Source organism: Lynx canadensis, chromosome D1 (assembly GCF_007474595.2).
Source record: "Lynx canadensis isolate LIC74 chromosome D1, mLynCan4.pri.v2, whole genome shotgun sequence".
In the NCBI taxonomy this organism is placed as follows: domain Eukaryota; kingdom Metazoa; phylum Chordata; class Mammalia; order Carnivora; family Felidae; genus Lynx; species Lynx canadensis.
Genome location: NC_044312.2, coordinates 53643195 through 53898798, shown reverse-complemented (window position 1 = coordinate 53898798; position 255604 = coordinate 53643195). Strand labels below are relative to the sequence as shown.

The following is a 255604-nucleotide window of genomic DNA, read 5'->3' as shown; positions in this document are numbered from 1 at the left end:
AAACAAAACCAAAAAATTCTACAAAGAAATCTTAAGCCATATTCAGTTGTCTCATTATCATGTTGAAACTATTAAAGGTTTCTTGTGGTATAAATTAAAAAAGTAGTTATATTAATGTGTTTTGAAATAAAAATATTCAGCTTAAGAGGAAAGATAATGAAGTATAAAATCATAGATGCAAAAACCATGTAATTACAGATTATAATCACAAATGCAGTAAGAAGTTGTGATTTTCCTCCACATTAAAAAAATATAATTCTAGCTCTGATCACTGAAAAAGCCTAGATGCCACAAAACCCCTGTAACATCGAGCACCCATCTCTTCTGGACTGTGGTTTCTAAATACATTTTCTCACCAAAAGCAGAGATCTTTTGAGAAATGATTGATTCCAATTCTGAGGTATGAAATGTACAAAGTGAATTTGGGATATCTTACTCTGTTAGCAAGCAACTGGGGTCATGTCAAAAGGACAATAGAAGTCAACTGTCCTAACAAAGGACAATTTATATATGAAAAGGCAATTGACTGAAGCGCATCACATCATAAAAACTCATTCGCTCAGGGCGCCTGGGTGGCTCAGTTGGTTGAGCGTCAGACTCTTGATTTCAGGTCAGGTCATGATACCTGGGTCATGGGGTAGAGCCATGTCAGGCTCCACTCTGAACATGGAGCCTGCTTAAGATTCTTTATCTCCCTCTGTCTCTCTCTCTGCTGGTGCACTTTCTTTCTCTCTCTCAAAGAAAAAAAAAAAGGTGGAACACATTCTTGATTCTGCCCTTTGTTGATCAGTTTTCAAATCAATTCATTGGTACCCTAGTGTGTGTGTGTGTGTGTGTGTGTGTGTACATACACACACATATATGTATATGTATATGTATGGATGGATACACACACACAAACACAGAGAAATTATAAATAAGGTTTTTTTTCTACTGTTTATTTATTTTTGAGAAAGAGAGGCAGCGTGAGTGGAGGAGGGGCAGAGAGAGAGAGAGACACAGAATCGGAAGCAGACTCCAGGCTCTGAGCTGTCAGCACAGAACCTGACACAGGGCTCAAACTCATGAACTGTGAGATCATGACCTGAGTTGCTGTCAGACGCTTAACTGACTGAGCCACCCAGGTGCCCCCCAGAATAAGACTTTTTTTCAAGTGTCATCATGAACTAATGAATTTTTATTTTAAACTTTTTAAAATTCATTTTTAATTTTGTTTTAATTAAATTAATTAACACATACATATTTATTTGTTTTGAGAGAGAGAGAGCACATGCAAAGGGGGAGGGAGCAAAGGGAGAGATTGAGAATCTTAAGCAGTCTCCATACTCAGCTTGCAGGCCAATGCAGGACTCAATTGACCCTCAAGTCATGACCTGAGCCGAAATCAAGAGTTGGATGCTCAACCAACTGAGCCACCCAGGCACCCCATGCCTTTCTTATATGAAATGTATTTCAGAGTTAAATGGTTGAAAAAAAAAACCCATTTTTCTTCTCCTTCTCCCTTTTTCTCTTCTTCCCCTAACTGCTCCTCCTTCTCCCTTTTTCTACCCTTCTAAAAGTTACCATAATTATTTTTTTCTAATTGTACCTCAGGCATACCAAATTGGGTTAGTCATAATTCTTGGTTTATAATACATGAATATCATTTGTGCTTCCCAGGCCCTCTCTTATTTATTATTCATTTATTTTTAACAATAAAATGAACTTCCATTATACTAAAATTGTTCACGGGCAGAATGAAGTTCCGAACAATAAAAATGTTACACAGATGTTTTGAGAAATGTCTAGAAGTTGTTCAATTACTAGAACATTCTCTTTATGAAGAAAGATAAATGTCCCAGTTGGATCTATCTATCTATCTATCTATCTATCATTTAATCAGTTCATCTTCATTGATTCTTGCCCTGTCATCTCCATTCTGCCATACCGAACCATCCATTGAGTTTTTAAACTTTTGTTTCATGTGTTCTTTAGCAGTTTCCACAAGTTTCCATTTGTTTCCTTATATCTTTTATTTATTTTCTGAGACTTTTTCTTTCCATTTGCTTCAAGAGTCTTCACCCTTACTCTTAGAACACCTTTAAAATACTTAAAAAAATTTTTTTTAATGTTTATTTATTTTGAGAGAGAGAGAGAGAGAGAGAGAGAGAGAGAGAGATATTGAGATTGTAAGCAGGGGAGGGATGGAGAGAGAGAGGGAGACAGAGATTCTGAAGCAGGCTCCAGGCTCTGAGCTGTCAGAACCAGAGCCCGATGTGGGGCCCGAACTCATGAACTGTGAGATCATGACCTGAGTCAAAGTTGGACACTTAACCAAATGAGCCACTCAGGTGCTTGGAAAGTTCTTCTTTAAATAAGGGTCCCACTTAAGTCAACACTGCTTTAAAAAAATTTTTTTTTAAAATATTTTTTAATGTTTATTTATTTATTTTGAGAGAGAGGGAGAGAGAGGGAGCAAGCACGAGTTACGGACGGGCAGGGAGAGAGGGAGAGAGAGAGAAAGAGAGAATCCTAAGCAATCTCCACACTGTCAGCATAGAGCCCAAAGAAGGGCTTGAACCCACAAACTGCAAGATCATGATCTGAGCCCAAATCAAGTGTGGGACACTTAACCAACTGAGCCACCCAGACACCCCCAACATTGCTTTAACAAAACTAAATCTTAACATCACTAGAACCACACGTTATGTGCCTCCTGATGGGATGCAACAGAACATATGAATTAGTCCTGCTTGAAGCAATTGACCTGAATTTAATTAAGTTTTTAGGGCTCCATGCCAGCTTATAGGAGGCATGGAGACGTAAGAGTGAGGTGACACTGAAGACCTACCACTCAAACCCAGGTTGTAAGAACTCCCATAGTACAAATGACCTGCTGTCCCCCCACACAAATGGCTTTAAGAAGAATATGGAACTATGATAGAATAAAGGGATTTCAGAGATATGACAAGTAAAGGGGGAGATAAATCTCAGGATTCTTGAGAAGATTCAAGGGAATAAGGAATGTGAAATGCTTGGCACAGTGTCTGGAAAATGGTAAATGAAAGCTATTATTACCTCTTGTCACCTCTCAGAGACTCAGTCTCTTCTTTAGTTGTAAAACATGGAGGTGACAACCTCCCTCTCAAGGCTACTTAGGGTTCAAAGCATTCAACTACCTTCAGTCCCTTTCCCTCTGCATCTGGACCCTGTTCATCCCCAGTGCAGTGTGTACAGTTGGCCAGTAGATGGCAGTTCAGGCCAGTCTATCTGGAACCTGGACCCCAGAAGGAGCTAGTCTTATTTTGCTGTAAAAAGGAGAATCTTGCCTCGTCAGGTGCTCCCCTTCTCTTCCTAGGTAGGTAGCGTAAAGCTGAGAGATTCAGTGGGGCTTCTTAGATATAATTAGGATTCTAGCAGTTTGCTGAGGATTCATTATTTGCTAGGCTGAGTGGCATTCCTTAGACCCAGTTAGCCCAGATGTCAAGTATTGCCTGGTGAGCTGTGCCTTGACCCTGCTTTTGTCCCAATGCCTCCTGCTCTATCCTGAATCACTTGTATGCAGGTCCAATCGGGTTCAGCTTCTCTTCCCCATCAGAGGGGGGATAATTTACACCTATGTACCCACCCAGACCTGGTGTAAGAAGATGTCCTTCAGGAAACATTTGTCGAGTGAATAAGTAAATGCATTACAGATATTCAATCACATATCCTCCCTCTCCAGCAGTCTCCAGGACAGGGTATATACAGTTTCTTCTTGTCTCTCAGCCTACTAGGTAGCCTGAGTAGTGGTTTAGTCGTACATGCCCTGCAACTGGATTGTTCAGCTTCAGATATCACTTCCTCCACGTACTAGCTGCACATCCTCAGACAGGCCCCTCCATTTCCCTACCTGCACAATGGAGATGCAATACTACCTCTCTTGTTGTCCTATGGCCAGGACTTAATGAGAAAACACATTTAAAGTGCTCAGAAGAGTGCCTGGCACTCAGTAGCACCCAGTGTATATTAACTGCCATCTGAACCTTGCTGTACTCTGAGACAGATTTAATGCACTTGCAAAAATGCATTCATGGAGGATGCCTAAAGGAGATGGCTCTCAAGAAACAGCATCTTCCCCTCTAGCTCCTCTTTTCCTCCTGCTTCTTGCTATTGATGTGATTATTACTGAATGTTTGGAGAGGTCCAAGGTGAGTTTCCAAAGGCCCACAAGTCATGAGTGCTGTTTTGACCACCTTCTTCCAGCCACAGCCTTGGCCTCTGCAGTCATCCACGTGGTGTTATGACAGAATATCTAGGATTCAAGGACCCTGTCACAGTAGCCCAAGGATCAGAAGGCACTGAGGAAGGGACCTCCAGAGCTGTTTTTTTTCTCCTCTGTCCCCTTTCTGGTGTGTGTGTGTGTGTGTGTGTGTGTGTGCGCGCGTGTGTGTGCGCGCATCCATGTGCTTTTGGGAGCATCTTCCAAGAGTCATTGCTCAACTTTGGGGCTGTTGTGCAGGTCAAAAGGATTCCTGTATGAAGTTCATCTGAACTTCAAAGTGAACACACAAAGTACAGGGCAGGACAGGGAATTATTACGGTCCTATATAATCTCTCCATTTTTTTCTGCATGTCAGTATGATCAAATGGCAAAGTGTGTGTGACAGGTGATCACTAGGTGGCGTTATCAACGTGAAGAAATCACTAATTAGCTATAAGCTCATCACCTGCCCTGTGAGATAGACTGGAAGAGCAGATAAACATCTATCTGGAGAAGATCAAATCCCCTATCTCAATAAATTTCAGCCATCCTGGCAAGATTCGGGGTGGGAAGGGCTACTGGCCCAGGAGAATATACACAAGAAAGCTAGGGTCAAGGAGGTAAAGTCAAGCACACTGATTGGCCCCAGCCCATCAGTCCAGTCCTGATTCCTGAGGTCCCTCCTTTGCCTTGCCCAGGAGATGTGCCCAAGTACCCCCAAGACACCACGGTGCCTTTACCTCACCATGCCCTCTGCCCACCATACCCTTCTTCATTCTTTTTTTTTAATGTTTATTTATTTTTGAGAGAAAGAGAGAAAGAGAGAGAGACAGAGCACAAGCAGGGAAGAGGCAGAGAGAGAGGGAGACCTAGAATCCGAAGCAGGTTCCAGTCTCTGAGCTGTAAGCACAGAGCCTGATGCGGGGCTTGAACTCACAAACTGTGAGATCATGACCTGAGCCGAAGTCTGACGCCTAACCGACTGAGCCACCCAGGCGCCCCTCTTCATTCTTTTCTCAGGGTGTTGCCTCCCCCTGGGAGCCTCCCCTGATTAGGCTACTAGCTTCTTTGTGCCCCACTGTCCCTACACCCCCTTCTTTCCCAGCTCTTTGCCACTTTAGTGGACTTAGAGGTTTACCATTGAGTAGGGATTTCCTGGCTAGGTGTTGATGGGGGTGAGAAGCCATCAGGCTAGTTCTACTCAGTCTCCTCTGCCCCCTCAAAATGTGTAAGAGTTTTCTTGCCTACAGCATCCCTTTGGAGTTCCAGGGCCCACTCTCTGCCTCATGCCCTGAGAATGACCTAGCATGCTAAGTTTGTCCACACTGGGTAAGCAGTGTGTGGGGGCGGGGGATTGGCTATATGAATTGCAAAGTCCGGTGCAAAATGAAAATACTGGACCCCTTATTCAAAACTATGATGAATTTCAAGATGGAGACAGCAGAGCAGTAAACAAAGAGCAGGGCCCTTCTGACCGCAGGGGCCTGTGTGACTGCACGGGTTGCACACCTGTGAAGGCGGCCCTGAGTCTGGGGTTGAGCAAAGTCTCAGGTAGTCCTCATGTCTGTTGCACAGCCATCAGGTGAGCCACTGGCTGCTTGAAAGGGGTTGGCCATCAACAGACCATTTAGTGTACGAAGCCCTTCACATCAGACATTTCCTTACTCCCCAGGTTTAAGACATAAGAGAAACAGCCTCAAATTTAGAGTTAAGCCAACCTGGATTCAAATTCTGATTCCATTGCTTAACAGCACAAATCATGAACATCTCCAGGCCTCATATGCAAAATGGGAGGTAATAATATCTACCATGAATATGCAAATGAGATTTCATGTAGGTAGCACTTGGTCTAGAGCCCACACCTACCGCATCTCGCTGAGCTCTCCCCACTGAGCCTCACCGTATGTCCGTAGAAACATCTGATCAGGAGAGAACAGGAGCAGACATTGGGCCTAACAGCTGGGGGATGTTTGCCCAGTGAGGAGGGTCACCATATGGAAGATCCCAAGGAACTCTTCCTGAGTGTCCCATAGTCAAGCAAGCAATGAAAGAGAGCACTCGGGAGACCCTGGAGATATTCTTAAATCAAGAATTACCATGGTGTGGTGGGGGGAAGATTCATTCATAATTTTTCCAACAAACGCATGTGAACGTTTCCTATGCCAGGTGCCCAGGATATAGTGGTAAGCATAACAGTTGGGGTCCCGTCCTCTGTCTGCTTAATGTGTGTGATTACTGTGTCCTGTTCTCTTGGATGCATTTGTCACTAGCCAACAGTCCAGCAGCATTTACTAGGTGCACACTATGAGGCAGGAAATGAGACCACAGCAGGTGCTACGAAACCCCACTAACCTCCTCAGATCAAAATGAATGAAAGCTGTGTGATTTCATTCCCCAAAGCCAACACCTGTGACTCTTTGCAGGCAGGCTGTCCTCACGCTGGTGGAGCCCGCTGGCCAAGTGCACTGAGAGCCAGAAGTGACCAGGAAATGACATCCCCAGGGGCAGCCCTTAACACATGATTGACAGAGGTGTCAATACTCCTGTCACGGCTGGGGACAGCTCTCAGGCACTCCTTAGCTTATTTGCACAAGTCGCCCACTGGACTGAGCCAAAGTTACCCTCTTGGGACTTTGCTTGATCTCACACCTGTGATAGCCTTTTCTTGTCCCTCCTCTTCATTTGTCTACCTGTGTTTCCTCGGACCACTTCCCAGTAACTTTCAGACAAATCTTTGTTCAGGATCTGTTTATGGGGAACTCCCTCACTGAAGATAGAAAAGAAGATGAAAAAAAAAGAAGTTCGGTTGTTCCCAGTCTTCATGTTACTATGAAGAGTGATGCCATGTGTCAGAGGTAAGTTATTATGAATAATAAAGTACAGCTTTGCAAAACAATTCCTTTTGTTATAGAGTGCATCCAAAATTATCCCTGTAGTATGATCACTCTCCCTCATTTGCATTCTGATATATTTTCTGAGTGGGGAAATATTCTTGCTTGCTGGGTGGGATTTGCACATAACCTACACCTTTCTTTTACCAAATCTAGATACACCCATAAGAGTGGGTTCTGCATGTAAACATCAACCATTGTGGGGCAGCTGGGTGGCTCAGTCAGTTAAGCATCTGACTTCGGTTCAGGTTATGATCTCACTGCTCTTGGGCTTGAGCTCTGTGCCAGGCTCTGTGCTGACAGCTCAGAGCCTGGAGCCTGCTTTGGATTCTGTGTCTCCCTCTCTCTCTCTGCCCCTCCCTAGCTCATGCTCTGTCTCTCTCTGGCTCTCTCTCAAAAATAATAAACATTAAAAAAAACCCCAAAAATATCAACCATTGTGCGTTTTGCTGTGTGAAAAAAGTTGAGCCATGCTGGGTCATATTCCTGGGAATTTTTGGCTTTATGCTTGTGTGGACTAGGTTCACAGGAATAGGGCTTAAAGGCCCATGATTCCCTTGGCCCATATAGACAGCACCCTTTCCTCCTACCAGGAATGTCTTCCACTCTCAACTAATCCTTTCTCACCAAACCCACCTCTTCCAGGAAATTTTCTCAGATTCCTCCCCACCCCCAATCAGCCTACCCTGAGCTCCCCTTTTTTGGCACCTTGGAAAGTGGTTTTTGTTGGAACCACTTTCTTAGCACTTGGCTCAGTCCCCTTCCTCCTCTCAAGTTAGCTGGAGTCTCTGAATTTCTAGGGGAAAACACAGGCTGATCACGCAAGGAGCATATCAAGAGCCTTAGCCATGGCAGGAGGTGGGAAGTGGGGCCGGCCCTGCTATTACAGGTTATGGGCAGAGGATGAGCTCAAGTCCCCAGAGCTTGTTTCCTCCTAAAACCAAATGTATGTTGGTAAAGCGTGGATACCATGGCATCTGTGAGCCCACCTACCAGGTATGAAGCCTTGCCTTATTTGCCTGCCCAGCCCACCTGCCTATACCCGGATACACCTGCCCTCAGGGTCTGGACCGGACCCTTGGATATTGATAGGGTTCTGCTCCCAATAGCCCTACACACTGTAGTGCCTGGACTCCCTAGCTGTCTTGCCATGCTTCTGCTCTAAAACTGGAAACTCCCTATTCCCTAGATGAAGCTCAAGCTTGTGGTGCCACTTTGTTCCAGAGACTGGGCCTCTGGCCAACTTTCTTGGGGCAAAACCTAGAAAGTATCTGCTCCTTCACCAGTCTTTGGAGTTCTAGCAAGCCTGCGTGCCGAGGCTTCTTTCTGGAGTAGTGACAGCACTTACTCTGTTTTCTGAATCTTTCTACACCCCCTGATTTTTTAAGCCAAGGGTCCTGTTTTCTATCTTAAGGTCCCTTTTAGGCTGCTTGGGGTAATATCTTATCTAACATATGTGAAGTGCTCATTACACATTTGCTGATTAATTGCAATTTCTCTTCTATGCCTCCCCAAGGGCCTGGTTATAGCATCCATTCACTTCATCATCCATTATCTTTCCATCCATCCATCCGTTCACCCACCCAGTGCTATAATAAATATCTACATCCAAAAGAATGACTCAATTTCCTCTGTTCCCATCTCACAGACTGGGCCAGAGATTTTTACCCTAAGAATTTAGTCCTGGGAGTTTGGAATGGACATATATTAAAGCTGAGAGAGGGGATGACAAAGTGAAAGCCCACCTGCTCTGCGTACATTGTCACCTACTGACCTCTACTAGACACAAGTGGGCTTGGAGATTATAGGACAGGTAGGAAAATGCTTCTATTCTTTCCAATGGGCTTAAAATTCTACAGCCCTAAGAACTGATATATATCTTTGCAACGTATGTCTCCACAAATATGCTTTGGATACGTCTTGAAGGGCAAAGAATGTATATGCAACTCCTACTGCCCCTGACACGTTTCTGAAAGGGGACCAGCCTGGGGGATGGTGGTTGGAGCTGATCCTGGGGTTATTCCAGACGGATGAATTCAGACGAGAAAGAAATGCTGGGGGTGCCTGGGTAGCTCAGTTGGTTAAGTGTGGGACTCTTGATTTCGGCTCAGGTCATGATCTCATGGTTTGTGAGATGGAACCCCCAGTGGGGCTCTGTGCTGACAGCATGGAGCCTGCTTGGGATTCTCTCTCTACCTCTCTCTCTGCCCCTTCCCCCTGTGTGTTCGTGCATGCTCTCTCTCTCTCTCTCTCTCAAAAATAAATAAATAATCTTAAAAAAAATAAATGCTGGACTGCCTGATGGGGGTAGAGGTGGACTCTCCAGCAGGGATGAGCGTCCCATGGCCGGGAGAGAGATCTCCACTGTGGGTTTGGAGGAAGAGACACCCACAGGGGTGCCAGAGTGAGGATGGAGAACAAAGTCAGCGAGGGATGAGACCAACTGGAAAGCCCTTGTAGGCGCAACTAAGAGGTTCAATTCTTAGACACTTCTCCCTTTGATATGGGAAAAGGTATAGTAGTACTCACTTTTAAAGTCTTTTTCCTCACAGGTTGTGGCTTCCTTCATGGCCTCTAGGCCTGCGGATCTAGAAAGGGTGAATCAGCCTCAGCCTGATTGGGGACGGGGTTACAGAGGGCGGGGCTGGGGCGCTGGGGAGAAGACAAGCTCCGCTCTCTCAGCTCCAGAGGCCTGCGGCAGGGGGCAGGGCGTTCAGTGGAGGAGCCGCCCCCAGTTCAGACGGGAGGTGGCTTTCATTCAGAAGGGGACAGGAGACAACCCCGCTGTTTCTCAAATATACCAGAGAGAGTGAGCCCCTAAGGCAAAGGGAAAGCTGAACCTGGGGTGACCCCCAGCGCAGCACCTGCTTTGGACACGGGACGCTTGCAGAGCATTAGAAAAGACATGGCCTCGGTGGGGACGTGGGGCTCGAGGGGTTCCCGTGCAAGGGTAATTGAGAAGTGCCTGGCACGCGTCGGGCGCTCAGGGAGTGCCTTCTGACCGGGGAATGAGCTGCGAGAGGGCTTCAGGAATACATTTCAGCTGGGCCTGAAGAAGCGGTGAAGGCCCTCAGGTGTGAAGGTCCACGGGCATGTTTGAGAGGGGCGGGGGGGGGGGTGCGCTCCTGTGCAGCTGACAGAGGAAGACAGAGGAGGGGGTGGCAGGGGAGGGTCTGATACACCTGCTGTACTGTCCACGGCAGGTTTCGTAGACTGTGTAGTCAGCCCTGGGTCTCAAAGCATGAAGGGGTATCACTGTACCCTGGGAAGATGTGAGAAATACAAATTAATGGGCCCTGTCTCAGACCCACTGATTCAGAAATTGTTTTTTAATTTTTAACGTTTATTCATTTTTGAGAGACAGAGAGTGTGAGTAGAGGAGGGGCAGAGAGACAGGGAGCACAGAATCTGAAGTAGGCTCCAGGCTCTGAGTTGTCAGCTTGAACCCATGAACTGTGAGTTCATGACCTGAGCTGAGGTCTGACACTTAACGGACTGAGCCACTCGGACACCCCCACTGATTCAGAAGTTCTGTAGGGGGGGGGCGGGGAGAGAAGCAGCAGTCTGTCTTGATAAGCTCTGCAGGTGAATCTGATGGAGGCCCAAGGTTGAGAAGCACTAGTCTGGTGGGAAGAGTAGCAGACTTTGGAAAGTAGGTGGGCGTGGGGGTGGGGGCTGGGGAGGGAGGAGTATGCTGTAGAAAACTTACCTGGGAGAAAGCGTGTTGTGCTGTATTGTGCCTCATTGCATACCGTGTCCTCTGAGGCACGTGCATCATCATACCGGCATCACAGATGGAAGACCAAGGCTTAGAAGGGTTAAAAGACTTGCCATGATTCCATAGTAAGAGCTGGAGCCAATTTCTGCACCCAGGTTGGCCTGACTCCCAAAGTGGAGTAGGGATTTTCTCTACCACTGTAGGTGCCTCCTGGCACCACAGCAAAGTGGTGGTCTGAGTCTCTGTGCCTGGAGAGCCACTGGTTGCCTGGGGGAAGGGAGGGGCCTGGAGCTTCCCAGAGGGCCTGGTGCTGAGCCAGTGCTGGGGCTAACGGGAGGGCAGGGAGGCTTGCTCTTACTCCTCTGCTCAATTACGTGCATTTTCATAAGGTTTGCCATTCACACCGGGGAGCTGGGCTTAGCAAATGCACTTTCTGAAGTGACCAGCTGTCATCTCGGACTTCTAGAGCTGAGAGGTTAAATGTGAGGTTAAGTGAGAAAAGCAGGGTGAAAAATTACCTGTATGCTGTGATTATAACTACCTTAGTTTTTTTTATTTTTAAAGATACAGTAAGAAGACACAAAGGAAAGGGAAAAAATGCTAAAATAATTTTTCCCCCCAATAGTTTGCAAGAGGACTCTGCATTCATTTAGTTTCAAAAGTACGGGGTGCCTGGGTAGTTCAGTCGGTTAGGCATCTGACTTCAGCTCAGGTCACAATCTCATGGTTCCTGAGTTCAGGCCCCACATCGGGGTCTCTGCTGTCAGCACAGAGCCCACTTTGGATCTTCTGTCCCCCCCTCTCTCTCTGCCTCTCCCCTGCTTTCGCTCTCCCTCAAAAATAAATAAACATTAAAAAAAAAAAAGTGCAGCTCGTAGCATAGGAGACAACTCTGTGCCCAGTGGTTCTCTCTTCAGGGCAGTATTGGGCTTTCCTGCCCCTTGGAGTCTGTCCCTGAGGCCAGTGAAGACATCAGCTTGGGGGGGGGGTGCAGGATGGCCTGGGGGAGCCCTGGGACATAGCTGATGTCACAGCATGATGACATTCATGAGGCTAAGCCCCAGGGTCATGTGGCCTCTGGAAATGCTGATGGCAGCTTACGAGGGATTCTGGGGCCAAGGACCTGAGTCTTCCAGGGCATCCCGAGAACAGAGCAGCGTCCAAAAGTGCAAACTCAGAGGACTAGCTCAGGCAGTCGCTACTTTCTGAACAAAGGCCACCAGACACCTTAAACACAAAATATTCTTTTATTTGTCAACGAAGGCTACACGGGATCACTTCTGGTTTTGTTTTTATGCCTTTTTTTTCTTTTTCTAGAAGGTATCTACATCTGCATTTATTTACAGCCTTGTCGGTATTTACACAGTCAAGAATACAGTGTTAGAAACACAAAAGTGTCGAGAAAAAAACTTCTCAAAATTAGTTCCAGACTTCAGGAAAACTATTTCCACATGGTAAGGCCAGAGTCTCCAGTGTTGGTCGTCCAAAGGCAGCTTGGGACAGTCCTTTTGCCAAAGCTGCGGGTTCAGAAGTGTTCAAGAACAGGCGGGTTTAGAAAAGTGGGATTCTGGTGTTGGGTGAAACCAGGGTTGCCGGGCCCCACCAGACATCTGTGACCCAGCTTCTGCCGGAATGGCTGAGCCTGCCTGAGGGCTGGTTCTCCGTTGGCAGTTGGCCCTCAGAATCAATCACATGTTCTTGGGGACCGAGGCGTCACCCAGTGTCATGCCTTTGGCATTCCAGAGGGGGTAAGAAACCCAACATGAGCCCCACCGAGGCCTCCCCCCACTCTGATCTTCCACATTCATGATGAAACCTAAGAGCTCACCGCTGTCTGGGGCGGTCAAGTACACAGGGCTGGTTTTTGAGAATGTAAAGGTTGGAGAGGATAAAGTTTCTATCACCTGAGCAATGAGTCTTTAAAATGAGTTTGCTGTTTTCTGACGGTTAAATGAAAGGGTCTTGAACTACAGAGTTCTTTCTTTTAACCCCCTCCCTTCCAATAAAATATAGACAAGTGTATAAACCTAGCTGGGAATTATAAGCCTCAAGTGGAGGGCTTTTTGTTGTAACAAGGATCCCAACAGAAAGAGGAGACTGGGTTCTTTCTGGAACCCCTCAGGAGGCAGGCCCCAGCTCAGGACCAGAAGGCATGGACTGGGCTTAGTGGCTGCTACGAGGAATGGAGAATAGATCCGACTTTGAGCACCAGGGATGTCAAACCCCAAAGCCCAGGATCCTGCAGAGTCCTGGCAAGCTCCTTCCTCCTGGGCGCCAAGCTCAGCATCCCTGCCCTCACCACGTGGCAACCACAAACACGAGGCTGCAGATGTGAACCTGCGTTCTAAGACTTCACACCGAAAGCCCGATCTTTGCATAATGGAAACAGCCACCTACAAAGGTGGTACTTACAAGTCACAGCTGAAAAGGTCCTTTATAATTTTTTTTTCAAGCAAATGTGATTTTTTGTTATGTGTCTATGAAAACACTGCCCAGTGTTATCTTCCTTTGCCTCACCGTCACCTTCTGCTTCTGCCCCACCCCATCCTGATTATTTAAACCACTCTCAACTTCTGGTCAGTTTCCTAGGGATTGTTTCAAATTTTCCATCCCTAGGTGGAAATCAGGCACTGGGCTGTTCCTTGGGTTCTCAGCCAACAATTCTGAGAGACCAGCATCAGGGGCTGCTAAAGGTGCAATTTACCCCAGAGTTTCTTCCCCTTCATTCCCTTGTCATAGCTCTGCCCTCCAATGATGTCTGTCTGGAGGCTGGGTAAAAAAAGGGAATCTCATCTTACGAAAAACAGAGCTGGGGAATAAGTCCTGTTTAAAGCAATGGCAGAGAGGCTGAGGATCAGGGGGCGATGGTACCCATGGAAGGCAGGGGAGAAGGCAGGAACTCTTCCAAAACAAACCCTTTGCTAGGGCAACATCCTGCAGAATCGTGAACCTGGGCCAGTGAGGGAAGGCTGGTTTCTCCAAGAAATGGACACTTTGAGTAGCTTAGTGCTAAAAGGGCAGGTGCCATCGAGGGTGGGATTTGATGCTCAGAGGCCACTCGGTGGGCATGGGGAACTCTGGCTTATGCCTTCAGACTCACTCTTGCTGTGAGATTGGGGCTGCTGGTCTCAGCAGAAGGACAGACTGAGAAAGGAGGTGCCATGTCACCTGCCAGCCCTAATGGAAGCCCACTCCAAAAGGCCAGGCCAGAAGCACCGTCTCCAGGAGCAACAGTACCGATGTGAAACCACAGTGCGTGATGCTGCCTACGCCACACCTGAGATCTTTTCTCTAAAGAAAGAATGCTTCAACTTCTCCCCGTACAGATGCTGGGCCTCCTTGGTGGTGTGGAGCCCAGGAAAGGCAAAACGTGAAGGAACATGCAATAATTCTGTGTTTTTGATCTTTACAAGTCCATCCTATTACTTTGGTGGGGGGTGGGGGTGGAGGGTTCAGAGGGTGGGGATGGTGTAGGGAGATGATTCCCTTGGCTCTCATGTTGGCTCTGACCTTCAAGTAGATGTCCCCAGCAGGTCTCGACTGATGTTAGGTAGCCAAGATGGAACCGATCAGCTAGGCTAATGGGCACGAGAGCTTCACCCAAGGGCTCCTTGTATCAAGAGTATGTTTTGAGAGGCATCAGTCTATTTTGGATTTAAAAAACAAACGTGTTCTTCAGGCCAAACTGCTTTCCATCCCGTCCAAGAACGATCCTGCCAGATGGGAGTCCACCACCAGCTCCCAGGGACCACACACAGCAGGCCCGAGGAATACTGCATCTGACTCAGCAGAGCTCTGTACCCAGAGGCACCGGGCAAATGGACATACGGGCCAAGGTGCACTGTCGCAGCAGTGTGACTTTTGTGGAAGCAGGAAGAGCACTTAGCGAAACATATCCTCTAATCCCAGTGGGATGATGTAAGGCGAAACCTCCTCTCCCGAGAAGCGGCGGGTGCCTCCCTCTGCCAGGCAGAACCCAGGCTACATGCTGCTCCGGTTCTCACACAGCAAAGACCTTCTTGGTTTCATTAACTCGTGTAATATTCTGAAGACTCTGTGAGTAAGGCTATAAAGGTGCCATGAGCTTATCAGTCCAACAAGGTTTCCACGGGGGATAGCTCAGACTCAGAATTCATTTTCCACACTTAATGTAAATGTAACCCATAAAAGTCCCATTTTATAAGAAGCCCAGCTCAAAAGGAAGCATTCGGCTTCCGCTCCTGGTCTCCCAGAACCTCCTGTGAGTGGTAATGATGATGGTAATTAGGCAGATGAACCAGGAGCAAGGAGCTCCTCGCTCTTGCTGCGGCTGTCCCCTCCCCTCAATGCTTCCCTAGCCTGATGGCTGCTCTTGGGCGTGCCCACTTCCAAGAAGGCGAGAGAGAGCGTATGCCTCTTCCCAGTGACCTCAGGCATGGGTCTTCCCAGGGACAGCTGTGGCCTGGCCTCCCTGATCTGTGGGTACCGGCCTCAGGAACAGGTCCCAATCCTGGAGTGGCAGGGTGGGGGAGGGGGAGGGGGTTGGTTGACCTTGCCAGGCCACACCAAATTAGCTCTTCCCTCCTTTCTCCTCAGTCTCTCTTTAAAACCCTGGATGGACTCCTCCAGAGGGGAAGCTGTTTTAGAAGAACTTCACAGAAGGAATTTCCTGAACGCTGACCCTGCTGCCTCCCAGCTGTGCTACTGGCTCATGTATGGGAGGCAGAGGAGCCTTCAGGAGCTGGTTAGAAGATGCGTGGCTTATGCCTTCCTCTCTTTGTCTGACTTCTTCTTAAGCATCTTTCCAGAATCAACGGCCACCAAACACCTCTCTCCACACTCCTGTTTCTCAGTGGTGGAGCTGAACAGTGGAGGGAAGATACCCACAGTCATGGGGAGAGAGGTTCACCTGGGAAGGCAGGCTGGTACCCTTGCTGCCACTGCCCTCCTTTTGCCATGGGTGGCCTGCCCCTCCCTGGACCTTGTGCTCACATGGAGGGCTTGCCGGTTCTCACATCTGACTCTGGGAGAGAGGAGGCGATGAATAATAAGGAACATCATGGGAAGACCAACCAACCACAGACATCCTGGGTGCCTCGCCTCTATGGGAGGGTGAGGCTCTTAGCCCCAGGATGTTACGTCACCAGACTGGGGGAAGGGACCTGGGGGACACTTTCTCCATCCCAGCATGGGGGTGGCACCGACAACTACACAGGATTTGCAAAAGGGGTAGGGGGTTGCATTTAGCATCAAAATATAAAGCTTGGACAGGAGTTTGGGGCAGCTTGGAACAGGTGCTAAATGATATCACAAAAGTCCCCAGAGCAAGATCAAGACATCTGTGGTCCTCCAGAGGCACAGAACATGGTGAGTCAAAAGCCGCCACTCGTCTGTGGGAGCTGAGCCAAAAATCCTCAGGTCCTGCAGACCCTCCTTCCGGGCCCCCTCAGTAGTTTGGTACTAGCCCATCACTCTCTACACCCCTCACTCCTGCCCGACCCCCATGGAAGAAAGGGTTGCACATGAGACAAGTTAGCACAGACACTTGTGTCTCACATCACACTGGGTACCTAGGGACAGACAAGGACACACCTCAGGAGATGTGTCTCAGAGAGGAGAAATGTACCCCAACAACAAGGAAAACTCCTCAAGGAGAAAGGGAACAAAAGACAATAAAGTTTTCATTGTGATCACACTACAGAAAAAAATACCTTCTGTTCTTTGCAAAAAATGTGTGAAGGCCAAATCTGTGTTTTTCTTTTCTTAAAAAAAAGGATGTTGCATGAGTTACAATGCAACCAGTATCTTTTTTGTGTGTGTTGGTTTGTTTTCTGCACTTGTTAAAAAAAGGATTTTTTTTTTTTTTTTTTTTTTAAGTACAACACAGTCAGGTGTGTGGCCACGAAAGAGTAGCTGTCTTTGGCAAGAAGTGCAGGCCGCGGACCTCTCTGTCACCTCCGGCCCATCTCGCTCTGTCTCATGAAGTGGATGTTGTTGGCGCTGTCTGACAGTTCCGGGTACTGCTCCACGGAGATCACGAAGAAGCCGTCGTAGCCTTGAACCCGCCCCGTGTTCAGCGCCTGCTGCTTCTCCCCCTCTGTCCAGGCCCGCAGGCCTTCCTCCCCTTCCCGGAGTCGCTGCTGCTCGCGGGCCCACGCCTGGCGCACGGCTCTCTGCCGGGCCAGCTCCAGCACCCGCGCCTTCTCCTCATCCAATGTGGTCCCGTAGCGAGTGCTCAAGCACAGTGCCCCATACTGGAGCTGGATGTCTGTGTAGCGTCTAGTCCTGCCATTGAGCATCGTGTTGATCTGGGACACCGTGACGTTGACCCCGTTCTCCAGGGTTCGCCGCCCCCCACTGAGGCCCAGGATGGCCAGGTCGCCCTCCGAGGGCCCTGGTTTCACAAAGTAGTGGGTGTCCATCCCGTCAATGGTGAAGTGCAGGTTCTCCAGGTAGTGGGCATTGTTCAAGATGGCAGCAACCCTCCGCCCGTCTTCGTTGGCCACACTGATGATGTCTGTGGTCACTCGGCCATCCTTCAAGGCAAACTTGACCCCCTTGCCAAAGACCGAGCCACTGGATGCAAACTTCTTTGTCTCTGGGGCCTGTTGGCAGCTGGTGATTGTGGAGCCGTAGAGCTGGTCAAAACGTTCTAGGGTGACAAAGGCCTTGAGCTGCTTCTGCACCTCACACTGTACCCCGAGGATAGACTGGTGGGGGAGGAGAGAGAGAAAGAAGGAATGAGGCAAAGGGGAAAACCTCTCCATAAGAGCCTGAAGGGTCAGCTCTCATAACTAATTGAATCTATACACATTAACCAGTAGCATCTAGCTCTACTGCTGACCACTAGAACATTCTGCCATCCTTTATCCATCCGTTCACCCATCCTTCCATTAAGAAACTCTTCAGCAAGCACCTGCTCTGTGCCAGGTTTCTTTCTGGGCACTGGAGAGGTACCAATGAATCAGACATCATCCCTGCTCTTGAGGAACCCATCATTTAGTGCAGAAAGACAGATGTGACAGCAAATAATTATCATCAAATGTGATAACTGGTGGTTTAAGAGAAGTAGCAGTAATAACTTTGGCTAACAGGTCTTGGTCTTTGAGCTAAATCAGTCACATTCAGTATCTCATTTGATTTCCACAATAACTTTATATAGTAGGTACTCTTATTATTGATTTTACATCTAAGAAAACTAAGTCTCTAAGAGGTTGTAATGGGCCCACATCTGTACAATGGGTAAGTATTCAAGCCAACGTTTGAACTCTGTCTGATTCTAGAGGCTCAGCTTCAAGGGCTCTGGATCAGGGAGCAGAGGACAAGGATCAGAACATCTCAGCCCAAAGATGGAGGAATGAGGTGGACAAGGTAGGGTTCAAGGGCAGACTCACGCTTGAGTTGGAACTCGGAGGATAAGGGGACGATGTCAGATGGAGGAATGACAAGCAATGGGTTCTTGGCAAGAAGGCTTAGTAAGATGAAAAGCGGTCATTTATATAACCCCTCTTACCCTGCTTTATCGTTCTCCATCATGTTTATAAACTATTTTCAAGGAGGGCCTCTGCCCCCATAGTGCTTCCTGGGGGCCCTCAGATGTCTCTGCTCTCGGCTGCTTTGGGGGACAGATTGGGCCTGGTCTCCATGTCATACCACCTACCAGTCCCTCCCTTGGTGCGGGAGCTTGGCAAAGCCGGGTTCGTGCAAGCTCCGGGGCCTAACCAGCAACTCAGGGAAATGGCTTTAGAAACAGGCCTATCGGCTTCTCACTGAAATTAAGTCCTCTTTATAATTAATAGAACCCTGTCTGTGAACAATTATTTCCTAGAGTTTCACGAAAGCTGGAGTGCTCAACAACACAGATCTTCGATGCTTGCCAAGGGCAGAAATCAATAATTCATTGATGGGCGAGGTTGGCAAACAGGCCGTCAGAGACTGGGGCTCTGCGTCAGGGGGGAAAGGAAGCTGGCGGGGGTGGGGGGAAGGGAAGCTGGAGGGGGTGGGGGGAGGTGGGGAGCAGCTGGGCTGCTGTGGAATCAGCCAGGTCAGCCTGGGGGGGTGGCAGTGGGGATTGAGCCAAGCAGAGGGCAGGGCTACAGCGGCACAGAATAGCAGAAAGGGGCCAGGCTTTGTGGTCAGACACACTGGGTTCTCATCGCCTTTCCTGCTGAGTGACCTTGAGCAAGTTTCTCTCTGAGCTCTGGTCTCCTCATCTGTAAAATGAGGAAGAATGCCTACCTCACACAGGGTTGTCTACTTCTTTCAACCATCTGTGCATTCAGCAAAAGGGCAGTACACTGGGTACCGAAGAAGACCCAGGATTTATTTGCCTTCTTGGGGCTCATAGCCAGTGGGGATACAGGTGTGGTAAGTGCTCTGAAGGGGAGAATATGGGGTACCGCTAGGACCTAGAGGTGCAGAATCATGTTCTCCAGAGTCTAGAGGATGGAGGCAGCTGAGCCGAGGATGAAGGGAATCAGGCTGGAGTAAGACACACGGATGTGCAAGTTTCTGGCTGTCAGCAGTGTGCCATCTAACAACCCTGCTTTCCCTCTGGACAGGGATCCCCAGAAGGCCTGGTCTCCGCCTGATTCATGCCTGCATTCACGGGGTGCAGCGTGGGGCCTGGAAGAGCCAGCTCCTAGTACTTACATTATGAAGTGGGGGAGGGGGCGAAAAGGGGATGCCTGAAGTGAGGGGTGGGGTAGAGGGGTTTTTAAGGGCCTTTACAGCTATATAATTCTGTGAGTCTTTAAAACCAGGCCATGAAAGGCACACAAGAGAAGGTAACATTGTTTTGAACACCTTACAGACAGATCCGGGTGTGAATCCCAGTCTACCCCTTCCTTGCTTGTGTGGCACTGGAAAGCCTCAGGCATTAAACCTGTAAAATGCCAACAGTAATACCAGGGGATATGTGTGCGCTAACTTGTGTAGAATACCTCAGGCAGGTGCAGGTGAACGGAGGTGCTCAGAAAATGTCACACTTGTATTTAGAACACACCCTCCCTCCTTGCCCTTTTGCTCTGGGCAGTGACAAAGGCTCAGTGTTTTTGTGGAATTCCAAACTCCGCGTATCAGAGAAAACTTAATAGGGCTTGTGGGGGTCTGTGTTCTGTTACAGCTGGGTCCACAGTGGCTTGCCAGTGGTTACCACAGATTTCCTGAACAGCTTCTGGCAGGCACTGTGGCTGCACCACGTCAGTTTCCGTCACGGGCCCATGCTTTCCTGAAAAGCTTTGTAGGAGCCACTCCCATAAGGTCTGCCTGGCCTGAGGGTGGGTGGCCGTGTGTGCGCAGATTACCTTGCTGTTGTCCCACTCCTGAGTTTTCATCTGTGTGTGGACGAGCTCGTAGGATGGTTCCATGGCGTCCATGTCTGGCTTGGGGTAGCCAGGAATCACATTGTGCAGCTGGAACCCAAAGGTGAGGAGCCAGCTGTTGACATCTGGGTGGGAGAGAAGCAGAAACGTCCTTGTGGAGTGAGTGGACCTCAGAGGTGACACATCCCAATAAAGTGGCCCAGAGTGAGACAGCAGTGGGGGGGGGGGGGGGGGGGGGGGGGTGTCGCAAGTGGGACATCAACCGCTACAAACACTTTGGAAGACTGTTTCATGGTTATTAAAGCCGCACATACTCTTTGGACCGTTGTTCCTCTCCTAGATATGTATCTAAGAGAGCTGTGACTTCAGTAGAACCTATGTTTCCAGACTCCCCTGTCACTTAAACCTCTTTGGATTCAAACCCGGGGGGACCGGGGTGGGGCGTAGATGATGCACACCCACCCCCTGCATCAGGAGGAAACACTTGCAGAGGACAACTGCACCCAAAGGAAGGATTTAAGTGAATGACTTTCAAAGAGAAATTCCATTTAAAAACAAGCCCTCCCTCCTCTCCCAAGCAGCAAGATGGCCGCTACCAAACATCAAAGAGTCCCCCACCCCCACCCCGAGTCTACCTTTCATTTACTCTGGTAAGTGATGCTAAAGAAGTCATTTAATCTCCCTGTGCCTTCATTTTCCAATCTTTAATATTGGGCTTGAGGAGACACCTGGGTGGCTCAGTTGGTTAAGTGTCCGACTTTGGCTCAGGTCATGATCTCATCATTCATGAGTTTCAGCCCCTGCATCAGGCTCTCTGCTATCCTCGCAGAGCCCACTTTGGATCCTCTGTCTCCCTCTCTCTCTTCCCCTCCCCGACTCACATGCGTGCTCTCTCAAAATAAACAAACATTAAAAAAAATAGTGGGCTTGAGGATCTAGCGCCATAGGCATTGGTTTCATCGATTTTATAACATTCCTGGGGGGTTACTAATTATAGAATATTAGGTATAGGGATAGAGAGGACTTTCCCATGAGCCTTTGGCTCACTGAAGAACAGAGTCAGGAAGCCAAGACGTAAGGGAAAGAAAGAGGATGGATAAAGTGTCATCTGTTACTAGGCCCAATGTTGCCGAGAGCGTTTCGTGTGCCCAGCACTGTGTTACTCCGACCCTCACCTTGTGCACTCAGAACCCTGAAGGGGAGATGACACACAGGCATGCAAAACTTTGACACAAGAAAAAAGATGAGAGGAGGGCAGAAGTCTTTCAGTTGGACAGGCTGACAAGTCTTCACAAAGAAGGTGGCCTTTAAGGCAGACACTGAAAGCTGGGTACCTTTTGTCAGGCTTCAGCAGAGATAAAGGGGGCACTTCAGGCAAAGACTGTGTGCAAGGCAAGGCCTGGAGAGGGCAGGTGAGTGTGGGGAGTGTTCAGGTAAGTGGAGAGCAGTTCAGCAAGGCAGAGAGAGAACCAGAAAGAAAAATTGTGGCTAGCGCAGGAAAAGCCTGGGATGGCAGGTAGGAGTTAACTGGGTGCCTGTAGGAGAGTGACAGCCAGCCTGTGTCCCAGTGTGGCTTGGCCTTCCTTGAGAAGAGGCAGTTGAAGATGCTAAAGCATTTGTTGAGCAGAGACTCAGAATCCAAAGTCTGGGGAAGGGGTGGGGGGGGCGGCGGGTGGAGGTGAGCCTCAGAGCTGGCAGTCCCGGGCTATGGGCATCCAGGCCTGCTTTTGCCTTCTTCCAAAGGAGACATGTCTCTGGTCAGGGAGGCCCTGCTTAGGGTCCAGGCACTGGTGGAGCTGTCTTCCCCTACCACCCACTGAAGCCATTCCAATGATGGGGATGTCCTTTGGGGGTAGACAACTATGTCCCTGCCACCGCTGCATCCTGTGCTGTCTTCTCATTCAAGGACCTCAAGTTTGCCTTTGTTTTTTTTTGTTTTTTGGATGCCCTGGAGCCCCTCTCTCTTGGGTGTGAAACATGGAGGTACCGGGGTGGAGGAAGATAGGAAGGGCAGCGTAGAAACCCAGGTTCTACTTCTAGGAAGGTCATGGAAGGAAAAGAACATGGTGAGGCAAGACGAAACCCATGTTCAAATTCAGGCTCCCCAAGTTGCACACTGTGTGAACTTGGACCGTTTCCTTAACCTCTCTGAGATTCAGTTTCCCTGTCTACAAACTGATGGTAGAAATGGTTTTCACCAAGCCATGGAAAGAATAATAGTGTTACCACTTTGGGCAGCCATCATACAGCAGCAACTGTTCTAAGCTTGCTACACGAATGACTGGGTTTCCTATATTCTAAAGTGTCCAGCTCGGTTCCTGGCTCATAGAAGGTTTTCTGAGCTTTTTCAAACCCAGACCCCCACGTCACTGGACCTCCATTTCCTCATTTGTAACATGAGGCACTTGGGCTAGCTTGCCTCCAAAGTCCCTTTCTTCACTGAGTTTTTGAGAATCTCTGATTCTATGAATCGTGGCAGATGGTTTTTAGGAAATTAAAACAAACAGAACAGGGGGGAAAAAATCCCCCATGAAGCCATTTGGCCTGAGGCTGAGAACCTGCATCTGAATTTGTAGTTGGGAAGGAAAACTTCTATCAGGATTACTGCAGATTCCCAGGAAACTAGGGGGCTGAAAAGAGGGCTGGGCCTTAATCACAAGTGATGGAAGGTAGGAACATTTCTCATTATGCCTTTAGGAAAAATGCTGAAAATCGATTTATTCATTGTTTTTTTTTTTTTTCCTATGGCACTTTTCTGAAAAGTTGGGAATTTTACTCTTCCTTTTTATGATATCAGAGTTAGAAATTTCTGTCAAGTTAAAAAGCCCCTTTTTACCCATCTGCCCCAGACATCAGTGTAGCCACCTGGGACAGCGATGAATTAACAATCCTTTCTTATGTGGGCACATTACAGAGTGAATTTCATTCCAAGAATGAGGATTCTGGAGTTAGAGCAGAGTTCTACCCCTAGCCCTGCCATTTCTCAGTAGGTCAGTTACTTTATGGCTCTGACCTTCACTTTCCTCCTCTGAGAATGGGGTCAGTGATCCCCATCTCACTGGCTTCAGGTGAGGGTTAGTGCAATAGTGTATGGGATGGATCCTTGGTGGATATTTTTTGGTTGCCTTCCTTGCATCCCATTCTGCCTTCTCACTCTTCCTTTTGGGGTATCTGTGTAGTTTTAGGGAGGCTAACTCCACCTAGGGGTTCAGCAATGGAGCATGTGGCCTAGGCTAAGCCACTCGGTGCGTTTTCTCTCCCCAGCCACAGTGCTTGGTTCAGGGGTTGTCATGTGACCTCAGCCTATCCATTTGGAGTGTATGCTCCTTTTTATTGGTGTCATTGCTGGATGTGAGTGAGGTTGTATGTAGCTCACATGGAAGCTAAACGGTTTAGTGAGAATTAGTGGGATCTTGGTTTGTAGTAACAGAATGTTTTTCTGTACCATTTTTTTTTTTTTTCCAGCTACAGTAACCTGCCAAGATACCTCGAAAGAAACTCACTGCAGGATGAGCAGGGGGTGTGCTTAATGTACACAGACGTAATGGAAATGTTTTCTAAATCTGTTAAGTTTTCTTGGACTGCCAGCAAGTTGAGCATAGAGAGACCTTGTTGGGCTATTCCTGTTCACCACAGGCCCCAAGTCCGCTTTCATCGCACCCACCCACCACCGCGCCCACTCTTCTTCCTCACGCATGGGATGCCTGCTCTCAACATGACCACCTGGAATTCTTCCCGGAAAGAATCCTCCAGTCAGTGTCAGCAGCTGCAGGGTCCGGACCAGGCCACCAGGTTTGGGAGCTAGGAAGCCACATCCCTACAGGGCACTCATGTCAGCTGTACCTGTTGCCCTCTCTGCACTTCTGTAAATGCAGTCCCCTCTGCTTGGGTTGCCTTTCTCCCCATTACCTGAGGAATGTCCACTCAGAAGTGGGCCTCAAGGATGAACTGCTCCCTGGGCACAGCCGGCTGTGCGTCCTGTGTATCAACGGCCATCAGTGCAAACCTTCATCCTGGGCCTCTCACTGCTGTCTGTGTCTCCCTGCAGTGTAAATTCCTGGAGGGCAGGGATCATCTTTGTATCCCATCCCCTCAGGCCGAAAACAGTGGCTGCACCCAGGAGGCACTTGTTGAATGACAATGAAACTGCCTTAAAATAGGGGTTGCAGGGTTGTGTCACAGGAGAAAGAGAAGGAAACGACCAGGTTTGCAAGTTGGGGCGTGCCCAATTTTTGCCCACTGCAAACTCTCTTTTATAAAAAGCGCTGGTTTTATCCAGACCTGAATCCCCATAGCTGCTCTGACTCTTGAGGTCTTCTGTGGCTGAGGTCTGGGAGTGGCTGCTTTGCTGGGTGGACTGTGGCTGCTGAAGACATTTCTGGCACGTGTGAACATTTATATTCCAGTTGGTTTCACAGTAGTGGAAAACAAAGCTCACTTTTTAAGTCAGGGTCAAGGTAAGGGAACCTTACATGAGCCAGACACTGTGCTAGGCAGGTTATAAAATGTATCTCATTTCACCCTTGCAACCATCCTAGCAGGGTTTTTTTTTTTTTTTTTTTTTTTTTTTTCCTACTTGTCCATCCTCTCCCTTTCTCCCCTCTTCCTACCCTCTTTGGGTTGAATATTTTTTTTTAGTCTACATTTTGTTTCCACTATTGAGTAATTAGCTATGCCTCTGTTTTCTTTTCTAGTGGATGCTCTAGGATTTACAACATGCATACTTATCAGTGTCAGTAGACATTCTAACATTTATTTATTTATTTATTTACTTACTTACTTACTTACTTACTTATTTACGTAGGCTTCATGCCCAGAGTGGAACCCAGTGTGGGGCTTGAACTTAGAACCGTGAGATCAAGACCCGAACTGAGATCAAGAGTTGGATGCTTAACTGACTGAACCACCCAGGTGCCCCCTCACTTTAATTTACAGGTCAGCAAACTGGAATTAAGGGAAGTTAAGTAATTTCTGTGACTGTCCATAATTTAGAAATGGTGCATCCTTCAGCAGTTCTGTGTCCAAATTCTGAACTTTCCATTACATTATCCGGAATGAGAAAATTGATTTTTTTTTCTTTAGCTATACCTTCACCCACCTTATTGGGGACTCATAGTCAGCCTGATCTCTGGGTCAGAAACTTCCAAAGTGCATTTTCAGGGATGCATCCAGTGAAGCACTAGGATTTCATGGTGAAAAAAAGGGGTTTCATGCTCAAATGCTTGAGAAACTGTGGGTAAAGGGGTTTCGTGGTCAGATGTTTGAGAAATAGTGGGTAACTGTGTTAAACAGTTCTCTTTACCAGAGGACTTCGCAGAGACTTTCATAAGCTGCAATGTATTATGAAAATTTAAGAATGATAGTTGCCCTGTCAAATCAATTTGAGGCCAGTACCAGTTTTTCCAGGGCATTTCTCTCAAGTAGTGTTTCTTAAAATCTACTTTGAAAAATGCTGTTCTAAGGAAAGCCAGTGTTTCCTGTGACCCAACTACCAGCTTTCTCAAGGAAGACCGTCCTGTCAGAGGACCAGAACAACAGTCCTGTCCTCCGAATGAGCCCTCATCCTCACCTGTCATGAAGCACTTGATGTCCTGAGAGTTGCTGATGGGGTTGTTGTTTTTAAACATGTAGAGATTGAAAGGCATGATGTTGCTGCTAGTAAGGTGTTTCCACAACTCGTGGTCTGGGCTAGTCCAACGACCAGCCAGCACATCGTAATCCCGCCGGCCCATGTGGATGAGCTTGGTGAGTGGATCGTAGAGGCCACCATGGTAGCCGATGATGATCTGAAAGTTGGGGTTGGTGTCCATGTAGATCTCTCCATAGGCAGTGTATAGAATCTGCTTGATCATCAAACCTGTTCCACTGAAGACAGCAAGAGGGGTCCCGATGTTGTCACAAGCTATGTAAAACTCATCACCGCTGCTCAGCTCCATGGCAAAGAGGTGCCCTTGCAGATCATAGTACAGGGAGGTGATCTCGGAGCTGGAGTGGTTGTAAAGGTGGGTGACCTTGGTGGGGTTGGTCAGGTCTGCATAGAAGAACTGCAGGTGGTGGCTGTGGCTACTCTTGCTGGACACCCGCCGCCCCAGGCCATCGTAACGGTACCTGACGCTCCAGCCACCGGCCCGGTTGTAGGCCTTGATGAGCAGGCCAGCTGAGTTGTACTCAAAGACATCCCCGCCCCGCTGCCTCAGGAAGCCATCCTCGTCCATCTTGTACTGCACATCACCCAGCCTAGTGATGCGGTCACGGAGGTCATACCTTAGCGGGGTGAGCCGTGCACTGTTCCCAGGGCTCAGTAAGTGCAGGTTCCCATTGAGGTCATAGCTGTAGCGCCAGAGCGGCTTGTCATTGATGGAGACCGTCTGTAGCTGGCCATCAGCGTCGTACTCATAGGAGTAGCGGGTGGTATTGGCATAGGGTCCCACCTTCAGCTCCTTCTTCACTACTCGCCCCATGTTATCATACTGGACGGTCATCCAGTACATGAGTGAGCGGAAAATCTCGTATTGCACTTCCTTCATCCGGCCGTATGCGTCAAAGTGTTTGGTGTGGGTCATGACCGCTGTAGTGATGATCTGGTTAATGTCATAGTAGATGACACCAAACTTCCCAAACTGCTCTGTCTTCCCTGACACATCATCATAGCGATAGAGATCGATGGGCAGCGGGGTCTCATTGATCACAGCCTGCATGCTGGTCACCCGGAAACTGTTGTCATAGTTATAGTCAAAACGAGCATTGACCATGCCTTCCTCGGTGAAGCGGAAGATCTGGCGGTCGATCAGAGGCCCAATTTGACGGTAGCGGATGGTGCAGGTGAAGCCCTCATTCTGTAGGTTGATGGTCTTCAGCATGCCTGCTGTCTCGTCATAGGTGAAGCTCACCTTGGTGGTGTCATACAGCATCTCGGCTAGCTTTGACAGTTTGCCATACTTGTATATGACCCTGCGGCCGGTGCCCAGGTAGAAGGTGTGGAGGAGGTGCCCGTCCTCAGTGAAGTCCTGGATGACCGAGGCATTGCCTTCAGGGGGCTGGTAGATGTTCCTGTAGTAGCCCACTGAGCGAATGGTCTCTAGCGTCTGCCGGGCCACATTGGGCATGGTCACAGAAGAGAGGCGGTCATTCTTGTCGAACTCAAAGATGTATTGCCGCTGGCTGTGGAGGAGCAGTACCATGGACTGGAGGGAAAGGAACACAGAAGTAAGAGTAGGGGAGTGCACGCAGGGGAAGTCTGTGCACTTAAGACTTAAAGATGAATGAAAAGCCAAGGGAACTGGTGGTTGTCCTAAGTGAGGCCCAAACCGTGGCCTTCTAAACAATGTGCCATAGGGTACTGCAGTGGGGTACAAATGGGTAAGATAAGGATTTCTCTCAGCCCTTGGCCCTGGCACTCAGGCCATCTGTCTTCCCATGGTGAGCAGCCTTGTCTGCTTGTCCCTTTGTGTGGTACAAAAATGATGATTTTGTGGGTGATGGTGTGTGAGAAAGGTTGGGAGCACTGGCTAGAAGGATTTGCAACAGCCTCTCTCCTGGCTTCCTTCCTTCAGATTCCTTCTCAAATCAATGTTCCTACTCAAGCAAGAATGATTTTCCTAAAACACAGCCTGACAGTATCTACTGCCTGCTACACAACTTATGTTGGCTCCCTGTGGCCCACAGGATAAAGAATGCATCTGAGAAGGGCATTTAAGGCTTTATGCAGGAACAGGTCATATGCCCACCCTGGGCTGGGGTGGACTGTGATGGCAACAGGGAAACCTGATTCCTAACAATGGCTTGTTGCATGGCCCCAGGAAGGTTCTTTCCCCCTCTGGGTTGGGTTTTTCACTATGTCGGATGACCTCCAATGTCTCTCTTAGCACCACCACAGAACATTGCTTAGAGATGCTCACCCAGCACACGGTGGGGAAGACTGAGCACAAAGCAAGCACAGCCCAGACCCTGGACAGGTGACCGCGAGCAGGAAACAAAGTAGAGACATGGGTACCAGAACCGGAGCATGAAGTGCAGGCTCTTTTACAGGAATAAGTCAGCAGATAACATACCTAAAGGAAGCTAGGCAGCAAAGCTACATTTTCTCCGATTTGGGACCAACTTTTGCTTTCAGGGCTTTTCTGATTCTTAGCCCCTGGGATGAAATAAATCCTAACCTGAAGCAGAACGGATTTACGAAGGCCATGCCCACCACTGGAAGCTCAGGATTAATCACCTCCTGCCTAAGTACTGATCCCTAGGCCTCTGCCCTATTCTCTGTGACCAGATCACACTGTGTGCCCAGACCTGGGAGCAGACCCCTGCCTGGGTCTCTGCCCTCAGTCCTGCTCTGTAGGACCAGTTAGTGTTGGGCCTGCCCCCAGTTCCAGTCTCTCATGTGGGCCTTTAACGTTCTCCTGCCCCAGGACCCCCACCTGCCACACCATCACCACGATCCACCCAGATGCCTCTCGGGCTCCCCAGCCCTCTATTGCAGATTTTTCTGTTTTCTTTTGGAGACCACATGGGTCCAATCTATCCTGCTGAGGGCAGCAAGCTGGGCCTGGCCATGGGTTGAGCCATGACACAATGGTCTTCTAAATGGCAAGGCCAGTGGTGGTGGGGGTGGGGGGAATGGACACCTGCCTTCTCTAAGTATGTGTAGGTCCACGTCTTCCCATCAGCAAAGATCCTGGATGTGATGCGACCCGCCTGGTCGTATTCCATCCTCTCAGACATGATGCCTCTCTGGACGCCAGCGATATGGCCCCCTGGGGAGTATGTCACATTGACACCATTCAGCCTGCTGCTGGGTGACCAGAGGCTAGGCCGCCCTGCCTGGTCGTACAGGATCCGGAGGGTGAACTTGCGGTGGTCATCATAGATCTTCTCTGTGCGGGTCACGCGGTCAAAGTCCAGGGACAGGAGGTTCCGGTTGTGAACCTGGAGTAGGAGGAAAGACAGAGTTAATCTGGACATTGAAGACTTTGATGTGAGAAGGTCCTGAGTAGAGGAGGCAGCACAGGTCATGGGTGCCAACAGACGGGGTTTGGGTCCTGGCTCTATCACCTGCCAGTTCTATGAAGCTTCATCATCTGTAAAATGGGAATGCCAATTAAATGTCAGCTGGGCTGCTAGGTCAGCACACAATTCAATTTCCTTCCAGAGTCAGGAATACAGGGCTCCCACAAGGGTAGAGGTAAGTCAGGGTTTTTCATAGTTTAATAAAGAAATATACTTTGAGGCCTACTTCTGTATTTGGATCCACCCTTTAGGCATCGGTTGCCCCTGAAACATTGCCAGGTACTCCAAAGCTAAAATGCTGTGTCCCCTCTAATTGGCACATGGCCTTATAGGACATTTGGGCACATTTTCCGACTCTTCCATTGGTCACTGGTTAAGTTTGACATGTAGTAAGGGAAACACAAGAGGAAAGTAGATGATGTAGGTCATATGATACAAAACCGCACATGTGGACTGAGGTAATGAAAGGCCCTCTAGGACCCTGGGTGGTAAAAAAGGCTCAGGTCTAGGAATTAAGGTCAGGATTCCAGCCTCGATTCTGTGGCCAATTTATCTGTGTGACCTTGGGCAAGTGCCATTCCCTGTCCGAGTCTCAATTTCTTCCTCTGTGAAACAACAGGGCTATTGTGAGGACTGAAGAAGCCTGAGTAGATTACCAAACAGAGTTCTGGGCATATAGAAGGTACTGAATTAATGAATGTAATTATTTCCATTAAATGGCAGCAAAGGATCGCATTCTCAGAGAACGTAGAGACGTGTGTGTCTCCCCCTTTCCTCCAAACAAATTCTCAAACCTTGAAAATAAGGATTTATAATGATGATGCTGGGACAACTTTAGCTGTGAATGGCCTGCTTATAATAAGGTTGCCTTCCCAGGGGTAATCAAATACAATTGCAGAGCAAAAACAGTGTGGCAGACAATTCCCGTGAAAAATCGGAGGCACCGGAGACTGGAGCTGTGTTCTTTGCCGGGAGGGCAAAGGAAGATTCAGGGTCTGCACCACCAACAATGATGGGGGCCATTTTAAGGCATCTTTTGCAGGGTCCCCTGTGACTCCTCCCAAGGAGCTGCCACCTAGCCAGCTGCCCCCCCGCCACCCCTGGAGGGCCCCTAGGGAAGGCGAGCTACACCTCTGAGGCAAAATTAATAAAATTGAATTAAGCAGCTCACTGGGGAACCGCTTAATGCTTCCTGTGCTTGGCAGTGGCAGCAATGAGATTATTTTACATCTTTCTTTATTAAAAAAGTTCCCAGTTGTATAAAAAATGAGCTCCATTATGGGGAGGCGCACCCGGATAACATTCTAATTCCACATGCCGTCACTGTGGGTGGCCATTTATTTTGGGAGGGCGCGGAGATGCGGCCACCGGACTGGAGCACCATTAATCTCAGGCTGGGAGAGGGACCAATTAAAGCCTGGGAAACTTTTGGTCCAGTTCACACCGCAGAGAGGAAATCCTAATAGCACTAATCGCTGCCATTTATTGAGCACCTGGGTTCTACCAGCATCGGGCTAGGTACTTGGAATATATTATCTTGTTTCCGCAGAGGAGTCTGAGACTCAGAGGAGTTGCTCAGGGCTACAAGCCAGGCCCAGGCAGGAATCAAACCAAGGTCAAATTTTCCATTTAGCACACTGCCTTAGATGTGCATGAGGGGGCTCCTGGAGAATTCAGACAGGGGGCTCGGGGAGGCTGCAGATGGTGGCGGGCCACAGAGAACAAAGACACTTACGGCCTTCCTCAGGGAACCAGTGGAAGGCTCTTTCCCACTTCGGTTTTTGCTAGAGTTCTAGGCTGTTGAGGAGACACAGGAAGGCTGGTTTTGTGGATTCTAGTTGTGTGATATTGGCTGTGTCGAGACAGCGCCAGCCGTGTGGCATGAGGATGCTTCTGTGGTTTTTAGGAGTCAGCAACAATCTCGCCCAGTTCTGTGGCTCCCTTCAGCCCAGCCAGTGCCTACAGAGCAGCTGGGGTCTGCAAGGAGCTGTGCTCAGAACCGGGCTGGTTTCTTCGCTTTCACGCTCCCTGTCACCTTCCTTTCTGAAGCTAGAGGGAAAAGAAGTGGGGCACTCGGGCCTGGGGGGCGGGGGCGGTAATAACACTCTGCAGAAACATGGGGGGTGAGGCAGTGAAAGGGCTGGCTCAGGGCATCCACATTCTGAAGAGCACTCTGAAATGCCAGACCACAGATGCCAACCCACTGGCAGCAGGGACAGCTTGGGGTTGGGGGTCGTTTTGCTCACTTAGTAAGGGACAACTGCCTGGAAGGAGTGGAGGACGTGGCTTAGGTTCCAAATAGCTAAACTGGATTCTGCTAGATATTAATAAGAACATAGTAGTAAGAATAGCAGGAACAACAGGAGTAGGTTATTGACCACTTCCTGTGTGCAAGGCTCGGTATGAGGCATTCTGTATATTATTTCCAATTCTTGTCGCAACTTGTAAAATTGATTCATCCTTTCCATTTTTTTTGGAGAATGAGACTGAGGCTCCGGATGAATGAAATGGCATCACGGACGGGCTGAAATTCAGTCCGGGTATCACAGAAGCTGGAAATCCAACTCAGGCCTAACACCAAAGCCGGTGATCTTGCCACAACGGAAGAGAGATTCGAGATTTCTTATTGAGGTTTGCCTACTTTACCTTCCTCCTTTGGCAGGGGGCCCAGGAACACTTTCTCCCCCAGGGCCAGTTTCAAGAACAGAACTCAGTCCTCATTCTCTCCCGCTAGGGCCCCAGCCACCCCCAGGGGCGGAGCCCCGCCTGGAGCAGGCCTTGCTCACCCGCAGCCGGCGCCCGAACACGGTGACCTGGCCCCGCGCCTGCTCCTTGCGCTGCCGCCACTCCACCAGGTTGAGGCCGTTGTCGATGGGCAGCGTGACGTTCCGCTTGCCCACAGTGGGGTTGACCGTGCCGGCCAGCAGATGGGGCTCTGTCTGCAGTGCCACCTCCATGCCGTTGGCCAGCAGCAGCCGCAGGGAGCCGTCTGCCCCGATGTAGTAGCTGTTGCGGACCTGGTCTGAGGGACGGGAGAGGAGAGGGACCGTTTCTGCTCAGAAGGGTTGAGGATGAAGGGAGGGGTGTGCACAGCAGAGGGAGGGGTGTGGCTTCTAAATGGGTTTATTGTTCTGACCACGGAAATGAAACATTATCATTGAAGAAAACTAGGACGATATAGGGAGATCGTCCATGATCGCAGTACCAAAAAAAAAGCCACTGTAAATATTTTGTATACTCCTAGACTTCAGAATATTTCTGGGGGCGCCTGGGTGGCTCAGTCAGTTAAGCGTCTGACTTAAGGCTCAGGTCATGAGTTCGAGCCCCGCATCTAGCTCTGTGTGGACAGCTCAGAGCCTGGAACCTGCTTTGGATTCTGGGTCTCCCTCTCTCTCTGCCCTTTTCCCGCTCGTGCTGTCTCTCTCTCAGAAATAAACATTAAAAAAAGAATATTTCTGAATACATTTATTTTTATTTATTTATTTTTTTTAAATTTTTTTTTAACGTTTATTTATTTTTGGGACAGAGAGAGACAGAGCATGAACGGGGGAGGGGCAGAGAGAGAGGGAGACACAGAATCGGAAACAGGCTTCAGGCTCTGAGCCATCAGCCCAGAGCCCGACGCGGGGCTCGAACTCACGGACCGCGAGATCGTGACCTGGCTGAAGTCGGACGCTTAACCGACTGCGCCACCCAGGCGCCCCCTGAATACATTTATAAAGTAATTGCTTATAGTCTGCCACTGATCATTGTATTACATCATTGAATATTTTTCCTAAGTGTTTCTCTTTGTAAAAAAATTTTTAACGCTTGTTTATTTTAGAGAGAGCGAGCGAGAGAGAGTGGGGGAGGGGCAGAGAGAGAGGGAGACACAGAATCTGAAGCAGGCTCCAGGCTCCGAGCTGTCAGCACAGAGGCCAACACAGGGCTTGAACTCACCAACCACAAGATCATGACCTGAGCCAAAGTTGGACGCTCAACTGACTGAGCCACCCTGGCCCCCCTCCTAAGTGTTTCTCCTAATGACTGTACAGTATTCCACTATATGGAAATGCCATAATTTATCTAACCAATTCTCAAGTAGATATTCTGATTATTTCTAGCTTTTCATAATTACAAAGTGACACTGCAAATAAACATATTTTAAACATTATGCTAAGTGAAAGAAGTCAGACACAAAAGACCACATAATGTATCAATAACTCCATTTATATGAAATGTCCAGAATAAGACATTAAGTAGATTAGTGAGGGAAAGGCACTAATGGGGAATGGGGAGTGAGCACTTATGGGTACAAGCTTTCTTTTGGGGGAGTGGTAAACATTTTCCAGAACTAGACAGCATTAATAATTGCATAACTTTGTAAATATACTAAACCCCCCTGAACTGTACACTTTAAAAGGGTGAATTTTAGAGTATGTGAATTATATCTCTATTAAAACTATATTTTTTGGATAAATCAGTGTCTTCGTTTTGGGTTGTTAGGATTACTAGAACAAAGGGTTGAACATTTTTAAGGTTCTTGGTACACACCAGAGTAACTATTCTTTTTTTTTTTTTTTTTTAAATTTTTTTTTTTCAACGTTTATTTATTTTTGGGACAGAGAGAGACAGAGCATGAACGGGGGAGGGGCAGAGAGAGAGGGAGACACAGAATCGGAAACAGGCTCCAGGCTCTGAGCAGTCAGCACAGAGCCCGACGCGGGGCTCGAACTCACGGACCGTGAGATCGTGGCCTGGCTGAAGTCGGACGCTTAACCGACTGCGCCACCCAGGCGCCCCGAGAGTAACTATTCTTTACATCAAGGTGAAAATAACTCCAGTACTTAAGTTGATGACAAAATTCCAAATATATATGTGTGTACATATATATATATATGTACACACATATATATATGTACATATATATATATATACATATATAATATATATGTATATATATATATGTACACACATATATATACATATATACATTTAAGTCATTTTCATATACATACATATGTGCATAGATGAACCAATGATTTAAAAAATATGTCTGATTTTGAAATCTTAGACCTGATTTAAATATTTTAATTAGGATCTTTAGCTCAAAGAAACTTCTGGAGAAGAGCGAATTTCAGCTGTGAAATGCACACAATTCTTTTCTAACACTGGAAACACCTGAGTTCGTGCTGCAGCTTTCCCCTCTTGCCCTTCCTCAGCTGCTGCTTCTGTCTACACCTGCCCCTCTTCAATAAACTCTAGCCCAAGTCCTCCCTTCAAGGCTATGCTGAACTGTCACCTCTCCCCAGAAGCTTCCCCAGTTCCTTGGTCACAACAAATGCGTCCCCCTCCCTTAGCCTCTTGATGGGCCTCACTACTGGTCTGGCAACTGAGGGGTACAGGGTCTACACTCTGTTCTGCTGCACAGAGACTAAGAGCACGCATGGCCTTCAGAGCCATGCTACCAGGGTTCGAGTCCCAGCTCCACCATTCTCTTGCTGCAAGACCCTGGGCAAATTCCTTAATCTCTCATGCCTCTGGTTCTTCATCTGTACCTTGGGGATGAACTGTACTCTTACCTCATAGCATTAGGAGGGATAACGAATATGAAGAGCTGAGAATGGTGCTTGGCATATAGCGAGTGTTATGTAAAAGTGAGCTATTATTAGTTTTCTATGCGAGCATTGTACTAGTCACTGCCATGCAGATCTCTTGTCATCTCTCCTCAGCCTCTACCGCCCCGTTTCACACATCTGTCGTAAAGAACTTTTCTAGTACTGATCATGGGTCTTCAATAGCTTCCCATTGCCTTTAGATCAGTGCTTAAGAGAATGGGTTCTATTTGTCTGGGTCCAAATACCCTACCAGGCGTGTGTCTTTGGACAAGGTACTTAACCTCTTAGTGACTTAAACTGTCTTCATTTGGAAAATGGAGATGTTAATAATACCTCATAGGGTTGTTGTGAGGAGGGAGTAGGTACATGAATGTAAAACACTAACCATCTACTTTATACTTGATAGGTGTTCCAAGATGTTAGCTATCACTGTCGTTAGAGTATGTGCTCAGTAAACATTTGCTGGATTGAACTAGATGTATTCCAGGCTATGTATGTCAAGCAGAAAAAACAAAACAAAACAAAAAACAACAACAACAAAAAAAAACCCACAAACAACCAGACACACACAAAAGCAAAAACAAAAACAAACAAAAAACGGATGTAGCTTTGTAGGAAACTGTGGCTAAGTCTTCCCTGTTAGAATGGCATCAGATCAGCCCCGCCCTCTCTCCCTCCCTCCCCCTCCATCCTTCCCCTTTTCTTCCTCACACATGCAGAATTCTAAGATCTGCCTTAAACTTGGCTATGCATTATTCACTGGCCATCTGTATTTTCCTTCTTTTGAACAGTGAAAAGGCCCGTGTCATTTATCTCTTAAAGCTGCTTCTTGCTGAATGCACATATGTCCATTAGTGGTGACTTTGGATGGAATGGTGTTTGTAGAGGCCCATCTCAAACGAGCCCCATTTAATGTGAGCTGTGACTTCCCAAGCCTGCTCCTCATTAGCGGTTCCTCCTTATTTCTTCCCATAGTTCAGACATAAGATGCAGCTGAAAACACTTTTTACCAAGCCTCTACTGAGGTGGTTGCAAAACGGAGCATGCAAGCCTGGTATGAGGGAAGGAGAGGAACTTGGCAGAGGCACCAAAGAGGAAAAACAGGTACCACATTTCCTGGAGTCCCCGATGAGTTTTTCCTTTTCCCACTTCAGTGTTTGTGAAATCGGAATGTGTCTTAAGTCCTTGCATGAATTTTGAGCCGTGTGTCTCCCCTCCTCCCCAAGCTGAAAAGTTGCTATTGAATTGATGGTACATTTTATTTTTTTATTTTTTTTTTATTTTTTAAAAATTTTCAACGTTTATTTATTTTTGGGATAGAGAGAGACAGAGGATGAACGGGGGAGGGGCAGAGAGAGAGGGAGACACAGAATCGGAAACAGGCTCCAGGCTCTGAGCCATCAGCCCAGAGCCCGACATGGGGCTCGAACTCCCGGACCGTGAGATCGTGACCTGGCTGAAGTTGGCCGCTTAACTGACTGCGCCACCCAGGCGCCCCTGGTACATTTTAAAAGTGAGGAAATGTGGCACTTTTGAATGGAAAAAAAAAAAAAAGTTGCCTAAAGGTAAGAAAGACTGCATTAACTTTTGAGAAAAATGCAGCAAGCCAGCTTAGAGGTGTGCAGGGGATAAGACAGTTCTTAACCACAGGGAGGGACAAGATGTCTGAACAATCTGTGGCCCTGCTGTCCTTGGCCAGGCAGAGCCCTGGCTAGCTCGGAATCGGCACCTTCTCCTGGCAATAACTCAGTCCGAGCATAAACACTGTGAGTGTGTCCCAACCCACTCCAAAGGTGCTGGTGGGGAAGGAACTGCAAGATACTGCTTCTCTTTCTTCTGACTGAGAACCACTACTGTTCTTCGAGCTTCTTTAAAGGCACTGTATTACATTTGGGAGTAGAAGCGGTTGTGGAAATATACAGTTATTTTCTTATGGTAAATCCAAGTGTCAGTTATTAAATAATTAGTTAATGAATCCAGCAAGAACTTACTGAGTTGTATTATGGGCCTGGCCCATGTTGGGCACTCTGTGTACACTGTAAAGGGATTGTCTGGGCAACGCTTATGAGGCAGCTACAGTAATTTGGCCCCATTTTCCAGCCCCAGAGACTGAGGCTCAGAGAAGAGTGACTCCATGTAATTCACACAGGTAGGAACCGAAACCGTAGGCACAGAGATCCCCCAGTCTGTCTACTCCAGAGCTTTTCTCTGCTCCTTGCACTGCCTCACACCATTCAACACGGCTTCAACTTGCTTTCGTTTCCTCAAGGAGAAAATCAAGGGCCCCCATGATGTGGTGGCAGTGTCAGGACTAGAATCTGGGCCTGTGACTCCCAGCCCAAGCCTCTTTTTACTACTTGTGTCAAAGCTTTTGGGAGCACAAAAAGCCATCAGGAGAGTGGCGAAAAAAATCAAGGCTCTCCCTAGTGATAGCTTCTTCTTTTTTTCATGCTTACTAGATCCAATGAAGTTGTGAGCTCCATTCTGGGTCACCACCTCCCATGAGGACAACCAAGGCAGACAGTCTGCAGCCAGATTTCATCACTGATTTCCCTAAAGCTCAAAGATCAACTCCTACCAGGGATTACCTGATGAACGCAGACGAGAAGGGTCTTTTCTCTGTGGAAGCCTAGAGAAGGCACGGACTGTTCTCACCTGAGCTTCAGGAGGACTTCTCCATGCCTAGGTCCCTTTCGTGGTTAGGCATAATCATTATTGTCCTTTGTCCTCACCCACACCAGTGTGAGAGCAAGCCTTTAACCTGGGAGCCATTAGAATGGCGGAATAGTGAGGGCATCTGGATTAGCAGCTAGTGGACTGTCGACCCCTTGTTCTCATGATGATGGGATGAGACAAGGTACTGTTACTCTGAGGCTTCTGGGAGAGAATATACAGGACTCGGGCTGGTGTGTTTTGCACATTCGAATGCAACACAGAGAGAAACCAGTTGTAATGCTCTGCTACTAAAGCTGCCCGGCTCTAGTAGCAGCTTGTTTCTGGTATCCTCCTCTTCCAAAGGGGGTCTCTTCACCCCCTTGCCTCAAAGTCCCCAAGCCTCTCACCCGGCTTACCTTGCAGCAGTGTATAGAAGGCACCGGAAGCAGACAGGTTGGTGGTTATGGTGACATCATCCTTGCTGGAGGTCTCTACCTGGACATGCACTGAGCTGTCTGTATCGCTTCGGAAACTGCTCACCTGGCCAGTGGGGAAGGTCACATTTGTCAGGCGGCCAAAGCTGTCATACCTGAAAACCAAGGGGTGGCTCTGAGTAACGGAAATATAATGGTGCCATGGCCGGAACTTGGCGCGTTCCACCTGGTGCCACAGTTTTGCACGTTCTGCTTTTCTCTCTGGTTAGATACACTGCCGTGTCTCCTACACCTCCTTGCACATAGTTTCCAGGAAGGGGCTCCACTGGTTGACATCTGACCACAGGCAGAGGACTTACCTCTCTGAGTCTTCCTCTGCTAATTCTATAAAGCAGAGATGACAGCCCCTGCCCTGCCTCCCTCCCAGGATTACTGCGAGGAACCTGCGGCAGGGGCCTGTGGCTACAAACTTACACCCACCCATGTGGTGTGACAAGATGGCGGCCATCTGAGGCTGCTGACCCAAAGTCTTAAAGCCAGGGCACTCCCAGAGGTGACAGGGTCAAACTTGATGCTTGAATAACCCTCTCAAGACCCAGAGAAATGGTTATACAGGCTTTTCCTGAACACCACAAGAGATGGGGCTTCCTACAAAGCTACAGACCCTGGGGAAAGGGGGCTCTGAATTCAAACCAGGACTCTGCTCCCCCATAAGGAGGCTAAACAGACGAGCTCTTGCAACCTCTTCCCGTCTAGATTTCACGTCAGGCACCAAGCAGTTACGCATATATCTGCAGTTGTCAGGACTCACAGCTTTGCTCTGCTGGCATCTTTTTGAAGCATCACAATTGAATCTTAATTCCCTTTTCCATCTCTGATAATAATAAAATAAATTCCTACCATTACTGAACACCCACAACATATCAGGCATAGTGCTTTTCACACATCCTTTCCCTTAATCCTTGCTACTAGTCTAAATGGTATAAATGATCTCCTTTTTGGAGGAGGTTCAGAAAAGTGGAGTCACCTGCTCAAGGTCACACAGATAGTAAGTGTGGTGGAGTCAAAACTCAAAGTCAGATTTATCTGCTTCCAGGGTCCCACTTGCTTCTCTGCCTTGAGTGAGCATTTCTGTAGCGTCCGTTTGCAAACATCTGTTGGTGTGCTCTACCTGCGGCAAAGTGGCTGGGAGATGGTAGGGAGTAGGCTTTTAACACTCAGTTACAGTTTTTAATTGCGGGAGACTGAAGTGCAAAAAGGTAGGTATAATAGCCTTTTTGCACCTGTGTGCGAATGGGAAAAAACTTCTTCGTCCAGATGTTAGTGTTTCTGACTTCTAGTCGTACTGAAGCTCACATGCAAGTTCAGTTTTGTGTCTCCCTGGTGGACCCTTCCCCCTGCTTTGCTCTCACTATTGCTGTGAAGCTGGCCTCTGGGCCCCGAGGGATTTGATGGCTGGCGAAATGAAAGGCTCCAGAGTTCAGCTCAGTCCTGGCTCTTCCCATGATCCTCCAGCTGCACCTGGTTTCCTGATGCCTCGGGTGCTGCTGCTTCAACCGCTTCAGGTGAGACTTGGGAGGTGAGACCGGATAGGTGTTTGCTGAGCAATTTTTTGCCCAAGGTCAGATATAGGTGCTGCATGGATTGTGCCTTCTACCAACTCTTTCTGTCCCTGTGCCTGGTACTAACCGTGGGACTCTTTACGCTGAATGCCAACAGTCCCTGGCCGGGACAGTCTGCCACAGACAAAGGTGCTGGTTACATGAATCACCCAGGTCCTTGATCCAAGACTAACTCTGGGGGAAACTGAATCTCTCGGTTGCTGAGGCCCGAGGAAGGGGAATGCAAGCGTTTTCCAGGATGGCAACAACACAGATCTGTACCACATACCTTGGGCTTGGTCTCAGCTGGGCAAGGATGTGGGCTCTATCAGTCCTTGGGCTCTCCTATAGGTACCTTTGGCACTTTGGAAAACTGTTTCTTGTCACGATTTCTCATTTTTCTTCCTTAGTACGGAGTCAGAGTCTTGTAAGAAAATGTCAGTCTGGCTTAGGGGAGGGTGACCATGTGGCTTAAAGCCCGGATTGGAGGGTCACAGGTGTAAGGTGCCCCTCAGAGCTGGGTGAGGAGGTGATTCTGAGACACTGCTGCTAGGAAGGAGGGTGAGTCTTGGGGTGAAGATCTGGAAGTTTGTCCTAAAGCCTCTCTCTCCTGGAGATGCTCTCAGAGCTCTGCTCCCTTTGACTCTAGGAGAGGCGGTTTTCTTTTCAACTCTTTATGGCTGCTGGAAATTTGAATAGGAAGGGATTGTACAAAAATGTACGATTTTTAGAGTGGTTATCTCTGGGAAGTAGAATTACTGGTGGTATTTTATATCCCAAAGATCTTAAAATAATGACCATGGATTATTTTCATAATCAGCAAAGTGCTGTGATAACCCAAATACTGCCATGTACAGAGAAGTCATGAGCATGGCCATCTTGGGGGAAGAGGCCCTTTTAAATTACTGGCATTTGGGGCACCCGGGTGGCTCAGTCACTTAAGCATCTGACTTCAGCTCAGGTCATGATCTCATGGTTTGTGAGTTCAAGCCCCATGTCAGGCTCTGTGCTGACAGCTTGGAGCCTGGAGCCTGCTTCAGATTCTGTCTTCCTCTTTCTCTGCCCCTCCCCAACTTGTGCTCTGTCTCTCTCTCTCTCTCTCTCTCTCTCTCTCTCTCTCAAAAATAAACATTAAAAAATTTAAATTACTGGCATTTATGGAAGTCTCACATATAGGACATCTGCCAACATCAATCTCCAGACCTTTACAGTAAATATTACTAGGGTACCCCAAATTTCTGAGCTCAAAATCAAGACCCACCCTGCTCCCACCCCAGAAACTGGCTCAGCCCTGGTCACTGTACTTATGTCTGTGGGCTATGAGTATTCTGAGTCTTGTCAGATCCTGAGTTACCTTAAATCGGCAGGAAGACCCATTTCAGTTCAACAGGTTTATGGGATGGATATGCTATTCTAGTCTGGTTCTCTGAACACCTGTTATCCATGTACATACTCTTTATTGAGACGACTTACTCAGACTATCTAATTTCCTGATCTAACTGGATACAAAAGATTTTATTACATCACGCAAGATACTTAGCAAGGAGTTTTAGGGGCGCCTGGGTGGCTCAGTCAGTTAAGTGTCCGGCTTCGGCTCAGGTCATGATCTTGGGGTTTGTGAGTTCGAGCCCTGTGTTGGGCTCTGTGCTGACAGCTTGGAGCCTGGAGCCCGCTTCAGATTCTGTGTCTCCCTCTCTCTCTGCCCCTCTCCTGCTCACACTCTCTCAAAAATTAATAAATGTTAAAAAAAAAAAAGGAGTTTTAGAGTCTTACAAATAACAATTGATAGGGAGATCATGGATTAGGGGTCACATGTCACTTCAATACTGCTTTAATATGGCCTTGCTCCAATGACACCAAGTAAAGCTTTCCCTGGTTTCTCTCTTGTCCCTTCTCCCAGTAATACACTGGCAGAGCTGCATCGCAGAATGGGTCCCCTGCTCTGTAACAGCTCACGTACAAGCTGTCACCTGCTTCAGCCTGGGGTGCTTAAGTCAGGACAGGACTGTGGTGTCAGACAGGCTGGGAATGTTAGTTGAACAAATGAATGACTGCACAATTGGATACGTGAGGCCCCTTTGTTGCTCTGTGGGGAAGGGGAGACATGATTCATTTACATACACACTATCTCCTGTAGGACTTGACAGAGGCCTGATGCACAGTGGGTACCTGGCAAGCATCTGATGAACGCACACAAAGACGGAAACAGCTACTCTCACTAAATGATACTTCAGCAATCTCCATAGGCATCTCCCCAGAGCTCCGGTCTCCAAGACAGAAAGAGCCTTTGCATGAAGGCAGACAATTGTAATTATTATTGAAGGTAGCCTGTAATACATAATTAAATTGAGCTTGAAGAAGATACAATGAAAAGCCTCATGCCATCAAGATCTGGTTTTCATTTTATACGAGATGGCCGAAAACCAGTAATTTCCACTCCTTACATTTTCCATTAGAGGGACCGAATGTCTTAATTAAATGAACATCAAATAGAACGGCCAATTTATAGAATTTTCTTGTCTCTTATTCATTCATTTCAGTGCCTTCCAGAGCCTGGGAAATGCCACTGGATCTCCCTGCTGCCTGATCAATACCTGTGATTAGCCCATCAGAACACCGCTGTTTCTGGCTCTGCAGGGAAAAACTGGAGCTGCCCATCCGGGGAACCCTGAACACCTAGGTGCCACGCCCCCTCTGTGGAGCCCTTTCTCTTCCTGCTACAGAGCTGCTGACAGAAAGACAGCACCACTGGACAAGTTGGGACAGTTTCCCCCCCTCTCTGGATTCCAAGTGGCTGCTTCAAACCCTGGCCCTGCGATTGGGTGACTTTGGGACAGTGGCTTAGTTCTGTCTGTTTTGGCTCTAAAGAACTGGCAAATTTCTTTCTTTCTAACCAAGAGGAAGGAATGTGTTAATATGGGAAAGCCCTTGGAGTCAGACGTTCTAGGCTTTGAATACAGGCTCTACACTTGCCAGCAATGAATGATAACCCTAGAGGATGGGCACTCAGTTCTCTTTTCCTGTGAACCATCAACCCCCTACAAATGACAGGATTTCAGGCAGGTTATATAACACAACCTCTGGGAGCCTCTGTTTTCTCCTCTATAAAATGAAGACAGTAACACCTGTCTCAGGAAGATACTGTGAAGTTCAAATAAGGTAACATGCTTAAAATGAAATGCAAATTTTTCATCAGGGCCTGCAGGACCACAGGAGACTGCCTTCCCCACCATGTTAACTCCCTGATGGGAGAAGGGACTTTGGTCGCAAATGTATCCCAGAACTTAGAAGAGTGCCTGGCATGTAGTCGATGTTCAATAACGTAAATGAATGTTGGCTGAAGGACCTACTCTTTCCTGCTTCTCTTTCCAATTTCACTTTGAACTCTACTCTTCCATACTTCCTGTGTTCCACTGCATCTGCTTCCATTCTCCAAACACGCCACGTTCAATCCAGGCTTGGAGTGCTCACACTTAGTGTTCCTTTTGCAGAGAATGCTCTTCCCTCCAATCTTTGTATGGCTAGTTCCTTTCATTACTCACATTTCAGTTCAAATGTTATCACTTCAGCCAGGCCTTCCTTTAAATAGATAGGTCCTCCCATCTTGGCCACATTTTCTGATTTTGTTTTCATTACATATTATCTTATTTATGTGTTTATCTGTCTCTTCCGACTATAATATAAGCTCTATGAGGACAGGGACCTTGTCTGTATTCTCATGCCTAGGAGACTATGCAGAATATAAAAGGCACTCAATACTTATTTCTTAGATGAATGAATGAATGAATGAATAATAAAGAGTAGATATTATTACTGGCTTTTCAAGATATGGATTAAGAAAAACTAAGAATTTCTTCCCTTTCACCTCACCCCTTCCATATGAGGAAGGGAAAGTTCACAAATACCCATAGATTGATTACCTTTTAGGTACCAAGCACTATGCCCATAACCATCTTTGAGGTAGGCATTATTGTCATTTCACAATTGGTGAAGCTGAGGCTCAGAAAGAATAAATAACTTGTCTAAGATCACACAGCTACTTGAGGAATATAGATTCAAAGTCAAGTCTGTCTGTCTGACCTTAAAGTCTGTGTTCTTTCATCAAGCTTCCCATAAGTGATGCTGTTTCAGGGAAAAACCTTTGTGTTCATCACTATGTTATAGAAAACATTGTGTTTGGAAATCTCAAGTGGGTCAAGAAGACTGATAGTTTTCTGTTCAAGGTGTTTGCTTTGATATCACTGCAACTGAATTTGCCGTGATGCCCCCCCCCCACACACACACACATTCAGGGGGTATGATGGAGATGGCCAGATGGTTGGCTTTTCATTATTTTTTTCCACTGACTTTTCTTCACTCCATTTTCCCAAAGCATCTTTGGAGAATGGGGAAAGAAAACACATAAAAGATTCATACAGTTGCCGTGAACTTGGCTCTCAGAAGAGGACCGCTAAAGGGTATCTTCACACACACTGCAAGGCTTTCTTCTTCACACTCAATATTTCACATCTCAAGCCACTTACTATGTTGCAGCTGGTGAGGAAAATGCCAAACTGCTTCTCTGATACTAACTTTTGCTGACTGGGATTTTTTAGTTGGAAAATAGAGATTTGATTTTTATGAATTTCATCTATGGCTGTTTCAAATGCCACCACTGTCAACGAGAGGAATTGGATACCATATCCTCTGTGAATAATTAGAATTCACAGCCCATGCACATGGATAGTTCCCTTGGCCTCAGGTTACTATAAAAGATGGCACTGCTACATCATTATCTTCTCCAAAACTGTACCAGAGCCAGGGTACTTTTTGGATTCTGCAATTAAAACTTATACTTGCTGCTAATTTCCTACAGAATTAAGTCCCACCAATGCATTTTAGCCTTGAGGATTTCTAACATCTGGTACACCCTACCGATGGTAGGTCTGATCTCTCACTGATGTTGTACCTGAAGCAGTGCATCTGGTGGAAAGGATTCAGGGAGATCTGTGATTGAATCCTGGCTCTGCCACTTGGGTGTATGAGGTCACAGAGCCAGTCAGTGTCTGTGCTGGTTATCCTCTCTCCCCTCAGATCCATTCTGTGCTTTTCTCTGTACCCAGAGGAGCTGACTACATCACTGCCCCTCCTCCCTCCACCATACTCCCCTGCTTTCTGGCTTGTTTCTGTTTGGATTCAGTTAATGGTAGGCATTGGCAAGAGACTGGATGTTAAGAGGAGCCTTCCTTATTCCTGATCTACTTCAGTGCCACATTTCTAATAGCGGCTTCATCTGTCCATAATTTTTATGAGATAGCTACTTATTCACGGATATATGGCTTCCACTGGGCTTCAGTAACAACATCCTATTTCTGCCCTGCCTTGCCCTTAAGCCTCAGGGTTGGTCAAGGTTGTTCACTGTTTTTAATGCCTGAGTGCCTCACCATTCTTTCTTGGTTCTCTTATCCCTGCCTATACATCTATACCTCTACAACATTTCTTTATATGAAAGATATTTTTCCTGGGTATAGAAGTCTGGTTGTTTTTGTCCCCCTTTCAGCATTTCTGTCTTCTCGCTTGCATGGTTTCTGATGAGAAGTCTGCTGTAATTCTTATCTTTGTTCCTCTATATAAAATGCCTCCCCCTCCATCTGCTTTAAAGATTTTCTCTTTTTCTTTTGTATTTTGAATAGATGACTAAGATGTGTGTGTGTGTGTGTGTGTGTGTGTGTGTGTGTGAACTTTGCTTGGTGTTTTCTGAACTTTTTGGGTCTGTGGTTTGGTGTCCATAATTACATTACTTCTCCAAATATTTCTTGTGCCTTGCTCTTTTTCTCTTCTCCTAGAATTCTAATTATGGGTGGTCCCTGACTTACGATGTTTTGTTATGAATTTTTGACTTAATTTTTAAAAATTTTTTATTAACAAAAAAAATTTTTTTTTGAAGGAGAGAAACAGAGTGCGAGCTGGGGAAGGGCAGAGAGAGTGGGAGACACAGAATCTGAAGCAGGCTCCAGCTCCGAGATGTCAGGACAGAGCCCAACTGAGGGCTTGAACTCACAAGCTGTGAGATCATGACTTGAGCTGAAGTCGTACTCTTAACTGATTGAGACACTCTGAGCCCAACTGAGGGCTTGAACTCACAAGCTGTGAGATCATGACTTGAGCTGAAGTCAGACTCTTAACTGATTGAGACACTCAGGTGACCTGATTTTTTGACTTTATGATGGTTCAAAAGTGATATGAACTCCGGAGAAACTGTACTTCGAATTATGAATTTTGATCTTCTCCCAGTCTAGTGATGTGACACCCTCTTGTGATGCTGGGCAGCAGGGAGACACAGCTCCCAGTCAGTCACCTGAATCACGAGGGTAAACATCCCATAATTGACAACCATTCTGCACCCATACAGCCATTTCTGTTTTTCACTTTCAGTACAGTATGTAATAAATTACATGAGATACTCAACACTTCACTATAAAATAGGCTTTGTATTAGATGCTTTTGCCCAACTGGAGACTATTGGAAATGTTCTGAGCACATCTAAGGTAGGCTAGACTAAGCTATAATGTTTGGTAGGTTAGGTGTATTAAATTCATTGACTTAGAATATTTTCAACTTATGGTAAGGTCTGTCAGGATGTGATCCCACTGTAAGTCGAGGAAGATCTCTATATGTGTATTAGACAAGTTGATATTGCCTAGCTTTTGGATGTCTGGGTTCTGTATCTTTTATTTTTCACTATTTTTTTCTCTTTATATTTCAGTTTGGGTAGTTTCTATTGACCCATCTTCTTCCTTCAGCTGTCTCCATCTACTGATAAGCCCATTAAAGGCATTCTTCATCTCTGGAACTTGTTTTCATTTCTAGATGTTCATTTGATTTTTTTCTTACGGTTTCCACTTCTCTGCTGAAAATATCCATCTGATCTTTCATAGTGTTCACCCTTTCCATGAGATCTTTTAACGTTATGGTTATTTTAAATTCCCTGAAAGACAGCTTCAACATCTGTGTCATATCTAAGTGTGGTTCTGATGATTCCTTTGTCTCTTGGGAGTGTGTTGTGTTTTCTAGCCTTTTTGTATGTTCAGTTGAAAGTGTGACATCTTGTGTACTACAGTAGAAAATGAGGTAACAGGTTTTATGCCTGGAAATGAGTAGGAGCTTCCTTCTGCTAGGACTTTAGTGACGGGGTTTGAGTTAATTCAGTTAGGATTTGGGCTGGCTTTGAAGTTTGATGTTTCTCTGGTTGACCTTAGTAGGCTTTAAGTTCCTCTAGTGATACCTTGTGTTTAGGGAGCTAAACTAGTTTGTCAGACGACTTTTTTTCTCAGTGTCAACTCCATCTTAAGCGTTAGAACCCCTTTCTGTGCTGTGCCTCAGGGAGGGTCTCTTTCCAGCCCTTATCCCTCTCTTACCTCACTCATGGTACTATTCTGCTTTCCATTGTTGTGTTTAGCTTTTTAGCTAAACTATGGGGGTGGGTGGTGAGCATGAGAGTTCTCTCTCGTTCTGAGTAAGCCTCGGTCTTATGTAACCATGTGTCCCGAGTCTCAAAAATGTAGCTTCTTCAGTGAGTGCTACTGCCCCCCATCAGGCTGTAATTCTGGACCCATTGCCTATCCCCCTCCCCTCCTAACAGAAGTTAAAAATTTTTTTCTTCCCTTATTCAGCGGCAGTGGGTCTCTACCAGTGCCTAGGGATGACAGTGGTGGCTGCCTTTCTCTCCACAGATGAAGGCTTTTGTTCCATATGGGAAATAAAGTGGGTTGGGATGGGAACAGAAGGCAGGACCTCCCAAGTTTACCACAGTAGACACTTACATCTTTCTCTACTCTTTTCTTAGAGTTACCTGGTCAGGCTGTGGAGAGAAATCATGGAGAGGATGTGGACTCTCTCACCCATTGTCTGCAGCCTCTAAGGGCTTCAAGCTCTCTTGCCAGTTTACACTTAGCCTTCATGAATCTGCCAAACCACCCTAGCTGATCTCTTGTGACCAGTTGTGTTAACCCCAGGTAAGCTAGTGCTCACGTCTTGGCGTTCTCTTCAGGAATCTCTCTCCCTGGATTTGGTTAGGTGGTTGCCCTTGACCTTAGAGAAGTTTAAGAAAAACTCATGAATTTGCCATTTGCCTGGCTTATTCCTACTGTTAAGTTTGGGAATGATGTACTTTCTAGCTCTTATATCCTCCAGTGAAACCCTTAAGCCAAGTGTCATTACTTGAACCACTTGAATTCTATGTCCTGCTGGGCACACAGATAATGCTGGAGCTGGGATTTGATACTCTTATCGCTGCCGCCTATTTTTCCTCCCTTCTTTATTTCCCTTCCCTGTATTTACATTTCATTCATAAAATATTTACTGAGCACCTACTAGGTGGCAAGCCCTAAGCCTGATACAGAGACAAATTAGTATTTAGTGTGAGCATAACTATGACAGAAGCTGTCACAGGGCACCATGGGATACCAGAGCCACTTACCCCTGTTAAACTTAGGAAAGCTGGCTGCTCATACCCACCCAGCAAGCGAATTTTGGAACCTGCCTCGTGCTCATGAGGCCGTTCTCTTAGCCACTGAATGCCATCTGGCCAGGAGCCCAAGTCTGAAATTAATGATACCACACACTGGAGATGAGGATTGCATTACAGAGTTCTTTGAGGTTTTCTGCCAGCAGACCTGTAGGCTGATGAGAGGAAAGTAACCTTCATTCCCCAGAACTGTGAACTCCTAAGTCGACTTGCTCTGAAGTGTGTTGTGTTTATGATAGATGCATTATTTAATCTGTTGAAAGGATCAATAAAGCCAACTTAAAACTTGTTTCAGTAATAGCCTGTGCTACAGGCAAGCCTGGGCTGATTTTTTAAAAAAAATATTAGAGCATTTGGGTTGGAATCCACTAAACTGCCTCATGGAGCTAAAAGTAGAAAATTCACTAGAGCAATGGTGCATTGGCAAAATCTGTCAAAACGTGTGTTAAGAAACACCACAATAATGATAATACTGCATCTTACTTCTTGAGAGCTTCACGGTTTACAAGCATTTTTTACCTTTAGTGTTTGTTTAGTTTTTTTGATCCCCATAATGACCCTGAAATGGGGTAAGGGAGGCATGATTTCTGTCTGGTTGAAACCTAGGTCTGGAAACCAGTCAGCCAGCCCCTGAGTCACAGGGCTAATATTCAGTGAAAACAGGTATCTGGGACCTTTGCTTTGTTCACAGTCTGAGCTGAACCATTTTTTCATGACCCACTCTGCATGCCTTTTTTCAGCCCATTTTGGATATTCTTATGGACCTGACCCCTTCCTAGTTCTGCCTTGATCTCTCAGACTCCACCCTTGATTCTGCTCCCCTGCTATGAACTTTAATTCCCACCTACTTTCGTCACAACTTTTGTTTGCTCCCTTGACTAGTTTATTTGCAGCTGTTCCCGGGTAATACCTTTCATGCCTGAATAATATTTCTGCAATTACTGGTACATCCACTTGTATTGCTTGAAGTGACATCGTCGATGATGATGATGATGATGGTGGTGGTGGTGACAGCAGCAGCAGTTCTCAGTTGATTCCTTACGGTGAGTAAGACCCTGAGTTTTCCATATTTTATCTCATTGAAATTTTGAACCTCAGACTATCCCATGAAATAGTACTATTTTTATCCCTACCATACAGATAAGTCACAAAGAACTTAGGTGAACCTAGTCGGGGTGGATGAAAGAACATGGATTTGTGTTCTGGCTCTGCAATGTACTCCCTGTGTAATTTTAGACTGCTCCCTAATCTCTCTGTGTTCCTAATCCCTCAGTTTGTTCATTGGTAACAAAATGGCGGATGATTAATTTCTCTGGTCTGAGGTTGCTGGGAATATGAAGTTGAAAAAGATCCTGGCACACAGTGGGGATGTCAAGACAAGTTTCTCTCTTAATTTTAGGGCTTTTATCTTCAATTCACAGGGGATTCTTGGAAATTCCAAATGCCATTTTATAAAAAGTGATTATCCTACCTTTTTCTTCTTCATAAAACTGTGGTTATATATTCCATCAAGGGAGACAGGGAGCAGGGAATGGGATCCTTTCTGGTGGAGGTGTAGGAAATGGTTTTAGATTTCAGGGTTGGTGGAGATTAATGGTTGCAGTGATGTGTAAACATTCAGTTTGGGATCTGAAGGAGTGACCTTGGGAACTGAGTGCTCCCCTTTGCTCTGACAAAGAAACCCCTGTGTTGGCTAAATAATGTAGAAGAGATTTCCATTGGGCAATGGAGGGAAATTGAATTATTTAGTGTATTTCCCTTTCAATGAGTTAATCAAGATAATTGCTGTTTTCCTGGATCTTTGTCTTTCTTTGTAATTAACAAGGCCCGGGTTTGGAGACAGGAATTTAGCCAGTGAACTTTGTACAAATTGCTGTGACATTTTTTTGGGTGCAAATTGTACTGAAAAATCTATTACAAATCCTTTTCCTCTGGATTCCAGGACTGTGAGAAACTGATGCTTGAACAAGCTTGAGAAAAATTTACAGTTCAAGGATTTAAGTTCATTTGGGATTAACAAACTCAGCAGGGGACAGCAGGGCAGGGCTGAAAGCACAGGAGCTCTGGCATCAGACAGACCCCAGTTCTGCCACATTCTCACTGTCTAACAGAGAGCCTCTCTGAGCTTTAGTTTCTATTTCTATAAAACGGATACTATTGTTCATTTTCCAGAGCTGTTGTGAGGATTAAATGCAATAATGTGGTTCCTAGCCCATATCTGGTGCTACTTAGATTTTTTAAAGCTTCCGGCCACCAACCCCTGCCCCCCTCCGCCCCCAAGATCTCAGCCTTGTAGCAAAACGAGAAGGGACAAAATCCATTCATTAAAATAGCTCAAAGAGGAAGACCTCAGATACATATGTATTTGATTTGACTAGGATTGGAATAAGCCGAACTTCTGGTTTTCTGGCTACACCACTTAAGAAGTGCTACCCTGGAGGAGGGGAAGGGAAGTGAGCCCCTGGGGGTGGGTGGCACGACCATAACATATAGTGATGCAATAGCGCCACTCTGAGGGGGGAAGCAGTAAAATTATACCAAGAGACACAGGAGCAGATCAAAGAACAGTTTACAATCACTTTGGGCAGGGGCAAAGGGTTCTGGCCTCACTTTCTACATAATACGAATTGTGGCTGTTCCTTATTAAGGATCTCGACTCATAGAAAGGTTTCATTATGTTCGTATAACGGGCTTGAGAAGGGAGGCATGGAAAGCATTTGTTAAGTTCCACCCCACATGGTTAAAATGAAAACAAATATTTTTTTGAAACTTGACGATGTGAGCTTTGATTACGTGGAAAATTCATCTACATGGAACCGTTCTTTCTCCCATTGCCATTATTTCTGGACAGGAATCATATGAAGATGCTAGCGCTCTGCGGTTTTTATCTACATTACTTCCCTGTGCTATGCTGGGCAGGTATTTCCATTGTACAGATGCGGCAACTGAGGCCTAGAGGGATGCAAGCCCAACTCTTCTAATGTCAAAGTTCATGCCTTTTCCACTACATGGTGTTGCTTTCTAGGAGCAATCGTCTGGAATATGAACACGCAGAACATACTGTAGGCAATAATGGTTCGCATCCCAAATTCTGAGCGAAAACAAAATATATCCAAAAACTTTCATTCCATCGACTCACCTCTAATCGTACAATACATCTCATGAAACAAGATCATCAAGTGGCCTTGTTGTGATACTTACTCGTAAAATGTTGTCCATCCATTTTCATTGCTTTTGGTTGCCAGAAGGCCAGAGTTGCCATGGTAGGTCATCATGGCCAACTCATGTCCTTGCGTGGTCACACTCTTGAGTGCACTGTTGGTGCCCATGGTCACCCAGTACACCTGGCCATCTGGGACCACCAGCCAGAGGGGCATCCCGGTGGAGTCCCGGCGGACGTTCACCATGTTGCCGTTGTTGTCTGTGATGAGTGTGACATCGCCATCCCCAGTGTAGGTGAAGTTGTACAGGTAATCTCCTGTGGGTAGACTCTGCGTGTACAGATGCTTTCCACTGGTATCAAACAGGTAGAGCTCCTGGTCAATTGGTGAGGACAGCTCATACATGTTCTGGGTGTTGAGAAAAGGCTTGTTCTTCCTGATAAACCGAATTCGGATATTCCCCAGGTCAGCCACATAAAGTTCCCCGTCGGCACACACAGCCAAGGAAGATGGGGTATTCAGCTTTGCATCCTTGGCGTAGCCATCATCTCCAGAGAAACAGTCACAGTTGGCATCATTTTTACAATCACAGCCACTGGGGGCTCCAGCAACCAGCGAGATCTCTCCGCTAGTGGTGACCTGCCTGATGCGGTTGGTCTTCTTCTCATCGGTCTCAGCAATGTACAGGACCCCATTGTGTGAGACGGCCAAGGCCGTGGCAGACTCCAGGGTTGCGTGGATGGCCACCTTGCTCAGCAGGAAGTGGTCGATGCCGGGGACCTGGCAGTGCATGGGTCTCCCAGCGACAATGCGCACCTGGTGGTTTTCAGAGATTTGCAGGACCACGTTGTTGTCAAGGACGTAGAGAGAGTTGTCCATCGGGTTGATAGCTAAGTCTGTGGGCCACTCCAGGCGAACCTGACAATGGAGACACCGATACTCAGATGCCCGGCAAGGTGTTCACCACTTATCGTCCCACAGCCCATATAGCTTGTAATAATGTCCCAAGTGCCTTCACACGCAGTCCTGCCTGATCTCACAGTGGCTTGTCATCAACAATGGAGGTCAAACCCCCTGATCTGAGTGAAACCATATAAAAGCTGCCCCCAAGACACCTGATGGTCTCCATTAGACTCCCAAAATATGAAGAAGGGAATAAAAAGGAAAAAAAAAAAAAGAAACATAAAAAGTAAACAAGAGATAGACTTGGGAGCCAGATTCAGATCCTAGCCCCACCATTATGACCTTTGGCAAATTACTTTGCCTCTCTGAGCCTCAATATTCATTATCCGTAAAACAGGACTGACGATACCACAGAGTGCTTAACCTATCGTAAGTGCTCAAATAATGACAGCTAATGTTATGGAGGTGGGAGAAGAAGGCAGATAGAGTCTGGAGGCTGAAGCAGGAATTGTTCAGATATCTCAGACTCTACGTGAACTGTTGATATGATACCTGTACGAAAGACGATATTTCAACCCACTGAATTCATGGATTAACACGAATATCCAAATTCAGTTTATCAGGAAGAACAAGCCTTTCCTCAATATCCAGAACTGACATCGCCTGGGAGCTGGTCAGAAATGCAGAATGGCAGGTCTCACCAAACCTACTGAATCAGAATCTGCATTTAAATAAAATCCCCGGATAACTCATATGCACTCATGAAGTTTGTGAATCCCAGCTCTAGAAAATGGTTTCTCTACAAATCGAAACCACCATGAGATACCACCTCACACCTGTCAGAATGGCTCAAATTAACAATTCGGGCAACAACAGATGTTGGCAAGGATGTGGAGAAAAAGGATCTCTTTAGCACGTTGGTGGGAATGCAAACTGGTGCAGACACTCTGGAAAACAGTATAGAGGCTCCTCAAAAAATTAAAAACAGAACTACCCTACCCAGCAATTGAACTAATGGGTATTTACCCAAAGGATACAAAAATGCTGATTCGAAGGGGCACATGCACTCCAGTGTTTATAGCAGCACTATCGACAATAGCCAAAGTATAGAAAGAGCCCAGATGTGCATTGACTGACAAATGGATAAAGAAGATGTGGTATATATATTCAATGGACTATTACTTGGCGACCAAAAAAGAATGAAATCTTGCCATCTGCAACAACGTGGATGGAACTAGAGGGTATTATGCTAAGTGAAATAAGTGAGTCAAAGAAAGACAAATAGCGTATGACTTCACTCGTATGTGGATTTAAGAAACAAAACAGATGAACATAGGGGAAGGGAAACAAAAAAAAGGTAAAAACAGAGAGGGAGACAAACTGTAAGAGACTTTTATGTGCTCTCATAGAAAACAAACTGAGGGTTGCTGGTAGGGTGTTGGGGGGATGGGCTAAATGGGTGATGGGCATTAAGGAGGGCACTTGTTGGGATGAGCACTGGGTGTTACGTGTTAAGTGATAAATCACTAAATTCTATTCCTGAAACATTATTATTCTATATTAACTAATGTGGATTTAAATCTTAAAAAAGTGAAGAAAAAAATAAAGTTAAAAAAAAAAGAAAATGGTTTCTAGCACCCCAGAGAACAGGTCCTCCCAGAAGACATTAATGAAGGTGGCGATGGGAATGAGGGGTTCAGAGGTCCTGGGGCCCAGCCCGAGCCTCCTCTGAGCCGGGCTGGGAAGCTGGCAGGGACGATGGTGAGCTTGCAGGTAGGCATGCATGGGATGCAGTTGGCAGGGTCTGAGGTGAAGAATGCTGTGTTGGTGGAGGAGGAGGAGGTTGGATTGTGGAAACAGCACACCGGGAGGTAGGTGCTGGCACTACGGGAAGCCATTGGCCAGCTGTGTCCCCAAGAGGTCATCCAGACACACTGCACATGGGCTGGAAGCGTCTCCTCCATCCCAGTTGTCTACCGCACTCCTAGGAATTCACCACCTTTGGTTCCTGAGCCCCCTACAAACCCTCGACGCTCCGTCCAACGTGGGGCTTACTTAAATGCGCATGTTACTTTAGGTAAGAAATTTCTCTCCCAGGAATTTGCTCTTGCACCTTGTGAACAATGGTGCACACCACGGCAATGTTTAATGATGGTGAAAAACTGCAACCGACTCAAGTGCCCAACAAGAGGGAATTCACTAAATCAACGATGGTATTTAGTTCGCCCATGAGTTAGAATACTCTACGTAGCTCTTAAAAGTGATGTTATAGATGCATATTTAATGACATTGGAAAATGTTTGCTATGTATTAATTGAAAAGAATAGGCTACAGAATTGTAAGCACAGTGTGATCCCAATTGGGGGAAAATGTAACAATAAATTAGATTATAGATAGAGGGGAGAAGAAAAACCAAAATGTTAACGGTACTTGGATTAGGGGTAATTTTAACTTTCTTCTTTGTAATTTTTAACTTTTTACATTTTCTACAATGTCCATGTGGTAGTTTACTAACGCAGAAAGAAACCCCAGTAAATTATATACCTATGAGATGTGGCCACCTCCGTCTGACCCTTCTGCTCAGGGCCACCCTCGGGCCCTGCTTCCTCACTCCCAGCCTGGGCCCCTCTGCCTGCACAGAGCCAGGGAGCCTGAGGCAGGCCAGAGCCACTGGCCAGAGCCGCTGCCTTCACACTTCCCAGTACTCTCTGGAGCATAGCGTCACGGCAGCCCTTGGCTGCATCAGAACAGTTTACTGTAACGTGACAGGGGAGTTTTCAATTTCCTAAAACCCATTTCTTGTCAACACTGGCTGCTAAATATTTTATGCCTTCTGGTCCTCTGGCACCTTGGGGACCTGCTTGCTCAGACCTTTCTGCCAGTCATTATGATGAAAAGATGGCTCCCTGATGGGCGGGTGAGGAGGGGGAAGGGGGAGAGGAAAGAGGGGAAGGAAGGAAGGAAGAGCAAGCGCTTTTCTGTTCTCTCCTTCCTGCCCTGTGCACAGAGCACCTGGAAAAGAAGGAACAGGGCTCTGAGGGTCAGTCCTGGCTCTGTCACAGAGCCTGTGTGTTAGTTCTGGAGCAGACCAAATACACAAGCTTCTCTGATTTCCCTCCTGTTAGTGACAGGGGTGCTCAGGCTTAATGTCCCATTGCTAAAATGGAGAAACAAGACTTTAGAATTGCTGTGGTCCCTCCAGCTCCCACATTCTGTGGTCCTGAGAAGGGATAGAGCCCCCTCTCCTCTGTCCCCCAGAACACTCTGTGCCTTTATCAAAGCACTCTGAGATGACTGCCTTATTGCAGACTTATTTGTTCTCAAAAACAGGATTGCCAGATGAATGAATGACTACATGACTGGTCAACGGCACGGAGAGAGCGAGGGATTTGGGGCCATCACACCTCACCTCTTATCTCAGTTCTACAATTACTACAGGTGTGCGTTACTTAAACACTTTGAACTTCTTTCCTCATATGTAAATGGAGGTAATAAATATTACATAGAGTAATTGTGAGTATCAAGACAATGTACAAGGAATTGCTTTGTAAATTATAAAGGGAATGAATATTTACAGCCTATTACTAGCTGCCAGGCACTGTGCTAGGCAATTTATGTACAGGATTTCATTAAAAAATTCATTTCTACATCCCTGATGGAAACTAGCACAGGGCTCTGCATTTATAACTGCAATTCCCCGCCCCGCCGCCCCGAGCCTCAGTTCTCTTATCTGTAAAATGGGGTAGATAATATCACCTCTTGGGAATATTGTGACAGCTAGGTAAGAAAAAGGAAGTCCTACTCATCTCTGTATTCTCCTTTCTAACAGTGCCTGGCACATAAGAAGTTCTTCAGAAGTCATTTTGGACCCTACATATGGTCACACCCTGTAGCCTGCTGAGCTAGGAACTAATCCCCTCTTTTGATTGGCGGCAACATCTTCTGTTTCTTCTCTTCTCCATTCCTCCCTCTAGTTTCTCCTTGGGCCTGGGCTTATTTCCACCCAGGGGAGCTGGCCAAGTTCCTTGGTTCCCTGCTTTGCACTCTTGCCTCTGAGCTGTGTTCTTAGCTCTCTGGCTTACTCCCTGCTCCCCACGGGGCAGTAAAACAGCTCTGAGTGTTTGTACAGAGGAAGCTCTCAGAATGAAAGCCAGCACCCCCGCCCATATGTGTATATAAAAATATAAGCCGTGTCTGGAGAGTTTGGTAAAAAAAAAAAATTCCATGCTTAGATTCAGATGAGGGTAGCGGGGACCAGGGGCAAAGGGATTTCAGCCCAGGATTTCTGAAGCTAAGTGTGGGTTTTTCCCCCGTTCCACTACATGCCGGTTGTCCTCTGAGCTTTTGATTTGGCTGCTTGGTAGCACCTCTCACTAAAGTAAAACAACTTTCCAACGTGTGGATTGAAAATTTTCAGTGCCCTGTGCTGGCTGGTGCGGGGCCCGTTTTGAGAATTGAAAATACTCGCGTGCACATCCTCAGGCCGTAGCAGCTTCCTGACGGGTAATTCAAGCTTGCTCACAGACTGGAGAGGGAAATTCTCGAGCCAGCAAGGGGAAGCCTGCCAAATTGGAAAGACGAGTGGCAGAGAACAGATTCCATTCTGGAGCGGAACAATCACATTAGCCAGTGCAGAGGAAAACCACGCCAGCAACCGAAAGGGATGTGACGCGGGTCTTGGGACCGCCAGCACCAGCCTTGGGGCTCTGGGGACAGCGCTCCACAACACATGTCACTAACAGGGGGGCCTCCTGGCCTCTGTTGCACCCTGAGTACAGGGAGCAGGTGAACAGTCAGTGGAAAAGGGCCTGTGTGCAGCCTGCCCTACAAGGGGGTTTAAAAAGCTAAGTGTGGTTATTGCTGTCCCCACTCTACAATTTAATGTAACTCGTGCCTTCCTTTTTCCTGGGTTTTGCTAATGCTGGCAGCTCTGGCCAGGCCCTGCCGAAAGATCTAGCAATAAAGGACACTTTCCTTGCCAAGATGTTGCAGGACAAACTAAGGACATGCTGAACTGCCAGTCACTGGGTCTGCACTGGATTACTGGTGTTCACTGCTAAGGTCCAAACTGGCACGGCATGGGAAGGTCGTTCCCTAACTGGCCCCAAATAACACTCCAGTTTCAACTCCTGTTTCTTCATTCCAAGAACCTTATGCTCAAGCATTCAATCTTCCAATGGTCCTTGAATATACCGGGCCCATGAACATCTTTGTACCTTTGCACATGCTGTTCCCTTTGTGTGAAATGTCTCCATTCTTCCTGGCCATCCAGAAACCCCTATTAAACCTTCAAAACCTGGCACAAATTGCACTTCCTTTGTGGACGTGGGCACCAGAACTTCTGTTGATTGACCACCTTTCAAGTGCCAAGCGGTGCCAGGAGCCTAGTATGCACTGTTCGTGTTTTCTCGAAGCAATCCTGCCAGGCTGAAGTCAGCTATTTCCATTTTTAAAATATAAAAAAAAAGAGGTTCAAAGGACTTCAGGAATTTGTCCAAAGTCACTCAGTTAGTGAGCAGCAAAGCTTGGAGTCAATCAGCCAATCAATTAATTAATCACCAAATACTGGTTGTACTCCTACTGTATACAAGGTACTCTGGTTAGAGCAGAGGAAAAGATGAACAGAATTCCTGTCCTCATGTCATTTACAGTGGAGAAAGAGAAAAGACAATGTACAAGTACCTGTGTTTCCAAAGAGGGGACTCACAGGCAGCTATGGATTTAAATTCACAGCATTTGACTCTCTGCTGCCTTTGAAGCTTCCTTGGGCAGATTTCTTCACTGTCCACGGGGATCCCTCTGACGACCACCTGTCATCCCTCTGGTGAACTCCCAGAGCACCAAGCTTCGCCCTACTCATCTTTGTGTCCTTAGTGCTTCCCCAGGCCCAGCCCCAAGAATGTGCTCTTCAAAGGCTAGTGCAGCATAAAGATGGGGGGCCAGCGGGAGAGCTGGGTACTGGTGAGAGGATGAGCGTGCAGCCCCAGGGCTCTAGCAGGCAGCGTTCTCCCCTTACCTGAGAAATGTCCATGACGGAGTCACAGCTGAGGGGCCGGGCTGAGGTAAGATCATTGGAGCCCAGCAGGGTGGAGATGACCCCATTCTGATCAATGCGTCTGATCATGGTGCCATCCACGAAGTAAATCAGCCCAGACTTGTCCACCGTGATGCCTGGGAAAGAGAAGCCAAAACCAGCGTTAGAGGTGGTAACAACCTACGCGCAGATGGAGCCTTGTGGGCTGATTAAGAACCTCCCCTCTGTGATTTGATTGCATCCTCCCCACAGGATTCATTCCCCATCTAAAGGCCGGAAGACAGATGCCCAGAGGCTTAGGGTGACTTATTCAAAGCAGGGATTAGAACCCGAGTCTCCAGGGCTCTGGTCCCTCCACCTTACTGCTGAGATTTTTACCTATCAGCTTAGGTAGTCACCAAAACTGGACTCCTACTTCTGGGGGTGTGTCAAGCACTGGACGTAGCAGTGAGGAGAACACTTTTCAGTGTCAAAGCTGTGAGTTAAGTTAACCTAACTTCTGAAGCCTTGTAATTCTCGCAATTAAATCCATCCCCATTTTGGTAACAATTTTTCTTTTCTTCCAAGAGAATCATCCTTCATGTTTTTCTATTCTTAGTTTATGGTCATTGGTAATTATAGATGTATACAGCCTGAACATGAATCCTTTGGGTTTGTGTAGAGAATATGGGTGAGATAAATGTTTAAAAAAGGCACGTGGAAGAGAGCAGTCTGAATTCACCATTCACTTTCTCCATGACCAGCTGTGTGGCCTTGGGCAAGTCACTGGATATCTCTGCGTTTGGATTCTCAGCTCTTAAATAAAGGGATTGTTTTAAATTTGTACTTCTCACTCCCGGCTGTGTTTGTGAATCATCTGGAAGCCTTCTATCATGTATCCCACAGGTAGTTGGTTCAGAACATCTCAAGTGGAGCCTGAATATGTGTCTGTATTTTTGACAAGCACCTTGGGTGATCATGATATGAAACAAAGTTTCAGAACCATGCTAGTAAATCAGTACTTCTTAACCAGTGATGTGTATCAGAATCATTCTGAAGTGTTTATCCGCCCCCCCCCCCCCCCAACACATCCCTGCTTGGCCTCACTCCTAGAAATACTCATTCTGGGCGTGGCCGAGACTGATATGTTTTATTGTGGGTGAGACTGATTTCCACCCTGGGTGCAACATCCCGAGTTTAGAAATAGCCCTACCAAACTGAGAACTGCTCAGGGGTGCTAGGGGGCGACACATGACCCCCAGGAGCACATGGTCTAGATGGGGAGGTTGGGGATGAGCCAGCACCAGGCGGAGTGCCCCAGGGAAAGACATGATGAAGGAAAGGCGATTCTGGTCAGTTTTGCTCTGCTCAGTCTTCTTTGGGCAATGAAATGAAAGAAGGGGTTGGAGAAAGGTTCACAGAGGTAGAGACGCTTGCCAGAGAAAGCTTTCCAGTTGTATAACCTTGGCCATGGCATTTCACTAAGTCCAGCTTCCTCATCCACAGAATGGGGATAATAACATCTGATGTGTAACAGTTAGCCCTCAATAATTATTAGCGACTATAATTATGAGAATTTGACCAGCACTTTGTGAAGACCCTTTGCTCGGGGTCTGCGTGTCCGTGACTGGGGCGGTTTCAGACACCCAAGGGGCTCTGAGTGATGAAGTCCCCTGGAGTGGTGTTCTTTCCACCCCCTCCTTAAGGCTGCTCAGGGCTGGGGAGCGATTTCACACAGAGGACAAGGCAGCCTTCAGGCAGGGAAGCAAGCCTTTCCTCCTCCCTGCCTAGAATGTAAATTAATTACATTCTTTAAGTAGCAGGACAGGAGTTTTCTTGTCTGCCTGGCTATGCTCTGTCTTTCTCTTCCATCTGCTAGGACTGATGAGTGCTCCACGAACAATCAGGATTCTTGTTTGCAAAGTTGGCTGCACAGGCTAATAGAAGCGACCTGCCCCCTGATTAATTACTTCAGTTTTTCTCCTTTTGTTGTGCTAAATAGATGGACATCTTTTCTCCTCCCTGCTGCGAAGTGTCTGCATATTGTGGCACCCTTGTCATTTCTATCTGGGTTAATTACAGGCTTTTGGGCAATTTCACTGCTACTACATCTGTGTGCATGCATGCGTGTGTCTGTGTGTGCGGGGGTGGGAGGAGGGCGGGTGGAGAACACATATGTGTGTGAAGCAGCTGAGAAAGACCTGGAGAGAATAACACTTTCAAAAAAAGCTTTTAATTTGAAGAGAATAGAATGTTGCAACTGCACGTGGTGTCGGGGCGGGGGGGGGGGTCATTTAGCCCAATCCGCTCATTTACCAATGGGAAAAGTGAGGCCCAAAGGAGGAGGTCAGAGGGCAGGGAACAGTAGGACCGAATCATAACGCAGGATCCCTAAGTGTAAGCCTGTTCTTTCTGTTGCAGGCTACTTGCTCAGTGTTAGGAAGTCATAATTAGGAGGACATCATAGTTAGGACCATGGATGTCACAATACTTACCCCACAGTTACTACCTGACCAATCAGGTATCTAATAGAGGTTATATAATATTATATATGATGTGGTGTGATAACATAAGGTAATGTAATACAACAACTATAATAGGAGTCACTATGAGAATGTTTATCAGGTATCTGGAACCAATGAACCAAGCATTTTCATTCCTGATAATATTTAATCTGTACTGCAACTGTACAGTATATCTCTATTTCATAGGTGAGGAAAATGTGGCTCAGAGAGGTTAAGCAACTCACCTAAACTCACACAGCTATTAGGTGGCAATGTCTGAATTTGAATACAGAACTGCCTGATTTCACTAGACAATAATGCTTTGACTTAAAAGTGCATGTACCAGCTGCATTTTACCAACCACTTTTCACAGATGTTAATTCACTCACTAGGGGTACATCTGGGTCTAGGAGAGGCCTGAAACCTGGTACCATTTGCTAATACAATCACATAGGACATTTTTGTGGTATAGCATATGAAATATACTTATTACAACCCTCAAAACAAACCTAGGAGGTGGACACCGAAGGTAGTGTTACCCCAATTTTATTGAGGGGGATGCTGAGGCTTAGACACTAGAGGTCACCCAGCTTTATGGCCAGCACACAATGGATGCTTTGCTGATGAATGTCGACAATGATGGCTTCTCCTCCAAAAAGCCTTCCCTGTCTTCTAGGCACAAGGGGCCTCTCTCGGCTTTTATTTAAGTCCCTTGCACAGTTCTGTCTCCTGGCTTGCCAGGGAGCATTTCTTCCTCTCTCCTACATCAGTGATTCACGCTCAAGTCTTATTTATTCTGCTACATTAAAATTATCTATGCAACCACAGCATACCGCACACTCAGTAAATACTTGCTGAACAAGTGAGTGGAAAAATTGTGATTGTGGGTATTAAGAGGTCTTTTTGAAGGACTCAAAATTGAAACTTACAGCTAACCTGTCTTACAGCATGTGACCATCTACAAAGATGATACACTGCAATGTTCTTATAAAACAGTAACGTGAGAGAGAGCATAAATGTCCAACAGTAGGGGGCTGATAAGTGATGAGACATCCATTCTATGGAATACTATAGAGCCATAAAAATGAGTACAAAGAAGATGGGTAACATGGAGAAATGTTCATGATATACCATCTAGGGGAAAAAAAGTAGGTTACCAAAACAGTTTAATGTGGCCTCATCTTGTTTTTGGTGAGCACACAAACACATGCATGCAAACACATGGAAAAAAGACTAGAAGGAAAGGCAGGAAATGTTACCTGGGAATATCTCTGAGCAGGTGGAATTACGACAATTTTAACTTTTCTCTGCAGACATCTTGGTATTTTCCAAAATGTTTTCACAACGATAAACATGTATTTCTTTTGAAAAATGGAGTGGGCATTAAACCTGAATTTTGCTATCAAAGGGTGTGAATTTACAATTTTTTCTAATTCCAAGCCTCACTGTGGTATCAGACTCACAACTCCTGGGAAGTTAACTATTAGGACCTCAATCAACATTACTGCTTGTACTTAAAAAGCAAGGCCTTACTCACCCCTGGGGTTGGTCAGTGTGGCTTCGGTGGCCTTGCCACCATCCCCACAGCGAGTGTCATCAAAAGGGAGGCACTGGTCACCTGTTCCTGCGACCACCTCGGAGTTCTTGACAAGGTCCTTCACCACCACGGTGGACTTGATCTTAAAGACCCTCCGGCTGTTGGTGTCTGAGAGGAAAACAGCCCCGCTCATGGGGTCTGTGGTCAGGTAGTATTTGTGCGCTGGGCTGTGACTGGAAAATAAGGACACAGCAGCTGGTGAGTACTTTCTTTCTTCCTATCAGCTAACCAGAGATGTACAACTAGACTTCATGCAAAAAGTCATATGGCGATGGTGTCCCTCTTTTGGGTTATTGTTCCCTAATTTTTCTGACCCCAGTGGTTGGCTTAGCTATCCCTCTTACCTAACTAATAACACAAAAAGCTCTTGCCAATGACTGTGATGTCCAGCCAGAGCTATGTCCATATTAGGTACTTAATACATGTTTTCTTAAAAGGATTATCAATGAGGCTTACCACAGGTGGCTTGTAAATCCAAGCCAGAAACAAGAGAGGGCCTGACTTGAAAAAAACACCTCAAGAGTTTAAAACACAAGATCTTCTCCTGCAAGTTTTTATAGCAGCCCTACTGCCTCCTCGGGACTGACTGATAAGTCCCTGGCCAGATCTGACTCCCAGTTGGTGGCAATATAGTCTTCTGTCTATCCTCACATTATACTTATCAGGGGCCCAGCAGTCTTCCTTCTGCAGTCAGATGTAATGAATTGCAGGATTAGTTTATAATTTGCAGCAACACCCAAGGAAAAATAAATAAACCAAGAGAGTAGTTCTGATGATAGTTCCATATCTGGAAATCAGTCATCATGACAAGGCTGTGCCAACAGAGGAAAGCAAAGGCAGACCACGGTTGTCTGGAGGGTTGCAGAGACAAGGTGCTACCCCTCGGCACATGGCAGGAAAGAGGCACAAGCTTAGGAATCAGATAGGTCTGGGTTTCACGTCTGGCTCTGTCATTTCCAGGTTCTGAAACCTGGGCAAGTTACCTGGCCTTCTGGGCCTTAAGTTTTCTTCCTCTGCAAAATGGGGTATTAACAGCCACCCTGTCGGTATGCCGAGAAAATTATATAAAATCGTATGTGAAAGATATTTAGCGTAGTGCATGGCACATGACAGATACTCAATAATTGTGACTGTTCTTTTAATTCCTAGTCATTATGTTTGGTTTTGCAGCTGGAGAGGAAGACAGACTAGGTATTCCTTATTAAGCCTGAATTTTCCTATCACATGGTACAGCTTTATAATTTCTTTCAGGTCTAGGCCAAATTTGGAGCTGGAATCTTAACTCCTGGAAACTAATTTTCAGTTCCTGTGCATGGCTTCATTATTCCAGGCCTATGCTGCATTGGAGCTGGAATCTTAACTCCTGGAAACTAATTTTCAGTTCCTGTGCATGGCCTCGTTACTCCAGGTCTAGGCCAAATTGGAGCTGGAATCCTGGAAACGAATTTCCAGTTCCTGTGCGTGGCCAGCCTCAAACTGCATCTTAACACTGGTATCCCCTTCCAAGTCTCCAGAATGTCTTCCAATTCAAGGGAATCTCCCTCTGTTCAGGTTGGATGGCCCGGCACGGGCCATTTCCACTGGATGGTGGGATGTAAACCGTGCTGGGGATTCAGAGGGCAGACTGAGCAGTGTCTACAGCACCAGCAAAGTAGGCGCGCTGTCAATCCTTCAAGATGCAAGTAAGACAATCAGAAGAGTCTAGAAGGAAGCTATTTTATGTTTCATTGGGCATGTAGGTTTTGTTTTTTTTTTTTTTTTTAATTTTTTTTTTTCCAACGTTTTTATTTATTTTTGGGACAGAGAGAGACAGAGCATGAACGGGGGAGGGGCAGAGAGAGAGGGGGGTTTTGGGTTTTTTTGAAAAACAAAATTTTATTTCACAGATTGGTGTTTTTTGAATTACATATGAAGACTGGGGCAGCATAATCGTTTCAGTGTCAAGGTCCCTAAAGGTTTTAATCTGGCCCCAACTGTCTGTCATCATAACCATCCCTTGCTTTGGGTGTTATCTTGGGGACTGGCTGCTTCTTAACAGGGCCAGGTTCCCAGACCTAAGAATTCCCTGTTGGTTTTCTCTCCCTGAATTAGACTAAGGTGACGTGATTTTCTCCAACTGTCCTTCCTCTCTAGCTCTAACATGGTTGTCCCATCACATCATCCTTTTCAAATAAAAGGCAGGTCTCTCCGACTGCAGCCTGGGTCCTCTCCAGGCCATTCTTCCTTGTTGTAACCCAGACATTGTCACATCACCCCAGTGCCCTCTCTTCCAGGGCGCCCCATGTTTTATAGGCTGATTTCAGACTCCCCAGCCTAGCAACACTCTCTGCAGCTGCCTCGTATCCCCCAGTACGCCCTGCAGTCCATCAGGGACATCTGGTCCCCCACACACACCTCCGCACCTCCCTATAACTGCTGTTCCCACTCTGTGCAGTGTCCTGTCCCCTTCCCTTTCCAGCCTGCTAAACTCCTACTCATTCTTCAGGTATCAGCTCAGTGGCACCTTTTCTGGCAAAACCTTCCCTAACCCGTGTGTGTGGAGAGTCATATCTGCTCATAACTGGGTTACAGGACACTTCACATAATGCCGTGGTATTTATTTATGTGGCTGTCTCCCAGATCTGACAGTCAGTCCTTGAAGGGAAGAGATGGGATTTTATTCATTTTTGTATTTCTAATGTTCAACTTGATGCCTTCTAGGGCATAGCTGTCACTTGCTTTAAATGGATGGTATCTCCATTTTGAGTTTATTTAAATACCATTTTCACTCAAATTACTTGGGTGTTTCTTTTCCTTCTCTTTTGAGGGAAATGGATAACAGGATAGATGTGCTGTTTATGTTGAAATGTCCCTTGTGACTTACCCTCTAATGCAGCACAGATTTGATCTTCCCAGATGACACTGATTCTGGCTAAATAAATGCAGTGACCTTAGATCCCAGTCTGCAATGTGGGGCAGCCTGGATCTCTCTGCTTCCCTGATGACAGCTGCGAGGTGGGGCGGTGAGTGGGGAGGGGTGGGGGGACGGGGAATCATTTCATTTCTTTGTGCATCACTCATGATAAACCGGTGCTATCTACCTTGGCAGAAAATGTGTCCCTGCGGGAATGTGGTGGGGGCCCTGTCCACTTAGATTAGCCCCCTGAGTTTCCGGCTCATGTCTTCCTGCAGTGACCCAGAGAAGTGCCACTCATGTACAGTTTCTCAGCTCAGTGAATTCCAGAAGAAGGTGGCACCAGCAGGATTGTCCCAGGGAGTCTGTAAGAGCCGTGGCCCATCTTCTCTGTTCAAGGACATATTTGAGGTCTGGCAGTCGGGTTAGTGTAGGGGAAAGAACGCTAGCTTTGAATTTAGAAGATGTAGGTTCTCACTGGAGCAAGTCCCCTAAATCGCTCAAACTGTAGGTCTCTCGGCTGTCAAATGATTAAGTCTCTGCTCTGCGTTGCTCACAGGCTTGTCATCAGGATCAAATGAAATTATACATCTCAACAGCCCTTTCTGGTTGGAAGAGCACTTGGACAGTCTTCAGCGCCCTCCTTCCTCATGCCACCTGCACAGGGAGCAGCACCTGGGCCCCCATCGGGGGCAGGGCCACCGTTTGGTGGAACACAGCTTGGAGAGATGACTGTCACTGGTACGAAGGCATCCGCTACCACCTCTGGGTGTGTGTTCCATCCCAGACACCATCCTTGTGCTCTGCACGCACAGCCTGACGTTCCTCACAACTGCCATGTAAGGCAGGTGCTTTTTTTTTTTTTTAGTATTTCAGAAACCTAAGACCACCAGAGGTGCAGTGCCTTGACCAGAGCTAGAGACTGCTAGGTGGCAGGATGGGTTTCTGACTCCAATCTTCTTGACCTAAAGGCTGTGTTCTTCCTATTTCCCCACACTGCCTCTCCAAGCCTAGGAAGCACCATTGCCCTTACTCACTGGGGAGCATCTGATCACGTCCATGTCCTGAGATCCAGTTCCAGCATCATTTCATCTGAAATGCCATTCCTGGATCCCCAGACCCCCAGACCCCAGACCTCCCCTGGAGAACTGGCCACTTGCTTCGTCGTGTCACCAGACCCTTAGCAAATATACTTTTCCTACCTGTAGGACCTTAAGACACTGTTCTGCTTAGTTGTCTGTCTCCTCAATGACATCTCGAACTCTTCAAGGGCAGGGACCAGTTTCGAGTCCCTGCTGCTTGGCCCTGGGCTGGTGCAGAGTAAGTGCTCCAGAAAAGCCCACAAATTTATGCGCCGGTGAATGAATGGCTATCCATCTTGCTGGGAGCATACAGGGGAAATAATAATGCTATGGATCTTACAGTGATGGTTCTCAAACATGGTTACACAGCACATTCACCAGGAAAGCCTAAGAAAGAAAAACCTCATCCACAATATCTGAAGAGCCTGGGCATCTGTCCCTTTAAGATCTCTCCAGGCGACTCTGAGGCACAGCCAGATTTGGAAACTGAGGCCTTAGAGGCATGCTCTTCAAATTTTAATATGCAGATGAATTACCTGGAGATTGTATTAAAATGCAGACTCCAGTTCAGGAGTTCTGAGGTGTGGCCTGAGAGCATATGTTTCTAATAAGTTCTCAGAGGATACCAGTGTGGTCTGTCTGCTTGCTTTGAGCAGCAAGGCCTTTGAATACTCTCAAAACCATGGAAGGTGGCCTACAGCTGAAAGCCCCGGGATCAGCTCTGCAGCAGGGACCATGTCTGAGTCAGTTCTGATTCCTGGTATCTTGAGCCGGGCTGGTCACAGAGAAGGGTCACAGCTCTGTTTCCTGAGTCCGCTGTGGGACCCACATTCTTTTCTACTTCCACAAACGTGAGCTTGGCACTTCTGGAAGCTACGTACACACTTGGATGCTATAAGAGTACCATTCCGGACATTCATGAACTGAAATCAAGCCTCACACTATCCTCTTTCTGGATGGTGTGGGACTTTCCTGATAGGAGCTGGGAGTCCAGGGACTAGAGGCAATCTATCCCCTGCTTCTTAGTGAGAATTCTCCCTTTGTCTCAGAGTAACTAGCATCCTCTGACCACATTTGGTGGCAGCCCTGGTAGAACTTGATTTACTGGCTTTTAGAACCAGGGGGGAGAGCCACAAAGACAGAGGTTCAAATACTAGTTCTACCACCCACTTAGTAGGTGACCTTGGGCAAATCACTTCATTACTCTGAGCCTTAGTTTCTTCATCTAAGAAATGGGGATAATCACAACTACATTAAAGGGCTATTCTGAGGACAAAATTGTATAAAGAATATAAATTTCTGAGCATAGTGCCAGTTCCATTAAGAAATAAAAATGCCCAGGGGCGCCCGGGTGGCTCAGTTGGTTAAGCTCTGACTTCGGCTCAGGTCATGATCACACAGTGAGTTTGAGCCCCGCATCGGGCTCTGTGCTGACAGCTCGGAGCCTGGAGCCTGCTTTGGATTCTGTGTCTCCCTCTCTATTTGTTCCTCTGCCCCCTCTCTCTTTCAAAAATAAAGATTAAATAAACATTTTAAAAAAGAAATAAAAATGCCCAATAAATGGCAGCTGGTCACCTGGAGAAACCTTCAGAGTATTTATGTTACTGCATAATGGAAAAGCCAAGTATGTCAGACTTAATATTGTCCTGCCCAACCTACTTCCTGGGGGAAGTTAGGGCTTTCTGTTGGAGTTAACTTAATACGTTGATGGAGATTGATGAAGACCTGAGTTCAAATGTGCCCCTGAAAAAGGCATCAAGCATCCTCCATCACCTTGGGGAAGAGATCCAGGAGGAAATGAGGATCCTCGTTCCCTGAAAGGGTCCACAGAAGAAGATGCCCAAAGGATTAGGGGTCCCTGCGCGGTGGGCTGGTATGGAGGCTGAACAGCCAGAGGCATGCAAGGCTGCCCTGGGGAGCATGTGTGCAGGCTACCATTCCTGGGAACAGCTGAGACAGTAAATGCTCATGGACAGAGAGGATAAAATTTTAGAATTTTTAATCCACTTCTGACATTTATGAATGGGGACGCCAAGGCCTAGAGAGGGGAAGGGATTTACCAATATCCAGGTGCCAGTTAAAATCAGAGCTCAGACTTAGGTGTTTTCATTCCAGATTTTCTTTAAGAAACCAGAGAAGGCAGAAACAAATTCCTTTTTTCCTTCCACTTGGTTTTACTTTAGAAATAGTTTTTGGCACCTGAGAAAACGATGAATTGAGGGAGGGCAGGAAACTGGCTTTGAAATCATGCCATGGATGTACCAAAAGATCACTAAACATCAGGCACCAAAACCACAGCTCTCACAGTTCACAGATGACGAGACTGGAGGCCAGAAAAGCGGGATGCCCAACCCAAAGCCACACAAGTGCACAACAAAGCTGGACAAGAACCCTGACCTACTAATTCTTCCCAGCTCGGTCCCCTGTAACCCCGCTGCGTCCCAGGCAGTTACCGCCACTCACTGAAGGTCTCAACGTGAAATGCTAGGTTTTCACCCAAGATCTTCGTATTAAATGTACTTCTATGTTTTCTCTAAAACTGAACCTGAAGGCATGTATCGATGTATAGTTCAGTATCAGCCATACAAAGCTCACTACTTTTAGATTTCCGTTTCAGGAAAAAGTATTCTCCCCTCTGAGAAGTGAGCACATTTTCCCATTTCTGAGAAAGCAAACCATGAGAATAGTTATGTTTCCCTGTTTGCTCTGGCTGTCAGGAAGTCCAGGGTCTAATCTGACATACAATCACACATATGTGTTTCCTCTTGTTTCCTTTTGTTACCAACTTCTATTTAATTTACTTTAAGACATGTATCTTTGATTGTAAGAGGACTGAATTCCTTTTTGGGAAAGTTGACACCATCATCATCATATAATTGTTATGATGATGATGATGATGATAATAATAATAATAATAATAATACTAGCAATAATAATAGCAGCCATGTCTGGAGCTCCCCTCTGTGCCTGGCACAATGCTAGATACTTTACAAGTATCCTCTGTAACCCTTAAAATGGCTTCCAAGAGAGATTTTGTTGACCTCAAGTCAAAAAGTAAAGCTCAGAAAGATGAGGTGATTTTTTTTTTCAAGGTCAGACAATGGGCGGGCGGGGAGGGGGCGGGTTTCAATTTTCTCATCTGTAGATTAGATGTGCCATGAGCACCTACTTCACAGGGTGCTTTGGGGATGAACGGCTATAGCCCATGTAAATCCATGAACCTTCTTTCTGCCTCACGCTAAATGCTCTGTCCATGTTATTATTATCTTAAAATAATATATACGATTGTTACATTAATACCATATCTAATTACATAGATACGGATATGATCATTATTGGATTTGGGGTCTGCCTCTTTCCGCCAGCCTAAGATTTTCTTTTATTCCCACTCAGCACCCAGCCCACGCGCCACTTTGGTATGAGCCACCTGTGGGTAACTGAAAGCTACCTTGGTAGCCGCCCCAGCTCCATTTGCCCACGGCTTTTTCAAGTCACCCAGATGTGTGTGAGGCAGGGGACTCTGAAGTGACTGTTCCCCAGGAGTCAGAAGAGTGCCCCAAAGGCAGTGGTGCTGATGGGCAGACATTTCTCTTGGTGTCTCTGATGAGGTGGCTCCCTTCTGCCTGCTGAGCCTCACTGTGAGCCTACACGACAAATCCACTCTGTGATAAAGCTCGTATTCGATGAACCACCTATCTGGGTGGTTCATATGGCCTAAACATTCCTCCCCACTCTTCCCTTGCTGGCAAACTTTCTGGTGGGGTCACCTAGCATCCTAGCCACCAAAGCCAAGGCACCTGCAATGCCCACAGAAGTGCAAATCTGAAACCTGTCTTTGTCCAACTTCTTCACCTGATCGAGATGTTCTCAAGACGTCCCATTGTGACCATGAAAGCCATTCAACACAGTTAGGAGGTTGTCCTCATTTACTCCAAGGATAAACGGACTGGTGTTCAAATTACTATGCCAAGGTTAAAATTGTTTCCCCTATTATTTCAGTCTGTCATGTCCACAGATTACCCAAGTAACTGCTACACTTTGCTAGAGATTAGAGGAGTTCGGGCTCCCGCCTCCCACCCCCACCATTATTAATGACTTCCTCTCATTGTAACTGATTACCTCCAATCAGTTCCAATCACACAGGATCCATTTGCTAGTGAGCCATCTGAATTTGACACGTGCAGCTTACCACACAACATGCAACAAGGCAGAGGAGAGACAGGAAATTCTCCACTGGTTGGCTTACCTATGTCTGAAATCTTTATTTCTGACAGAAGACAGGAGAGCAGGGAATAGAAGAAAGAATGAGGTGTTAGCAGCGGGGTTAGAAGCATTATTAGCAGCCTGAGAACTTGACAGCAATGGTACTGTACAATACTATAATAAATAAAGACTTAGCAGCTATGACACTGATTTATTTTATATTGGATATTACTTGTCAGTGAGCTCACTTACAAGCAGCTACATATCACAGAAGAGGCATGGCTTCACCTGCACCACTACTGCTGACTTCGGGGAAGGGGATGAGCCTGACACACGCGGCTGCTCTCACCAGAGCTAAGACAGGGGCTGCAGCAGCGGCTTCCCCCCCCGTACAGGGACACGCTCCCCGAGACACGCATGTTCACTGCTGTGCCTCTGTTGGTGTGCACGCTGCCCTACAGAGGGTATTCAAAACTTGCATAGCCCATCATGATCCTCCTCATGACAGAATACAGAACTGGAGACATACCATAATTAGAAGGGCAGGGGGCGGGGGGGGGGGGACAGAGGGACAGGCCGGGAAGAAAATACATTAAGATTGACAACATACTGATACATGTATTTTTCTTTCCAAATTTCATTTACTCCTCCCTTCCCTACTTATTTGTCTTCCACGATCTCCCCTCAAAGGTGGGAGGCAGGGAAAATGGGGTGTCTTATTTGAAGATGTGAAAATGGAGGCCCAGAGTGGGTAGATGTCTTGCCCACAGCTGGACAGCTTCTCTGCCACGTGGGCTGACCCCTAGGCTGTGGCTCTTCCCATTACCCTACAAGAGGTGGAAAGACAATGTGAGCAGCTGACTGGAGCAGACAGGCTTACGGGTTCCTTGTTCCCTGACAGATGTCTGTGGCAGTGAAACTCATAAAAGAGAGAAGAAAGGCAGAGAATATTCCATTGGTGGTTCTCACAAAGCCTGATATCCCACTTCCTATGAGTCCACAGAATTCAGGCTTCTGATTCTTGTCATGGCCAAAGACCTCCTGCTTCATTTGTCTCTGTGTGTGTGGGTGACTACGAACCCTCTCCTCTTGAGGGCTGCCATGACCGTGGTCAGCTAGCAAGCCTTCCCTTCCTTCACATGGGCACTGCAGAGACATTCTCAGCAGGCAATTACTTCCAGGGGATAACTTAACAAGGCATTAAAGCCAAAGTGGCCCTCTTTGGGTCAGGTGACAATTCTTTGGCCATGCAGAGCTGTGTGATGGACTTTTGGGCTTCGGTCCGCCATTCTAGAAGCTGGACCTTGGGCAGATTCTTTAAATTCCCCGAGTCTCCTTGGTCTTGTTTGTCAAGGGCAACAGTGGTAAATATCTTGCAGGACTGTTATACTGGGCAAATAGTTGGGACTTCACAGAAGTGAGTTTCCTTTTCCCTGGCCAGTTTGGAAGAAGGCTTTCCAGCTCACAGGCCTGTTCTGTTCACACGAACTCCTGCCCAGGACATAGGCAGATCCTACTCCCTAAAGCAATTTTGAGGAACTTGGGGCAATTTCTCCTGAAAGGGAGTGTGGGGCAACCCTGTCTCTAACCACAGCTTCTCTGTAACCCTAGAACCTACCCTGTGACAGTGCTCTGGTTCTAAGAAGACCCAATTTAGGGAGTCTAGAGAAAATGCAACCCATCAGGCCCTTCCCCGAGCTCTAAGTATGGCTATGCTCCATCACTCACGGTTGGGATGGGGAGAAAGAAAAGGTGGAGTTGGCTGGCCCTGCAGCATGCTAGGAGCACAGAGGCACTGCCAGATTTCAGCCCATGGGCCTTTATCTCAGTACCAGACAGCTGAAGAGGACTGCTGTAACTCGGATGAGCATTTAGTAACAGGGCCAAACCTACTAACGCTGGCTTTGTCCATTCTGCCATCTTTGTCCTTATAAGAGGTCTCATGAGACTAATTTCAATCTGTTTGGTGCCAGGAAACAGAAAGAAGTTCAGGGCCTTCCAAAAAGTCTAATTCCTGGTTGTTAGCAGCCTTCTACATCTTCTGGGCATCAAAGATATCCCCCTACCCCACGAGTGGCTGGTCTTCCTTTCAGTGCCCGGTGGAGAGCAGCACCTGCTTCCCCAGAGCCCCCAGCTTACAGTTTAGCCCTGAGCTGGGAAGTGAAAAGTCTCAGATGGACTCTGACAGGTGAGGCTCCTCTGGGTGTCGTGGGTAATGCTAGGTGGGCGCCACGGGATAGCAAAGGGACAGTATTAGGAAGTGTGAGGAGGACATCACCTTACATACCTCAACTCCAGGATGTTGGTGACATTCCCAGAGGGGAAGATCCTCCGGATGTAGTTGAAATCTCCCACGTAGAGGCTTCCGTCAGAGCCGCACGTGAGGGCCACGGGGGCCAGGAGTTTATTGCCGTCGGCAAGGCCATTGCAGCTGGGGCAGGAGATGCTTCTCCGGCGCCCATTGCCCATGATGCTCCCGATGACGGGTGGCTGCTGAGACACAAACTGGTTCTCCCCATTCCCTTTGTGTAAGATGCCTGGGACAAGGACAGAAGAACAGAATCACCTATGGAGCAGGAAATGGCTGTCTTCTGCGGCTGACCACAGAGTTGCCTCGATTTTGCAAGGAATGCAAGATCTCTGCCTACCATTTCCAAGACTTACCCCCCAAGGCTGCCACACCCCCATCATGAAACCCAGAGTGTCCTGAACAGGCCATGCTGCCTTCCTGATTGAACGCTCTCAACGACTCTGTAAGATAGGTATCACTGTCCCCTCTGGATGCACAGGGGGGAACAGGCTAGTGGCTTACCTGAGGTTACACGGAGAGTAGCAAAAGTGCTCTTAAGTCCAGGCCCCTAATCATTCAGCTCCACTCCTTCTCAAATAGACTGTACACATCTCCTGTACCTAGTCCCCATCTCTACTGCAGTGTGGATTTTTTATGACACTTACATGTTTTTCTCTCTTTAGACTGAAACCATGTTATTTCCCTTTCTATATCCCCAGTGCCTATCGCAGAACCTGACACAGAGTAGATCTCAATCAATGTTTAGAGAAATGCATGAGTGAAGTTCAGTCTCTTCTCACCAGGGTAGATTCAAGACACCTGGGTTTTTACCTGGTGTTGCTCCTAATGGGCTGATCCCAGATGTCGTATTGGCTTTCCTACTGTTTTAACAGGTCTTGGATCTCCATTTCCTCACCAGCAAAATGAAGGGATTGACCTCAGTGACTTGTAGCCTTCATCCCATAGCCACACTGTTTATTTTGGGCCCAGATCATCCTTTATCTCCCATATTATTGCCACAGTCTCCAAACTGGACTGTGCCTCTGACCTCACTCCTTCCATACTGAAGCCTGAATGAGTTTTGGGTTTATGGTCACAAGAATCTTCTCCCAGGCTGTCACCTATTAGCTCTGTCCTTTATTAAACAGGTATCTTTCATTTCTACCTAGTCTAATCAAATCATTTTCCTACTCTAATGTTTGTGCTTTTTGGTTTTAGGGAATCCTTCTCTGAGATCATAAAGATATTCTTCTGTGTTTTCTACTAGTTTTAAAGTGTTACCTTTTAAATTTAGATCTTCAATCAATCTTGTTTATTTTGTATGTAGTGTGAACTTAATTTTATTTTTCTTCACCCACTGAGCCAGTTTTTCCAATACGATTTCTAAAATAACTGTCTGTCTCCACCGATATCTGATGTTGCCTGTGTCATGTGCCAGTTTCTATGTGTGTATGGAGCGTAGCAGAAACCGTAGTCATCCACAGGTATCCATCCTGTCCCCCGTCCTTTTTCTGTAGCCATAGAACCCCTGATGTTTGGCTGTCCAGGTGACTATCTGGAACCGCCTACACTTGGCAGGTGACTAAATTCTAGCCAGTGGCATGGAAATAGAAATGGGGTGGGCAGCTGTTGGGAGGTGTCCTTGCAATGGAAAGGGCTTGCCCTTAGCCCTTTTCCTCCTTCTTGCTGGATGGGATGTGGATATGAAGGCTGGAGCTTCAGCGGTCACCGTGAGCCATAACCTTGGGGATGGAGGCCTGATTGGAGCAGTGGGAGGGGAGGTGCCTGAGCCCCTGAGCCTGCAGTGTGCCAAGCCAGCCCTGGGTTATCTACCTCCAGACTTTCAGGTGAGGGAGAAACAAACTTTTTGCCTGTTTGGAATTCTGTTACTTTGGCTTTGCTGGCACTCATGGCCAAAATGATTCCTGATGACCACTTATAGGTCAGTTTCTGAACCCCGTGCTCTGTTCCATAGAAGCTATTTATCCGCTCGGGTACCAGCACCACAGTTTTGGAGACTGTGGTTTCTTTTAAGACGGATACCAAACCGTCTGGCAGTGCCTCTTTTTTCCTTTTTCTTTTAAAGGCCGTCTCAGCTATTCACAAATCTTTCTTCTATCATAAAATTTAGAATTAGTTGGTTAGTTTTCCTTAAACCTTTTTTTTATTCAAATCGTTTTATTAAAATTATTTGGCAATTTTAGTAGCAGGGCAAAGTTTTTGACTCTGACCACTGGACACGCTTAGACACGAGTTTATGATTTTTGGTCTGCTGTGGGTTTGGGTGCATGTACTTTTCCAAACCTTCTGCCCTTCCTTTCATTACCAAATGGCAAAGTGCCTTAAGTTTCGCTGTCTACAATATTCTACTACTGAATGACAGGAATCTGTAAAGTAAGATTGAAAAAAAAATCCATAGGGGCGCCTGGGTGGCGCAGTCGGTTAAGCGTCCGACTTCAGCCAGGTCACGATCTCGCGGTCCGTGAGTTCGAGCCCCGTGTCAGGCTCTGGGCTGATGGCTCGGAGCCTGGAGCCTGTTTCTGATTCTGTGTCTCCCTCTCTCTCTGCCCCTCCCCCGTTCATGCTCTGTCTCTCTCTGTCCCAAAAAATAAATAAACGTTGAAAAAAAAAATTAAAAAAAAAAAAAAAAGAAAAAAAAATCCATAGATTCAGAAACTCACTGCAAATATTAAGAACATGTAAAGTATACTAGAGACAATGTTGTGGTTTTGAGTAGCATCCAGGGCCTCTCCAGAGTAGGTGGGAGATGTCTGACATCAGGAGCGTATTTAGTTGTCCCATCCTGGAACACAGTCAAGGTGGGCTATCTGAAATACAGAGCTGATTATGTCACTTGGATGCTTGAAACCCTTCAGAGGCTTGACATCGGCTTCTGGATGAAGTTCAAAGCCCCAGTCTTCTGACCCTGGGCTCTGGCTGCTCAAGCTCTGGCTTTTGCTTCATCTCTTGCCTCACCTCATCCTTTGCTCAAACCATAAGAAACCTTCTCTCCAATTACTCTTCTTTCAGACTTCTGTGCCTTGGCACATACTGTGCCTTCTGCCTAGAATGTTCTCCCTACTTGATATATAGGGCTGATCCTCTGGATCTTTTGAGACTCAGTTCAGAGGTTCTCTCCAAAGAGACACCGTGCTGAACTGGGAAACTGAGTTGCTGCCCTCCATGCCCCAGTGTCCTGTGCTTTTGTGTGTGATGGCACCATCCATGGCACAGCCTGGAGACTGCCTGGGAAGTGTTTGCTTCTGACCAGAATAACATCTCTTGAGGTCTTTCATTTCTGCATCTCCACTGCCTAGTTGTGACAAGCACAGAGCAGGCTCCCAAGGAATATCTGTTGACTAATCCTTCTGATGACTGATCACATACAAGCCCATGTAATTTGAAGTGTGCATTTTTTTTTTTCTTTTTTAAATCTGGCAGGGCACAGAGGATACGAGACAAGGGCCACATCATGGCCTGGCTCCTGGAATTCTGTTAATGCACTTACCACTTTGGATGTTGAGGGCATGATGTTTGTCTAGGCTCCATCCTCCCAGCTTAGAAGCATCGATTTCATATCCCTGCAGCACTGCCGTTCTTTTTTCCCAGAGGATCAGATCTGGGCAGGATTCATACTCATAACCCACGGAAACTGTAGGAAACAAAAGCGCACAGGTGAGCAAAAGCGCCAAGTGCACAGGTGAGTAAAGCCTCTTCTTTGGCTTTGATATGCACGCAAGGCTCTGGCTTGTCTTTCATAGAAAAGGAGAAAAGGTCATATTTCTAAGTGCCTTAGAAATCCCGAGCCTAGGGGCGCCTGGGTGGCGCAGTCGGTTAAGCGTCCGACTTCAGCCAGGTCACGATCTCGCGGTCCGGGAGTTCGAGCCCCGCGTCGGGCTCTGGGCTGATGGCTCAGAGCCTGGAGCCTGTTTCCGATTCTGTGTCTCCCTCTCTCTCTGCCCCTCCCCCGTTCATGCTCTGTCTCTCTCTGTCCCAAAAATAAATAAACGTTGAAAAAAAAAATTAAAAAAAAAAAAAAAGAAATCCCGAGCCTTAATATCCTTTTTTAATAGTGCAATTGTGCATTATGAGGAAAAGTTAAAAAAAAAAAAAGTACTAAACAATTTAAAAAGGACCCAGGAGAATCAATTCCCAGGAAATAATCCTTTAGTATGGAAAATACTTCAGGCACAAAACTCTTCACTGCAGGACTATTTATAATAGTGCAAATTGGAAGTAATCTAAAAGTTTAAAAGGGGTTACAGGTTGAGCAAATCAAAGTGTACCCACTCGATGGGGCCCCTGGATGGCTCAGTCGGTTAAGTATCTGACTTTTGATTTTGGCTCAGGTCATGATCTCATGGTCGTGAGACTGAGTCTGGCATTGGGTTCCATGCTGAGTGTGGAGTCTGGTTGGGATTCTCTCTCCCTCTCCCTCTGCCCCTCCGCAGCTCTCACGCTCTATAAACAAATAAGTAAGTACGTCTTCAAAGTGTACCCACTTGAGGAATATTATGCAGCCACCGGATAATTTGGTTATGAAGATAGTGGGGTGTCATGGAAAATGCTTATGGAATAATGCTAAGTTGTATATACAGTATTCTATCTAGGCTTAAAAAAACTATACACAAACTATAAACGAGAAAAGAAAATAAACATAAATATTAACAAGTAGTTGTTTTATAGAAACATGTATGAATTTATTTATATTTTTGTCTGTTCATCAAATTTTTATGAATGATAATGGTATTACTTTACTAAAGAAAAAAATTCAAGGTCGTTTATAATGAATACATGGAAAAAGAGCTCACTTAGGGTACTTTGAAAGCTGGAAGTTGCTTTGAGTCTCAAAGCTTGAAAATCCCCTGGTTTCATTTCTGTTTCATAAATCCAGACCTCCTCAGGAGGGCACCGGGATGCAGGCTAACCATGGCAGCCGTCCCGAGACTGGATTTGTAAAAAGCCCTGTACCTGCCCTGTGGAAAGGAACCAGCAGAGACAGGAATGCCATTTCTTTCAAGCATCTTTCTGTGCAGACAGTATCCGTCAAGAGGTCAATATCCTACCGCATGTTCAGGACAGGAATTAACAAGTGGACAGTCCCTTCAAAGTTTCTTTAGGTGCCATAAAAGTCGTTAGCCATCTATGGCAGGAGGGGAATGTTCACAGGGACATCTTCTCTGTGACCATGAGTCCCTTAAGCAGCCTCTACGCCTCCTATTGGTCACCTAAGGGAAGTGAGCCTCAGCCCTTGAAGTCCCACTATGCAGACACCTGCCTTTGTCCCTGGCTGGTGGACACTAAGGATACCCATTTCACCTGAAGAGGTTGCAAGGCTTTTTTTTTTTTTTTATGAGACCCCAGAAGTACTTTGAGTTACAGAAGGGAGAGTGGACAGAAAGAGACGGCATCTTCACTCCCAGCATGCCCTTGTGCGGTAGGGTGGGATGCAAAACTACAGGGAGGGACTGGGATGAGTCCAGCTCCGTTCCTGTCTCATCCATCCTTGGGAGGTCCCCTCACCTCTCCCGGCCTCGGCTTTCTCTTGCAGAATCCGAGGACAATTTCTGACTCACAGGGTGGTTGTGAGGATTAAGTGGGATATTAACGTGCAGGGAAGCACACTGTTCAGAGCAGGTGTTCAACAGACATTCTCTTATTGACTGCCTGCCTTCCCTCCCTCCCTTCCTCTCTTTCTTCTTTACAACATTATTTCTCCTCTGCTTCCTCATTCTGCCATCGCTCAATCTAATAAGGGAATGAAATTGGAGTAGGTTTCAAGATGAGAAGGAATTTCCTGGGCTGATACTCTACGTGTTTGGGGGATTAGCCCCGCAGGGGTTAGGTCTGCTCACAGTCCAGCTCTGAACCCTTCCTGGGACTCTGCTATATACGGAGGCTGGAATGAGCACAGCCAGCCGCTGAAGCCCGACGTCTGAGTGGGGCTGGGACTCCAGGTGAGGCCACAGTCACCTTCTGCTTCATCTTAAAAACAGACAGAAACAATGAGGAAGGGGGCCCCGGGTGGCTCTGTCAGTTAAGTGTCTGACTCTTGATTTCGGCTCAGGTCATGATCTCACGGTTCATGAGTTCAAGCCCTGCGTTGAGCTCTGTGCTGACAGCATGGAACCTGATTAGGATTCTCTCTCTTCCTTTCTCTCTCTCAAAAACAAATAAAAACTTTAACGACAACAACAACAGCATCAACAACGACAGAACCTCTTTGATTGCAAATAAGGTAAAAAGGCCAACAAGCCTTCCTGATGAAGACAGAATCTTAGCTCCTGCACCTCAATAACTCTGAAGAAACCCAGGAGCCCCAGACTCCCACATTTCTCATGGGTGAGTTCAGGCCAGATGGTTGTGAGGGGGCCATAGCTGCATCTTCGTGGCACAAAGCCTCTTTTAGCTGTCACGTACCACCAGAGCACTTTTCAAGGGCCCTTCTGCTTTTGTAACCCCCTTTAAAAAAAATGATCAGCTTTTCCACATTCAGGTCTTTGAGTACATTCTCTTAGGTCACGGATGGCCACCAAAAAGTCTTGAAGGCCGACTAAGCCGTAGGAATTTCTGAGAAGAGGAAGGGAGGAGGAAGAAACACGGCAAGTGGAAAAAGAGCCCCACGTCCCCAAGCGTCATTGTGTCTCTGAGGATTGCCTTGAGTCCTGGGGCTGAGAATCTTACCGAAGGCTTCCGAGAGCCCGAACACCTTCTGGTTGTAGACATCTGTCTTGTCCCAGATGAAGTAATAGGACAAGTCCGGGGCCGCAGCAAACCACTTCCTGAAGAGGCGGCCCTCCACTGCCACCATGAGGTGCACCTTCATGAGGTTGAAGGGGATGGTAGGGTGGGTGAGGCTGATCCTCAGGACAGATTTGTAGCCAGGGGTACGGCTGCTAAGGTAGCTCAACCTCATCTTGCAGCCAGAGATAGCGATTTCCTCCTGCAAAGCCTAGAAGACAGATTACACAGCAAGTGACGGTCATGGACTCGTGGGAGGAGGGGGGCTGACAAGCCCCATGTGCTCTGGGTGTTCAAGAGGTAGAGGAGGAAGCAGAGATGGGGGACGAGGGAGAGGAGGAGCAGGAACTAGAAAAGAGAGACGGAAGAAGAGGGGGAGGCAGAGTGTGAAGAGAAGCAGGAGGAAGAGGGGAAGAGGGGCAAAGGGGAAACGGGAGGGAAGAGGAGGGATTCAAGAGTCAGGAGGCCTGGCTCCGGACCAGCTCCACGTGGTACACCCCTGCCCCATTCCACGCGGATGACGATGCTCACCCTGCTGCATTAGTGAGAGGAACACATGAGATAATGTGTGTAAAATATTTATCATCATGTTGCCTCTCGTTCACTAGCTATGCCCTCCGAGAAACGCGTGCAAGCTGCCGAACGTCAGCCTCCTCTCCAGAGTAGTGTGAGGATTGAGTGAGGTCACGCATATAAAGTGCCCAGCCTATGACAGGTACTCAGTAAACAGGATGCTGCTGCTGCCGTTGGTGCTGGTGCTGGGAGCTGAGGGTAATATGAAGACAGACTTTCCTTCAGACTAATACGGACAGCCGCCTCAGCAAGGGCAGTTTCTCCCTCAAAACTTTCCTAAAATAAGACCCTCAAATACCTTTCCTCTTCAGGAAAATAAACAGAGACCATAAGAGGCTGGCCAAACAATTATGCAGGGTTGAGAGCACGGCCTGCCAAGGGCCTGTGGCCAATGCCTCCCTCCAGCTCACCCACAGAAAGGGGTCAGACTGGAGGCATGGAGTTTCTGTGCCCCATGCTGTGCTAGATGAACAGAATGGTGGGGAAGGTGGCACTTTATCTCCTGTATGTAATGGGCTCATTTCCAAGATGGAAACTTTAAACTCAGGCACATGGCGAAAGCAGAGAACTTCTATCAGCTTGATGCTCTGGGTTCTGTTTTAAGAAGGGGACATTAAATCAATTGAGGCTAACGTATCCATTAAAAGGACAATGATTATTCTACTCTGGTGTTCATGGAGAAACTGGGCCTTCACAAAGAAAGCTTTTTCCTTTCTGTCCATTTCATATCACATATGGGGGTGAGCTCTCCCTACCCCGTTCTGAGCACACAAAATTTTAGGGACTGGGCCTAAAGCAAAGCAACCTTCCTAAAAATCAGCTTGCAGCTTCTAGACAAAGCAGGCTCTATACCCTGGTGAACCACAGGCAGGGTTCGAGTGTCATCCTGACGCTCTCATAAATATTTATCTTCAACACACCTTTTACAGTGTACATCTCCCAGTGCTTGCGAAGGCTGGCCAATGATAGGGCCAGGAAAACCTAGGAGCTTGTTTTCATGTGTTTCATGAATCTGATAATAAGCAAGGTTTGTGACCCAGCTGGGCTCGCAGACACCCAGCCCAGGGAGCGCTGTGAACAGGGTGGGACCTTTAACCTCATTTGTTCCAAAGTCTCTGCTCCTGGGAAAATGTCTAGATGGAGCTGAACCAGGGTTGAGTAACAAATTACTTCTCTCCAGCAAGCTCTGTCTCCGCTGACAACCATTTCAAAAGAAAGGTCAGCCTGGTAGTTGAGATAGGAGACCGGCGCCGAATCTCTAAAAGGAGCGAGGTTTTCAACCTGAGGGTGCAATGAGAATTTCAAAATGGCTGTATGTCCTTGTGGGCTGGCGCCAGAAGCCCATCAGCAGGACACACACACACACACACACACACACACACGCACATGCACACGCACACACAGATATGACTGCTCAGCCAGGCATGAAACATACACACGAAAGCGTATACGCTCCCTGCTCCACAGGCCCCTGCAACCTATTAACATGCACATGACCAGAGCTCTTGGTGGGCAAGCGAGCGAGCCTGGGACCTCTCCCTGCCATCTCTCTTCCCTTGGCCTTTGTTCCTGCCATCTGAGATTGGGCTGGGATGGCAGAAGACATCTGACTCTCCACAGCTTTGTTAGGCCAAGAATCTATCTTTGTTTCAATCCGATTAGACTGTATCTTTCCAAATTACTTCCTTTTAATGATAATTAAGTAAAGCACTTGTATGTAGAGATTTGAGCCAAAGCATGCCTCTGGCATGAAGACAGTGTGTGTAAAATAATCTTAAATAAGAATAATACTGGAGAAAATTTATTGAGCGCTTACTGAGTGCTACACCTTGTGCTAAAGCGCCTCATGTATATTTTCTCACTGAACCTTTATTATGATGCCTGTCTGTCCCACTCCTGTTGGTAGAACCTATCATCATAAATATTTTCCACAGAAATGATGATAGAGGGGGACATTGGAGGCTGGGGGGAAAGGAAAGTGGAAGTGAACTGGATGGCAGAGTGGAAAAGGAGTGGGAGTTTATTATATGCCTGAGTGTGCCAGGAAGCTTCCAGCGCTCCTGTGTTTTGAGTACGGAAGAGGGGTGACCATCACACGCCACAGCTGCTGTGGGGTCTGGCAGCTGGATTCTGCATGGTGGGCTGATGAGATCTCCCTTTCCCCTGTCTCTGAGATCCTCCTCCACCCCACAGGTGAAATAAAAGCACAGAGAAATATGGCTAAGAAAGCTGGGTACCTGAATTTCTGGAACGATGGGGCCTTTCTCTGCACAGGAGCTGGCAAAGGACGTCAGCGGGGATGGAGACACGACAGGGTTGGGGCGGGCGAAGTTGCTCAGGTCACAGCTGGGAATCTCATTCTCCTCATGTCGCATGATGATGGTTTCCATGACAAAGAAGCGATCCCAAGGCAGCCAGAGGGTGTGCTCCTGTGTGATGAAAGGTGCCCGCTCAAACCGGAGGATGATAGAGATGCCGCCATTTGTGACCAAGTCAAAGCTGTTTGAGAGGGGGAGGGGTGGAAAAAGGGGGAGCAGGAAAAGCAGGAAACAGATGAGGAGGAAGAGGATAATGGGTGGGGGTGGGGCAAAGAGAGACATAAAGGAGACAAAAATTACACCAAAAGGTCTGAGCACTTGTTGAGGAGACCCTAAAACCTAAAGACTTCACTATAACCACAAACAGTAACAGAGATTCCATAAAGCATGGGTTTTGGGGGAAATGGTTCATTACAGAGATTTTACCAAAACCAACATTAATAATCACTGCTATGGAGAGCCATTTGCCGGGACACAGGACAGCTGATGAGCTTCTGCTATGGTGGTTCTGGTACCTAGGGACCCTTAGAGCTGAAGCTCAGTGAAAAGTCAGCAGAATAAAGTGGAACAAGTCCTGCCCTGGTATTAGGAGCCCTAAGCCTAGTCCTGCCTCTGCCATGAACTACTCTGCGATCTCGAGCACATCACTCAGCCTCTCTGACCCTCAATTTTCTCAATATATAAAATGAAAAGGTTCAAATGGATTTTTTATTCAAGTATAATTAATATACAGTGTTATATTCACTTCCGGTATACCATATAATGCTTCCACAATTCTATACGTTTCTCAGAGCTCACCAAGATAAATGTGCTCTTGACCCACTTTATTTCACCCATCCCCTCTCCCACCTCCCTTCCGGGCAACTACCAGTTTGTTCTCTGTATTTAAGAGTCTGTTTTCTTTTTCTTTTCTTTTTTTTTAAATTTCTTTGCCTCTTTCTTTGTTTGTTCATTTGTTTTGTTTCTTAAATTTCAAAGGGATTATTCTTAAGTCACTAAGATCCTATGATCCTACGGCAATTTTAGCTCTGATTATGATAGATTACTCAATGCAGGCCTTTGGAATGACAAAAAGGCACAACTGACAGTATGCGTGAGGTGGAAAAGGGAAGCCGAAGACTAGGCCCAGACTCCCTGCTGCCGTGAGGTCTCTGTGGTGTCCGGGAGAGCCGGTGGCCATCCGGCCACTGTTCACAGCCCTCTCCCAGTCTGATGCTTTTCTTCTACGGAATCACCAGCAAGGGACCATTTGGTTCCCTGTGATGAGGAGTTTGCTATATCCACAGAAGGACTGTCCCATCTTCCGTTAGTTCTGTTAGGACTTGTTATTTTCGGAATTGAGCCTGGGTCCCTCTTCTTATAGCTACTTAGCCACTGGGCCTTGTTCTACCTGTTGGGGTGACTCCTTCTGCCTTTGACAGTCCTTCAGGACTTAGAAACAGTGGCCCGGTCCACCTGCCACCTCTTGGCTGTGATGTCTCTGGACAGAGTCTTTTAGCCACTACCTGAGGATGCATTCTCAAGGCCTGTCCTCATCTTGTTCTTGTGGTTGGAGAGCTCCTGCAAACTCCTTACTTGGTCAGAATTCTAGCTCCCTCCCTCTCAGGGCACCACGTGCCCTCCTCCTCTTGGCCCACCACACACTGCCCAGGAGTCACATGTTTATTGCTTGGCCCAGGTGCATGACTCCTCATTCTTTCCAGAACCTAGCCCAGCGCTTGTCGCTTATAGTTTACAGAAGGACTGTGTGAATGACGCTGTCAGTTTCTTCTGAACTGAACACCCTAGGCTCCTTCCTACTTGGGTTGTTGTTACAGACCAACCCAGCATTCACCTGTGCAGTTGGTTATAGAGACTCTAACACAGGACCTCACCTTTATGTAGGTTTGGGCTCTCTGCTCTGGCTTGCTCTTCCCTCTCCCAGGGATTTTACGATGAACTGCCCTGACCTAGTGCCAAATCCTGTTCCTGACAGACGATGCCCCCAGATTCAGGATTCTAGGCTCCGGAGCCTGACTCTCTTGTCCTTTGCTGAAACTTTCACCCACTCTGCCTGCTCCTCACTCAACCCTTTCTAGGCCCATACTTGGGTAGCAGAAGTAGGACAGTGCCATCTTCAATAAACAGTGACGGAGTTTGTTCTGAACCAAGAGTTTAGGTTTTGGCTCTCTAAGAGAATATCCATGGTTTGGGGAAATACCCAGAGAATGACTTTCCTGTCATAGACCTGAAGAGCATCTGTACTTTGACAGAACATTTGTAACCATCAAACAGAACTTTGGCCCGGCTCACGAGCTCCTTTCACGAGAGCATGAGCGTGGGGAGGAAGCGAAGACAAACCGGAAAAGACATATTCTCAAGGTGGTGAGTGGGCTAGGGGCAGCTGGCCCTGCCAAGAGCTGGGTGTGACTGGATCTTGCCAAGAACTGGGCCTGTTCATCTGGAGGGAAACCTTGTTGTGGATATGGATGTGAGTCTGACCACAAAAGGAAGGCATGGATCTCAGGCGAAGCCCAAACAGCTCAGGGCCTGTCTAAGCACTGCTATTCACTCCATAGGTGACTTCTGTCACCTGTCTGAGCCTCAATCTCCTCATGTAAAATGATGATCATAACCACTTGGCAGTTATTAATTAGACAGATGGGATAAGGAATGGGAAAAGCCCAGAGCCCCACTCCCAGGGCATCATGCTCTGTATTCCCCCATTTTTTCAATTCAGCGAGCCTGGACTGCTTCTTTTGTCTGCTATTCTTTTTTTTTTTTTTTTAAATTTTTTTTTTTCAACGTTTATTTATTTTTGGGACAGAGAGAGACAGAGCATGAGCGGGGGAGGGGCAGAGGGAGAGGGAGACACAGAATCGGAAACAGGCTCCAGGCTCTGAGCCATCAGCCCAGAGCCTGACGCGGGGCTCGAACTCACGGACCGCGAGATCGTGACCTGGCTGAAGTCGGACGCTTAACCGACTGCGCCACCCAGGCGCCCCTTTTGTCTGCTATTCTTTACAAATTTTTCTTCATGGCTTCTATTTTCCATCTTTTTATCGATCCCTTTGGCTCTAGTTAAGTCTTGACGTCTGGTATTTCAGTGTGGTGGGTATGTGAAAGGGACCGGGGACCCGGGCGAGAGTGGGCAGCCCAGTGCCTGCCTGGGAAGTGAGGGATAGAGAGCTGAGTTAGACTTGGTCCACAGACTTGTATACGCTGTGACATTCAGGCTATGTCTCGCTGTGACATTCAGGCTATGTCTCGGGCCTTACGGGTTCTCCCAGGGTGTGAGAGATAAAGAGGGTGAAAGAAAGGGAAGCTGAAAGGAAATGGGCAAGATTCGTACATAACAAACGGGGATCTGCAGGCACCTGGAGAGTAAGTAATGGCTCTCCTATCCATTATGCAGTGTCTAGTTGGGAGGGAAACTCAAGCCCCATAAAGCACTGGTTAAGAATTGCTTTGAAACTCAAGCTGTCTGCAACTCTGGTTCCTACTATGTGATTTAGTAAACTGATGCAGGAAGTGTGGCTGACAATTGCCTCTCAGGCTCCCCATGCTGTCAAGGGGCCACGGAAATCACAGGGGCAGTACACACAGGGGGAATCAAAGCCTGGAGGTGAAGGAGTGGGCTCTTCTCAAGGGCCACCAAACCTACATGACTCCGGAGTGTTTTACGGACCCACTCTGACCAAGTACAGCAAGGCAAAGGACTGACGATTTGCCATTTCATGTGAGTGACGGACACCTTTCGTGACAAAAAAAGAGCAGTCCTCACGGCTCCTTCTTGATGACTGTTTCACAGCAGGTAATGATGTAGCCACAATACCTGTGGCCTAGAATGCTCACATCTGCCACTTCCATCTAGCAGGCAGCCCCAAGCTGGAAGGCAGTGAAGACAGAGCATGAGAAAGATATATTCCCCCATGCTGTACTGAACATCTGCACTGACGTGCTTCCTGGGCTGGAGGGTGTGTGGGGCAGGGGACAGTGGTCTGGGCCGGCCAGATTACTCCTGGCACTGGCCGCCAGCCCCTTCTAGCTGGGCCCCTTCCCATTCACAGGGAGAGGAGGGGGGAGAGGGCTCCCCAAGCCAAGCTTGCCACTCTGTCTAAGAGGCACACATGTCTACAAACAGATGAGCCTCTACTTCATTATCACCTCGGCCGGGACATGTTCACGTCTGATATTGGATTAAAGAGGTGCTAAAATCAATCAGGCTGGAGCATAATTTCCAACACAGAGTGAAAATCAACCTTATGGGCCCACACTTAGCCAGATGGACTGCCACCACCTGATTTTATTAAAAATCGAGGACCTGTCACCACCGACAGCCTAAATTGTTCCACTTTCTTCCTTCTCTTTCCATTTTCTCCAAAATATTCCTAATGGCCTGTACCACAATCATCACCTCCTCATCATTTAATAATTTGTACTTTTAATAAACTGCTAATATTTACTGCATCCTTACTGTGTGCTAGGTCCTGGCAATATGGCAATGAAACAGAGGAGGGAAGGGAAACTAAGATTTATTAAACCACTACTGTGTGCAAGGCGCTTCCTCATCCATCATGGAATGTCATCCTTACAACCAAATTGTGAGATGCTAGTATTAGGACCATTCATAAGTGAAGAAGTTGAGGCCCAGAGAGGTGAGGAGAACTGTCTAATTGTTCTAGCAAATGGAGAGTTAGAGTGATTGAAGAAACTTTATTTCCTTCTACCGACTGTTCTCGTGGGGATCCGAGGGGCAGAGTTCTGTCATCACCCAGTGGCTTCCACAGACCTAGGCAGTTGTAGATGGAAAGCACACAGCAGGAATACGAACATTTCTGGAGTTGTCTGGTCTGAGGAAAGTGGTCCATGTGACAGTGCTCTATATTATAAGCCATTGAGCAGGATAACATGTATAAGGTACCCTATGCTTACTCTGAGAACCAAATGAGAAGAGATTGCTTAATTTCTAGCCAAAGGGACTAAGGCCAGAGTCAGGTGCAAGGTCTCACAGCTAGTGAGTGGCAGAGCTAGGCCTCTGAATTCAAGTCCCATTCTCTTTCCACATTGCCATTCCAGCAGCAGCTATGTGGCAAGACCACGAGAACACGACCTTCACTAACCCTGCTCTACAAAAGGTCTCCTACCTGCCATCTTGCCTGCTGACTGTGTATCCAAAGAGAGGATTATTGACGAAGCTGATATTCACACCAACCAGTGGGGTCCCATCTGATGTCATCACTTGACCACGAATGACACACGCATGCCTGTGGGTAGAGAAGAGAGAATGACGTCATCTACTTTTCATGTTTAGAACCCTGGATGGCAGGGAAGCCTTGGAGGTCAGAAGACAGAAGGCAGGCCGCTCATACATATCTGGGCACCCAGGGGCTCACTGTATTTACTCAAGAGGAGTAAGAGGAGTAATATTCTTTTTTTCATATTGACTCAATTTAAGGCATCAAAGTGTCCTCTAAAGGGTTATAACTGGGAGATGTTTGTAGATACCTTACTAGACGTCATTTTCTAAGGATTCTATGTTATGCAGTAAGGGGATAAACTGATACAAGAGGGATACACCAGCAGCAGAGTTAGCAGCCGAGTTACAGAGTTACGCTTGAGAATCCAGAATCATGAGACTTGGGTTCAACTCTTGACTCTGCCACTTTCTAGCTCTCTAAAGTTGCAAAAGTATGTGACAGCTCTTTGAAACTCTGTTTCTTCAGAGCAAGCTCCATGAATGACAGTGGCTATTATTGTCACTAATGGAAATAGCGGAAGCGGACATACTCTTGAGAAAGTGAACAGGATAGAGAGTACATCCTCTCATCCTCTCGTCTGGCTTTAGACACAGCAGAAGGGCAGATGCTAAGCATCCCCCTGGAGTGGTTTCTGGAACCTGTCGCCATCTCCCAACAATATCCCCGCTCCCACTTACCCTCTATATCCCAGACAACAAACCATCTGTTTCCCCCCAACTTGTCAGGCACGTGTTGCCTAAGTCTCTGTGTCCGCGCAGTGCTCTCCCAGCTGCCTCAGTGTCACTCCAGCACCCCTCCCCCAACACTCTCATCCTTTATGACTCGGCTTCAAATGACACCTCTTCCCTGAAGTCTGTCTTGATGACCCTAATTAGACTAGTCACTTCCTTCCAAAACCTGACACAAACACCCAGATACCCTGCCACACTGCACACAGTCCTCCTCTCCACTAGATCGTGAGCTCCTTGAGGGCAGGGTCAAGGACTACTCCTTTTCTTCTCTCTGTAGTGCCTGGAAATGCCTAATAAGTACTAGGTCATTGTTTAAAACAATGGTGGATTGAGTAAATAAGTGGGGCAATTAGAGATCATCTAGAATGATGGTTTTTCAAATATATCAGAAATACATCAGAAATGGAACCTTTTCACCAGATGATATTTTTTTTTTAAGTTTTTTTTTTCAACGTTTATTTATTTTTGGGACAGAGAGAGACAGAGCATGAATGGGGGAGGGGCAGAGAGAGAGGGAGACACAGAACCGGAAACAGGCTCCAGGCTCTGAGCCATCAGCCCAGAGCCCGACGCGGGGCTCGAACTCATGGACCGCGAGATCGTGACCTGGCTGAAGTCGGACGCTTAACCGACTGCGCCACCCAGGCGCCCCACCAGATGATATTTTATAAGGACCTCAACATGGAAAACAGAAACCACATCTCTCTAGACGAAATAAGAGGTTTGGAGTGATTCTGAAGGCAACTCTGGATTCTTACGTCTCTGGAGAGGCCAGAGAAAAGCCTGTTGGAAAATCAGTGAGTTGGTGGAAGAAGAGGAAACGGGTCCACAGAGGTTACGTTATTTGCCCCAAGTCACGCAGCGGGTAGTGGCAGAGCCGAGCCGCACATGCAGGGCTCACAGCTCCGGGCCCAACTTAGATCATTCTGTTTACCACTGGCAACGGGAGAAAAAGGAGGTGCTCAGTGGTGTCAACATTCTAACGCATCAGGGCACTGGGGAGACAGCCCTGGTTGACAAGCCAGATCTGAGGTGCATATCCAGGTGTGAGTATCCAGACAACTTTTTCCATCTGCCTCTGTTCAGATGGCTTTTTTTTCTGGCTTGGAGAAGGGCTACTGATGAGACCTATGGGCATTCATAAAAAAGGATCTCAAACAGCCTCTGCCTCATTGGGTACTTACATCTCTACCTTCCTAGAGTGATAAACTTTTCTCTGTTTGATGAGAAAAGCAATTAACACCAGGCTTGTAAGCAGCTGGTCTCACTAGTGTCAGCTTGTCCTTTCAGAAGGCAAGAACAACTACCCACAATGCATCAAGCTCCCCTCCCCCACCCCGTCCACCCCACCCCACCCCACCCCACCCCACCTCACCTCACCTCACCTCACCTCACTACACCCAATCTGGTTAATGCTAATTCAGTCAGCGGTTTCCTTCCGAGGCCCTTGGTCTAAATGCAATTACACGACAAACAAGTTAAGCGGTGAGGCTCAGCAAAGACTCTCAGTCCTGCTCTGAAGGTCTCCCAATACATTTATGTGAAATTATCTCTCCACTAATGGGAAAGATTTATTCCATCAATTGTATTCAGCTGGTACTGAGAGATGCCTTCTTTAATGGAGGAAAATTGAATTTCTTATTGCTGGAACTTTGTCCTTCCAAAGAATTACTAACAGATCTCATCCTGGTGCTGGCGACTGTCCAGCCTTGTCCTGACATATGTGCCTTCAGATTCTGCTTGGATGGCAACTAGCCCTCCGGGGATGGTTTCCTTTTGGGGGCTGCCCTGGCTGCTGCCCCTCATACACATGCGGGCCAGCCTCCTCTGACTGATCTCTCTTTGGAGGTTTCCTGATCATTGGGAAATGTTAAATCAGCACCGTTTGGCTATCACGTAGCCTTCACTTTGGCCAGCCAGAGCAGATGTAATTTTAGCCCAGGGTCCCGTGGGTTGCTTGGGTTCTGGAGAAGATTAAGTTGACTCCCTGTACCCCTGTACACCACAGAGGCCTTTTGCCAAAACAGGCATTTGGCTCAGGAATTAGGTCCTGGAGAAAAACACTTCCATCCTCCTCCTGTTTAACCATGATTTTCAGTTGTCAAGAAAACCAATTTAACACGAAGGCCTCTCTGGGACAAAGGAGATGGGGGAAGTCGGCTCCGTGGAGGCCTCTGAAATGTGTCTCATGCTGTGTTTTTTTTTTTTTTTTTTTTGTCCAGGGAGGTGTGAAAAGATGTGCGTCCTGGGCTTCCAAATGCTTTCTTCCTTCATCCCATTTATTGAATGGATACCACCCGTGGTATACTGGTAAACATTTAATACTTGGCTTTCAAAAGAAAAATAGCTTTCATTGGTAGCGTTTGCCTATTTCTGTGGTGTAAATACTTCCACCCTGGCCGATTTCATGCTATTAATGAGATGTCACTGAACCCAGACTTGGGAAGAGATGCACAGTAGGACCCTATTACCAAGTCCTTCCTCCACAAGACACAAGAGTCCTAATAAACTTAGGAGAACGAGAATAGTGGAATATAGTAAAATAATTAGGAAGTGATGAGTGTTGATTATCTTTGTTTTTAATAAAATTTATTTAATTTTAATTTCACACACTTTATTTTTTCATAAGAGTAGTGTTCAAAAACTAGCCTGCAAAATTCCTGAACATTTAACAATCAGTTCTCGTAAGTGGGCATGAGCCCTCGGCTTCTGTATGCCATGGGAACAGACCCCACACTAAGGGTCAATGTGGCTGACAACTAGTTAATGCTCGGACCGTGAAATTCTACAACGGAAGACCACACCTTGGCAAGAAGTCAGTAACATGGGGTGCAAAGTGTTATCACAAACTTGGCTTTCCGGCTGCTTCATATGACCCTCCTCTCACCAGTCCTATATTTGACAGGTTTTGCTTTCCTTTGGTCACTATCTGGGCATAACCGAGTTTTGGGGTATTATTTTCTCCTTGTCCTCAGGGTCCCGTCTAAGCTGTCATCACCTCAGTGAGGTTGATACCAAGTCTTCCTGGCACAACTAATCACCTCTTCCTCCAGGCTCCCCTAGATACTTCCAAGGATCTCTCCATGACCGTGACAGTCACAGAATTCTATCATTCACATTTACATAGCTGTCTTACATGCTTGCATGCTAGTCAGAGGAGGGCTCTGACCACATCCCCTGGGGCTAGGGCAAGCACGGACATTGCTCCCTGAGTGTCTATTAGGGGAGAAATGATCAAGTACTTGAAGCTCAGAAAGGAATGACTTGCTCAAGGTCATAGAGCAAAAAACTGGCTGAGTGGACACTCAAAGCTAGGACTTCTGACTTCCAGATCTTTACTCTTACTACTATTTTAGGTACCTGCAGCCACTAAAATTCACTCTAATTAAAAAACCGGGGCACCTGCTTAATAAGCTAGGCACTGTGTACTGTGTTAGATGAGGGGGTTTTAAATGCGGGAATTACTATCCCCGGTTGCTTGCTGGAGCTCACCAGAGCCAACCTGAAATGCTTGAGTGTAGCTGTCTCTGACATAAGTGAATCAACACATGGGTTTGGCATATGTCAGGCAGCTGGGGCACAAAACAGGCAATTAGGTTGAGTGAACTCTGCCAGGAAGGAGCGCTCGTGCCAGGCCAAGGGGGTGGGGGTGCGCATCAAATGAGCTGGCATTAGTCCAATCACGCTCAGGGCCTGACTGAGGTGCCCTTGCTGACACCAGTGAGGAGGAAGATCTGCCTGACTGCTTCCTGAGTACAGCGGCCAGGTTGGGAGTCAAGAGGGGAAACTGTTGGAGAGACAGAAACACCTCGAAACAAAATCAAGCAAATAAGAAGCTAACCTCAACTGTCAGTCAAGGGGGGGGGGTAGGGGATGGGCTGGGAAGCGCCCTGGGCAGGGAGTCGGTTCCTACTTCTGACTCTGGTAACTAACTATAGGACTTTGGAGAATCATCTGACCTCTCTGGACCTCCATTCTCAGCGGCCCATGTAGCTGAAGTTTTTCCCATCCTGATGTCAAATAGAATCCAATGCATGTTTAAGAATGAGAAACTTAACAGAGACCATGGAGGAAGGGAAGGGGAAAAAGTAGTTTCAAGCAGAGAGGGAGGCAGGCCATAAGAGACTCTTAAATACAGAGAACAAAGTGAGTGTTGATGGGGGGAGGGTGTGGAGGAGAGGGGAAAATGGGTGATAGGCATTGAGGAGGGCACTTGGGATAGGCACTGGGTGTTGTATGTAAGCGAAAATCACGGGAATCTACTACCCCTGAAGTCAAGAGCACACTGTCTACCCTCTATGCTAGCTAAGTTGACAATAAATTATCTTTAAAAAATATGTATAATGGTATTAATATAGTGCTACCCATTCTAGCTCAAGTAGCCCTATCATCCCTAGCTTTAGAATCTTCATGGAGTTCATACAATCCTGATACTTACCTCCGAACTGTTCGCTCTCTATGGAAACTTCTACCTATCCTGTTCACCTGAAACCCACCTGCATTCATCGAGTGGTACCCCACACTCCCACCCCTCTGGCCTACTTCCGTAAAACCACTGGGGCAATCTTCCTCCCAGGCAGACCCATGAGCTCCTTGAAGACAGGGGCCACATCTCCTTCACCGCTATATTCTTAGCATTGGGCATAACTGATGTTCATGTCTAAGTGGGCAAAAGAGAGCCTCCACTAAAACTGGTATTTGCCCTGGAAACTGAATGCATAGCACAGAGTAAGCTCTTGATAAATTATTCATTGAACGAATAAAGAACTGATGTGTTTCTGTCACTGAAGGGGGTGGGGGTGACGCCTGAGAACTCAGAGCTACTTGACCTTGATGGGGATATGGCCAAGGAACCGAGGGCTGGAGGGGCTGGGCCTTTTTAGTTGATCAGCCCAAACTGCATCCCAAGGCTGGGTTCCTTCCCCTGGAGGATCCACGCCATCTCAGCTTGCAGTCTTTCTACCTTGAATCTATAGCCTCCTATCTGTACCTCTTTTTCGAAAACTTAAAAAAAAAAAGGAACACAAAAAACGAATGCCGGAAATTGAGTCAGATTTGTTATTCAATGCCTATTATGCATGCAGATAAAGGAAGATGAAGGGAGAAAACCTGCAGCTTTAACTTTTAGTTATTAAATGAGAACAGCTAAGGAAACTGGTATTCAGGAGAACGGAACAATCACTTGGGATCTAGGTGGCAAAAGGTAACTTTAGCTCTTCTCTGATTTAAAGTATTTGATACCCTGTGCCACTCGTTTATGAAAATCACTCCTCTGTATTACATACTTTAGACAGATTTATATGCCTGACCTGTAAGAACCCTTAAACTGTTGTCTGCTAGCTCTTGCTGATTGACTGGCGATCTTCCCAGCATCTCCTAGACTTTATTCAACATCTTGTAAGAACCTTACTTGGGCCCAAATGAGAAACCCACTTCATGGGGCTGTCAAACCACCCCAGCAAGGGGGTTTCTGTCCAAGCCTGACCTTATCCACACTGTAGCCTCCAAGACCCTCCTTCCAGCCTGGACACACTAGCTGTTGTGCTGGCCTCTCTTTCTGCCTTTCCATCGCAGGGCTCTGCCTCAGTTTCCTTCACTAGCTTTTCTAGCCTGACATCTTCCACCTATAAACAAATTCTTGGGAACCCACTGGTCATAATGTGTTAGAAGAGACCTTCCTCCTAAACTTTTAAACTTCTCACTGGGAAGGTGAGAAAAGAAAGTCTAAGGACTCATCATTCATTATCCATGAGAACTCTGGGAAAGTCACTTCACCTCTCAAACTACTTACCATCTGGCATACATACACACCCAAGTAATCGAGAATCTCAATTTGTTTTAGCTGCCTCAAAAAATCAGAGTTCACATCACCAGAGAAGGGTTCTTAAGGCTCTTTTTGAGTATACACCTTTTTTGTAAACATTTTTGAGCAGGCTTTTTGGATGTCTTTATATTTATTAATAAATTATACACATGTGCAGCCGTCATTAGCTAATACTAATCATATGCAGTTAGTGCAAGGTTTAATGGATAAAAATGCACACAGGCACACTTCCTTTCATTGTGCTTCACGGATGCTGCATTTTTACAAAGTGAAGGTTTGTGGCAACCTTGTAACAAGCAAGTTTATTGGTGCCATTTTTCCAACAGCATGTGTTTACTTCATGTCTCTGTGTCACATTTTGGTAATTCTTGCAACATGTCGAACTTTTCCATTATTATCTTATTTGTTATAGTGATCTGTGATCAGTGAACTTTGATATTACTACTATAATTGTTTCGGGGCACCATGAACCATGCCCATGTAAGATGGTGAGCTTAATGGATAAATGTTGGGTATGTTCTGACTGTTCCTGTCTTTCTCCTGAGCTGCTCTCCTGTCTTTCTCCCTTTACTCAGACTTCTCTATTCACTGAGACACGACAATGTTGGAATTAGGCCAGTTAATAACCATAAAATGGCTCCTAGGTGTTCCAGCATTTTAAACCAAAAACTAGAAATGATTAAGCTTAGTAAGGAAGGCACGCTACAAAAGCTGAGGTAGGCTGAGAGCTAGGACTCATGCAATAGTTAGCCAAGTTGTGAATGCAAAGGAAAAGTTCATGAAGGAAATTAAAAGTGCTCCTCCAGGGAACACACGATGATAAGAAAACAAAACAGCCTTATTGCTGGTATGGAGAAAGTGTGAGTAGTCTGGATAGAAGATCAAACCAGCTACAACAGTCTCTTGAGCCAAAGCCAAATCCTCCAGAGCAAGGCTCTAACTCTCTTCAATTCTCTGAAGGCTGAGAGAGGGTGCAGAAGCTGCAGAAGAAAAGGTGGAAGCTGGCAGGGATTGGTTCATGAGATTTAGGGAAAGAAGCTGTCTCTGTAACACGAAAGTGCAAGGCGAGGCAGTAAGTGCTGATGGAGAAGCTGCAGCAAGTTATCCAGATCTGGCTAGGATAACTCATGAAGGTGGCTACACTCAACAGATTTTCAATGGAGATGAAACAGCCGTCTACTGAAAGAAGATGCCATCTAGGACTTCCATAGCTGGAGTGGAGAAGTCAGCGCCTGGCTTCAAAGCTTCAAAGAACAGGCTGATTCTCTTGTTAGGGGCTAATGCAGCTGGTGGCTTGAAGTTGAAACCGATGCTGACTTACCACTCTGAGAATCCTAGGGCCCTTAAGAATCTCCTCTGCCTGTGCTCTATAAATGGGACATCAAAGCCTGGAAGACAGCACTCTGTTTAAAACATGGTTATTGAATATTTTAAACCCTCCTGTTTGGACCTACTGCCCAGAAAAACAGATTCCTTTCAAAATATTTCTGTTCACTGACAATGCATCTGGTCACCTGAGAGCGTTGATGGAGATGTACGAGATGAATGTTGTTTTCATGCCCGCTAACGCAACATCCATCCTGCAGCCCGTGGATCAAGGAGTCATTTTGATCTTCAAGTCTTATTATTTTAAGAAATACATATCATAAGGCTATAGCTGCCATAGATAGAAATTCCTCTAGTGGGTCTGGACAAAGTAAATTGAAAGCCTTCTGGAAAGGATTCACCATTCTAGATGCCTTGAAGAACATTTGTGATTTATGAGGTCAAAATATCAACATGAATAGGAATTTGGAAGAAGTGGACTCTAACCCTCACGGGTGACTTTGAGGGGTTCAAGACCTCAGTGGAGGAAGTAACTGAAGATGTGGTAGAAAGACCAAGAGAACTAGAATTATAGGCGGAGCCTGAAGACATAGCTGAATTAGGGCAAATCTCATAATAAAACTTGACCAGATGAGGAGTGGCTTCTCATGGATGAGCAAAGGAAGTGTTTTCTTGAGATGGGATCTACTCCTGGTGAAGATGCTGTGAAGATTGCTGAACTGACACAAAGGATTTACAATACAACATAAACTTAGTTTGTAAAGCGGTGGCAGGTGTGAGAGGATGGACTCCAGTTTTGAAAGAAGTTCTATTGTGGGTAAAATGCTGTCAAACAGCATCGCATGTTACAGACAAATTGTTCTTGCAAGCAAGAGTCAATCAATGTGGCAAACTTCATTTTTGTCATCATTAGCATTATTATTTTTGAGACAGAGTGTAAGCGGGAGAGGGATAGAGGGAGAGAGAATCTTAAGTAGGCTCCACTCCCAGTGTGGAACCTGATGCAGGACTTGATCCCATGACCCTTGGGATCATGACCTGAGCCCAAATCAAGAGTCAGATGCTCAACCAACTGAGCCACCCAGGCGCCCCCATTGTTGACTTGTTTTAAGAAGCTGCCTCGGCCACCCAACTTTCAGCAACCACCACCCTGAGCAGTCAGCAGCCATCAGCATCAAGGCAAGACCCTTGATCAGCAAAAAAAAAAAAAAAAAAATTATGATTCACTGAAAGCTCTGATGATGGTTAGAATTCTTTAGCAATGAAGTTATTTTTGAATTAAGGTATGTACATTGTTTTTAAGAGATAATTATATTTCACACTTAATAGTCTATAATATAATTTAAATCTAACTTTTATATGCACTGGGAAACGAAAAATTCACTTGCTTTCCTTTATCGCACTATTTGCTTTACTACAGTGATCTGGAATGGAACCTGTAATGTCTCTGAGGCATGCCTGTATTTCAAATAGTCTTCTTGATAATGCTGAGTCTTTGGATTAACATTTTTTAGATTCTTGAAAACTTTGAATCTTGGTTACCTGTCTGTTTGATCTGATGAAAATGAACCTTATTGGTTTTCACTTGATAGCGGAGTTGAGAAGACTATACTAGAAGTACCAGCTCTGCCATTTTTGTTTTGTTTTGTTTGTTTGCTTGCACTCACACTGTATTGTCCTTGATCTGCAGCTACTCTACAAGGATCTTTCTATGGCACCGGACCATTTGATGCATAGGTTTATTTGAAACTAGATTTTACACACACACACACACACACACACACACACACACACACTGCAGTCATGTTGTAATACACCAGAATCAACCAGCACAGGTTCACTGTCTCTCTAAGAACACCTTGTTACCAACTAACATTGGGACCAAGGGAGCAAATGAGTGAAAACCTAGTGTCCTATATGACTAAAACATTGACTAAAACATGACTTTTTAAGGTAAAAAGTCAATACAGGTAGACACTCTAATTTTCTCCCTGTACCTCATGGACCACATTGGGCACCCATCTCGGGACCACGGTACTGTGCTAGAGTTACAGTGGTGTGTGTTTGTGATTTCTATTAATGAAATAATCTTCAATATGCTATCGATTATTATATTCAAAAGTTACCTTCTAGTTGTGCTTCATTCTTTTTCACTTATTTCAAAGCTCTTCCTAGGTTTCTTTCACTGACCTTAGGCCAACAATGATAGAACTTGATCTAATCACTTAACTTTTGATGTTCCTGACTTATTGGGAGGGCAGGGGATTGGACTCGATCTTCTCTTCAGGCACCGTGTAGATCTGAGCTCCCCAACTGTCCAAACTTTATCACTGTTCTTTTACCATAGCACCAGAAACTCTGTGCTATACAAGTCATTTTCCGCAGTATCCCACTGTCTCCAGACAAAGCCCATAGTCTTCAGCTTGGCATTTAAGATCCTTCAGGATCTGGCCCCTGCTGGCCTCTGCAGGCTACGTCCCGTTTTGCCATTCTCATATCCTGTGTTGCTGCCATGTGAAATTTACGTCTCATATCGTCGTCCTGGCATGCATTTCCATGCCTCTCTGCCTTTGTCTATGCTACTTCATCTGCCTCAAATGTCTTTCTCATTCTTACTAACCTCTCCTTGAAGGTCTGCTTTTCAGTGAAGCTCTTCCTTATTTCCCCAGTACAAAGAAGGCACTCCCTGCTTTAGTGAACAAAACACAATGTATTCATCCCACTAAAGTGTATTCGCTAGTTCAAACATCTCATCTTCTTTTCTAGATTGCCAGTTCTTTGAGGGTAACAACCATGTTCTTCCCACCTTTTAAGTCCAGTGCCCAGCACAGGACTAGGTGTATAGGATTCATTCAGTAAATGTTGAGGAAAGAAATAAATGAATATCACACGAATGAATGAAAGAAAATGATGAAGGCAAAAAAAAAATGAGTATAGTTATTTCAATTAGCCCAAAGGAAAGGATAGATACGGGTTGAGGGAAGAGAAACTCAGACAGAGGTCTGGTAAATAAAAATAGGGTTCAGTTATTGGATCTTTAATTGAGCACTTGCTATGTACTAGATGGACACAGTGCTGGGTAGTATTTATTTATCCATTTTCTTATTTACTTATGGAAACTGCAGGAGGGCAGTGCCTGTAGTTTCTGTTTTATTTCCTATCGTATTCTAAGCAGTTGAATAACTAACAATAAATGAGACACAATCTCCGTGTCTGAGGAACTCAGATTCTGGAATGGATATCATCATTTAAAAAAAAATCATCATATCTGGAAGTATAACAAGTATGGGATAAAAAGGGATGCTGCCTCCCAGGTCATGCCAGCATGACCTACAAACTTTCCCACAGCTAGAATCGAGCACCAGGCTCTGCCCATGTACCCTGATTTTTGTTCTTCCATTTGGAATTGGGTTCAGTTCAGACTCTACCACAGGCTTCCAGATCACCTGCTGGGTATATGGAATAAACATCACAGGGAAGTACTCCAGTTCATTCAGAAAAAGCTTCTTCTCTCAGACTATTTTGTATATGTCTAGGGAGATAGCAGGAGAAATCCACAATCTTCTTCAGATTAACAGAAATTTAATTTTTCAGCTAAGAAAGTTCCTTGCGGGGACTGAATCCAAGCCCCTCATTTATAGGTGAGGTATGTGATGTCTGGAGCTGGGCAGGGATCCTCTCTATCAGACATCAAGGCTGGGACATTGACAGGTCTGCTATAGTACCCTGACACCACCTGGGGGCATCTAGTGACAAGATGGTCTGGCAACTGTTAGTGTCTCCTAAGCCCCCAGGCTGTGCCTCCTGCAGAGCCCAGAAGCCACCATTCTGTGACCTCCTGGCTTCATGCGGCTGTTGAGTCCTTCAGATTCTCAGGGAGCATGAGCTTTCAGGCTGCAGCTCAGATCACCCAAGCCTGTAGGCAACCTGACTGCTGAATGCTGATGCTTTGGGCTGAGTCATCTCCCACAGGAGCCCTCTGGAATATTCTGCTGGCTGACAGAGGTGCACACGAGAACAGAGCCCTTGACTATTCATAACACTCTATGTCACAGAAACGAATCCATTGGCTGTGGCAAAGGAGAAACAGTCCTGACAGAGGCTGGCCAGTGGAGATCATTTTGGAGGAGCAAGTCTCCTGCCTGGAATGTTGCTTAGAAAGAGTGGGGACAGGGACATGGAAGGTATGAGACATGTCCCAAAAGGCTGTTCTCTGTGCTTCGAATCAAGAGGCCTGCTTCTAAGAATTCTCAGGAGATGCTTTGTGCTGTTAGAAAAACTTGAGGCACCTCTGCTAAAGTGTGACTCCACATATAGTCTCTCGGTGTACAAGTCCATTCAGGGACTGTGTGTCCTGTCTTCCTGTCAGAGCACAGGACGGGTTCTGCTTTCTCCTGGAAAAGGGAGACTTCTGTTGTTTCACTCCGAAAGGGGAGATAGGAATGGATCACAATTAGACTCACTTCCTAGGTTGGGGACAATGCTGGGCAGAGATGCAGAAAGGGGCATGCAGAAAATCCACTCAGCAGACTGAGTCTGAGGCATAGAGCAATTGACAGGTGGTGTTTAAAGTCAACAGTCATTCAAGGGACAGGGGAGGAGGATCTGACAGGGGCATAGCCATGATGAGGTGGCTCCCAGGGGTGGCTGGATGTGGATGTCCTGTGTGTTACCAGGCAATAATGCCCAAGTTCCTGAGCAGAGCAGTGATGGAGCTCCAGGACCAGATGTGGCAAGGGTAGGAGCCTGGCAAGAGAAGGAAAGACTTGAGTCCTTGGGTGGCAGGGGTCCTGGGTTGCTCGTCTCAGGAACTGGGGCACAGAAAGTGAGGTTAGGATTCTGGGCCAGGGCAGAAACCCGCATCGCAGAGCTGGTAAGCCAATGGTCAGAGAGCAGAGCATTTGAAGGACCTGAGACTGAGCAGCTGGGGCTGCTCTACGCCTTCTCTTTGGATTGGGGTTGGTGCTAGAGGCCTACAGGTTGGATGTGCGGGGTCCTGCCGGGGTGGGAGGGGAAGAGGGAGGCAGAGGCGGGGGAGGGGAAGGCAGAGGCAGGGGAGGCAGGTGGGCACAGCTCTCTCTTCTGCCAGAACACTGTCCTGAGGTAGCAGCTTCTGTCCACATCACAGCCCATCACAGCCCAGCACTGCGGGGCTCACTTGTAGCCAACTTTTGATGCCTCCAGGATCAGACTGGAGGGCTGGTTAGACTCACTGCAGAGGTATTTGATAAGTCCTGACCCTAAGAACTCCATTGAGGCCAGTCTTAGTAATGTGATGGATGGCTTTCCAATATTTTTACTTCTTGTTGCTCGAAATTTATAAACACTAGAATTACTGCTTGAGAGAGCCCTCACTTAGGACTCAGGAGAGCCCTGTTCCTACCCTGCTGAGCCAAGAGCTTTCTCTGACCTCAAAGTTTCCTCTTCTACCTGATGATCTCAAGGTCCATTCACCTCTACCTGCCATGGTGCTATGGCATTTGCAACAATTCTATAACTACACTAATAGGCTTCTGGCTCAGATCCTCATTTTTCTCCCAGTTTTCACAGCGACACTAAAACCCATACAGATACTAATGTCCTTGCTAACGCTGATGCTAACTCTTGCTATTAGTGGACAAGGGCCACTAACACTTATTGAATGCGTACTGCCCTGACACATAAGTGTTTTACATCTCATTTAATCCTCAGACATCCCCATGAGGTATGGGTTATTATCCTCATATGACAGATGGAGAAAGTGAGGCATAGAGTGAGGCTTGTTCAAGGTCATAACAGCTAGCAAAGGGTGGGACTGGGATGCAAGCCCAGGCTACCTGCCTCTGAGGCTGGTGCTCTGAAGCACACAGACTTCTTGCACATCCTCTTTACACCACGCTGTATAGTATTAGATAGAAAGTCAGGGCAAGCCGGGGTTGTAGAGTTGTAGCAGAATCATGCTGTACGGATTTCCGAACTGAAGATGCCGAGATGGCAATATAAAGGACCAGGCAGGGAACGGAGGCTCAGCACGTAGGCTCCAGAGGCATTCGGCTTGGCTTCCTGCTGGCCCTGCCACTTACGAGCCCTGTGTCTTTGGCGAGGTCGCTCAATTCTCTGTGCCTCCGTTTCCCATCTGTAAAAGAAGGCTGATGAAGTCCCTATGTCATCTGGTTTGGGGGGAGATGTAAAGGTGTTACTACTTAGGAAATGTACACACCATTTCCAACAATGCTGACACACAGAACATTCTTGGTAAACGTTAGGTGTCATTACTGAATGTGTGCTACATGCCGGCCATCAGGCTTTCAGGTGTTTTAACTCATTTAATCTTCCAAACAACCTGCACGGTGGGAATTGGTAGCCCCACGTTACAGATGAGGAAATGGAGCCTTGCTCGCCCAAGGTCGTTTGCTCTCATTTGCCCGAAGACTTGAATGCAGTCCCTCCCCACAAAGACCCCGAGTGGTTCTCGCTTAAGCACAGCATCCTCTGCTAATGCCTCCTGTGATGGACAGCTAGGAGCCGGCTCAAGCTACCAAGCAAACAGAGATTGTAATTCGGTTTTGAAATCAATAAAGGGATGATCAAGTGGCAGAGGAGGAGTTGTTAGCTGCTCATCAGGATGATGTGAGAAGTTGCTGCCTGCATCCTGAATTAAATTCACCTAGTTGCTTTATCATCATAAACATTCATTTCAACGTGGGGAGGGATTTTTTAAAAACCAACATGAATAATATATAATGGCTGGCATTTTGGAGGAAGCAGGATCCTTCCCTTCTTCCATCTTCCGTCAGGGTAATTCATCATTGTCTTTCTCCCTGCCCCCCTCTCCTTAAACTGATGGGGTAGCCTGTCAGCTCAGCTTGTTCTGAAACGCAGGAGTATAATTCAATAATAAATTCACTCAGAAGCCAGCTGTCAGGAAGCTGGTGTTTATTTGAGCTCCATTAGATGGTCTCTACTGCTCAGCCTCTCTGAGGGCTGGCTGAGGGCTGTCGAAGGCCTGGGGCTGGGGGATGCGGGTGGGGTGGCACGTAAGTGCTTTTCTGTAACTGCTCTGCCACTGATCCTTGCATGTCGCTTTATGTCTGCAGTGCGCTGAGAAAAGATTATGGTACAGACATGATCTTTTTTCCCTCCTGTTATTTTTTTTCCCCCCTTGGAAACCCTGGCTTTCAAAATTCCTGGGAACTGTGTGTCTTTTTCTCTTTTTAAATGTTTATTTATTTTGAAGGAGAGAGACAGAGAGTGAGCGAGCAAGCATGAGCTGGGGAGGGACAGACAGAGAGGGAGAGAGAGAATCCCACGCAGGTTTTGCACCGTCAGCACAGAGCCCAACGTGGGGCTCGAACTCATGAACTGTGAGATCATGACCTGAGCAGAAATCAGAGTTGGATGCTTAACCAACTGAGCCACCCAGGTGCCCTGAAACTTTGTGTCTTTACAAAGGATCTGAAGGAAATTCTGAAGACTTACATGGCACCAAGGTTATCTCACTTCTCTTTATAGCCAGTTTTAGGTCCTGAGATGAAAAACTCTGTTCTGGCTAGTGAACAGGTGAGGGGCTGACCTTTCTCAGTTCTGTATCTGTCTCGCTGCACAGTACCCTATATTCTTCCTTCTCCCACACGCCCCCTCTGTACACCAGGATCATATACCCCAGACTTCCTAAGACCATCTTGATTTCAAAGGTTAGAGAACGTCTCTTGACTTTGGATTTAGAAAACAGTATCACCATCATTATGCTCCAGCCACATTAAAATTCTCTCAATTCTCTGATTATCCCAGAAAGTCATGCTGGTTCCTCAGTCTAGAATGCATTTTTAAGTCCTGTTCAACTGAAGCCAACACTAAGCAATGCAGTTTATTCAGGAGCGCGCACGTGCATACATACGGACAACCACGTTTCGTGCAATACATATCCTCGTCATGGGGCTGCACTAATATTTTCCATTCCACTGTACCCCATTTCCGTCTAAATTTACTTTTTTTAAAAAAATAGTTTCGACTCACTACATTGATTTCATGATGCACTAATGGGTTGTTGCGAGCTGAAGTGGGATAAATAATGTTTTAATGGCCAACCATCCTCACTAAAATCTTTGTTTCAGGCTAAAGGCCACGTCGTGCTGGAAGCTTCATTCATTAGTTCACCTGCTGGTTTGTTCATTCATTTCCAGACGCGGCCCTGGGGTGTGCAGCGGGAGTGATGGCCATGCTTTTGAACTCGTGGGACGCTCTGTCTCTACTTCTCTTCAGGCACTCAGCACTGGCTGATTGGCTGATTCATTCTGCGATCTGTGTGGTTTAGTCTGGGCCAACCTCTGTGCTTGGCACCAGGGGTTCAACAACTAACACAGTATGGGACACATGACGTGCCCTCAAGGTAAGAGGGCATAGATGTGAATCTTTTTCTTGCAGGCCTTGCGCAGAGCAGTATTTACCAAGCAGAGCTTGTGTTGTGTGGCACCTCTGTTCCCCTCTGGGCCTGCCCCGTGTCCCCTCTCCATAGGGTCTGACCCTCTCCGTAGCACATGATCCTGTGCCTCCTTTGTGATAAATGACCTTATCATCCATCCCTCCTTTTTCTGAGTCCCCTGACTCCTCAAGTCTTTTCTCTTTGGGCTCAGTGTGTCCCATCAGCTGATTTTCATGGCAACTGCCCCTACCCAGCTTCCTTACCTGAGTGAGCTGATAACCTATTAGACTTAGAGGGGCCCAGAAAGGCTTGACAACATCACGTTTCTCTCATCAATACAGCATCCTCAAACACACTGTGAACTGATATTCAAGTAACTCAGGGGTGATTCTTTTTTGTCAGACCCTCTTCCTATAATCTGCTAACCTGTCCGGCATTGGCAATCCACAACTATTTGCTGAAGGGATCTGTCTGCCCTATGTCCAGCCTGTCCCTCCCAAGAGGAGATGCATCTAAAGTTGTGTCATACAGACAGAGCTGCCTTGGGTGTTCTCTGAGGAAGAAACGTCTCATGCTTCCCTCCTTTTTCCAACCATCGGGCTCCAAGCTCCACACTCTGGGTCCTGTTACCTGCCCTCCCTGTATGGATGGTCAGTTGGGGATCCATCTTCCACCTGCAGACCTGAGTGGCCCCTTCCTTCCCACGCAGAGGGCACCCTACACTGTATTTTCCCTGTGACTCCAGGTGAGGGCCTCCACTGAGCAGATAGGGTGTGGGCCTCCAGGCTGGGAAAGAAAGTCGGTCTTCAAGCCATCTAATCTGGCGATGGCGGTTCTCCTGTCTGCTCTGTCCCCTCCTACTTTAGACCCACATTCGATCAGCTGAAGCCATTCACATCTCTATCGCTTACGTGGAGTTGAGGACGACAGAGGCAGAACGTCAGGTAGAGCTACTGTATTCATTAAACCCGTGTAAAACACCTGCCCTGGGGACACGGAAGAGCCACAGGAGGCCTTCCTTTCTCCAAGCCCTCCTGGCGGTCCTTCTGCTGCAGTTCTGAGTCAAGCTCTGTGCTCTCCTCCAAGGAGTCCAGCCCAGCTGAGCGCCTACTCTGCTTGGCTGGGGCCCTCGCTTGCCGAAGCGCTGCTGTTCATCCTCCCGAGGGCCCGCCCTGCCCCAGAGCCTCTGACGCCAGCAGGGGTGCCACACAGAAACATAAGGGACCCCGCACGTGTCAGCCGTGGCTCTGGAGAACCTCCTGCTCTTAACTGGGCCCCGGGTCAGGAGCCTCCGGGCTGGGAGGCTGCAGCCTGAAGGAGCAGCATCTCTGGGATTGCCTGTCATTGCTGGGCTCAGCGATGCTGCCGGGTTTCTGGGTGACAGCCTGCATCGTGAAGCCTGTTCCAAGGACTCGCACGCGGACTGTACAAGCTGTGCCACAGCATACGGGGTGCAGGAGAGTGTGGGGTTTTCTGTCAGGCCCAGGCCTTGTTACTGTTGCACACAGCCACCAGGTCGGGGCCGCCTGCCCATCAGAAACCCCCCTCTCTGGAGAAGTGCCACTGGATTCCTCCCTGACAAGGACCCCAGCTGACAGCAGGCTGGCACAAGGCTGCCTTTTCCCTTCCTCAAATAAGGATTCAACACCTCGCTCCTCTCTCGGTGCCTGCTGGACGTCCCTAGAGGGCAGGTCACTATCAAGCTGTACTTCCAGTTAAAAAAGTGGAGTGGGAAGCTCTTTTTCACACCATCACCACCACCACCGTCATCATCTTCGAATTAGCAGATGTTTTTTGTGTGGTATCAGGTTACAACTGTATGTACTTTGTTTGTGTGTGTGTGTGTGTGTGTGTGTGTGTGTTTCATTCATTTAATTTTCCTGGCAACTCTGTAGACATTATTACCCGGCTCTTACGGATGAGGAAACTGAAGCTCAGAGAGGTTAAGGAATTTGCCCAAGGTCACACAGCTAGAAAGTGGATGTAACAGACTTTAAATCCAGTTGTCTGATTCCAAAGCTTGTGTTTCTTTCACTAGGCCATGCCACCACCATAAACCTACCATTTACTGACCTCCTAGGTACCAAGTTCTGTGCCAGATGCTTTATTTCAGTTAACCCTTTCAATGGCATTCACGAAACAGTCACTGTTATTGCCAACTTATAATTGGAGGCCCATGCACAGAGGTTACATCGTTTCCTCTAAGGCCACACAGAGCTGGTGGGAGGGAAAGCCACGATTCAAACTCTGGGCACTTTCTAGCACTTTCTATCAAGCTGCCTTCCTTCACACGAGGGGAAGGAAAGTAAGCAACAACCCCAACTTGGTATCAGGTGTTTCACTTATTCCAACTATGCACATGAGCACTAAATTGCTGGCCCAGATCAGAAAACGGAATACCCCGTGGGCAGTCCAACGAGAAAAGCATCTGATGCCTCATGTTTCCAGCTTGGGCTTGTTTTACATAAAAATCTGTCTGGAGATACTCCGTAGTGATAGATAGCTGCTCCTTGTGAATCTAGGCCAGCGAGGAGCACAGACATGACGACGTGGCAAATATTAGCTAAAAGGAATTTTCACAGTAACATTTAGAAGCTTCCATTTACCCATTCATTTGTAGAGTGAATCCCATATTCCAGGCCCTGCCCTAAGTATGACAGGTTTGAGAGATGAATGGTCTCTGCCTTCAAAGCATCTGTAGTTTAACTGAAGGTGACAGATCCATAAACAATGATCTGGGAGCCGACTTCTCCTGCCTCTGCTGCTCATCTGTAATATGATTTTTAGCAGATGATTTAACCTCCCTGGACTCTGAATCCTCAGTCCCAAATTAAGGAAAATAGATAATGTATCCTCCCATCCTTCCTCCGTCCACCCCTCCCTCTCTCCTTCCTTTCTTCCATTCCTTCATTGTTCAAGGCAGTAAGTATGCGTATTTGTTTTGAGCATCTACTGAGCGCTAAAATGAGTAAGATGTGTTCCCTTCCTGGAGGACTCACTTTAGAGGGCTGGGAGACGTTCACATATTCGTTTTATTAAGTCACTTGCCCAGAGCCACGGATCCAGCGGTGGCAGAGCCAGGGTGTGAAACACCAACTGGCCTGACTCCGAGGCCTATACTCTTCCCTCATGCTCGGAGGTCCATTTCTCCCGGTACAGGTTTCTCAAGCTCCCTGCTTGACAGGCACCTTCAGGCAGGTCAGACCCGCCAGAGCAACATCCTGAAATCCCCGTGTGGGTCCCGCCGTGATCTGTGGCACGTAAGCAGCAGGCTTGGTGCATCACCAGAAGACATGCAGGGGACACGGTCCCTGCTGGCACCGACCAGGATGGCATGGTCAGGGCACTCCTTAGGCACAACAGCCACGGGCAGCCAAGCGGCCACAGTCCTATTCAGACCCCATAATGGGTCCGCTAAAGAAAGGCTGAGGAAGGACTATTCCCCTTGGTAGGAATAATCTTCAAACCTCCGGTTGATTAAAAGAACGCTTGCCACGGGAAGGCCCACAAGCACACAGACAAAATCACGCAACTGAATAAAAGAGCGGGAAGCTTCCTACCCAGGGACAAAAGCAGCGTTTCTGACCAAGATCAGTGAGTAGGTTTCTCCTCTCTCTAGCTCAGCTCCTGGCTCTGTCACTTGACCAGCCTGTGAATTTGGGAAGGTTATCTGACCTCTGAGGTTCTCAATATTCTGTGGGTAAGATGACAGATTTGTTGGAACAGCAAGCATTTTCATCTCTAACAAGGTTACACTTTGAATGCTTTTACCCACTCCTGTGATGCCTCTTCCGCTGGCTCAGAGTGTTCCGCCCACCTCACCTTCCCCATCCTGTCCTTGTGGGGAGGGGGCTGGGGCAGTGGGAGGCCATGCCCTGGACCCTACCCCCACCGCCGACCCCCTGGGCCTGCGGCGTGAAGCCCAGAGCCAGGGCTCCTTCCCGTCCCGGTAGAGAGGCCTTCTCCTTGCGTTCCCAGTTACACTCTGGGGATGATACCGCCACCTCCCAGGGTGGCTTCCCCTCATTCCTTCTTAGTCCCTGCTCTTCTGCCCTCACACATTCTCCTGGAGCAGACTGCTGTGCGTTCCTGGTCTCGACTCCTGCTTGTTGCTGGCTCCCAGATCGATAACTCTAACGTCCGTGTGAGCTCCAGAACTGCTTATGAACTATGAACATGTCTTGGGGGTCCTACTGAGGTGTGTCCCTTCCTTGCCCTTAGCGTGCTCAGGATGGAGGTCATCACCTTGCTCCCAACCTTCCTGCTGCTCTCAGGTCCCCAGCCTGATGGAGAAGGCGCCACCATCTATCTCCCGAGGCCTCTGAGTAAGAGACTTCTTTTTCCTGCATTCCTCAGGCCCAACTGATGACTAAGGCCTGTTGATTTCCCCTTTCATTATTAATTTTTCAAAGTTTATTTATTTATTTTGAGAAAGAGGGATAGAGAGCAGAGGAGGGGCAGAGGGAGAGGGAGAGAGAGAGAAAATCTCAAGGAGGCACACTGTCAGCACAGAGCCCAATTCGGCTCAAACTCACAAACTATGAGGTCATGACCTGAGCTGAAATCAAGAGTCGGATGCCCAACCAACTGAGCTACCCAGGCACCGCAACTGCTGATCTCCCCCTTGAAACAGAACTTGAGGATGGCCTTCAACCTTCCTACCCTTCATTACAGCCCATTGTCCCTACAGGGCTGGAACTCTCTGGCATGGAAGTCACGGACATAGAAGGGACACACTATGTAACTGCTGAATTGAACTGTGCTGACTCCTAGAGAAAGAGATGTCCCTATATTGGAAGACGGTCAAAAGAAATTCTTGTAAGTAGCTCCTTCTTGGATACTATGTCTCATTCACAGACGCTGGTCTGGGGAGCAGAGAACAGAGAGCTATCTTATGCTGGCTCCTGTGCCTTTTCAGGCCCCTGGTCTCTGCACAGCTGTTCCCTCTCCCTGGAACACCCTTCCTTCCCTGGCCAAGAGAACCATTTCTCATCTTTAAGACTCAGTTCTTAAGTCGTGGTTTCCCCCCACCCAGGAGTATCTCCTCTGTGTTCCCAGAGTAGCCTGGGGGCACATTTCTTTCTGGCCTATCACACCGGGGCTCTTTTCATCCCCTTAGTGGACTGTAAGCGACCAATGAGCAGGGACTGTGCTCTATTCACCTCTGTGATTCCAGCACGGGATCTGGCACAGAGTGGACTGCAGCAAAAAACTGTCCAGTAGGGGACACAACTGAACACCTGTGAAGGAATGCATGGGCAGATGGCCTGAGATGCCAGTGGGGGCGCCCCCACCCCCACAGCCTTCTGGACGGCAGCTCTGAGGCTGAACAGCGTTAAAGGGTTTCCGCTCGTCTGGAGCCTGCAGAATCAGTAATAGCTGACTGCAAAGAGAGTATTGATCCAAGATTCCCTTTGGACCTTTGATTTCTCACTCTCTCCATCTATCACCCAGCGGGAACAACAAAACTTTGCTCATTAAAATTCCAAATGCCTGGGATAGCAGTTTTCTAAATGTGGGTACCTGAGGCTGCTTCTCTGCTTCCCCTGACATTCCATCAAGAACCCTTCTGGCCTCCTCCCACCTCCCACCCACCCCAAACATGGCCCTCGAGGCGATTCAGTTCTCCCGCAGACAGTCATGGCTGGATCTGAGGCCCAGCGGACTCACCCTCCGTCAAAGGGGTTCTCTCCCGGAATGATGTGTGTGCTGTCCCTGCCCACGAGGAACCTGATGCGGTCGTAGAAGGAGTGCAGGTTCTGCTGGGACACGGGGGCCTGTGTCTCCTGGATGATGTCCAGAGGGTCGGGGGAGCCCAGGCACAGCGGGTTGACGTGACAGAGGGGCTGGAGGCAGCAGTCGGGGTCCATGCAGTCCGTCAAGCCATCTGCAGGGGAGACAGAGCATGAAGTTGATGGTGCTACGTCCCACCAGCCACGTTTGTCCACAGTGCCTTCACGTGTTTCCCTATTTGCCACTTGCTGGAAAACTTTAAGTGCCTGACATAAGCCAAGGCCTTTGCTGGGGACCAAGGGGATCCAGGCACTTCAGATCTGCTCCCACTAGCCTAACAGGAGAGATGGACAAGCAAGAGTACAGTGTGACATGCGTTTCTTTGTTGTTGTTTCTTTAAATTTGAAGGAATTACATGAGGGCCCAGAGGTGAGAGAACATACTGAACGTCTGAGCTGCTACACTCAGCTCAGAAGGTGAGGGGCGAGCACAGGAAGGGGCCGTTGATGCTGGCCAAAGCAGAGGTGCCGGGGACTCGGGCCGGCTCAGGCAGTTTGCATTTCACCCCCGGTGGACGGTGGGAGCTACTGGAAGGTTTAAAGCAGGGGTGACATCATCTGATCTGCATCTCTGAAAGAACCGTCCTTGTAACAGGGAGAAGGGACTGCAGTTGGCCTAGAGCGGAAGCTGGGGGTTCCATAGTGGCGAGGGCATCTCTGAGGTGGCACAGAGCAAAGGTAGTGGGTGCTGAGACCAGAGCAGTGAACAGTGGAGGTGGAGATAAGCGGATGGTTTTGAGAGGTATTTAAGAGTTTGCTTAAACTAACTAGCTTTGGGGGTGAGAAGAGGCGCTGTGATTCCCTGCATCTCTGCCGGCTGCCATGTAAATACAGGGAGACCCAGCTCTGCTTTCTGCGGGAGGGAGTCCCTGCATTTGCCTGTTGGCTTCAGGTCTCTGACCGAGGGGCTACTAGCAGGGAATGTCTTTGCCACATGGACGAATTTCTTCAGGACTGGAAATTGTATTACGGCTTCCAGCTTCCCAAAGTACAAGGAAAGAAATCCAATCAGATCACAGATTTTTGGTCACATTAGTGCTTTTACAGGCACCCAATAGCATAGCTTACAAAGAATAACAAACCCAGGGATTAGAGGACACTGCACCAAGTGGGGGACAGGGAAAGCCCAGGGTGACAGTCTGGGTGCTTTGTGGGCAGAAAACAGTCTAAGGACTTGCATTCCTCTGGGTTCAAATTCTGCCTCTCTTGCTTTATTAGCTGTGTGACTTTGGGCAAGCTTCCCCACCACCATGGGGACACAGATCCTGCTCTGGTTATCTCTGTTGTGTCCCCAGCACTTAGTACAAGTATTCAAACATGGCTGTTAAATAAATAAACCAAAGAGAATGGAATGGATTAACAAATGAAGCAGGGGATGAAACCAAATGACAGTGTCCATAAAAGCCAGGAAACCACCCGCTTCATTCAATCCAATTAGACAGTGAGGTATGGTGGATGGATCATGAGGCCAAGGCTGAAGTTCAAGTCCCGGAACTGTGGCTAAGAACGCCCCTGGATGAATTCCTGCACTTACTCTCCGAGCCCCAGTCTCCTCATCACTGACATACCTCCCTCGCTTCTGTCTCCCTGGGTTTACGACAGAGGTGCTGCCCAGCAGAGCACTGCATTTGCACTGGCCAGATTTGGTGCCCCACGCGGCACCCCTAGGCCCCCTCCCCAGCCTCAGAGGTATTGTGGCCTCGGGCAAGCTCCCTGACCTGCCTGAAATCCAGTTTTTCCCCTTAGTCAATTAGGGACAAAAATCCCTTGTCTTTCTCACCCACTTTTGCATGGTATCCAAGACTTTATAACTTCCTTGAGGGCACCACACTGCGAAGTGCCTGGATTTCAGGGCCCAGACTGTCTGGGGCCAAATCTTGGCTCTGAAACTTACCACTGTGTGGCCTTGGGCAGGTTACTTAAACTCCCTGGCCTCTGTTTCGCACATGTCTCATAAGGGGATTGTAAAAGTGCCACATAAGTGTTTGTTACATAAATAGAAAACATAGTATATGTCCCCAAATCTAGCAGAGTACCCCATAAACAGTAAGTGCTTACTAAGGGCTTGCTCCCCTTGCTGTCCCTGAGTCTACGACACGGCTCATCAAAGAGAAGGGCCATTTGTTCTTTGCTCACCTGCCAGATTCATCCTGAGATGTGGAGGAAAGGGCTCCCCTCACCCCAGCGCTGTCCTGGGTCCTAACTTGTGGCTCCTGTCCCAGCTCCCAGATACACCCGCTAACTGCCTCGCAAAGCACCTGTCTTCTCTTGCATCTCCTCCATCACACATTCCCACGCTGGCCCTGTCAGACGTCGCTTAAACACATAATTACAGCCCAAGCTGAGGGTTATTTGCATTCTGCTATTGATGTTAGCATGACAGATTCAGCTGCTGCATCCATAACTCTGCAGAAATGCTCCATTATTCAATCCCAGCGAGCAGGGACGCTGACCATTAAATCAGCCAGCACAATTGAAGGGCTGTGAAAAGTCATGGCTAATTTGAAATTTTATTAGCTATTGCCTGCTCTTGTTTACCAGCGAGAGCAGACCCTGGAAGCCAGTCTTTTACCTCTTTATAAACACTCTGCTCTGTGGCACCCTGGAAGAACTGCTTTCTTTTCTCTAGTTCTGGGGGAAGGTTAGCCAGGAATTACTATTCTTATTATTTATATTATATTCAACGATGATGATGATGGACGTTGTGCTAAATGCTTGGCAATGAATGCTTTCAAAGGATGTGTCCTCGAATCTCTCCAGCTCTGTGAAGTAGCCACTGTTGTCACCATCACGCTCGTTTTACAGAGAAGGAATCGGAGGCTCAAAGTACTAGAGTAAGTTGGTCAAGGTCATGTGGTCAGAGAAGCTGTCTTGGAATCCGAGCCCAGTTCTTTCTAAGTATGAAAGGTTGAGACTTTTGGGAACTATTTTTTCTTAAGTGGAAAACATGAATTTACGAGTCTTGCTGAAATGGCACTCTTCCGTGCCCTTCCGGCTCCCAGGGTGACCTCCGTCACAGCACTCGCCCCCCAACCCTTGCTCTGCAATTTTGATTTTCTCTGTCTCCTTCCCCAGACATCGAGCTCCTGGAGATGAGGGCTGCCAGACTCCTGCCAGTAGCCCTGTGCCTCCTGCACTAGCTTCCCACTTCATCCTTGCTTCTGGCATCCCCATACTCCTTTTTCCTTTCCCTTTTAAAAACAAATTGTTGTTTCTTGTGATCAGAGGGTCTTTGCGATGATCCAGGTGGCCATTCTGCTGGAAATGAAAGTCTCAGCAAGGGCCCCGAGCTTCAGCTGGGCCCGTGTGTAAGAGGCACAGTCACACCTACCTCACGGACGCTGAGGGGAGTGGGTGAGATCATGGGTGTGGAGCACTTAGCATGACGACCAGCACCTAAGGACGCGCTTGCTAAATAAGAGTCACTGTTAGCTCCTTGGCTGGGTGCTTCCTTGGGCGGCTAGCCCCGTAACAGGCCTGTCCTGGGTCCCCACTCCATCGCACACTTCAGGGCAGCCCTTTCTGGCTGCAGCCTGGCTGTGAAGAACTGAGGAGACAAAGATGGCCTAAGAGACGCACCTTCAAGTTAGGGAAGCAGAGACCCAGGGGACTTGAAGATCGGGCTTCTCTGAAACGGAGCCACGGCACACAAACAGGGCTCTCGTGAGGGACCTGGGACTGTGCAATTGCTCACTGTACGCTTCACAGGATGGACAGACGCCAGGCCAAGAGTTCTGTCTGCCGACGCCTTCCCAACTATTCACTTAGCAAATATTTGCAGAGCAGTAAACGTGGCCTAAACCTTTGCTAATAGAGACGATCATCTTGTTATATGAAGCACCTATTTCAAAAATGACTGGGGCCCACAAAATTCTTATCAAAGGCTCAGTTTACAAGGTGAGCTTTCGTGCAAACCTCTCTATTTTCTTTTTTTAAGTTTATTTGAGAGCGAGAGAGAGCAAGAGACAGCATGTGTATGTGTGAACAGAGGAGGGGGGAGAGACAGAGGGAGAGAGAATCCCAAGTAGGCCCATATGGAGCCCCAACACTGGGCTCGACCCCACGAACAGAACCATGAGATCATAACCTGAGCTAAAATCAAGAATTGGACCTTTAACTGACTGAGTCAATCAGGCACCCCCCCACCCCCGCCCCCATCTTCAAACACAGCATATGGCAGCCTGATACAGTGCATGTGGCTACCCCGGAGGGAGATAGACTCTTCCACACTTTTGTTTTCTTAGGCATAGATGACAGATTTTAGAAGAGTCATGTTAAGAGGAAAAAGCATGCTTTGGGGACAGAAAAGTAAATTTGGGGGTAGACTAGAAACACATCAATGTATAGTTTTCATGATTCTCTGGTTTGGCTAGTTTGGAAACATTTGCATTTTCCAAGGACTTCATAGTTTACTTAATTGTATATTATACAGAAGTTGGCTGGCTCATATAATGTCCATGTTTCATTTGTATGCTATTCCCATTGAGAGACCCTCCTTATGGCAAACAGAAAAAAAAAAAAAAACCCAGAAAAATAGAAAAATAGTATTTTTCTGTTTCCTTAAAATTTTCAGTAAAACCCTCTTGAACTCTAAATATTACCTTTTGGGAAAGAACATTTTTTTCTCCAGAAATATCTTTTTTCCCTCTTCTCTCTGCGTACATGGTGAAAGTAAAGGGGGCAGAAGGAAATGTTAGACGCCATTCGGGCTCCTGGAGGTTGGAGGGCAGCAATGCCTCTGGAGGGACTAGAGGGCAAAGGAAAGAGGGAAGGAAGTATCCAGAAAAAATTCAGACTAGAGATTAAAAAGAAAGATATAAAAGAGGGAGGGAGGGAGGGAGGGAGGAAAAAACCAGGAAAAAAAAATGCAGGTCTCTGGGCATACTAAACGAACATCCCAAAGCAGTTCAAGTACATGTGACCTTGAACTTGAAGCCCTCCAGGGCTAAAATGCTGCATGGTCCACTGAGCGCTCGCTGCCTTTTGCCAATATTTCCATCTAAGTGCTACCCACTTGAGGATGAGGGCTACGCTGTTTCCTCTAGCCCCCTCCTCAGTGCGTGCCCTGCTGGTGGGTGTCAAGTGACCTTGAGAATTGGGGAGTAGGGAACATGAGAGAAAAAATAAACCAGTCCAGAAGCCCAAAGAGCCAGTTCCTTCCCTGGCTCTGTCACTTTCTGGGGGTGAGACCTCTGGCACTTCCCTTCCTATGTCTGAAATGTCATTTATTCATATGGAACCAGGATAATAAGCTGTATCAGTCCCTCAGGATTGCTGAAGGTTTCCTGGGTTGTAAAGAGTAAGTAAGGTCATTCACTGAGGTTCTAGTGTCCTCCCCACGCCTGTGGCTGGTCCCTGGCGTCCCCTCTGCAGACATGTGCTGCAGCCCAGGGCTGGGTGAGGTCCTCTGCCATCAGTCACCATCCTGAGTGGCAGCGGCTTTCTGCTCATTTTGTGATCTTAACTGCTGCCAGTGAGTGGTGGGCCCTTGGGTGACTCATCCCCCCATCTGATGTCAGTGTCCTCCTCGGTTAGACAGAGGGTAGATGGGGCAGCCTCTGGGGTCTAACCTGCAGGACAGCCACATCCTGGCCTTTCTATGCAGCAGGCCCACCTCCCCTGATGGCTGGCCTACAGAAACTTCCATAGGAAGTGAAAGGTGTGCCTGAGGGTCCTTTTGAAGTTGGTGGCTCAGCTAGCCTTCTTATCTTTACCAGGACCATGGGGCTCAGGTTAAATGAGTTACTCAGTGTCCTACTGCTGGTGAGGTGTGGCAGAGTTGGGAATTGGGTTTCTTATCTTTCTCCAAATCCAGCTGTTCGGCACTATCCTATAGTCTACATCTTTATCAATGCCTTGGACATTCTGGTCCTTCCACAGAGGGCAGGAACTGACTTGTTTATTTCTCTATCCCAAATGCATAGCACAGAGCCTTGCACACAGTGAGCATCACATTTGTTGAATGAATGAACAAACGAATGAATGATTATATGAGGACTCCGAATCAAACAGCTCAATCACGTTGGCAGGCCCATTGAGGGCCGTGGGTGTGGTGGAAGCCAGTCCCCTCAGTAGGAGTTCATTCCTCTCCTTAGAAAGGAGCCATGGGGGCAGGCCCTGCACCAGGCACTGGACAAACAGGGAGAAAACGGTCATGCCTCTGCAGGAGTCGGTGTTCTGGGTCAGCCAGGGACCAAAGAGCACTGGGAAAGAAGGTCGAGATGGGGCTAGGGAAGCCTGGAGGTGGGAACCCAGCTTGGGCTGAGGGATGGCATATTTCCTGGAAGACAGAATGCTTAAACTAGGACTAGAGGGGTGGACATGAACAAGCCAAAAGGAGAACAGAGCTGAGAGTGGGTCCGGGAAATCCACGAACTAGCAAACTCTTTGCATCACAGTTGTTTGCACGTTCCTTACACTCATGGACCCTTAACTCCTGCCCCAGCTCCACAACCCAGCAGCCAGCTTCATCTCGCCGTTGTCTGTAGTCTGGCCGCACAGCGGCTTCCAGGGAGGCCCTGGGCGTGGGGGGTGGAATATGCCTCCCTCTCTGTACACATTGGGAAGAAGGTTTTGTCATTTGCTATAATAAATTCTGTGCCTTCTTTGAAAAGGCTTGCAAAATCTCTATCTGCCCCTTGGAACACAAGATTTTTAAAGGTCAATTTCTCTCTTGTCTCTTATCACAAGAAATGTGGTTTAGAGATAGTCTGAAGGGTTTCCAAATTCTATGGCCTTATGTGAGCTCTCCATTCTAGCAATGGGAAATGGGGAGGAGGAAGGAGGGCAGAGAGCTTTGTTCTCTGTTTTCCTGAAACTTCTCCTTCCAGGTGGCATCTATCAGTGATCCGTATTGCAATCCATGATCGTTTTTCATGGGGCCGACAGTACCTGAAGGGCTTATCACACCTTGAAGCTGCTTACAAATCCTTCATCCAAAGGGTCTGGTTGTTTCAGAATCCAGTGGATTTTATATTCTGTCTTCTTCTTTTTTAAACACCCATTCCATTCTAAACCTAGCTCTCCTGCTGTCACTGTGTGACACTGGGCAAATAGCTTCAGCTCACTGAGCCTCAGTTTCCCTGCATGGAAATGTCTGTCTTGCAGGTTTGCTGTGAAGGACTAGACATCACGTCCACAGAGCATCCAGTACAGTGCCTGGCACGGAAGGGATGCTCCCTATATTATGGCCAGTACTTTCCTTTTTGAACACTTGAATTATTTTCTTTCTAGCAATGAGCATGTGACAGTTTGGAATACACATTCTTTTTTTTTTTTTTTTTTTTAAATTTTTTTTTTTTTCAACGTTTATTTATTTTTGGGACAGAGAGAGACAGAGCATGAACGGGGGAGGGGCAGAGAGAGAGGGAGACACAGAATCGGAAACAGGCTCCAGGCTCCGAGCCATCAGCCCAGAGCCCGACGCGGGGCTCGAACTCACGGACCGCGAGATCGTGACCTGGCTGAAGTCGGACGCTTAACCGACTGCGCCACCCAGGCGCCCCTGGAATACACATTCTAATCAACAGATGAAAAAGGTTCGAAATACATTATTATATGGAGAAGCATTATAATTGTAAGTAAAATAAGTAGAGTGTAAAATTTCATAGACAGCATCATTTCAATTTTTAAAAATAATTATTTATAGATGGCTATATATTTATTTTATAATAAATATCATGCTTCTGTGCTTACAGATGGAAAGGCACAGGAGAATGAGAAGTGATATTTGCAGGTGAGGGACTGAGGCTTAGAGAGGCTGAGGAGCCCACACAGGGGCAATGCAGCAAGCGTGCCGGGGTTTGAATCCAGAACATCTGGGCACAGATCCTGCACTTCTTAAAAAAATTCTTTTTAAAGTTTATTTGTTTGAGAGACAGATCGAGTGGGGAAGGGGCACAGAGGGAGAGAGAGAGAATCCCAAGCAGGCTCTACACTGACAGCATGGAGCCTGATGCGGGGCTCGAACTCACGACGGTGACATCATAACCAAGAGTCAGACTCATAACCACTGAGCCACCCAAGCGCCTGCCTCTCCCTCCCCCACCCCGCCCCAATCCTGCACTTTTAATCACTGTGCTGTGTTGCCTCTCAGGCACTTCGGGATTTTTTTTTTTTTTTTTTTTTTTTTTTTTTTTTTTTGAGAAGGAGAGAGAGGGAGAGAAAGAGAGAGAGGGAGGGAGTTTGTGCGCTCTCGTGCATGGTAGTAAGGCACAGGGAAAGGGAGAGAGAATCTCAAGCAGGCTTCCAACTGAGCACAGAGCCCTACGAGGGGCTCTCCATCTCATGACCTTGAGATCACAACCTGAGCCGAAATCAAGAGTCTGATGCTCAACCAAGTGAGCCACCCAGGTGCCCCTGCCTTTCAGGCACTTTGAATACATTTACAATCCTCACAGTGACCCTGTAAGGCAGGCATTAATTACTAGTCTCATTTTACAGTCACTTCGCACCTTAGGGCCTTCAGTTCACCATCCCTGAAATGGACGTGACATGAGCACCCCCCCCCCCCCCGCCGCCATCAGAGGGTCACTATGAGAGGGACAAGAGGATGCATGCGACAGCACTTCCTGAAGGGTTTCATAGCTGGTACTATATGAAGAAGGCACCTCTTGCTAGGTGGGGCACACAGAGGAGCTCACAGTGAGTGTTAGGCCTGGGCCTCTGCCTGCTGGCTTTGCTCGGCCATCTTACCAACCAGTGTTCTGGTGACATCTTGCAGGCAGGTTAAGGGTGAAGGTAGCCCCAACAGAGGATCAGTGCACTGGGAGTCACTGTGTCACATTCAGGATCTGTTTTCTGGTTTTATACACCATGACCACACATGAAAACAAAAACAACCTAATAACGCTAAACCCAACTCAGCCATACTGTGAACTTTTTTTTTTTTTTTTTGTCTCATAGTTTAAAAATACCTCAACAGCATTCTTCATGAAGCTTGAAATTCAAGTTTAATTTAGAAAGGACTGCCTTAACCCTAGCAAATTGGGAGAGAAGAGAAACCAGAAGTTCTCAGATAACTTGAAGAGCTGCAGTTGGGTTTACCATGGAACCACGAGTCTGAAGTCTGGGCACACTGAAGAGATAGCTTGGCCAGACCTCCCAGACTATGACAGTTTCTGCCACCCATCAGCTGTGTGACTCGGGCAAATACTTCCCCTCACTAAGCCCCAGTTTCCTCATTATACAGAAATAGTAAGGGGATAATAACACCACACACCTCGAGAGTTACTGGGTGGATGCATAATTGCTCTGCAAACTGTAAAATGGCATACAGATTATCATTCTCAGTCCCTCGTCGGCTTTGGGAACTATAGTAGCCTATTTAAATTTGAGTAAGCACTTGCACTGCATTTCTAGGAAGAGGGTGAATTGCTAGAAGGCAGAAGTACTGTAGGGTTACGAGGCCACGTGGAATGGCCCAAGAGTCTTGGGCCCTAGCGCAGGCCAAGTTACTCACTTCCTGTGTGATGGAACACCCCCTCTTTGGGCTCCTGTTTCCCTGCCTGCAACACGCAGGGAGGAGGAGGAGGGAGCTGCAGTGTCTCTTCCAGTCCTGTTCCTCGACATTAAACTCTGCCATTTCCTTCTCCGAGCCCCCGTGTCACATCAGCCGAGAACAACACTCAGCTAGACTCTAACGCTTTCCCTGCCACCCTGCCTTATTTATCTGGAATTATGCTGCGTTCCACATCATGGCTGAAAGAAAGGCACGTATTCCATTCTGTCTCCACTAGATTGGGTTGTTAGGATAGCAATTTCTTCCAAATGACTGTGGGCTTCCTAAGGGAGAAAGACTGGGCCACGTTCACTGGTTCTTTCTATCCCCTCAGAAAGGAGCATGGTGTCGTGGAGACAGGAGGAGCCCAGCAAATGTGTGCTTGACAGAACTGAAAGCAGCCCAGTGCTAAATATGGCTCACTCTGTGATGCCTTGTATAGCCTGCCCCATTCCTCCCTCCACCCAAACTGCTCCCGTTTGGCCAAGACTGAGGGTAATAGACCAGTGAGGATAGACTTGCCCCCTCCAGTACTAGGGGACAGTCTACTCCCGGTGGCTGTTTCCTCTGTGCTGCCCTGCAAAGCAGGGACCTCATGCACCATCTCCTTAGCGCCCCCAATGGGTGGAGAGCCCACCAAGCTGAAAGGACCCTGGGTAAGACATTTCCTCATTTTACAGTTGAGAACACAAAACCAAGCTTGCTTAACAATCTGGTCTCCCAGGCTAGCTGTCTTCCCAACCATGATGACCCATGAATGTCTTCCTGGCTAGACTGGAGGCCTCACAGGACAGGAAGCATATCACAGTTCCCAGTAGGATGCTCAGGCAAGTGATAATATCAGTTGAAAGAGTGGATACTCCTTCACCACAGCAATTATCTTATTGCAATGCAATTGCAGGCTGCTTATCTCTCCCTCCAGACCATGAACTTCATAAGGGCAGGGACCGTGTCTTATTTGTCTCTGAAACTCCAGGATGCAGGACAGGGCCTGATGCATAGTAGACATTCATTTAATGTTGGTTGAGTACGTGAATGAGCTCAGGTTACGATGCTACCATATGGCTTTGTTAAGAGGTATGTAAAAGCTCGTCCCAGTCTGTAACATGCTCCATAAATGCAAGAGGTCTAATCCCTGTACTTGAGGATTTTCTGGTTGTTCTTTTCTAGTCCCTGCTGGTTTATCTCTCAGAGCGCCTGGAGGAGGCTACATTCCTCTGGGGTCTGGATCAACCCTGTTTCCTATGATGGGAAGCTCTTTCTCCCACCGAAGCTGTGGGGCTTTGGGCTCTCGTGTGTCCCTGCCCTATGCAAACACTGGCGAGTTTTAGCCCTGGGAGGGCAGGCTGAAGGATGGTAAACAGGATACACAAGGGTTGTGCTTCATGTGAGGCAACAGACGAACCTTGTTTTATAACCTATTCTTGTATGTGTGCCCTCTCCCCTCATTTGTCAAGGACACACGGTTCCTTTGCTGCCCAGATGCTCAACAGCTGTTTGATGGCTTTGGCCAAGACCCTGCATTCCTGACAGGGGAATGACTTCATGGTGCAGCTCCTGTCCCCTTCTCTTCTAACTACGTGAAGTTATTGTTGGCCATTGGAATTGTGTCTACAGGCAAAGTAAAGGAGAAGGCTGGGGAGTGATGCGGATAATTTAGGCTGACATCTCTTTCCTATGAAGAGCAAATATTATTGCACTTCTTCTTGCCTGAAGACAAGGATGCTTGGTGCCCTTCAGTGCTTTGCTCTGCCTTTGCCCAGGACGATTTCTCTGAACAGAAAGCCCCTTCCTTTCCAGGAAACACCTTCCAGGTGAATGTTCCTCTGCTCCTACACTGACCAATAGAGGACTCTGTAACAGTATCCCACTGTCCACTAGCACTTCACCTTGGACTTTTCTCCCCCATCTGAATTCATGGAGCACAGGGACAGGACTCTGTCATCTCTGTGCCTGGCCTGGGACCTGGCCCCACAAGAGGAACTCTGGATATTTATGGAACACAGGAATTAATGGACTCCCTAAGTTTCAGATTGATTAAGGGACATTTTGACCCTGCAAGTTCTCAAGAGGAGAACTTGAACCTGCTGTCTCTGCTTATCTGCCAAGGCCCAATCCTATGAGCTCCTTGTTGACAACTATTCCACAAGGCCCTGACTGGCACATAGGCCTGACCACCTCCTGGATGCAGGCAGCAGGGAGATGGACTGAAAACTGGTTCAAAGACCAGTGGTCTGAAATAGCCCTTTCCAAACTGCTGTAGTCAACTGAAAGCAAATGAACCAGAATAATCACAATAAACCCCCACATGGCCTTTTAATCTGTATGGTGCTCTGAGATTGTAGAATCACACTAAGTAGAAAATTCCCAGAGGTTGGGATGCTGAGTTTCTGGCCTGCTGATTTCCTAATCCGTGCTGTACATTAGAAAGTCCCTTAGTATAAATGCAAAAACACATTTGGATTAGGCCAGCTGTTAGGTCATCGTTAGAAAGAATGGGTCGACTGTTTCCTTTTTTTTTTTTTTTTTTTCATTTCTCTGTTTTTAATCTCTCCTACTAACCCCCTGAGATTAGGAGAATTAGGAAGAATCAACCTATCTTCCAGGAGAGAAAGTAGGGCACATCGTGATTATATTTATCCAACGTAACACAACAGAAAGACAAAGGCTAATTCTAGACTAATTTAAGGACTGGAATGGTCCTCATGATCCAACTGCCTTATTTTATAAATAGGGAGTGTGGGGCCCAGAGACATCAAGTAACCTGCTTAGGGATACACAGAGGTCAAAGACAAATGGGGATTGGAACCCTGGTCTCTTCTGTCTCAGCTAAGAAATGTTCCACAAGACTAGGCCACTCCTCTTTAGGGGCTTGACTGTGCAGCACTTGGGAAAAAAACCTATTAACTAAGACCAACTCTATTATAAACCCACGGGAACACAGGATGTGGGGCAAGGTGACTCAGTGAGGGTATTACCAGAATGAGGGGAGAAGGGGCGTGAACCGAAGGGAACTCAAGCTCCCTCCCCTGGAGAGGCGTCCTTTCTGCCACTTTTTGTAACACAAAACTGGATGGCCTCTTCTTGTCCATTTCCAGTGAGGGGGACTTCATGACTTTGCCAGGTAAATCATCCCACTATTGAGTTGCTAGAAAATTCTTTCTTCCATATGCCTTCTCCCCTGCACTTGCTGTCAGATGGCAATTAATTTTATTTACATTAGTTCATTTAAATTAATTAAGATGGAACAAGTGGAGATACGTACTTATTCCTTAGACCACATGTGCAGTTTTCTGCCTGCCCTGCAGGCCTCCTTGACTGGACAGCTGGTATGCCAGGGGTCTGTGGCCTCGATAATGCCCACCCGCCACCCTGTGGCCCCACCCCGACCCCCCACTGGAGCTGCATGGGGCCCCTGGGTGGCGGAGCCTTACCTCCATCGTTGTCTTTGCTGTCACCACAGGCGGTTTCCATGGATGTGTCACAGCCCGCTCCTCTCCAGCCCAGCTGGCAGACACAGTGCCACCCGTTGAGGTCCAAGGTACATCTGCCGTTGCCATTGCACAACCCAGGGCAACCCTCTGCAAGGCAAAGCACGCAGAATCGAGGTCTGATCGTCCGCAGCCACCTGCAGTCACACACACTCACGCTCTTCCTGCCTGCTTGGAAAATGCTCTCACATCCTTCAGCGTATCGATGCCCCTGGCACCCGGGGAAGATGGATCGCTAGGAACTGCCCCTTTGCTGAGAGGGCCACTGAGAGGCAGAGGCGAAAGGACTTGCTAGGTCCGCACGGTTAGGAAGTTGGAAAGTGCTGGGGGTAGGTCTGAAAGTCACGCCTTCGGCATCTGAAATCCTCCCTTTCAAAAGTGATCAGGATTCCCAAGGGTGGGTCAGTGGATGTGAGCCTGTCAGAATGTGAGTGGTGGAAACTTTTGCCTGATCCTTGCTCCACGTTCACTCCTGTGTATTTTTCCTGTTTCTGAGGGGCTGTTTGGAATGAAGCGATCATCCCCCCAGTATACTCCTCATGTTCCCTCAGCACTGTTGGGTCTCATTCTAAAAGGGCTATGCTTTTTTCAGCACTAGTTACTGGGTCAATCGTATTGGACCCTAGGCTTCTCATTTACTTTGTCCTGTTTTCTCCTAAGCTGTCTTTGCTTTGAGGAAGAGTCCTTAGGTCTCTTGCTTCCCATCTTATCTATAGCCCCTGAGAAGAGGTTTCGGCATGCATAAAAGCCCCGGAGACTGCCATGAAGACAGACTAACTAGGGCCGTCTGTGTTTGCAAATGCAGGTACAGGCAAGCTGCCCTTCCCTAATGTAGTTCATCTGTACATCTGTGTGCCTGTCTGTCATTTATTAAGCACCTTCTCTGGGCCAGCCCTGGAGGTATAGAGATGAATAAGACCTAGTTCTTATTCTTGAGGAGCATGCAGCCTATCAAAGGAGACAGATTTGTATAAGCAAAATATTTCACTGCTACGTGCCCTCGGGGAGATGTACAAAATATGGTGGGAACCTGATACAGGAGTGACCATCTGTCTGGGAGAACCTCGGGTGATTTCATCAAGAAGGGTCAGGCAATGTTTAGACTCTGCCTCGGTCCTGCTTTGCCCAACAAATAAGGTGGGGAGTTATTATTACTTGTCAGGTAGATTTACAGGTTTTTTATTACCACCTTTTGAAACCCTTCTGAGTTTGGGGCTCAGGAATCTATGTCTGAGAATCTGCTAAGTTACACGGTTCACTTCAGCTTCTATCTTGCCACTTGGTTTTCATTCAAGTCCTCATTTTAACATCCGCTAGCTCCTTTCTCAGAGCAGCTATCAAAAAACAGCTTTCGCTGGCATGCCTTCTGCGTTTTCTCTCTATCCCTGCTTGGTCTCAGGGAAAGGTATGGATGCGAAAGTCATCTATAAAACTTAATTCATTATTATGAGCAGCAGACTGCTACGAATATGGCTACCGACTGAATTTTGCCAGGGAGTAACTGAAAATTGGCCCATTATTCTTAAATGGGACAAATGTGAATGTAGCTGTTCAGTAAAAGACGCAGGCCAAGGTACGGACTCACTGAGTGAACCATCAATTAGAATATAAAACTTTAGTGTTTCAAGGACCTTTGGTGGTTGCCTTTTATTGCAAAGTAAAAGAAGGGAGCACATTCCTTTGTATTTGAGATGTTCAAACAGCAACCAATCCATCTGGCCACGGTGTTTGTCATTCAAAGGAAGGAACATTTATTGACCGTGCACTCCAAGCCTAGCAGGATCCTTCCAGAAGTTTAGAAGCAGTGCTGTGGTCTTTGCACAGCAGAAGCCTGTTGGGAAAGGTGGGAAGCCACCAGCATGGTCACCCCAAAAGTGATCGAGAAAGCAGTCGTAAAGGTGCAGGAGCAGTGCTGTGCATGCAGGTGGTTACCCAGCCATCCTGACCTGACCAGCCGCCCTTCCTGGCCAAAACCATTACAGACTCCCTCTTTCCCCAGTCAGTCCCACTTAAATGTTTATCCATCCGGCTGGGATTGCCTTTCAATTGAGCCTCATTTGTATTCGCAATCAGTCTTGGAGGAAGGACGTAGAGTCCATTTGTGAAGAATGGTAGTGGACCGCTTTCTCTTGCTCCAAGATGTAGCCTCCTGTGAGATGCAAAGAACACCCCTTGTGCCAGAGCACGGACCTGGAAGCCCTATCAGTCTGGTTCCGTCACTCGGTGGCTTTTATGACCCAAGCACCTTATTTAATTTCTTTGAGCCTCAGCCTACTTATAAAATGGGGCTGTTCATGGGATTAAATAAGATAGTGTATGTATGAAGCACAGAGTCTGACATACAGCTTGAACACAATATCTGAGTCTTCTACTGACCTTTTTCACCTACTATTTTGAGTAAAGGGCACACAGTATCATAAGTCGTACCCATAATCATACACAGGGCTCACAGAAAGGCAACACAGAAACCTGAGGCACTTGTCTAGATCAGAGTCAGACAACTTTTTCCGTAAAGGTTCAGATAATAAATATTTTAGGCTTGGGAGCCACATGGTCTCTGTTGCAATTAATCAAACCTGCTATTGTAGCTGGAAAGCAGCCAGATATAACTTATAAATGAACGGCTGTGTTCTGATAGAACTTTATTGACGAAAACAGGTGATGGGCCAGATTTGGCCTGTGTGCTGTAGTTTGCCAACGCCTGGTTTAGAGGCTTCAGGATGGTAATACGACGACGGTTGCCGTCTGCTGAGGGTCTACCGTGGCTAGCCGCTCTGCTAGACACTTCACACATACTATTTTAAAATAACTTTTTGTTATTTTTTCGGATCCTGGTTTTCTAAGGCAGTTACAATTTCACACCATTTGATCCTAAATTTTAAATTAAAACCATTTGCTGTAACATGGTGTGGACTTTGGGACTGGGCAGACTTCAGTACAAATCCCCATACTACCTTTTTACTTACTACCCATGTGATGACTGGCAAATTATTTAACTCTCTAGGCCTCAGTATTCTCATCTGTAAAATGGAGGTAAGGCCTAATTCAAAGAGTTGGTGAGAAGATTAACGAGATAATGTATGTCAATTATTTGGCACAGTTATGGGTAACATAAGCAGGCATTCAATAAATGAGAGCTGCTATTATTATTATTATTGATTAGCTTTAACATTGTAATAACTTCACTAAGAAATTCACAAACCAGAAATAATCCTTTGCCAGTCCCCACTGTCTCAGTTTTGGGTCAAGAGCTCTGGTCCTCATAAATACGAATCTTGCCAAAGAGAGTTGAGACAAGGCCAGCAATGTGGTCATGGGAGTCAACATGCATCTCCCTGGGAGGCAGTGAGATGGGTTCAAGGCCACGAGTCCCAGCCTGGCAGGCCCACCACTTCATGCTTTCCTGGTGCTCTGTCCTCCCTGGAAGCCAGCGTCCCAAGTATATGTAAAGTATTCATTTTGCAATTAATGCTTATTCCCTCCATTGGACTATAACCACCATAAGGCAACTTTGGACCTATTCCCTTGCCTTGCACGCAGCACACACTTGGTGGGTATTTGTTGAAATGAATCAATGATGAAGACAGGAGACCTAGGTTCTGGTACCTGCTGCCTAACTTGTGGGATCTTTGGAAAGTTACTCTTCCTCTTTTGGCTTCAATTTTCTTATCTATAAAATGAAGGTTCAGATGAGATGATGTGTTAGGTCCTTCTGGTGCAGCTGACCCAATACAGAGGGTCAAAGCAACTTCAATTTTGATGATATTGTTCTCAATTTAAACAAACTTTTCTCAGCACCCACTGGATGCCAGGCAGGTGTGTGTTAATTCTGGGGCATAGAGAGATTCAATGTATCATCCTCTGCCCTCAATTATGTTATATTCTATTTACCTATACCTTACTTTGTTCCAGGAAGGATTTAAAATGGGTCTCGTAATCTCAAACGATACTTCTCAAAGTGAATTTTGTACAATGCTAGTACTATGAGGTCCTCAGAAACAAGCTTCTGTGGTCAAATTTGGAAGCTATTTTATCCTAGTTCTTATTCTATAAAGTCACACGGAATATTAACATATTAAAGGCTCTGAGAAGTCTTACAATAAAGAAACTTGCTTATTTTTCAGAACATTCTCCAGTTTGACCTCAGAACATTTCCCCCCATAACCACTTATAATAACGTGAACCATTCCATTCCAAAAACCCCTCTTTGGGAACCCCTGCTCTAGTGAGCTCCTCTTAGCACACGATGCTCAGCGCACACGTTCGGCGCTGCTTGGAGACTGCCTTGGAGGGGCAGGTGTTCTCGGGGAGGGTCAGCTCTACATGTGAAATCACAGGAATGCTTTAAATACAGTTAGTTTCTTCAAATGCACCAAGTTCTACCCTCAGGGTCTGCACTGTCCTATCAGTCTCAGGGTTTCAGAGGGACTTTGAGTACCTGGGGGTTAAATGAGGTTTGCTCTCAGTCAGCAGTTTGCTTCTGGAGTAATCACACCCCCATTAGCCAGCATGAGGAAGCCTCCTCGGCGGTGACATGCTGACTTTCTTAAAGCAATATGCCTCCTTACCCACCACTAACGCTCATTAATTCCACCAGCTCTGAAACTCATCAATAATTCAGGGAACCCAACTGACATTAACAATCCCCTCTGGAAGGACTCACATCAGGCATTTGCTAGAGCCAAAATAATGTAATTTTAAGGTTTAGAGAAGGGCTAAGCTTTTCAAAAGAAAAGATGCCCTTTAAATGACAAAGGACCACTTTATCTTCAGCCCTTCTGCTGAAGCCGATGAAGAAGTCCCCCTTGAAGCTAGCATCAGGTATGACAAGAAGACTTTCAGAATCCTTGAAGGTAGTTTTTAGTTATGTGGCAAAGGGGCTATGTAATATCCCTATCATGTATTAAAACGTCCCGTTTCTTTCTGGTTCTCTTTCTGGTCCTCTTGTCCTTTTTCATCCCCACAGTCACTTCACTTCCCTAGATAAGGTCATCATCATCTCCCACCTGGATGATGGCAATAGTCTCCTAATTGGTCTGTTCTGTTTGCCCCCAAAGAGTCCCCCTCAATTCTTTTTCCTCAATATGGCCAGATGGATCCTTCCAAATCACAAGTGTCATCACGTCATTATCCTGCTTTTAAAAACCTGTAGTGGCTTTCTCCTATGCTTCCGCTGAAGTTCACAATGTTGGTCTACAAGGTGCAGCCTAAATTGGGGGGGTCTCATTGATAAGTGGCCCCCGGAATTCACCTGTCATAACCCTCATCACACGTCAATAGAATTATTTGTTTCATTAGTGTCTTCCCTGCCAGACTGCTGGCAATACAGGAGTAGGAAGCATTTCTGTTGTATGGTATCCACATTTCCTGGCACTTAGGAGGATTCAACATATTCGTTAAGTGCATGTTGTATTTTTAGTCTCTACCAACCCAACTGGAAAACAAAGAGCAAAAGCCAGCTTATCTCTGAACTGCATGGTACTCTAACAAGTCCTGAGTTTGTGCTGTACGGGTCTCTAAATTCTTTTTTGTTTTTTCAGGATTGGTACCCAATGTACCAGAAAGTCAGCAGGATGGTGGCCTGGCTCAAACCTAGATTTTGGTAGAGAACATCTGTCCTTTAAAGCAAGTTATGATTTATTGGCTTAATCCAAATAAAGGTCTGATGATATTTTCTGAACTAAAGATCGGAATGGGTGGTTTCAGAGACGATACACATCACTTCCTGGTGAGGCTGCCAGTTTGGAAGACGTGGTTTGGAGGAAGAATCCTGGAAACTATGGGACATTCTTGGTGAAAGGGGACAGAAGATAGAATGCTGGAAATATGGATCAGGTCAGGAAATTCAAAGTCCTGGCTCCGCCACTTACTAGAAATGTGACCCAGAGTGGGCCTCTCAACTTCCCCAACTTCAATGTCCTTTTCCAATAAAATGAGAGTAGTTACATCTGCTCCCTTACAAAAACCCAAAGGGCTTGCTTAAGACTAGATGGGTATGAAAAAAATTTCACATAGTAGGAAAAGTTCTACCAAATAGATGGTTAACATTATGAAATTTAATCTATGTTGAGGACTCCTCTGGTAATGATTATGTGTGAAATAAATTCCTGTTTTAAAGAAGCTCACAGATACGACTCTCTCTTGCTGGAATGATTGTATTCTCTGTTGAAGACCAGCACATAAAATGCAAGGGACTTTGCTTCTCAACACCAGGCATGCATCTCATGGGCCCCAGTAACACCTTGGCTCTATTTGGCAAAGATGTTCCAGTTGGAAAGAATTCAGTCATTTGTGTTTCCCCCAAACCCTTTCCATAAGTTTTTAAATAGCAGTTTCTATCTCTTATTATAAGCCAATTTAGCTGTTTTCTTTACAACTTCAAAAATTAGTCTGGCTAATGAAGTCCTCCAAATTAAGGGTGAGAATAAGAATATAATGATAAAATAGCATAGCTAACATCTACTGAGCATGATCCCTGCCCGTGTGCTAAACACTTTACATTCATTATTTGGCTCAATCCCCATGCCCACCCTAGGGGGGTAGATCCTGTTATCAAGTTTATCTTAGGAGGACTCTCAAGTGAAGGGAGGTTAAGTAACTTGCCCAAGGTCACCCAGTTCGTTAACTGCTGGACTTGGCGTTCAGGCTCAGGCAGTCTGACAGTGAAGTATTTGTCATTAACCACTGAGCACGTATTCTGTGCCGGGTGATGTGTCACGACTTCGGGACAACAAGACGAATATGGCGTGGTATTTCTCCTCAGGGGGCTCGGAGCCTTTTTTAGGTACACACATACCTAATCTTTCTCAGACACATTCTTAGAGTAATAAGGCCTATTTGGAAAATTAGGCACTACCTAATTAATTAAGATGTTTAAAATGGAATGACTTTGCCTGTAGGGAACACTCCTCAAAGATAAGACTTACCAAACTTGGGGCTTCTCTGAAAAGGGAAAAAAAAAAAAAACCCAAACAAACAGACCATCCACTCCCTGAGGTCAGGGGTCTGTTTCCCCAATTCTCCAGAGCCTATCACAGTATCTAACACGTAGCACTAGCACCAGTGGGTGCTTCGCATGCAGCTGTTGGATGAGTCAACACGACAACAGCAATGTCATGTAGTTGTTAAGATTCCTTAGCTTGCTCTGGGGCCCCTTCTTTTCTCAGGCCACCCACCCTGGTCCTCAGCATCTTAATTCTGATGGACCAGGGTCTGTGTAAGGGATGGGTAGGGTGACGTAAGATGGGGCAGAAAGAGTGAGTGGCGTATGTGTGTATGGGGAGGGAAGGAGGACAGCACAATGGTGATGTCACAAACAGACTGAGCGCTTTAAGGGGAAGGATGACACTCCAGGTATATCAACCACCGTGTGACCAAAAACCCACCCTCTGGGTAGTGGATGCTGTGACAAAGCTGGGGATGTGGCAGCATCTCGACACCATGCTTTATGGGGTGTATATACATTTCTTATATACACATTTCTTCTTTTATGCTCATACACAAACACACACACGAAGACAATAGGAAAATAGAGGAAGGAAGACCATACCTTTAACTACCCTATCCAGATAGTGCGCTTGGGAAATAAAAGACAGGACATTTAAGGTAGGATCAAGTAAGTGCAATAGTGCCTGCCACATAACCATGCCGGGTGCTAAGGAGACACAAGGGATGCACCCCACGTTTGGGACAGACCCGCCATGGTGGCGAAAATAAAACCAAAGACAAGATGACATGAGAGAGGAGGAGGGAGAGCAAGCACATTCTCCAGAAAGGGCCAAAAGGAACTTCAATACAGTCTACGATCCAGGAGTTTGGAATTGTGATCATATATAAGAAGACACAGGGATGGGGAAAACAGGAGAAAAAGGAGGATGGAGAGCTGCAAAAGTGGCCATGCTCCTGCTCTGTCAGGTTTGTTCCACTTTATGGAAAACTAGAACTTGCCCTCTGTCCACCCGGAGCAGCACCCAACCTCCCTTTGAGGGAAGCAGCTGCATGAGAACAAGGGCACCCTGTCTGGGCAGAGGGGCTCCCAGGGAGCTGGAACTTAGGGCTATGCAAAACTGGAATCATCTTTGATACGGGCTGGGGAAGTGGGTTGAGTCTTTGGTCAAATATACCACTAGATTATCTGTTTGCCATTCTGGAATTTTCCACAGACATATGTGCCCACATAGAGTTGAATGCAGAATGCTTGGTGTCCCAAGTAAGATGCATTTCTCCTTTGTGCATCTTACACAGAATGTAAGGTGCAGGTCGATGGATGCCACCGTGAAAGACAAGAAAAAGAAAAGAAAACCTGACCACTTCTCAGTGCTCATTACCTCAAAAGATAGAATGATGTTGGCTTTGTTTTCCAATGGAGGGGTTGCATCCAAGCATTGGCTTACTTGGCAATCTAAGGTTTTGCGTATCTTGTGAGGATGGGTGTCAAACATTGCTCTGAAAGAAACCTCGCAGTACATGTATGTGCCCCCTTTGTTCCCAGCGTAAATCAGTAGTATTTCATCTTCCCTACCTGGGCTGCAGTCATAGCCCTTAGGGGAGCTTCCTTTCCACCCCTCTCATGACAGCTCCCCTACGTGCACCCCCACAATGGCCAGACCAATGGCCCTCTCCTGAAGGGCCTGATGCTCTCTGTCAGGCTGGCCTCCACCCTCAGCTTGATTTCACACACGAATCTAAAGCACAGAAGTAGGACTGGACTGCATGGTGGGGCCTTATCTGGAAGCCCCGGGGTTCTAGAAACTGTTGGAACATTCTTACTCCCCGCATGAAAAAATATAAATTTTATTTTTTCAGTCCTCTGGCAAGGATAGACACCGTTGCTGTTCATCAATATATATTTGCCTCAAAAGACTGGTGGATGAGAGGCTACGTTTTGACTTTAGGTATCCATACGGTCTCTGTTTCAAGACGAAATATGCTTCCAGAAGGCTGCATAGCCAAGTGGAAAATTGGGAAGAGGAGGTTTTAACTGGGCCTGCATGCTTCCCCTTCATGCTTACAGATGCCACGGAGTCCGTGAGATCACAAGATACAAGAAAGGAAAGTGGAGGAGAATGGCTTATTAAGGCAAGAGTGAATAAATAAAGCTGTGAAAGGCTGAGCAATGAAAAGTAGGGCCAGCCCACAGGTAGCGCGGCCCGGGAAACATCTCTGGTGAAGGTGAAGGCTTTCTTGATTCTGGGTTCAATCTGTCACGCTTGTTTTAGTCAAGCTCATTCATCTAGATTTTCAAAGCTATCTAAAATTTCTCAGACGTCACCTCCCACAATATGTCATCACATACAGCATCTGCGGGACCTCCTGGCTCAGGTGGTGTGCTTAGCTTTCAGATCTGCGGAGTTTCACAGAGCGTCATGAGCACAGACTGTCATAACTGAACCCAGCTACAGAAGCACTGGAGTTTCTCTCACAGGGTTGGAAGGGAGACACCATCAGCGGGATCCAGGTGGCCACACCATCATGCAGCATCCTCTTTGAGGGAGTTCTCTCACAAGAAAAACCTTGCTCATCTCCAAACTTAAGGGTGATATCCTGGCTGTGGTGACGAGTACAGATTACCTCTACTCTGTCGGCTTAATCTTCCCAAGCCTAAGGGCTGACTTCAGAGAACTCTCTTCTAATGCCATTTCTTTCATTATTATTATTATTATTATTATTATTATTATTATTGCCATTTCACTTTTAGGAACAATTTAGTAATAATGACCTCTTTTAAAAGTCAGTATGTTTCTAATATCTTTAAAAAATGCTTACTAATTTCCCAGGACACGGAGTGGGGGGAAAGGAGGGAAGGAGCAGGAACAGGCAGTGGAAATGACTGAGGCAGACTCAGGTTGCAATCGATGCTGTGGGTTTCAGAAGACCAAAGTGGGCATTCGATACTTCAAATTCCAGCTCCACAAGCCACTCTGTCCTTCGTACCCAGTGATCTTGAGTCACACTGTGCGTCCAAAAGCTGATAATGGCCAGTGAGTACCAAATCCCAAAGTTTTCTGGGAACAGAGCAGAGCTTCCTTGTCTCTGGCTATTAAAAATGGAAAGGATAGCTGGGATCTCTGAAGTCCAATGCCATTTATTTATGAAAGCGATATGCAGGAGTCCATACTGTTGCTCACGCTTCTATCGTTTGAAAATCTTGGTACGTTTGCCCTGGAACGTAGTCACTTAAGAATCCATCACGATTTTCAAACAGTAACTTTCAGAAAAGAAGGTACAAAGTCCATGAGTTTGCATTGCGCGTGGTGGATTCAGGACTTCACCAAATTCCTTCATCTTTCTCTTCAGGAGAAATGTTTCTTATGCTCTGTCTCTATTCCTGTCACTCTGCAAGAAACTAGAGATAGTGGTGGCATAATGCTATTCATGATACAGACTCTGAGCCTTTGGCATGAGTCTGTGAGGGCTTAGATACCTTTAGCACTTCTATGGCCTCCAACATGCAAACCTCTTTCCTTGACTCGCTTGTACCAACATAAGTTTCCAAAAGTTTCTCTTAGGGTAATCCCAAGAAGCCTCAGGGGCCCCCTGTCAAAGGCTGTGGAGAACATGGCATGAGGCTTTTCATTCTTATTCTCCGGGAGCCCCTGCTGACTCTAACAGTTGTACTGCTGATACACATCAGGCCAGATTAAACAAGGGTCATTATAGCAGGTGATGGTTAGGGTGGTTATGATCGTGTGACCTTCTTTAGATGTTTGACAAACCACTGAAGAGACCTTCTTGTTAGGATCTTGGATACGTTAATCCCCTTCTCTCTTTGGATGAAGGGTCAATGAGTAAGTGGCCAGTGGCACCAACCCGAGAGGGACGCACAAAGCCCATTAAACCTCCTTCCATTTCCTACCTCTACCACCTGCGGGCTAAAATCCCCCAGAACCATTGACTAACCAAGCTCTTGCTCTGATAACTTGGGGTAGAGGCCTGTCCATTTTCTCTCGTCCTTGCCAGCATCTGTCCTCTCGGGTCACGGGTGCTGTTGTGAGAGAGTGCTTTCAAGGACAAGCACAGGGTTGTCATACAAGCACTGACACTTTGTCGGTCTCTTATAAGCTCTCAGTTAAGGAATGTCTGATTACAAACAAGAAACCTGAGAGCTATCAGCCAACAGTGGACAAAGAACTCCAGAAGATTTTGTGGCCTTTCTTTATAATGTCTCTTCATCGTGAAGTCTGGCTTTGCTCACTGGAGTAATTGCATCATCCGAGTATTATTTTGATCTTTACTCCCAGAGGAGGATTTGTTTAAGAATCCAGATTTATATGATTGGACAGCTCTCCTGAAGCCTAGTAAATAATTCTGTGTATCTGGCATCTTGAACAATCACAGCTTTGGGGTCAAGGTTGGAATTTTACAAATGTAATCAGAAGCTAGCATTTCCCACATGTGTTTTGAGACTTTAAAGACAAGGGGGCACTGAAGTGAATAAAACAACTATCATAAAAGTGACCAAAAATGTTAGTACTGGTTTCAAAGAAATAGGAAAAAATTAGACACCTTCTCAAATTTAACTATGATTTTTAGCTTTCTCTACAGAATTGGGAGGTCAAGGCCCGGACTTGAGACCCATAAAATTCCTGGAAGAGACATCACAAAATAGGCTTTTTGTGGCTCTGGGTTGACCACGTACTTGAGAAATAGGGCCGCATCAATTCATCTTATCTTAACTTCTGGATTAGGAAAACTGGGTTTCATCTATGCAAGTGGGGGCGTTATTGACGAGTGAGAGTGAGAAAGAAAAATCTCTTCTTACTTGGGGGATATATTTAGGATTGGGGTAACTCAGTTTTGGGATGCTGGGTGTGCAGGTCTGTGGGCAGTAGAGGAGGAGGCTGTAACGCCATTCCTCCAGAGGCCTTCTCGGGCACCCCCATTCTGTGATCCCCAGAGGGAGAAAATGAAGCCCCCAGTGGCCATGTGGTCTGCCCATGGGGCTTTCGCCAAGAGAGACAGACAGTTCCTAACAGAAGGAATTAGGATTCAATGTGAAATAGTCTTGCTTATTGACAAAAACATGGTCATTAAAGAGGATGCCATTGTCCATTTCCCTTTTGTTCTGAAAACCAAGCTCTTTTGAGAAAAATTAAGTAGTTCCATAAAAGAAAAGATGGACCAAAGCCTCCGCACAGAGATAAATTCCTACTATAATAATCTGCCCCAGGAAATGTCACTGGGGTGAAGAGATCCTTCTGCCGGGGACTTGACCATAAGGAGCCCAGACTTGTCTTACTGTTTAATGCCAGCTGGCAGGTAATCAAATCATTCTTTCCTGTTTACGGAGGGCAGTGGTGTGTAAATAAACAGTCCCTCTGCTCTTGCTTCTACTGTATGGAGGACTCTGAATCAGTGTTGTGGATCCCAGCTTTTTCTCTGGGATGGGACATCACTAAGCTCCAGCACACGAGCTAGCTGTGCTATAGTGACCTACTGTATAGTAATGAAATCTGATAACAAGAGAACATTTAACACTTTGGATTTCTAACTCTCCACATCAACAGTTTTTGTCTTTTCTTAAATGATCCTGAAACGGAGTGAAGTTCCCTGGAAACAGAAGGAAGCGCTTCTTGTCACCATCAATGATCAGAAAGGGGTCTTTCCTCATTTCTAGTCCAAAAGGAAAACGAAGGCACCGCTGCTGTTTCCCTCATTTGCATCTCCTACCCTCCTTCCCTTACACTGGACAAGGTTACTGAAGGGTTCCTTCAGCGCTAGGGTGTTGGGTTTTCACTGGGGATGCAGCTGGCCACAGACAGAGACCCACAGAGAGCAAAGCTGCCATGCAGGGAGATTAGACAGAGACACACGAAATGCTCACCACAAAATGAAAGGTAACAGAATTCTGAGCCAACGTCCTTTCATCTGAGCCACTATGACTTAGTCCATTACTTCTTCAATGTCCTGTGACATTTTTCTGGTATTTAGGACTGTCGGCCTCCCTCTTGAATCATGCGCATTTACCTGGAAGCATTTCTTATCTGGAGGAGAAAAAGCATCTGCAATCCCAGAGAGGAGCTGGCTCTTAAAGAGTGACAATGGGTACTTGGGTGTGCAGGGGAGGAGAGGGCAGGTGGGAGTGGGGTGGGATGGTTTGACTTTCTGGCATCAAAACAAATGGGAAATTCTTCAGGCCAGGCTGATGTACATCTATAAGACACTAGACACAGCACAGCCTGCCCACCAGCCCTGTCATGAATCATCTGTGATTGAGCTGAGGGAGAACTTCTGAAATCCCTCATCATCATTTGACTAAGATGAGATGCTCTTATCTTATGAAAGTCTGACATCCATAAACTTGTTGGAACTTGGTATGGTGAGTTGAGGACTCTGTAAGCAAGTGATAGAAAACAGAATGCGTTCTCTCTGGGCTCTGATTTTGGTTTTAAGAGGGACGGGCCCCCTTCTGGGCTGGCAGACTGAAAGATCAACCAGTCTCCAGTCATGGTGAAAGTGAGGGTGTAGGGAAAGTGGGGTTTAAGGAAGAGGGCCCCGTGGGTGACTAGGGCCACTTCTCATCAAGGGACATCCAGGACCATTGTAAGGTAGGATGACATTGATATGAGGAAGCCACCCAGAAGTGTGCAGTCTCTGCTAGGGACAAAGCACCGTGCACTGTGGCACCCTCTGCTAGGGACAAAGCAGGAAGGGCTGTCGTCGGCTCCAGGATGACTCTGTTAAGAGTACGGGGTAGGCAAACCAGGTTTGCAACTCATAATGAGAAGGCACAGCCTCTGGGAAGGAGGTGAGCCAGACGCCTCCGTAGCAAATTTGGGCTTTGCCTTGAAGACTGCACAGCAAGCAGCTGGTGAGGAGCCTGGGCACCAAGGCTCAGAAAACCAAGCCTCAAGTTCCAGTTCTACTTCTTAAAAGCTAAGTGACCTTAAGCCTCAGGTCCCTGAAAAGGAAGAAATAATATGTGTGTCTTCACAGGGTGACCGTTGGGAGCAGGAGTATGAAATAATGCAGCTAGAGCCCTTAGCACATGCTCGGCACATTGTAAATAATCAAAAATTAGAAGCCATTCTTATTAATAAGTGCAAGGAATCCCACAGCCATTTATAAACAGAGTGATGCTGTGGGGGTGGGGAATGATGAATACAGACTAATTTCAGATCACAAAACAAAAGGAATGGAGCCCAAGAAAAATGAGAGCAGTGGCTCCATTTGCTCAAAATTTCTTTGTCCCCCAAAAGATCTGGGGCTTGTCTCCCAGGTTCTGTAAGACCCAAGAGGTGACTTTCAGAGTCAGAGAGACACCCGGAATCCTGCCTTCCAAAGCCATGTGCTCACCATCTGATCACAGACCCTCCTTTTGAAAAAAATGGAAGGGGAAGAAGTTAAAACACACACACAAACCAGTTGATTCAATAAAGAGCTTTTGGCGAGTGCTCTTTCCAGGATAACAAACCAAGCAAAACGTCTGGCTGTGTTTAAAATCAACAAAAGCAGCAGGAAAGGCAGGAAGAAGGGAGGGGAGTGATGAGCTTGTGCTGAGAGCTGCCAATGGTGCTGCTTCAGCAGGAGCCATGGGAGGAGCCCCAGGAGAGGACAGAGGAGACCAATGCAGACTGGATGGAAGCAAGGACAGGGGAGGGAGGGACGGAGCCAGGCCCAATGGGAGGCAGAAGTGGTGCCGGGGCCCGTGGGAAGCTTTCCCCAGGATTCCAGGCCTCTCTCAGAGCTCTGGCCTAGGTGGCCAGGGGGTGTGGGGGCCTCAGAGCTAAGCCCAAGCGCTCCCAACCAGATCATGAATTTGATAATAACGGCCACACTTACTGAGCACTGTACCATGGGCCAGCCTGTGCTATGCTCTTTATATGCAGTATGATCCCCATTTTATAGGTGAGCAAACTGAGGCTCAAAGAGGCACTGGGACAGCCCACAGCTAGCTGCTAAGTGGTAGTAGTCATGTGCCTTATTCCTGACCCCCGGCTTCTTAATACAGAGGCCTACCGCGTCCGGCCCAGGAAGGGTAAATAGCGAGGCACGCGAACCAGCTAACAGACATCTGGGAAATGCAGACTGGGAGGGAAAAGGTTAAAGATGGCCAGTGGTGAGCTTAAGTCCAACTGATGCTGGGAAAGGCCAACCATAATGTCGCCAGATGAAAGGACGTTTTGCCCAGCTCCCACATGCGGACAGAGGCAGCGTGCCACCCGCAGCAAGTCCCGCAGCAGGTCCCGGGCCTGGGCCCGCCATACCGATGGTGCAGTGTTCGCCGTTCCAGCCGGGGCTGCACTCGCACTTGCCGTCGCGGCACGTCCCGTGCTCCGCACAGCGCGGGTGGCAGGCCCGCTGGTCGCAGGCCGCCCCCATCCAGCCTTCCTCGCAGCGGCAGGTGCCCCCCACGCAGACTCCGTGGCCGCCACAGTCGGCAGCACAGATCTCTGTGGGGAGGAGGGGGGAGGGGGGAGGAGGGGGGAGGGCGAAGGGGGAGGAGGGGGGAGGGGGATGAGGGGGGAGGGGAGGGGGGTAAGGGGGAGGAGGGGGAGGGGGAGGAGGGAGGGGGGAGGGAGGAGGGAGGGGGGAGGGGGGAGGAGGGGGGCGCGGGGGAAGGGCGGAGAGCCGAAGGGGAGGGAGGGGAGAAAAACAAAACACATTTTGAGCCGGTCATTGTTGGGAACAAGGGTCACACTTGGCTACCCACCTCGTCTCCTGTGAGGCTCGGGAGTCGAATCTCCCTGAACAGTGACCCGCAGATGAGAACAATTCTCTGGGCAAAAGCCTGTTCTGACCTGTTTCCCTACCAAAATAGGGCGGATTGCAGGGCTCTGCTCTGTTTGCTTTCCCCTATTGCCAGCCTGTCCCTGCTCTTGTGCTTGCCACCTCCAACGGGGACGGGCCTTCCAAACAGATGTGAGGAAAAGTCAAATTTAATTAAAAACTGGTTATGTGTGAAAACAAAGTGAGGACGAGTCCCCCATCACCAAGTGAAGTGCTCGTGGATTTGGCTTGGGCACGTGCAGGGGGCCTGGGGTCTGCATTTCATTCTGGCCTTGACTGCGATCGAGGTGGGGTGAAAGGGAGGCCAGTGCCCCGCACCCCGGCGCGTTTTCTAGGGGGTGGCTCTGTGCTTCTGCCACCTGTGCTCCATGCTCCACACACCACCCTGTCACTCCCACTCCAAGCACCACCTCAGTGGCCCTTCTGATCCAAAGCAAAGAGTTGGGGGACCATCTCACAGCCAGAGAGGGGTTGCCCAGCCCTTCGCAAAAGGCCTGTGAGTCGGCACGAAACACACACGGCCCGATTCACAAGCCGCTTCGGCTGGGGGCCAGTGGCAGCCTCACAGTTACACAGGCAGAGGTTGTGAAGTCTCAGAAACAGGTTTTAGGAAACTGGTTGAGCAGCTGTGGCCACTGATGCTCTCTGCCAGCATTGTGACGGAGACCCTGCCTGGAGTCTGGGCCTCGAGGCCCCACGGTCTTCAAATGAAAATCCCAACGCTTTTATTCTTTTTCCAACTAAATTAACTGGCACTGTGTCACGCTGCATTTGCCCACGACAGCTTGGAATCTTCCAAGCTGTATTCTGGTTTAGAAGCTACTAAGAGTCTAGCTATTTTTGAAAAAGGAGCTAAATCAAAATTAGATCGCAGAGGCTTAGACCTTTCATATCAACCTACAATGCAATGGCTACAATGTTTAAGAACTAAATACAAGGGGCACATGGGTGGCTTAATCAGTTAAGCGTGTCAACTTCGGCTCAGGTCACGATTGTGTGGTCTGTGAGTTTCAGCCTCGCGTCGGGCTCTGTGCTGACGGCTCGGAGCCTGGAGCCTGCTTCAGATTCTGTGTCTCCCTCTCTCTCTCTCTCTCTCTCTGCCCCTCCCCTGCTTGCGTTCTGTCTCTCTCTGCCTCTCAAAAAGTAAATAAACATTATACACACACACACACATATGTATATATATATATATATACACATATAAGTAAACATATATACATATATAAATAAATAAATAAGACTTAGAATCAGATGGGATTCCAAATATATGTTCTGCCAGTTATGTGACCTCAGGCTACCTATTCCATTGCTGAATTTCGCTTTCTTCTTCTGTAAAATGGGGGTGGTGACAGCATCCCTTCGGAGGGTGCCTGATATATAGTATGTATCAATAAATTCACACTGATCATTCATTCTTCAGATAGTACTGCATGCATGCCTACTATGCGCTGAAGACTGTGGCTGTGTCAGGAATACAGAGAAAAACTAGACATAATCTCCATCCTCTGGGAGATCACAATCCAGACAAAGCACAAACTGATGTTGGAATCCAAAGGGTATCCAAATAATCTACAGCTGTTACTGCTGCACCTTCTTGCTTATACACAGTAAATAAAAAACCATGAATTTTAGGATCAGATAGATTTGGGGTCCACTCTTGTTTTGTCACTTATTGGCTGGGTGATCTGCAGGTTGCAGGTTATGAAATTCATTGAGCCTCGTTTTCTATGTCTGTGAAACAGGCATAAAAAAATTCCCATTTCACCATCTCACAGGGGTGGTGTTAGATCAAATGAGGTAATGTGTGGGAGAGCCATTTTTGGCTTAATAACTAACACTTATATCAGGTTTTAGAGTTTAGAAAGCACTCTTCATATGCAATTTCTCATTTAACCTCAACAACAATGCTGTCAGAACACCCAGCTACTATCTTTCTTAGAGGTGAGGCTACTGAGACCCAGACAGTATGAGCGAATTCTACAAGGTCATGCGGTTCCCCTGGTGCTTCTTCCCTGTTTGGACAATTCTCAGGGCAATATGCAAGACAGACATTTTAAGATTAAGGAAACTGATCAGCAAAGAGGCAGGCTCTCCTCTGCAGGAACCTCCTGGTTCTTCCAGCGGGTCTGTCTCCTTTCCTGGCCCTGTTGCTTATCTTTTGTTACATCCAAGTCAGCCCCTGGATATATGTGAAATGAAATGAGATCCCCTCCGCAGAGTTTCCCAGTCTCACTTTTGTCATCTGGAGACTGCTGGGCTGCCCATCCAAATGCAGCATTTCCTCACCATTTTACACCAGACACGCTCTCCTGGCACGAAGCTGAGGTTGCCTGGTGGTTGGGCCCCTCTCCATCAGCCTTTTACAAGCTGGGTTGTGGGCTCTTACACGTCTTAATGCAAGGGGCCTGAACAGGGTGACCTTGATGTTTATGGGATGCTAACTGATGGGAACACAGCCTGTCAGTGTTCAGGTTCCCCTCTGCAGATGGCCTCTCCGCCTGCGTGGGAGACTCACTGACTCCTGATGGGAGCAGAAACCAGAGATGCTACTTTATCATTTGGTCTCGAGTTGTAGGTCCTGTTGTGATTTTTCTTATGTCTCTCTCTCTCTCCCTCTCTGTTTTTTTTTTTTTTTTTGTCCTTGATATAAAAGGAACTGCTTTCATTTTCCTTCTTGATTTTTGCTTTGACATGAAAACAGATAGAACTTCCCAGAGTGGTTGCTGGAAACCAAATAGGATGGCACTGAAGAATGTGCTTTGACAGCTCATCTATCCTTTATGTGATGTAAGTGGGATTCTGTGAAATGTGGGTCATGGCTCCTCTCCAATCCCAGTTTCCTTGCTTGTAAGCCAGGGATGACACTAACCACTGGACAGGGGTGGTGTAGGAACTGCTCTCACTTGTCTCCTCTCTCGTGTGCCCACTACGTGCCAATCCTACAGCAATGGGATCTGATGGTGACCGTGCCAGGCATGGTTCTTTCCTGACCTCAAGGAGTTGACATTCTAGCATGGCAGACAGACATAACTGATATCAGTTACATGAGTTCACATGTGCAGAAGTAAAACTTCTAGCATAGCGTCTGGCACGTAGTCAGGGTATAATAAATTGTGCTCACACGTACTTTTGTGAGAAAGAAAATGATGTCTAGTAGCATATGCACGGGACTGACGTCAGAGCATCGGATGTGAATTCTGACTCTGTGACATATCCAATACAAGTGAGCATTTGATAAGTTCCTGTTGACCTTCACCTGATACACATCAGAGCTTTCTGGCTGATAGCTGGAGGGGCTGGGATCTGAGAGGAATCCTTTGAAGTACTATGGAGAACACAATCCGTAGGGTAGACTTGGGCTCCGATTCTGACTCCCCAGCTTCCTTGGGTCCTTGTAGAGTCCTCAGAGAATTATTTAATCTGGGTCATACTTCTGCACTCCCCAAATGAGGAGAGTAATAATGGTCCCCCACTGGTTGAGTGGTGATAATGGAAGAAAAGGGTGCATGTGGAAGGCCCTGGGTAAGCTGTGCTATGAACACAACTCATTGATGAGGACTGAAGACCTCTTGTGTCATCAGAGCTGTACTTCTTGAAGAGGAGCATCTTCTTGAAGAGCAAAATATTAGCTTTTGTAGTGATCAGCCTCAAAATTTAGGTATGCCTTCTCTAGTTACCTTGCATGGCACCATTGGCCAATACCATTGAAACCCAGGAAGAAGCCGTTTGTATTTACAGCCTTGGCTTCCTCTTGAAATCACTTGAAAATCTCAAGCTGTCTTACAATTTTGATTCTAAGCCTGTAAAGTTCTTGACTGAAGCATACAGGATCTTGGAGATGAACCAGGCCAGGCCCAAGAACACATTAGCTCTTCTCTGAGGGAAAGCCATGCCTATAGCTCTTCCCTTCTGCACCTCTGCCTTGCCTCACCCCTGTACATGCCTGTCTTTTCTCCAGACCAACAGTTCACCTAATGGCAGGCTTTAGCTTTTTCTCATCTTGGTTCCCCCGCAGCAAACACCAGGCATGGCACAACATGAGATTTCAACAAATATTTGTTGAAAAAACAGATGAATAAAAAAAACCCAAAAAACCCCCCAAAAAACAAAACTTCACGGAAGAGGTGTTAAATTACTTGGGCTTGACTCTGTCTCAGGGTCATATTGTACAAGAGTTATTTAGTTAGATATATTTGCACAGGGGCTCAGTCCCCTTTGTGCCTAACTTTCTTAGAAACTCAGCTGCAATCTCTGACTGAGAACTCTGTAATCTTAAAGGGCCTCAGTCCTTACACTCTCATGCACACCTTTCTTCCTACTGCTTCCCATGTCACACCCATTCTCCTTCCATGACGTGGAAGTGAGTAGGCACATGAGGAAGAAGTGAAAAGGGTAGGGAAAGATAGCAGGTTTGGCTATTGGTTAATTGTGCCCCAAAGTGTATACATAAGGGAAAAAGCTGCTCCAGTCTCCTCTCATTAAATGTTAATCCCTATACGAGCCTGGATGAGGCCTGGGACCTAGCACAGCTATGTTTTAATTTGTCTGGACTTATTTTACAATCCTGTTCATTAAAATAGCTGGTACGGGAAGCTGTGGCGTTCCCCTAAAGGGACAGACTTACATATATTTTTCTCATAAAATTTCTGCGACTTGGAAAGATGCTCAAAATTGCCACAAGCGAGGAATGCAAGGGTCGCCGCCCAAGGATCTGTGGGCTTTCCTGCTGAGCAAGGAACAGAGGCAGGTGAAACAGAGTCTTGGCCCCATGTGACCTCCTGGAAAGTCCTTTAATAAGTCCGTATTTAGCACTAAAAGGGGTAATAGGGAAAATTGTTCTATTTTGCTTAGGCCTTGAGGTTCTTAGAATGCCCTTAAGAAATTTTAATAGAGGGTTAAATAATTTTAAATGATTCCTGCTAGGATTTTCTGTTTTATCACTAGCTCTTCGGAATTAGTGCACAGCTCAGGAATTTCTCTGAAATTCTGGTACACGTTAAGTCTAAGCCACGCTATTGAAGCAGAAATAAGGAGAAAATGTAGAAGCCTTGCCGGTGGCCCACAAATAATATCTCATTAAATCCTCACAATGGCCCTGCAATGATATTTTCATTACTGTATCATAGCTGGGGAAACAGCTTGGAGGGATTAAGTGACTGGCTCAAAGGTAACTTAGCTAGAATGACAGGTGGCTATGATTAACACAGCTCTTTGGCCTGTGACTTGTGTGACCAAGTTGAGGTGAAACCTCAGTTGTAATGTGACACATTTCAATGACTGTTAGTTACATATTAGATCATTGCCCCAGCTAGAATACAGGATCTCTGAGATCAGTCAGAGTCTCCTTCCTCACCCTGACCCAGTGTTTACCATATTAAGTACTTTTCCTTTTGTTTGTCTGTTTATCTGTTTGTTCACCTTCCATAGGCCCATCTGTCCATCCATCTATACAATCCACCCAATCATCTAATCATCTATCCAGTCACTAGGCCATCAGCCTGTCTGTCCATCCATCCATCCATCCATCCATCCATCCATCTGTCCATCCATACATCTATCATCCATCTATCCATCTATACGTCCGCCCATCCATCATCCATCTATCCATCACTCATCCATCCATCCATCCATCCATCCAGCTATCATCCATGCATCCAGCCATCCAATTGTGTGACTTGGACAAGTCACTTCACCTTTCTGTGCCTCAGCTTTCTCTTCTGCAAAATAGGGTTTATACACTAATATCTCAGGTTCATCTGTGAGGCTTAAATGGACACCTTACAATGTGCCTAGTATCATACACATCTTTTATAGAGTAAACACTGTATGGCAACTATATCATGTTTATGTGCTAGAAAGATCCAGGAGAAGGGAGAGTTTAATGATTCTGGGGAGAGCAAGAGGATGATGTGAACAACCGAGGCACCTCTGAGCAGCCAAAGAGGACTAGATTTGGAGCAAAATCTGAGGGACAGCTCTTTGTGGGCACCTCATCTTCTGGGGAGGGATATGTAGGCCAGGACCTGTTTAAGGGACAGGCCAGGATAATGGTAAAGCACTTCACCAATGGCTTCAATGTTCTCAGTGAGGTCGGAATCTCTGCTGACGGATAGAGGTGGACATTTAAAGAGCCCTTTCGGGAAACAAGAGCAATAACTCCCAAAGTATAAGAAGGATGCAGCTGGAAGGGCCCAGGAGGGGCTAAAGATCATGAGCATGAGGTGGTTTGGCTTCCAGTGCTCAGAAGCAGGCTGTAAGCTGAGGGATGGTGAGTGGCTGGGATGGGCCTGGGTTTTGCAAGGTGGATATGGACAGAGGTAGAGACAAGGGAGCTGTGAGTGATGAAGGAGAACAGCTGGAGGTGAAGGACCATGGGACTAGGGGAAAATGATGGAGAAGGAGGGTGTTGGAGCTGGGCAGGAAGTGGCCTGCTTCTGACCAGGGCATTTCCCTCAGGTGGGTTTAGGGGTAAGAGAGAAAACAAGGAGAAAAACTTAGAGGACCAGTTTTTGTGATGAGAGCATAAGAAGACACTTCAGAGATGCTCTAGCCATTCTGTAGACAGGAAAATGAAGGGCCGGAAGAGAGGTGTGCCTTGTCTGTCATCCCACAGGGACATGTGTGTCAGTGTTTGAGCAAGAACTTAATGGCTGACTTAGGAAATAGTCACATAAGGGGCCAGCTAGACAAATGGCAGCCGGGCCTTACCACACACTGTGGCCCCTCCTCTGTGCCTCTGTACAAGCTGTTTCTGTGGTCTGGGTTCCCCTTTTACCTCAATCTTCAGACGTTCAACTCTACATTGGCTTTGAGTTCTGGCTCCTCCTCTTTGAAGCCTCCTTCTAGTGTTCCATCTGGCAAGAGTTTCACCTCCTGCCTTCCCAAAGCACTTGACACGAACCTTTCTTTATCAGGGTAATTAGTCTGTCTTGCCTCCAGAGCCCTGCTGTCACCAGATTGATCTCTACATTCCCCAGTGAGTCTTACACAGGAAATGTATCTTTTGACTGCGTCAAGGTTCTACCATTTTGCACAGAACAGAGGCTGGGATTCACAGAAGCTAGTATAAGGGCCTCCTCTGCTACTTCCCAGCTATGGGAAACAAATGTAGCACCCCTCTGAGCCTTCTCTTTGTCATTTAGAAAATGACAATAATGATACCTAGCTGCCAGAATCCTGAACTTGATTTAAAAACATACTGGGCACCTACTATGTGCCAGATACTCCTAGAGGCTGGGGATTCAGAAATTATATTAAATTATCTCTAGGCTCAAGGAACTGAAGTCTACCCATATGTGTAAAGGAGCACCAAGCTACCACCATGCCCAGCACACAGTAGGGTAATTACAAGGTACCCTTCTTTCCCGTAGACAGATATCTCTATATTTTGAAAAAAAGGGTTTCGATGTAGCACCCCCCCCTTCCTCCTTTTCTCACTAAATTGGGAAGATGGCTTTTTAGTCTCAGTGCAGGTTTCAAGAAGCAGCCAGAAGGGGAGGAAGGTACAGGAAAGGAGCCTTTGACTTCCTTACAGTAATTAGTGTCCCCTTGACATTGAGGTCAAACCCAAGCCACTCTCCTGTGCTTTTCAACTTCCATCTCTATCACCAGAGGGTCAGCGCTGCTCCCAGCCACCGCTCCATCCCACAGATCTAGTTGGAGGAAAGCTAATGAGCCTTGGAAACGACATGGCCTTTCACCTCACCGGAGGAGCTCGGGAAGCTTTCAAACCAAGCAGGAAAGTAGATTCCAGGATGTTGGTGCATAGCACGCTCCACACCTATTCCCCCAGGACCAGAATTTCAAGCTTCATGAAGCACCTATCACAGGAAGTAGTAAGCCACTGCCATTCATCTTAATTGGAGGGTATCAGGTGTCCTGATTGGAGGAGTTCAAACTGAGCTTGGGGGAAGCCTCCAAATAGGGTCTGACTTTGCAGAAGGATAACAAGGCAGGAAAGGGCTGGTGAGCACAGAAGCCACAGAACATGCCCAGGATGTGGGGTTTTGGCCAGGGCTGGAACACTACCTACACCCCACAAAAGGGCCCAACTGGATGAACTGAAGAGACAGTGATGTTCGCTCCTCTTCCCAGAGACCCCCGGCCCTGCTATCCTTTATGAAAGGCCCATCTCTCCACCCGATCACGTGCCCACCTGTCTAACTGGCTCCTGGACATATCCACCTAGATGTCCTCCTGGCGCCTCCAACTGCATGCCAGTGTTAGAGTATGCTTTCCAAAATCAAACCTCACATGTCACACCTCTGCTTAAAACTTTTCAGTGGCTCCCACCGACGGATAAAACCTAAACTCTTCCGAGGCCATTCACGACTGGATGCCTGCTAACTTCGCTCACCGCTTCTCCCTCTCACTACTGCCACCAATATCCTAAGCAAAGCCACTCCCAACTACAGGTCTTCCCTGGAAATGCCATGTGCTGTCGCATCTTTGTGCATGTTGCAAATCTCTGACTTCTACAATGGGATGCTGCAAGGTGCTTGTCTCTTCCTTCTATCTCTGCCAACTCAAACCCACCTCCATCACCCACCTTAAATCCTGCTATCCTCCAAGAAGCCCCCTGATCACCCCGGCTGAAAGCAATGACTCTTTTCCTCGAACCCTTGTAGTATTGCCAGTTTACATGGTTCTTGGCACTGGTATCCAATGAACTGATACCTTGTGAACCTCATACCTGAGTCATCAAAGGGATCAGCATAAACCTTGGAAATGGCCAATGGCACAGTTATGTAGAGGATAAATACGGGCTCTGAAGTCCGAGACGGCTGGATTTGAAACCTTGTTTTCCCAGAGTGTCTCTGGGCAAGTCCCCCAGGCTCTCTGAACCCTGATTCCCTGGGAACAATACCATCTGCAGTGTCACAAGATTCTTATTTGTTGTCTGAATAAATCATGAAGCATATACATGAAGAAGCTCTGTAAGACGTAAATAAAATCTCCATTCAGAGAGCAGTTATTATTTTAAAATTACAAGTTATATACCAGCGGTTTGATTCAGGAAGACAACCGGAGATTGTGTACAAGCCATCGGCTTGGGCGTCCAAACAGAAACCTGATTCTGAAGCCCAGTTTCAGGAGGGCTTATATTTACATACTGAAGAGCTCCAATTCTGATAGAAAATGTTCTGGGGCTGTCAGGGGAAATTCTACTAAATTACAAAGCTGCCAGCTCCTGGTTTATCAACCTTTAGCTCTGGCACTATTTAGTACTACGCCTGTCTGGGTCCAATTTCCCAGTCTTTGATTAAATGTTAGGAACTGACCATCTCATTGTGTCTGAAACTGCATGCTACTTCCCAGACAACTGGTGGGCTCTTCTCTGCTTCCTTCCAACGCCTTCTCTTCCTTCTCTGCCTCAGTGTCAATCTCTCAGATATTTATTATTCTGAACTTTGATTCCAGGCTACCACTTGCTGTTGGGAAGGGGTACAGGAAATGTCAAGTCTCAATGGATATTATTCCTCGGCTGAAATTCTAACCTCGGGTTCCTCTTCCTGTAACATACCTATACAGAAATAGCCCGGCCTGATCATTTCCTTTTGATGTTTAATTGGATGTCGGTGCTGTGCTTTCTGGGCTGAGAAGCTAATGCTTCTCAGAGAGAGAACAATTCCGGCTATACACACGAGACCTGTAGCAGGGAGAATGCTCTGCGCTGAATGTAATTTTCTCTCCCATCCATGAACAGAAGACAATTTCTCTGGCATTAAAGCATCTCACTCAGTCTTTCTGTCATTAATAAGAATCAAATTCTGTTCCCTCAAATTTAAATGTAATTATATTTGCCTCGTAAATAAAATTGAATTACCATTTTCAAAATTTAGCACTAATGCAAATGCTATATATAGAGCTTTAATTTTTTTAACCTGTTACTACTTTCAACTTATTATTATTATTTTTTAAACACTGGGCTTATTTTGCTGTCAACTGTGACTTAATTTGATAACAAAGCATCTCTGTTCCCTATCTTTCCAGTCATATTTGTTGTTAACTATGCTTCGTGGTTAGCTTGTCTTTTTGGGAGGGGAAGAGAGTAATAGAGAGGCAACTGGCAGCTCAGAGGATCTGAGTTTGAATTCTAAAAGGTCCGCCCTAAGTGAAGGAACCTAGGCCAGGGTGGGCTGAGAGAGCTAAAGAGCGAGCCCTGACATGGAGTCTGAGAGAGAAATCTTCACTGTGCATTGGAAGTTTTTTTAATCCGAGATTTGCAGCAAGGCATTCAGTAGACCCCAGGTTTGGACCCTGCCTACCTTTCTGGACCAACTAACCCCCCCCCCCCCCGCCCCGCTCCACCGCCCCAGAGCTCTGAGTCTCCGGTCAGAGAAAAGATTTTCCAGAGGCCACTCCTGCATATCTGTGTACTTCGCACATGCTGTTCCATCTGCCTGCACTTCCCCTGCCCCTCTCATGTTCTGGCTCACAAGTCTCCTCCCTGGGAAAGACTGTCTCAGCTTCTGGCCCCACCATCTTCTGGCTGAGCTCACTGCTCCTGCCCTTGTGCTCCCAAACCCCATGCACATACCTCAGTCAGAGCTCTTATCACACCACTTAACTAGGTGTCACTTCCCGAGTGGGTGAGGTTCCCTGATCCTGGGTGCCCAGAACAGCGCCCAGCACACAGGGAGGCCTAAAAGGGTCATAAGTGAATGAGGTGGATATCTGTGCCTGTCAGGGGCAGGTGCAGATCTGGAGCTGTTCTGGGACGCTCTCTCTGTGAGGCTGTATTCCACTCTGGAATTGAGCTCAGAAAGCTCATTATGGAAGCTGATGCTAATGCTGTTTGGCCCTTGTGCTGTTGTTTGGGGATAAATATATCAGCACATTAATAACTTCATCTAGACTCAATGACCAGTGATGGCAGCTGGTGGTAAAGAGTCAGAAACCACAAGGAAACTGAGCCTCTGAGAGAAAGCAAAGTTGTTCAAGGCTACATAGACTCAAATCCAGGTATGGCTCTAAACCTTCACTACATAAACTGTCCTCAGACTTAAATTTGCAAGAGTCTAAGGGACTATTTGGATAATTTAGATTTAATCATGCATTTTAAAAACACACTATTTATTGACTGCTTACTGAGTGCCAGCACCATGCTAGGCATATTATACATATGCATTAAAGCTAATTTAAAAAACCAACCCTGCAAAGCAGGTACCATTAGCCATATTCTTTGGATAAGCTCAGTCTTAAAGCTCTAGCTTGGTCCCACTCTAAATCCCATGCAATTCTTTCTGACCGCATATGCTACCTCCAAACCTGTACCACAGAATCTCTAAAAGATCTCTACCTGTTCTTCCATGAAACTCAATTGCAGTGAAATGATAAGAATCATAAACCACCAGCATGGGCATTTCACAGGCAGAATCTCTACCATGTATCGCTTCTATGAGCCAGCAACCCAAAGGGATAAAATGCAGTGAGAGGACCCTCTCAAATAAGTCATTTATGGAAGATAAGATTGGAGAGGGCTCACAGAGCAGTGGAAATGATGAATGAATTTATGAAGCTGAGGACGGAGGCTACTGGGCTGGGGTGGAGGGGAAGGAAGACCTGAGGGAGAGCCAACAGAGGGGCAAACGATGAGTCTAAGTGACCACATTTGAAATGGTATCCTGGAAAATGTCACAGAGCTTGAAATCCTCTTTAGAAGTCCTGAGGCTCTGAAAGAAAGGTAGACTCTTCGAATTGTAAGGACGGTCTCAGAGAGGTTAAATTCCTTCCCTTTTCTAAGGCAGCTCAAAGCCAAGAGGATGAAAAGCCAGCTAAAGCATATGGGGGAGATGGGAGAGTCATTCTGCTCAGCAAGGCTGCTGAGTGGGCCCATTTTATGCAAAAGCTGATGAGGCATCCAGCCCAGCATGGCTGCTCCCTGGGGAAGATGGCCTGAAGGAGGTGAAATGATGCCAGCTCCTGTCCAGAAGGGGTTCTGGCCGGCCGGCACGGCACACGAAACTAACATGAGCTAGGTCTGGAAAGAGACAAAGAAGGAGCCCAGGGATTTGGTTTTAGCCCTTAGTGCATGTGTGTGTGTGTGTGTGTGTGTGTGTGTGTGTGTGTCTGTATGGCGGTGTGGGGGCACACTGGGGTGGGGAGGAGGGTCCTGAGAGAACAGATTAGACCGGTAGTGTGCTGGGATCTTCCTGGGCAGAGCCAATAGCTTTTTCTTTGATGTGCCACTGGGTAAGTCATTGAGTAATCATCGAGAACCTAACCCAAGACAGGCCCTGCACTAGGGATACTGGCAAACCCTGACCTCATGGAGATCACGCTTGGCAAGAGAAAGGCTCGATGATAATACATTGCTCAGTATGCCACAGAGCTTGGCAGAGGCCCTAGGGCCATATCCGGTGTGAATCTGGACTCTGCCACTCACCGGTGGGGGGAAACTGGCAAGGAATTGAACTTTTCTGAGCTTCAGTTTCCTTACCTGGAAAATGGAACTAGTAATACTTTCTTCCACAGGGGTTTGTAGAACCTTAATTAAAATAATGGTTGTAATACACTTAGTTCAGTTGGTTTGGTACATGGTAAGCCCTAAGAAATGGGTGGCTCTTTAAGTGATGCTCCATCCTGTGGCTTATCAGGAAAAAAGATAAGATCACTGATAAGGAAACACCTTTGGATGGAAAGGGGGCTTGAGGCAAGAGCTGAGGACTTAGCTTTAATTCACACTCTGCCACGGCTAAACTGATTTACTCTGGACAAGTCATTTCATCTTCCCAGCTCTTTAACCCTCTGTTAAACCACAGCACTGGCAATCACCATCACCATCACCACTACCACCATCCCCCAGAGACCAGAGAAGCCAAGTCCTGCTGCGCCCGGAGTTGAGGACACAGGTGTGCTGAGGGTGGGCCACAGGCATTCGTCCCAACAATTATCTTATACTGTTTGTCAGGGAGGAAGATCACTTGAATGAGGCAAGATTTGGGGAGGAATTTCTGAGATGAGATTGGAAGCCAAGCTACTGGGAACTCAGGGGCCTGAGTAAATACTTGTGCAAAATCGGACTTCACTGTTTCCACAAACAGTAACCAAAGTGCTGGGGAACTTTGTCGGCTCACATTTCATCACAGGCTGGTCGTGGAGTGCGGGGCGTGTCGATTTCAGATGCTTTCATTAAGTCTTGTTCTCTGGGCCAGTGAGACATCTCTTCCTTCCTATGAGGGCCATTTGGTGATTTCTGCCAACTTCACAACCCATAGTTTGTGCCGACGCTATGAGGAGCACTGAGGACGGGCTGCAGGCCTGCGGCTCCCGATGGGAAGGCTCTGGGCAGTATCTGTGCCAGCCTGGCCGTACCAGGGGCAAATAACACCATACGAGGAGAGCTGCCTCTCGACAGGTGTCTGACTTGGGCCAGACACCGTGCCGACCACCATACCTACACTTTGTCACTGAATCCTTACAACAATCCTTACAACAATCCTGTAGGTGATTTTACCTTTATAATAGAAGAAGACAGAATTCAGTAGGCTCAGAGGGGAACATTAGGACCTGAGGTTCCTGGGTGGGGAAAAACATCTATTTTGGAATAATGCTGGGAGTGTCTGACCACAGCAAACTTCCTCAAGCACAAGGTTCCTCTTAAGAATGTAACAGATCTCACCCATTCCCCCTCAGGCTTCCCTCAGGAATTTGACAAAAGACCCAAGCATGGCCTTAGGCCACCACTCATACAGTGGAACTGAGCCAATCAGGAATGGACCACCCAGCACCTAGAGCTATTAGGCCAATAAGGGTGGGACCTGAGAGGGAACAGGGGGTAGGGGAAGGCTGACCAAAACCTTATGACAAGGACCCTTGCCTACTGTCACAGGCATTCACGTCCTAACGCCCCCCCTCTGTAAAGAGAGCTTTCCTACTATTCTTTCTTCCTGATCTTATACTCTAATAAAATTTTGCCGATGCGATGCTCATTTTGTGTCCACCTCTTCATTCTTTGAGGGAGCAAGACAATGAATCCCACATACTGTGGTAAAGAGTCCTGCAACACCTTGAAGGAAACTAACTGCAACTTGCTGCAGCCATCGTACTAGCGGGGAGCAGATTTTCTGAAAGTCCAGTGCCTGTCCCACCACCATGTAGCTAATTCCCCTAGCACAGAGGTGGTCCCTCAGCTCCAGCACCACCCAGTCAATAAGGCATCTCTTGCTTTGCTTCATGGCCAACACTCAACAGCTTTCAAACAGCTTCCACTCAGTGCAAGTGCCCTTGGAAGGGAGGTAGGAGAAAGATACCAAGTGCTCACTCTATCTAGGCACTCTTCTATGTGCGTGCACACATTGTATAATTTAATGGTCACATAACCTTTGAGGTAGACACTGTTATTATCCCATTTTCAGATAAGGAAGCTGAAGTCAAGAAAAGCCAGTACCTTGCCAAGGTCATCCAGTTAGCACATGGCAGAGCCAGGACTGAGCTCAGGCAGGTACTGCCTATACAAAGCAGGGTTGCAAGAGAGAAAACCACCTTCAAAGTGCTTCCACTAGACTTCAGACCGGTTTCTGGAGGGGAGGTGACCGCTGAGGAGGAACAGTGGCCTGTGGAGAGGCAGCACAGAATACCAGGAAGCGGGCTGGGTCTGGGCTCCCAGGCTGAACTTGGGCTGCCAGCCTCATAGGGCACCAGAGTGCCTTAGGCAAGTCTGCAACCCCCTGAGCCTCAAGGTAAGAATGGGGATGATGTCATAGCTGGCCACCCTGCCTAAGGGGCTGTTGTCCTGTGTGTGTGTGTGTGTGTGTGTGTGTGTGTGTGTGTGTATGAGAGTGAGACAGAGACAGAGACAAAGAAATATCTCTGTATGCTGTGAAGTACTCGGCAAACACAAATTGTTATTTGCTATCGCCAGGGGAGACGGTACTTTTGAAGCCATCTTTGAAATTCCTGGCCTGGTGGCAGTCGTGACACTGTTTCAGTCAGCTGCAGGTTAGAGATTTACAAACTATAATCCACTTTTCTGAAAGGGCATATTTCTTCTTGCCTCTATCAAATGTCTTCGTTAATATTGAGGGCTCTCATCAATGGCTGTTTTAATCATAATTGTAATAGCAGCTAACACTTACTGAGCCCATATTACGAGCTGAGTAGCATGATAAGTGAGTTTTTAATAACATCTTAAACAATTCACCACATAATAATTTTCCAAATAGTAACCCCAGAAGGTAGGTCCTGTTAACCACCTCCATTTTACAGCGTAGGGAGGTGAAGGAACTTGCCCGAAGCTAGAACTAGTACGTAGGGGGGTCGGCGTTTGGACCAAGGTTTGCTGGGATCAGGGACGCTTCTCATCACTCCTCTGACCGTGCGCAAGAGGCCACACACAACTGACACCAGTTATGGGGAGCGATGTACACACGGTGGAGGAAGACAAACTCTCACAATTCTATTTAAAGTCCCTTCCAGTGGGTCTGCTGTCTCCTTTTATGGGACCAACTGAAGAATACTTAGTGATCTCACTCAAAGTTACACCTACCTCTGTGAAAGGCTGTGGCGTTTCATCAGGGATTAACAATGCATGGACACTTATATACCTATCATAAATTAGCTTTGTGGCCACATAACAAACAATACAACCCAGTGTAGCTTTGAGAGGACCATTTATTATATCGCTATAAACAGAGCTATATAAAAAGAATTATTCCTAAGACCCTGCGCATCTGCGTTTGCAATCACGTCTTAACACAAGCTTTGCAAATGAGGATAAAAAGTCCAGTTTAGACTGCATACTGAACATCAATTCTCCATTCAAGGGGGCAAGGTAGTTCAAAGTATTCCAGAGGCACAAAGGCTGCATGGATCTCATTTTTGTCAAAGGTCCTCAACCATCTTTCCTGATCACAAAGAGGACTGCTAACACACAACATGATAAGCTCATTTGGGCTTCCCGTCGTTTAAACAGTGTAGTGTGGTAGAGAAAGCGATTTAAGAAAAAAACAAAAACAAAAACAAAAACAAAAACAAAAACCATAGCTAGAGATGCTGCCACTTTTTAGCTGTGTGTCCTTGGGTAGGATTACTTAAAAATTTTCTGTGCCTGAGCTTCTCCATCAGTTTATTTCTCTTCATTTGTTTCTTTGTCATCTCCACTCCCTTCGTCCTTCAATGCAAGTGTGACAAAGATGGGGACTTTCTTATCTCTTTATATCTCTGATTAGAAGAGTCCCTAGTACACAGTAGGTGTCCAAAAGTATTCATTGAGTAAAAGATTCTGTAAATCAGTCACACAGGGGCGATGATACCTTTCTCACAGGGTTTTCACGTGTCCACTGTTTATTTTTTAAAGTTTCTTTATTTTTGAGACAGAGAGAGTGAGCAAGGGAGGGGCAGAGAGAGAGGGAGAGAGAGAGAGAGTCCCTCCGCTGATAGCGTGGAGCCTGAAGCAGGGCTTGAACTCACGAATCATGAGATAATGACCTGAGCTGAAATCAAGAGTCAGACACTCCACTGACTGAGCCACCCAGGTGCCCCATGTGTCCACTGTTTAAATTAGATATTAAAAGTGAACACACCTGCCATGTACCAAAACTGTGCTAGGTAATTCACAAATTGCCATTTAATCATCATTTTGAGAGGGTCTATGCTTAATTGATTGAGCCACCCAGACACCCCAAGGGTCTAAAAAATCATAAAGTGCTTACAGACAGAAGGGTGCCAATAGAATTATCCTTTGGAGGTTAGATGTATAAACCCTGTGTATATGAACCAAACAGTAAAACCAAAAACACATTTAATCATGCATTCATTATCCATTCATCAATATTCATTGAGCAGCTGTAGTGAGCCAGGCCTGTGCTGAGTCCTGGGCATGTAGGGTGAATAGACATGTTTGTTATCTTCATGGAACTTACGGGCTAGCAGGGGATCTGGCCACAGTGGCAGGCAGGGACTAGGTCACAGAAAACCTTAAATACTACACGGAGTTCAGACTTCATTCTGAAGAACGGGTGAAACTAAAGGGTTCGGCAGCTGGGACCTGAGTCCTTTAAAGCCCCATCCCTGCAGATCTCACCAGGCATGCTGTTCCCCATGGCCCTGCCTCTAGGGATGACCACCATAACATGGGAGATGAGATTTCAATCTATTACTGTAATTCACATGGTTATAGGGCAAGGGTTTGACTCTGGGTTTAAGCGATGTGAAGATTAGTTTCTGAATCCTCTGCCCATCTAAAAGTACGGGTGCCGAAGGATGGAGTTCAGGGAAAGAAGAAAAGCACGCAGAGATGTGGGTCACCCCACTAATACATGACAGAGAATAGGGTCAGACCACTAATACTGATAGAGAATAGGGCATGAACCGTGAACATGTTACAGCGGAAAGCCCCTTCCTCCAGCCACGCTGTGCCCTTCTCCCCACACTCACCAATGGAACAGTCATGTCCAGTCCAGCTTGGGTCACAGCTGCAAAGGCCGGTGTCTGGGAAGAAGGTTCCGTGGCCTGAACACTGGTCCAAGCACGTGGCTCTGGGCGTCTCACAGTTGGTGCCTCCCCATCCCACGGAACAGTGGCACTCGCCTCTCACGCAGACACCCCGGCCTGAACACGTGGGGTCCATGCAGTCCACTGTGACACAAAGCAAAGGGAACACAGGTGAGCATCTGATCAGCAAAGGTGAGGCTTCTTTAAGTGAACCACTACACTTTGTAGTAGAAGGGCTTGGTAAGAGGACACAGATCTCCTGAGGACAGGCCACTTGATACAGTAAAGAGGAAGGATTTTAGCAACTGGTAGACCTGGGTTCCCGGCTCTATGGGTGGCTGGCTGTTTACCAGTCAGAGGCTCGGTTCCCTTGCCTGTAAAAGGTGGATACAAATCTCTAACTTCTTGGTTTGTTGGGGTGATGGAGTAAGAAATAAGTAAGACGGGTGCCTGGCTGGCTCGGTCGGTAGAGCATGTGACTCTTGATCTCAGGGTTGTGAGTTCAAGACCCAGCATGTGACCTCTTGATCTCAGGGTTGTGAGTTCAAGCCCCAAGTTGGGAGTGGAGTTTACTTAAAGAAAAAAAAAAAAAGAAAGAAAGAAAGAAATATTTATCAAGTGTTAGCATGGTGCCCCGTGCCTGCTACGTCTGTAATAACTACACCAGTTAGCGGACAAGACGTTGTTTTGTTCACTTCTGTGTATCCACCTCCTAGAACAGTGCTTAGCACATAGGTCCTCAAGAAATCTTTGTCAAATAAACTAATACTGTTTACCACTTCATAATACAGTCTTAACATGAATGTGGGACTAAAAGAGATTCCTTAATTTAAAAGAGAATTTATTTTGCACTTAAATTCCATTAGATTTTATCATCTTGCCAAAGTTCTTGTGACTGACACAAACTTTCAAACCTCACTTTCCAGAGGGCAAACATTTCAACGACTATTCAAAATTACATGTGGGAGCTTTGCACAGATTCTCCTCATGTAGTGGGTGAACTATATAGCTGTAGCTCACAGCCAAGCAACCCCTGCTGGGCTATTAGAGCCTAAGGTCAAAGTGGTCTCAAGAGATCAAACCAGGAAGAGAGAAAGGAGAATAACATTATGGGTGACCTGCTCTGTGCCCTCACTCTAGGAAGTGCTTTACATATAACATCAGATTCAGTTTCTTCCATAACCCAGCGAGGTACAGATGAGGAAATTGAGGCTCACAGAGGCAAATAATTTAAGCCAAATCATACAGTTAACCCTGCCAGAGAGGAATCTGAAGGCGCGTCTGTCTGATTCTGAAGCCAATATTTGTTCCTGCGGCTGATTTTCCTAAATCAAAGCTTTAGCTACGGGGCTACACAAAGTTAACAGAGACCTCTAATCTTCCAGAAAGCACTGCACAGAAAAAACAAAAGGAGAGTAGGCAAAGGTTGGTCCAACGTTATGAAAAAGTCGTTGGATCTTTTATTTTAGGAAGGCAGGAGATTCCACTCCTCTTGCAACTGTAGGGGACAGTGGTGTCCTGGCAGGGGGCGCTGTGATGGGTGTGGTCAGCTTCCTCCTGGAAGGAGCTCATGAGGAAGCCCTATCTATGCTCCACAGGAAGGAACCTGGCATCCGGCCTCTGAGGCCCTACGTCATGGTTCCATGACACGTGTCAAGTCCTGTATCTCCTCTGAAATTCCCATGTCAAAACTATCGACACCTCGGTCGCTAATGAGGACACCGAGGATTTGAAAGGACTGTGTGAACTGTAAACTGGTGGCAAGAAGTTACTTTTCCATCCTGTCAGGATATTCAGCAGTGTGACGTGGGCAGACTGGTCAGAGGTGCTTTTACTTTATTCATTTATGATTCAGACAAGCTTTTCGTTCATTTACGAATTAAATTTCATAACCCCACATATTTGACTTTGGTACAAAAGACTGGGAAGCCTGGCCTGCGGATGTTAAGGGTCAGACACAAACGGACAGAGACCGTACAAACGGCTACCTTCTGGGAACAGAATGTCTGTTTGAGGACCAGCTTATCAAGACAGTTCTTTTACTTTATAGGTTTTGAAAAGGGATTTCAACTTACTGGCCTAAATGAGAAATCAGAAAGTCAGAAGCGAGGAGCAATCATTTGCTAAAAAACAGAGTTATGAGAACAACAAGAGCAACAACAATAACAACCAGTATTGAGGTAGTCCTTCTTCTGGGCCATATTTTGCTATTAAACCTTCTATATACATTATGTCATTTAACTTTAGCCACAATTCTTTGAGGTAGATACCATTACTATCCCCATTTCATAGAGGAGGAAATTAAAGCACAGAGAGGTTGAATAACTTGCCCAAGATCACACAGGGTAAGTGGAGGGATTTACATTGGAATCACTCTTTCTTGGTACACATCTCTTGCTATTTCCTCTATAATCTTACTGGTTCAAGAATATACACATACGTGTATACGGACATAAGTGGTCAAAACATAGAAACAAAACCAAAATAAAACAAGAAAAGAAACAGAACAAAGTGGAGAATTAATAAAGCCAAACAAAGGCAAAGAATCTTCTCTTGCAGTCTCTGCACACTACTTAACAATGGTTAAAGCATGACCCGTTGGAGTTCCTGGTAATTAAAAATCATAAAAATAATAATAGTGATATATTTTCATGACTAGCCTCACATCTCAGAACCTCAGAAGGATTATTCTGGCCCATTAGGCTACTATGGTAATTCCCTAGATCCAGAGAGCTTTCCAATTTGACAGGAAACGACTCAGCAATTCCTATCCCGAGGCCTATAAAGGTATTTCCCGTTCTGCGAGCGCCTGGGCCCAGGCTTCGGGTGGAAGCAGTCTCCGAGGCGCCCTCGAGGTTGAATCTATAAATCTGCGCTGTTAGCGAGCAAGCCGGGAGGGCGCCAAGTTTAGCAAGAGGCCCTTGGCGTCACGGCCCCATTCCTCAGACACAATAAGTCTGACAGGGACCCAGGAACCAGCAAAACCAATCCCACGCTCTCGGAAGATGGTCCGGGCGGGGACGAAGGCACTGCTGAAAGGACTACCTCCAGGCAGTAGTCATTGCTTCTGAAGGTCCACCTGGAAAAGTGGGTGGGGCGTGTGAGGGGAGTTTCGAGGAGGACGGAACCTCCAGGAAAGGCCTCTTGGCTGAACTGGCCGAACTCCCTGCAGGGAGGACAACGTCCACAGCCATGATCTGTGCCACCAGGATGCTCTGCCAGAGATGTCCTCTGTAGACTCTGGATCTGCTCTCGCTTTCTGGGGCCTCTGGCTGATGAGAACCCTCGGGTGGGATTATTAAAGTCGTCTTCTTTCTATCCCACCAGGGCAGTTGCACAAATGACGCTTATTTCCCTGGGAGTGGTGGGTGTCACGGGAAGAGCCAGCTGGCCAGGGGTTAGGGAGGTCTGTGCCAAAGGAGCAGGGGAGAAGTTGGCAGGGAAGCGGGCTGAACTTTGTGTGGAAGACAGTCTAACTCAGTGTCCGCTTGGAAGAGGGGCCAAACGGTACATTTGTTCTCCTCTGCAGAGCTTGGCATTCAAGCCAACATTTCTGGCAGAAGCTTAGCCCATTAATGAAATGATGAGGCCTGCACGAGCTGCAAACACAACTCTTCCCCTAACATGGTCCCCGCTTCAGTGACCACACCAGCCATTAGCCGCTCTTCAGGACCACAACACAGTGTCTCACTCTGCCCGGCAAAAGGCCTGAGGTGGTCTCTTCTGCCCCTCCCCCAACTCCCTCCAAGCGTCCTGTCGGCGCGGTTTAAAAAAAAATAGGGGGCAATAAACCTCAGAAGGAGGAGAGAGGGGAGAAAATAAGCTTGTTACCTGATGTTTACAGTGAAAGGGAGGAGGAGAGAGAGCAGCGGGGAGTGGGGGGCAGGGGGGGAAGGGCAGGGAAGACCCCGAGAAGCCCCCATTATAAACACAAGGACGTTGCAATGACGCTTCAGCAGAGAAACAGAAATAATAAAGGGAATCAGAACCAGATGGCCCTCCTCAGGAAAGAAAGGAGTGAAAACACTTCTTTTCGAATAGATCACGTACATCAAAGAGCTTAACAACCTTTTTTCCCTCTTTGTAAGTAACCCTGCCCGCTGGGGCACTGCCCAGTGCCAGCTGAGCCGGAGGACAGTCTGCCTCCTTGGCCCACATAACACGGTGGGGTTGGGGGAGGGGGGCGGCCCCACAGCCTCAAGAGGAATCTCTTTGTTTTTCTTTTCTTCTCGGGGTCTTCACCTCAAGTGGCTAAAATGAGAAGGGAAAGCAGATGAAGGTCACCGTTGTCAGGACGAGAAAGTGAAGTTGCTTTGTTCCTGAGGCTGGCACTCCTCCTCTCTCAGACGGCCCAAAGTAATCCCCAATCCAAGTTAATAGGTCTGAATTGGGACCCCCAGGCACACTTGGGGTTTACAGGCAGCCTGTCTCGGAGACGCACTGCTTTTCAGACACTAATCCCTTCCTGTTCCCCGCTCCTTTAAAGTGGGCCCATTCTACCGGCTCTCCTTTGCTTGCTTCTTTTTTAAGAGAAATGATACCTTGAGAGGGGCCTGTGTGTTAAATCCCAAATGGGTTAGAAGGCCAGCTCTCCTTGGAGCCTCCTCCATCCACGGAAGAAGATGCCAGCGCCCTAGATGGTGGGCAGTGGGAGTGAGGGCCGTTAGCTTTGTCCACCAGTTTCAACAGCGACATCCCCCCGTTTCCAAAAGACCTTGGATAAAGTGAGTGGGGTGAAACAGGAAATGTGCTTCAACTGTCCCCAGAATAATACTAACAATATAAGAGCTAACATTTATGGGGCATTTATTATGTGTCAGACACTGAGCTAAGTGCTTTACATGGGTCATTTAATTCAATCCTTATGATGGCCCTCTGAGGAAGGAATTCCCATTTTGTTGATGAGGGAAGTGAGGCTAGTTTGTGGCACAGCCGGCACTCAAACCTACATCTGGTTCCAGAGCGTGTGCTTTTACAAGCCACCCTATATTGCTTGTGAATAAGACCCCTCTCATCTAGAAATCCCATGCAGTAAAAAAGAAAGAGGGCTCTGAAGTAGTAAGACATGGGGTGGGTCCCAGCCCTGCCACCGGTTAGTTCCATGACCACAGGCCCACCATCAGTTAGCTCCATGACACCGGGTCTGCCACCAGTTAGCTCCATGGCCATGGATGGGCCCACCCCTGGTGAGCTCCATGACCATGGGCCTGCCACTGCCTCTCCCTGGGCCCCGGGATCTTCATTTGTGAAACGAAAATGCTCACTTACCTCACCAAGTTAGACTGCCTGGGAAAGAAATGGCAACACTGTTAAAGCGACAGCTCACTGTCTAGCCTCCACTATACGATCATAGTTTACTTTATGGAGGAAAGAGACATACTCACGAGCATCTACAAGCCACACAACACACGCCTGGGCTAACAGAAGGCAGAGTGTGAAGGCCTCTAACAGACATGCGGAGCACATGAGCTTAAAGGGGAGGAGAAAGAACCTGGGCTGAGGGACCAGAAACACTGGGCTCAAACCCAGCTTTGCCACCTACCAGCTGTGTGACCCTGGGCAGGTCATCTGACTCTCTGAGTCTCGGTTCCCCTAAGTATAAAACAGAGATATTACCCTACCCTGTTGGGTTTGAGGTTAAATGACAGAAGGCTTCTAGGACAGAGCCTTGTGTATAGGACGGGCTCCACATAGGACACTTCTCTTCCTTTCGCTGCCTAGGACTCTGATTTGCCCGTCCTCTTCCGTGTGGTTAATTCCTGCTGCTGATGGGGGCCTGGCTTGGGGTGTGGTCCCAGGGCTGTCCGGGAGCTCTCCTCTGCTCCCTGAAGGCCCTCCCCGCGCTGTGCGCTGACCTCTGTCTGGAGCAAGGTGCTGGGCCGCCCGCCCGCCATCCTACCTTCCTCGCAGCTCTCGCCCTTGTAGCCAGGGTTGCAGATGCAGGTGCCCATGATGCAGGTGCCGTGGTTGCTGCAGGCCACGTCGATACACTGGTTGGTGGGCACGTCGCACTCGGCGCCCTTCCAGCCGCTGTGGCACAGGCACCTGCCCTTCATGTACTGGCCGTTCCCACTGCACAGCACGGGGCAGGAGGCTGGGGAGACAGCACAGGAAGTCTGGCATGAATCAGCACCCTGCACACCCCACCTGCCTTTGTCCCTTTCTCCCTTCGGCCTGGAGGCTTGACCAAGAGCCTCAAGTGCTTTGCTACAATTCCCATCTGTCCGTGCCTCTTGCTTTGTTTCACTGTAATTTAAACACATCCGGAACTGTAGGCAAAGGTGTGCAGTGCAGGGCCTGGGGGAGCTAGTGCCCAGTGACCACCGCTTTCCTCCATCCCCTCACACTACTGGTGCAGCACGGTGGTCACCAGGACCCTTATGCAGGAAGCTTCCATCTGTTTCTTGGTCTTACTGGGAAAGACAGCGGCTAGGCCTCCCGCCTGACCCAGTCTCTCCTCTGGCACCCTCCTGACAGCATTCCATTTTGCTCCCTGACCCCCTACCTGCAGCACCACCTACTGTCTCTCCAACCCAGTCAATCTCAGCTTTTCTTGCCTTTCAGGCTCCACCTGAGCCCCACACACCCCACAAGAGAATAGCTGAGCCCAGCTTGGCTCTCTAAAGTATTATCTTTCCATTCTGCCTCTTAGCGTCAAGTGTTTTGTGATCATCTGTATGAAGGACACTATATAAAAACAAATTATACTGCATTGTGCTGTAAGTACCTACCAGCCTTACCAAGATGCAATAAGGCTGTTTTATATGTGACTCTTAACTTTAAGTGCATATGGGATGAGACAGTAATTCTTGTTAGAAGGAATGACTCATCTCTTCTCTCTGCACCACCCTCCGCTGGTCCCCGCCTTGCTTCTTTCCTTTTTAAGGCACTGATCAGGTAATCACAGTGGTTCCTCAGGGCTGCAGCTCTGCTGTCTCAAACAGAGTGTCTTCCACATCAGGAAGGATAAGAAGAATCCCCCAAACAGCATCACGCTGTATTGTTATTTGTAGGGCACGGTGAAGAACCATCTCTGCCTTCCTCTGATGAACAACTATTCAAGCATCAGGTCCAGGTTCCAATTGCACCCCATCTAGGGGGCCTTTTCTGGTCCTTATGGTGTCCAAGCTGAGACAGCTGATGGGTACTCCCCAATTTAACCTTGCTCTAGCATGTTTTACTTACTAATGATGGCTTTGTCATCGTCTACTTACTCGTCTGTCTCCTCGACCAGACTGAGAGCTCCTGGGACTGGGGCTTGCTCAGTGCTCTAACCCCAGCACCTTGCACAGGAACAGGCCCTAGAGGGCACTAAGCAAATGCCTGCTGAATGAGTGAAGAGGTGGGAAGCCCAGAGGAAGGAGCCGTGTTAGTTTCCCCAGAGGACCGCCAAAGCTTCAGGACTACAGAGCTCCTTTGGCCTTTGCCACGTTTATTTTTCTGAGAACAGGAACAGAGGCCAAGTGCACAGGGTGTATCATGGGTAGCCTTTAAGCCATGTTAGTAGGGCTGTATGTGCCCAAGTATGAGGCAACATTAGGGTCCTGTGTGGAGAAAAGCATCCTTCCCTCCCGAGTCTCTCCCCTCGGTGGTCCCTGCAAAGAATCTGGCAACAATGGAGCACTAATGCAGGCCCTGCCACAAGGCCAGAGTGCACAGCAAAGAAAAGACACTTGGTGCGTGTCGACCATACTTCAATAATCAAAAAACAAGTGAAACAAGCCCCCCCCCCCACCAAGAAAAAACCATCAAAGACACTTGGCAAAGGCTGATCACTTCTCAAAAGGGAAATCAACTTTTTTGAAAGACCCTCACTGTCACTTCCCCTGCCCCCGCAGCAGACGGGAGGTTCACTGTACCTGCCCTTGTAAAGGCTGGCCCTCCTGAGCTCTCCAGTCATGTCCTTGTGGACAATGGGGCTGATGTGGCCTTAGCTCTGCCGGCAGACCCCCTGCCCTTGGAGCTTCCAAAGAATGGCTCTGGGGGGTCCTTTTTGTGGGAGGCAGGAGGTGGTCTGGGGTCCTGCGCTTTCTCCGAGAAGCAGGATGTGAGCCCCCCACGGGGCCGAGGGAGCGGGCCTCACATGCACACACGCACACACAGGTCTCACCTCTGCCACAGTCGGGGCCCAGGAAGCCCAAGAAGCAGTGGCAGGTCCCAGAGATGCAGTCGCCGTTGCCATAGCAGTTGCTGGGGCAGTTATCCACCGACTCTGGAGGGGGAGAGAGGGAGAGCGTTGAAAAGAGAAACTTCTTCACCCAGACCGAGGGCCTGGGTATCAAAACCTCAGGTGAACCAGGGCCCACACGTTCTAGCTCTTCTGGCCCAGTCGCTAAAAAGAATCAACAGAGTTAAAAATGATGTGTGTCGGTTTTACTTTTATTGCATCTCAAATGACACTAAGAGACGTGTTCCGGAAAACGTCGGCCGCCACCAAGTTTTTATATATCAAGTTCGTATCTACAAATGCGTAAGAAATTCTTCAGCTGAAAACACTGGGGACAACAGTGCAAGCTGTTCGTGGTGCTTATCTGTGGATGCCGGGGTATCATCGGGAAGTCCTTGTGGTCTTCTTTATGCTTTGCTGTGCTTTACATTTTCCTCTTAAAGGGCTGATATTCCATTCACTTTCTTCTTCTTCTTTTTTTCATAAAGCTCCTGGCATTTGCAAACCTGTCTCTTCCCATCTCAGATTGCTCACCTATCGGTCTGGGTGCACACTGTCTTCCCCAGGGCTAACACAACGGCCTCCTGGCTGGTCTTCTGTTTCCTCTCTTGCTCCCCACCCCACGCAGTCACCACCCAGCAGTCTGAGTGATCTCTGGAAAACCAATCTGATCCTGCCACTCTCCTACTTAAAACCCTTCAGAATGGCTTCCCATTTATTGAGACCAAAAAAAAAAAAAAAAAAAAAAAAAAAAAAAAAAAAAAAAAAAAATCCAAGTTCTTTCAAAAGGCACAGGAGTTTTCTCTCGTACTCCCTCTGCCGTCCCTGCATCCCAGGCGTGTGCTGTCATGCCCACCTTTTGCAGGGATGTGATTTTCTCAAACTCTTCCTACTACTTTTAGTATACTCTGTGTGACGTGACAAAGAAATATGGCATTTATTTCAGAAAGGTTTTAGCAAAAAAAATAGTCAACGTTTTGTAGCATCAGGTAGTCCAGTCTTTTAACCTAGAAAATCTGTGTATTTGGAACAGCTATTTCTCAATAATGCTGGATGTGGAATAAAGGAAAGAAGCCACTATATACTGAATATCTTCTTTGTGTCATGTATTTCCACAAAGTTCATCATTTCACTGTCACCAAATCTGCAAGCGTGTATTGTTATTCCTATTAAAAAAAGAAAAAAGAGGAGGCCCAGAGAAAGATGAAGTAACCTGCTGAGAACCACAAAGCCACTGAGTCCTGGAGGCAGGATTTGAACCCAGGACTCCAGGCCTGGTCTTCCTCAATGATACTGTGCTATCTGGGCCTTGAAGGAACTCACTCCACAGCAGGAGCCCGGGGGAGGAACGAGGTGACAGATTTATGGCACAGTGAGGCCAGTCCTGAAGACGGCAAAGGATCCCCGCTAGAAGGCAGTAAACTCCAGAAATTTCAGGGCTTAAAGGGATCCAAGAGATCACAGCCTAATGCTCTCATTTAACACTGAAGGAAACTGAGACCCAGAGGAAGGGCAGTGACTCACCCAAGGGCTCAGAGTGAGTCAGAATAGAAAGCAGAGGAAGGGTAAGGTGGGACAGAGTTAAGGGTTTCAGCCTGTTGTCTTAGCTCACAGCTACAAGTCATGAAGCCAAGACTAAGGCCTCTGTTAAATGAGATGTTAGCCTAAAAGATGTGAGCCTTGCCCACAGGAAATCTGCAGCCTAACTGGGAGAACAAGAGGACAGTTGTCACCCAGGCAGCAGTACAGAGCGTGGAAGCAGCTTTGCCTGGAGGTACAGAGACCTGGTTCTGGGGTCCATTCTTCCAGTACCATGCTGGGGAGCCTAAAACAACTTCCCTCCCCTCTCTGGGGCTCACCTCCTTCATATGTGAAATGCAGGTGAGGGCAGAGATGACCCCTAGCACTACCCCCTGTTCTAAAATTTTATGAGTCTACAATTCATAAGAGAGCAACTGTGCAGAAAAGACATCCAGACAAGGAACCCTTAAATGTGACAAAGCACTTAGGGCCAATGCAGTGGGAATTGATAAGTAACAAAACCAGGACAGGGAAGGCTTCCCAGAGGAGGTGGGCTTGAGGAATGACCCAAATATGGGTAGGTTAGGGAAAAAGTTGGGGGATGGTGAGGAGCTCCTAGCGTGGTACATTTCCCAGACAGGTCTCTTCCCAACTGTTTGCCATTATTAACTTGCAAACTACTTAAAAACATTTGGCAAAAGAGTTCAAATGGGTAGTTCCTTTGGTGAATGGGTAGGAAATCCCATTCCCTCGATGTCCCCCTGCTAACAAGGGCAATGCTAAGAACAAGAAGGTCCAGTCTGCCTAGACTCACTGCAGCACAAAGTAGTCCGGGTCCCAGCAGAGCGAGGCTCACAAGCCAGGGCCCTGGGCACCTCCGCTTTCTGTTGACTTTGCCTGGAAGAATCCACGTTCCTACTGCCTTAAGGTTATAAGTGTCTTTACAGAGAATGACTTGGGAACTTTCATTCTGAAGATGCTTTTAAAAAATAAGAATTGTGAGTAAAGTTTACAGCCAGATTATTTTCACCTGAAGCTACCGGTTGACAGTACAACGAGGGAGGTGGGTTCCACCCATGGCACTGCAGAAGGGGCACAGGGCAGAAGCAGGAGGCCTGGCTTCCGGGTCCTGCTCTGCTACTGAATGGCCGTGGGACCTTGGCCGTGTCACTTGATCTTTCGGCACCTGTTTCCTCATCCTTCCACTTGTTCCTCTTTTGCTTCCCTGCATGGCAACTCCTAGTCCTTTCAAATCCAGCTCAAATGTCACCTCTCCTGACAAGCCTTCCTGATTTCTTGAAAAGGCTAAGTTACTCCCAGGACTGAAGGTAAGTTATTCACCCCTATTGAAACTCCACGTAGTCTACGTTGTTGTTACCACTGAGAGAATTCAACCGGATGATCTCAGAGAGCCCCCCAGCTCTAAAACTCTCTGGTTCAGTCCTTCTCAAACCCAGGGGTATAAAATATGCCTCTTAATAAACTGCCACAGTTACAAGTTGCATTTTTAACAAGATCAATTGCAGATAAGTGTTACACACTGTCTAGATTTTGATTTATGAAGTCTGCGAGATACAAACCTGTTAATCATCTGCCAAAAAGCCTTCATAGTGAAACGGTGAGGAAAATACATTTTCCGTGACTGAGTATGGTGTTGTTTGCTGAATCTGACAGAATAGAAGCCTGTTTCCTTCAAAATTTGCCCCAGGCTGTTGGTGTCAGGGGAGGCAGAAGTTTTAAGAGACATGGAATAATTTTACGACAGCAACGAGGAAGTGGAAGGGAGACATTTAGAGAATATTTCCTTTGGACGAAATGTTTAGGTCTATAGTTTTTCTTCCACTTGGAAGGCTTTCAACTACTGGGGGTCCACCTGGGACCCCACAAATGAGTCTCCACTAACCAGATATCTCTATACTAAACATTAGGGCAGAAGTGACACTCATTGGCTTGGGAGAAGTGTGAACTTTATTGCATAAATGTTATGTTTCCAATTAGTGTTTGGTGAATTTCTTCCCCTTATAGTTCCTTCCTGCTTTGCTCATGTTCAAACTGCAACTGCCTTCATTTAGCAGAAGGTCTACCTTTAGACTGCTCAGATCGGAATTAAAAATTTAGCTGCCTGTGAATAACTGACTTTCATAATCAGGGTGTATGGTATGTTGGAAAATGGGGGTCTTTTCCCCTCACTTTTGTTTTTCTATCACAACAGTGGGTCCTGCTAGGAGATTTAATTTTCAGGAACTTGTTTTTCTTCCACAAATATTGGACTGTAAAGTTTAAGTGTTTCCTTAGCTCATTCTCTGGATGTGTGTTGTGAGTGGGTGTGTTCTCTGGATGTTGTACAAAATATTTTTCGAAATACAAAGGGGTGTCTGCAGAAGGAAGAGAAGGCAACGCTTCTTCCTAGAGGAGATGTGGAAACCATAGAAGCCTCAGTGAACCCATTACAGTGCCTCCCTTTGTCTGCTCACTACCCTTTTCCAGACCCAAATCATTAGCATTGCTGCATCAGGGTGAAAGAGGAGCAGAGTTGATAAATATGTCCTCCTGGTCTGGGGCTGATGTCCAGGAAAGCCTGACTTCATTTTCCACCTTCTGCTTTCCTTTAAAAAAAAAAAAAAATTTTTTTAACATTTACTTTTTGAGAGACAGAGAGAGACATAGCATGAGCCAGAGAGGGGCGGAGAAAGGAGGAGTCACAGATTCCAAAGCAGGCTCCAGGATCTGAGCTGTCAGCACAGAGCCTGATGCGGAGCTTGAGCTCATGAACCATGAGATCACGACCTGAGCTGAAGTTGGACATTTAACTGACTGAGCCACTGAGGCGCCCTTCTGCTTTCCTTTTTTGGGATCCCAAAGCCTCCTTTTGTAGGAAACAGGGAGAAACCACAGAGGAAATCCCACCAGGGAGAGGAATACTAGTTCACAGGGGCAGTCACACCAGAGGAGGAAAGGAGGCCTTTCTCCTCCACGAGCCCACCAGGGCGTGAGCGCACCTGCTTCAGGCCCTGGTCTGGTCAGGCAAACCTCCATGGTCACGGGAGCCTGCTTATGGATTCCAGCAGCAAAGATAGACAGAATCCGCCGTGAGTGAGGCTGGAGCTCACTGGCCATCCTCAGTCCCTCTTTTCTGCTCATCCAGTATGTATCCCTCGCTCCCAGCCCCTCCTCTGTCTCTTGGTCCCCTGTGATGTGTTCAGCCAACAGAAGCAACTCCTTCCACTGCTTCTCTCATCTCTCCTTAAGTTGTAAGTGTGCATGTCGGCATTTCTTTGGGAGCAGCAGCTCGAAAGACCAAAGTCTACCTATTGGTAGACCTACTGGATCCATCCTTTGCTTCTTCCTTTTGGCTTCTCTGTAGGAGGACAGATGCTAATGCTTCCGGCAAGAGCCAGGAACTTGGACTCTGGGACAGCCAACTGGACGACTGGGTACAAGGCCTTGACTGCAGCTCCTGAAATGTATACTTTAGGTTACATCTATTACATCTTCCTTGATTCTGAAAGGGGATTGGGTTTATTATGGGCAACCAGGAAAAGAAAGGAAGACAAACCAGACAGCAAAGCTAGGATTTAATTCCACAGCAACTCAAGGTTGAGGGAAGACTCTAAGAGAGACCCTCTCATTCCCTCAAATGGAACCATGAAAGGTGTATCACAGATTTTAATTTATTCTTCATAATAATTACAAGAAATAGTACCTTTGCCATCATTTTACACACTTACACCTCTCAGATGGAGACTGTGAGCTGCAGTCACTTCCTCAAGGTCACATGGCTAGCTGTAAGGGCAAATCTGGTAGGAGAACCAAGCTCTGTCTGAAGCCAAAGAAGCTGAGTTTGTGATAGACGATCTGAAGCAGAGTATGGGCTCTGGAGCCAGGCTGCCTCTGGCTGGCTATGTGCCTTTTGGACAAGTCGTCTCTAAATATCGGTCTCCCCATCTGTGAAATGGGTTAGTAACAGCCACCTAAGAGAGCTATTTTGAAGAGCTAATACTGTAACACTGTGCATGTAAAGAGGTTTGCTCAGGACTTGGTAGAGTTGACACTTTGGTTTTAAAGAAGGGTCACACAAGCCTTCCATTTATGAACCGAAGCAATATACTAACCTGGTCTAATGAATCCAAGCAAGGCAATGTGGGCTTTGGGAGGTAAACACACACACACACACACACACACACACACACACACACACACGCATAAAACACACAGAAACTCCCCATGGTAAAACAGGAAAACAAACAAGCATGGTGTTGAATGTGAAGAAGGCAGGGCGGTTGGATAGATTTCCTCCTGGGGAAAAGCACTATCAAAACAAATTAAACCTGTTGTCTCCCAGAAGCCCAAACACAGGCAGACTCGTGCCAACATCTGAAAGAACTTTTCTCCCTGTGCACTCTAGATTGGCACTGGGAAGGTGCCAGGTGCTGGAAAGCTGTTCCATGGCCTGTGAGGTGTCAGTCCCTGTAGGTGCCCCAGTGATCTGTGCAGATGATGGGATTCAAAGGCCTCCAGTCTGCAACAGTCTAGGTCAATGCAATGACAAAAATCTGACAAAGCCCCTGACAGCCTGGGCTTGAAGCCAGTTCTGCACTGGTATGTTAACTGGGAGGTCTGTTTTCAATCAGACCCAGAAGTTTACCAACCACTCTTAAGAGCAGCTCTAAGGAGGGGTCTAGGAAAAATGATTATTCCCTTGACTACATTAAGTGTCGGTTCTTTGTTAATTATTTCTTTGGGGGCAAACAGAATTTCTCCAGTAAGACTATGAGCTCCTTGAAGACAAGCATCACATTTGGTTCTCCAAAGAGTCTGCTGTGTGCTACACACACATAGCCAGTACTCAGTAATATTCATTGTGTTGAGAAACGGACCCAAATACAAAGAGGAGAATGGAGGAAAGAGAGCAGGAGGCATGGGATGACAGTCAGACTCCAGAGAATGGCTAGTAGTTGGCAAACAAAGCCAGTGTTTCTTTGCCCTACAGGTTTAGATGTGCACTGCCTAGAAGAAAGGGGCTGATAAGAAGTGCAACTCTGTGTTGCACTCTCAGACCGTATCTGGAGTTCAGTAGTTCACGTCCAGGAGCCACATTTAAGAGACAGATAAGATGAGCTTGAGCAGGTTTACTGAAGAGCCATGAAGACAAGGATAAGAGAACTTGAACACACATTTCAAATAAAGAATTCCTGAAGGGATTGGGAATTTAGCTTACTCTGGGGGCATGACCTCTGTTTAAAAATATCTGAAGGGCTATTATGTAAAACAAGGATTGGACTTTTGTTTTGTGGCCCTAAATGAGGTTGATTAGGTCCAATGAGTAAGGACTATATAGTCCTTGGGAAATGGGCTTAGTTCCAAAGAAGAAAGAGTTTTGTACAAGTCAGAGCAGGATACAATTTACTATGTTGGATTATAGTCTATTAAGTTGTATGGATGCACCCAAATACTGTATACTTCTTGAGGGCAGGGAATGTCATTCGTTTCTGAATCTTCAGTAAACAGTAACATCCTTGGCTCATGGCAGGCGTTAAATGAATGTATGTTGGCTGAGTGATGAAATGAATGGACTAAGTGACCTATAAGACCATACATTTTCAGTTACTGGATGTATTCAAAGAGAGGGCAAACTGATGACTGGCAGAGATACCGCAGGGGGATTCAATATAAGTTGTATCGCATCATCTAAGCTTGAAATCTTCTGAATCTACAAGTCACGTGTGAGGGAACAGGCCTGGACTATATTGAGACACTTGGGTTCTAGGCCTACTCCTGCCCCGAGCGTGTTAGGTGACACTGGCCAGATCCCTTCCTCTCTCAGGGTCTTTCTTTTCATCTACGAAATTAAATTCATTCAGCAAATATTTCCCAAGCATCCAGTCTGGCTCAGGAAGTGTTCCAGTGAAGTGGATGCCTTGGGTGATCTTTCAGATCTAACACTCTGTGATCTAATGAATCAACCCAAATTGTCAGTCGTTAGCTACACAAACAGATGAAAGAGCTGAAACATGATGAAAATCATCATGTTCGGGATTTGAAAATTTTTTTTAACATTTATTCATTTTTGAATGGGGGAGGGGCAGAGAGAGAGGGAGACACAGAAACAGAAGCAGGCCCCAGGCTCCAAGCTATCAGCACAGAGCCCGACGCGGGGCTCGAACTCACGGACTGCAAGATCATGACCTGAGCCGAAGTTGGCCACTTAACCGACTGAGCCACCCAGATGCCCCTCATGTTTGGGGTTTGACAGGAGAAAAGGAGGCTTGCTCATTTAAGGACTGACTTTGACTTTTTACACCTTCCTTCCGAGTCTGCGGATAACGGCTAGTGAACATCATGTTATCCTCAGGCTGTGAGACGGGCAGCAAGGCCGAGTCCTCAAGACAGGGCTGGAGAGGAGGTGCCTCCCTGCTGCCTCAGGCTGGGAGCCCCCACTCTGTTCCCGGGGCTGTTGGTGACTGCTCTCCCAGGTGTCAGAGGCTCCACTGTTGGCTCTGGTTCCGCTGCCTTGCCTGGAGAATGCCACACATGTGGTCTCCTACCATGCCCCACGAGCATATGCCGGAGAGGCCACTGAGACACTCAAGATGTGCTGATGAGGCGCACAAGTGCTATGCTGCTCGAGAAGGGCTTCAAAGGAGAGGTGCGTGCTCACATGTTTGGAGACACAATTTCTTCCCTTGTAGATCTACCAATCCTCCACCGGCCGCTCCTTCGGACATGTGATGCTCTGCCCACAGCTCCTGCCTAAGCAGCAGGCCGAAACGGCCCAGGGGACGCCACCTCCTCACTGGCCACAGCTGACTGGGCTGGGATGAGCACCTGACCCAAACGGACTCCGTGCACCGGCTGACTGGCACGCTCTGATGTGGCCTGGTGTGCAGAGGATCTGGGCCAATCAGAGACCCACTCTCTAGGATCTGAACGAACATGCATCCAGGGAATGTGCTGTCTGAAGTCTCAGCTTACTCGTCTATGAAATGAGAAAGCTGCTTGCCTTACACAACTGTCGTGAAGATTAAAGAAAACCACTACCCATGTATGAGTCTGTGTATATGTACATAGTGCACGCATACATATGTGTATGTATATATATATATATATATATATATATATATATATATATATGGACACACCCTGGCACACACGAGGTGCTCAGGAAATGCTGCTTTGCTCCTGTCCCCAGTATAGTGTCAGTGATTATAAACCTTTAGCCTGTGTCAGTCAGCTGAAGGGCTGGATTGCTAGGCCCTACCTCCAGAGTTTCTGATTTCACAGGCCTGGAGTAGGGTCCCAAGTGATGCTGATGCCCTTGGGTACCCTGGGTATCACTTTGAGAAGCACCAGTCTGGAAGAAAGGCTGAGACTTTACCCACAGGTCTATCAAAACAAGCCGGAGGGGACAGAAAGATCTAAACTATGCAAGAATGCCATAACTTGTGGACCACTTCCAAAGAGGAGGGCCGGGTCCTCCAGGAGGTAGTATTTGAATAGCTCTTGAAGAACAGACAGCCTTTTGAAATGCAAAGCAGTTCTGGGCAAGATGGGGGTCGAGCCAGAGCCAGAGCCAGAATAATCATCTTTGCTGCTCCCACGCAGCGACCTGCTGATCATCATGCCAACTTCATGTCAAGTCTGTCTTTAGAACAAATTATTTAAGAAATCAGGTTTTTAAAAGCTCTACTCAGCTGCTGGCTAGAGAGTTCCATCTAACGAACATCACTTTGTGATGAATTATTCTGTGATGACAGACAATGGAGGAACAGAAACAGGCTCTGAGGGGGTGGGGTGGGGGGAGCTGCTAATTATTCTCCAATCATTTACTCAGGCTTGTCGCCAAACTCAATACTGCTCATGAGCTATGTAGAAAACCAGGTCAGCATGGTCTGGTTTGAAAACACACAGAGCTATGTAGATGACCTAGAGCCCCGCAGGTTAGGAAACTCCCATGACAGGGATGCCTGGGTGGCTCAGTCGGTTAAGTGTCTAACTCTTGACTTCGGCTCAGATCTTGATTTCACAGTTCGTGGGTTCAAGTCCTGCATCGGGTTCTGCACTGATAGGGCAGAACAGAGCCTGCTTGGGGTTCTCTCTCTCTGCCCCTCCCCTGCTTGTGTTCCTTCTCTCTCTCTCTCTCTCTCTCTCTCTCTCTCTGTTTCATAAAAAAGAAAAGAAAGGAAAGGAATAGAAAAGAAAAGAAAGGAAAGGAAAGGAAAGGAAAGGAAAAGAAAAGAAAAGAAAAGAAAAGAAAAGAAAAGAAAAGAAAAGAAAAGAAGAGAAAAGAAAAGAACTCCCATGACAGCCAGGACTTCACCTGGAAAATGGAAAGAAATGTCTGGGCCACAATACCTCTGGCCTGGACCAGTGTGTTAGCATTGTGAGTGCATGTCTGCCTACAGCCTTATCCCTCTCAGTCTGCTCTATACCTGCAGGCCTGGGCTGTCATTCGGAAACTGAGTGTCTTCAGGCCACCGACAAGGCCAATGCTCCTCAGCATCCAGAGTAGATACCACTAATTGGAGGCTTTTGTTTGCACAGTGTTTAAAAAATTTTGAATCGGTGGCCAGGATTTCTAAACAAGGAGAGCTCATTAAAAAATCTTCATGGTGGCAGGGCACCTGCCTGGGTGGCTCAGTCGGTTGAGGGTCCAACTCTTGGTTTTGGCTCAGGTCATGATCTCAAGGTTTGTGGGTTTGAGCCCCACATTGGGCTCTATGCTGACAGCGTGGAGCCTGCTTGATTCTCTCCCTCCCTCTCTGTCATCCCCTCCCTGCTCACTCTCTCTCTCTCAAATAAAAAACAAAAAACAAAAGAAACCTTCGTGGTGGCTTTTCTTGAAAAACTGGAAGATCCAGCATGGCAACAATCTCTTCTCATTTAGGAGAGGCCCCTATACTGTGGGCACCTGCTTGGCCCCCGAGACTTTGGAATATAGGACTCCGGCCTGGAATGGCATTTCTAAATGTCATTTATATAAAGGTACTGCCTTTATGCTGTTGTCATAGACACATGCTATCTGTCCTATTATTCACTTAGTATTTTTGGCTCATTTATTTTCTTGAATGTTTTAAAACAGAAATTTGAAATAATAGTTCGATGTACCTAATTATATTTTTCCAGCTCACTAAAATAAACACGTAAGCTTTGAAATTGAGTCTGTCTATGTATAACGCAAAATATTCTCAAGAACTATACCTCAGGGAACATTAGAGAGGAGAAAGCCCAAATCTCTGAACCAGGAGTTTAAAGCTCTAACTTCTCTTTCCAAAATAACTTCTTTGCCACAAAAGTCCTCCTCATGGCTTCTGTGCTGCTTCCAAATTCCTCCCCACGCTCACCCCAACCCCAACCCCACCCCCGCCAGAACCCACACATCTTTTCCAGCCTCCCTGACTATGCCAGTGCTGGTGACCTCACCTGCAAAGCCCTCTCCCTAACCTCATACATGTGTCCAGGTCCTGACTATCCTTTGAGCCTCCCCGGATTCCTTCTAGCAAGATAGGTCTCTCCCTCTCTCCCTCTCTCTCTCATCTGAATCCTAATGGCAATTTCCTTCCATCCTTCACTTATCACCTACTGCTTTCTACCTTGCAGTCTTGTTATTTATGAGTATAGCTCTTTTCCCCTAGAGGACTGCAAATTCTTCGAGAGGAAGGAATCCATTTCCAATTCCTCATCTTGTCCATGTCTCCCAGGTGACTGGCACACTGCCTTGTCTGCAGTAGCTACTCCCTCAACACTTGTTAAATATCAAGTGACAAAGGGCAACCTGTGCTTGAATTAGCGTCCTTTGGTGTGTTAAGTCTCAAATCCTCAGGCTGGGCTGGAAAGTCTGCTTCCTTGTTGATTTCTTTTTTTTTTTTTTTTCTCCAAATTTCATTTCTATAAGTTTTTTTCCAGAGCTGCCGCTTTTTTCCATCTTTCTTCCTCTGGGCCTGCTATATTCAGCTAGACACTGTCTCCGGCCCTCTTCTCCCCGAGCAGCATGAGCCATGTGTCTGGGGAACCGGCGGGAACATGACTTTGCAGAGCCCCGGCTCTCTTCTCGAGCAAGAGCTGTCAGGATGGCTTCTGTGAATTATGGACTTGAATTACTCCTTTCAGGACATAACACAATATAATGATTAACAAGATGGATAAATTCTCAGACTCTGGTGGATTTTTCTTTACAATAACTACAACGCATGTCGGTCAGTTGCACAATGATTTGAACAGTATTTCTTTCTTATTTATCTAGTAGGTAACGCTCAACATAATAACGTGGGTCTCTGTCTTTGGGCCAGAGGCCAAGTTGGACTTCTGTTGGACACCAAATCCTATTAGAGATCATGGTAATGTAATTAGATGCTCAAGTCAAATATTTTATAGCTGCCGTAGCCATCTTGACAGATCACTCCCTCATCCTCTAGGCAGAAAGTGCCCAAATGGCAAAGGCGAAAACTACAGATCTTGCAAGGAATTGAGAAACAGTTGCTGCTGCGAAAAGTCTGCGGAAACTTCTGGCCACCTCTGACCCTCTGGCAGCAGCAGGACTCTGAGCCACCATTATACTAGGTTATAATACAGCCTGGGCCAGACCCAGAGAGGAAGTCTCCCTCGTGTCCTCGATGACATGCTGGCCAGTCCCCAGGCCAGGACTATCTGCTCTCTGCCCAGTGAGAGGTTTGGAGGCACAGCTATCTGCATGCTTGAGTGATCAGAACCCATGGGTCCCTGGAGCACTAGAGCATAGCCCCTGTGGCTGGCTAGCCCTCTTCCCAGGCCCCTGGCTCCTTCCCCTTGCCTAATAGGCTGGAGCATGAGCACCAATCCTCAGGTGTGGTCAGCTAGGCTCTGCCTCCCCATGCTTAGCCTCTAACCCTTCAGTGCCTCAGGGCTGGAGCCTGGTATACGTCCTACATAATTGGACTTCACTTGGCTGGAACTCCCTGACCCATGACTGAGTGTGGGCTATGCAATCAGCAGCCCTGGGTCTGACTTCCACCTCTCTCACTGACTGTGCAACGCTGGGAGAATCATTTAGGGTCTCCAAATCCTCCAAATTCCTTACTCACTTATCTCACAGCATGGATGGGGGTTAACTGAGATAATGCGCACGAAGCACTTTGTGGAGCTTGCAGCAAATTTCTCATCAGTGCTAGGTAGAATGAGACTAAGTCACAACAAACCAAAGCAAACCCACGTTGGACAGGCCAAGTCAGAGGCCATGTGATATAAAAGATAGAGTACACTCTTTAGAGTGAGACCCTGGGCATTCTCATCCCATTATGCCATATCCTGTGTGACCTTGAGCAAGTCACTTCACCTCTCTGTGCCCCAGTTTCCTTGCCTGTAAAACGGGAGTGATTACACAATGCCTGACACACAGTAGTTCTTACAGTATTAGCAACTGAGTGACTATGGGTAAGGGGATGTGGACCCTGCTCAGATTGTTAGTATCCCCTGGCTGTCCCCTGGCTGACCTCAGCTCACTTCTCCCCCATCAAGGGCTCCTGGTCTGCTGTGCCTACAGGTACGTGCACTTTATGACACCAGGACAAGCGGAAGTCAGGCTCTCAGCTTGGGAAAGCAGCAACTACTGCCCCAACGCCCTCTCCATACAGCACAGGCTTACATTATTAAGACACAACTGGGTCCGTGTAAGGGATTACATTTCTTCCATCTGCGTGACGTGGTGCAGCACACAGAAATGTGCCCACATGGAAGTACTCAGGCTGCTGAATTCCCTTTTCCTTTCAGCTCAGACCTCCGATACATGGATGAATATTCTATAAACACTACTCCCTTTCTACGAAAGATAAGTTGTAAGGGTCCAGCCTCGCTGACATGCCCTGGGGACATTTCCCATGAGCCCCTTCATACTGGCCAGCTCTGGGCTTCTTCCCTCTGCTACCGTTCACCCTGAGAAGCCTGGCTGTGTGCACAAAAAGGTTGGGGGGCAGGCTGTTCTGCTGACGGGGCCTGATCCACTGCTACAACCTCATCGTGGGCCTAGCAGCTGAAGGCAGGGCACACACGTGCACACAGACGTGCAAGAAGACGCCCGAGCTGCACCCTCTTCAGTTGGCAGGGGCTGATGCTGGGCTTGTTGGGTCTTGAGGCTTCCAAAGGATGTAGCAGAAACCAGGAAAAGCATGACCACGCTGCCAGGGAACAGACTCCCCTTGCTGGGGCTTCGGCCTCCTCCTGGGGCTGGAGTAAATGACCTCTTGGTCCTGAGTCCTACACCTGTAGGGACAGTATCTCTGCCTGCATCAGCCTCTATCACTTCACCTTCCATGCCTGGTGGCTGGCCAGTGTTCCAGAGGACGCAGGTGCACGTTCTCTCTAGAGCACTTGGGTCTGAGGAGGCCGCTGCTCTGGTCATCTGATGGTTTGGAAGGTTTGGGGAGAGCAGCTTTAATTCATGATGGCTGAGTGGAATCTCTTGTCCTTCCCAGGCTCTGGGGAAATCCCAGCCTTCACACTCAACAGCCAGGACAGTAAATTAAGAGCAAGACGCTGGGCCAGAGAGCACTTCCAAAACATCCTCTGAAAGTCAAAGACATGCTAGAATATTTACCTCTCTTTTCCATCCAAGCTTCTTAGATTTCTAGCGCAGATACAAGTTTTCAATAATAAAAGAATAAATTCAGACATTCAGTAAGGTAACAATGGCAATCATCGTAATGGCCCTCACCACCACCTTTTAATGAGTCCTGCCATGTGCTAGGCCCTGTGATAAGCACACAAATCTCATATATTACTGAACGCTCACCAGCATTAAGAGTTAGGTATTACTATCCCTATTTTTCAGTCAGAGGAAATGAAGACTCAGAGAAGGGAAATGGCTTGCTCAAGATTACAGAGCCAAGAACTGTCGGGTCCCCCAAACATCTAGTTATTGAAAACCTATGATGCCGCAGGTACAGGAGACAACTGATTTCACTGCTCCCACTCCACCCCACAGGCTGCTCAGGCTTTCATGACAGCTCAAGTCAAAGTGCCCTGTAGTGAGTTATGGCAGGGCCCGCCTCCCCAGGGCAATTAGCACTTGGAGGGCCAAGGGGTCTAAGCTCCTCAGTAGCCCCAGGTCTCAGTTCACAGTCAGGTCAAGAGCAAATGCTTGGTAAGTGGTCAGCTGAGATAGGATGAAGTCACAGCCTCCGCACTCAGACCCTACAGTCCCATACGGGTGACAAAAAGATGGGTCCCCTTGAGGTATGCACCTGCACTGAATACATGTGTAAAGCCCTGAGGGGGAAGTGACACCTCAGAGTCCTCCAGGAAAACACTGTGGCTCAGCACTGGGGGCTGGGCAGGTAGTCTCCATGCAGAAAAGGGCCCTTGGAGCATTGAGAAGGAATACGTTCAAAGTCAGGTGTTCCCAGAATTAGGTCGAGCAGCAGGACAAGATGAGCAGGAGAATGGAGGCTGTGAGGGGCAGTCTGCTGGTGGATGTCAGTAATGAGGGGCAAAAGAGACTTCAAACTTCCCACAGTTTGAACCGGAGGCCCAAAGGAGCTGTACTTGGGGCAGATCAAAGTGCCCACCGCTGTAAATATCCCTCCTCTCTGAATAGCCTTTTGAGACCCACAGCAACCAGGTTGGCTAGAACCACGGGCTTAGGTCTAGGGCTCTGACTCCACTCCACACCGCCCTCCCTCCCGAAGGAAAGGCCTTCTTTGAGGCCCTCAGCCAGTGAACGTGCTCCTGCTTGGAGACTCAGACTCCAAGAACAAATGAAAGGGATGTGGAGGCCTACTGCCTTTTGGCCGACCTGCAGGCATGCAGGTGTGCCCCCCCATTATATCACTTAAACCTTCTGAAGCTCATGGTCTTAAGGTCTCACAGCTGGGTGGCTATAGAACTGGGGCTAACTGGCTCCTCTTATTCTCACTCTCCTCAGCACTGTCCTGCACTTCAAGTAGCTTCTCTTCCCGGATTTTTGTTCTGTGGCTCTTCCCTTGCTTCCTAACAAAATCCTCTAGGCCTTCTTGGCCCACCTACACTATACTGACCCTCATTGTTGACCTTGTCAAAATTACAATGACGATTCACCTTGCACTACTGGTAACACCCCTGCCCCCATGCTATCAGTGCTAAGTCTTCCTGGGTTGTGAGAAGCTCTTAAAGGACAAGGACCCCAGAGAGCACCACCTTCGTCTCTCTCAGGGAGCGGCATTGTGCTTTGCTAAAAAAAAAAAAAAAAAGTATAACCAATGTATATGTTTTGATTTGCTTTTTTAGCAGGGTAAACAGAGTTGGGTATATAAAGGTAAAACCTAAACTTGGACAACTTGTAACTTGTGAAAACAATACATACGAAAGCAAATTTTGGACTAACACTAATGCTGACATTTATTATGCATTTAGTGGGGAGCCTGCTCTGTAAGCGTTAACTCATTTTCCCCTCCTAACAAAGTCCGAGTGGATTAGCACTCCCACTGCTGGATGTGTTTTCTTGGCTATGTCTGCCCGAGGCTACATAGCTACTAAGAGGAGGTGCAGGTATCCGATCCCAGGTGCTCTGGCCACAAATCTTCTCTCAACCATTATACTGTATGGAAAGGCTGAAGACTAACTTCCAGTCACTGTGGTATCCTCACCTTGACTTACTCTGGACAATGAAGGCTCAGAATGAACAGATTCTCTTAGTGGAGGGAAATGGACTGGGCTAAGTGAGGAGATGTGGAAGGAGCCAGGGGGTCTCTCTGAAGTTCCTACTGCTACCTCCAATGGACACTTTAACTCTTTCCTCCTTGACCCCTGTAACATTTTTTTTCCAATTTTTTTTTCTAATTCAAAGTAATGTATGTATAGCTTAAAAAGTCAACGATACTTGGGGTGCCTGGGTGGTTCAGGTGGTTAAATGTCCAACTCTTGATTTCAGCTCAGGTCATGATCTCACGGTTCATGAGATCGAGCCCCATGTCGGGCTCTGCACTGACAGCATGGAGCCTGCTTGGAATTCACTCTCTCCCTCTTTGCCCCTCCCCCCCCACCCCAAAACAAACTTAAAAAAAATGTCAATACTGTAGAGCTTACAATGAAAATAGCAGTCCTCTGCCCCACCCCCACATCTGCATGCCACACCCCAGACAACTTGTCTCAACTCTTTTGGCTATTTCTTCTAGAATTTACTTCAATATTTCTAAAGAATGTGCTTATACAGGTATATTTTTTACTTACATTTGATTTTATCTACCACCACTGTTACCTACTCCTTCTGTCCAGTGCGATCTAATGGAAAAGACTGATTTTTTGCTTGTATTTAACTTCCTATGTTTTTATTCATAACCCTATCCATACTATCCAACAAAACTAAAATCCCCCTGAAGTAGAATTTTCCATGTGGTCAAACATACCAGGTAATACCAGTCTGGCTCACAGGTTTTCTTTTTGCTTGGTGATCTCCCTCCTGAGCCTTCTACCCTGCTGTGGTGTGGTGTGCTTGTTTTCTGGGCCTGCTACACATCATCGTTCTGGGACTTCACCTCTCTCATTCACTGAATCCCTTGTTTCCTGGACACCTCTTCTTGGTCTAGTTTAATAGGTTTTCTAGGTGTGCAAAATGGTTTGATGCTGACCTAGCTGCATTTCAGGGATTAGAGAAGCAGAGAACTTCCATGCTGTTCCTCCATCTTGCCACCCCCCCCCCCACCTAGTTTAATAGGTTTTGATGAAGCACATTTTCCAGTAGCTTCCTTGAGAAAAGGTGAATGGGAGGTATGATTTTTAGGGCCTTGTGTGCCTGTAATCACCTTTATTCTACTCTTACCCTTGATTGATAATTTGATTGTGTGAGATGGGGCCGGGATACCTAAGGGTCTAACTGTTGCCGTTTACCACCTACAGAGACTTGACCTCATCCATGTTTCAGCTCTGTGCCCTCCCTTGCCCTCTGCTGTACCTGGTACCTGGTTTTGGGGGTTTTTTGGGGCTCTGCTCCTCACTGACATCTTAATCAGCAGAGGCTTAGTATTCAGTTTTCTCCATGCTGCTAATTCAACCCACTTTGTTTTCCAAAAGTCTGCTGACCTCTCTTGATGGCTATTGTCTCTTATTCTTTTTGTTCTTGTGGGTTTGTTCCTGGTTTGAAATCACTGCTCTCAAACGGGTGGGACCCCAGGAGGGAGATACATATAACCTTTAACCATAAGTTCCTGTCAATAGCATTTCAGATGATTTTCCGGTCCTTTTTTCTCTGAAGTTCTCTCTCCCCTTGGATTTAAAAAAGCACACTGATAGTTCTGTCACTGTAGCCACTCACTCTCACTCATTCCTCCTCTGGCTCCTCCTCTCCTGGTGGGCCTTGGGTGTCTGTCTTAAATCCTCCTACCTCCTCCCTACTTGCCACTCGCCTCGTTCTCTCTGTTCAGTTTCAAGGTCTCAGCTTAGATGTCATGCATTCCCTGACCCCTCTCCCAATCAGGTTACCTCCTCTGTTGAATGCTTCCCCAAACTCCACCCCTCGCCTTCATAGCTCATCATGGCCACAGTGCTGATCAACGTCCTTCTCCCTGCACTGAGAGATCCACTGGGGCACGTCCCTGAGACGTTTGTCCTCAGCTGTCACACTGCCCAAGCGGAGGGCATGGCACACAGAAGGTGCAGAACAGACACATACCGGATGACGGTGTGCTTGCGAGGAATAATGAATAAATGGGTCAATGAAATAGGAGAACTGGATTCAAACCCAGGCTTGTCCATACACTTGCTGTGTGATCTTGGACCAGTAAAAGAACCTTAACTTCTGGACTTCAGCTGCTGCTGGTTCTACGGAAGAGGGACAACAATCCAAGTGCCATCCTGCCTCACTGAGTTGTGAAAATCAAAGTACACACGCAAAAAACTGTACGTCACTGTGCTCAGTAAGCTACAAGTCCTATACAGCATAAGGGGTTATTACTGTCATGGTAAACTCTGCTACACAGAAAATTCTTATTCGTTTTAGATATGGGAGATGTAGGACACAGAATGGCAGGCTCAGGTCTCCAATCTCACAATTCTTTAAAATATGCTTTCTTTCTGAAAGAAAGAATCCCACTAAGCCTTCTCTGCTTTCCCCTAAAACTAGGCTTTCCTGATGGAGGGGCCACCTGGGGTCTTGCCTTCAACCTTAAGCAAAGCTGACTGGAAAGCACGGTGCGCCTTCATGGTTAACAGTTTCAACTTAATGCATTCTTTACAAAGAAAAAACAAACAAAACCAATGGAAATATTTATATGCATCCAGGTGTGTAAGAGAGCTGAAGATGCCCACAGCATCTGCCGCACTTGCCGGCTGACTTTGGTTCAACTCAGATCCTTTCTTGGCCTCTCGATTTGCTCACTGGATCACTTGTGTGAATGGGGGAGATGGGGAAAGCGTAGAAAACCCCAGCTCTTAGAGGTTATAAGGCTCACAAGTCTTTTTCATAGCTCCCATCATTAGCGCTCTGAAGCACGCATGAGGTTCAGTTTAGAAGAGTACCGGATTCCAATGGCTAGCTGACACCCTAGAATAGTAGCACTTTGCTTTGCAGGAAGGGCATGTACGAACAGCATGGTTTCAGAATTGAAAGACTTGAGTTCCACTTCAAATTCTGCCTCCAACAAATTACATTGTCACTAATAGATGTGTTCATGCTGTAAACGTAACTTCTGCGTCCTTCTGGGGACACATGCTGAGGACAAATGCTGAGGATGACAAGCATTTCCCCTTGTTTCATACACTTCATGCTGATAATTTATAATGGCTGAGTAATATTCACTATGCAAATATTCCGTAATTTGCTTATATGCTTTCTTATCATTAGACATTGGGTTGTTTTCAAATTTTCACAATTTTAAGCAGTGCTAAGATAAGCAAGTAGCTTTTGCTAAATATTAGCTTATTTCTTTAAGAAAGACTCTCAGAAGTTGAAAATATAAATGTTTTTATGATTTAATATAAAATGCCAACCTGCTTTCCCAGTGGGGTGCATTCATTTACAGTGCAAATATGTGTGGGTACAGTTTCACTGCAGCCCATTCAAGTTGGGTATTAACTTGGAGAGGGGGGCCTTCGAATTTATTAGGTTAAAAAAAAACCAATCATTTTAATTTGCACTTAGATTGCTGATGAGGTTAAACATATTTTATGTATGTTTAAAACACATCATGTATATTTGCAAACTTTTCTACATGTGAACTTTAGTATCTCTGAGATCCTAATTTTGTTCACAGCATCTGTACCATAATATCATATAGACATGAACTCTTCCTTGATCTCTCAAATTTACTTCAAATATTTTCTCAGTCTACTATTTTCCTTCTTAGGTTGACAAGTCTTGTAGGACATATGGAAGTTTTACAATTTTATGTAAACATCTGCTAGTCTTTTTTTTTTTTTTTTTCTTTGCAATTTCTTCGGTGACTTTTAAGCTTAGAAGTCCTTCTCTAGGCCAAGGCTACATGAACATCGGGTTTTACCCTCTTTTAGTTTGGCTTTCAAATATTTATCTGTTTAATCCATCTGGAATGCATTTTACCATATGGTGTGAAGTGAAGTCTGAATCAGAGGGTGAAAACGCAAATTCCTCCAGGGGCCACGCAGGTAAGTTAGAGAAGCAAAGCAGGTCAGGTGTGAGGAAACAGAATGAGGTGCAGACTGTGGTGAATTACACAGTGTTCAGGAGGGCAGGGACTTGTTCCTGCAGGAATTTCAGTCTCCTAACTTTTAAAGGTAAGCCATAAACCTAGAGCTTTATGGGAAACTGCCCAATTTTTAAATATTACACCAACAATGAGGGCGCAAAGAGCCTTCTCTGTGTCTGTCAACCACATCTGTCCCTCTGAATGCTGCTTTGCAGCCTCTGGGTTAAGCTATGCTTTTCCAACAACATTTATTCACTAAGCCTTTTCTTCTCCATTAATGTGCAATGCTTCCTTCTTCCAACATTAAAGTTTTGCATATAGCTTGTAGGCAGGATTTCTAGGCAATTTTACTTCGCTTATCTGTTTGACTCCTATTCTCTTTTATTACAGATTTATGATATGTTAGCATCTTTAGAGATGAGTGTCCTTTCATTATTCTTTTTGGGCTTTCTTCCATACTTTCATCTGTTTATTATTCCAGTGAAGTCTTAAACCATTCAATCACATCTCCTATACTCCCTTTAGGATGCAGTGTGGCATTCCATTAACCTATAAATTGACATATTTAGAGTATTTCACCTTCTCATCTAGGAACATGCTATGTTTCCTAATTATTCATGTCCTGTTTTATGGCTCCCAATAAAATTTCACAGTCTTTGTCACACAGGTCACATATAGTACTCATTAAGTGATATTTTAATTTTTATTGATTTTTTTTGACCGGGACTTTTTTTTTATTATATTTCATACCTGGTTATTGCAAGTATATGGGAAATGTATTGACTTTTGAAAAGCCCTCCTGTACCCCACTTACAAGTTCTGAATTCCTATGAAGTAAAATAGTTTTTCAATTAATGTTGCTGTGTTCTCTAGGAATATTAAACACATCCTTCACAAATAATGATACCTTTGTCTCAACCTCTTGTTTCTGTTTTATGCTTTATGTTGGCCAGAGCTTCTAAAATAATGCTCACTAATGGTTATACCTTTCTTTCTCTTTCTTTTTTTTCTTTTTCTTTTCTTTCCTTCCTTCCTTTCTCTCTCTTTCTTTGTTTCTTTCTTTCTTTCTTTCTTGCAAGCAAGGGAACAGGGGAGGGGCAGAAGAAGAAAGAGAGAGAAGAAATCCTAAGTAGACTTCAGGCCCCAGGGCAGAGCCCAACAAGGGGCTTGATCCCATGACCCTGGGATCATGACATGAGCTGAAATCAAGAGTGGGACACTTAACTGACTGAGCCATCCGGGCGCCCCTTTTTGAGGGGCAAATTTAAGCAAATTTAAAGCAAATTTGTCTCATATTTAACCAGGAAGCCTTAGACTTTGATTAGAAGTCAGTGCTCTTTATTTTGCTATGTATCTTTTTGTCTTTCATTTTCAGTATTGTGAGGACCTAGTATCATTACCAAAGGTGTTTTCATCACTTACTGAACACAAAAGACAGCTCAGCACAGTGCACAGTGCATCCAGAAAGTGTTTGAAACTTGCAGAATTGTTCATCAGAGACACCTGGGTCTGAATCTTAGCTCTGACCCTGTGTGACCTTGAATGCAACCCCCTGACTCACCTGGAAAACAAAGATAAGAACTCTGGCGGCACAAGTCGGTTATGAGAGTTAAAACGAGTTGATGTAAATAAATTGTGTTTAGTGTAGTATGAGGTGCCCAGCAGGAGCTCAACAGGTTTCACCTCCTCTTCTATCATTTAAAGAGATGATGGTAGGAGGAACGATCTCCCAAATGAAAGGTTTCCAAGGAAGAGCTTGTATTTATAAGCCTAAGAAAATGCAAACCGTATTGGGAAATACCAGCCTAGTCTCTTCCTGCTTTAGTGCACAGGGCTTTTCCTTGTTCATCCAAAACATACAGTCCATCCCTTGCGCTCGTGCATGGATTCTTTGACTTATGACACAAATGAAAGGAAAAAAATCAAGCTGGCGTGTAATACGAACCAGGAAAGAAACAAACTGTGTGTCGATTAGCCCCGAACATGAGAGCTGCTCAGATAAAGGCATGAACTCGAAGCTACTCAAATCAGAACCAGATGCTCAGAGGTTTCTGGCTTACAATTTTTTATAACCCTTCATATAACACTCATAGTCCTGTCATCTCAGCAGAAGGTCCTCTGCTCTGTTTAAAGCAGCAAGAAACCCACTGAAACCTCTGCTAGATTTGCAATCTTTAAACCTGTGCTCGATTGTAAAGGAGCTCTCTCCCCAAGGAGGGACCCTTTGGTACAAACTCTTTGGCTCGGAGAAGCCAAGGACTGACAAAGTCAACCCCTGTGAACCCACTGCCAAAGGACAGGGGCAACGAGGGGTACCAGGGGCACTGTAGAAACAGCATGGATTCTGCAGTCAGACTGTCCTGTACTCACACACTGGCTCTGCCCTTACTCCTTGCATGTGACTGTGAGCAAGTGTGTTAATCTCTCTGAACCTCTCTTCCTCATCTGTATAAAGGAAATAATAATTACTCCTGCTTCCCTGGGACGATTACAGAATTTAAGTTAGATAATGCACATATCACACTTAGCACGCTCCTGGGACGCTGCAAACACTGAGATTAACTCATTCGGTCCTTAAAATTACCCCCATGAAATGCGTACTGATATCACCGTCACTTTTCAGATCAGGAAACGGAGGCACTGACTGGTTATCTATCCTGCCTGAGGTCACTCTGCTAATAAGTGGCAGGGACTGGATTCAAAGCAGGCTGCCTGGCTTCAGATCCACTCCCTGACCACTAAGCCATGTCACCCCTCTACTAGTACGCTACACAATATAACTGGTTTGATTCAGCGCTGTCTTGAGTGTGCCTTACATGGAAGGGCACACATCCAATTCAGGCCATCAGGGTCTCACCCAGGAGGGCAGTCCATTCCTAGAAAGCACTGCTGACTCTGAGGTCAGCACAGACCCTCCCCTGTAGTCCACTCTCCTCCACCTTCAAACTTGACGTCCTCTTTCCTCATCTTCACTGCCCTCTCCATCCTATGGCAGGGGGCGGGTGGGGTCTCCCCTCCTTTCCCAGGGCTAGTCCTTCTGCATCTGCCCTCCACTCCATGACTCCCACCTCCTTTCATTAGTCATCTCCCCTCTCTCCTGGGCTCCCAATCTTCCCCCTGGCTCCTTTCCCACAGCTGACAACACGTTCAAGGCTCCCCCCACCTTATATAAACCTTTCCATGAACCTGCCTCCTCCTCGGGTTACTCCCATCTGTCTCTTTCCCTCCTCTGTCTAGAAGGAATTGCTTCCACTCTACGCCTCTCACTCACTCCTGAACTCGTGGTGACCCTGCTTCCGCCTGCACCCACTGAGGTTGCCAATGACCTCCTGGTGGCCAACTCCAACAGCTTGTCATCAGCTCCCTACCTATTCTCTGAGGCTAATCTCTATGTATCACCTCCTGCCCACCTTCTGAATGTTGGGGTTCCATCCCTGACTCCCTGCTTCTCAGTGCTCTACCCTCCCACCTGCCCCACATCTACACTGATGATGCCCAGTGGGTTTCTGTCTCAGGTCAGAGCTATCCCCAAGTCAACGCCTATTTATCCATCTGCCCGTTGGTAACAGTCAACAACTAACATCCACTTGGAAATTCTATTAGCAGCTCAAATCTAATGTGAACTTACCCTCTGTACTTCCTTCCTCTGACAAACCAACTTCCCCTCCTCACTTCCTAATTTAATTAGTGTTATCACTATGTATCTATTCTCCCAAGGTTGAAACGTCCTGCTGCTTCCTTATAGCTAAAATACAACTGGTCAAGAAAACCAGCCTATGATGTCCTGGAATGTATCCCTTCCTTTATACAAAAGCAGTGGCATTTGCCCCAGTTCAGGTCCTCTTCCTTCATGGAACCCTACTGGTTACTCAAACAGTCTTCCAGTTGGTCTCCCTATTTTAGTGTGAGGAACCAACCCATTTGTATATACCACTGCCAAAGAAAGCTATCCAAGGCCAGAATTGTGCTACACCTTTGCTCAAAAACTGTCCTGTTCTCCCTGTTGCCTTCAAAATCAGATTTGTGGGCTGGTTTACAAAGCCTTTCCAGGTTCAGCTCGGAGCCTGGAGCCTGCTTCGGATTCTGTGTCTCCCTCTCTCTCTGCCTCTCCCCTGCTCATGCTCTATCTCTGTCTCAAAAATAAATAAAAAATAAAAAAAATAAAAAAAAATCCTTTCCAGGTTGTTCCTACGATCATTTTCTAGGATCTTCTCTGGGAACCATCCCCTTCATGCCCTCTACCCACTCCCAGCAGACACACCAGGCACTCTCACACAGAGGCATAGCAGGAAACAACACGAGAAGAGGGTGGGCACTGGAACCAGACAGACCTGGATTCGAATTCCAGCTCCCTCACCGACTGGCTACAGGACTACAGCCTACTCATTTTTAGACACTCGGAGCTCTTCACCCGTCTGGGGAGAAATACCTACTTTATATACCTGTTGTAAGGGTCTGAAATAGTTTAGTGAAACATCTAAGACATACTGAGATAGAGTATACATTGAATAAATAGTAGCTATTAATACTATTATTAGCCAAATAGTTTCAGAGAGGCAGGGATGAGTTTACAAAGACTGATAAGACCTGAAACTAGAAGAAAGGGACATTTGCGAAGTCCCTTGTTGAACTGGAAGATCAAATTGACAAGAACAAGTAACAGTGCCTTGGAATGTTCTGGAACCCACATTTCCATTTTTGAACTGCAGTAGCACTGGCACAGAAACACTGTAAGACTAGAACCAGTTTGAGAGTTGCTTTGCCCCCTGAATCCAGCAGCCTTGGAATGCACAGATCTCCTAGGGCAGAAAAAACATTCCTCAACCAAGTGCCTGGCAGTGTCCTGGATTGGCAGTTGCGCCTTGTTCCCTTCTGAGCTGCTTGCAAGAAGTTCATGTCCACAGAAGAAAGTTCTAGGCTGCAAGGAGCATCTGTGACCTTTGACCTTTTCACTTGGTGCTCACTGACCCTCTGGTGAAGGTCTGCCACGTTCAGGGTCCTGTGCCAGGCAACCGGGCTCCAGGAGAAGTCACTGGGAGTGGATTCAGAAGATCTGGCTTCATGTCCTCATGTGAGTCACTGTGCACAGACCGCTTCCTCATCTCTGAGCGCAAATAATGATTCCTTCCTGCCCGGTCATCAGAGGTTGAGCAGAGATGCCTATCATCTTATTTCAATCTCTTTTTTTTTTCGAGTAGCTCCTTCTCTATGTTCCGTGACTTGCACACGGCTTCCCAGCTGAAAAGGCACGTCTCACCACAGTAAGTCCTTTATGCCTCACAACCTCCCCCTGCATCCCTGGAAGAGGGAGCTGCCCTCCTCTCTGCTCCGGTGGGAGCTCGTGCAGACCCCCCTGTTGGCGCAGACCACGTTACGTTGCAGTTATTTACGAAAGGGGCAGTTCCCTAAGTTGACCTTGGGCTCTTGGAGAGCAAGTTGTGTGTTCGATTCACTGATGACTCTCTGGAACTTAGCAGAGCAGGTGTTCAGCAAGTGTCGAATAACTGAGCCACTTAAAAGCATGCTAAGAACGTACCATGAATGACATGTCTTCACGTAGTTGTCAGACCCTCCAAAGTAGGTTTTTTCCTAATTGTAGGCGAGTTGGGTGCGGCTCAGACTCAACCAAAGTCCCCCAGTTCATAAACAGTGCTGCCAGAATTCAAACCCAGGACCGTTTGACTCCAAAGCCTTTGCCCTTTCTCTGGGCCGCACCACCTCTCTCTGGCCACAGTGACTTCAACTATCTACCACTAATGCCAAGTACAGCAGACCTGGGTTAGGGTTATTCCTAAGAGGGTGTTACATAACCACAGGCCACACATTCAATCGGGTCCTGCACATCAGTGGTAGTGCGAAGGGAAAGAGGAAAGATACCACCATATGAGAGCCCTCTTAAAGGCACTGCTCTGCAATAGAGAAGCTAGCTGGCAAGATGGGGATGAGCAACTGCTTTCATCAACTGCGAGAGAAAAAAGCGATCAGAAAATAAAAATGAAACCATCTCTACCTAAAAACCAAACCATCAAGACAAATATCTTCTATCGAAACTCCACCCGAATGGGGGTGGGTGTAGGGCTTCCTCTGGCAGGAGTAAGTACAGGTCAGGATGTTCTCTAGAACGTGGCAGATGGGTCCCCTGCAGCTGCTGGTGGCAGGCATGATACCAGGCACACCGCGAGCCTAGGAGGTGTGAATGCCATCATCTCTAAGACCCTGCCTATCTTGCCGTCTGATCGTGAGAATGTGTAACACGCACGTGGAGGTCATCACGTGCTAGAAACCTGGTCACTAAGATGTAAGAGAAAGCATGGGCTCTGGGCGGCCACTCTTGCTCTATCTCCTACATAGGAGATCTCGGCAAACAACACTGGACCTCTGAGCCTCATTTCTCTGTAACACGGGAATGCACAAGACCTAACTTCCAGGTTGTTTGGGAACCAAGTGATGACGCACGTAGTACAGTGCCTGGTGCAGAACTGGCACTCAGTCAGCACAGTGCTGTGACCAGGACCCTGGCTCTGCCTCTCAGTGGCTGTGTGACCCTCAACAAGTCATGTGACTTTTCTAAGCCTCAAGTTTTCTACCTTTAGAAGTGCTATTTAAATAATTAACAAGTTTGCAAAGGCTCTTGGCATTCTGTACCCCAGGGTGGCAAACACATAAACCAACCATGAATGGAAACTCTGGCTATGGATTGAGGAAGGTGGCCTGAATGCTGGGATGGGAGAATCCTAAAGTATCTGGACTCCATCTACAGAACTTCTCACGAGCACATTCTTCTGGTCCCTCCCCTCAGCTCTCTGACCTTCACCATCTTCTCTGCCGGCTGCATGGCTTCACCCGCCCCTGAAACGGACCATTCCTCAACCCTCTCCTCTCCTGCTTTAACCTCCTCCTTCAGAAAACATCATCTTAATAGCTGGCCTTTGCTAATAATCTATAAGGGTCAATCTATAGCTCAAACTGGTTCATTTCTTTCTCCATTTCCAAGGCCTCCATTCTGGTCCAGGCCAGCCTGAGCCCCTGCTCCGACTACTGTCACAGCCTCCTTACTGGTGTCTCAGCTCCAAATATGCAAATCACATTCGGTCACTCTAGCTCTAAGTCCCACAGTGGCTTCTGGCTACCCTGAGGATAAGTGAAAAAACAGAACTCTTCGCATGCCATCTTGAATCCCCAAACAGGCTGGCTTTTGGCACCTCTCTAGCCTCACCCAAAACCATTCGGCCCTTTGTCCCCATGCCCCACAATGTGACCATCCTCAAGTTCCCTGAACACTTCTAGCAGCCGCCTATCCAGGGCCTTTGCATATGTATGCTCTTGGCCCTGCTGGTCTGTTCTTTCTCCAAACCTTCATCTACCCGGTTCCTACTCCTGCCCCAGAACTTTAAGTGAAGTCTCCTGTTTGTTCCTCTAGAGTACCTTCTCTTTGCCACGTTGGGTATTACTATTTACTGTCATATGTTTACCTATGTATTTAATGTCTGTATTGAAATTTAAGACTCTACCTCAAACTATCCCACGCATGTCTATAAATGACACAAGGACAAGAAAAAGCGGGACTATTTTTTATACACCATGGACATTAATGCATGCTGAGGATGTGGCATGTAAAAGGCAGTCAGTAAATGCCGGTTGAATGAGAAAATGAACACAGTGTCTAGGTCTGCCTCTAACCCCTCTGGACCTGTTCATCTCATCCATCCTCCTTAAAGCATCGTGCAAGGGGCTTCAAGGAGTACTCCAAAAGGCCTTGGATCCTTGGTGCCGTAAAGAGACTGAACTAGGCCTGTTCCCTCCTCGCCAGTTACTTGCGCAGCCTCTCCTTGTCCTCAGCCTCGCTTCCTGGCCCACGAGAGCCTCGAGGGTAAGTACTGTGCTGCTTCACGGCTACACCTAAATGCCAAGGCCAGGACTTGGCACACAGTGAGGGGCTTGCTGAACCAAACAGACTCAGTGACGCCTATGACACATACTGAAGACCCCATATTGACTTCCCCTCTTCCTGAGAGAATGCACATTCTCTTTGGAGTGTCGGTGTGGTAAGCTACAAACACTCACTGTCTCAGACTTCTTCACAGCTCTGTGCATCCAAGTGATGTGGCTATGCCATGGAAACTGTAAGCTGGGTGTTTTAGGAAAAAATGAGCATCCCTGCTTCCTTCCCCTTTCTTCTTCTCCCTGCCTGATGTGCAGCCGAGTCCTGGAGCTGCAGCAGCCACGTTGGGACCACAAGGGGGCAAGCATGAAAACAACAGCCAGAGCTGAGGAAGGCAGGGCGCAAGGCGGGAAACAGCCTGGTCCCTGATTCCACTACCGGATGCCGTGCTGGCCCTGGACGGACACACCCTAGACTGGGAGCGCACACGAGAACATCAAGGTGCCACTGAAATGCCACACCAGCAGGGATGCTGTTATTTGCACACTAAATGCATTTCTAACCATTTCCACAGAGATCAGCTTTAGGGCTGGGTACCTCTTGTGTCCTTGAGCTATCGTTTCTTCTTTCCTGCTCTTGAGGTCCAAGATCCCAGAGAATTCAGAAGGTTCAGCAGTGTAAGACAGATCCCGGGGGCAGTAGAAGAGGCCAGCGGGAGGGTAGGGAACCCTCCCCTACCATCTTCGGTGATCAGGGGCAGCTGCCCGTGGGGCTGGTCCCCAGTCTGCAGATGTAGCACTCTGATATTCCTAGCTCTCTACCACAAAACAGATTTTTGGCCCCAGTCTATCCCCAATGTGCTGACTTGAGCTCTCCCTCGGCCTATGGTTTCATTCCACTTATACCAGACTGTTCTGAATAAATCACTGCTATCAGGGAGAGGTGAATTCACAGGGTACTTTTCCAAATAAGTGTTGCCAGCGGAAATTTCACAAAGTGCTGCCAATGTCATTTACAAGAAGGTTAGCTGATTACCGAGAGACCTTGATCCTTCATTGCTGCATTATATCTTATAATTCAGAGGAAGGGGATATGGGGAATGGTGGGGGCAGAGCTTATTAAAAACTGAAAATCATTCTGCAATCACTTTTCTTAGCCTCTTCTTTGAAGTACTTCAGGATTTTACACAAGTTAGAATATATGATATCAGGGCTTTTTCTCTCTAGACGCTTGCAAATGTACTCAGAGGCTAACGAACAGTGGTTTTAGCCGATCGAAGCAAAGGAAGTATCGAGATGGCACTGTCTGGGGGTCTTTGGGAGATTTTCAAGGACCCCATTTTGACTACCCCTGGAATACAGAAGCTTATGTGAAAGTATCTATTCACATCTAGGGAAAAAGGAATGGGGTGTAGGCACAGCAAATCAAAATACCAGCACCAACCTTGAACCAGTCCTCTGTCCTTCCTGGCTCCCCCTTTCCCTCCCTTCTTTTTCTGATGAAATCACAAAATTCAATCCCAGCAACCTCTTCTGGTTACATAAATTAATGAGCTCTTGTTCTGGGCCCCATAAGAGAAACCCTCCGGCTCTCATCATTTTATTCCCTTGCTCAAAAGCCTGCAGTGGCACCTAACACCTGCTGAATGAACTTTTTCTTAGGGTAGCATCCAAGCTTCTGCCCAATAACTCCCTCCTCCCTCCCAGGGTATCTTGTGTTTTGGTCAAACAGAACTTCTGGCTCCTAAGAGCCAGCTTTTAATTTTTGCATATCTCCCCTTTGCTCATGCTGTTCTTACTACCTGGAACGGATTCCTCAACAACCCCGCCCCTTCCTATTTTCCTTCTTTAGATGTGGAAATTCTACCCATCCTTTAGGGTCCCATCAAATTTCGCTTCATCCAGAGAGTCCTCCTGACCTACCCAGCTGGACACACTCTTGCTTTCCTCCAACCCTCATGGCACCTTGACCAGTGAGTCCAGAAGTGACTTCTCTTTCTCTTTTCCTTGGATTAGAGACACTGCCTGTGTTGATGCTTCATCTCCTTAATCCTGACCACGAGCTAATTTTGTCAGAAGCCAGGTCATACCTTCTCTGTACCTCCAACTTGGGAAAAGGCAGGAAAGCACTATTTGTTGGAGGGAAGGAGGGAGGGAGAGGGGGAGGGAGGGAGGGAGGGAGGGAGGAAGGAAGGAAGGAAGGAAGGAAGGAAGGAAGGAAGAAGGTAGGTAGGGAGGGAGGGAGGGAAGAGGGAGGACTAAATGGGCTTCTAGTCCCTAGACATAGGTCGATTTACAGCAGCTGCCTCGGCTTGAACAAAAGGATTCTTTTCTTTAATTAGCACAAATGTCCTCAGACTGGGGAGACCAGGGCGTGTTTCTCATAAAAATGGCCAGGTTCTATGTTTTCCAATAACGATTCTCATTTCTCTGTGTTTCGAAATCCACTATGGAGCATCTCTGTTATTTTCCAGCTTGGCTCCCGTGGCCACAGTGTCAGGATGATCTGTCCTTTTATGCTTCAGCATCAACCCAAACTAAAAGAGGAGATGCTCTCTAAAGACCCAAAACACTACAACACTGATTTGTCAGATCGTGGGGTTGGAAACAATTCATGTGAAAAAATACTTTTTTAAAGTTTTGGATGCTATGAGGTTCCCCCCCCACCTCCCCACCATGGTCTTTTTAATGCCTTCCCAAGGAAACTTCTTGGGTTAATGTAAGATGCTTACTTGTACTGGAAGCAAGTTAATTAAAGGGAAATTAAATTCCATGTAATGCAAATGGAAATAAAATATTTAATAGTATCATAGCAAATAAGAAGATACTGTGGGGCATAAAGGGGAGAGCATAAGATCTGGAGACCAAGCTGCCATCCTATCCCTGCCCTTACTAACTGTGTGAGTTTGGCTAAGTCAATTACACTCTCTGGGCCTCAATTTCTTCATCTGTAAAGTTGAGATCAAAATTTGTACTGTCTAAAGTTCTCGTGAGGATTAAATCACATGTGGAGAAGATCTAAGCAGGGTCCTGAAGACACAGTATGCACTCTCTTGAGTTTTAAGGAATGAATAAATAGGTAGAAAAGAGAAGTGTAACACCCCAAAAAGAAACATTATCCTGGGAAGGAGGCAGATTACTAAAGAAGGAAGATCCCAAGCTTTGGAGTCAGAGAGACATAAATTCAAGTCCCAGCTTTTCCCTTACCATGCCTGAACCTCAATTTCCTCCTCTGCAATAGGGGGTGATCATAAAAATAAGAATAATCACCTGACTGAGTTATCTACAGGCTTAAGGAATATATATGAAGCCTTTTGTAAACTGCAATGGTAAATTGTATTTTAGCTACTGGTATATACACTCCTACTTCATTTAGTACTTGGCATCAGCAAGGCTATCCACCTCCAGTGAAGGTAAGACCAGAAACAACATTACCTTCAAATCCTGGACCTCCACATGTGGGAAAAAACTGTTGTTTCTGAAAACAGCTGCTCTGTTTTATTCTAAACCTTGCTTGGTTTCAGTTAGGAGTGCGTGTGTGTGTGTGTGAGTGTGTGTGTGTGTGTATGTGTGTGTGTGTATATATATTTATGTATACAGTTATTAAAGTGCGTTTAGATTTTTTCAAGGAAGAAGATAAACTCATTTAATTTAAAATCATCAGCTGGATTGCATTAAATGGAGGGAAAAGCACGAGCATACACAATACAGCCATTTGTTAAATTAAACGCAATTATTTCTCCTGTTACTTAATTACAAACAGACATAAATACTCTGGATCCTGACATCTCAGATCTTCTTAAATTCTATGTCTGCATTTCAACATGTAACGAAGGGAGGGTCATATTCCAATTTGTGTGTTAAGCAAGCCTGAGAGTTACAGTTGTATATTGGGACCATAATGAGCTCACTAAAACAAGACCCAAACTTTTAATTAACCTGCCAAGACAAATTACAACTCATGGCTCACAGGTAACAATCACAGACAGCTGAGACTCAATGCCATGGACTCTTGGGGAGAGAGGGATTAATAGCAACATCAGAATCCATCTGTTTTTGTATTAAAGAAAAAAAAGTATTCATTAAACAACCACTGTAGCTCAAAGGAAGACAGACAAGTCTGAAAGGCAGCAAGACAAAGGCAGATGGAGGGAAGAAGAGAATATTAGCAACTTCCATTTATTGGGTCTCTTAGGAGGCCAAAGCCTGTGCTGGGCACTTTATATCTGCTCTGATCTTCATGACAGGGACTGCAGAGTACTGTTACTATTTCATTTTCCATGTAAGAAAAACCTCAGAGAGGTGACCTGACAATGGTCACAGAGCTAGTGTGGGACAGTCAGGGGAGGAAGAAAGAGAAAGCAGTGCTCAAAGCTTAGTGGACAGACCTCTGGAATCAAGATTATCTGGGCTCTACCTCAGGCCTAGTGGGTCTTAATTCCTGGGGACAGGGCACAGGAATCTGAACTTTGAACGAGCTTCCCGGGTGACTGCTTTGCATGACAATATTTGGGACCATTCATAAGATACCATAACCCCCGGCTACTCAAAATGTGGTCCACAGCTGGGCGGCACCAGTATCACTGAGGCTGGTGAGAAATGGAGACTCTAAGGGCCCACCCCCACCTAGTGAAGGGGAATCTGTGTTTTAATGAGACATCAAATGGGTCATCAAACTCTGAGAAGCCCAGGATAGCCTCTCTGCTCTGAAGGACATCATAGGGTTAAGGAGGTGAAGGCAGACTTCATCATTAAGGTAAGAACAGGAGAGCCAGAGGGAAAAGGAAGACCATGGCCTTAATTATAACAAAACAGGTTAGCAAGCTCTGACAAGCCAAGAATTGGCAAAGATACCTAAGTGCACCTACATTTTACTTCTTTGAGAGTCACATCCTAATTAAAAGTGGCTTTCTTTGGGGGTCGATATTAATATTCTTTCATATTTATGCTCAGTTATTAAAAATAAAGAATTCTGATTATAAGAGATCTTCGTTCTGAGCGAGCAAGACAGTCCATGCTTCTTTGTGAACCATGCCTCAGAGAAATCAGGCTGTGAGACCAGGAAGCTCTCACTCAGGCACCACTAATGACTCGATAATCCACGTCCCTAAAAACGAAGCCACTATGGCCAGAAAGGGAAAAGAAACCAGGTTTGGAGCCTGGCAAACCCCGCAGAGTGAGAGACTAATCGATGGTGAGGACCACAGCTGGCTCTCTGGTGACAGGGGAACGGGGCTGCCCGGGCGGCCTCCAGCTCATCGGCAACCACCGAGCTGCGGCCTCAAATCCAGACTCTAGAGAAACCGGAAGCTGGAAAACTTAAGTGATTTGTGCAGGGTCAAAACACAAGTTAGTGGTGGAAATTCAGAGCGGAGGATACTTTCAACTCCACCTCAAAAGGAGGCAATAGGGGAGGAAACCAGCGGCAGCCGCAACTGCCAGGCCTGTGGCTGCTGACGGTCCTGCCAATGGGAGGCTGAGCAGAAGCCAGGCCAAGCTCGTGCTCACGCCCTTAGTAACCCAGTGACCCCGCATGTCGGGGCCTGGGCTTGGGGTTGGGGGCTCAGAGAAGATTACGTCAAAGTCCTTGCCCTCTGGACACTCGGAGACCAGCAGTTAGGGCAGACGTTTCCAAATCGAGGACAGCACAAAGCAGGGTTTCCTACATCAGGGCCGACGTAGCCAGATGGCCTCTGCTGCCCTCATTTTGCCAAGAGGGTAGGATACTGAGCCTGCAGGGACAGCAGAAGTGGATAAGCCATGCCCGTATTTAATGGGAAGGTATTTTCCGCCTCGACACTAAGGGCAAAATTGCAAATGAGGGGAAAATGGCCTGAAAATGATTATTGCTGTGTAGAAGGAAAAGCCAGAGTTCTGCAGGAGTTTTAGGAACCAATGGCCAGATTCAGAGGTTTTTTATTTAACTCCCTTTTCCATGTCAGAGAGATTCTTAGCCAAGGACTGAGACAGTTTTGAGGTGAACTCTATACCACATAAAGCTTTTCATTAAGCAGAAACCCTATTTCCATGCATTCTGGTTAGTGGAGTTTTATTTTCCTGTGGGAGATTCTGTCTCCAGGCTATGTCATAATGCTTCCAACATAAACCCAGAATAAATGTTTTCTGACCTGAACCACTAAGGCCACTGTGTCCCGTGGCCATCCAAGGAAGAGACAGACTCTACGGAATGTGTGGATAAAGAAGAGAAATTCCTTAGAACAAGATGCCAAGCTCCCTGGACACCTGTCGGCTTGTGGGGCGGCCCCACGGGCTCACCCTGAAGGGAGAGCTGTGGCCCTCTTCCATGATGAGGGACAGAGAAGGTGTTCAGCACTATCCCAAACATCGTGGCTTCAGAATATTCATCCAGAATAGCTCTGCTATTCTCACCCTCTCCCTGAGCATTCATCTTCTTTTCTCAACTGCCAGGGACTGTTAGCTCCCAGGACAAAACAATAAATAAACAAAAAGCTACACACAGTCAAAAACAAAAACCCAAACCACAAATCAGTGAGTTGAGCCAAGGAAGCTATAAAGACAAAATACAGGTGTCGGAGAGAAGTGAGAAGAAGAGAGGTGTTGCCTCCATGTGGCTGGTCAGGCAGGGTTTCGGTCTTGCTGTCAACTCTACCTCTCAGTTGTTAAATGCAGCAGCTGGCCCAAAGATGACACAAGAAAGGCAGTGGGTAATGGCCCAGAATGGCTGGCCAGCCTCTCCTGTCACTCCTCCCCTCCCTCCTTCCCCTGAATCCCACACCCATCCCTGTCCAGCAAGCCCAGTCAGGAAGGACTCATGCCAGACTCCAGGTGGCATCGACAGCTGCGGGCAAGACACATTCCCTTGCTGGCTCCAACCCTCAGAATCCCCAGGGTCCTCTCACCCAAAGAGGCAGAAATCCCACAGACCCCATAGGGCTGGAGGCTCCTTACCAATGGCAGTGGTGAGAAAAGAAACCACTTCAGACTCCTTCCCGTCGTTGTAAAAAGCCAGGTGCCAGATTCCTGAATCCAAATACTGGATGAAGCCAGTCTCGTGACTAGATGGGGGGACGACTCCCCGAGATTGGCGCTGGGGTCCCTCCAGGCTCCGTGCCTCCTGGGTCAGGAGCCTCCTTCCATCCAGCAGCTCTACAAAGTCAAACTAAAAGTACAAACAGAGCATAATTAGCGGGGTGTCTGCTTCACCATAATGCTAGATTCCTTCCTCACGTGTCTCCTGGGGGCACACAAGGAAATACAACCTGAGGACAGGCAGAGGGGCTAGAGTCACATGAAGGTTGATCAACCGACTTCACCTCCTCCCCAGACCCCTGTTTCTCATGGTAATAGTCTCCTCATTCCCCTGTGAGGGCAGCATAATTAGCGCATTATTTTTTTTTTTTTTTGGTCTCATTTTTCTTTAATTTGGTGTATATGTAGGCAGTCTTCATCTGACTGAGCCTGCGCCGGGACAACCATGCCCTTCCAATGGTGGGCACGTGATCAGAAACCCAGCCATTGAAGGACTGAACTCCAGCTCCACGCAAGTGATGCTGGGAATCCCAGGGCTCGAGGGTTGGGACTAGAGCACTGGATGTGCCTTAAAAGTCAGTCAGGTGCAAGTGCAAATCTGATCTCTCTCTTCCTGTTGTCAACAATCCTTTCTAAATGCTGCAGGTTCAGGGAGCAGTTTTAGGGGAACTAAACTGGATTAGCTCAAAATTCTATCAACGATTACATGCTGGGTCAGACACACAACTGCTGACTGATCCGAGCCCGAGAGTGTGAGACTCAAGAGAAGTCAGCCACACAGTGCTAACAACAGGTAGGTGGTTAAGTCCTACTGGCCTACTAGCAAGCAAATTGAGCAATTATCTGTCTACTTATCTGTCTACCTACTGACCTACCTATCTTTTAAAAAACCAAGATATCTAATTCTATTTCATGTGTAAATGAGGTCCAGGAATGAAGTCCAGGACTAGCATCACTGTCCTGGTGAGTGGCCCAGATTCTATTTTCCCATGACTCCACTGCTAGAAAATATATCTACTTAGATTTCACGTGGGAATCTTAAGTAACAACTGGGGCTAAGAAGGCTGCACACGGCTTGGGAATGTCTGATGGATGCCTCTGATTTATTTTAACCCAATCCCAGAGCTGGCAGGACCTTAACAAGTCTGTTCCTTACCCATTACGACTGGTGTTATGTCAATCATCCTAGATGAGCTGTTAGGTGTTTCTGGTGTGCATGTATCACAGTAAATGCGAAATCCCAAAGGAGAGAAGGAATGTAAGAGACCAGGGAAGTAACGTGTATTCTAAGCCAGATCCCGCGCAAGCTGCCTTATAAATGTTCTTGATTCTCCTCAACAGCCCTACAAAGTGAGTATTGTTACCATCAGTGGAGAGATGAGAAACTTGCTCTGAGCGGGTAAGCACCAGGCCATAGTTCTCATAGTTGATAACAAGAGGATTCAAACTGAAGTCTGTCGGACTCCAAAGCGCATGCTTTTCTCTTTATATTTCTTGGATAATTTCACTCAGGTGACTGGGTAATAGTAGAGAGGCTATTTGAGATATTTCCTAAAATTTCCTCTTCTTAAAAAACCCCAGGGATATAACCCTACTCATCTGAAAGGTAGGGTCTTAGGTCAAATGGAGGAATGGGCTATAAAATATGCAAAATGCCCTTCAAACACAAGGCTCCAGGTGTGAGCATTAGGCTTCCTGACTTTGGTTTAGGATGTGAGGTAGGAGCCCCTGCAGATCAGCAGGGGATGTGGCATTCTGGTTACCTGTGTATGTGAAGGAGGAAGGCCTTTTCTGCCATAGATGCCAACCAGAGCTGCCTTTCCCAGGGACACATTGAATTTCAGATGCACAGGATGGTCTATGAACACCTGAGATCTCCAGAAAGTGCCAGGAGGAATCTTCTGCGAAGCCCGTCTCCCCACGTCGATTTCTCCAGAGTCTATGAAACTGTCCTCTGGAAAGAAACTACTGGGCTTTCCTACCAAGACACAGGGAAGGGAAGACAAAAACAGCAGTTGGCCACAAGTGAAACAAGGGATCGGAGCCCCTGAACAGCAGGACTCCCCTGTGCCTCACACTTCTCTCCACTATGTTCTACCACCAGCCCCACCCCCACTCCCCACTGAGGAGGAAGAATGTCCAGAACTTTTTTTTTTTCCAGTGATGCTCAAACTGTTCTGCTAAAAATATGCATTCTTCCAAAGCAGTATGGGTCCTCCTCAAGGGCCATCTGTATACTGCATAATTCCACAGCTTGTTAAGATATATTCCAATCCCCAAAATAATCACTGGTGGTCACACGAGAATAACTGTGCACACGCGTGTGTGTATAAAAGCATGCACGCTAAAATAGAAAGGGTAGTGCGAACAAGGTGTTGTTATTAAATTTCCAACTCAAAATGGTCCCACCAGCAGTGGGAAGCCTGACCTGAGTGGATGAAGGTATTTTACAAGTTTACTAGTTTATGTATAATTGGAAGCCAAATTCTAAGGCTAAGACATGTGGAAGGGGTTTATATGGGGAGCAGGAGTTGGGTTGGGGAAGATGAAAAAGGGGGTACTTCTGAATGGAATGGATATTTCTGAAAAATGCTTCCTTGTCTTGCTTGGATGGAGGTCTTCGAATATCAGTTTTGTGCTGAAGTAGGTAAAGCTGAGGGAATTGATCTCAAGTTCAGGCACAAAGCCTATGGCATACTTGGAAATTCAACCAAGGCCCCTGACCCTGCAGGTTTCAGGGGACGGGGGTCAGGAATATGGTCCCTTGCCCATTTCTGTCTCCATTCAGGAGAGTGACAGCTTTCTGGGGGCACCAGAAGTGCCAGGAAGGAAGACGACTTATCAAACTTCCTCTGTTTACTAATTAAGCACACTCACATGTGAAAAATATAAACCTGACTTCCTTCCAGACATCAGCCCTCTGGGGAGTTGGGAGGCGGCAGAAGGAGGTGATAGGGATGTTAGAAGACCACCTTTAGGACACTGACTAGCCACATGGCAGCCAGCAGACTACGTCTTATTTGTAAGGAAGAATCCGCAGGGTATCTTAGTTCCAAGATTTGTTGTTAGACGTGTTCGAAGAGAGGCTTTAAGAACAATAATCCATTTGTAAAGAAAACACGTTTGTGAGAACTTTTTATAAAAAGCACTTGGGGAATAAGAAATTAAAATGTCTTTTTTCCCCTAGCTTTGTAAGATTCCTTACAAAGCACATTTGATGCTGAAATGGAGCTTGGCAGGGCATTGTTGTAGTCATAAAATATTTTACTGTTTTAAATAATAAAATTCAATTTAAATGTTAAACTTCTCCATATGTTATCATTCCTTTATAAACTCCTAGGCAGAAACATCAGGTTTTTAGCTTCAAACCATTAAATGTTATTTTAATTAAAAAATATGCCAACAACAAAAAAAGTTAAAATGCACGCTCTCAATAAAAGTACCACTAGTACTCTGTCATTAGCATGGGAAAGAGCTTGCATTTAATTCCTTTATGGAAGGAATGTGCCCCAGACTTTTACCTTGAAAATGCAGACACACAAAAACCACCACACTGTGATTCAAAGTTCAAAGACAGAAGCCAAATTCACAACACATTAAGATAGAGGAGAATTACTTTCACATTCTTATCTGATTGTGGGGCTCCCAATACCAGAATTCTTTTGTATTCTAGGTAGAAAAATAGTGTACCCTTTAGCTTATCATTCTGCTAGGGATGCAGAACTCTGAGTTTCCTCCTAGAAACTGCATAGAAATAAGCCTGAGACTGCTAATTCCAAGGACTCATTTCCTTTGTGAGTGGGTGGGAGTCGGGGCTGATGGGATTTCAGAATTGTCTGCAGTCAAATAATTCCTGGGTCTGAGAATAAATAATGAAAACTTTCCCCCACATTTTGGCATGCTGCTAGAGCACCCTGCATGGTTCATTTTCTCCTCCAGTGAGCATGTTTTTGAGAGACAGCTATTGTATCAGCTGAGTTCTGAGCCTCATAAGGTCAGAGGCCAGCCCAGAGTCTCTCTCCAGAGGTCTGCAGGCCCCAGAGGCATACATAAGTTGGCTCTTACACCCGAGGAGTGATAAAAAGCAATATTCTTTTCTAGCATTCTCGTATTTCACCAACATGGGCCAAAATAAGAGAAAAGAATTGTCTTTGGTGTGTATACAAATAAAAATAGCTGATTCTGTTCCAGGGCACACCGGCCACCGGGACCTGGACTCTCGGCTGAGTCTCTGAGGGCCACTCGGGCTTTGTACTAAAGTGACCTTTGTACTAAAAGTCACCTGGTCCAGATCCTTAGGGAAGGGACCACAGCCCAGCCTAAAGGTGATGTTTTTGAGGGAAAAGAGGACCCCATCTGGGGATTTAAGCTTTATCATTCCTCTACTCTGGTCCCCAGTGGTCCCCTTGTAGGACTATACGTAGGGACGAGATGGGGGCTTCTGAGGGGAAAGAGGTAGAGCACAGCGAGTACCCGTGTCTGATGGGAAAGAGGCGTGAGACTGGCTGGGCTAGCAGTTATTCAGAGTGAAGCCACACTCAGCTCTTCCTGCCTTCCTCTTTCCAGATCCTCTGTTCTTAAATCCGAGCACCAAGCTGTGAGTGCTTAAGACAGAAACCATCCTACCACACAGCAAGACCCACCAACAGTAGAGTGAGGAGAGATGACAGAGGGTGGTGGGAGTTGGAGGAGACAGGTCTTATGTATACAATTCTTTTTATCCCCACCCACATTCTGGAAAATAATAACGACAACAACAGCAGCAGCAGCAGCAGTAATAATAGCAGTAGTAGTAACAGCAGTAAAGGTAGAAGTGGCAGGATTAGTGGTAATACTTGCTATCAATTCTTGCTCTCACTACATGCTGGGCCCCCCTTTACGTTCATCAGTTCAGTTAATTCTCACACTGATAAGATGTATGTACTGAGGCTCAGAATGCTTAAGAAACCATTTGAAGATAAAGCCATTTGGGGTTTCTCTTCATTTGCTAGAATATGGCTTCTTAAAGCATTAAATTGATAAGTGGTTAATTAAAACTCTTCAAAGACACTCTCAATAGTCTCACTCAAGGGTCAATGGCACAGTGCATGAGTCCAACCTAACTCACAGTCCCAGCAATCTAACCATCAAGGCTAGGCCAGGTAGACCAAGGCCCACTGAGTGTCATGGGGCACAGAAAGTTGACAATTTTATGAAGTAGGAATGAACAAACAGGACCCAGAGTTAAAGGGCAAGAGTTGGGGTCTCAAGACATTTATAAAGAAGACACTACACAATCATTGGGGGCCACCAGAGACTTAACAAACAATACCAAGAGCTTAACTAAGAAATAGGAATCTCCAACAGTATGATCAGGTTTCACAAGGCAAATTCTACTGGCAACAGTCCTGTTCTTTGTAAAGATACACAGACTCAGCCTTCCTCTAGCAATGATGTACAAATACACAATCATGTCTATAAAAGAAATTTCTCAACAATTTGCTGAAATGATTGGATTGTTTGGTCAAACAAGAGAGAATTGGAAGAAGTGAAATTCCATGCCCTTCTCAGTCATAGTCCTCACTTTCTTGAACTAAGATCCCTCTACACAGGTTCTAAATTCCTAATCAACTAACACTCTCCTCTTCCCTCCACCTTTCTGGTTCTTTCCAATGCAATAACTTGCACAAAGAATCCTTTAGTTTCCTTAGCAACTGTTAGAAATTTATTTGGTTATCAAAATAAGCTGTTCCATTTTGGAGAGCCCAGCTGAGCCTGCGTGCAGCAATTTGCATGGTTTAAACTGATGGGTAATTTTTATTTCATTGCAGAAAGAAGAAAATGCTATCCCTAAGCCCACCAATTCAACCATCAGGAATTTTTGTTTATTCAATGCTTTCTCCCCTCTTTTCCATTAACATATAACGTAAGTTATTGTGGCTTTTCTTCGAAAAGCTGCCATATTTGGTTTCTGTCCCATGACACCCTGAAATGGTAAGAGCCACTTTGAAAATACAGTGTAAATTGCAGTTTGGGGTTATTCTCAAAGACATGATGAGCATTTAAAATACTGGACTCATTATATATTTCATTTGCATAATTAAAAAATATATAGCATTTTACAATATGAAAAAATGTCCCAATTATTTGCAGGGTCTTTGAGGGGAAAATATTACTTAGTCTGGATTTCTGAGATTCTGATAACTGACATGGAATGGTTTGGGATTTGAGCAGATGGGAAGAAAGGAAGTGACATTTGTTGAGTGCCTCTTCACCACCAGTCTGAAAAGATACAGACGTTACCATCCTTGTTCTTATGGATGAAGAAACTAAGGCCAAAGAAGATGGAGTAATTGGCATGAGTTAACAAAGCCAATAAATTTGAGGGCCAGGATTCAAGCCTGTCTGGCTCCAAGGCCCATTTATCTTCTTTCCATCATACCACATTGTTACTGCCATCTCTGTAAACCAGGGCTCTAATCTTAATTCTGTAATCAGCTCTCCTCTCTGATACCCTTAGAAGGGATAGGAAATATGCACTCCCATCAGTGTTAAAGACTTTTCCCCTTGAGCTATGTCTAAGGAAGTAGGTTTTTTAACGTTACAATTAAAAACATGAACTGTGTAGACATTGGTTTGACCAGGGCAAAAGAAATTAAGAACCATGTGGTCTCACATAAACTGTAGGAAGCTTTGTCCTCTGTTTCTCCAGTCTGATGTATTTTTTGTCACAGTAATTGCTTTTGATGCTGACCACTTTCCAGAACAGCACTGCATTTTAGGGGTTTGTAAACAGGATTTCCATTTGCATTAGTAATGACAGATAATCCCTTTAAGCAAAAATACTCCAATTAAAGTAAACCAATAAGCTGGGGCAATTTTATTTTGCCTCTTATCTGCACCTCCTGCTCCTTGGGTAAAACAAAACAAAACCTAAAAAACCCACAAACTAATTTCATTAGAATGGGAGATTTCAGATAGATCCAACTCTGTTTCAAGAATGTCTGATAGAGATCATGGAGGCAAGAAAATACATTTTGCTAAATGAGACCTCATCCAATGCCTTGAGGGTTAAACATATCTTAAATCTGCATTTGTACGTGCTGACCTAAAGACCGTCCACATGGATGGTATTCCCGTATGGCATGTGACATTATAAACTGACAAGGGAATCACAAGCTGACAGGCAGGACCATGGACAGGGCTGGCCTGGAAAAAAAATTCTAAAGAACCGTCTGGTTTGTCTGATGATTCTACTATCAATTTCATATGTAGGACTTGTGAATTAAACTGGACCTTGGAGATAATTTAGCTCAATAACTTCCATTTAGAGAGGAGGAGAACGAAGCTCAGAAAGTCTTTTTTTTTTTTTTTGAAAGCATGTTCACTTTTTTTTGTTTATTTATTTTTGAGAGAGAAGACCTCTGAATGATCCTGAAGGCCAAAATCAATTCATTTTTTAAAAAAAAAATGTTTATTTTTGAGAGAGACAGAGAATACAAGTGGAGGAGGGGTAGAGAGAAAGGAGAGAGACAGAGCATGAGTGGGGGATGGACAGAGAGAGAGGGAGACACAGCCTCCAGCCTCTGAGCTGTCAGGACAGAACCTGACGTGGGGCTTGAACTCACAAGCTGCAAGATCATGACCTGAGCCAAGGTCAGATGCTTAACCGACCAGGCACCCCACTCAGAAACTCTTTCAAGGGATTTGCTTAAGGACAATTCAAGGGTCAGCAGCTGGGCTTGAAGTCAGGGCTCTTGATTCCTAACCCAGAGCTCTTTCCGTGGCCCTATCCACACTCCCTCCATATCCTTACTAAAGGGCGAAGAAAGTATAAATTATTAAATGTTTTAAGTCTTAAAATCTTTGTAAAGGAGAAGACTGGCATTGCCCCTAGAAAAAGCAGGCAGAGGTTCTGATTTGGCTCTGTGGAAATGCTCCCATTCTTACTTCCCTTAAAGATGACCATGGGTCAAGAGTTGATTTTGTTGGAATATTAGCATACTCCCTGTGCAAGGATTACATGCAAATTCACGAAGCATTCCATATTTAAAAAACAAAAAGAAAGAGTTGGGGGTGCCTGGGTGGCTCAGTTGGTTAAGCATCCAACTCTTGATTTCAGCTCAGGTCATGATCTCATGGTTTCTGAGTTCGAGCTCAGTGTCAGGCTCTGCACTGACAAGTGCAAATCTCCTTGGGGTTCTCTCTTTCTCTCTGCCCCTCCTCCACTTGTGTTCTGTCTTTCTATCTCAAAAATAAACGTTTTTTTTAAAAAAGAATTGATTTTTGCCTTCAGGATCATTCAGAGGTCCTGAGTAGCTACTTCAACCAAGCATATGGTACCCTGTTAACCAAACAGATTCCTGGAAGGGAAATCCTTGAGGGCAGGAAACCTCAGAAGCTTTGACCCCAAAGTTGTCTGAGATGCTAGGAAAGAAGATATAGGCAGTAAAGGTGGAGGCAGACCTGTGGTGCACTTTGCTAACAGACGAGATGAAGCAGGGCACAGCAGGGACAGGATAAAGAATGCCTACGCTGCCCAGAATGGCAATGAGACTGGCCCATTAGCTCAGCCATCTTTCACGGTACCATTTTTGTGAGTCTGTGCCACTTCTGGCTGATAGTGAAAGAATGTGTGTCAATGGCGTGTTAGAAAGACCCTTAAGAAATTCAGAACATGGGTCTACAGATGTCCCATTTAAGAATGCCAAACTCCAAATGTCACTACCACTCCATCACTGATAGAAAAATATCCGTGTCCCACTGCATAATGGGATTTCTCATCTACATCTCCTTCAGGGTCTTGTAACCATGTGGTGAGTCAGCTAGGACAATTTATAGAGACAGTAAGAGCTCTGGAGTCATCCAGACCTGGGCTCATACGCCAAGCTCCATTATTTACTGGCTGAGCGACCTCTGGTCAAGTCACTAAATTAATGTAACCCTTAGGTTTTGTATCTCAAATGGGTCTAAAGAATTATACTTACCTCACAGGATCTCTGTGAGGATTAAGTGTAAAAAGCTCTTGACAAAATCTTTGAAATAAATAAACCGTACAAACACTAATGATTATTGTTATTGGCCCCTTAAGGACTCATCCTGATCCCACACAATCCAAGACAGCCACCCAGCAGTGCGAAAGCCCATGATGCTTCCCTCGAGGCATGAGATGGGATACCGCTGAGCACCATGAGAGCTGCCCAAGCCCCGCTATGAGCTCACAGTGACAAGGAACTGAGATGAAGACACAGGTGGGCTGGCAGCCGGCGTGGAGTGCAGAAAGATGGAGGAAGGGCCAAAGCACGGAGCTGTGAGTCAGGCACATGACGTGCATAATGAAGGTCTCTTCGGTTCAAAGGCAGACACAGAGGACTCACGACACGAACAACACGGCAACCCTACCTTCTGTGGCTCCTTTGCCTTTCCTGTCAGGGATCTCTAACCCAGTGCCCCCTGATGGATACAGGGAGACGTCCGTTGGCACAGGCCAACTGCTGGCTGTGTCCTCCGTGATTTCATACATCTGCCCCTCCATCGGCTGCAGGTGCCAGTTTAGGCCAAACAGGTGCATGGCTGTGGTGAGCAATGAGAAAAGTCATCTTTTTCTGCTGGAGGAGGAAATGGAACTCCCAAGCCATAGGGGAGGGCAGCTGGGGTGGGGAACTCAGGAATTCAGTTCAGCTCAGCTCAACAAACAGCCCCCGAAGAGAGCTTTGCAGTGCCAAGCCCTATGTGGGGGGCTGGGCATGGAGATGCTCAAGGCATAGACCCTGCCCCTGAGGGCTCACAGTCTGGTGGGACAGGGAGAGGGGTAGGGATGGGGGAGTTTCAGGAAGCCTTGGCCTTTTGCTTTGAAAGATAAATAATCTAGGGGGAAATTTTGCAATTTGTAGCACAAAGGGTTAATTTCATTAATATAAAAATAACTGCTACAAATAATAAGCAAAATCCAACAGCTCATCAGGAAAATAGGAATATGATATGAACTATGAGCAGAGAGCTTACAGAATAAGAAATACAATTGGTTCTCAATCATATGAAAAGACTCTTGACAACACTCATCGTAGGAGAAATGTAAGTTAAAACTTTGAAATACTATTTTTCACATAGGCTTTGGCAAAGATAAAAAAGGTTAAAATTATACAGTATTGACAGAGAACAGGAAATAAGCACTCTCATACTTCGTTGGTAAGAGCATAAGTTGGTACAAACGCTATGAAGGACAATTTGAAAAAAGCTATCAAATTAATAACAAACATACTACTGATCCTGGGATTTAGAGGTTCCCAGGGTTTCTAGAAAATTCTAGAAATTTCTCCTCCAAATATTTTCACATATTATACTAAATGATGTACATACAAGGTTATTCACTGCAGCACTGTTTGTAGTAGCAAAATATTAGAAACCACTTCATCAGTAAGGGGTCAGATAAGTTACCTTCATACAATGTATTATGTAATCATAAAAAAGCACATGGAAGCTCTTTATATTTTTCTGAAAGGAAAATTGTAACATGCAGAATGGTATATCTGATATACTCCTCTGGGGGAAAAATCATGTATATGTTTAGAATATTCCTGAAGGATATGAAAGACACTGGTAACAGTAGATGCATCCAATGATGGAAAGAGATCCTAAGGGTCAGGGATAGAAGACAGATTTGCTTCTAACTGTATATCTGTTGTACTTTTTGATTTTGTAGGATGTACTTGCATTTCTGTTTAAAAAATATTTTTTTTCCAAGGTAGTGACTGCTAAACAGTCTTGTGCAACAATCTAGAAGAGACCATAAGACGCCAAAGAATGGACACTGTTCCCTAACATACACAGTGCTTGAAAAGGTGAGGAAACTTGTCTCCAAAAGATTTTGTAATCTAGTACAAAATGTCTGCTTAAATCCCATTTTAGGATTTAAGACTTGTCAATGGTCCCTACTTACCTTTTCTGAAATGCCTGCCCTGATTCCTTACGCAGAGAGTTAAGAACTTCAGCCCCTGACTCCCACAGCATCCTGTATGCAACATCACTCCTTTGTTGTACTGATGAATATTTTCTAGGAGCCTACCCTGTACTGGGACCCAGGGCTGACTCTGGAGAGCCAGAACATAATCAGACAGCCCTTGCTTCCATGAGCCCACAGACAAGTAGAGAAGATGGACAAGGAACAAAGTCTACTAAGAAGAACTAGAAGGCCCAGAGGAGGGGGTGACTGGCCCACTAAGAGGGCCAGAGGAACCCAGGGAAGGATCTATGGAACTATGAAGGCCCACAGTAATTATGTATACTGAGGGCTAACTGCATGCCAGGAAATGCACTGGGAAATTTGTATACATTGCATCTAATCCTCAAGGCAGCCCTGCGAGACCCAACTTGCAGATGTGCACGCTAAGGCTCAGAAGGTAGTTATAAAACTGAGTGCCAGGCGTTGTGCTAAAAGCAGTAAATGTAATATTTCCTTAATTCTCACAAAAATCCTGAAAAGACAGTTAGTAATAGCCCCATTTTACAGATGCAGAAACTAAGACACAACGACATCGATTAACACAGGGAAGGTTAAATGGCTCGCGAGCGACACAGTGTAGACTAGAATCTGCAACTATTCAAACACTGAAATCAGATATCACCAGTCTTTCTGGCTTGAAGCCCAGGCTCCACCCACTTCACCAAGCCTTTCTCACTAGCTTTACCTTGCAAGGCAAGTGGGTGTTGTAAAAACATCCCCTTTCACACATGGAGCAGCTTTGGGGGCTGTAACATAGAATCCTGTGAGGAGGACAGAGGGTTGTATTGCTTGGCCCATCCGTGGAAGGGTTCACTGACGGGCTGGTGGGGGGGTCTTGAGGGGCTGTGTGGGCACCTTCAAGGCACAAATAACTGTATAAAGGACACGAGAGCTGCACATCCTTCTGACTTCTAGTCCAAAACACAAGCCACCCAGGGAACGCACACAAGTTTGATCTCAACAGGAGGGGTACTCTGTAACAGAAATGGAATCTGACCCTTTGCTCTCTCTGGTTACTGCCGAGCGGGGAACAGTGTGTGCCAGAGGTAAGACACTGGTTTGGAATCCTAGCTGCCACCACCTAGATGCATCCAAGAAATGGAGAGGCAATTATTTCAAAGAATTACTGTATCATATGAGATAATATATGGCAAAGTGCTTTGTAAACCGTACATACGCATGATGGCAGTATTTTGTAACCATTATACTCATACTGTTGATGATAATGATAAAACAGCAGCTACCACTTAGCATATTTTTGGTCCTGGGCACTAAAGGAGGAGGAACTTTATGCTGCTCGTGGTGGTGTAGTTGTCAATAATGATAGAAGTTAACTTGCCTGGAAGAAGTGAAAACTCTGCTGTTTCCAAGGCTGAATTAGCTCCCATTTTTGCTTACCGTCTACCAGTTTAATCTATATATTGGCAACTCCAAAGGTAATGGAGAAATTGTTTGAACGGAGGACGACTCGGAGATATGCAGTTAAATGAGCACTGCTCCTTTCCCCATTAGAATCAATTATCTCATCTAACTGTGCAGAAGTGCTGTCTTGTTAAAGGTCATGAGAATTAAGTAATCCCAGAATGAATAGAACTCTCACAGCTTTGCGAAGAAAAACATTTTTATTGTCAAAGCTTTCTCTTACTTTTAACAAGATGCAAAATCAAGCTCTTGCTAAGAAAGAAAGAAAGAAAGAAAGAAAGAAAGAAAGAAAGCAAGCAAGCAAGCAAGCAAGCAAGCAAGCTGAGGGGAAAGAAAAGCCAGTGGAAAAAAGCATTGGAGGTGAAAATGATCACAGGGTCTTGTGTCTCAGGGAAGTTAATTAGGGCAGGACAGTCCTCAGCTGGTGGGGGGGGAAGATGCTGACCTGAAGCTTCGGGAGGCACACTGGCGGGGCTTCCTCGTGGCCTTACCCCCCACTACCCGCCATCACAGAGTCCTCATACAGCTGTGAGGCTGGCATGTCTCTCTGTTTCCTTTCACCACCTGGGAAGGCAAAGTTCTGGACCCCACTCAAACCTGGGCCCTCGGAAGACTCAGTCACCCAGAAATCAGTTTTGGAGGCTTGCAGGTGGGGAAGTAAGCATGGGGCCACTGAGATTAGGGGATGATGTGGAGACAGGTGTGAAGTTCAGCCAGTCATGGTCACTTTACAGCCACAACAGAAGGGACCCTTACTCTCTGATTCAGGGTCTTCAATAGATTTGTGCTAGAGGGCCCTCCATTCCTTTACTGTGCTGAGTGGTGGTTAATTCTATAGTTCCAGGTTATGGAAGAGGGGAAGAGAGAAGGAACAATCTCCCCTCTCCTCCCCTCCTCTCTCCAAAGGGTAAAACACAAGCTCAGCCACAGATAGTCCAAGGAAACATAACTCAAGCAACCACTCTTCTTTTTCCTTGAAAATAATCAAAATAATTACAGCAGCTCAAAATGTGGAATCATTTGAGTGCGTACCAACATGCTGAATGCTTTATATTATCTAATTTAATCTTCATGTAAAGATAGGTTGAAAAATCATTACCGGAAAATACATACAAGGAAAGTGGACTAACGTTTAAGTTACACTAACATACTCTGATTTACCAGGAGAGGTAAAAGTTACCCAATACCACCAGTCCCCTTTCCCTGCCCAGCAAGACATAAGGGATGTCTGAGAATGTGCAAGCCCTATCCTGACATTTTTAACAAGAATGCCCAATAGATGTTCAGATGCTGAAGCCTCCTCCCAGCACCTGGTGGCAGGAAGCAATTCACAAAGTCATCATGCAGGAATCACCAGTCTAAGTGTAGGAGCCAGTATAGATTTGAGGCAAGCTTCAAACTTAGGAGCCTGTGTTCCCAACCCAAGCTTCCTCTTTTTCATTCTTTTAATTTTTTGAAACAAATTTTAATGTTTATTTATTTTGAGATAGAGACAGAGTGCGAGTGGGGGAGGGGCAGAGAGAGTGGGGAAGGGGCAGAGAGAGAGGGGGAGACACAGAATCCGAAGCAGGCTCCAGGCTCCAAGCTGTGAGCACAGAACCCGATGTGGGGCTCAAACTTGTGAAATCATGACCTGAGCTGAAGGGGGATGCTTAACCGACTGAACCACCCAGGTGCCCCTTTCATTCTTTTACTTTAAATAGAAGATAAAATATGGGCAACATAAAGCCACCAGCAAAAAAACCCACCAACACACACACACACACACACACACACACACACACACACACACACACACTGGCTACAATTAATGTTTGGGGGGACCAGTGGTATTAATAACTATCTCTTGGCCAACAGCAACCCACGTTTAAAGTTGTATATGGCAGGAAACGAATGCTACCCAAATGATGTGAAATTAACAGCCATGGATCCAGAAAAGCTAAGAAATAGAAAGAGTCCTCCCCTGTCTGCTCTAAGGATGAACCAGACCATTGAAAAAAATAAACTGTAATTGGTCACACCCCCTTTCCTGAAGAATTACTGGTGACCATTCACCACCAATGTACATCACAGGATTGTCTAAATTGCACTCTGTGGTTTGTATTTACAACTGTTAGTGCAAAACTCTCAAGCACACTGAAAGTGACCTAAATAAGAAACCTGATATGGGTTTTCCCTTTAAACTACTTTTTAATTCCATGAAAAGGTGAAAAGGTGCTTAAGAGTTCAGAAGAAGGTTGTGGAAAGGTAGCGGTTCACAGGATCACCCACACTGAAATGTTAATGATTTCTAAAAAGCCAGAGCTGGGCTGGGGGAAGTTTCTTATTCCCTCAGCTCCGGTCAATCTGATCCCAGGGTTGACATTTTCCAGTCCCCTTTTCCTGCCCAGCAAGACAAAAGAGATGGCCGAGAAAGTACAAGCTCCATCCTGACATTTTTACATTTTTAACAAGAATGCCCATAGATGTTCAGACACTGAAGCCTCCCCTCCCCTCCCCCCCCCCCCCCCCCCCCCCCCCCCCCCGCACCCAGCCAGCGAGAGGCAATTAACAAAGTCATTATGCAGGAATCGCCAACATAAGTACAGCAGAGCTTTTCCTGTCACGGTGCACGCTTCCCTTTCTTCCAAAAATCAAATACATGAACCCACTTGCATCTGTAAATTAGCAGCTCTAGGTAGTGACTAGAGGCGGCAATCAATAACCACAAGGGAGTGTTGATTCCAGTGGTGTTTTTGGTTTCAAAAGGCAGTGGGAATCAACCCGGTTATGTGGCTACCCACTTTTCTGTTTCTATTAGTGCTCAGTTTTGTTTTCTTTTGCTTTTAATAAATATTATCATTTCTGTGAAACATAAGTCATTGGCATTCTTGGACTATGGTCGTCCAATGGAGAAAACAACAACAAAAACAGAAAGTCACAACAACAGCAACAAGAAGACAGAGTTTCATTCCCCAGGTTCTAGTCCTAGTTTTGCTACAAAGCTGTGACATTCACAAATTCCAAACCCAGAAGTTCCATACGCAGGGATGTCGACTGCAGGGCAAGAGCAGAAAAAGTGGAAACAACCTAGACGTGTAAAAATAGAACAACTTAGCTGACTTATAATACAGGTACTGGATGGAATGCAGTGCAATCGTTATACAAAAATGACCATGACAACCAGCAATGAGGGCAAATACTGACGATAGAATGCTAAGGAAAAAAAAGGCAAGACATAAAATTGCATTTTTTTGCTGACTGCATCTCTGCAAAACCAGATATGCATATGAAAAAAACCCTGGAAAGACATACGTAAAAATGACATCAGACTTTGAATTATAATAGTGGGATTAGGGATGAATTTTCTTACCTAGTTTCCGAACTCATTTTAATGCTGCTTTACATGAAAAGGGAAGTTCTCCAACCCAGCCTCAGGAGGAATAGGTAGAAACGAAGGGTGTCAGAGCCCAGGGAGGAGATCCCACCTTGGAGCACACGCCGTGTGTCAGACACTTAAGCAAGAGGGACTGCATATGTTATTTCATTCTATCCTTACATAAACCTTGAGAAAATTACTATTATTCTCAGTTTATGATGAAAAAAAACCTGGAGGCTCAGAGAGGCCGCATGATTGCAAACACACCTTCCAGACGGGAAGTGATACAGTATCTGACCCCAGATCTGACTGGTTCCAAGGTCCAGGCTCTCCTCCTGATACACCACACTGCTAGTGAGTTCCAGGGCCTGAAATTAAGTTAAAATTTAAGACAACTGAAGGCAAAGCCTCTGCAGACAGCATAGCCAGATTTGCTCTTCTGAGGTGTTTGTTAAGGGGCTTTCTTCTCAAGGACAAAGCATGGGGCCCCCATCCTGACTACTTTAGGCATGGCTCACCCCCCGAGTCAAAACCATGTACATGCAAGCTCAAGTCTGGATCTCTCCAGAGAGACTGGAGCTCGGTCATTTATTAGTTTTATGACTTTGGGCAAATTACTTCGCCGGAGTCTCAGTTTCCACACGTGCAAAATGCAGCTGGTAGCATCTATCTCAAAGGATTAAATGAAATAATGCATGTCATTTGCTTAGAACTCTGCCTGGTGCATAGTAGGAACTCTACGGCAGTTGTCATCATCTTTGTCATTTTGCTACATTGATTTTCCTGATTTCTGGAGCCACTGAAAGATTTGTTTAAGCCAGCTCTGTCACATCACCTTTTCCTTCTTTCTATACATTCTCCCTAATTCCCTTTCCATGCCAACTATAAATTCCTTTACACTGAGGGGGCCTTTTTCTATCCTGCTTCCATTAGCTGACAGACTTTGGGCACAGGAACCAGAGATACTTGCCCAACGGATAAAACAGTTTTTAAAAGCAGAATCGGCATAAAGAAACCTGACAGGATCCCACTGGTGACTACGTGGGGCTAATTTTAAATCAAGTAAATATATTGCTTTTCTTCCTGTCTCTGGATAAGCCTGACTGCAACAATCAGGGTTACTGTCTCTCACCCCCAAATTAAGTGTTTTCCGGAGAAGGGACTCTGGTGAAGCTGATCATTTTCTGTACCGTGCAATGCTGTGGGAAGGATTTGCCGGCAGCTGCTCAAAAGTTCTGTAAATCAAGGGGCGGTGGTGGTGGCGGCTGGGCACAAGTAAGAGGCTCAAGCGCAGTCAGCCACACGAGTGGGAACCAGGCAGTCCCACGGTCACTGCACAGGAGGAACAGCAATGTAGCTGGAGGGCACCCAAAGCTGGCCACACAGCAAGGGGTGGGGGGACCAGAGCTGGAATCTAATACGCACAGAATAAACTGGTAGTATTGCAGTAACAGAATCAGAGAGCTGTCTTTTCTGGGCGCTTTTCACCAGGCAGCCTTGACTAGGACCTCTTCTCTACGTAACTAATGCAGGGGCTGGTCACCTCCACCAACCCGTGGACTGACCTCAGCCCGGTTATCCGACTTCTCCGTGCCCGCCTCCCAGTGTCGTGCTGGTTCCCGAGGCCAGAAACGGGAAGCACAGAACTGTAGTGGTGATGAGCACAGGCTGCCGTCACACAGCCCTGGGTTCCTTTTCCGGTTCTCATGTTCACAGTGACGTGCCCTGGCAGACGTTAGGTAACTCTCTGGAGCCTCGGTTTGCTCATCTATAAAATGGTGACCATAACACTCAGCTCCAAGAGCTGTGAAGATAGTTTATGAGATTATGGTGCTTGGTATTTTCTCAAAGAGATGATCTTCTTTGCTCCTAACATTATCACCATCACGGTAATTGTATATTGAGGTTTTCCTTGCGAAAGTAAGGTCAGGAGATTTCTCCAGGGAGTTGAGAGACTGGAGTTTCTGCTGGGATGTTGGGGGAGGGTGTTGCTTAGATGGAACTGACAATCACAGCCCCCTCCCTCATTGCACAGGTGAGGAGACGCAGACTTGACGAGAGCATGTGGGCAGAGCCTGGGACCCTGCTGAGCCCAGGTTTTCGACTCTGTCATTAAGTCATGGCAGGAAATCCTGTAAGGGCAGGAAAGCCATCCTCATGGCCTATTCCTCCATCAGGCACTGCACTCCCAGATTAAAGAGGTTGTCTCCTTGGTGCAGCCACTCTGGAAAACAGTGTGGAGGTTCCTCAAAAAATTAAAAATAGATCTATCCTATGACCCAGCAATAGCACTGCTAGGAATTTACCCAAGGGATGCAGGAGTGCTGATGCATAGGGCACTTGTACCCCAATGTTTATAGCAGCACTTTCAACAATAGACAAATTATGGAAAGAGCCTAACTGTCCATCAACTGACGAATGGATAAAGAAGATGTGGTTTATATACACAATGGAATACTACTTGGCAATGAGAAAGAATGAAATATGGCCTTTTGTAGCAACATGGATGGAACTGGAGGATGTTATGCTAAGTGAAATAAGTCAGCCAGAGAAAGGCAGATACCATATGTTTTCACTTTTTGTTTTTTAATTTTTTTTAATGTTTATTTATTTTTGAGAGACAGAGCATGAGCGGGGGAGAGGAAGAGAGAGAGGGAAACACAGAATCCGAAGCAGGTTCCAGGCTCTGAACTGTCAGCACTGACATGGGGCTTGAACCCACAAGTTGTGAGATCATGACCCGAGCCAAAGTCGCACGCTTAACCGACTGAGCCACCCAGGTGCCCCATATGATTTCACTCTTATGTGGATCCTGAGAAACTTAACAGAAGTCCATGGGGGAGGGGAACGGGAAAAAAAAAAAAGAGAGGGAGGGAGGCAAACCATAAGAGACTGTTAAAAACTGAGAATAAGCTGAGGGTTGATGGGGGTGGGAGGGAGGGAAAGTGGGTGATGGGCATTGAGGAGGGCACCTGTTGGGATGAGCACTGGGTGTTATATGGAAACCAATCTGACAATAAATCTCATATTAAAGAAAATAAGAAAGAAGTTGTCTCCTTGAGCCTAGAGTCAAGGGAATGAATCCACGGGACAGGCTGTATCAGGCCACCATGGGGCCCTCCCTTCAGGGCAGCGATTATTCCTTTCATTTCTACCCCTCAGCACCTAGCCCAAAGGAGTGAAGAAGAAAGGGAGAAAATGAAGGGGCAGACATAATTAGGATTATCATTAAAACAATAACAGCTCCTAATTATTAAAATTGTACCATGTGCAAGACATAATGCTGGAGGACTCACATTTGTGGGATCATTCAATCTCACGACTTTTTTAAGGAAGGTATCGCTGGTAACTCCATTTATACACTAGGCCCCTCAAAATGCAGTGACAAAACAGGCGTTATTAATCTAATTCTGTATCTCCAGACAACCCAGCCTCCAGAATTCTCTGTAATTGCACATTCATCACGGCATCACCAAGAACTGAAACCAACCCCTGAGCTCTTCTCAGACTACTGTCAGGGGAGTGCAGGACAGGTTTCCTGTTAGCCCCTGTGAGAATAAACATACAGCTGTCGATCCAATCACTGCCAACAAACACACAAGGAAGACCTTTGTTTGCGGCACTTGCCTCTGAGCGTCAACACTAGATTCACAAGGCTGGCCCGAGCTTTTCTTTTCTTTTTAGTTTTCTAAACTAATTTTTATTTATTTTTGAGAGAGAGCACAAGCGAGTGAGCACGAGCGGGGGGAGGGGCAGAGAGACGGAGACACAGAATCCGAAGCAGGCTCCAGGCTCCGAGCGGGGCTCAAACCTACGAACCATGAGATCATGACCTGTGCCGAAGTCGGACGCTCAACCGACGGAGCCACCCAGGCGCCCCTGGCTGAAACCCTTCTATAGAAAGATGACTCCACTTAGCAAAGGACCTGCCACTCACGCGTGAGCCATCACTCCTTCCTTCATGTCGTCAACCATCCAAGGGGACCCGAGGAAACCATGGGTTTGGTTAATGCCTGGGAATACCAAAGGAGAAAAGTCCTGTGGCTGGCTTCATCTCCACAGCTGCTAGAACTCACTGTGACAGCACTCTGCAGAGCAACCCTCCCATTTCCTGCTTTCCTCTGGCATACCGACCGTGTTAAATGATTTTTTTCTGTGATCAAAGTCAATTAGGAGGTGGTCCCCACTGTACCTCTAAATGGAGTTTTAATTTGTGTATATATTATTAGGAGAGGTCTTTTCCCTCTGGAACGTTCACTTCAGCAAGAGGAATGAGGGCGGACAGCTTAACGTGGAGCCTGCCACCCGGATTTGTAACTTGGGATAATATTTCTTTATAATGAGAAGCGTTTTGAAAGAGCATTTTAAAATCTCACAGAACAGAGTGTGCGATGTTCCTCTAATACTCCCCAGAGCATCCCAGCTGCTGCCCCGTGGGTGAGCCTCTTCTGGCTCTTTGGGGTCACCCACATTTTCCTGCTTTCCTGCTCTCGTCCGCACACAGAGCAAGGTGCTCGATACACGTGAGTTCCCTTTTACCTTCTCTGATATACACAGATCTCTGGTTTGGTTCAGCTTTTCAATTAGAAGTTTAAGGCAGCACAGTTCTGCGCGCCAGGGTGATGATGATGGTCAAGTTAACAAATAGCCCCTGTTGTTAACTGAAGGTTATACTGTGCCAAACACTGCAGCAAGTGCTTTATAAACACAGTATCACTTAACCCGCACAAAGCCCCAGAAGGGAGGTAGTATTATTACCCTCATTTGCAAGATGAGGACTGAGGGTCAAAGTGATTCAATAACTCGCCCAAGATTGCGCATTTAATAAGAGGCAGAGAATAAGCTCGGATCCGAGTCAAATCCGCATTGCCTTGAACCTGTCCCTAACCACTATGCATGCTGCCTTTCCGATTAGATGTAAAATCATGGAAATGACAAAAATGGGGGGAAAAAAGGACAAATCTCTTAATATGGATCTTACTGATCAATTTTGTTGGCAATATTTTCCTGAGGACAGAAACTTGAGGTAATATCGCTTAAAAATGGACACAATTTTCCAAGAGCACTCTAAATGCTTGTTGAGCAAGGTACCTGATATTCCTCACTCCCTTCTGCTCAGGGGTCTTGGTCTGTGCGATTTCTTCTATCCCTCAAACACACCTGTCCATCCAGCCTCCAGGCTTTTGCGGATACAATGTCTCTATGTGGAAACGGCCACTGCCCTCCCTATTTAAAAATTTTCTCCCATCCTTCAAGGTCTATTTCTGTGTGGATTTTCACCATCACCCCCAGCCAAAAATGACCTCTGCTCCCCCCCTCTGCAGCCTGAGGCCATTATCATGATTTCAGCACCTCTCCCATGCACAGTGCCCTGACGCTATGGGTCTGTGTGCTCCCTGTCCCTGGCTGGCTGTGCTGTTCACCTATGTACTCAGTGGAGCAGATCTGTAGAGACAGCCAGGCTCCCAGCTCTGACCCTTATTAGCTGTGTATCAGCAAATAAGTCACGTAACCACTCTGACCTACACTGTTTTCATCTGGAAAAATGGAAATAATATAAAACCATCTCCTGAGTTGCTGTAAGAATTAAATTTAATGAAAGTTCTTTATAGATTAGGAAGTGTTCTAAAACCATAAGGCATTCTGGTCACATTGCTTAAAAGTTAATAAAAGAGGCACGGGGTGCCTGGGTGGCTCAGTCGGTTAAGCGTCCTACGTCGGCTCAGGTCACGATCTCATAGTTTGTGGGTTTGTGCCCCGTGTTGGGCTCTGTGTTGACAGCTCAGAGCCTGGAGCCTGCTTCAGATTCTGTGTCTCCCTCTCTCTCCGCTCCTCCCCTGATCATGCTCTGTCTCTCTCTGTCTCTCAAAAATAAAACAAAACATTAAAAAAAAAAAAAAAAAAAGAGGGGCCCTGGGTGGCTCAGTCGGTTGAGCATCTGACTCTTGATTTCAGCACAGGTCACCATCTTGAAGTTCACGAGATCGAGCCCTGTGTTGAACTCCATGCTGACATTATGGAGCCTGTTTGGGATTCTCCCTCTTTCTCTCTCTCTCTGTCCCTCCCCCACTTGCACACACGCATGCCTTCTCTCAAAATAAATAAACAAACTTAGAAAAAGAATTAATGAAAGAAAGAACACCCAAAGTTTAAAGCACAGACTAATGCAACAATTTGTATGTGAAACATCCAGCACGGCCCCAGACCTACACAATCAGGTGTATGAACCGTGCTATGCAATAGACTTGACGCTCTACAGGAAGTTAGATGCCAACAAGTTACGAAAGAAGAGTTTCCAGTTTTCAGGTAAAAAAAAAAAAATGCTACTTCTCCTAAAATTCGCATTTGACCTCTGCCAACTTCCACACCTTTCTCCCCTCAAATACCAGTTTTGCGTGCGTGCTCTGGTGGAGGAATGTATGTATGTGCTCACGAAACCAGAGACACTCACAGGAGCCCAGGGACTAGGTCTTGCTGAGAGTTCCTGGTGGCCCAGGTGGTAGAATTTAGGACCGTGGGACGCAGTGGAGGCCACAGCACAATGAATGATCCTGGCATATCTCCTCTTTCCCCACTGGTGCCTGTGAACAAAATCTAACTCCAGGCTCGAAAGGACGATAAATCTAGCTGCCTGCCACACACCAGAGGGAAGAGCTTCCTCCAAAGTGAAATGTTATACTGGTGACAATCTACGCATGCCAGACGAAGCCTGGAGAACAGCATTATCAGATAACATGGGGGGCCAGGGCTCAGTAAGTGACATGTACTGAGGTCCCTGATGTCATCTGGGCCTCCTTGTCTCTCCAATCCTGAGGCATGTTGGTAAAAATCACAGACCCACTCAATGCCACGGGCACATAGCAATCCTGGCACAATGCATGGGACAGGACAGGTGGATGTTAATTTTTCTCCCATAAGAAAGAGAGTTAGCTTCTCTGCTTCGTAAGGTGCTTCCTGCATCCTCTCAGCAGTCCAGATCAGGTGGACTGTCCCAGCCCACCCCAGCTATGGGAATCCAAGAGCCCAGGTGGAAAGAGGGCAGGGACTGGGGACAAATCCTGGCTCCCTCTCTTACCAGTGATGTGGCTTTGGACAAATGAATTAAGCTGCTTGGGCATCAGTTTCCTGTCTATAGAATGGAGATAAAAACAGAATGGTGCCTAGCACATGGTTGGCACCTGGCAAATATTTGTTGGATAAGTAAGACCATGAGAAGATTCAATGAGAAAATGCAGGAAACACTCAGAACATGCCTGGCACGTGGTAAAGGTACATCACGTTGGGTTGCGGGAGGGGAGCTGGGAGCAGGGGCAAAGGAAAGCCACAGCCAGGGTGGCAAAGGCCCTGTGGTTTGCTCTGAGCCCCAGGGTTGCAGCACCACAGTCGATGAGGACATCAGAGTGGGGGTCTGAAAGGCAGCACAGTCTATACAGGGAACGTAGGCCCTGGGATGGGGAAATCTGGCTTCTAGTTCCAGCTCTCTCACTCGCCAGTTATTCCAGCTCAACGAGCTATTTAACTGCGGCCAGCCTCATTTTCCACATTTTGGGGCTTGCAGAGCAAGAAAATACAGTTGAGAATTCTATACGGCGCATGGTCCACCGGAGAGGATCGATGGGTTTGAAAGCCTCACGGGAAGGCGAGGTATTTACCACGTAGCTGTCTCGTGCAGCATGTCTCCTAAGGGGGAAGGCAGCCAATGTCCTGCAGTCCTTGTGGGTTCTGTGCTCTACACTCCAGAGCCTTGGGTAAATCAGACCAATGCCTGCAGGCGGCTCAAATGCACCAACGGACATTTTAACACACAGTCTTCTGATACAGGCACCCCACACAGCCAACATTTCTGTCTACCACCCTCTGCCTTTGTCTAGGCTGTTCCATCTTCCAGAAAGCCATTCATAGCTTCTCTTTCAATATCTTACTTGATTTACAAGGCTCAGCGCCTTGGGGAAATTTTATCTGATCTTGCTTAGAATGAATTGCTCTTTCCTTCGGGCTCCCACAGGGACAAGGCTCAAACTCCAGGAACATGGTTTTATCATCTGTCTAGTACCACCATCAGCTCCTAACACATCTCGCTCACCATGAAACCTAGGATGACTCAAGGCGGTGATGCTAGCTTATCTGGCTTTGTCTGTCCTTTGCAGCTGGGGACACAACCCGGCACACAGGCTCAGTGAGTGCTCCCTGCCGTTTCAAACCTGAACCTTGGGGAAGTTCCCTCTTCTTACTTTCAGATTACCTTAAATCCCTGCATCCAGGAGTGGCCCTTGGTGGCTGAATCTGAGAGGCCTTAAAACTTCTGGGTGATCCCGCTGCCCAGAAGGGTGAGAACAGCATCAGCTGAACACCCCTGTGGGCCACCCATGGTCTGGACCCCCCCTTCACAGGTGGCCTCTCGCTTAATGCTCAGAACACTGCTTAGACATTAATTGACTTTTTACCAAGGAGGAAATCAAGACCCCCAATGAAAAACCTGTGGGCTGGGCCAGACTACAGGCCTCACTAGGTCCCGAGTCTGTGCTCTTGCTACTGTGTTGCTATCTCAAAAAAAAAAAAAAAAAAAAAATGAAACCATTTAGTTGTGATTTCGTTGTTTTTACTGATAGGAGGAAGAAAAAAACACTGTGCTTACAGCCATCCTTCCTGCTCTCCTGCCTCCCTCCCTTTTCCCCCATGATGAAGAGCTGTTTCTCTGCTTCCTCACGGAGGTCCTGAGCCTGCCCGCCCTAAGCACACAGCCCAGACTGCACCCCCTCCTCTCCACAAGCTATATATCTATGGCAGCGCAAGAATAGCCATCAGGGAGACCTTCTCGCTTTCTCTCTGCACCTAGGTGCAATTAAGTTCTGTTATTTCACAGTAATTAGTCCTAGAAGAAAAAACAAGGATGTGGGGAAACAAATCCTCTCCATAGGATGCAAAAAATCTGTAAGATCAATTCCTTTTCCACATTCCCGGAGTCAAGCATGCAAGGAGCACCTTCGGGGTACGGTTGGGGCTACCTCCTGCCCATCCATGGCCACAGTGTCCCTTCAGGGACCCCAAAGCTGCCCATGGGGCGCGGGCCTCAAGCCCAGGAGAGTGTGTGATCTCTGCAGGTGCCTGCTGTGTTAGGCTATATGAATACACCTTTTGTGACACTTCCAACCTCAGGACTGGTTGGCCCTAAAATTCAACACGTCTTGTTTGCCGGGGGGAAGGGAAGACAGATTCCAGGGACCAGGAACAGCTAGGTGCCAGGTTGTTACAGCATCTCTCCAGCAGCCTACTGTCTACATTCCCAGTGAGAAAACTGAGGCTAAGAGAGAGTGAGGTTATGGCTCGACTTGCACGGACAGAGGAGCAAACAGGGCCCTGGGCCAGGAGTGCACCTCACACTGATTATGCTTTGGCAGCCGCCTCTGGCTCCCTGCTCAGCTTCTGATAACCATTTTCCATGCTCCCATGATCTCACTGCGTCTAGACCTTCCCTCTCTGTCCCCTATACGAATACAAGCCTCTTCCCTTTTCCTTCTTCCACTCCATGCCTTGCCACAGTGGCTAGGCTCAGGTCCAGGCACCTTCCCCCTGCTTTCTCTCCGTCAACACACTTTTGCTGAACACGTGCGACCTCCTGTTTGGCCTTGTACGAGAACTAACTATGGCCCTGAGCAGGATGGAGATAGTTTCTGCCCTCATGGAGCTGACAATCCAACAGCAGGGACAGGCGCCAGCCGATCCGTGACACGATGAGCAGCTGCCGTTGTGGGGAGCATCGTGACCAGTGGCAGAGCATAGAACCGGGTCCTGGCTTAGTGTCAGGAGGTACACTGAGGAAGGGACATGTGAGCCCAGCTTTTGAAAGGAACAGACTGAGAGAAGGAGGTGGAAATCCCTCCAGGAATGAAGACTCTATAGCTTCTCTGGGTCTCAGAATCACACGTCAACTCCCTTGCTCCCCACCCACTGAACCGGCTGACCCAAGGTCAGACACAAAGCCCCACCCTAGTGGGACTTCGGTGAAACTGGACCACCGGCTGGGCGTCCTGGAATTCAGTCCTACCCTTCCAAGGAGCCCCTAGCAGTGAGTAACAAGAGCTTCAAACTGTGCACCCCTTGTGACCCAGAAATCCTGCTTTTGGAACACGCCCTCCCCAAATAACCGAAAGAAGAAAAATCAGAGCAGAGTCACAAAGATGTTCACAGAAGCGCTATTTATAATAGGAAAAGTTGGAGACGGCAGGATATACTGATATGGTAATGGCACAGATATGACAGAGCTCTTCAACTTGCCAAGAACTGTGTCACAGTTATAAGCGTGTACGGGAAGAAATGGTCCATAAAAATGGCACAAGAGCATATGCCCGTGTGCATTCATGCGGACAGCATGGATGTTCCCGTTGTTAGACCCTAGTATCTTGCAATTCTGAATTCTACCTTCCAGTGTTCTCAGCAACACTTGAAGATCTTACAGTCTGATTCTGAATCCAGCAATAAATCACCTCTTTATTACATTTATTACTCTGAAAGAGTACCTAAAACCACCAATAGCAACAGGTGAGTGCTTGCCAGAGCTGAGAATGAGGGGAGCACTGAGTATAAAAGGGCATAAGGGAGCTTTTTGGGGTGATGGAAGTGGTCTGTGTTTTGACTGTGGTGGTGGTGATGGTCACGCAACTCCATCCAGCTGTCAAAACTCAGAGAATGGTATGCCTAAATGTGTTAGTTTTCTGTGTGTAACTGTATCTCAGGAAATCTGATTTCGACTACAAGTGGGCAGGGCCTGGTGGCTGAGTGGGAGCAAAATATAGGAGAGGTGCCTGAGTAAGGTGGGGGGGAGAGGTGCCCGAGTAAGGGAGGGAGAGGTGCTTGAGTAAGGGGGGGAATGGTGCCTGAGTAAGGGGGGGAATGGTGCCTGAGTAAGGGGGGGAATGGTGCCTGAGTAAGGGGGAAAAGGCGCCTGAGTAAGGGGGGAATGGTGTCTGAGTAAGGAAGGGTCGGGGAGGTGCCGAGTAAGTGGGGAGAGGTGCCTGAGTAAGGGAGCAAGAGGTGCTTGAGTATGGGGGAAGTGGTGCCCAAGTAAGTGGGGGGAGAGGTGTCTGAGTGGGGGGGGGAGAGGTGCCTAAGTAGCAGGGGGAGAGGTGCCTGAGTACGGGGGGGGAGAGATGCCTGAGTAAGGGGGGAGGAGATGCCTGAGTAAGGGGGGGGAGAGATGCCTGAGTAAGGGGGGGAAGTGCCTGAATAAGTGGGGGAGAGGTGCCTGAGTAAGGGGGGAGTGGTGCCCGAGTAAGCGGGGGGGGGATGGTGCCTGAGGTAAGGGGGGGAGAGATGCCTGAGTACGGGGGGGGAGGTGCCTGATAAGTGGGGGAGAGGTGCCTGAGTAAGGGGGGGAGAGGCGCCTGAGTAAGGGGGGGAGGTGCCTGAATAAGTGGGGGAGAGGTTGCCTGAGTAAGGGGGGGGAGAGGTACCTGTGTAAGGTTTGGGTCTCGATACTAGCCTTGGGGCCCCAGGAGGAGAGCCAGAGCCATGAGCACTGCTATGGAAGAGAAATCGGAGATGTGAGGAGGCTGATGTTATCTACTTGCCTTCCAGACCTGTTCTCCCCTCTCCACCCTGCTCTGGTGCCTGGGAGGCTCACCGACACGGTCTGGATCAGTGGCTTCCTTGGGTCTGCCGGCTGCTGGCTGGTTCCACCCGTGGAGGAGATCGGAGGGTGGGGAGACGGCGGGGGGCGGAGGGGGCAGCTTGCAGAGCGGGGAAGATGTTTTTTCATGCCGACTGCGGTCACATGTTGAACGCCTTAATCATTTTGGCTACTCCTTTGTTTGCTTGCTTCGTCCTACGTCACAGACGGGAAGGCATCTTAAGGAGATGAAGTCCTTGCCCACGTGGTACAGCAAGGAAGGGCGGAAGGGACAATGGACAATAAAACGAGACCCGCTGGGCACCTACCCTTGCTCCTCTCATTCCCAGACACAGAAGCCTACTCCACACAGGCCGCTGTCTTGTTAGGAAAGCCTCCTCCCACAGAGCCCAAATCGGCCTTTGTGTCATTTCACCCTGCGGGCCCAGTTCTGGCCTCGGCAGCGCCACAGAGCAAGTGAGCCCCTCCTCCGCACGGTGGCACCTCAGACAACGGCAGACAGCCGCGCCAGGCTCCTTAAGTCCTGCTTTTGGGGGGCTGGAGGATACCTGTCTGGGTCTGTTATGAAGAGAACAATCTATATATATCTTGCTATTAGCCATTCCCACTGAGCAGCATGAAGGAATCAATCTTGGAAAGAAAAGCTTTAATACAGGATCCTGTATCTTTACCACTTCTTCTCCCCTAAAACATCAAGTTCAATCATCTCCATTCCCCATTCTTTGGGCTATAAAGGTAAATCTACCCAAAAGGCCTGATGTGAAGTCAAAGAGAGAGGAGAGAAAATAAGCTGTATTGCTCGCTAGTAACACCCGGGCCCAAAGGGCAACAGGCCTGTGCTTATGAAGCAAATGGCACCCGAGATGCTGATGCCGTGAGAGCTGAATCAGATGGGATAAACTGGGGGAGGAAGGGGTAATATCACCTTGGCTTCCATTTCTGACCTTTTCTCTACTCATTTCATGTCCATGTCACCTGCCCCCGAGCCCCAGGACATACACTGCACATTTCTGCCATCATGCTTTTGCCTGTATTTTCCTTCCACCCAAAATACCCTCGGCAGGCTTTACCACCTTGCAAGGTCATTTATCCAACCAAGTCTCACTGAGCAGGGCTCCCTTGTGCCTGGCTTTGTGCTCGGGACCGAGCGTGCAGCAGAGAACAGACTTTAGGAGAGGGGAGAGTGAGCAACGGCGCCCCCTAAAGAGAAGGGATGCCTCATGACCCCCTAACTGGACTGCCGCCAGCCAGCCCCTGAAGTCGGGTTTGTGTGGTGGAATGTCAGTCAGACATGGCAGAGGAGAGCCCACACCAGTCTGCACACGTGGCACTCGGGGCCCCAGCCCGCCTCCATCAGCGCTGCCCAGATAACCCCGAGAACTGGATGACCCAGGCGCTTCTGGACCAAGGACTGCAATATTCCAACAAGCAAGCACTCTGACAGCTGCCTTTTGTAAAGCAGCAATTAAATTTAGCAGCGTTCTCACCGAACTATCACCACTTCAAGCAAGGGCTCGATTTTTTTTTTTCTCAATCCACATGAGCTGCTAGTGGAGGTGAAAATGTGACCTACTTAAAAAAAAAAAAAGATAAAAGAAATAAAAAGAAGGAGCCCTCAGTGCTGAGCATGTCGTCGTAGCAGCTGCACAGAGGCCGCCACAGCCCACGTCCGGGTTCAGTTTCCTCCTTCCTCCTTCCAAAACCTGGGGAGGACATTACGGGATCATCTACTCCCACCCCATCCTGGGTTGAGAAACTGGGGTCCAAGGAAGGCCTCCCAACAGTGTCCCAAGGCCACCAGCAAGGGGAGCTCTCCTTTTTCACATGCCCTGTGGTTTTTCAGCATCATCTCTCATGGGAGTACTAGTGTTCTCCCCACTTTGCAAATGAGGAAACCAAGGCTCCAAAGGGTCACCCAGGTGGGCTGTGGCAGAGCTGAGATTTCTGCAGAATTCCATGAGAACACCTCACTGCCTTAGAGAAAGCATAGTGAGTGGCACCCTTTCTCTGCGGGGCGGGCCTGTACCCACCGTGGAAGAGATCCCAGGGCAATCTCAGGTCTCCATTCAAATGTAAAACTAGTCCTGCTTTTTTTGTACTGTTAGCAAAGCCTGTTGTGCCCCCTTTTCCAAACCCTATTTGGCAAGACAGGTGCTTGAGGAGTCCTGGAGATAGGAACCCGCAGCCTCTCCGTGATACCCCGTGTTTGCTTTCACATAGAGATCCAGAATGCCAGGGAGCCTGTCAGTCTTACCTGGACAGAGGCGACTGTCAGTGAACCCAAAATCAACTTTTGTCTGAGTTAAAGAAATGATGCGAGGCACTTTCTGGTAATGATTCTTCTCTAGGCTGCTTCCCTGTAACAGCGACACATCCCTACAAATGTCTCCTGACAGGCCTCCTGCTTGTTCTGTCGGCTGCCCCGGTGACTAACGCAGGCCAGGAAGCCCGCAGGCACTGCGATGAGATGAGGCTGGTCCAAGGTCTCGGTCAAGACTTACAAATACTCTTCCACATGTGATGCTAATAGTACTAAGAATACTATTAACAACAATAATAGTATCTACCTTTTATTGAGTGCTAAAGGTCCCAGACAGTAGTCTAAGTACTTTATGCAAATTATCTTACTGGAATTTGGCAAGAGCCCTTGAAGTAGCCACTATTATTAGCCTCGCTTTACAGAAGGGGTAAAACTGAGGCTGATAGAGGTTAAACAGACTTGCCTAAGGTCACAAGGACAGATGCGCAGCAGAGCTGAGATCTGAAATCAGACAGCCTAATTTCAGAACCCATGCTCTCAGCCATGCTGCTATAAATTCCTCCCACGTAAAATGGGGTAATCATTCCAGCCACACCCACTATAGGAGCCATAAGCAAAGTGGAAACTGAGGTTCAGACAAATTAAGCAACTTGCCCAAGTTTATACAGTCAGCAAGTGATAGAGCTGGACATGAGTGGGGTCTTTTGATTCTACACCATCTGTTCAAGCTGTGAACCCAGCACAGTGTCTGAGAGTATGGCCTTTAAAAATCCTATATTCTTTACTGGTTTGGGACCCTGGCAAGTTGTTAACTTCTGTGAGCTTTAGTTTCCTCTTGTAGAAAAAACAGAAAATAAAACTTATCTCACAGAACTGTTGAGTGTTTCAGATATGACATGATGGGCTTGGACCAACACTGGGCACACAGCAAAAATTCTAAATACCAAGTACTATGATAGGAAAGTTAGTGCATAAAGTTTAGGAATGTGAAGTCGAAAGAGAAAAAGAAGTTAAAGTCATCAGCCCTAGAGCCTGGGTGCCTGGGGATGACCACTGTCCTGCCATTTACCAGGTGACGGTGGGAACTTATTTCAGTTCACAGTTTCTCAGTGTCCTCATCTGTAATTGGAGAGAATAATCCACAGGGCTGTTGGGAGATTTGGAAACGAGAAACTACAAGCAAAGTGCTCAGAACAGAGAGGGGCATGTGGGCTGCAAACAATCAAAGCTAAGTGAAGTGCTCTCATTATTAACGACCACAGCAGCCCCTATTATCTTTACCACACTATGCCACACTGCCTTTTGTGGGGACAGTGTTTTAAAAACAATTAGCTGCTATAAAATAAAGCATTATTTACCATGGCTGCACAAACTTCATGGTTTGACTTTTAACTAATCTTCCCCTCATTATCATGCTCTCCCTATTTTGTTCTGCAAACACATTTCTTATCTTCAGAAAGGAAAAGGCGGAGAGTGTTCCAATACTCAAAAACCATCACAGGGAGAATGGTGAGTAAAACAAGGCACGCATGGTCAACAGCTACCTCTCCGAAAGGGTGTCCTTTGGAGACAAAAATGTACGTCACGTCTCTGGTGAGATGCCCCGTGGATTCTTAAAGGTCCTTCCTAGATTACCCACCCAAACTAGAGTGGCCAAGTAACACCCCCCAGGGGGGAAGACAGCCCAGAGGCAAGCCCCCAGGCCCTGTAGCCTTTGTGGGTGGGTAAATGCTGGAGGTGATCTTCCTAGGAGAGTAACTGCAGATGTCTCTGCAAATGAATGGAAACTTTTGAACTAAAAACCGAATGTCAAATGGATCTGTCAGGGTTCCCTCCAGATATGGCAGCCCCGAGCAGATAGCAGAGAAAGAACAATTCTTGCCCGCCCTGTTTTCGACTCCCCCTGTGCTGGTGAAGTGATAGGATTCTTATCTGGAGCTTGATAGGATGTAGAAAATAATTACAAATGAAAAGGTTATTCATAATTTTTAAATGAGTTAATTAGTAAACCCAGTCAGACTCACTCATTACAGTAATTAATAATTGATTATACTTGAAATTAAACACAATTTTTCATCAAAAATCTAATTAAGTATCTGTGCTTTTGCCTGTTGATTAGATCGGTTGGTCGGCTGGAAAAGTCTTTGTTAAGGATATTTGTGCTCGGCTGAGACAATTAATTTGATTTTTAATAATTGAAAGTTCCTTCCAAGTTAGTCATCACAGGCTGTGATTACGACCAAGCAACAAGACGCTCATCCTCTGCCCCCGGCAGCTGGAGGGGACCAGGCACGAAGGATGCCGCCCCAGCCCTTGAGGAAAAGTAGGAAAATGCACCTGCAATGCCTTCACCTGCATTAGCGTACTCCAGCCTCACACACATCCTCCTGAGGTGATGGGTCGTGCCTGTCTTCTAGATGAGGAAGTCAAGGCTCAGAAAGAGAAGCGAGTTGCCCAGGGGTGAACTGCAGCCAGGTGGCAGAGCTGGGAATGGAATCCAGGTCTGTCAGAGGCTGGTGTAAGCTCTGAGTCTCCAGGGAACAAAGGCAACATTCCAGTTCTGCCTATCTGACCTGGCCCTTGCATATGCAATCTACAGTCCCGTCTTAAAGTTTCTGCAGAGAGAGGGTTTTATCAGAAGGATGTATTTATTCTATGTGAGGACACATTATCAGTGGACTAACCACTCCTAACAGGAGACACAAATTCTCCTAAAGCCAACCCCTCCTCTCCACCTACACTGCTACTGTCTTAGCCGATGCCCTTGGCTTCTCCTGACCCATTTGCTGTGACGGGGCCTATTCTTCCTTCCTCTACACTTTTCTTTCTAAAATAAAAGTCTGACTACATTCTGCCACTGCTTCCACTGCTTAAAACCCTTCAGTGGCTCCCCAGTGCCCATCCGGGAAGGTCCGTCACTTGGCCTCTGAGGTCATCTTCATGATCTTACCGAACTCTCCTGCATTAGCTCCAACACCCCTCAGATGCTTCAAACACAGACGATGGCCTTACCACCACACTGTCCTCTCTTAAACCTGAAACTTCCCTCGGTTTGACATCCACTCTCTGCATGTCTCCTGACAATTTAACTCTGACTAGAGGATTCAGCTACATCATCATCCTTCCCAGGGAGCCTCCCCTAGTGCTCTTGGCGGTGGGTATTCCCATAGCCCCTGAGCTGCTTCAGTCACGGCTAACACAGCTGTCTCCTTTCCAAAGCTACCAACAACAAGAAGGCAGGGATCATGTATTTAGCCCTAACATTTAGCACAGTACCTGGCCCAAAGGAGGTACCCTGCATGGTTTGCTGAATGAGAAACAAAAGTCACAAAATCATGGATGCAAAGACTGTCAGTGTTGGAAGGACAATCAAAGGCCATCCAGTGAAAAGTCTCAGTCGGCACTGGAATCATCCTTGCTATGTGGTCACTGGGCTCTATTTGCATCGTTCCTATGACAAGGAGCTCACTACCTGCTGGTAGATCCTATCTAAATTTAGATTCCTGAAAACTGACCCCATAGAAGCCCATGGGATGTAAACAGACGAGAGTTTGCATAATCATACAAAGATTTATTCTTTCTCCCTGAACGAGGCTACAGTATAAACTTTCCAACTTCAATGTAAGTTGATGTCTTTATGTTGCAAACTACTTGACTCTCGATGAACAGGGACAGTCCTCGTTCAAACGTCTACTCATTTAGGAAATATAATCAGTCAAAAACAAGAGTTGCATTAGTGGTTACCAGGGACACAGCATTGGTGGTGACAGGAAGAAACTTTCATGCCGAGTGATGGTGCTTGGAACTGTAGAGCCCTCATCCGTAACCCAGTTTACATCAATCAGTACCCTTTCACAGGGCTCTGGCCTCTCCCAGTTTGGCTATTCCTTTTACCCACTAACATACAGTAGGGATGGCAAATGCCTGGTGTGCCATCAATATTCTCCATTCTGGTGACCATGATAGGTATTACTAATCAATCACAGAGACCCTTTCCCATTGATCCTGAATATAGCCTCAGGACCCTTCTTTTTGAGTGACAGAGAGAGAGAAAGAGAGAGCGAGCGAGCGAGCACGCACAGGGGAGGGGGAGAGGGAATCTTAAGCAGGCTCTACCCCCAGTGAGGAGCCTAACACAGGGCTCAATCTCATGATGATGAGATCACGACCTGAGCTGAAGTCAAGAGTCAGACGCATAACTGACAGAGCCCCCCAGGCTCCCCCTTGGGATCCTTCTTAACACAGCTTTCTAGACAGCATCAACTAAGCAATCAGATAGAAGAGACACGTATGCCCACCTGGCCTTGAAGCCATGGAATTCTCTGTGCCAGTCGTCACAAGGGAGAGAGAGATCTGGCACACTGACGAAAGCTTACTATAGGTGGAGCTATTTAAGGCGACCTCCCTGTTTGAGGGGCTGTTGTCTTCCCGATTACTTGTAAAATCCACGAATCTCGAACGCTCAATCCATGCTCAAATCCCTTCTCCTGAACAAGCGGGGGCCCATGTTTCGTTCATCGTTCCTAGTGACTGCACGTACTTCCTCAGCACACAGCCCTTTTTCATCCACAGTAACCCAGGGGGTTATGCGATGACAGGGTTCTTTTCCACCGTGGACGACACCCTGTCTTCCTCTGGCCTGTGCCAGTTACTTCTGTTTCTCTTTACCGGGCTTACACCAGAAAAGTCCCCCTTGCATACAGAATTATCTCAGAATTCCTCAGCATGGCTTCAAGGACTTCTCAGGCTGGCTTGACCTACCTTGAACCTGAGAATGAGAGAATTCGAAGGCTGGAAAGGACAGAGGGTTGAGCCAACCCCTCTGGATGCCTTTATTAATGGGCTGATTTACAAAGAGACAGCGGACTCTAAGCGGTGCCTACGGATCTCTTCAGATTAACATCTTCCCTGGGAGCAGATCAAAGATGGGGGTGAAGGAAGCAAGAAACCTGACTGGGGGGGGAATACGTCGAAAGAGCATCCAATGGGTGGCATCCTGTGGTGGCAAAGTAGGGGCCAAGAGGAGTTTCCTACATCGTGGAGGTGGCCTGGGATCAGGCAAGAAGGCCAGTCAGCGCTGCTTGGGGGCTCCGTGCATCCCTCAGCCAACTCTCGCTGCTAGTGGGGACCCGCTGCTCCTCAGTCCTGACCATGGCTGTACTCTGGACTTGGGCTCCCACAGTTCCCTCAGACCACCTCGTCACAGCCTCTTGTCACCTTCAGACATGCTTCCTGGCTGAGGCCAGCACAGTCCAATCTTTGGCAGTTTCCCTCCAACCCCAGGGCACCCCACGTCTTTCCTGCTCCTCACTGCTACGTGGCACTAGCAGGAGAGGCCTGCCTGCTGTCCAGCCTCTCCAACTGGTCATTTCATTTGTCGTGACTCCAATCTGTGACACTCACGCCACAGACCACCACCTCAAAGGTCAGTCTCGGTGACTGCTTACGCCTACTGCTAGGCATCCAACACAGGACGGAGCAGCTGCTCAGCTTCCTTCCTGCTTACAAGCAGGGAGCAGAAGAGGGTCCCAGAGAGATGACCTTGACAGTTTAGGGGGTGCAGGCCAGCGCCCCAGGGCTGCGTGGCTCACCATGTGTGCTTTGGCCGTCGGGGCGGCAAGGTGCCCGCGGTGCCCACAGGCGTGTTGTGTGCTGCCCTCTGAGCGAAGGGGAGCCGAGGGGAGCTGGGGCGAGGGAGGTGCTTACCCACGAAGTATGCCAGCAGGATGACCAGCGTGGCTGAGATGACGATGGCGCTCAGGGCCGCGCACTTCCAGTTACAGTACTTGGAGGGCTTCTGGAGGTTGAAGGCTGGCCGGGCAAAGGTGCTGCGGGCAGGGGCCGGGGCGGGGGGTACACCGTGCTGGACGTCAGCGGGTACCCTGGTGAAGTGGTGCAGAAGAGTGGGGAGGTGCCTCCCGGCTTGAAGAGGAAGTGCCTGTGGGTGGAGAGAAGCCAGAGGGCATCAGGGTCTGCAGGCTCACTGGGACCAAGGTCAACCTGGAGGACAGAGGCAGCAATAGAGGCATGCAGAGGAGCCTGGAGAATCACCACAGAGAAGACAGGAGGGACAGAGAAAAGGAGAATCATGTACCAGACCACACAACAGGGCACACGAACACACGCTTCCGGGGAACACAATGGGATAGTCCTCCCCATGGGAAAAACCACCCGGGGCCAAGGAAGAAGGTGTTACCGACTTGACAGAAGGCTGGCTGGGTGTGGAGATCCCTCTCCGGGGAAGGGCTGGGGTGGGGATGCTGTTTCTTGGGTATTATACTAGCTGTTCTCTAAAATTACTGGCGGTAACTAGGAATGTGTCTAAAATCCTGTTCTGCGTCCTGGAGCTAATGGAACCTAAATGTTTCTTCTCTCTCCAATACCTACTTTGCCAGTGTACCTTGGTGGAGGTATGAAATACCGTTCTGTTTAAAGGGTGTTTCAGGGGTGGAACTCAGAGACCACCATTAAGTTTTGCCATGGCTGAGTCCCCCCAGTGGCTGTTATACAACCGATGGCAGCAAAAGCCTTCAGAAGCCAGACTGCTGCCTTCCAACTCCTAGCAAAAGCTGTGTGAGAGGACAGGTAGGCAAATGCATCCTCAGCCTAGCCATAGTCTTCAGGGCAGCGTGGCAGGTCAAAGCGCATGGTTGTGGCCAAACTAGGTGTCAGGAAATCCTCCACAGCTTGTCTTTAACCATGGCCACGGGAGAATTTGTACACGGCCTGGGAAATGGGGTGCACTGGTTGCACTGCTTCCCCCTGAAACCTTAGAGCAATCTTGCACTCTGCTGGGGTGCAAGATGCCTCAGGTCACAGAACACATCCTTGGGATTACAATACATATGATATAGGGCCGCTGCATAAAAATTGCTATGAGATGTCTCAGAATGGCAGAGGCAGCCAATGAGATGCCGGGAGCTGCATATTAACAATGCCGCTGTTAATATGCTGAAGACAGGGTACTTCAAGGAGAAACTCTTGGGGATGGGCATGCAACATGGCATCGTCACCTCCCGCAGGAGAGCCCAGGGAAAGGTCTCAGGGTCTGCATGCGAGTGCAGGAGCCACAGGGACAGCATACACAGAGAGGAAGAACATGGGGATGTCACCTACCCGTCACTGTAAGCCCCATCATGGCGGGAGGCGCTGAGAATGTCCATCTCAATGAGGTTGTCCTGCAATGTCCCTAGGAATGGCTGCTTGCCTAGGTTTCTACGCACACATGGAGACATGAATGAAGCAATGAGTCATGCATCGATGAAGGGGGATAGTAGAGAAACACACAAAGTGGCCGTCTGCCGCAGCTGTGCGTGAGATCAGCGGACAAGGGCTGCTAGGCGATGGGTCTGTGTGCAAGCCACATGTGCGAGGGGTCTGCCTGGCACAGAGCATCCAGAGGGAGCATTCTCTGTACAAACCTGAATGTCTGGCAGTTGTGGCCATCAAATCACAGCTCTCACTGACGAAGACTGATTACGTCTCAGGCACTGAGCTAGGCATGATACATCCGTTTACTTCAAATGTTCAGAATAGGCTATGCAAGGAAGGTGTATCCCCATTTTACAGGTGAGGAAACTGAGATGTGGAGAGGTAACAGGATTTGCCAAGGTTACCAGCTGGCAAGGTTCTATGCAAGAATTTGAGCTCAGGTTTTCTGTTTCCAAAGACTGTGCTTTCTCTACTATACATAGAAAGTAGAAAGATGTATACTTTCTATACATCTGTTCAAACAACAGCAAGAGACATTTGGCTAGTCCAAAGAAAAAAGAGTGATAAGCATTTGGGGCCATTTTCTTCTCAAGCAGTGGTGCTCAAACTCGAGTAAGCATCAGAATCGCCTGGAGAGCTGTGCTTTGCCGAGGCCCACCCCAGAGATTCGGAGTCGGAAGATGGAGGCGGGGCCTGAGAATCTGCATTTCTCACAAACCCCCAGGTTGATGCTGACAATATTTAAAGTGTCACGGTCCTTTAGCAGAGCAGGGACCTCGGTGATGGCTGAATGGTGAGGATGGTGCCCCTCAGAAGACAGATGGGGCGTCGTGTCTTTTGTTCCCCCCATGTACACTGAGGGCAATGCATTTTGTGACACCCATTTCTAATGCAGAATGGAGACAGACACACTTGCCCTCTGGGTCTCCATCGTGCCTGCTGACTGGCCTCATTCATACTGGAGTGTGCTGGATCCTGTTTCCTGATATTTTCACGCACTGCTCTCCCTCACTTACAAACCGTGTAGTGCACAGTTTTAAACAAGCTGGTGATGGCTTCAGCCTACCGTATGCACCTCAAGGAAGGACTTGAGGGCCGAGAGCTAACTTTTGGGTTCGGCCCTGCGAGGGACCTTCCTGCTGACTTTGACCAGGCCTTGAGCACCAGAGAACCCAAATTCAAGTCCCTTTTCTGCCGCTTTCTTGCTGTGTGACTGTGTAAAAATTTCAACCTCTTCCAATCCTATACTTCATCTGTAAAATGGGGATAACAATACTAAGTTCACAAAGTTGATGCAGGACCAAATGAGTAATGTTGGAAGTATCTGTAAAGGCTAAACACACATCATAGAAGTTCTAATGCCAATTTAGATATTAGTACTAATTTACATAACATTAGCACGAACACTAACAAATATTCTAGAAGTACTAATGCTAATCTGCCCTACATCTACCATAGCTTATCACTGTTCTAGAACTCTGTATCTAACGTAAATGTTAGTCCCCACATTACAATGTCAGCACTATCATTTTTGCTTTGTAGGCTGGCAAATCAAAGATCAGAGATGTAACTTTCTGAAGGTCCTATCACGGAGTAAGCAAGCGGCAGAGCTGGAAGAGAACGCAGGTTTGTCTGATCCCACAGCTCACAAGCCTGTGTCACCGCCTTGCCTATGGGTTTGCCCCCCGGGCCAGCCTTACATACCAAATGAGGAGGGGCTGTTGACACTTTCATTAGCACCCTCGGGGACAGTGGGAACACAAGGCAACACAGTTTAGCAGCCGGAGCCACAGAGAACTGCCATGGTGGTGGGGACCTCCCCTTTGAGAGAGTCCTGAGCTGTCTGGGCCCAGCAGCCTGGGTACCAGGCTGTTCTGGTTGTGTTCATGGCTCCCGGGGCCTCCCACAGGGTCTGAGAGGAACTACAGGGGTGCAGAAGTCCTTCAGAGTGGCCTCATTTCTGCCCCCACCCTCCACAGGTGGTCTCCTCATGGGAGGCCTCTTGTGATGAGGGAAGGCACAGAGACTCTGCGGTCAAAGAGGTCCCAGCTCCGTCATTCACCGGCCATGAGGTGGTGAGTCTATCTCTCTGAGCACTCATAAACTGGGATAATCACTCTCCTTATAGAAGCTAAAATATAATTTAGATCATGCTACTTCTCTACTCACAACCTTCCAACGGTTTCATAAGAATGAAACCATGGTCCTTACCAGGGTATACAACGTCTGGCCCCCTGCTACCTCTCCAATATCATTTTCTGTGCTACATATACCCTGGCCTCCATGCTGCTACTCCAACCAGCTAAAGCCTTTGCTGTCATTTGCCTGAATCACCTTCCCCCAAATATCTGCATGGGCCTTTCCTTCCCTTCTCATGGCTAACTGTAATAGTTCCCGTCCTGCTCTTTCTAATTACCCTAGCCCCTAGCACTGCTTTAGTTTTCCCCATTGGACTAGACACACGCACGTATGCGCGCGCGCCGCACACACACACACACACACACATGCACACACACACGTGTTTTTTTCCTATTGCAATTTAAGTTCCGTAAGGGTAGAAATCTTACCTGCCTTTGTTCTCTGCCATGTGCCAAGAGTCTACAAGAGCGCCTGGTACACAGTAGAAGGCACTCCATAAATATTTGCTGAAGACTGTGAACGATGGGGTATACAAAGGGAGGTGCCCCTGGCATACTGCAGGCACACAGTTGGTGTTTAATTGAGGGGAGCACAGGTGGTGTTTTATTATTATTTCCCTCATTCCCTGTAGTTCAGGAGGGGATTTCCAGTCTTTCTACAGTCCCTATGGCCCAGCCTGAGCAGGCCCTAGCCACTTCTGCCCAGAGGCCCAGGATGAGCTCTTGGTGCCTCCCTGGGGCCAGCAGCTGGCTGCATGGTATGCTTCTGCGTACATCTGGGAGTCTGGCTTGCATCGCTAGGCTAGGACTGGGCTCTCAGAGAGTCAAACGTGTACCTTAAAGCCCATCCAAAATAAAATATTCAGGAAAAAAAAGACAAAAAGGATAAAAATTGAAATGTTAATAGTGAGATTTTCCAGTGTCTGGGTCAAGAGTGGTTTTTATTTCTACTTCTATAATTTAAGAAAAGAGAGCAATTATCTCTCAAACGTGCAGATCTGTTAGGACAGGGTAAGAGGCAGTATACTGGAACAAAGGGTTTCTGGAGTGAGACTATGCCAGATTCCCTGAAAGAGCTTTCCACGTTGGCGCTAACTCAGACGTTAGCCATTTAGATCACTCGGGAATTTGGGGGGACGCTAGCACCTGCTGAAAATACTGCCAGTTTAGAATGCTACTGCTGACTTGAAATGCCCCTATTCTGTGCTTCTGAAACTTAGTTCTGAGTCGATGAGGCCTCATTTGATTGGTGAGGAAATTGAGACCCAGAGAGACATGTGTCCTGCTCATATGCACAGAGCAACTTAGCGGCAGAGCTGAAACTAAAGCCGAGGTGTCTGGGCTCCTAGTTCGAGGCTCCTCCCCAGATTTCCTGCCCATTTCCTGCTCCCAACTCTGAGATTCCAGTTCTTCCGGAAAACAAAAGTTACAAGGCTCTCCTAATGAAGGCGCATGCTGCCGAGGCCTCCTTAAATCACAGTCCTGCCTGGTCTCCAGCTCACTGCTGTTGGGAACTCGGGTGTGGACACTAGATTCATCGGACCCGCACACGGTGGGTATTGTTACCTCATTTTAACAAATATGGAAACTGAGGCCCAGATTGGATGAGTGACTGCCCAAGGTCACACAGCAACTGAAAGGTAGAGCTGGGACTGAAAACCACATTCCTCCAACCTCATTGCCTCCAGCTGCCTCTCAGGAGAGAGTTGCTGAGTACCCGGAGAGGGGATGTAGTGAAGTGCATTCTGCTCTCACAGCTCTCCTTGCAGTGGGGAGGGGACCGCCTCCCCTCTACGCCTGAGAGGAGGCCTCGGGCAAGTCTCTGAGCTGCCTGCAGAGATTCTAGTTCCGGCCCAGGGCAGGCAGAGCTCACCTTCGAGGACAGAACAAACAGCTTTTGGGAAGGACGTGGCCGGAAAGTCACAGTGGCCAGGTCTTCAGACTGCCTTGCTCAACAGCTCATCTCACCTCGAGCCCGAGAGTCCTGGCCATGCTTCACCCACAAAGCCCTGGGGCAGCCACCCAGCAGAACAGGACATTCTGCTACATGCTATACTAGCTGTCCAGCTACATTCTGCAGCTGACACCCCCAAGGTGTGCAGGGCGTCAGAGATTTGGCCAAGGCCCCATAAAGACTTTGTGATAGAGCCAGCATTTAACAAATGAATGAACAAAAGCAACAAAAAATGAACCGGGTCTTCCAGGTCACAGTGATCCTTCTGAAAGGCCAATTCCATAAGGTTACTCTCCTATTTCAAAGATGTTCGTAAATACTCACCCCACTTCTGCCACCCTCAGGCCCCATACCCACCTCTTCTTCCTATAACTCAAGGCCCTCCATTGCCGACTCTCATTTACATGCATTTCCATGAGGCCCATGCGCTCCCGTGTCCCCCAACTCTTAGCCATCTCTCCAAGATACGAAGCTCTCTCAGCTCTGTGCTTTTGCACAGCTGTCCCTCACCCGATAATTCCTTTCTCCCCTGCAATCTTCCCGATGCAGGTCCAAATAATCAGGAGGGCAGCACTGGAGAGCAGCTAGGTCCTCTGGAGCCAGCTGGCCGGGGTGTGGATCCTGGCCCTGCCACTTGCTGGCTGTGTTTCCTTACGCAAGTTACTTCACTTTCCTGTCTTCAGATTCTTCATCTCTAAAGTGGAGATGATAATAAGACTACCTACCTGTGCACAGCAGTTACCATAGCAGTCCTGACTGAGGTTTTCCGGAGGGTTCCCACCATTAACTGACGAGCGGCTGACTCACTGTGTCTAAACTACGTGTACAAACAATATGGTTTATGCCAAACACCTGCTTTCCTTCTGGGTGTCTGAATTTGGGCCTTTGCCAGGCATAAGGTGCCTGTGTGACCAGTTCCCAGTAGAAATCCTAGGTGCTGAGTCTCTTACGTGCTTCCCTCTAAGGAGCCCCAGTAAGGGCCCCATGAGTGTTTGGTGTGACTGCTCCTTGATGCCCCCATACAGAGGGAGCCACACTCTCCTCTCTGCTAAGACCACCCCCCAAGTCAGAGCACTATCCAAAGTGCCATCTTCATTCATTCATTTATGGGTCTGCCTTCCTCCTAAGACCATGAGCTTCTTCTAAGATAGTGGCTCTGTTTTCTGCATGCCTGGGACCAAATCATCAAATGACAGGGACAACTGTCCACCCCAATTTCCTGCAATGCTCAGGAGTTGGCCTGGCCCACTAGAAGGTGCTGTGCGCTATTCTGGGAACTATACCAAGCCTGGGTTGGAGACCACCAGGATGTCCTCCCATCCCTGAGGGGTAGACGGGGCTATTCCCCTAATTGAGCATGACCACACAACGGGCCTCAGGCTCCCAAACCAGGCCTGGGATCAGATGAGCTAGAGCAGGGGTCTGGCAGCCTCGTGCTCTGGCTTCCCCTTCATCTGACAGGAGCCTGACAGGCTATTAATCAGACAATCCCTATGAAATCAATTAAGCATTTGATGCTACAGAGCGTGAACGAAGTGGACCAGGGTACAGTGGACCCTGAACACATGGATCCCACCAGAATGGACCACAGATGCACCAGCAGACCTCAAAGCAACATGTGACCCCCAGCTCTGGGAATCACAGGGAGGCCTGGTCTCCCTTGGGGACTCCGTTAACCCTCGGAGGGTGCTAGAGGCAGTGGGTTAACCGAGTCCTCCCTCTCACTTGCCCTCCTGCCTTGGTCTCCAGCATGAAATCTAACCCCCTCCTGCTTATTCTGCCAGCTGTTATGCTGTTTTCTCAGCTATTTACTTTTGACTCTCAACATAGACTCAGTGCGACAATTACAGAAGGGCCTGTGACTGTTCCTCTGGCATCATGGGGCTCTCCATTCGGGTGTCGCTTGGTTAAAGGCTGTTGGCTACAACCGCCTCAACTAGGCCCTGCTCCCTTGGGCTTTCGGGCCTCTGCTCAGGTGTGCCTCCCTCACACCCCCTTCTTCTTGGCTCCACCTGGGGAATCCTGCCTTCTCTTCGACAGTCAGCCCCACAGCACCAGGTTCCCTGGGAAGCCTTCCTTTTCCCCACTCAAGTTAGGTATAACATTTCATTCACTGTTCCATTGTTCATTCATTTAACCTGTGTGTTAATATTTTTCCAGTAGCCATGATGTGGCAAGCCCTGTGCTGCCCGCTGAAAATCTGGAGGCAATTAAAACACAGATGCCTGGCATGTGCCTCCATCACAGCAGTTGCCCTAGTGCAAGAGTCTGTTCTCTTAGACATATTGCCCACTGGGCACACAGTAGGCATTCGGTGACTATTTCCTGAGTAACAAGCACTACATGGTAAGCAGTTGAGCACTTACTGCGTGCCAAGACATTTTCAGACCTGATCATATGTAATTGCTATCACAGCCTCAGGAGGCACTACAGGGGGTTAGAAGTGGCCGAAAATCCTTTGGCACTCTCCCCTTGGGAAGTCCCTCTCCTTGAAGCTGGCTGGCCTAGGACTGCTCTGACCAACAGAACAATGGCAGGAGGGACACTATGCCATTGCAGACCAAGCCTTTAGAAGGATCGGCGACTTCTGTCTCAGTGCCATGGAGCTCTGAGCCACCGAGTATGAAGTCCACTCCCTGCTGGGAAGACTGGGAGGAGAAGCCCTGAGACCAGGTTAGAGGGTGAGGGTCCGCTGAGCCCAGCTACCCAGCCTTCTTCTCCAAGACTCAGGCATGCGAGTCAAGCCACTTGGCTCCTTCAGATTGCCCAGCTAACAGCTAATACCACTGACCGACCCTAGGTCAGGAAGACCCAGCTCTTCCTGAACTCCCGACTCACACTGTGAAGTGTAATCAACTGGTAGAGTTTGACAGTCATTTGTTATGCAGCAATAGAGAATCAGAACAGGAAGTTACTAAGATTTTCTCCCTTTTAGAATTGAAGAAATTTAAGGTCTAGGACCACAGCAAGTGAGCGACAGGGTGGGGATGTGGGCACAGGATCTGCCTGGCCCTAAAACCTGTGCTATGAACAACTAGCTTCAGTGAAAGGCCCATCACTTATGTACTCAGAGCACTGGGGCCAAACTTCCTTCTCCAAAGTGGAGAAAAGGTGCAATCTCCTATTTCCTCTCAACTCTTCGGGTGAGCAGGAGTTCAATAAATATTTTTTTAAGACTTTTTTCTTTACAGGGTTGATATGGGAAGATGATGTATATGAAAAAACGTGGGAAATCATTTTTATAGTGTGTCTTTTAATGCCAGGCACCATGCTTTATGTTTCTTATGTGATTCACTTCCTTCCAATCGGAGAGGCCTGAGTTCTTAGCCCAATTTACACAGGCAAATCGAGGGTCAGGGATGTTCATGAACTTGCTGGGACAGTAACTGTTAAAGCCAAGACAGGAATCCAAGTCCTCTGACTGTAAATTCTGTGCTATTCCTATCTTACCACGCTGGTCAAAATTATCTGCAGTTCTATCTGCCAGATGGGGCACCAACCCCTCTTCAACCTTGTTGGTTTTGTGTCATCAACCAGGAAAGGTCAGTATTAAGGCCCAGAATTCTGAATGTGTTACCGGCTGTATTAGGCACGTCTCCCGGTTTTAGACCATCTTTAGATGCACAAAACTCTGGGGTAACAGAGGAGACCTACCTCAAACATTTCATCTGGGTCTTTAAGAGTAAGTAGGACTTTGCAAGACCAAGAAGTAAGAAGGAGGGCAGCTCTGGCGGACAACTGTACGAGAGCATGTGCAAAGGCACAGAGGCATGAAAGGGGTGGGCATCTTGGGGAAGACTGATAAACACACACACACACACACACTCATACATATATCAGATGTTATATACATATATCTGTATAGATTTACATAAAATAGTATATATGAATATATATATGCTGGCATGTTAACGATGGTTACGTTTGGTGGTAGATAGAAGTGATTTTCTTTTATTTCCGAAGTGTGATAAAGTAGAAGGAAGGACAAAGAAAACCAAGTTCCGTGTGGTTTGTACAATGGACGTGGGAGGACAGAGGGTCAGAAAGGCAGGTGTCGGCTGGCTGATGAGGCAAGAGAGGTCAGCTGGGACCACTCTACCAGGAAAATGCCCTGCTGCTGGTCCTCTATCTTCCTTTCCCCTGAAAAACCCAGAGAACCACCTACTTTGATACTAAGGGATAAAAATGAACATCCAACCAGAGGGAGTGGCTACTGTGTTCCATGCAGAGAATCAGAACCATCGATTATTTGCTGACTTCTTTCAGCCATGTGCAATCATTCAATAAGCCCACGGGAACTAATGGGGATCTGATTAAGCTACCCTGGGTGGGTGGCATATGATCATCCAGCTCTGTCACTGATGAGAGCCAAGGAGGCATGTCAGGAAAACTCACACATGATTTTAGAGGAGGTCAACAAAAACAATATTAATTAAGAGACTGGGGGTGGGCCGAGCTGGCCTGTATCTCTAAGAGATTTGCTTTTGGAAAAGCGATTCTACAGGAGTAAAAGGGCACAAAAGGATGTTGATTTTCTTTCACTGGATCCCACAAGCTCAACGTGCAGATGTCATAATGCCAGATAGAGTCAGATGGGTACATGTTCCATGTGTAAACTAATTTCACCTCTTTAGGTGTGGGATGACTTCTGTCCTCTTCACAGATAAAGAACAGGAGTTTGAGAAAATAAAATCTATGTTTCCCCACTACTTAGGGTAGAAGATGAAGAGGTTCTAATTGTGCTAGACTAGGACACTTCATCTTTAGAGAAAGTAGGGAAAGGCTATGTCCCCCAAAGTCAACAGAGGGGTAAGAATTATGGGTAAATCTTTTTTTAATTATTTTTTATTTAAATTCAATTTAGTTAACATATACGGTGGTAAAGATTTCAGGAGTAGAATCCAGCGATTCATCACTTACATACAACACCCAGTGTTCATCCCAACAAGTGCCCTCCTTAATGCCCATCACCCATTTAGCCCATCCCCTCACTCAACCCCACCAGCCACCCTCAGTTTATCCTCTGTATTTAAGAGTCTCTTAATAGTTTGTCTCTCTGTTTTTAACCTTATTTTGCTTTTCTTCCGGATTATGGGTAAATCTAATTTTTGTCTTTATAGCTTTCTGCATTTTCTCCAGTGAGTTTGTATGCCTGTATCTTAAAAAAAAAAAAAAAAAAAAAAAAAAAACAAAACAAAAACAAAAAAAACCGCTCATTTTCATTTTGGTAAAATAGTGACTAACCAGAGGGAAGGAGGGCAGCTACAGAACTGATGCTGACTGAAGTCCCTGGAGGGAAGGGAGCATTCTGCAAGACTGGAAGAATGCAGAGGTGGAGAGGTCCAGGCCAGGGGAGACCAGGAGAAGGTGGCTGTGGTGTAGGGAAATAGCATTGCACACTGAGTCAGGCATCGTGGGTTCACATCTTAGACACACATCCACCGTCTATGTGACCTGAACTAGTCACCGAGTCTGATTCTCAGCTTCCAAAACTCCCAAATGGGATCACAAATCACAACAAGCCCTTGGTAAAGTTGTGAGGATTACATCACATTTCAAGTATGAAAGGTCTTGTAACCAAAAGTTGATGGTGTCTCAATGTTAGGGATTATAGGGCTTGGCGAACGGTGAGAAGTCTGTGGGAGGGAAGGAGAGGAGAAAGGACAGGGAGCCTTCCCTGAGCACCCACCACAGGCCAGGCAGGTCCCAGGCCAGGCACAAGGTGACCAAATCACAGTAGGGAAAGGCGGAGATGTGGATCCCAATTAAACACTGATCAGGAGCCTACCCTCTGCCCCCCCCCCCCCCCCCGTGACACACTCAGCTCTCCTCTCCTTTTACAACAGACTCCTCCAGCGAGCATCACCCCCACCGCGTAGACAAGGAAAAAGGGCACGCAGGGGCTCATACCTTTGTCAGCGGCAGGCCAGCCCTGGACCCTGCGGCTGCTCGATTCGCAAGAGCCCGCTCTTCCTGCCCCACGCCCATCCCGCCGCCTGGCTCCCCTTCTCGAGGGCGGCCAGAGAGCCGCCTCTCGGAGCTGCTGCCCGACCCCAGCCTCCCGGACCACGGCCGTCGGGGCACACGGAAGGGCCCCTCCGCCCACCCCGCGGCTCGGCCCCGCCCCTCCCCCGCACCTGGTCTCCAGGGGGATGTTGCTGTTGAGCAGCCAGTTGTCCTGGGCGTGGGCCGGCTCCTGGGCGCCGCCGGCGGGGGGCTCTCCGGAGAGCGAGTGGTCCGTGGGGGCCGGGCTGGGGTTGCTCCTCGGAGTGAAGTTGCCCCGGTTCAGGGAGTTGATGGAGGCCGCGTGTGTGCTGGTTGGGCGTGTGTGCGCGTGCGAGAGCGGCGGCGGCGGCGTCCGGAGCCGCGGGTGGTTCTGCAGGCCGCCCGGGTGATCTAGGGCACAAACACGCGCGGTCAGCGGGGCGCCGGGCCACCGCCACGGCCGGGCCTGGTCCCGAGGCCCACGCGGGAGTGGCCGGGCGGCGACGGGCGCGGCGTGTCCATACAGTGGGGAGACGGTACTTACTGAGTACCTACTATTTTCGGTGCTAGGGACACATCAACCAACAAAACAGACAAAATCCCTGTCCCCTTGGAGCTTAAATTCGAAAAGAGACAATAAACAAGATTAGAAAAAAAAAGTAGCCTCTGACGTCACCCACTTCACATGGTTTCTTTAATACTTAGTGGGTGGTGTTTTACAAGTGTGGTGCAGGACCAGCCCCTTCGATATCACCTGGGAATTTGTTAGAAGAGAAAATTCTGGATCCCTGGCCCAGGCTTATTGAATCATGAACCCTTGGGTGGGCCCCAGCAATCTGATTTCACCAAGTCTCCAGTTGATTCCAATGGATGCTAGAAGTTGAGACAGTATACAATGGTACACAGAAAATGAAACAAACAAGGTAAGGAAAACAGTAGTTTACTAAGGTGGTGATAAATCTGAGAACACAGAAAGCCAGGAAAGGGCCTGTGGCCTGGGTATGTGAGGGCTGTGGTGAAATTTTAGGCTAAGTGGTCAGTGATAGCCTGGGGGGGGATGAATTTTGAGCAAAGGGAATGAGCTGAATTAAAAGCCACCTGGGGGTTATTAAAAACCATCATTAACAGTTACTGAGCACTTACTGTGTGCCAGGCACTATTCTGAGCCCTCTCCATGTTTAAATTCAGCTGATCCTCATGACCCACTAAAGAGCAGGTACTATTTTTATCCTCACTTTACAGACAAGGGAATTAAGATACATCTTTTATTTATTCCTTTCAACTACTCAGAACAATAAGTATTATTATCACCAGATTTATGGATGAAAAATAGATTTCAAGATAAAGCCCACACAGGGTCTGGCAAGCCCTTCAGAGTGTGACCCACCCACCCTGCAGAATCCAACCCTACCTCATCATCTTCCTCCCTCTACCCTTGACTCCTACCACACTTTTCCCCCAGAGGCCAAGAGGTCTGCTGCGGCAGTCTAGTGGCTAAAACCTCATTTCTGATGAGGACAGTCCCCAGGAATGTGACTCGTACCCTCTGAAGATGTGCCATGCGGTGCTAGCAGGAATCCCCCTTAATGGGAGGCATTAAGCATGGGAAGCAAAACAGGCAGAAAGCAGACAGCCTTGCACCAGGGAGAAGGTGAGAATAGCAGGGTCATTTGCTTTGTTCAGCTGTCCTCAGGCATCACTTTAATGGAGACGTTTGGAGCCTGAGACAGAAGCCAGCAGCAGAAGCACCCGCCTGGGTTGGCCGAGTGTCCCCCCTTCCCTTGGCCTTTCAGGCTGCTGGCTGCAGTCCTCATGGCTCCGAAGTAGTGAGAGGGATTGGACCACTATGTCTGAGGCTTATCAGGAGGCCAGCAGAGAAGGGTGACCTAGCCCTTGCTCCAGGCCTCCCAGCAGGAGTCAACCTCCTTGTGGCATTTTTACCTAACGGATATTGATAGTTGCTGCCACTAGCACTTAACTGTGTACTTTTACAGCCTTAACTTTTCTAATGCCCACAACAACCCCTAGAGGGCAGTATTATTGTCATTCCCATTTTAAGGAAAAGGAAGCTGAGGTTTGCAAAACTAAGGGGTCCTTTATTTTATTTTGTTTTACTTTTTTTTTAAAATTTTAAAGATTTATTTATTTTTGAGAGAGAGTGTGAGCAAGCAAGGGGCAGAGAGAGAGGGGACAGAAGATCCCAAGTGGGTTCTGCACTGACAGCAGTGAGCCTGATGTGGGGCTTGAACTCACGAACTATGAGCTCATGACCTGAGCTGAAGTTGGATGCTCACCCCACTGAGCCACCCAGGTGCCCCCCCCCCGCCACTTTTAATTTTAGAGACAGCACAATCGAAGAAGAGGGGCAGAGGGCAGAGGGAGAGAGCGAGAGAATCGCAAGCATGCTCCACACTCAGAGCCTAACACAGGGCTTGATCCCACGACCTTGGGATCATGCCCCAAGCTGAAAGCAAGAGTCAGACACTCAACCAACTGGGCCATCCAGGCGTCACACTAAAGGGGTCCTTATTAATCCAAAGCCTGAATTCTGTCTACCAAACCACAGTGCCTTTGCATATAACAGACACCACCCCGACTGTCTCAGTCCATGGCCATAGGCAGAATAAAACCCCTCAGTTCAGACAGCAAGCATATGAGGGCTGGGTCAGAACAGGCTGGTCTGCATGCCTACAGACATCTGCTTTGTGACTAAGTCAGGATGCCAAGCTCTGGCTTGATAAGGCTTTAGAAGCACTGCCAAGAGTCCTGAAACAATGAGATTTTAATGTATAAGACCACTAGTCATATATCTAAAAACCTAACTTCTAGAAGGAAATTCTGCTATGAGGATAAGGAATATCCTGGTCCAAATCCTCTCTGTTTTTTGAAGCTCAGCTCAATTTCCACCTCCTCCAGAAAGTCTTCCTTGATCTGCCCTCCCCAAAGTTCTTTTTTCCTTGATTGAACGCTAACAGCAGGTAACCTGGATCATGCAGCTTTTCCTTCTCCCTTACAGCTGGGATACTTATGTCCCCATCTTGCCTCTCCTGGTAGGTATAAAAATCCCTGTCCCCTCTGTGCTGGTGACCACAGGCCCTACAACCAACCAGGTGCTCAGTATAGGCTTATTTAGTAAAATGGCTCTCATGAGTGGCTTGGGCAGTCTATCCAAGAGCATAGACCTAGTGTGGAGGACATCTGTGTGCCAAAAATCAGAGCAGATCACCCTGGGCTGTCTAGACCGTGGGCCCATGTGGCCCTTTACTGACTTACCTGGAGCCAGAGTTCCAGGTGCATCAGCTGGGCTGTTTGTTTCCTTCCCTCAACCCTTCCATTCTGAGACCACCAGGAAAGGGGACTTTGAGTTTTCCCAGGTTTCCAAGGGAGAAGATCTGTGTTTTGGGACTTATCAGTGGAAGATCACTCACAACCCCCAAAAGAGACATGACCTTCCTAAGGAGCCATTGTCTCCTCTGGTCTGAATGGAGTCTCCTTTCTGCTCCTAAGGCCAGGAGGGAGGATAGATGGCAGGCAGAGAGGGTCCTTCTTTTCTCCCCTTCCCCCCTCTCTCATCTACATTCCCATCTAGACAGAGAAACTTAGAACCAGTTCGTTCATTCAACATTTACTGGGTGCCTATTCTGTGCCAGGTCCTGTACACTGCGTGTTGGGAATGCAATGGTGGATGAGACAGAGATGGCCCAAGAGAGGCCTGACTCCCTGCTGGTTTCTACAAACTGGCTGGGTGGCCTCCAGTAACTCACTTTACCTCCCTCGTCCTTGGTCTGTGAAAGGGTGCACGCATTCCTACGTCACCACTTTCTGGAGGATGAAAAACAACGGCCCTTGCTCCAGTGCCAAGTACTTGGGCTTCCGCTACTCCCACAGGGAAGGGACCACGTGCCACTCATCTCCATAGCCCCAGTCAATATTTACAGAATGTGGGGGAGAGAACAGCAAATTAGCTAGGTGGACTTCTTGCTCACGCAAGCAATGGCTTCTCTCCTGCTACCTGGGAGTAAGCATTGGTACATTTGCAAAGCTGAGCTGTAAATTTCAATTTACACCCTCTTTTCACAGATACAGCCTCCAAGTATATCTCTGAATCAAGCCCAGATATGAGTCATTTTACTGTTATACTGCACACCTCTGTTAGTAAAGGCCACTTGCTTATCTGAGTTTTGCAAGCCTGGTTTTCCAGGCAGTATTTTGCTTCCTACAAGTTCTCGGATATATTTGCAGTTGCTGGTTCCCTCCACCACCTCAGACGCTTTTTTTTTTTCCTTCCCACTTTATATACCACAAAAATCCTGAACATTGACGCCTCCAGGAGCATCTCCCTGAACTGAGACATCATGAGGCTTCTTCAGAGTGCTCTTCCAAATAGTAGGTAATAGGAAGAGACTACGCTTTGATGTCAAACAGCCCTGGGTTCAAGTTTTGGCTTTGCTACTTATAAGCTCTGCGACGTGGATCAAGTTACTTGATTTCTCTGGAGCTTCAGTTTTCTTACCATTAACTGGAGTACTACCCACCTTACAGGGTGGTTACGAGAAGTAAAAGAGATAATGTATGTAAGGTGCTTAGGCATAGGCCTGGAATCAGTAATGAAAAAAAAATGGTAACTATTAATTCCACAGTTACCATAAAGGCATGCTGAATGAATAAATTGTAAAAGTGCTGACTCATCCCGTGGTAATCACTGTCCAGCATTATCAACAGGGGTTCCAAGGCAAAAAAACCTTGAGAGAAAAAGGGCAATGAACATATCTGATAGAAATGTGGTACGCCTGTTATTGCAGCTGGAGCCTATTCTGGACCACCCACTGGCTTCCAGGAGCCCTGGTCTAAGGAGGGTACCTGTGGCTCAACATGCAGAATCCAGAAGTGATTAGAATGGCTGCAGCCTGACCCTCAAAGCAAAGTCAGATGAGTGGGGTCTCCATGACTTCCAAGGGCCCCTTTCTGCACCAGTAAGCATGTCAGAATGAATCAAGGTGATGCTCTGTCCTGGGTTCAGGTGCACGCTAAGGTTACCCCTTGCCCTAAGCAGAGGGCACTCCAGGTTCAAGGCAATCAGCAACACTAAAGAGCCCTCTGTTGTGCAGAGACCAGAGGGTTTTAAGATGAAGATAAGCCCCAGCTTGGCAAAGAAGCTGGTGGTCTACATGCTTGCTGAAGAAACGTGTAAGAACAGAGGTCAGGCGTCTTCCAGATGCGGGCTCCGCCTGGGCTCCGTCTCTGACAAGCACGATTGAGGGCAAGTCACTTAACTTCTCTGAGCCTCTAACTCCTCATCTGTAAAATGAGTCTATAATAGTAACAGTAATAAAAGGAAGAGGAAGAGAAGGAAGAAGGGCTACCACAGACTGAATCCACGAAATCCAGAGATGAAACAAATATGGTCCCTGACTTTGAGCTGCTCACACTCAGATACTACACAAAATGGCAATGGTGACGAAACTGCAGCAGTTAATATTTATTGAGTACTTGCTACGCGACTGGGCCTGTGTTTGACTTATTTAATCCTTCCGATGCCCCTGTAAGAAGGTACTATTATTACTTCCCCATTTTGTAGAGGAGGAAACTAAGGACAGAAAGCTGAGTAAGCAGTTTGCCTAAGATTACAAACCCACTGAGTGGTGCAGCCACCATTGAACCGGGCAGGCTGGCTCCAGGGCCCATGCCGTGAAACACTCTCCTGTACGATATGAAGTGAGTTGACTCAGTTAAAGAGCTTACGTCAGTCATGCCTGTCACACAGTGAGCCCCTCTCAAGCGGCGGCTCCCAGGATTCTCGTTAGCCTTGCCCACACTGCCGCTGGAGCTCCATGGAGCACAGAGGCAGCTGCCAGACGGACGCTTGGGGCTGGGGGAGGAGGCTTCAGGAGAAATGACGTGTGACCTGTGTCTAACGGGCACACGTGACGGGTTCAGAGGCTGAGAGAGAGGCAGTGAGGGCCCCCACCCCCTGGAGCACTTGGATAAGCAGTGTGAGGCTGGGAGGGGCAGCGGCCACAGGCAGGGAGGAGACCCCCGAAGGCAGGCCAGATGGCGGATGCCTAACGGTGCCCATGAAAGAACTCGGCCTTCACTGGGAGGGTGACAGGGGGCCCCAGTGGGCTTTAAGCAAGGGAGTGCCGTGCTCCCTAGTTTTTGAGGAAGGTGTCCAGTGCCAGGTTGGAGGCGTATGAGCCAGGCGGGGTGAAACCACGACAAGGCCCTGGGTGACAGCCGGATGCCTCCTGCCAGAGAGGCTCCAGCTGAGTGGGTCATTATTCTTTCATAGAGCACCCTCACGAGAAAAAAGGCATGAACTTCCAGGGCTTTGGCGTTGGGCAAGGAATTTCGAACGTGTCAACGGCCCTGCGAGCTAAGGACCAGCAGTGGCTCTGCGAAAGGGTGCCGGGCCCGGTGCCCACGCTCCTGCTCAGGAGCCCCGAGTGTCTCCTTGCTCCAGAATTAACGACGACCTGGCGTGCACTGCACTCGTTCATCGGTCCTAAAGATGTGTCAGACGTGAAAGATGACGGTATTAATTACCATAAAACACAAAAACTCCAGCTGCCTGCGAATGCCATCAGGAAGAGTTATTTGGCTCCCATTAAAATGCCATCGAGCACCACTAACTCGGGACGGTGATGTAGCCGTGCTGAGAGCTCAGCTAATGAACCTTGGCCTGCACGACCAATTTAGGGAGGCCAGAAAGCTCTTTGTCACCACAGTCGGCAGCCGGGATCTGATGGCCTGACTTCCAGGCTCAGCTCTGCCTCCTTCAAGCTGTATAATCTCAGACAATCTATTTGGCCTGCATTTTAGTTTCTTCACTTGTCAAAGGCATATGAAAGCACCTTGCAAGCTATAGGGTCCTATGTAAGGTTTAGAGACAGAGATCACCAGTATGATCATTACCTTAGCCCAGAAGGAACACGGACTTGAGGCTCCAGATGAACCACCGGTTTGAGCACAAGGCTAGTGGCTGAATTTTTTGCCATGTTCTTCGCTCGTTCGTTTCCCCTCCCACGAACGGATGCTTTCCGTTCACTTTCACTGCTGTGCTACTCTTCTATGTCATGGCCAATGTGCAGTGATTCGAAATGGTACTTGGCCCTGAAACCCCAGATGGACTCATGGCAGGGAGGGGCCACGGAAGCGGAGACAGAGGACAGGAGCTTTCCCGGGCTCCCCTTCCAGTTTCTTGATGAGGGGTAGAAAAGGGTACCCTGAGGTCACCAGGGGGACGTTTATGCTCCTCATTCATGCGGTCAGGGCAGAACTTTGAGTGGACACTCAGACTATTAAAGCGCTTTGTGTTGAGGGGCGCCTGGGTGGCTCAGTCGGTGAAGCGTCTGACTCCGGCTCAAGGTCGTGATCTCACGTCTCGTGAGTTCGAGCCCTGCATCGGGCTCTGTCGCTGACAGTGCAGAGCCTGCTTGGGATTCTCTGTCTCTCCCTCTCTCTCTGCCCCTACCCTGCTTGCACTCTGTCTCTCTCTCAAAATAAATAAATAAACTTAAACAAATAAAGTGCTTTGTGTTGAGATGTGGTGATGCGGAGACAGAATAGGACTGGAGCACAAGCCTCACCGTGGGTGGCAGTGGTTTTCCACCGGCAGTGTCTGGAAAGGAGTGTTTTCGGGTTGCGATGATGACTGGGGAGCACAGCTGGCATTTGGTGGGAGGGGCCAGGAAAGCTGGCGCGTGCAGGGCAGGCGACCCAGTGAACCCTGAGGGGCGTGTAGTGCAGTCAGCACTCAGTGTAGTCCTCGCTAGCGAGCATGGGCAAACAGCCACTACAAAGACGTTATTCTTTGTCTGCCTGCTCCACTCCCTTCCCACCTGAGACTACTCTCTGCCCTTCTCCGACACAGGCCTGCAGCACCTGGGCTCCCTTGCCCCATGGCTTCCACAGAGGTGTGGCTAGGTGTTAGCATGACAGGGCACTGGGAGACCGGAGGAGAGGGATGTGGTGACGCCCTCCCCCCATCCTCTGCAGGGCAGCATCTCAGGCACGGACACTGCAGTTCGGTGGTAGAGTGGTCTGGGGAAGCTTCTAGAAAGAACAAGAACTGGGCATGTAAGGAGAGACAGGGTGGAGGTGTATAAAGTGGAGGGACGGGGCATTCGAGCCAGGGGGCCTGGCATGAGCAAAGGCCCGCAGGCTGAGAGACACAGGCTCCTCAAGGCAGCAAGGATGGTGGGGGGGCCTGGGCATGCAGAGCGGAGATATGGTGAAAGGAGCAGAGGGAGAGGGCTAGAGCCCACCCTGTGAGGGCGGGGGTCGGCTGGGGGTCCACCTGGGAGCCTGGAGGCGGAAGGCAGCATTGCGGATACTTAGGGGGCTCACCCTAACTTCTGGCCTTTAAGGCAAATGTCGGAGTCGTCACAGGAGTGAACCAGAATCGCCAGGCTTCATTAAAATGTACATCTTATGTACATTTACATAAATGGACATAAATGTAATGAGGACTTCATCATCCAGCAATGAAAGTTCTCCTAGAATGTGAGCGGGGGTGATGTGCACGAAACCATAGCATCAGGACCTATCTTTCTAAGTGTGTATCAACAGCTTGGCTGGGCCACCATCGAACCTGGGAAAAACTATCTCCCAACTTTCACTGGCCCCAAACTTCATTCTAGTGCCTTGTCCCTGTCGGCCACCAATTGCTCTGTGACACCGGGCGAGGCACTTCACCTGTCTGAACTCCGGTTTCCCCAACTGACAAACAGGAGGAGGCAGTGGTGGGAGTCCCGTCTCTTCTAAAATCAAGACTGTATTATTCTTGGCAGATGAGCCTGGGGCCTTTGTTAATGAAACAGCTACTTACAAAAGAATGTGCACAGCAAGCTGTATATTGGACTGTGCTGTGTGATTAGGCACCAGAGAAGGCAGGGAGATGAAGAAAGAGAAACAGAGTGCTTTCTCTCCTCCCACCCTCTCTTCTTGCTTCCCTGCTTTCCATTCCTTTGCAACGGTCACTCTCCATAGGCCTTGTGCTTGATAGCAGCCACACAGAGAGGGATGAAAGGCCCTGCCTATAGCATTGGAACAGGCTGGTTGGAAAAGGCCACCCTGCAGCCACAGGGGAGATTTTTTTTTTCTGGTGGGACGGCTTTTCCACAACTTAAAGCTGTGTCCACCTCAGGGCAGAACTTGTCCTGGGAAAGCTTTCTGGTCGTCAGGTAAGTTTTCCGTCCTTCTACGTCACTCCTTCTTACCCTTTTCAAAAATGGTCTGACCACAAGCTGTTAGGGCAAGTCCTCAAATCAATAAGAAACCATATTTTATAGGTAAGATAGGAGGCGAGTAGATGCACGCGGGGGTGGAATTCAGTTCAACAGGAAGTCTGTGTGTGTTGGAGCAGATGAGAAGCTCATGGAGACGCAGTAGGTTGTAATCCTAGAGGTAAAACACTAGGAAAGAAGGAGGTGATGGTCACGCTACTGATTAGCTGGCGTGGGTCCAGAGGAGGATGCCTGGATTGTGGGTCATCGCAGTATTACAGAGACTGATCCTCCCCAGAGGTCTCTGGAGGGTAATGTTTTCCCTGGCTTCCTTGAATGGTGATGAGTTTAGAACTGTGTTCCTGTGCGTGTAGACAACGGACCGATGCTGTAGCCTGAAAAGGAGACGGGTTAGGGGAAAGGGCTTAAAGAAAGGGCGTGTGTCTAAGAGCCCTGGGGAAACACACCAGATGCCTTATGATAAGCTGTCCAAGTTTTGTCACTTAAGCCGCACAATCCGCAGCTAGGAAATTAAACACAATAATTACGTGATGTTATGGAGAGCCCTAGGTTAAAGAACTGTTCC

The 255604-nt window shown here is 47.2% G+C and overlaps 1 protein-coding gene across 1 annotated transcript; it reads right to left on the bottom strand.

Moving 5' to 3' along the window:
* Positions 1-16691: 16691 nt before the first annotated feature.
* TENM4 (teneurin transmembrane protein 4) lies at positions 16692-235714 on the bottom strand. Its single transcript, XM_030332936.1, is given in 27 exon segments — positions 16692-17520; positions 20116-20258; positions 25703-27317; positions 28759-29055; positions 31923-32158; positions 37805-37977; positions 51131-52008; positions 58010-58164; positions 62048-62280; positions 70329-70349; positions 72573-72822; positions 76084-76227; positions 79260-79527; positions 82127-82388; positions 87334-87453; positions 109400-109616; positions 122455-122601; positions 137718-137903; positions 155620-155820; positions 161576-161770; positions 163787-163888; positions 198778-198988; positions 200622-200836; positions 208240-208410; positions 234212-234337; positions 234340-234443; positions 235622-235714. Coding segments are annotated over 27 exon segments (7476 nt in total). The 5' UTR covers positions 235669-235714; the 3' UTR covers positions 16692-16761.
* Between the last annotated feature and the right edge of the window lie 19890 nt (positions 235715-255604).